Source organism: Paramacrobiotus metropolitanus, unplaced genomic scaffold, assembly GCF_019649055.1.
Source record: "Paramacrobiotus metropolitanus isolate TYO unplaced genomic scaffold, Prichtersi_v1.0 Parri_scaffold0000041, whole genome shotgun sequence".
NCBI classification, from domain to species: domain Eukaryota; kingdom Metazoa; phylum Tardigrada; class Eutardigrada; order Parachela; family Macrobiotidae; genus Paramacrobiotus; species Paramacrobiotus metropolitanus.
The window spans coordinates 51-266,577 of NW_026570261.1; the positions used below are offsets into that span (position 1 = coordinate 51).

At 43.9% G+C, this 266,527-nt stretch overlaps 21 protein-coding genes and 2 long non-coding RNA genes across 29 annotated transcripts; 13 read left to right on the forward strand and 10 right to left on the reverse strand.

Annotated features, from left to right (window-relative positions):
- Positions 1-5,583: 5,583 nt before the first annotated feature.
- On the forward strand, positions 5,584-7,342 carry LOC129590694 (uncharacterized). Its single transcript, XM_055486044.1, has 2 exons — positions 5,584-5,623; positions 5,690-7,342. Exon 2 carries the CDS (start codon positions 6,030-6,032, stop codon positions 6,741-6,743), a length of 714 nt encoding a protein of 237 aa, XP_055342019.1. The 5' UTR covers positions 5,584-5,623; positions 5,690-6,029; the 3' UTR covers positions 6,744-7,342.
- A 5,223-nt stretch (positions 7,343-12,565) lies between these two features.
- LOC129590621 (uncharacterized) lies at positions 12,566-13,358 on the forward strand. The gene is made up of 2 exons (XM_055485941.1): positions 12,566-13,002; positions 13,080-13,358. The coding sequence occupies exons 1-2, from the start codon at positions 12,778-12,780 to the stop codon at positions 13,356-13,358; spliced, it is 504 nt and encodes a 167-aa protein (XP_055341916.1). The 5' UTR covers positions 12,566-12,777.
- A 1,498-nt stretch (positions 13,359-14,856) lies between these two features.
- Positions 14,857-113,629, forward strand: LOC129590713 (uncharacterized). Of its 2 annotated transcripts, none has more exons than XM_055486065.1 (3): positions 14,857-14,861; positions 106,272-107,434; positions 111,143-113,629. In XM_055486065.1, the coding sequence occupies exon 2, from the start codon at positions 106,291-106,293 to the stop codon at positions 107,308-107,310; it is 1,020 nt and encodes a 339-aa protein (XP_055342040.1). In that variant the 5' UTR covers positions 14,857-14,861; positions 106,272-106,290; the 3' UTR covers positions 107,311-107,434; positions 111,143-113,629. The 2 variants fall into 2 exon arrangements, with proteins under 2 accessions (XP_055342040.1, XP_055342041.1); XM_055486066.1 differs by lacking the exon at positions 14,857-14,861 and having other exon boundaries at positions 106,219-107,434; positions 111,143-111,458; positions 111,520-113,629.
- On the reverse strand, positions 36,371-38,192 carry LOC129590642 (uncharacterized). The gene is made up of 2 exons (XM_055485976.1): positions 37,635-38,192; positions 36,371-36,397 (listed from the first exon to the last, which is right to left on the reverse strand). The coding sequence occupies exons 1-2, from the start codon at positions 38,190-38,192 to the stop codon at positions 36,371-36,373; spliced, it is 585 nt and encodes a 194-aa protein (XP_055341951.1).
- LOC129590714 (uncharacterized) lies at positions 39,967-61,412 on the forward strand. The gene is made up of 4 exons (XM_055486067.1): positions 39,967-40,199; positions 52,014-52,236; positions 59,443-59,664; positions 59,726-61,412. Exons 1-4 carry the CDS (start codon positions 40,086-40,088, stop codon positions 60,088-60,090), a joined length of 924 nt encoding a protein of 307 aa, XP_055342042.1. The 5' UTR covers positions 39,967-40,085; the 3' UTR covers positions 60,091-61,412.
- On the reverse strand, positions 88,350-98,492 carry LOC129590710 (uncharacterized). Of its 3 annotated transcripts, XM_055486061.1 has the most exons (7): positions 98,308-98,492; positions 95,733-95,777; positions 94,812-95,661; positions 94,488-94,599; positions 91,981-92,712; positions 91,194-91,363; positions 88,350-89,313 (listed from the first exon to the last, which is right to left on the reverse strand). In XM_055486061.1, the coding sequence occupies exons 2-6, from the start codon at positions 95,733-95,735 to the stop codon at positions 91,234-91,236; spliced, it is 1,827 nt and encodes a 608-aa protein (XP_055342036.1). In that variant the 5' UTR covers positions 95,736-95,777; positions 98,308-98,492; the 3' UTR covers positions 88,350-89,313; positions 91,194-91,233. The 3 variants fall into 3 exon arrangements, with proteins under 3 accessions (XP_055342036.1, XP_055342038.1, XP_055342037.1); XM_055486063.1 differs by lacking the exon at positions 95,733-95,777; XM_055486062.1 differs by lacking the exon at positions 95,733-95,777 and having other exon boundaries at positions 94,812-95,704.
- Positions 111,816-115,291, reverse strand: LOC129590712 (uncharacterized). The gene is made up of 8 exons (XM_055486064.1): positions 115,161-115,291; positions 114,060-114,277; positions 113,811-113,960; positions 113,302-113,570; positions 112,834-113,224; positions 112,485-112,764; positions 112,199-112,420; positions 111,816-112,141 (listed from the first exon to the last, which is right to left on the reverse strand). The coding sequence occupies exons 1-6, from the start codon at positions 115,176-115,178 to the stop codon at positions 112,572-112,574; spliced, it is 1,239 nt and encodes a 412-aa protein (XP_055342039.1). The 5' UTR covers positions 115,179-115,291; the 3' UTR covers positions 111,816-112,141; positions 112,199-112,420; positions 112,485-112,571.
- A 13,459-nt stretch (positions 115,292-128,750) lies between these two features.
- Positions 128,751-131,468, reverse strand: LOC129590706 (uncharacterized). The gene is made up of 4 exons (XM_055486058.1): positions 131,192-131,468; positions 131,017-131,082; positions 130,692-130,796; positions 128,751-130,505 (listed from the first exon to the last, which is right to left on the reverse strand). Exons 1-4 carry the CDS (start codon positions 131,399-131,401, stop codon positions 129,078-129,080), a joined length of 1,809 nt encoding a protein of 602 aa, XP_055342033.1. The 5' UTR covers positions 131,402-131,468; the 3' UTR covers positions 128,751-129,077.
- A 5,838-nt stretch (positions 131,469-137,306) lies between these two features.
- LOC129590695 (uncharacterized) lies at positions 137,307-138,985 on the forward strand. The gene is made up of 3 exons (XR_008690760.1): positions 137,307-137,584; positions 137,985-138,203; positions 138,452-138,985. It is a non-coding gene; the product is annotated as an uncharacterized LOC129590695 (long non-coding RNA).
- Positions 138,986-141,389: 2,404 nt separating this feature from the next.
- LOC129590638 (protein phosphatase 1 regulatory subunit 14B-like) lies at positions 141,390-142,964 on the forward strand. The gene is given in 2 exon segments (XM_055485973.1): positions 141,390-142,071; positions 142,074-142,964. Coding segments are annotated over 2 exon segments (372 nt in total). The 5' UTR covers positions 141,390-141,932; the 3' UTR covers positions 142,307-142,964.
- Positions 142,965-149,169: 6,205 nt separating this feature from the next.
- Positions 149,170-150,328, reverse strand: LOC129590643 (uncharacterized). The gene is made up of 3 exons (XM_055485977.1): positions 150,106-150,328; positions 149,491-149,832; positions 149,170-149,176 (listed from the first exon to the last, which is right to left on the reverse strand). The coding sequence occupies exons 1-3, from the start codon at positions 150,258-150,260 to the stop codon at positions 149,170-149,172; spliced, it is 504 nt and encodes a 167-aa protein (XP_055341952.1). The 5' UTR covers positions 150,261-150,328.
- A 4,070-nt stretch (positions 150,329-154,398) lies between these two features.
- On the forward strand, positions 154,399-155,185 carry LOC129590644 (sialate O-acetylesterase-like). The gene is made up of 2 exons (XM_055485979.1): positions 154,399-154,886; positions 154,987-155,185. The coding sequence occupies exons 1-2, from the start codon at positions 154,399-154,401 to the stop codon at positions 155,183-155,185; spliced, it is 687 nt and encodes a 228-aa protein (XP_055341954.1).
- Positions 155,186-165,255: 10,070 nt separating this feature from the next.
- LOC129590665 (DAZ-associated protein 2-like) lies at positions 165,256-166,806 on the reverse strand. The gene is made up of 3 exons (XM_055486003.1): positions 166,418-166,806; positions 165,833-165,910; positions 165,256-165,675 (listed from the first exon to the last, which is right to left on the reverse strand). Exons 1-3 carry the CDS (start codon positions 166,685-166,687, stop codon positions 165,544-165,546), a joined length of 480 nt encoding a protein of 159 aa, XP_055341978.1. The 5' UTR covers positions 166,688-166,806; the 3' UTR covers positions 165,256-165,543.
- Positions 166,807-170,945: 4,139 nt separating this feature from the next.
- Positions 170,946-172,291, reverse strand: LOC129590645 (uncharacterized). Its single transcript, XM_055485980.1, has 2 exons — positions 171,879-172,291; positions 170,946-171,702 (listed from the first exon to the last, which is right to left on the reverse strand). The coding sequence occupies exons 1-2, from the start codon at positions 172,289-172,291 to the stop codon at positions 171,252-171,254; spliced, it is 864 nt and encodes a 287-aa protein (XP_055341955.1). The 3' UTR covers positions 170,946-171,251.
- A 19,239-nt stretch (positions 172,292-191,530) lies between these two features.
- LOC129590646 (trichohyalin-like) lies at positions 191,531-197,536 on the forward strand. The gene is made up of 3 exons (XM_055485981.1): positions 191,531-191,630; positions 195,639-196,324; positions 196,388-197,536. The coding sequence occupies exons 1-3, from the start codon at positions 191,531-191,533 to the stop codon at positions 197,534-197,536; spliced, it is 1,935 nt and encodes a 644-aa protein (XP_055341956.1).
- A 17,085-nt stretch (positions 197,537-214,621) lies between these two features.
- LOC129590729 (protein lingerer-like) lies at positions 214,622-223,401 on the forward strand. 2 transcript variants are annotated; one of them, XM_055486085.1, is made up of 7 exons: positions 214,622-216,980; positions 221,273-221,607; positions 222,161-222,248; positions 222,447-222,514; positions 222,612-222,668; positions 222,820-222,899; positions 223,259-223,401. In XM_055486085.1, exons 1-7 carry the CDS (start codon positions 216,402-216,404, stop codon positions 223,267-223,269), a joined length of 1,218 nt encoding a protein of 405 aa, XP_055342060.1. In that variant the 5' UTR covers positions 214,622-216,401; the 3' UTR covers positions 223,270-223,401. The 2 variants fall into 2 exon arrangements, 1 of the variants encoding a protein (XP_055342060.1); XR_008690773.1 differs by lacking the exons at positions 222,447-222,514; positions 222,612-222,668; positions 222,820-222,899; positions 223,259-223,401 and having other exon boundaries at positions 221,273-222,103; positions 222,161-222,208.
- Positions 223,402-225,755: 2,354 nt separating this feature from the next.
- On the reverse strand, positions 225,756-232,693 carry LOC129590728 (mitochondrial sodium/calcium exchanger protein-like). Its single transcript, XM_055486084.1, has 12 exons — positions 232,320-232,693; positions 231,628-231,786; positions 231,243-231,295; positions 231,106-231,163; positions 230,909-231,017; positions 230,059-230,298; positions 229,039-229,304; positions 228,272-228,410; positions 227,818-227,939; positions 227,306-227,459; positions 227,115-227,195; positions 225,756-226,212 (listed from the first exon to the last, which is right to left on the reverse strand). Exons 1-12 carry the CDS (start codon positions 232,386-232,388, stop codon positions 225,968-225,970), a joined length of 1,695 nt encoding a protein of 564 aa, XP_055342059.1. The 5' UTR covers positions 232,389-232,693; the 3' UTR covers positions 225,756-225,967.
- A 488-nt stretch (positions 232,694-233,181) lies between these two features.
- LOC129590671 (activated RNA polymerase II transcriptional coactivator p15-like) lies at positions 233,182-234,292 on the forward strand. The gene has a single exon (XM_055486014.1). It carries the CDS (start codon positions 233,400-233,402, stop codon positions 233,961-233,963), a length of 564 nt encoding a protein of 187 aa, XP_055341989.1. The 5' UTR covers positions 233,182-233,399; the 3' UTR covers positions 233,964-234,292.
- A 1,514-nt stretch (positions 234,293-235,806) lies between these two features.
- LOC129590641 (toll-like receptor 7) lies at positions 235,807-240,147 on the reverse strand. The gene is made up of 4 exons (XM_055485975.1): positions 239,540-240,147; positions 237,844-238,371; positions 236,385-237,599; positions 235,807-236,204 (listed from the first exon to the last, which is right to left on the reverse strand). The coding sequence occupies exons 1-4, from the start codon at positions 239,923-239,925 to the stop codon at positions 236,078-236,080; spliced, it is 2,256 nt and encodes a 751-aa protein (XP_055341950.1). The 5' UTR covers positions 239,926-240,147; the 3' UTR covers positions 235,807-236,077.
- Positions 240,148-240,466: 319 nt separating this feature from the next.
- Positions 240,467-243,011, reverse strand: LOC129590676 (sorting nexin-8-like). Its single transcript, XM_055486022.1, has 10 exons — positions 242,917-243,011; positions 242,559-242,739; positions 241,984-242,217; positions 241,708-241,903; positions 241,582-241,621; positions 241,378-241,513; positions 241,244-241,312; positions 241,083-241,181; positions 240,862-241,014; positions 240,467-240,787 (listed from the first exon to the last, which is right to left on the reverse strand). The coding sequence occupies exons 2-10, from the start codon at positions 242,715-242,717 to the stop codon at positions 240,704-240,706; spliced, it is 1,170 nt and encodes a 389-aa protein (XP_055341997.1). The 5' UTR covers positions 242,718-242,739; positions 242,917-243,011; the 3' UTR covers positions 240,467-240,703.
- A 3,433-nt stretch (positions 243,012-246,444) lies between these two features.
- Positions 246,445-247,853, forward strand: LOC129590700 (uncharacterized). The gene is made up of 2 exons (XM_055486051.1): positions 246,445-246,603; positions 246,997-247,853. Exons 1-2 carry the CDS (start codon positions 246,562-246,564, stop codon positions 247,546-247,548), a joined length of 594 nt encoding a protein of 197 aa, XP_055342026.1. The 5' UTR covers positions 246,445-246,561; the 3' UTR covers positions 247,549-247,853.
- Positions 247,854-249,820: 1,967 nt separating this feature from the next.
- On the forward strand, positions 249,821-250,935 carry LOC129590690 (uncharacterized). The gene is made up of 3 exons (XR_008690758.1): positions 249,821-250,146; positions 250,415-250,562; positions 250,625-250,935. It is a non-coding gene; the product is annotated as an uncharacterized LOC129590690 (long non-coding RNA).
- A 104-nt stretch (positions 250,936-251,039) lies between these two features.
- On the forward strand, positions 251,040-252,648 carry LOC129590691 (uncharacterized). Of its 3 annotated transcripts, none has more exons than XR_008690759.1 (4): positions 251,040-251,123; positions 251,360-251,508; positions 252,036-252,134; positions 252,226-252,648. XR_008690759.1 is itself a non-coding variant. In XM_055486042.1 (4 exons), the coding sequence occupies exons 1-4, from the start codon at positions 251,092-251,094 to the stop codon at positions 252,611-252,613; spliced, it is 639 nt and encodes a 212-aa protein (XP_055342017.1). In that variant the 5' UTR covers positions 251,074-251,091; the 3' UTR covers positions 252,614-252,648. The 3 variants fall into 3 exon arrangements, 2 of the variants coding, with proteins under 2 accessions (XP_055342017.1, XP_055342016.1); XM_055486042.1 differs by having other exon boundaries at positions 251,074-251,099; positions 252,231-252,648; XM_055486041.1 differs by having other exon boundaries at positions 251,084-251,508; positions 252,231-252,648.
- The last annotated feature ends 13,879 nt before the right edge of the window (positions 252,649-266,527 follow it).

The window sequence follows — 266,527 nt, forward strand, 5'->3', positions numbered from 1 at the left end:
TTTAAAGCAAACTGATAGCACGGATTCTCATTAGTTTTTCTTTACAAGTAAACAAAAGCTGTTTAGCTTGAGGTATATTTTATTATCTTTTTTTTATTAAATTTAACCAAACCTTTTTAAATGAGCTTATTTCGAAATTTAATTGAAATTTGACTTGAAATTTCAAATTTGTTTGAAATTTATGTTGCAGCACAAAAGGAAAAATTTCAATCAAACTTAATAAAATCGCTAAATATTTACAAAGTTTTTGTCTGTACTTTTCTGTACCTAATCCCTGGATTTTGTCATATTATTAAGTAAACGTTAAAAGTCAACAATAGAAGATAAAAGACGTTTTATTCAACTTGCCGCTGCGCTTTGCTCACGCCGCAGCTGGGCGTCGCCTTCGGCTCCGCCTTCGGTTTCCGTAGAAATGATTATTCGCTCCTGCATCATCTTGGTAGCGTAAAATTTAAGGAGAACCGTAAAAAGAATATTTTCAGAATCAGAATAAAAATACAATCGTATCCGTTTGTTTCGCTTGCTGCGCTCGTTCGAGCCGCATTTCGCCGTTGCCTTATGCTGCGCTTTGAGTTCAACCGTAACAGTGACATGACACCGTAACGGCAACTTATTTAAAAATATCTCTTACCGAAGCCGTTACGGTAACAAAGGCTAACACGGTTTCGGTAACCTGTTACGGTCTTGATAGCGTCACTCATTACTAGAAACGCGTGGTTAGAGTTGTTGCGCGAGTGTATACCGCAAGCGTGTTCTGTGGGTCAGGAGCAGCATGCATTATGAATCACGTGCATATTCATAGCCATAACGGGCGTGCTTACATTGTATACATTTATGGATGCGGTTGGATGCACAATATCTTGTTGTGGTAAGCAAGCCAGAGGTTGTGGCTTGAACGATAACGGCAAATGATTGAGCGTGAAGAAAGGAATGAATCATTGTGTAAACCAATAGTGTGTCTTTGTTGTCTGCAATGTTTTATCTCTCGTAACATGTTTTGAGTGCCTGGCTAAAAAAGTAGTGTGATGAAGTTGTCAAATGATTTAGTACATCTCCATCCAGCCTCGGAACAACTTCTCTTGGAATATCTGCCTTTATCTTTGCATGCCATTTTGTTAGCATTCGAGTTGTTGTCTGCTAATCTGCATTAAAGGTCATCGGGTCGAGTCAGCCGCTGTTGTTTAACGTTGTAGTTAGTGGTAGATAAAGGTCATATCCACCGAGTTTCAGCTAACCTTTAGTTACGCGACATGGAGGGCATGTGTGCGTAGCAAGTAAAGGTAGCTAAAGGTGTGGAGCTGCGAGGGAAGGTCAAGTTCAGTAGTGGTGAGGTTATAACTACTGCAAGTGTTTCAGAGTGAGTTGATGTGCTGTTAGCAGCAGTGAGTGCACTGCTGCAGGTGACAATGTATTAGTGGTGGTGAGTGCATTACCACTACGAGTGTTAATCGTGAGACATCAGTGCGAGTGATTTGCTGTTATAATTGTTGATGGATAGTGTGTCATTGTGGACGCTGTGAGACGAGCGACGAGTGTGGATTGTGATAGGTCACAAGTGTCGCTTACAGCAAACCACGCGTTGTATGAGCGAGTGTGGGAGCGGTATCTAGTAAGAATACTTTGCACTGCTTACAAACGACGTCGGTGAATGTTTTAAGGCTCGTTTGTGCATAAGTTGGTGCCGGCGTTCTGCGGTTCATTTGTCGGAGCGTACAATGATAGGTGTGTTGGAGCGGAAGCGGGTGCAGGTGGTCGACAACTAGCGGGAGCAGCATAACGGCATTCCTCTGTAAGTCGTATGGCAACTTATCATTTTTTGCTTTCTCTTCGTGGGTCCTTTTGTTCATGACATAGTTTACACAGGATAAGTTAATAACGATTGTGCAGTTGCTTTCAGTTTGTTTTTTTAAAATAAAGTTTGTGTCAAAAATAGTCATTTAGTTGACTTCAGACGAATGTTTGTTATTAACTGGTTAATCATGAAAATTGATCTTATGATTAAGTTGACCTTAGAAGATAGTCCTAATATTACTAGAATCGTAAATCATCAGCTTACTGTAAGGGATTTCGATCATTTTAACAGTGTGTGCTCTAGATTGTTTGCGGATTTTCCCTGTATTCTTTCGATTTCTTTTGCATGTAAAAAATACGGCGTATATGGTGAGACCCGCTTGGAAGGAAATATTTATAAGCAGGACCAGCAGATTAGAAACAGTAATACTTAAGTACGCATTTAGGTATATTTCGATGCCGTCTTTCATGCTATTAATTTTCGAAAAAAAATGAATTAACTCTTAAATATCTCGATTTGTAGAATAAATAAGTTTTTTATCTGCGCAAGTCAAAAGTTCTGCTGACGTACCAGAAAGAGCGAATCTGTAAATCGTCGTAACCGATCGTTTTAACATGCGCCTTTAAAATGCGATTCTTGAATTTTTTGTTGCTGATGATAAAACAATCTCTGATTGCATAAATTTAAGTTTAAAAAAGTGCTTGTACGTATGATGGCAGGAATTCGCCTTAGAGATTTACCAGTATTCGGTGGACAGTCCACTGAATCTGCAGAAGATTTTATGGACAGGTTTAACAGAATTAAGAACTATTTTTCGTGGAGCGATGAACAGTCTTTGGTGCATTTCGGTTTGTGCTTGACAAATGCTGCCTTAAAATGGTTCAAGAACAGCGAATCCAAACTGAAAAAATTTTGCGACGCAGAGCAGGAATTTTTGACAATCTTCGGTAGAAATCTGTTAGACTTAGATATCAGTAAATTCATGTCAAAAAATTCCGCTGTTGACGAACCCTTGACGTACGTATACGGTGTGTTGGATTACATTGCTGCAACCCATGTCAGCGCTGGAGAAGAAGAAAAGGTCAGAATTCTTTTCGAAAATTTGCCGATGCAGCTCAAAGCAGATATGATACAAAATCGTCCCAAAACAGTCGAGTTATTTACTGAGAGGCTGCAGGAAATTCGTAAGAAGCGTCAATATCTAAAAGCTGATGGGGAAGTGCCCGACGATTGTAAAATTTTCCCGCTTTCTAAGATGTTTTGACGTGCTACTGGAAGTTCCAACTAGTTGTTCGCCTAAAAAAAACTAATTCAAAAAAACAGAAATAATTCTTAGCTCAGTTAGCTAATAATTCATAACCACTAGTCTAAGTATGAATCAATTAAATTGTAATTATGCAAGTAATCTTCTTTTGGAGGTGGCGCAATTATCGGTACACCAATAAAGCAAGGGAGGAAACCCTTTATGTACTTTAGCGCTGTGAGTGATTCAGTCGCTTTGCTTAATTCCAACAGTTTTGCTGATTTGTGCCAAAGTGTTTTCTTCGTAGACGTTTAAGGGGTGCATTTTCATAAATATTTAGTTGTGGTTTATCAACAGCGTTTGTCAAAATTAAAAAAAAAACTAATTTTCTTAATAAAAATTTTGAAATTTGGGTCTAATAATTGATTTGCACCGTACAATCGCCGTATGTAAAATCTTTGACAGCGTATAAGCCGTTAGTGATGACTTTTTTTTACAATTTTGTTTTTGGAATCACTGACTTCTGTTCGGAATTTAGTTGAATGTTTTAAAGTTGTGCAACAAAGCTGAAAAGAGAAATAAATGGGGATGTTGTGAGAGAAAGTTGAGTAAATGAAATGGGTCAATATTTTGAGCACACGTTTATTGTTGTTCCAGCTTGCGCAAGCACTGTCGCTAGAATAGCAACATACCAAAAAGTTTCAGAACATTTTCACATCTTTTTTTAAGATATCATCATGTTTTGATACCTTTTGTCTGCACAGGTAAAATATCCACCATGCGTATTGTTTTACACTAGAACGCTTTATTAACATGAACAACAGTTACTTATGCATTGGGACGCCTCTGCATATGTAAATGTCCTTCAGTCAAGACTAAGCAGACAATTTTATCATCAGATAATTCTTGTGTGCAAGCTTGCCGGCAGCCCACACAAGAAAATTGTTGTATAGCGGCAGTAGAAAAGTTTTTCTAAAAAATGAAAAAAATTTGGTGCTCAAGATTTAGATTAAATTAATATTTAAATTACAAAGTATTGTCACACATTCGGCTGGAACATACCTGTCTACTAACGCAATACGAGCGATTAAACATCAACTTTTGGTTATTTATAAATTCTGTGTGTAAGCATGAGTTTAAGAATTTTGTGCACTGCATTAAAAAAAAAGCCAGATGTAGGATTTTAAAGTTGAAATTAGAAAATCAGATTCTTTAAATCGAACGTAATCGGGTCCACGATTTGCTTTTTTTTCTAATCGGATAATTATCTGATAAAATGCGGCATTTCTTCGTACGTTTACGTTGGTTGCGTTGTGCTCGTTTATTTAGGCTTTAGCTATTTAAGGTAAGATATTGTTGCATAATTTTCTGACCATCGAAACGTTTAAAACAGAGAAGCTAAAGATATTAATAGCTACCTTTCATTGTTGCCATCACTAATTAAAGCTCGTTGCACTAGTTGCATATGATCCCTCATGTATGCTTGATTTCTCTTGTCGCACCCGAACCACACACCATTGTTAAGTACGCTCTCAATCATATCATATTGCTCTGCGCTTATTAACGTAAAATAATATTTGATTTTTTTTAAAAAAACGTTCTGGTCGGAAAATTGTAGGAGTTGGTTCTAAGTATGGCGAAACGCAAGTGCAGTACCAAGAATACTTTACCATTGTGAAGCACCGTATGTAAAAAGTACATACGGTACTGTAACCATGGATATGGATCTGTAAGTACACTTTGGTCAGTACAGCAGTTGGGTTAAGGGAATTTTTACGTAGTTCCAATTCTAAACAGCCGGACGACTGCCGGAACAGTCTATAAATTCAAACCTGACCTTTCCAATACAAACGTGCCGAGCGTGAAAGCGCGAGGCTTACCTTGTACTAACAATCATTATGCTTATGATACTCGTACAGATTGCGCAGTGTGCAAATGATACTCGTACCAATAATAAGTCTAGGAGATATTAGTTCTCAGTGTGAAGGTCTAGTAATGGTGTAATCATTATGTGAGTAGGTGAATGTTATACTTGCGTGTAAGGTACTTTGTAGAAGAACTTGTCAACGGAACAGCCTACGCCAACGGAAAAGCCGGCTAACAAGATTCTGCATAGTCCGCGGTTTAAACGTTTCATTCAGCAGCGCCCTAGCCGGAAGAAGCTGCACAGCTGTTTTGTCGCACCAGCGCACAGCCAATTAGCGTGACCAGACGGAAGGAGTATCTACCGGCGGTGCCAGCGGAAGTAGTGCTGCTGCGGTGTCCACGTCTAGTGCGAGTTGCAGCACTAAAGAGACTTGAGCCAGTGCAAGTAACAGCGAGCGCGGGATATTGAGTGCCGTAATTGGTTCGAGTAAGAGCGCTGATAAAACTTGACTTGTGCGAGTGCTAGTGCAGGTGCGGTATCCTTTAAAATTGTGTGAGTGGTGACGTTGGAGCATGCAATGCAGGTGACAGCATTGCGAGTGCTTGTGCGAGTGTTGGCATGAGCGAGCGTGAATTCAGTGCAAGTGTTAGCACTGAGAGTGTCCATGCGAGTTGTGGTATGGGCGAGGTGAAGTCCTGTGCGAGTCAGTGCACAGTAGCGTGTGTGTCCGGCGTGAGTGATGGCGCGGACGAAAGGAGACCCTGTGCGAGTCAGTGTACAGCGGTAGATGTGTCCGGCGTGAGTCATGGCGCGGGCTAGTTGGTTAATGGTGGCAGTTGTGGCACTGGGAAGTCGATATCCAGTGCGAGCGGTGGTTTTGCAGAGATGATGCCGGTCAGTACGACTGCCAACACTAGCGAGTGCAATGTTAGTGTGAGTGGCAGTACTGGCGAGGATGGCATCGGAGTAAACGGCGCGAGTGGTCAGTGTGGTGTCAATGTGAGTGGTGACATTGGCGAGTGTGGTGTCAATGCGAGTGGTGGTATTGGCAGCAGAGTGGTCAGTGCGAGTCGTGGCATTGGCGAGTGTGTGTGCGTGGAGAATACAACATCAACAAACATGACGATATGTTGCGGACGTGTCAGGAGTTGTTAACCGGATACGTAGACCGGATGGGAGACTCATTACCATTTCCGGCGGAGTTTACATGGATGGCGGATGAGTTGGCCCGGATTCGCGTGCAGTTAAGAGCATTAGTCCCACATGGAGCGCGGTTTACCTTGGAGTCACCAACCGACATCTGCTACGGACGCTACGTAGTGTACGATTTCGATAAGTTCATCTATGGACAGTTTCTTTACTACCGTAGAGACGACGGCGCGATGCGTTATGAGAGCGAATACGGCTGTGTGTACAAAGAGTGTGGCGCCCAGAAGGAGCTAGTGTTAGTGGGAGAACATCCACGATTTTTTAATCCGTTTAAATGGTTTGTGGAAGAGGAAGTTCGCGATACGTACGGACCGCGCTTGTATCACAGTACACTCCCGGAGATACGCCTTCAATACATCATGCGGGAGGTGACGGAGCGGAGAGCGCAAGTTGCAGCGGATGCGGCGCCATACTATAGTGGCATAATGGAAACGCTGCACTTTGCGGATCTGCTAGTGCGATGGGGGAGCGCGCCGGAAGTTGTGAGCGAACTAGACGATGATGCCGGTTATCACCAAACGCCGGCTAAGTCAAGTGCGAATGCGGTAACAATGCAGCCTGCACCGGTAGAGGAGATGGACACAGATTCGGTGGATACCGTAGCGGAAAGGGGCAAGTGCCATCCGAGTTGAGGGATGGTGGTCACCTTCTGGGACGGTCGGACTCGAGTGTCTGGACGGATTGCGGAGGGCGATTGAGTGTTAAAGCGACCCATGACGAGGACGTCATGATCCATAGGAGAGGCGTGTTGCGCGAGTGTATACCGCAAGCGTGTTCTGTGGGTCAGGAGCAGCATGCATTATGAATCACGTGCATATTCATAGCCATAACGGGCGTGCTTACATTGTATACATTTATGGATGCGGTTGGATGCACAATATCTTGTTGTGGTAAGCAAGCCAGAGGTTGTGGCTTGAACGATAACGGCAAATGATTGAGCGTGAAGAAAGGAATGAATCATTGTGTAAACCAATAGTGTGTCTTTGTTGTCTGCAATGTTTTATCTCTCGTAACATGTTTTGAGTGCCTGGCTAAAAAAGTAGTGTGTGATGAAGTTGTCAAATGATTTAGTACATCTCCATCCAGCCTCGGAACAACTTCTCTTGGAATATCTGCCTTTATCTTTGCATGCCATTTTGTTAGCATTCGAGTTGTTGTCTGCTAATCTGCATTAAAGGTCATCGGGTCGAGTCAGCCGCTGTTGTTTAACGTTGTAGTTAGTGGTAGATAAAGGTCATATCCACCGAGTTTCAGCTAACCTTTAGTTACGCGACAGAGTGATAAGGCTGGTAAGGGTAAGCGCAACCATGAGTTATGATATTATAAATAATTCAGGCGGTAATACAAGTAACAGTGTATGCGTCACAAACGGTCAAAAGCGGTTCCTGACTTTAGAACCCGCGTAGCATGTTTCGTTACGACAATGCTTGAAAACAAATTTGCAAAACATATATCCAGCACTTGCTCAAAAGCTTCAGAATGTTGTGAATTTTGTTGTGAATATTCTGAACTGTACCGCTACAAATAAGTAAGTACATATCAGCTACGTGAAAGCGAATTTTGTAAATTCACCTGAACTTTCTGTGAATACTGGAGCTTGTATTTCTTTACGGTAAGAATGGTGAGTGAGTCGTTACAGTAAAAGCGGTGAGAGATGTTTCACGGTAACGCAACATGGTACAGTATTTTGATAGTCATTACGACTTGTTACGGTATGCCTCGCAACGGCAACAAAAAAACATTAAGAAAACACCACCTGCACCAAGCAAAATTCCCGGACAGGACCCTAAAAACAGACCCTCCATACTATTTGAATGGCAAGTTCGTGAAAAATGCCCCGGTTGTTCTCCGCATGTCGGTTCTCCAAAACGCACCAACCGGGGCGGGCGAAATTCCGGGACCGGGTTCCAAAAAACGGGCTCTCCATACTATATGTATGGCGGGTTCGTGAAAAATGCCCCGGTGGTTCCCCGCATGTCGGTTTCTCCAAAACGATCCGCCCGGGCCGGTCTGTGTGAGTGTACCGGGTCCAAATTTACGATCTCCTATTCACTTACTGCAGCAGGTTCGTCAAAAATAACCCGGTTGGTTTTTCGATTTTTTGACTACCTGGACCCCGGGGACCCAGCTCTCCGCATGTCGCACCGCAAATTAAAAACGCTCGCTCGCTTCGCTCGCTCGCTTGATAAGTAGTAACCATTAACAAATATTGTTGATGAAAATATTAACAGAAATAGTTTTGTCAGCTTGTTGATAAGTTCTAGTTATAGTTTTAGCACGACTCACCAATGGCTTGTGTGCACTTGGATTTTCTTCCACAGGCTCATCAACATTCATGTCTTCGAGTACCTGAGGAGAATCTAAATTTTATTTGGAACTGTTTATTCTACTTAAGTTATAAAAAGGCATACCACAATCCGGCCGTCCAGCGCACACCGGTTTCCTGCGCCGCCGTACTGACTGGGTAAGTCCTATAAAACGTTTCGGCTTTTAAAATTGTTTGGTTTATCATGCGACAGCCGTGGTTATAATGTGGTATTACAAGCATCTATCTTACTGATCACAAAAACACTACCTTGCTATTGCACTTCTAACCTGGGCAGACCAAGTAAGACAGGATTGATAAAGTTACAGTTAGTTGCTATCTACCTTACAGATCGAAAAAATAAGTCTTTGCTATTGTATTTTTAGCTTGGACAGACCGGATAAGTCATGCCTGTAAATATCTCAGCTAGTTGTAATCAGGCATTTCGATCAAGAGAGAGAGAGAGAGAGAGAGAGAGAGCAAGTCACACGTGACGCCAAGCTACGGCTGAGTTGTTTTTGCCTTGACTTTAAGTATAACATTATTAGAATCAACATAAATTTATTGTTAACAATGCAGATTTTACGCATAAAATCTATTATTATGAACATTTACTTTTCTAGATAGAAATTATTTTAATACTTAGGTTTGTCACTTTCTCCCTTCAGTAATCCCTTCAGTAAAAGTCGCTGCGCTGTCTTCTCAGTCGGCAGCGGTCAGTACGTAAGGGGGAAACTGCCATGGCCCCTCGGCAAATATGGTGTCTGCATCCAGGCGGTCGGCACCCGTAATAATATAATGATCCATGGTAGAAGTGCATCGCACTTGCGAGAAGCTAAACTGAATGTGCAATGTTTTCCCAAGGCTCCGAATTTCCTATTAAGGATCAGTATGTGGCTTATACTGTCTGTACGTACAAGTCCGAAAGGACACTCGACCTTGAGCATCACTACAACCACGCGAAATACTTACCTGTACATTGACTGCACGAACCAGAAATATTTCCTGCTCTAAAACTACGAGCGTGCGGTGCTACTGTGCGTATATTTTATACCGTGTCATGTATTGAACGAACGGCATAACTTTTATTATGTCCACTCGGGACAGCAGCAAACAACTATCTAAACGCTAGACATGACAACAATAACGGACAACAACACTACCGTTGCTACGGCACATTAGCCATAGGCCATTATCCATCTCACGAGAGACTCGTACAACCTTTGTACGAGTACCTACATACACTACATACCGGCAGTTGTGTACTGCTAGGTTGTACTTCTTTAGCGCAAATACAAGAATTTTTTGATTTGATAAAATCATTACAGATTTTGTGAAGCAAAAAGGCTTGAAACTGAATACCAGGTTGTAAAAACTGGCATTCATTTTCTGTACAATTCGAAAACACCTTTGCCGTAGATAAAGCACACTGCAAGCCAAAACAACTTGTAATCTTTAGGAATGAAAAAAGCTACTTTTGATTTTCAATTTAAAACTCCAAGTTTGTTATATATTTCTGGCCCAACCATTTCCGGTAAATCGACGTTCACCATGCGACTTTTACAAACTATTCCTGATAATTTATCACCCACACGGCCTCACCCATACGCATCGTGTACATTTACGGTACATGGCAAGAGGCATTCAATAACTTTAATAAATCCATAGAGCTATCATCTGGTTCAGATAAAATTTTGGACAATGAAAACTTTTTCGACAGAATTGTGCCAACACTTCTAATTCTTGATGATCTTATGGAAGAGATATCAAAAACGGCCAAATGTTCAACACTTTTCACGAGAGATGTGCATCACAAAAAAGTAATTCGCAAAATTTAAATAAACAGGGTAACAGCATGCGAGACATATCGCTTAATTCCCAATACTTAATTTTATTCAAGTCTGTGCGTGATGTGCAGCAGATAAAAGTACTTGCACGACTATTTGGTATGGCACACTTATGTGAAGCATATAAAAACGCTAAAAAGGAGTCGTTTGGATATTTAATAATTATTTTACGGTCAGATACCCCGATAACGTCAGACTGCAGTCGGATATATTCGAGTTCCAGAAAAATCTACGCCAAAATGAATCCCAAAGATGTACTGAGTATAGTACATGCTTTAGAAATTACGAATCTGCGACAGCGACGATACTGTTTTCTGGTTGCGTCTAAAAAGCAGATTTATTATAAAAAGTTTGTCAAAACTTACTGAAGCAGCCGTCTGCTTAAGTGAAATTGTTTTAGCCAAAGCACGCCAACTTGCACCGACAATTTAAGGCTTAGCAAACCAAAAGCTTCCCCAGGATAGGAAGCGAAAACTTTTACAAAACGTGGCGGTTTTTCATCGGCAATACTACCGAGTCTAGGGACTCTAGTTGCATCCTTCTAATCAAAATGAAAACTTACGTTCTTGTTCTGGAGGCCGAGTTTAGGTCAAGTTCTAAATGCTAAGCCACTTCGTGGAAGAAGGCTGAAGAAATACGCAGTGCTGTGACTCAAGATTTACTGGCTCGCGCTGCGTATCAGCCCAAACCCGAACCAGCCGCTATAAAATAGGTCAATACGCCACACCCACTTCAAGCGCTGTACTACGCTGTTACGGTACTCAGGCAACGCCCCTGCTGACTGACGAGACATCGCAAATTAGTGAACCGCCGATTGTACTGTATGTGCAAGGTGAACCCGTGGACATACAGAGAAAATCTACTATCCAATATCTTGATCGAAAGCCCCTTGCACAATACATAGAACGCGATCCTGTCATACTGTACATCGAACGTGACCAAGTTGTACAGTACGTACACGTACCCTGAAAAGCTCTAGTTAATTTTTTGCTGGCCTCTACTACTGCACCTATCGTGATAAAGTCGGTTGTGGTTTCTGTACATGGTTCGCACGAGACTGACCTGGAGATGAATTTCTGCCCAATTAACATAAACGCGAGGCACCCAACTGCCCGGTGAACAAAAGTCAAGACGTGGTTGGCCTTTCCCCTAGTGCTAGCCTACGAACTTCCTGCATGACAGATATGGAAAATCGTTTCGCTACATTTGCCGGATGGACAAAGATTAAACACCCGCGGGAGATGGCTTTAGCCGGATTTTTCTTCACAGGGACAAAGGACCGCACAAAACGTTTTCAGTGTGGTCACCAAATCGAGGACTAAGTGCCCGACGATACGCTTTGGGAAGAGCACGCCCGCCATGCTCCAGACTGTACCTTAGCAGAAGCGCACAAGGGCGAACATTTTATTATCGAAACTGTTCAAAAATTCAATTGCGAATCCGAACTTCTCTCGAGCGAAGCGTCAAAGAAATACGTAGAGCAAACTTGTGTTAATAAAGTGGAGTGTAAAGTGTGCTATTTGTGATGGTGTTAGAGAACTGTTTCGACCATGTGGTCATGCTGTGTTTTGTAGGCTCTGTTCGAATCGTTTGCATCACTGTCCTGTCTGCCGCGCTAATGTAACTGAACGCTACTCGTTGTTTCGCTACTAGCTTGTACACTGTTTTCGAATAATGCATCAAAATTTATTATTCAAAGAAAATCAATCAAAGAAAGGGGAAAAAATTCTCAACTATGACGTCGTCAGCCTGTATCCTTTCGTCAAGAAGAAAAAGCAGTACCCTATCGGTCACCCAGAAATCATTGTTTCAGATTTTGAAGATCTCAAGGAGCACAACGGTCTGGTGCGCTGTAAAGTGCTGCCGCTTCATAAGTATCGGTATCCTGTGCTGCCCCCGACCATTAACAAGAAGCTTGTCTTCGCAACTGTGCGGCGACGGAAAGCAAGGAATTCTGCCGTCTCACAGACGCCGAACGCTGTCTTGATGGCTTCCGGACCACATCCGAGCTGCACCACGCTCTCGACCGCGGATATACTCTGCAGACGGTATATGAAGTATGCCACTGGTAGAAAGTGGAGGCCGTCGTGTATACTGCGTTCATGAACAAATTGTTCAAAGCCAAGATGGAGGCCTGCGGATTGCCGAGTTGATGGAGGTTGCAACGGCAGAAAGCCGACTTCATTCGTCAAGTCAAAGAGCGGGAAGGTATTGATCTTGATTCGGAGGCCATGATTTACGATGCCAGACAACGCAATGTGGCAAAAAACTGTCTAAATAGCTTGTGGGGCGAGCAGGGTCAACGGGACGAAATGTCAATAACAAAGTTCATTACAAAGTGAAATATGTTATGAGCTTGATTCGCTCCAAGGCGGTCGAAATCTTGGATGTGTTTGTACCGTCAAGGTGACGACCGTACCGTCAAGGTGACGACCGTCAAGGTGACGACTACAACGAAGGTAGCAATGCAACCAACGTTGCGGTGGCCGCGTTTACGACAGCCCATGCCGCCTTATGTTGCTGACCCTGATGCAGAAATTGGACGACCAACTCGTGTACTACGACACTGACTCCGTCGTATTCCTTCATCGCCCCGGGGACAGGAAACCGGAAACAGGGAGCATTATGGGTGATTGGGATGACCAGTTGCAGGCTGGCGAAAGCCATATCGTGAAGTTTGCGTCATGCGGTCCGAAGGTCTACAGCTACGAAACCGACACGGGCCGAATCGAACTTAAGGTACACATACTCTACTTGTACTTTGTGTACTCGTACTTTTGAATAAACTGATGATATACATATTGTATCATTCCAAGGGGATTGCGAAAAATGGATGCACTGAGGATATCCTGGATTTTGATGAAATTACAAAATCCTCTACGGGAACGGGGAAGGCACTGGACTTTGATGAGTTACAACGCCTTCTGGGTGGTATCGACAGCCATGTGCAGGTCATCTACCCGCATTTCATCAAGCGGAACGGCAAGACACAGAAAATCAGTACTGTGCAGTTATTTAAAAAGCTGCCGATGGTTTACGATATTTGCGATCTCATTCGCAAAGCTTCGTTTGGAAACGGCAGGGGATTTCTGTGATATGTTTTCAAATTATAAGACTTCATTTCCGAGGTTGACCTCCGGTTTCATTACTGCTACAGTATGTTATCCAACGAGCTGTTATTGTCATATCAAGCGCTACAGTGCAACAGTTGAGGTCCTCGAACCTTGAATGTCGATTAACGAAGGCTTTTTTTTAAAAAAACATTCGTAACTGTCTTGGATTGCATAGTGGATGTGAATAAACAGGTATCCTGAAGTACTTTTAGATTTTTTATTCTATTGTAAATATTATTGTAGTATGGTTCGACCAAAAACAAGAAATCAGGTTTTGTTTTGCCAAGGTGATACTGGGATTAGCAGAATCATAGCTGTTTGACTAACTGCTGCAAATTTAATTAGGGCGCGAAAGATTTTCGACCCTGTATATACGACTTTGTGAGGCGTGTCTACCACATTCGATTGGTTGGCCTGACAAGCTTACAGGGATATTCTACGCAATTTAAAACCAAAATTAAGAGACTCCGCGCAAATTGCGCGGAATAAATAACAGATGGATTATTCAGTTCAAAAAACTAACTGTTTTTTGAACTACTCCTAAAAGTATAGATATGAGGAAATCATAGAATTATTATGTTACTGCTAATATATCTGTAATGTCACTGGACTGCCAAGTCAACCCTAGACGGGGCTCGTGAGCATAAGAAAGTTTTCCAATTTTTTTCCCGGAAATGAACCGGCTTTCAACTTTGCTCTACAGAACGAATCCTTCGCACCATACCAGTAAACAATCAATCAACTCGTATCATTCAATATTTAAGATTATTTGCCCAGTTGCAAAATAGTAGCTCAGTAATTTAGATACAGCTTACCTATCTGCTCATTTTTACCATCGCGATTCGCGCGCTCAGCCGCGCTGTTTCGAATTTCAGAGTAAGTAAAGTAATGTACAAGTAAAGTACTGTAAAGTATGTTGGTTGCCTCGTTTGCTGCTCCGCGAGCTCCGCTCGCGCCGCAGCTCGGCGTCGCCGGCGGCTCCGGCTTCTGTGAAAAACTTAAAAAACTATGGGTAGTCCTAATAAGTGGACATGGACGGACGGCAGGACAGGCCGGACACTGGCTGGACCAAGCCGAGGACGCTGGACAGGACGGACACCGCACGGCCTGGCACCGGGACACTGGACGTGCGCGGACACTTGTTCGTTTAGTTCTTAGTAACTTCAACTAAACTCGAATTCTCTAAGCAGTCTATCTTGTTAAGCGGTGAGGTAAGCGGTCACAACTGTTATAATACTGTTATGCATTGTAGGCAAGTGCTCAAGCTGAGTTGCTAAGCAGAAGCGCATCGTGCAAAATGGTGACCATTAGGCTTTATACTGCTGTTTGCGTCTCAGAAACCATTTACGAGAACATTTAAAAACGAAATACGATGTTATTTTAAAAAGGATATAAAAAGCATTTTATCATGCTGCATTCCTCCCGGAACCAATAACAGATTTTATCAAAGAACCGTGAGCTGCATTGGCTGCCGGCTAAAACTAGGTGATAGCTTAAAATTCTAAAGTGAAAAAATAAATCAATGGAGAATTCAACAGCACCAAAACGTCTTAGTTAAAACTGCATAGCACACAGAAGAAATACGGCGTCTACTTAGCCGGTGCCGAAACTTAATAAACTGCAGACCACAGGCGTTAATAAACTGCAGACCACAGGCGCCCCTCGTGCATCGCACTCAAGCGAGATTTCACGGAACTGCTTGTCACAAAGGTGCAATCCTGAATACTTTGGCATCTCGATATTTTTATGGCCGTCCATAAGGCAGGATTTTTGAACGTAAAAATATGCGTTTCCCGATTTAGACTGCTTGTTTTCGCCGGTTTCGAAGAATTTCCGTTTCCCGCAAGTCACTAAAACGAGGTCGAACGGTGGAGCAGGCAGCACATCTTTTGCCTTACGAAACGGTCGATCACACCCGCTGCAATTTGTCATACCCGGATTGCACTGGCCCATAAACCAAACCTCAAATTCCGTTAGGTTTGGCTGAGGTTTTTCCGCCAGGGGCTGCACTAAAATCTTTTCCCATAAAATGTCCCTGTGCAATATCGGGTCATAAGCAGGTTCGGATTTGGTTGGGCTCGTACTTGCCGCCGATTCGGATGCAGTAATGTCCCTTTTAGGACTGACTGTGGATGGCTGTGTCAAAGTTTGGCTGGGAACGATCTCTGAAACTGCAACTGAGCGGACTGCAGCGCCTCTTCTGATGGATGTGCTCCCGTGACGTTTAAGTTCTTCAGCCAGACCAAGCGTCTGTGTCTGTAAAGATCGTCTGGCGCCTCCCGTTTCTTCAACTGCGGCTGCTGGCGCGCCCTGAGCTTCTTCTGCGGTGGCCTCGGCTTGCCCTTCCTGTGCCGATGGTCCAGCTTGAACCTCTAAGTGAGGCGCTGTTGCATCTTGATTTTCTTGTGTTGTGATTTCCCACAGGGGCCTAATTTTTCACCATAGAACACCGTTTTCAGTGCACCATTTTCCAGCCTCTTGGTGAGTCTGAAGTGAGCACCGTCTGTTTCCGCACGGTGTCGCATAATACTGATCATCGTGTTCCTTAAGACAGTTGGATCGTCCCGATCCTTTTGGGGTATCATGTAATACATTCGTTCTAGCGCTGTCTGATTTGCGGTACGGGCGCTGTCCTCTGATACATCCCATGGTGCATACGAAATCGGATCTCCCGTTATTGGATCCACTATGACTCCTGTAAGCATTTCCGGTGGTCCCTCGTCCATGTCGAATTTCAGGGTCATCTTCCTACAAGTCGCATCCGTATAATTTAGGGTTGATTCATAATCATCTAGTGTTTCTTTCTTTCTTTCATCCGATTTACGAATATGTACTACTGAATATAAATTATTTCGAAATGCTTGTTCGGCCAGTTCATAAGCCTGTAGGCAGTGAACCCAGTGAACGCTAAAGCCATCCATACAGTGCTTGCCTAGCATGCTGTATGAAAAAGTGCGGAATTCACTTGGCACCACAGTAATACACATTTCGGAATTTGCGACAAGCAAACGGCCAGTACCCATGCTATAGATAAAAACACAGCCGTACTTTGCTATTGCTTTATTCGGCTAGTTGTTTCGAAAACGGCTCGGTTTACATGTTCAGCAATGCATTAATCAGGTGACAGACAGAACATTCTGTGCAAAGTACGGTAATTCGTTTCACGCAGAGTTACAATGGAGGCTATAACACTGCAACAGACAGATCGTATGCAGCAGCTCGCAAACGCGAGCGCCAGCTTTATTTAAGCGCAATGGCGCTAACCGGCTCGGGCAGAGCAAGACGTTGAACAGAACCAGACTAAGAGAATTCTAAACAGGTAGACAGCAAGCACATCTCTAGGGAAGGCGCTAATCCTCTGCTTCGACTGATCTCCCTGTCTCCTTCCATTTGGCACGATTGGTGCTGCGGACATCACAGGCCTTTCAGTCCAAGCCGTTACTGAGTAGCCAGGGTGGTATTGTGATCCTCCATCTCCCGTGCCCGTCTCCTTGGTGGTATTGCTGCCTCAGCCAAGCACTTCGCACACAGGCCTTGCGGGCCGTGCACTCGCAGCCCGAACTCAGAGTGGTCACCCATCTAAGTCCAAACCGCGCTCGATGTAGACTATCTTTCAAAACCCGAAGGTTTATCCATCTTGCCACAACGAGTGTGCTCAATCTTGCCACAACGAGTGTGCTCAACGAGTTTGTCGTCGTGCGTCTGAGACAGATGTTTACCTCTTTCACCTTGCGAAAAACTGCACCCGGGATGACCGTCCACGGGTAGACACTGGGCAGACCAAATTCTCCCTTCTCCTGTAACTCTTATTTTGCCTGTCGCATGTGCATGTGCACTTGCGGCCTACCGATTGTCATTTTTGGGAGTCGGGCCCGTCTCTCTGTGACCATGCCCGTTGCTGGTTAGCACAGTCTTAATTGCTTTTTAATTACTTTTAATGGCCTGTGCTCACGATTTGAGGGAATGGGTACTAGTTTAGGTGCTTATCGCAAATCAGGCATTAACTAAGCTCATGTGGTATGTGAACATAAACAGCTTCCAGATTTCTGTCTCTAAACCATAAACATGCAATATCCTAAACATCAGTACCACCTTTTTCAACATCATTTTGCACAGAAAACAAATTAACACTACTCGCAACTTGCGAGTCGCAAGTCATGTTCTTAGTCATCGAAAATTTTGGACTTTAACCGCATATCAGTACGACAGTACCAATGACAACCGCCCGTGGAAACCTTGCAACTTTAAACCGGTCGAACTACTGCGAACGGCAGCTCCTTGAGAAACAGTTTTGGGGCAGTTCCATACTCGCAGACTTTGCTAGGTCTTCTTTGCTACATCTCACTTTTTCTGACGCCATTTGCTTGTGAGAAATTTATAATTTCATTCAAGAATCCAGACTACGGAATAACACGTGGTCACGATTTAAGAATTTTCCTCCCATCGCAACAAAGTTGCCCAAAACGCTTTTGGCGGTCAGTGGTGGGGTGGTCAGTTTTGCAGTGGTGAGATTTCGAATTTGGTTTCTGTGTTAAAGTTTTTCTAAATTGTATTTCAAACTTTTGTTTTTGTCTAAAAACAAATCTACGAAGTATGGGCTATTGCAAGATACGTAGACATGGAAGTTTGGTTCACTGGATCGGGCTGGAGAACTCGACAGAGTGGGGATTTCGTTAAGGCTTACGCGATTAATCTGCACCGAGCGCAAAGCGCGAGGTGCTACTCTAAGCCTTTGTCAAGCGGTGCACGCATTCATAGCATTCCATAGCAGAGTATACAGTACGCTTCCCGTAGCAGAGTTTGTCCGTCGCCACGAAAAGTGTCAGTCACGCCATTCCAATTCCACAACTTTTCATTTCCATTGGCAGTGGTATTTCATAGCGTACGCGCTGTTTTAAAGATGTCATTAACATCGTTTTTGCTGATGGTACTGGACCTTAGCCACACTCCGTGTAGCTAAATGGATGGATCTTCGGATTTTGAAAGATAGCCTACATCGAGCGCGGTTTGGATTTGGATGGGTGACCACTCTGAGTTCAGGCTGCGAGTGCATGGCCCGCAAGGCTGTGTGCGACGTGGTTAGTCGGCATCAGCGCTGACCGTACTGAGTGGCGTGTACGTTTCTTCGACGCCTGGGCTTAAACGGATCCTCCATGGTTCAACTCGCTCGTCGCATCAGGATTAAACACCCCGCTCCATTCCTCATTCAACTGCGGATACGGCCGGACGATACGGATCTTGTTGTCTATAGCGTTTAGTCTGCGTGCTTTATACACGTTTACGTCAATGCTTAGCCATTGTCTAGTGTGCCAGTGCATGGGTCTAATAATGCTTGCAATTCTGAGCTGTGTTGTATCATATGCCTTCTGTAGCGGAGTTTGGTAATGAGCGTGTGTTGTGTTCGGCCAGGTTTAAAATTCCCATGCTGTGTGTGCAAAACACAGCAGGTTAATGGGTTACCTGCTACCGAGATGAAACTATAAGCGCGCAATAAAACTTGGTGTCGTTAAAATTTTAGCACGAAATTTTCTGGTCGGAATTTCGAGAAAAACAATTTGTTTTTATCCACAGCGAAATCTTTTTTGAATGTTTTTCTAAACGTAGTGTTGTCAGATGTGACACAGAGGCAACGAGGAAAATCACCTCAGGAAACCTGAGGAAAATCAGAAGGGAGCAATCACCTTTATTGAGTATCAATAAAGCAACCACAAAACCAACAAAAAGCCAATGCGGAAAAAGCTGATGGAAAAGTAGCTGCCAGCGAGCTCATGTCAAATCGTGATAATAACCGTGTTGCGGCGATCTTTCAAAATTTAAATATCACAGAACGACCGTCACATCACAACCGCTGTCGCGTGATATGAAGAAGCATCTCTGGCCTTCTTTTTACCAGATCCTTGCGAAACGAAATCACATATAATCAGCACAATCACGTACAGAAAAGGTAGTAAAAGAAAGGAAAGTAAACTGTCCCATTCATGTGGCAACTTAGACAATATGCATTTTGACCAGTCTGACCAACTCTGCCCTCTCCTGTCTTTTGATAGGAAGCAGAGAAATTACCAGGTGATCAGGACCTATCGGCTCAAAAAGGCGAATTGGGCAGGGATGCAGAGCTAAACAGCGAACGGCTATCACACAAGAATGGTTCTGATTCAGACCGCTTGCCATTTTTATAGCACTTGCGATGATAAGCATCGGTGATATGTGACGGTTTGAGAGTCATCGCAACACGGTTAGTGAGCGGCGTGCTGCAGCTGCGTATCAGCTGAGGCCGCAAAGCATGGATTAGCTCGTAAGCGCTGGGCATCGCCCCCACGAGTGCAACAGCAACGCTGATAGGTCGGCGTAGACAAAGTAAACGCTGAGTAATCAGTGCGTAGCGCGGCACGAGTGGCGTGGCCACCTGCGTGCGGGCGACAGAGCACAAGCCACGAGAGGTGTGTACCGCCTAGAGTGAGCGCGGTCTCTGACATGCCTCTGGGCGGGAGTGGGAGCTCCTGCGAGCACCTTCCCGACTCTGCCCCTGGCCAACCCGATAGGGTGCCAGGATCCGATACCCGGTAGGGCCGGATGCCACTTTGTCTCTTTTGCCCGGTAGGGCCGCTGCGGTGCATGCACCGAACGGCCGAAATCTGGAGTGCACTCGGTGTGCTGGGGTTCCAGTGTAGTTTGGTGAGGCTTCTTCGGTCGGTGAAGTAAAAAATAAAGATTTATATGGCTCATAGTTAAACATCGAAGTAAAAAGATCACAATTCCAGAGATCCCAAAGCCAATTCTTTTGGTTAGAATGCTAAATAAAAACATTAATTTCTTTGGTTAATAAGTCTAGAAAAACCAGGTGTGGTTAAAAAACTAGATAAAAACACTTATTCCGACTAGGCTTTGACCACAGGGCAGGTTCTGTCCACACGGGTCCTAGTCAACGGTCCGCTTTATCCGGTAGGATTGGCCTGGTCTTGTAGATCCGGGGCGACGGTTTCCAGAGATATCCACAGTGTCCAGTGAAGAAAATTCAGTTGTGCGGTGTATGGAAGGCACTGTTGCATTCGCAAGGACGGTTTGTCCCCTTCCTAGTTTATGAGTGTGGTGGACCGGTCCCGGTTGGGTGGTCCATAAAAGGTTTATGGTTAAGGCCTCTGGGCAGGAGGCAGGAGTGGTGCACTACAGGCGAGATGGTGTAACGGACCAAACCCGTTAGGGCGGTCCAAACTCAGGCTAAAATTCTTTCAAGTCCGGATGGGCCATAATGGTAAATTTTCTAAGTCCAATGACCGAAATGGTGTGATGGGCCAAACCCGTTGGGACGGCCCAAACTCGGTCTCTTGCATGTCTTAGGCGGGATACGGGCTCCCATATGACGGGGCCTTGCCTCCGGCGGTTGCGGGAGTAGAAGTCCTGTGTAACAGTCTCTGGCGTTACGATGTGGACTTAGTCGTTTTTTTCGATGGGCCACACCGTTTGGCGGGCCAAAATAGATTTAGTCGTTTTTCGATGGGCTATGCCGTTTGGCGGGCTAAAGTGGATGGCGGGCCTAAGTGGCGGGCCGAAATGGCGCGCCTAAGTGGTTCGAAGATTCGTTGAATCTGGTCCGTCTCAGTGGCCGTAGGCCGTGAGTTGGCTGCCTTCGTTTCCTAAGACCGTGGCCATAACAAAAATTTAATGGCTTCTGACGAAAACATCAGGTTGGCCGGGCCAAACTCCAAAAGATTAAGTTGTGGGCGCCGGTAGGCGTTTACCACGAGGAGCCGGTCTGCTGACTGGGGAATCTTCAGTTTTGCCTCCGGGCTGGAGATTCTTTGGCTTTGCCTCTGGATGGTTGGTGGTAAAATTTTTGGCGTTGCATGCAAACGTGGGTGTACCACAACTTCTATGCGGCTCCCACGAACTCTCTGATCCCAGTTGCCTGACATAGCAACTGGACCCGTGAGCCGCATATGGTCCGTTAGACACATAGCGGGCCTGGTCCAACTTCTATGGGCCAGGCTTGTCCACGGCTTGTCGCAACTTCAATGCGGGCCATGGCTTATCCACGGCTTGTCGCGACTTCTATGCGGGCCGTCGCCATCTTTTGGGCGCTGAATCCCTTCCCTGCCGGGGAACTTAGCGTCGGCCAAGTTCGGTCCGGTGGACTCCGTCGGACGGTCTGGGATGGCCAGGCCAAATTCATGATCCCAGCCGCTAAGCCAGAGCCAATCCGGTTAAGATCCAGGTATTAAGGTCTGGTTAAGTCTGTTATGTCTGTTATGTTATGTCTGTAATAGTTATATATTTAGAAATAGGGGTATGGATGATGTTAATAGTAATATTAATAGTAATATGTTTCAAAATAGGGGGTCCGACTATTCTAACATCCGGGAAACCACATTTCCATCATCATCGAGAACTTTAAAAGACCTTTGAGCAAATGTTGTAAATATATGTTTTGAGGAAAATCACGAGATTCATAGGATTCCTTCAAAACCGAGGATGGTGGTGAACGCAGCGAACCAACAACCGAACCACCTGAACCAATATACCATTTTGTAGAGCGCGTTGAGTTGAGTTAGATCACGGGGACCAAAGGTCACCAAAAGGTCACCAACCATAGTTATGAGCAGAAAACGGTCACGTGACCACTGAAACTAAGGGAAGGAAAGGTCGCGCAACCAAAATTCTTATCCTTTTAGAATCAGGAAGAGAAACGAAACTGTCCATAAACAATTTGGCAAAGTATCTTTGTTCTGCAGGTTCATTTGGTAGCCACGCCCACGGTAACGGGCTTCCGTTACCGGAACGGGTTACCGTTACCGTAACGGGTTACCATTACCGTAACGGGTTACCGTTATCGTAACGGGTTAAGGTTACCGTAACGGGCTACCGTTACCGTTACCGTAAATGGTTACCGTTACCGTAACAAAGCCGTATAGGATCATCAGTGCTAAAGAAACCGAAGGCGGAGCCGGTGGCGACGCCGAGCTGCGGCGCGAGCGAGCGAAGCGAAGCGAGCGGAGCAGCAAGTGAGACGAATGGACTTTTTACTTCTCTTTTTGACACACTCTTCCTCTGCTTTTCAATTTGATTTAAACTTTAACGTTAGCACAATCAACATTCAACTGCAACAAAACTTTAACAAATAAAAGTAAGCGTATTTAACGCTTACCAGAGAGAAAACCTTATGGGCTCAATGCGAACGGTCCAATACCTATTACATACACCGGTATTCACCGCAGGTGAATTTCGGGGCCTCGCTCTCACGAGGCTTGCATATACTAGTAATATAGATCATAATCACCCCCCACGGCATCTTCGTCTATCGGTGAAACCAATTTTTTATTAACATTCATAAAATTCCAAGACTTTTAAGGGTATGTTATAAATATATGTTTTGAGGAAATTCTCGAGATTCTTAAAGGTCACTCTGAAACAAGGATTTTGGTGAACGCAGTGAACTTACAATCGAACCACCTGAACCGATAACCTAATTTGTTGGCCAGGTTGAGTTGAGTTAGACCATCGAGGTTAAAGGTCACCGAAAGGTCACGGGACATGATTATAAGCAGATAACGGTCACGTGACCACTGAAACCATGGTAAAAAAAGGTCACATGACCAAAACTCTTTGCTTCTAAGAATCAGCAAGAAAAACTAAACGAAACTGTCTATAAATAATCTGGTAAAATATTTGGTTCATTGGGTTCACTTCGATACCACGCCCATAATCATTCGAACTTCAATACCGTTACAGTAATGTGTTACCACAGTGAAACTAGGTCAAACAACTGGAATAAGTATTGAAAAGTCAGAAATAGCAAAAACCGTTACCGTTACCACTGATACCACCCTTACCCTGCGTTACCAATTGTTACCCGGCGTTACCATTGTTACCTAGCGTTACCTAACCGTAAAAACCATGGGTATTACCGCTACCGTTACTTACGCTGCCACTTTTACAGTGGCAGCGTGGGTAACGGTAACTGCATGAACTACGCTGCCATTGCGGGTACCGTATAGGTTACTATTACGGGTTACCATTATGAGTTAGTTACGATTGCCTGTTGTTTTAGCGAGCAGAGCAGCAAGCTAAACGAAAGCACTTTTATCAATATGATTTCATTTTTGTTTGCCATTTTCACTGCTAGCATAATGTTCACTGTTATCGGTTACCGTAATTGGTTACCAATACGTAATGGGCTACGCAATGGATTACGTTAACGTAATGGGCTACCATTACCTTAATCGATTATCATTACCCGCTACTCTAACGATACCGAAACAGGTGACCGTTACTATCAAAATCGAAGGCGACGCCAAGCTGCGGCGCGAGCGAGCGCAGCGAAGCGAGCGTAGCAGCAAGTATAACGAAAGGACTTTTTTGTCGTTTTTTTGTTCTTTTTCTTCTCTTCTCAGTTTTTGTGTCGCTTTCTTTAAGATAAAAATTAAAAAGTGAAGCTCTAAGAGAGAATTAAGAATTGAGCTTTAATTTTAAAACTGAAACAATCTTTTGTATTCGACCAGTTTTTCTGATTGTACCCGAAAACGTCAAATATCGACAGCTCATTCGAAGAAAATGTTGATAGAAGTTTTATGAACCCGGATAAAATTTTTTCAATATCAGTTTAAGATTATATTTTTTAGTTATCAACAAAAATAATGAAGCAACAATAGATAAAAGCTCTTCGGGAGATCAATGCGAACGGTCTTTACTATTACAGACACCGGCATTCACCGAAGGTGAATTACGAGGCCTCGCTCTCACGAGGCTTGCATGTAAGGTAGACGTTGCATGGCTGCGAGCCACGTTTGTTGGGCGGGGGTAACAACCGATGGATTGTACCCATTATGGTGGTCAGATCTTCAGCGTTATGATCCTACTTCCAGGTGTCCAGGCCACTTCTAGGCCGACATGCAGGAAATGCCGTTAGCCTTTCCTGCGCTTCACTTCCGGTTCTGTGGGGCTGCTGCTGGAGCGTCTGCTGTCCATAAGTTCTCGGGATGGCCGTTGGACCGCGTCCTGACCACTAGTCGGGGCCCCTGTTACGGGGCCGACTATTGCGTTCATTTTTCCGTTGGGCCTCTAGCTTCATCCTGTCCGGCCCATTCAACCGTCTTTTCCAGTATACCAGGTGTTGGAGTATTGGACTTCTGCTTCTTGTTCGTTATCCGTTTCTCCGATTTTTCTCGACCCGCAGTTATACGGGTGAGCAAGTCTTTGTCTGCCTCATCTACAGCAATTTGGTCCTCTTCTTGGACCTGCTGAGCCGTAAGGGTTACCTTAGGCTTTCTAAGCGACTTTGATCTTTTAGGCTTCTCTTTAATTGCTGGGGCCCGTTTGGGCTCCCCCGGCTTGGACTTGTCAGGTGCGGCTGTTGCTTTTTCGGTTCCCGCAAGTACTGAATCAGGGTCAATGAGGGTTAATGGGTGGTTTTGAAGTTTAGTCAAGGCTGGCGTCTCGAAGTCCGGTTTGGTCTTTCGAGGCCGACCACGGCCACGCTTTGGAACCGGGTCCTCAACTTCTGGTTCAGGCCGGCTAAGGCCATGTATCCGCAGAGTCTTTTGCTGCTCTTTCACAAGTTTCTTGGAAGGGCGCATTCCGGGCTTTTGCTTCTTTAGCAGCTTTCCGAGTTTGGTTGAGGGTTGTAGGAGTCCTGCGCTTGGTTCGGACTCTTTTTGGTCTTTGTTTTTGCACCTTCCCAACTCTGTAGGTTCGGCGTCGCCGTCCTTCTTTTTAGTCGAACGGGTTATCCGGCGTCTTGGGCCGTCCGGGTTGAGGTACGGCTTCAGGCGATCAACACATACGGTAAGTTCTTCACCGCGTCCCGCTCTCGGATCCAATACTTTTTCGGCTTAGGAATTTCGGGAATGATGTAGATGCCCTCGTACTTGTTTGGATTGGTCGGGTCATCCACCATATTCTTAAGGGTGACCAAGTTCCGCTTCTTGAACTCGGCCTGGGCCTTCTTTTTGTTGTAGATGGTCGCATCCCGTTGGAACCCTTCTTCAATCCGCGTTTTCGCGATTTTATGCGCCCGGTTCAGGCACTGCTGCATCCTCTGGACATAACGTTCGTTAGTCGTAAATGTTTCCAGGACGTTGGTCCCAGCGAGGACGTCTTGAGGAATCGTCGTCTCCCGTCCGTATAACATATGGTACGGCGAGAATCCAGTGGTTGCGTGAACGGCACGGTTCATGCCGGAGATCACGTATGGTAGGGCCCGGTATCAACGATGTTCGTCGCCGGCTCCGCCGAAGCCCCGAATTCCGTCCCAAATCGTTTGCATTTGCATCTGGCGTTCGACTTGGCCTTGGCCCTCAGGATCATAGGCAGATCCGCAGCATATTATGATACATCAAATTAAAATAAATAAAATGTCGCAGTCGGCTGTACAGATCAGGACGAAATGGTCGCATACCCAACTTCTCCACATTCAGTACGAATTCAGCGCAGTGCACTGTACGACTGAGTTCGAAATATCCGTTTCGTACAAGTGCACTGCACCGCTAGCGTACAGAATGCTGGGTATGGGCTATGCGACCATTTAGTCCTACATTGTATATTGTAAAAAACACGTATCCAAAACCCGAAAAACTAAAATCTTAAGAAAACTACTTACTGGGATAGTTATGTGAACAAGATCCTCTCTTACGGCTTCCCAAATCAAAAATTCAACATATTAACGAGCAATGGATGTCCGTTCTGATTCCTGGACATCACAACCGACCACCACGAAATATTCTTGAGTATAAAAGGATGAAAGCGCATGAGTTAAGATTTTTTATGCGGCATGCTGCGCCATTTTGTGCTAAGAAAAATCTTCGGAAAACGTTTACAAAGTTTTTTGCCATGCTTCGCGTGTTATATGGCTGTGCACGAAAGAATCTATCACGACAACTGTTATCAACAAACTTCGAACTCAGTGTCATGATTTCTTGAAGTCATTTGACCATTACTTTGGAATTTGCGAGACGGAATATTCTGTCCACTTGATGCAGTATATTCCATACGCGGCTGAACTGTTTGACCGCTACATATACTATCGTGCTACGGACCGGGACACAATATTGGCAAGATTTCTCGACGCGTCCTCGCAATGAATAACATTGCAAAGCATATTATGAACAACTGTAATATGTTAACGGCTTGCGCTTTCAAATTAAATGAAGCACGGAATGTCTGCACAGCAGTTAGCGCGACGCATCATGCGGTTTCCGCCGTACTCGGATTATCAAGGTTAAACCAATTATCATGTTTTACCATATTATAGAACCGCTGATTAAATTTATAGCTAATACAACTACATATTGATAATTTTAGGGCCGCATTATCATGCTAAAATTCGTAAATTATTCTTCTATCCTAATCTAAAACGAGACTGTCTTTGGTGGTATAGAGAAGCCGAATTTTTACCGGAAGCTGGGGTATCCGGCGCTCGCTGCACATTTATCGGCAAGGCCACTCCCCTTCCAGTACATCATACGGTTTATCGCCTACTAAAAGAGCGTTTACGTCGCTCAGCGCCGCAAATATTTACATTCCAACGTTGTAAAGTGGAGAATTGTATTTTTATCTGAACAGGAGAAAGAAACGATGGTTATTTCCGGAACGAGTGCATAGTGTGTACGGACGACAGAATTGTTATCGCAGTGGATCCCGTGATCCCGTGATTGCTGGGACTTGGTGCACCAACCGGCCGTACCTGGTCCGGACCAAGTCCAACCTGAGGCACCAACGGTGGCCACAGGCAGAGGCAAGGCACGGAACAACCTGGTGCCGAGATGCCGGCCCAGGCCAACAGTGTCGCCCAGGACTTGGCGCACCACCCGACCATACCTGGTCCGGGCCAAGTCCAACCTGAGGCACCAACGGTGGCCACAGGCAGAGGCAAGGCACGGAACAACCTACCTGGTGCCGAGAAGCCGGCCCAGGCCAACCCTGTCGCCCAGGACCCGACAATGAGTCCGACCATACCTGGTCCGGACCTGGTCCAACCTGAGGCACCAACGGTGACCAAAGGTGGGGACAAGGTGCATGATCAGGACCAACCGCTCATGAGTCAGTCGCCAATCTTTTTTGAAATTGATGGCTCAACACACCCATCGCCATCACCCACCAATGACGTCATCGGCGCGCCTGGTCGGACCAAACCGGACCCGGACCCAATAGTGGACCTGACCCACCTTAACAGGGCCACATCCAGGATAGACTTGAACCAGTCTGCCTGGGACATGAGCCGCGCTGAACTCAGCAAATAAAAGCTGATACAGGCAACCCCACCCGAGGAGACTGAAGAAGGCGGACATCTCCGGACCAGAGTGCGGGACCTGACCAAACAACTTGTGGCCGCCGCTGAAACTGCTTTATCAGCCGAACTGCTGATGAAGACAAGATCCACCAGTACAAGGACCTCGCGGCCAAAGCATAAGCTGAGGTCAGACGTGTCTCGGCCCAACAGGCCCAGACCCAACTTGAGCTGACCAAACTAAAATCAAGTCCATGTCCCGTCGCTGAGCACGACCAGCTCAGCCGGGACACCCACCGCCTAGAAATGGCACTGAATGGACTTGAGGCCTTGCTCGCCTGCACCAAGGAAGAGCTGGCCCTAGCCAAAGGCACCATCGCCGATACTGATTCTGAGGCAGACCGCCTTCAGCCCTCGAATGACGAACTGGTGGACATGAATGAAAGGTTGCAGACCAAACTCAACCTAGTCCGAAACGGATATCACGTGTTGCACCAGAACTATCATACCCTGATCAGCCGAACCAACTAAGGAGGACAGCTGGACCATACGGTCCAACTGAAGGAAGCGCTAATCGCTCAAGTCCAACAGCAGAACGCAGCCCTTCAGGACCAGCTCAGGACCGAATCAACGATTCGGGTCCAACTTGAGCAGAACATGGCCATCGGACAACATAACTTTGTCCAACTGGACCAGGCCTTCACCCGAGCCAAATAGGTGATCCAGGACCAACATGACCGGGTCATCAACCTGGAGGCCAACAATGCCAGCCTGGTAAAGGATTACCAGGAGCCACCCATCGGATAACAGAACTGTCGGACGACCTGGACAAGCGTTGCACGGAGAATGCTTGCTTATATGCGGAGAAATCACATCTCGAGAAATTACGTTCCGAGATGTCCGCAGAGCCACCGTCCTATCATACGTTACCTGACTCGGATACACAACGCCGACAAGAAAAAGTCGAAGAGGCCCTGCGGCAGGACCAACGGTTCTACCGCTGGCCAGTGTACCACCAGCAGCAGTATCAGGTGAACATGGTCATGGAGGGTCCATTAGTGGGACATCATCCGACCGGGCTGACCATACTGGCGCCCTTTAGTCCAGTGACCAAAGGATCAACCACGGCGGGACCAACGTTGCAGCCGCCACCATTCCCGGTCACCACCTCAGCTACTATGGACCAATCGGCCATGACGCCCGCAACACAGACCCAGCCGTCCGTGTTAAGCGGGCCATTCAACTTTGGCCCGAGCCAGCCGACGTCTTAGAATCAGACGCCGAGCCACGGATTTTTTGGGTAAAGCTCACTATATCCATCCATCTTTCCGAACTTGAACTCCATCCCGAGCCCATACTTTGTCTCGGGTAAAAACCCAACAAGTGGCGCTGATCCAAACCGGACCAATCAGCCAAGCCCGTTGTTCCAGTTCGGACAACCAGCTCAGGGACAAACAGGAGGCCAAAATGGCACGCCAACGGTGAAACTGCCACCCTTAGGCCAACTTAGCCTGACAGGCCGTCCTATCTCATCGGCAGCCCAAACGGGCCAAGCCCAACCACAGCAGGGCCAAAGTGAGCCCCAGGTTCAGAACGTGCCCACCCACCCGGCGCCCCGCCAACCGCGGCAACGCCACCCGGACCTGCGGCTCACCCAAACCAGGGCCAGAACGTGCCCATGCTGATCCAGCTACCCAATGGAGCATATGGGTGGATGGCGTCCAACGGAGCCATCCAATACCCGCCCCAACCGCTGGTGAATCCTCAACAAGGCCACCAGCCCGGCCCTGCGCCCAGCCACTACCACAAGGCCACCAGCCCAGCCAACAAGGCCACCAGCCCAGCCACTACCACAAGTGGTGGCTGCAGCAGTACAGCAGATAACACCTGCACCGTCGCCAAGGGCCAGCCCACCCTAAACAACTTGGAGGCCATCGACTGATACGCGAAGGCCAGTGCAAAGGCCAATAACCACACCACCCTACCATTCTATGACGGCGACAAGACGGGCGTGAGGGGATGGATTGCACAGGTCAGAAGGATCTGTAAGCAGTCGTCCGACTTAAACAAGCCGGACCCGGACTTCATGAGCCGAATCTATGCGGTCTTGTCCAAACCGGTCACGGAGTGGTACAGGCCAGGCCAACCGGGAAGAAGGCGACGGTTGGACGATCGAAGAATGGCTTCAGAAGTTCCAGAAGCGATATGGGGATGCGAACCGGCAGGCTAACGGTCTGGGAGAAATCTCGCACCGTATCTACTGACACGGATACGAGACGCCTGAACAATATTACGACGCGATGCTGACTCTCCAGACACGCGCCAACTTGGACGACAACATGACCCTGCACTTTCTTAAACAGAATGTCCATGAGTCGGAACTGCGTCGCGCCCTGGACATCAGGCTGCCGAAGTCACCGACAGAATTTCGGGACTACATTCGGCAATATACGACAGGAAGGCGGGCCAGGAATACCCGGTGGTCCGGGCTGCCGTACCGACGCAACCTGCCCAAGTAGTGCCTCGACAGCCTACACCACCTCACGGTGATGGAAGCTATGGCTAGGACCAAAACCCGGGCTACTCCGGCTACAGCCAGGGCTACAGAGGCGGAGGGCGAAGTCGAAGAAACTCCGGCGACCAAAACGCTTGCTTCGGCGGAAGGCGAGGCGGCGGAGACAATAGTGCCAGACATAATAGTCGCGGCCAAGACGGTGGAGGCCAGAACGGCCTAAACCAACAACTAAGCCCCGAAGAAGCTTAGCGGCAAGAGGATATATATATTGACCGCCAGGAGCGTATGTTCGAGAAGTGGACCCTAGACAAGACTAATACCTGCAACAACTGTCTATGGGGAAACCACTCGACTAGCGGCTGCGGCTACGCCAACAGGGACTACAGGGACAATCCTAACCGGAATAGGTACCTTGATTGGCGAGAACGGTATACAGAGGCATACCCGTTGGGGGCAAAGAACCGAAACCGCGCCGGCCTGGTGCCACCTTGCCAAGCCCGACCATAACGTGGCAACGGGGGAAGTGGCAACCGAAGGCAGTCACCCGGCCCAGGAAGTGGATCCGGTGGCGGAAATCGCCAAAGGCCAGCGTTACCGCCGTTAACCGACCAGCAGTTGCAGGCAACCAACAATAGTGGCGGCGGCTCTAACCGGGCCAGCCCAACTGCGAAGAACGTTTAAGGTCAGGGAGTAACGGCAACTCACCTGACCTATTACCGGAACCTAAACCGTCGGACAAAACTAATCCCTTTGTTAACCCCAACCCAAACTAACCCCAACTGCTAGAAGTGCAGTGGATCCGGAAACGGCAGCCCAACGGCCCGCCGGCGGGTTCAGGTTTAGCGTCCAACTGGCGACTAAGCCACATGACCCTAGAAGTGCGGTCATGCCAGGACGTGTAAAAGTCACGCCTGGACCATTTGGCTCTAGATGTGAGACCAGACCGGCAGTCGTCCAGCTGACGACCACGTCTCTATTCGGAGCCTCAGGCAACCCTAAGGCCAACCGGTCACGTGGAAAAGCGAGACTTCGCACCACGAATATGACGTACGCCAGCTCGGCATCCGAATCATCCTCCGATAGCGCACCGGAAGGATGGTCCAAAAGAAGTACGGACAGCGAGGTGGCACCACCAGAAGAGTGGACAGTCGAACCTCTAGAGGCGTCAAGTCCCCGCACCTGCTGGTCCCAGACCGTTGGACGACCCCTTGGATCCGCACCGTTGGTGCGGACCATCAACAGTTCACGGACTTTCCTGAACCAAAAGCAGAAGTTTTCGATCTTAAGGGAAACGGAAACATCACAACGGGAAGAGTCCGCCCAACCGAAGCCCTTGGAACCCAAGGATGCTCCAAATGATCCAGGATCAGTGTCGCTACTCCCCATTATACCGGTGATGCGGGAAGTCACAGTTGGTCTCGATGAGAACCGGAAACCAAAAACTGTCAGAGCATGGACACACTCAGTCCGAATCGGACGAGTCCACACGCTCGCCATGCTGGACACGGGAGCAGAAACGTCTTTCATCAGCCAGCAATTCTGCACGGCCAATGGTATCAAAACTGAGCCATTAGGACGGAACACCAAAATCCTTGGTGTCGGCGGCCAAACCGCCTTTGTGGTCTCCCATTGCTGCACCGTACCGGTGACATTGCAGGGATATAAAAGCCACCACACGTTCTTCGTCCAACCGACGACAACGGACGTGCAAGTTTTACTTGGGTGCGATTACCTCCACTCCAAGTTTACCCTCATACTGAAGCCCAACGAAGAACGGTAAAGACTTTGGGACGCGGTAAAGACTATCCTGATACCAGAGACACCTGGCCAACGGCCGGTGCGTGATAGAGAACTCAAGGAGAAACTGGTCCAGCGATACAAAACATGGTTCACCGGAGTAAAAATTTTCCTCCAATACCGCGCTGGCCAACTCCTTGCCCTAGAAGAAGGCTGGCGAGAAAAAAGAGGCGTATCACTAACGTGGGCGCATATAGCCGCAAAATTTGGACCATTTGCCCTAGAACTGGACAAACTCCATGAAGAGGGATTATTATGGGAGGATGAACGTCTAGCCCTGTGGTGGGAATACAAAGAGTACCACATGAAAATGCCGAAAGCACTTCAACAGATGTGCTCGGACCTCTTCGACGACATTATAAAACTTCGAAAGAAGTTGGCTCAACACTCTGGCATAACCGCCAGTATATGGACAAAATATGATTTGGCCCTGACAAACGTCAGGACCATACCGGACCCACTGCCAAAAGCAGCACCGCACTAGCGACAAGAGTGCGCTTCAACGAAGGCCCATACCCCGAACAGAGGGGCCATAGGAGGGACACCAGCCAAACGCAGGACCCTTCAACGGAGGAAGTCCAATTGACTTGTCCTCTGTGTGGAGACGGCGCTGAAGCGGTAATACGGGCCATTCAGACCCGTGCTGCTCAACGGTGGACAGGAGGCCTCACCACTCCCTAATAGGGACCGTCTAACCACTTCGGAGGAACCGGACGAACCTGAAAAACAGGAAATCGAAACCGGAGAGCCAGGGAACCGAGAAGCGGATCCCACGACTGAACTGGCACCGACGGTGACCGGCGGCGCGCCAACCTCTAACGAGGACAAAGGTGGGCCAAAGTCAGAGCAGGACGACAAACCCGAGTCTACCGACTTGGACGTTCAGAGCTCAAGCGATTCACCGGATACCGACTCCGACAGCCAATCATCTGAAGAGTCCAGTAACGACGAAGACGACCCGACCATACAACAACTTCGGGCCGAAGCACCCATCATCCGCCGGACCAGACTACAACGGCAGATGGAAGGCCTCAGAGAAGAAAAAGAAGTTGTCTTCGTCCATAAGCGGTACACCATACCAGCCTACTCAACTTGCTGGGTTAAGGTCCGCACATACCGAACCATGGACACAAAGCGTCCAATTTATTTCAATTCGGTAAGACGACCACACCGACATATCTCACCGATCGAGGCGAAGGTAGAAACTCGTCAGGACGAGTACGCGTGGATCCAGGTTTAGAACAACTCTCCACGAGACCAATTCCACCGTGGAGGTGCAAGAATTGGCCATATGTAAAACAGTGACATCTACGCAAAAGTCCGGGCCAGTGTAAAAACGGAACTCCTACCGGAGTCCATTACACCGGTCCAAGTAACCATTAACTTGGACGTGGATCCGAGACAGAAACCTATGTACCTCGGAAGCCAGGACACCAAACGGAGTCTGGCCATGCTCGACGGACCAGTCCAGCATGATGGCAAAAGTTTCACCATACTGGTGTCAAACTACTCGAAAGAGACCCACATACTCCGGAAGGGAGTGGACATGGACATTTTGGCCACCACCTGACCAAGGAGCAAACCGCTCTACTCCGTCAGGACTTAAGGGAACTCAGGGCCATATTCCCCACATCCAAGAAGCCTTACGGCGACGTGAAGGGAGTGACCCACGTCATAAAAATTGGCGACGTTGCACCAATTAAGATGAACCTAACCCGAACAAGTTGGAAGGGACGTGAAGTCATCAATAAGCATGTCCAGGAAATGCTGGACCAAGGCGTGATTGAATCGTCCAATGCAGCGTGGAGTTTCCCAGTGGTTCTCGTCTCAAAGAAAAGGGCGACGGAACCATGGGCACCCGGTTCTGCACAGACTACATTAAGCTGAACTCGGTGAAAATGGAAAAGACAAGACCTTTGATGAATTCAGGCAAGCGTTCAAAAACACGCTCTTCTGCCTGAGGGACGCCGGATTCAAGATAAAACTGTCGAAGTGCGAATTCGGAATGGAAAAATTCCAATTCCTGGGACACATCCTCAGCAAGAACGGTGTCCACACTGACCCAAAGAAGGTAGCGGCTATCGCCGAGAAACTACCGCCTGGGACCGAGCGTCAACTTCGCTCGTTCCTTGGACTCGTCAACTACTATCGGAAGCTCATTCTGGGCTACGCCCAGAAAACTTCAAAGATGTACGAACTGCGGAAGGAAAGTTCGGTCAAGAACGACTGGACTACGAAATCAAGAAGGCCCTAACGGAAGCCCCTATCCTGGCCAAATTTGATGCGACCAAAAAGACCACCATCGAATGCGATGCAAATGGCGCAGGCATCAGAGCCCTACGCAGCCAAGACTCGAAGCCAATCGCCTACGCGAGTCACGTCCAACATGGAGCTGAGAAGAACTACGGCGTGACCGAATGGGAATGCTTAGCCGTAGTGTGGGCCTTCCAGAAGTTTAAGCACTATATCGACCGCATACCTTTCACAGTAAGGACGGACCACAGAGCCCTACCCAATCTGCTCAGAAGCGAGTCTAACCGGCCCGGCATCAACCCTTGTCTTACTCGATGGGCCCTCGCCTTACAGGGACGGGACATCACCATCAAATATAAGCCAGAAACCTTCTGCGAAAACGCCGACGCGTTGTGCAGATGGCTACTCGAACGGGATTACGACAAAGGCCCACATGAAGAGTTGGACCAAGTCCCCTACTTCGAGGATTATAAAGACGAGATCCCAGCACGCATCAATAAGGTGCGAAGGCTGCTAGTAACGGACGAGGACCCAACAAACGATTGGGAAACCCCTCTCCTTCCTGATTGTAACGCAATTAGTGATTGGAACGAATTCAGCACGGGGACATACGGGTCATACGGGTCATTAATGAACCGGCGCCCAAACCGGACGAACCGGACCCCGTAGTCCAGCCATGCCCAGAAAAAGTTACGGACCGCACCGCGCAAGAACTGCGACGGTTGCAACACCGTGATCCAACTTTGGCCAAGAAAATCCACGAGTTGGAACATCAGACCGAAATGGACAAACGGTCCAAACTTCCGGAACAGTACCAGATGGATAAAGATGTGCTCTACCGACTCACCGAAATCAATGCGAAGCTCGAAAGGAGACTCGTCATTCCACTTTTCATGCGGAAAAACATTATCCAGTCCCTCCATGACGGAAAAACAGGGAACCATTTTGAATACCGCAAGACTACTGAGGCCGCCAAGCTTAGGTATTACTGGCACCAGTATGGCACCAGTATGAGCAGCGACATACACGACTACATAGACCGATGTCAGACGTGCATATTTGGCAAAGTACGAGTACCGCGGCGAGCTACCTACGGTAAGCTGCAACCGACTGATGCTGTTGCACCTTGGTACCTCGCCTTCGCAGACTTCAAGGGACCATTACCGGTGACCGAAACGAAGAAATACCGGTATATTGCCGTAGTGGTGGACCAGATGACGAAATTCACCATAGCCCGGCCAACCAAAACAAACTCGGCCAAGCAATCTGAAACGTTCTTTGTCGAAGTTGTCCTCAGATACGGAATGCCACACATAATTGGGGCATGCATTTTACGGCAAAGTCCTTCGCCAAAGTGGCGAAAATCTTTGGCATCGAACAAACCTTCGTGGTTTTATTTTGGCATTGCAGTGGAGCGGTTGTCTTCTTGTTTTAGAATGGTGAATTAGTTTTCTATTAACAGTGTACTTGTGTTCAGTTATGCAGCGTTAATTTTGTTTCCGTTACGGTTATTATTTGTCTGTTGTTTCAATATTGCTCCTGACTATCAAAATTCGAGCCGATTAAATTTGCGCTGATAACTTTCCAACGTCCAAAAATGTGTATAATAACATGATTCGCTACAGCACCCGATTAATATAAATATATATTCTAATGAATTCGCAGTAATTATTGGCAGTGACCTGATATGCTAAACACACATTACACCGTTAAAAAGTACATTTTTGCACCAGTACAAAATATGTCCGAAAAAAAATACTAAAAATTGTCGTTGAGCGAACAAATTTGTGTCTTTCAGGATAAAAAACGTACCGATTTAAGGGATATTGTGAATCACACGTATCATGTGTCACCGAACGTACGAAAAAAGTGCTGAAAAAATATTACTGGCACAAAAACTTTTACTAGGGCGCGGGCTCTAATTCGATAATTACGGTATGCTCAACGGGTTCAGTTACTGCAATGAAATGACACCACTTTTAGATCAGCCGCTGCCTGCTCCCTGCCCGACACCGGACATGTTACGTAGAACATCGAGCATCGTGTGCGTCGTTTTCTGCTCCCCCTTCATGTAGCAGCTACAATAGTTCAGTACCGGTGCACACAGGACAGTAGTCGTTCATTTCAAGAACCTGTTCATGCACAACACTTTGCGAAACCGGTTTATCAGCCGGGGTGCAAAACAGTCACTGCATAACAGAAACACAACTTTCAATTGGTGCGAGCGCTATTGAAGCTCTGAACACCACAATTTGAAGCGTTTATCACAAAACCATCCTAGACATTACTAAAGTGGTTATGCATGTAAAACTAAACACGATTAAAATTGACTAAGAAATGATTCCATGAAAATGAACTGTGAAGCGAAAGCTTGTGAGACGACACAGCGCAACATAAAATCCATCCGACGCAGAATTCTCCCGCGTATAATAATTATATAGGCAACAATACAGCGCAAATAGCTTCGACAAAACCGTTAATGCTCGCAGGCGGCAGTAACGTATGTGTGACAAACAGAAATCAAATGATCCAATGGAAAGCCCTCTTGTAATATGTTTGAAGTCTAGCGGATCATAACCGACATCGACCCGTGCAGTTATTGTTAATTTCGGGTGTACAACTCCAGGCCGGTACTTATGGTGATTCGGCTGCCCAACCAATTTACCGCGTTTATCCGGTTCATCTGAAGGGCTTTGTGATCAATTTCTTTAATGTCCAATTAACTGACGCACTACAGGAATAAAATACATAATATTTACCTATTACCTACCTATCTAGTTTCTAAGTTATTAAATATGAAAAGAAAGAAGTTATCTGAGCTGAGGCGCGTAATCGGCATCCAAAGTTCTCGAACTCGCTGTTTTTTTGGTATTTCTAAAGCCTGTGACTGTGACTGGGTGGGAGTGAGAGTTTATGTGACTGGGAGCTTCTGTGACTGTGACAGTCTGTGACTGAGCCAGACTGGCGCTGGGACCGATTGGGACTGTGATCATTTGGGACTGGGACTAGTGTTAGTTACTGTGAAGTATTGGGTACGTACTGTATAATACTACATTAATGTTTATTGATGTTTACTGTAACTTGTCCACGAACGTACTAACTGCTAATGCAGTTGTACGTGACAACAGCGTATATTCGTATCTAAGCAAGTCAGGACATACAAGGTTATAATTATGAGAATACACGCGACCGACAAGGTCGCAACATATACCACAACTCCTCCCCAAGTTCAAAGAAACTAAAACTAGGAATGAAGGTTATAGAATAGAAAGGTCATAGTAACTGTTCGACTTCTCCACGGAGACATACTTCGTTCCATGGGATTCACAGGCTTTCTCAATGTGACCTTTACGCCCACATTGATTGCATGTGGCGTTTCGGAATTTGCACTCGTCGCGTTGGTGGCTGTCGGAACCACAACTGCGGCATTTGTAACCGGATTTTGGGGTGCGACGGAACGCCCTTTGCCTTGTACCTTGTGGACATCAATGTCGGCATCGCCACGGGATCCGGACTGCTTCGCTTCGTTCCGGCCCGCTTCGTACTTCTTTGCGCGTTCTAACGTTTCTTCGAACGATTGAAGGTCATGGGTCATCAGGTGAGAGCGGGTACTCTCGTTCTGGAGACCGTTGATGAAGGCCGCGCAGAGGTTATCGTCCAGCACTGTGGACGGGAACTGGCAGTAGGCTGTCGCGTCTTGGAGCTTTTCCGAAAAGTCTTCTAAGGTTTCACTGGAAGTCTGGGTCACCTTGAAGAATTTTGCAATTTGAACTTTCCGGAAGGTGAAGGAAGTGTAACGGATACGTAACTTCTCGAGCAGCTGATCCAATGGGAAATCTTTAGGTTTACCCGGAAGGCATACGGCCACCAGGCGCTTGAATGGTTTCGGACCGAGGGAGTCCAGCAGAAGGTTGACCTTCTTGTCATCAGGGACGCCGGTCATCTCAATGTAGTTTTCGAACTTCTGGTACCATTCTGTCCAAGTGAGTTCATCCGGATTCCACTTTTCCAGCCGTAGAATGTGCTGGGCCATTAGTGGGCTGGATGAGGATGTCACGCGCTGGTTGGTCAAGGATCCGGAAGTACGGGTGGAACTGGGTGGAATAGTACTTGGGGAACGGACCCGCCCGACGGAGCGGTAAGGGATGGATCGGAAATGCTGGTAGATGTAGTAGTAGTAGCAGCGGAAATGGACTGAGGATTTACTGGATTAGTAGACGTAGGAGGTTTGGGCGGCATACGGCCCGAATGAGCTCAAAAAGCTTCACGCCAATGTGAAGTATTGGGTACGTACTGTATAATACTACATTAATGTTTATTGATGTTTACTGTAACTTGTCCACGAACGTACTAACTGCTAATGCAGTTGTACGTGACAACAGCGTATATTCGTATCTAAGCAAGTCAGGACATACAAGGTTATAATTATGAGAATACACGCGACCGACAAGGTCGCAACATATACCACAGTTACTTAACGCAAAATCGGCGGAAAGCGCACTTCCGTTCAGTTTTGAATAGAAGTTTTTTCTAATTCTTACATCTTCAAGGCATTAATGGTCGTCATCAATAAAAAAATTTTACACCTAACAAAATTTGAAGTTGAGAAGCTATAGAAAGTTAGGAAACCCCTTTAGGAAAGAGAAAATGTAGCCTTTTGCTGCGCTATATAGAGTCGTATTTAGAAGAATAAATCTAACAAGGACTGGACAGTACCAGGCCCCAGTAATTTGTTCAATGTTCATGCACGCCAGTCGTTCTTCCTCGCCGGTCGTCCTCAGCACGGCCGACAATGATGCTGTTTCAGAGTAGTGTCCGATCTCATGTTTTCCGATTATTGTTGTTGTGGCAATTTGTTCCGTTACACTTTGCCTTGTTGCGATTGTAATAAAATAAGACTGTACAGTTGTAAGAAAGAATAGGCCAGATTTTCAGTTTAGTCTCTCCATGCTTTCCCTTTTACTCCATTTTATTTTGAAAATTTTATTGAAAATTTCACGAAATTAAAGTTAAATTTATTGCTGCTGGAGGTTTTGGGTTTTAATGCCGGGAGACTAAGCGACAGTAAGGCGAAAGAAAAAAGCATATAAGTACGAAATATATGAACATAAGTAATTATTACTGTCCTGTTCTTTCACGCAGCTATAAGAATAGTTTTCTGGCAGTAATTCCAGGACCTGCGCGCCTGGGTAGGGACTGAATCGCAATAAAGGTTGTATTTTTCTTTTGGCGAGTTACATGATGAACTACACTAGTCTCCACAGACCGCTAATTAAATTCAAATGATAACATTTCAGCGTTTTTAAACAGAAACGTTTTTAAGAAACATAAACCTCTGTACTATTGTATTGGGGTTAAATGTAAGATTCATAACTCAAACGACTGCCTCTAACCAATTTTTGAAAGTTCATTTTACTGTAGCCTGCTTAGCAATTGAACTAGTGATTAGCGCCGGGTCCTATTTTTTCCTTCTTTTCGGCATTTGATGTTTGTATGTCGATAAGGAGTGGTCGGTTGCATCTAGAGATGCCAAACGATAAACCTAATGGATAACGTATAAGATGCCGGTGGTCATCGACTGCTTAGTGCTTACAACAGTCTAACCTGGTCAATAACAGTCTAACCTGTTTCAGCTGCATAAACTTGAAACCGGTTAGCGGCGTGCAAAGCAATTACAAGTAACATAAGGAAAGGATAATTTTTCGGCCTGCGCCAATCCATTCGCAATTTCGTAGAGTAATGTTTGTTCGAGGCCGCGCAGCTAGAAGCTCTTCTTTTTACAACCGCAGTTCTTTGACGAAGAAACTATATCGTTTCGATTTGTCGTGTCCACCTTCAATTGTTTGCTACCGGTTTATAAATTATTTTTTCCCCATGCAGAAGCATTGGAATCGTACAGAGAATTTCGCTTTTTTATTCTACAACCATGGGCTCGCGAAGTTTTGTTTGTCGAGAAAAACCTAACGTTGGCTTGTACGGAAGTCGAATAGTTGAGGAAAACGACTGTAGCTGTTACACAACGAGGGCTTACCCCCATACGGTATGTAACAAACATGGGCGGCTATTTTTAATAATTTTAGTGTAACGCGAATTCTTTCAAGTTATGGAGTTTTTGACGTAACTTGGAAGCAACTCGCTAGCGAAAAAGCCTCACTCTAACGTAACTTTATAAAAATTACATATACTGCTTAGCTAGCGTAACTCTCAGTACAGCTTAATATTCGGTTCTACTTCCACGAGCAGCTGAACTTGTAGCGTAACTAGCATGCGCACAGTAACTGTTAACTCTAATGGTGGGTGAAATTTTTATAACTGCCCAGGTCTGGCAGTACGTAATACGTGTGTGTACCGTGTGCGTAAGTATCTGGAAATTTACTCCCATCGTTGATAAGTTTAAGACTTAAGAGGATCCCTATGAGATGATTTTCATGTAAATGTGTTGTCGATCTTAATATCAGCTTGTATGAAATTTTTCGGGCTTTCTGGTGGTACCATGGATCATGGATGTATTGTACTGTGATAATAAGGTTTTAGTAAAAAAACACCCCGGGTCAGCTTATACGTAAACCGACCACCCCACCACTGTCTCACTGACACGCCATTTTTACTATTCTCCTGCAGCTAGATAAAACTTTAAATTCCATAATAGATTATTCCGTCGCCGTCCGTGCTGTTCGTACACTGCTTCTCAAAATTTAGTATTTGAAAAAGAACAAAAACCGGACAAACATAACCGAGAATGTTCCGAGTCTGTGGGACAATTCGCAAGTCAGCTTTTCGGGAACTGACCTCGGCGGTGGTTTAGGCGTAGGTATGTTGTAAAATACCGCTACCGGTGGGCGCGGCTGCCTTTCTTGCTGAACTGACGGCGATTTGTAGAAGCCCGATTTTTCGAAATTTACTAGATATTTCGTTTTCACTGAAAACGAAATATCTAGTAGACAATGCTATTCGAGAAACGCAACGGAGTAATTGGTCTAACGCGCTGGGGCGTGGCTAAAGTGCCGCAGTTTACAGTGAACTTAGCCACCGCGCTTACCGGGTAAACCCTGCACCATACAATCTGAGGCGTTGTAGTCAAGTTGGAGCAAAGTTATGGCGAACATTTTACGAAACTTTTATATTAAACACCTAGTACGCCATCATTGGAATATAAAAGATAAATATTTGCCGTACATTTTGATGCATTCGCGAAGCGATCATGACAGTGTACCAAAGTGCTACTTGTTAGCACTATTTAAGTCCGTTGTGCGTAGGATGCGTCCGGTGGGATAGAGGGCGGGCTTAAACCAATTACTCCATTGGACATGGCATCTGTAAAGTTTTCTTCGAAGACTATTAAATTATTTTCTCCGCATGTCGGCGCATGGTACGTGGGATTTAGAATGCAGAACGTCTGATAAATATTAATGCAAATCCACCGCAGTGCAGCAGCCAAATGATGTTCGGTTTAAACGCGTGTGGTGGGTTGGATGTGGCACGAATTGCATGATACAGTACAAGAAACAACCTCGGCTTCGCCTCCGCGTTTCTTGTGGTCCCTTGTCCACGGCCGGTTTATTCAAATGATTTCGATCAGTTAACATCTTATTCCTTCAGCGAAACAATATTATGGTCCGAAAATAGCGCTAAAATGCAGATATGATAAAAAGTGAATTTATGGCTTTTGTGCCCTCGGACGCATTCAGTTGGACTCAGAAGGGAATTTTTGTTAACTTTTCCATCCCGACTCTGAGTCTACCAGCCACCAGGTACTAAATTTCAACGTAAAAAGGCCTGCAATAAATGCTGGTGGTAGTTCGGTCACTCAATCACCTAGCGGGCTTCGTGCGCTGGGCAGTAAGGGAAGATCGGTCACCTGCTCATCTTGCGGGCTCCATGCTCTGGACAGTAGCGGTGGTTCGGCCACTCGTTCGCCTACCGGGTTTTGTGCTCTGGACGGAGGAAGGAGTTTATAGATAAGACCGTCTGGCCGGGTTTTGGAATATGGGCATTCGGAGTATGGAAATGGTTTTTGCTGCCTCTGTACGGGAAAGCTAGGTTCGTGTATCCCTTTTTATTTTTTGTGTAACAAAGATCTAGAATCTAGATACCGTATAATTATTCCGCATTATACGGAATAAGTTACGGACCTTATATGCTTATTAATTAATCACGTCCTTAGTTTCGCTCGGACTGCAATGACAGGTCAGCCCGTTTGAATGATTACTATGGTCAGTTTCTTTTACAGTTGCCTTGAAATGGCTCTTAACGAGCGTTTTTATTCCTAAGTGAATTTGAGTACCGTTCATTATTCAGTCACTCAGCTCTCAATAAAATGCTACTGTGAACCATTGTATTTGGCACCATTTGCTGCTATTTAAATATAATTATTAATGGTAATAAATAATTTTGAATTATTCAAGTCGGATTATCCGATCGGATTCGGATATCCGATGGTCGGATACGGATCGGATTCGGAAAGCCGAAAAGATAAAAATTCGGATACGGATCGGATTTGGATTTCTTAAAACTTTCTCGGATCGGATTCGGATTGTGAAATTGAATCCGATGCCCATCTCTAGTCACCAGTTTGCCTCAGAAAAAAATTTTTCCATGAAGGTAGAGTACCTTAACTGAATAACCGAACAAAATATCGGTCTGTTTCTATGAAGTGTAGCGGGTCCGTTCAACCTTTGACAGCTTTTTAGTTTCATTGGATAGAGCAGTGTTTGCTCCATATAAAAATTTAGGTAAAAGTAAAACCAACATTATACAAAGCTATGAATTTTTTATCTATTCTTTGGAGAAAATGGGTGGAGTTGGAGAATGTCCCGGAAACCCAAATTCAAAATATTTGTCCATTCCGTAAAATTGCTATTATTCGACTACACGGGCATAACCGGGGGGTAGGCACAAAATTCGGGCACACATGACTCTCGTAAAATTAGCTAGCGGGTAGCTAGCGGGAAACTGACAAGGTTTAAACTTATTTCTGCGAAAGCAATCATTTAGCTACACTAATCAACCGAAAACGACTTACCTATCTGGTTGCAGCCTGTTTTGCAGCAAAAACATTTCCCTAAAAAAAGTGAAAAAATCTGGCAAAAAACTTGCAGTTTTTCGAAAAGTCATAAAAGTGCGGGATTTACACAGCCCATTCAGAGCATGCACAATGCCAGCAACTCATTTTTCTTTGAAAATCAGAAGTTTTTCGCCAAGTAAATCAGTTAAAAAAACCAAAGTACTGCTTGCTGGAAAAAAGTGTCACCAGGTTCAAAAGTCTGCGACTGGACCAAAATAGGACCGCGACTTCCACCACGCAGTAAAATAAATTAAACAAATATTTAAAAACAGATAAGTATTTGAAAATACATAAAAACTTAAAAATTAATAACATCGATATTCATTATAACAATATGTGCATAATAACAATATGTATATTCATAATAACAATATGTATTCATAATAACAATATTATGTAATAGTAATAATAATAATATTAATAGTATGAGTATAATATACAAGTATCGGTGGCGCTAGGGCGCCACCAGCTGTGTTTTAGGTATGGAAACACGAAAGAGATCACGAAGAGATCACGAAGTTGGTTATATACATATTTCAAAGACATTAAACTGCGTAAAAGCGCGGCGCCATCAGCATTACTACATGTCAAGCTGTTTAGATATTTAGTAATTTTAATTACTCAGATATTTAGGTATCAAAATATTTAGATATTTTGATATTCTGAAGCATTAAGGTGACGGCCCAGCTTCGCGGGGCCGGTTCGGATTTTGGGGTATTTAGAAACATTTAGAAACAATTAGAAACGTTTAGAAATACTTAGAAGTATTTAGAAATAGAAAGATATTTAAATGTTTAGATTTTTGAACAGTAAGATATTGAGGTATTTAAATACTTTAAATACTTTCGAAATTCTGAAGTGCAAAAAATTGGAGGTAAAATGTGTACTTGGATATGTTTTTTAATATGTGAATACTTATGTAGACAGTGAGTTAACGTGATATGTATTCAGATAGTTAGTTTAGTATTTGGAAAAATGGATTTCAAAACTCTGGTCCGACTAGAAATATTCAAAAATATTCACTGAACAAACAGAGGGGCATAAACTGCTTAGTGTTTTACCTTTGTATATACATAGTTCGCATCATTTTTTGTACATGTTGCTAAGTTGCAAATCTAGATGTTTTGATCATTCTAGATGTTTCTAGAAATTTCTAAATGCTTGAGAGCTAAAGTACCGAAAACTTAAAAACGTTTTTATAACGTTCTGAAAGACTGAAGAATTTTTTTCAAAGCGTAGGTGACCCCCTTTGATGGACACTAGATTTTTTAAAAATATGAACGGTTCTGAAACGTGAACCTTGAATTAGGAGGTAATTTCGCGAAAAAAAGGACGTAAGAGTAAGTATATGAATCTATAGATATGAATCTATAGATATTAACATATACTGTATTATTCACTTATGTATTTATATGGAAATGGCTATAGGCACCCCCTTTCACCCCCGTTATCTAGAGGCACCCCCTTTCGCACCCCCGCAGACTATATGCACCCCTTTTCGATTAATCAATCTCTGCACCCCGTTGCGTGCGAAAGCTATAGGCACCCTTATATTGTCCGTTGATGCTATGTTTTTAAGGTCGAATTTCTTGACCTTGGAATGCAGAAAGTCGTTGCACTACCGGCTCCAAAATTTTTTCTCTCGTAATATGAACTGCTCTGTAATAATAACGTTGTAATTTCTGTCAAAATCTGTAACAAATAAAAGCAGAAAAAACTGCTCTGTAATAATAATGTCTGACAGTTCTGTAATAAGTACCCATCCGAAGATATATATAATCCACGTCTGAGAGTGACCTGGTCTATCCAAACGCTATCCAAGAAAACGACTTTAAGGGCAGTTATTCGGCCTTTTCGCATTCGAATCTACTTTCAACCAATGTCAAACTGTCAAAGAGATAGGCTCCAAAGTTCCAGAAATTTGTAGTCAGACGATCTGAGAGCGGCCCGTTGTCGGATGGAGTGCCTAGTACTCGTACACCTTTTTATGTGATGGCTGACGAGTTCATATCAGATCGTCAAAACAATCACTGTCAACAACAAAAAACTTTCAAAAAATCTTAGCCAGTGCTCTGGAAAAAAAGGCTAAAAATGGGTGCCTATAGTCCGCGGAAAAAAACAGGGTGTGAGAACTATCTAATAGAAAAGGGGTGCCTATAGTAAAACAGGGTGCGAAAGGGGGTGCCTATAGCAAACGGGGGTGAAAGGGGTGCCTATAGTCTCACCCTATTTATATATTTATTAAAATAATTACTACTTGAATACTAACGGAAGATCCACTGCATCTTTTGTATAGCATTCCGGCCGTACTAAATGACCATTAAAGCTCACCAGGGCCCCGTCGCCGGCTATAAATTCAAAAAAATTTCATCTTTTGTGTGGACATAGAGTAACATTAGAGAATGCATACTTCTTCGAAGTATAAAATTTTTTCAGCTGCTGTCATCAGCAGGGCATGGTGAAAATTTAAACGTAAATTTTACACTGCTGTAGTCTATACGTAGGCAATGCACCGCGTCATACGTTCTAACATAACTCATGATTTAACGGAACAATCTGACAACTGTACGAGGCCAGTTTACTTATTAAAAATTTTTTCTATACTGCTCGCTTACTTTGTACTTTACTTTTTTGGCCACGCCCTGTTGATGACAGCAGTGGAAAATATTTGCCCTTATGTTAATCTATTTTCACACAAAAGATGAAATTTTGCTGAATTTACAAAATTTATTTCCGTTTAACATGAACAAGTTAAAGCTAGAAAACATAAAACAACGGCGACGTCCTTAAACGGCGTATGTACTTATACTACTGTACACAAATTAGGAATCAGAGAACATAATTATATGAATACTAATACTAATCATCTGTGCCAGGATTTCGGCCCCTCTTCTTCCCGGCCAGTGATCTCAGCTTCTAATCACTCGATTTCTGATTTAAAGTGCAACTGAATCTTCAGACTGCGGGGGTGTTCCTGGGCTGTTGGCGCTTTGTCACCTTTATTTTGTTACTCCCAGTGGTCACTCAAACACTCGTTACCATGGATGCCATAGGGCTAACAAGGGCTGCTTTGTAACCACGCGCATAGTGGTGCACTGCAAAATGCGCTGCAAAATGACTACAGTAGTTACGACCACTGTGATTCGGTTACTGTTAACACTCGCACAATGGACACCAGTGACTGGAGGCTCTCTAGGTCAATGGGCGGAGCAGTTTCCATAACGCACGGGAGTAAATACAAAAAGTTGCCCGCCGCCGTCTGTCTTCAAAAAAAGTTCAAAAAAAAGCCCACGCCATTTGATAATATCACAAACCGTTTTTTTATTATTCGGGTGAAAAAAAACCGTTAAAAATTTACCAAATAACAGTGGCATCTTGACCAAATGCCTAAAATATCGGGAACGCCCCCTATAAGCGGTTAACCGCAATTTAACCGAACGGCCGCTTAAAATAAGTGAGTGCCACCCCCGGCGGGCTGTCAGTGGTTTTCTATTTATGCTTCGTTGATCGTATGAAATCGGTGGTGCTCGGTAAATTAGTGAAGTTTCATATGAAATACAATTCAAAATAATCCAGTCTTGAATAATTCTATCGGAATGATGCAGGCCAGTGATGTATTGTCTGGATTGAATGGAGTAGGGCCGTTTGCTAAACTAAAATCGGCCGAAGTTTTCGAAAAGTGTTTAATTTCGGAATACAGAGCAAAGTACTTTGTTTTGGATGATACACAGCTGAACAATGCTAAGGGGCTTGGCCATGGCGGATTTGTTAGATTATGTGACGTACTGCTGGATAACAAAAGTTCCTACACCACAACAACGCTTGTTGCAATTTGTGAGCCAGAAACCAGAAGCGGATTGGTGTATAAGCTACATGCAAGCTTAGCCGTATGCGCTTTAAATGGAACCGTACTCAGTATTGAAAGAACCACCTGCGACTGTAAAGCTTCTTCCGAAATGGAGAATGAAGCATGCTGCAAGCATGCTCTCGGATTGCTGTTCGCCTTGCACCGTTATATCAAAACTCAATGCTGGCCTCAGAGAACCAAGGATGATGAACTACCCTGCACTAATATGCTGCAAACATGGCATTGTCCTACTGGAACGTCGTGCTGTTGCTTCGCAAATGTTGAACATAATAGAAATTACAGTATGCGGCAGTCCGGTCTTTATACGAAACCACACCATGAAGAATTGCTTTTTAAATCGAAGCGACATGCGACTCTGTTGCCTGTCCGATCTGCATGGGTAGCTTTCCTCTTCTTCAGTAGCTGGCGGGTCGTATCGCAAGCGTCGCTCAATATCGGCATCATTCCCACCGCACATATCATAAAGAAGCTCAAAGGTCTTACTTCCTGTCTGCCCTGTCAGTGCATGTATGTCGCGATCGTTTTCACGAAATCTGAAAATACAACGAAAACATACAGTATGCCGGGAGAATTTTTTACGTTTTAATGGTAACTAAAATATAGTATGATGATGAATGAAAAAAGTAAAGTTGAATAGAGTAGGTAAAAGTTGAATAAACAAATATACCTTTCATACGAAAAAACAGTTGCTTGCGGTTTTTCTTCGACATTCTCTGTTTCCCCAGCTGCAGTAAGAACTTCAATGCGTCTCCGCTCTTGAAGAATTTCTGCGGCAGTGAGGAGCTTTAGCTGCAGCTTGGCCCTTTCTTGCTCAAGTTCTTGAATACGACGCTGAAGATCATGATTTCTGTTTTCGCAGAAAACAGGACTTGTGTCGGAGATGTCGGAGATTTTGGTGTCGGTAGGAGACTGTGGGCTGCTTGGAAGTAGGGGCAGGAACAGACATTCTTTTGGATAGGCGTTGGATTTTAAACGAGTTATCAGTTGATCTCCTCTGTGAAATGGTATTTCAAAGTCGCACTGATCAAAATGAACCGAACAAACAGGAGAACTCGAAGTCAAAATGTAACATTTGTTGGCAGCGCTAGCCCATTTGGCATACAGTTCAGACTTTTCGTCTTTGGGAAAGCTGTACATAGAACGCTTTTCAGACAACTCATACGGCCGATATCCACAAATCACACATTCATGCTTTCCCACACTACGGAAAGATTCCATTTTGATTCATAACTTTATTCGTCTTAATAAAATAGTTATTCGATGAAAACAATTAAATTTGGTTCTAACGCAATAGCAGGTGACTAACATCCACATTCTCGAAAATTGACGGCTGGTCACCGGTTTGTTTGCAAACCTGACTCGGGTGGCGAAATGCCGCGGTATGTGTAGCTTGTCAGACGTTCATATGCTGGCCAGTAATGGCTGGCGCCAAATTACTAGCCAATAGAGAAAGAGCAGGCGAGACCAATAGACGCCAGTCACTGGACCCCATTTCACTTTCGATTTACGCCGACTTTTCCTGTTCGCCGGCCAGGCAGCGCCAATCACGATCTTGCAATACGCCCATTTCCTGTTGCCATACAAGGCGTCAAGCCACTTGGGCCAAATTTTTAATTCTAATCTGATTTCTATTTTGCAGTATCTTCGCTATATGAATTTTCACGTTGGCTGATTAATACGATTTATAACTTTTATTAAATTCCAGAAACATTTAAAACTACCTGGGTCGACCCCTTTTTGATTTTAACGTACCGGTATTCTGATTACTGAAACCATCGGAAAATACAATTACACTGCTGCAGCACGTTCAGTGCACTGATTGAGGCGAGTTAGCAGCCCCTACAGTTTTCGAAGTGTGTTCAATTTCCTTCTTTTGATAGCAGCCATGATGTCGTGTTATCTGGAGTCGACTCCCAAATCTACAAGAAAAATTTCAAACTCTGCTGATAACTGATGACAGTCGCAGGATGATGTGGGGAAAATTTAAGTAACAACAAGGTTTCGACAGAGCAGACTTAATAAATACATCGCGTATTACACAAGTAACAATAACAAAAATACACAACATCATTCTCGCTCAGCTAATTTGAAGGCCAAATACACATCTTCCCGCTCAACCATGTCGCTGAATGTACCGAGAACAGAAACTGCATTTCCTCGCTGAATCTCGATACCGATTTTCTGTCGCAAAAACTCCCCTGAGCGAGGGTTGCCTGTACAGTCGCTAATCTTTCTCGACAGATCTTTGAAGAATTTCTTTGTCAGTGGTCCGAATGTACCCGTGGTTTCAAACGCCAGCGGTTGAACGTTGTAACGGTCTGCCAGCCCGCTGTAACTTCCGATTTTCACGAATTTCCGCTGCGCTTCCCGGCACCCTGGACGTCTGGGCGGTGTATGTTAGGGCAAAGGTGTCAGCCACGGTTACATCCCATACTAGCGGCTTGCCATTTTTCCAAGGGAATGCTGTGACTCCATCATTTGTATCATTGTGACTCCATCATCACTGTCATTTGTAAAGGTCAAAAGGCGTGCCGAGTGCCCAAACAACAATGAGTAGAGGCAAAATAATTTCAGACAAAAATGAGTCTACACAGTATACAGTCTTAACGCGCATAGCTGCATAAAATCTGCATTTATTTTATGGTCTGTTTCTCGTGCACCACTTATCGTACCGTAAATGATTTAGTCTTCGCTAGACAATTTACTGACTATTAAAAAAATGGGTCGTGCTCGTTAACTATGGTGTCAAATGAAATTATGCAAAAATTTATCAAAACTGCAATTTGGTAAACAAGAATCTGTTTGGCTGACTGAAGTGCAGTTTTCAGTTGTGAAAATAAAGGAAAATTTGAATTTTGGTTTTTGGTTTTTGGAGAATTTTCAAACTTCAATTTTATTAAAACAATTTACGAAAAAAAAGAACTCTTTGTTTAAGATCGGCTTAAATTAAGTGTTTGGTTTGGTGTGCTTTAGTTTGTAAAGATTGTTTGGTGTGCTAAAAAAAAAATAAGTTTCGTGTGCTTTAGTTTGTAAACATTGTTCCGTTCAACTTCACTAGCACGATGTCAGTCAGGCATTGGACGATCCCAGTGCAGCTTAATAAAGCAGACAGCCATTATGTTCAGCAACAAGTACATTGTACAAGCATATGTAGTACGTGTTATTAGGTTGTTATTAGGTTGCAATTATTGCATTGTATGCCATAACAATAATATTATGTTTGCGGACAGAGGGCACTTCACGTGCCGCCCACCTTCTTCGGTGTTGAGCCCAGATCGAGTAACCGACACGGCGACACTGACAGAACAGCTGAAAAATTAGTAATTCATTAAGAAACTTGCAAATTTATAACCTGCTTGTACGAGCTGTTCGGAATAACTTAAGATGCTTACGCAGATCCTGCACCCAGTTATTGAATGAATTAAATGGAACTGATCTCGAGGGCAGTGTTTTACAATACTTATTCGTACAGATCTAAAATTTGCTCTGTATTCAACTAAGGTGCGCATCAGTATTATTTTAGAATAATTGCAATGATTCCAGTTGAAATACTGCTTTTAAATACTTAATTTTTGATAATTAAGAAAATGAAAAAAATTTGTTTCGAAGAAGCCCCCGGTCCCCAAGGGGCCATTCACATTCCAGGAAGGTAAAAAAAACATCCTAACAATAAATTACTTAACTATGGTTTTCGCATACTTCGTTTACTGCAGAAATTCCATTTCCAAGCAACAATCCCAATTAAAAGTATTGCTGTTCCAATGAAAACCGTTGCCCCGAGACACTTAGAATATTATTAGCCTACTACGTAGTAAACTGACTACTACATCGGGATATAAAAGGCAGCCGCAGCAACGGGGTTAGTGGTCTAACTTGGATTTAAAATAAGTAAGCTGCTATCGGATAGTTTGCAGCTTGACTGAAAGCGCACAATGACAAAAAACTCAAGACAGGGCACGTTCTAATAAATTATAGTCCCATGCAGCAACCGCACAAAATTTATCTGATTGGTAACTGATTTGGAATAAAAAAAAACACATCGTAAACTAATGAGAAGGTTTATCTGCTTTTGGGAGAAAGGTTTCCCATTTCAGTTTCAAGGTCATCTCTGCAGTCTGGCCCATCGTTAGGTTTTAGGGGGGGTGAGGGTGCGCACCATTGTTCTTCCCGCAGGAGAACAATGGCGCAGTTGCGCCAATCCGGAGTTATTTAAATTTTATATGGGAATTGTAACTTTTTTTTGGAATGGGGGGCGAATGCCCCCTCCCCGTAAGGACGGGCATTTCTGCAGTCAAAGGAGCAAGCAGCAAATTTTCCAGTAGATGTCATCGACAACTGTGGCCGTCGGCATACGTATTGAAGAATGCTGCGCTTCAGGCATAAAACCACTTTTCATTTGTAGCCTGTAGATATGAGCTGCAATTTTTATCTATCGCATTATTTATTCCGCGTCCGCGCAATTTGCGCTGGGTCGGCTAGTAGTCCAGTAAAGCGTGCTTGAATAATCTAAAAAAAACAGCTTTTAAAAGTGTTTTTTTTTCGATTAATTTGTAAGTTAACAACATTTTGTATTAGCATGTTGGAGAATATAAGCTTGCTAGGCTAAAACACATCCACGGATGTATATTACATCCAATTTGATTTCTCATTCGAGTTTTGAATTTGAAGTTTTTCCATGGTTTCATAGTAGCTGTGTCTAGACAGAGCGTAGACAAGATCGCAGCACACCATTTTGGAGCTAAACTTTTTGCGCATGCAGTCAGAGCAATGGCAGAAATGATCTTTCAGTTGTTTTGACCAATTCATATTTTCTCAGCCCCACTTTCATCTCATAAGGATCCCCTTAAGCCATGATCACCAGCATGCAATGCTAATGTGGCGAAATTTACATGGGTCACTTGCTAAATATTCCTTGCTTAAAGGACTGTCGCAGGTACACGAATGGCCCAGAACCGCCACATCATCCTCCCGCAGCGGATTTTGCTATTGATAAAATCGCCGCTAAATCGACGAATAGTTTACTACATCATGACCCCAGGTCCGTCGGAAACCACGATACTGACTGTGGCAAAGCAACAAAGGATTTCTCAACCAAAAGTGTTAGCAAACCAAAGGAACATAATGCAGGGCAACAAGATTTAGTTGGTGAGTGGTTCGCTAAATAGTTGCCTGTGACTTGTATAACTTGAATGCGATTTTCACTTCAAATAACGGTAAATGGTTACGCCTACTTCAAAGTAAGTATAACTAGTGGCGGACAGATCTCAAGTGCCAAATTAAAGAAATAATGAGACTATTTTGGCCGCTGGCGGCCAATGTCAACACGCCGGCCGAATTTTCTGCCGGCAGAATTTTTGGAGGTCAAAACGCCGGCCGAATATCTTGTGGTCAAAATGCCGGCAGAATTTTTCCAACATTTTCAACTTAAAAAAATAGTAAAAGATATTACCTGGATTGGGGTAGACTTGCCACGCGGCGTAAAACAACGTTTTGGGCACTCTACACGTATAATAACTCAGGTATTATGGCCGGATTCACGCTGACTTCTATCTATCGGTTTTCTATTGAGACACCGCCCAAAACGGCCGATTTCTTAGCAGTATGCGTGAACGCGGCACGCTCTTCTAAGTAGATACCTAAATAGGGAGCAGAATTGCGTTTACACAGGCACCTTTGAATAGGTGCAATAAAAGTTACTGTTTAGACGCTTCCGATAGTCAGCCGGGTCTGCGTGAACACAAGCCACCTATTTGTATACATGACGGAATATGGTGTACAGTAGCAGCGATGTACGTACTTCTATAATATTCTCTGTACTCGTACATGTTGTACTTTCTAGCATTTTCCTTTTGTCTTCGGATATACTTTTTGGCTTTTCTAACCGGATGCGCTTCGCGCCTATATAAGTCCGAGAGTTACAGTATTTTGGATCAGTTCGTTCTCATTCAGAGTTTGGCAGTGTCGGAGTTTTCTAATTAAAATATATCGTCGGAATGCAGTGTGGTATTCTCACTTCGCGTAGATCGTAGCTTACGCATATTATTTAGCTATGCCACATTGAAATTATCAGCTCATTCTCTGTCGTTGAGTCAGGTCAGTAGGAAGATATTGCGATATTATCCCTATCGTACTCGTCTCTCCGTCATACAGTACATATCTGTAGTTAAATGAAAATGCGGAATTAAAACCGAACAAAATCGCGAAATTGTATTTATTTTTACTTTCGTGAAGATCGATTGCCAAGTAGTATAATTATAAATATGTGTAATTTTAACAGTTCTGTATGCTTTACATAACTGTAACTGCATATAAATTATATTTAAATAATGTTTACGCTAGTTTCAGTTTTTTTGCTACCATTATTCACCAGGTTTACAACAAATTATTAAATGTACTGTATTTTCAATTCAGTGCTTCAAAAGTGGGCAAAAGTCAAAATCAGTTTTACAGGCTCACAGAAGATTACAGTATTCGCCTATCCAGTTGGTTAATTGCTCGGCTTGCCATGCGCCTAATATCGGCTCGCCATAGTGCAGCGCTCAACCGCCCCGGGCGACTGTTTACTACCGTCACAGCAAGCGGGTGCGCATACCGCTGCCTGCTGCTACCGTGGGCGGTTGCCAGGTGCCGATACAGCGGGCGGGTGCCCAGGTGCTCCGTCTGTAGCAGCACAATGCACATAACTTATTATTATTAGCGTACAGTACTAATTGTAAATTAACAATAATCCAGTCTGAAAATTTTCCAATTTTTTCCTTTGAATAAAACAATATTTTACTTTATTATGTAAATTTTCCCTCATATTTTTCCTTTATTTTCCTCATATTATGTTAAGAAAGGTGTAATGGTCGAGTATATTCAATAAAGATCAGATTATAAAGAGCATAACAGTCACTGCAATTCACTGGCTTCATCGGTCAGCGTGGGTCATATTCGATAACTTTATTAAAGGCAAAGTGCAACCACAGATTTAATACTAATCAATAGTTCAGTACTGACGATATTTTTTACGTGTATTAAAACCCTCTCCCAGTTATTTAAAAGTTTACACATTGTTTGTGCAGAATAAATAATCTGCGGTAGCCACAGGTTTGTTTCCGCAGCAAACGCACGATGTCGTTTAAAATGTGATTTTAACAGTAAAACAGTGTGAATGCTGAAGTACGGTTGATGTCTGAAATGGTGTTTAATAAATCGTATTCTGAATCAAAACATTTTCTAGGTCATTACATAATCATTGTGAATTTCACAATGTGAAATGTTAATGCATTTCAATCAGAAATCATGTATATCCGGACAAATAGGAACCTCAAGTGGTTCCTATTTGCCTTAACCATTGTGTCTACGGAGCAGAGGAAAGGTACCTTTGGATAGCAAAGCACTCACCGTTCCATTTAACTTCTCAAATGCCGTTATACAGTAAATAACTTTTGCCGCCGATTACCACCGTTGCCTGACACACCACCGTCAAACACTTTACCGTTTTCGGAACTTATCGTCAGTATCCACGTTGGTGAAATTATTGCTGTAATTGTTAACATAAACATCAAACGGTAACATCGCCTTTAATCTAAATTTTGACCGTGTCCATTTGAAACACTACGTAGAAACTGGACACCCTAATGGCTGCAACGATTTGAGAGAGGACTGAGAGTTGCAGTACTGAAACCTCTACAAAAAGTTCTAGTATGAATATATTTAAAAACAGTCGGCATCCTTAATCTGGTTAATGCTGCAGCGTCCTCGTCAAACGGACACATTACTCTTAATGCCGGCGACTGCAGTAAAAATTAATAGTCCAAAGCATAACTAACGCTGCAGATACGAAGACAATTGGGTGCTGTGAGCATACCCTTCACGATTAGGGTGCAATGAACATCCGACTAGTCTGCAGCTCGCAACACTACTGGCGTCACGGTTGGAATTTTAAAATTAAATTCAAGTTTAAAACGCACAGCATGGAGTACGAATACATATTTGCTTATTCCAGCATCTATTTTAGATTATTTTAGATTTGTTTTAGTGATGTTTGTTTTACTTGCTTTTACTAATTAATCCGATTGCTACGTGTACTAAATCCAACTGTCCACAAATATCAGCTATGGATTTAGTCGCTAGAGCTTGTCATAATGCTGCTACAGACGCAGCAGTCAAGTCATGTCAGGAGGGAATTTTATCGCAGGTTGTTTGCACCGCAGACTATACAGTCTACAGTATTAATTGCACGACACTAGGAAGACGACTGAAGGGAATTGTGCCTCGACAGAATGGGCAATGGCAGCGGATATTTCCAGATCATGAGGAGAACTTCATTGCAGACAACATGCTGTCTAAATTCGTTCGGGTTATTATTTTGTTCTTTGACAAATTGTGGAGCACTATGATCTTCTAAATGTGGTTTGAAGATACAATAATTTTTTTGGTGGACCGTAATTTGTCGAAATAAACGGTGAAAACAATTGAGTGTAACATTTTTATCAAAATAAAATTTTCTGTAAAGTTAAGTCCCGGGTGTTCATCGCACCCTAATCGTGAAGAGTATGTTCACAGCACCCAATTGTCCTCGTACCCCAATCACAGATCACAGGCTACTTTAGGATACATTCAGGATCAGAAGCTGAGACCTACTAAGTATCATTTGTAAATCGAACCAAGGAAAAGCTGTGATCCTCCGGAATTTTGAACAAGATAAGTTCCATTGAGAGGCAATACTATCCGAAATACAGTAATAGAGTAAACCTTCTGTGTGCGCCTGTATGCACTTAATACGCCAAAATGCCGCCATTTGGGGTCGGCCAAGAATACCTTTGCCTCCCCTTTGCCTTTGCCTTTTCACTTTGCCTTTTTCAAATTCACCTTTACCTTTGCCTTTTTCAACTACACCTTTACCTTTGCCTTTGCCGCCGCGAACACCTTGCCGTCCAAATTAGCCCTTCCAAAAAACCGTTTTAAATTACCTTTACCGTAGGCTTCAGCCGTTGCATAACAGACTGCAGTCAAGCACTTTTCCGTTTTTTGATACAGTAATTACTGACATCTAGCAATAAAATATTAATTACAGTAATTCATAAAGACAGCCGGTTAGCATTGTGAATACATTTTGATCGAGTAAGGACGTAGCCACATCAGGTTAACTTGCTTCGGAATTTTTGAGACTGATGTTGCAGGTGCAACGGCACCTTCTTCAAACCGTAGACGCTAATGGGTAAGGCTTTTTCAAAAGCGTTTATGAGAGCTATTTCGCCGTCTATTAAAAAATGAAAATTCTTCTGCTGTGGATTCCACACATGTTTCGGCTGTTCTGCTGCTAGAAAAATTCGGCAAACTTAGCGTAAAAAGCTTTGGTCTGGCACTGCGTAAACATGTTCATGGACCGGCGATGAACGTTTTAGATTCTGCGCGACCATTAACAATGGTGTCGACGCTAACTGTGGTCGTCACAACATAGAATTGGACATCTTAAAGGTTATCTTAAAGTGCATTGGACATCTTGAAGGTCACATCGATTTGGAGAGTATTGTGTCCTAAAATATGGCACCAAGCCCATACAATTTTTAGCAAAACTCAGGAGTCGGCATCCTTAAGCCGACATAATAAGAGATAGGCGGTAAAAGTATGATCGATCAACCTGGCGCTACAGAGCATGAAGTTGATGGAACGAGAAAGTCAAGGATGCAAGTGGGAGCTAAAGGTCACCTATCTCACTTCGAGACTACCTGACTATGAGTAATGCACGTCATGATGAGCAAAAGTACAACAGACAATAAGTGAAAGGTTACCCAGAGGTCTGATAGCGAAATCCCCACTTGAAACAAGAAGACCAGAACAAAACCGTGAAGTTGATCACATCGAGAACACGTCTCTAATTTTGTTGGGATTACAACTCGTGATTTTACATTGGGCGCCGTTGCGCTTATATAGATTCTCGGCACACGCAGGTGCCTTGCTCGTAGTACAGACAGATATCGAAGAACAACAGAGATTCAAAAACTAGCCACTGAACTACAACAGATGTACACGTGGATGAACCAGAACCAAAGGTCAGAACGCACAAGAGAACCAAAGGTAAAGCTACGTCTGTGGACACGCAGTCACGTCGAAATGTGGGCTCGCGGTCAAAGATCCTTGCCGGGGATTTCTGAGAAGGCACAACTCGAAGACTGGGTCATTGCTCGAGCGGCCGAAGTCATACAGATCGAAGAATGGAGGCAACAGTAGCAGTTTAACGTAGTACGGTAAAGATGTGGACGGCACAGCCATACACGTCAACAATTACTGTTCAATGCAGGTTTTTCGGTATGCGTGGTTCTGGAATTCTCCACGGGTCTGCTACAAATAAATGCAACACATGGCCTTGTTTTTGTGATATCTCGTACAGATCACGGTTGAAAATTATCAAAAAACGAAGGCGTAAAAACACGGAGGTGCAGGAGAAGGAAAAGGCTAAAAAGGCAGAAGGAGAAGGCGAAGGTCACTCATCTATAGCCGAGACTAAAACGTGAGATGATAGTGAAGAGCCTGAAGACTAAAGAGGACACCCGTGTTTTCGGTACGGATGATTGTAGTCTTTTATGCTTTTTTACTTCATTAGAAAAGATGATGCGATGATCTTGGCAGTTGCCAGTTTCCATGTTTAAGCGGCCTCAGGCAGTAGCAATTGCCAGTGTCAGGTGCCACTACCACCTTTTACGCCCCGCCTTCGTCATCAACCGGTCTTCTTCGAACTGCATAAGACGAGCGCACATTAACATGAAGAATTGAAGATCATCTTTACACCTGGGCGAAAAAAGCGTTTTTTAGGAGAAAATGCATTTCATGGCAAAATTTGAAGAAGTTTGGTTAAAGATGAGAACTTCGGCACACCTCCGTGCGTTTTGAATTTCACTTCTACCATAACACCCCAACGGGATGTTGCTCGCACAAACGGTGTTCACTCCAACGTATACAAATAATTTGACTAGAGAATATCCTAAAAATGCATAGAACTTAGAAGCGTTGAGAGTAGGGAGTACTTCGATTACGCTGGCGAAATGGTCGCTTGCGCGTTGCGGTTCAGCACATTGAACACCTAATTCACGATATGTAATCAGTACGTATGTGGCGCACCGCATTGGACGGTTGGTGATCCTTTGGCTGATTCCGCATTTTTTACTGTGCCGTTCAACTAACCGAGCATAAACCGCCCCTGCGGCGCGTTATTTGAATGTCGTTTGAGTGACCAATTTGCAAGCGGAGTCGTAGTACTCAAAAACGAAAGTTTTTCTTCGTGCACACGAATTTGGTACCATACAGCGGCACACTTCTCTTAACTCATTTGTCGTATTAAATCAAATTTGCTAAGCGTACACTACAGGAGAGGGAGCTGGTGGCGGATATAACACGTTTCGCTTTTTGGCCGCCCTAATGTAAAATATGATCCCAGGTTTTAGCCATGTAGCGTGTCAGTTTCCGCCATACTTTGAATCCTGCACACAAACCCCTTGGCGGTGTTGCCGCCGTTGCGCACCCTGCCCGAGGAGCACCAGCCAGGCAATGTAGCACTGCTTTTCAGAGTGAAGCTAAATATGCTTGTTAAGCATTATGGGGACCAGCACAAAATAATAAACCAGACGGTTATTTTGTTCGGCCACCCGGCACATGGTCAGATGACTCCAGTAATGAATGATCTGGTGCTGAATGCTGAGCGCTTGCAAGGTCAAGAACCGGCACCTGTGCCAGACGAAATTATTAGCTGGTAAGTGGCATGTGTAAGGGGTCAATGTCGTATATGACTGCGCAATATATTCGTACTGTGCTGACGGAAAGCGAAAGAAAAAGTCCCATACTGTAACTTAAATCACACAACAAGCAGGAATAACAGTGAAATAAAAAGCAACAGAAAATGGTAGATCAATCGCAAGAACGATCGATATTATATACAGCAGAAAAACACCTTATATCTCAGTGCAACCGTGTTGCAAAAGATTCTAGAAAGTTTGGTAACTTTTAGGATGACATTAAAAATGAGAATAGCCCCAGACATTGTCAAGCGTTAGGGCCAAAGCCATAACGTGTTCATTCATACACGCACACGCAGTTCAACAAACTGTAATAAAACGCGTCTTGGCAATCAGCACAAACAAAAATTTAGCAATAAAGCTCATCAAAACAATCCAGTCATCTTTCAAGTGACCGCTATGCGTATAAGTTGTATAACGGCGTAAAATCGCAGGTTTTTTGCCTTAGGCCACTGCTTCCATTGATGTTTAGCTTATTGAAAAAGTCACTTGTCGCTTATGTAAAAATCTGCAGACTGCTTTACGATTGTGTGCGTAAGCTTGCTCTGAAAAGCTTATTTCAATAATTTTTTAGAATTTCCTTGCGATTTCGCGTTGCACATGTTGAAAAGGCTGTTGCATTATGGGCAGCAAGCGCTCAATGACAAAGAACAAAGAATATTACTGGGCGTCGGAAATGGCTGCAAGAAACCACCGAGGCGTTGTACTATGAAAGAACTTAGAGAGTATATGTGGACCGAGCTGGCGGACAGACTTTCTAGATGTTTGGAACGCTGGAAAACAAACAACTTCTTACGTACGTCCCTTTATGCAGACTTGGTTGTCAATGAGTAGGAATAAAATATATTTGTTTCTAGAGGAAAAGTCGCTTATCCAGGATCGTGAAATGCTCTTCATCGTATGCGGTATACTTATACGCAAACGGTTCGGTCGCAAGTGGGCCCTTTCCTATCTTACGAACAGGTTCTGGTTGAAAAATGCGCACCAGCTGCCTTTAGCAGACGTTTTTCCTAAGTGGAAAATGAAGGAAATCGAGAAAAAGAAGGAAAAGCTAAAGAAAACAATTTGTTGGAAGTTCAATCTAAAGCAAAAGTGCGAACGACGCTTGTGCGTAAAACAGCATGTGTGTCTAAAATGTGGCGGGCAGCATCCTGGTGCCGACTGCCAGGAGCCTCAAAACAACCTGCCAAACAACGTTCCGGCAAAAGAGAGATTATTTTGAGTCTTGCTTATTGACTTGTGAGGCTACCTGAGCTGTTTCAGAACATTCGTAGAACAGTGGCACAGCTATACTATAAAGGCGACATAGCGCTATTGATAATGCCAGTGGCAGACAAACGTCAAGCAAGTGCAGTGCGTTAACCCGTTGACGCCCATTGGTGCCAGCCGAGTACATAGTACAGCATAAAAAACCAATACAAGTACTGGACGCTGGCGGGTTAAAGCCTAAAATGCTATTGGCTTACGTGTTTTGCAGCGTCGTTGAGCGAAATCAGAAATCTTATAATTCTTTGCTCATTCTTTTGAACTACAGTTCTTTTGAACGACAGTTCTTTTGTACTACAGTTCTTTGTTCGTTACATCAATAAACACAAAAGGAGTTTAACACAGCAAGCTATGGAGCCAACGGGCTATCGAGTTAGTGGATGGGTTGCCTCATCGACCATCGTGAAAAATCACCGTTAGTATACTAGCAGGCGTGTCGCTCTTTTGGCTTTACTACTTATATAGTACAGATAATAATTATTCTTTGCCACTCCGCCGGCTATCTAAAACATAACATTTCCGTGCAAAAATATTGAAAGTTTCATGATTTCCCTATGCCATTCTCACCCGGACAACTGGGAGTGTGACATTTCGCCGCAATTAAAGTCGACGCAAAACTTTTCGCTTTTCGTCGAAAGAAGGACTTTTCGTCGAAACAGACTCGCGGCGAAATGTCTTGGCGTCGAAACGGCAAGCCGACGAAATGTTCCCGCGACGATTCGCCGACGAAATGTCGCGCGGCGAGATGACATTACAGTGAAATAAATGTCTGCGACCAAAAGTCCTGCGACTAGTAAATCTGTGTTGGGAACACCTTTAACGAGGAAGTTTCGTACATCCGTTATCGCTGGCAGTGCCGACTGGCGAGATTGATAACGTCCGTCAACAAGAAGCCTTTATGATTAGTACCTTCCACACCGTTTCTGGTAGTTGCCATCACTAAAACTTGAAGTTTCTTGCGTAAAGGCTGAAATACAACTGACTGAACTACAAAGCTAGATCCGGACAGTGAGAATTCGTTATCGTAGACAATCAGACTAAAAATTAATCATAATGAATGCAATGAACTGCATGACGCCAAGCAGCACACAAAGCTGCTGGAGAGCAGCACATAAAGCAAAACGGAGTGCAAAAGGGGGTACCTTTTATACAGCCAAAAAGGTATTTTTATACAAAAGAGCGTAAAAGGAGGTAACTCGTGGCTAACAGGAGTGGAAGGTGGTGCCTGTACGGTTGTACCAATTTCCTTTACTTATTTAATCAAATTAACCCAGGAAAACCGTGGTTTCCAGGTACAAACGAGTTCGGAGATTTGCGGGATCAGTAGCTCTCGGCTTGAGGATTTGAAATTTGATGAAAGAATTTGAGGAAGCCATTTGAGGAAGCCACGCAAGCACAAAGCCATCACGAGTGAGGCAAATCAATTTTGAAAGCGAAAGCCTCGCGAATCATGCAGGGCAACAAGCCCAAATGTTGGGGTTGCGATTTAATTCACTAACCGAAAGCAAACTTTTCGGGAATTTCGCTGGCCGTTTGGTCTGCTTGAATTGTTATCTTAGACCTTGGTTGCTCTATGAAATTTCGTTTTTTCCCGGTCGTAGCTGGAGAAAAAACACATATGTAACCGGCAGGAAGGTGGATGAGTGGATGCACTTAATAGTGGATGTTCAGTAAATCGCATCCACCAATCTGCCGAAATCCGACCACTACTGTTCATGAATCGCCCTCTGAACCCTCCGGTCGCTCTAACTATACAGTTTCATATTCCGGCCACCAGGCAGCAAATGTCTTAACAAAACAAAGTTCATAGATATGGTTAATTTTCAGAAAAACGACCAGCTCTCATTAAATTTCAAGCGTAAACATCAATAAATTTTATGAAAAACAAAACAAATAATAGAAAACTCTGAACCGGGTGAAAGCCAAAACAACGGTCTTTTACGTCTATAAACTTCAACAAAAAAATTTAATCGACCCTAGAAACGTTTAAGGATTGGGTATGTGCTGAAGCGTGTGCGATGATTTCCGTATACCAGACCAAATGGTGCAACCTCATCGGGCAGATACAGTACACGTAGCTCAGGAGGTTTCTTGGGATGAGCTCTCGCAGTGTCACAGAGTCAGCCATAAGACAGCTGTCCGTGACAGTTCAGCGAAGGGGAGGCGTTTCCGTGAGGTATTCTCAAAAATGGCGATTTAGCGGGCGCCGGAATCGAACCGCTGGCTACCGAGGTAGCACAGCCACTGTGGCTGAGATCAAGCTATTTGTGCTTGACCTTGAGCCAACCAGGTAGGTGGCGAATGGGGCTGCTGTCGTGTGTGCAGAGCCTTCTTCTCTGACACCAGTATGACGCTCGCCAAACTGTGATTTCGCATTCCACAGCCGGACATGTTTCCGTCGTGCGTTCTTCAGCCGGATGTGCAAGACCATTTATTTAGGAGCTGGGAGAGTCGCCTGTAACCAGTTCCAGCAAACTGGTCTGGAGAATTTTCTAAACCTCGGTGCTCTCGTTGGACTGCGTGGGCAGTCAGGCAGTTTCCCTGGAAACGGTTTCTGCAGTTAGACGTTCATGCCAGGCGACATACCAACAGCCAGGAGGTTTTGCTGGGATGCACAACCGACCGTTCCGTTCCAATGGCCGACCGTTCTACGGCAAAATATATGTAGCCGAGCTGTTTTTCCGGAGCGCGTTAGCGCAACCGGAGCTTTCTTCCGGACTGTGCATTCGCAACCGGGCAGTTTCGCCGAAACTGGTTTTCGGATTCGAGCTCTCTATGGGTGTGTATAATTACAGCCCTACGTTTTTTCTATACAATTACTTACCGCCAGACAGCCTGCTGGTCAGCATTTCGTAGCTACACATTCTTGGAAGATCATTTGTTTGCTGCCAGACCAATTTTGTTGCAGTGGGTACTACAATATATCGTGTTAATTAAAGTGCTGTTTTGTCGGAGCCTGTTGTTGGATCACATATTTTAGTAGCCAATCGTTTTTGCCGGATCGCATTCAAACGTGTTGCTAAAGCCCAGTTACGCTGATGGCGCCAGTTTTCCCAGACGAACAGTCGGACTTTTATGTGTGTCTGAGATTCCTGCCAATGTAACTTACAATTTACTACGATAAAACACCTGGTACAGTAACTTTTGCCATTGCGTAACCACCAACCCAGCAGCATTAGTCTATAGCGCATCTGAATGATCGGATCATTACGATCGCCAACATCACTTTTGGATCACAGGTGGTAGCCGGTGGTTCGATTTTTCCGCCCTGGAAAATATAACAAATAAACCTAAAATAAGGCTTTGCTCCATCAGTTTTGTTTAGGTAGAGTGGGTTCAGCTTGCTTAGATCAGGTTGAACTGCGTTGGATTGCTATTCAGTTTTGGGATTGATGTCCTTTTCGAAGTAAACATGGAAAAGTGGCGTGAAAGTTTTATGTTACATGCTTCGGCTACCAAAATAAATGGTGTGTAGTGAATTACCATTAACATTAGCAACAACGCTGTGGAATTTCTCTTGAGCGTCTCGAAAGCCCGATCCGGATGGAACGAAACTCTTTTCGTCCCTAGTATATAACCGTGTTCGCAACCGCCAGAACCTGGTTTCGCTGCCGACTGCACTTGGGACTTGTAATTTTACTGTCTAATATTTTTACGGAACAGTTTTTTTCAACGTCTGACAGATTCTCCTGAGCGCGATGCTGAGCGACTCTTCCGGACCATATGTCTGCATCCGGTCGGGTGGCTTCATTTTAGTTGTAAGTAAGTTCATAGCATCATAATTGAGCCGGAAGATCATTCGTAAGGGAACTATTTTTGCCTACCAGAGGTTTTGCCGGAAGAAATTTCGCGGAGCGCGTTTTGATTGCCGAACGATTTGGCCAAAATAAATTCGGTAGCCGCTGAGTAGCGGAGTTGTTTTCCCGAACGTGAGCCCCAGGGCCCAGCTCATTGTTTAATTCTGTTAGACCTCAGTTTTTGAGTAATTAACCACTTGGATGTGTAGCATGCAAGCACAAAGACGTCACGCCAAGGACCTTTATTGGGATAAATAAAGGGAAATGTCACGCGGTATGCGGGAGGGAAAGGACAAAGAGCCAGTGCGGCGATATGCATAGAATCTGCGACGCTGCTCGTAGAGTGTTCGTAATGTAGTGCAGAATGGCAGGGGAGGCTAAGTCGTGCCTGGCCAACTGATCCACGTTCCTAACCTGTGCGCGGGCTGAGCTCGTTGAACCAACGCAAGCGAAGAACGCTGAATCATGTTGCAGTTGAAGAATGAGAGCGCTGAATGGCTCAGCGTATGCGGGTATATTCGTACAGGCGGAAGTTCAGCAGTACACGAACGTCCACGAGGTGGGGAACGGCATGTATGCGTACGCTGTGTACAGCGGCCATAGCACACAGTCGTGAGTGCGCTTCACATGCCTTTGGGCTAGAACCAAGCTCCTGCGAAGGATACGCGGACTCTGCACCACTCCTGTGTTGTGCCCTCCGGTCGACGATCAGATAGTGGTCGCCGGTACAAGTCCTCTGCAGCGGGAGTTCGGCATTTGGTGACCGTCCTTATGTTCTCTTCCGGATCCCTGGCGTTCGGCATCTCACCGCCAAAAAGTGTGGAAGTTCCTGTTGGCTCGTTAAGCCGCTGTAGATTCCACTTCTGTTGGCTCGGAGAACAAAATGAAAATAAAATGTATAAAAAATGAACTAGTTATGCAGCGTGAAATGATAAAAAAGCAAAAGTCTAATAGCAATTCCAGTAAGCAAATTAAAAGTCAAATTTTAACTTAATGTTACCGCTGCCGGAATCCACTTGGGGCACTGGAGCCCCGGCTGCTGGGAGGCTGGTGCTCTCTGTAATCGACTGTGTGCGGTGACCGTGGGTCAGCGAGAAGCCGGCCGACCGGGGTCGGCGGAAGAGAGCGACCAGTGCCCTGCGCAACCGAAGGCCCCTTTATTGAGCAACGCGAAATAACAGCAGAAGAAAAACAGCAGGGTGTGGCGGGTGGCAAAAGAACAGAGATCACTCGCCGCACACGATATCGAAGGAGCAAAGACAGACAGCAATGAGAAATGCCGAATCAAAGCGAACACACGAACAGTGCCAAGCGCAAACAGAATGCGCGTGCTGGTGGCGGCCGCTTTGATCTAAGGGCCACGGCGGCGCGCAGCGCCACCAACAGACTCAGGTTTCTTGCTGCGCACGGCGGAAGGAGAAAGAGCGGGAGCACATTTCCTCCAGCTAACATTAACATCAATTAACTCGTTAATCGTCATTTTCACGTAGTGTACCGTCGCTTGCAATCATTGTTATCTTGGCGGCTATTGCCCATTAAAAGTCAAGCAAAAAGAGATCTGTTAGCAGATCTAAATAGAAAACTATAATTTCGTCGGTTAGAGAAGTACAAAATCTGTCTAAGACTTCATTCCGACTAGGAGTAGGATGACGTCCACGATGATTGAGTCTCCGTGGGGTTTTCTGTCGCGGTGCGGTGCAACCGAGTCCGAGGCGCCAATTCTCGGATATCTTGTACGGTGTTTCCGATTCAATCTCGCTGCAGACCTGATAAGTCCGTTAGAAGTCCACACCCGAACGCTAACCGTCGGTTCAAAATGGAGAGACAAGTCCACGATCGGTTGACGCTGGTCGCCCTAGTTTGCCAGCGGCGGGCAGTCCGGTTAAGCTCCGGGTTTCAGAAATTTTTGCCGGGCAAAAACAGTAAATGTCCTACGCAACCGTTATAGGTCGCAAAGTGCATTTAATGCACCATGAGTAAATCGGTCACTACCGATCAATCTGCAACCTCAGGGTCGGGCTGGTTCGAAGGTCCGATCGAATTTTTTTTGAGTTCGAGCGGTTGAAAAGGCCGGTTCATCGTAAACTTTTGCCGCTCCTGCAAGCGATCTCTTCATTGTTCGTAGCCCTCCTCAAAGACCCTTCGTGCGTGTCTCTGTCCGGGTAGAGCTGTGGAGGTTGGGCTACCAGAGGAAACTGTTGTGCTGCCGGGGCCGGGTTTGAAATTATTTTGGTCGAGTCCGCTCCGGGTTAGCCGATTGAAGCGCAGGTGACGCCTGTCCCCGTCCGGCTGGTGGGTTTTGAGCGTTGCCATGTGGATTGGGTGGTGCCACGCGCCATGCTGGTCTCCCAGTGCCCCATAATGCGGCGGGTTTTGTAATGTGGATGAGCCCGGCCTTGTTGGTCCGGATCGGTTAGTGGCATATTTGCCGGGTCATGTTGACCGCGCTGTCTACCCGTCGTGGGGTCGACTGTGTTGTGTGACTGTTCCCAGCTCTTCGAGAGTTTAGGTGCAGTCTGCCGGGGTCCCTTACGGAAGGACCAAAGTATATCCGCTCAACTGGTAATCGTACTCCCGATGCGGAGGTTGCTGCATGTAGTGCTGTCGTTGGTTGGTGGGCTGAGTTCGTCTCGTCTGTCGGGTAAGACGTGGAGGGTACCAGCGCACTCGTTTTGGTTTGCGTTGAGCACGTTGAACTGCTTACGTTGTACTGAATACAACGTTGTACTGAACGTTGTATCGCCGTTGTGGCTGGGACTGGGGTCGGCGACACATGCGATACTGCCTTGGACTTTCTCTGGTCCAACGTTGACCGGCGGGATAACCGGCGCCTGCAGTGGGGCTTCGATCAGCGAATCAACTCCAACCTGTCCCGGCAAAGAAAAAAGCCATGTTAGCTTTCGGTATACTTCCGGGGTTGAGTACCGCGTTGTCGTTCCAGAGGATGTTGTAGATCTTTTGAGACTGATACTAGTCGTTGCCCCGGTAAGTATGGTAAGAAGGTAGTTCGCCACCGGATCGTTCTAGGTATGCGATTCTGTCTGCTGTGCTTCGGTAACATTCGGGGCCTCCGCCAGGCTATAGTCTAGCTGGGTTCAAAGCTTTCATTCGTGCTGCAACTGGTCTGCCAAAGCAGAAATCAGCACGGATTGTTGGGACTCACACAGTTAGAGGCCACCTTTCACCCGATACAGTTCGTCCCGGTAGGTCTCGGCTTCTTCGTTATTCCAGCCTAGAATGTGTTGTAGGTGACCTGACACCGTTTCGGAGGTGTAGAGTGCCTGTGCAGTCTGCTCCAATTCCCGGCGCAGAATATCCACTTCTTTCTTTGTCCGGATCACTTGTACTTAAGCCGGTTGACCTCCTCGGTTTGGCGCACGCTTTTACTACGGGATTTACTAGAAATAAAAATTCGATAAAAAAAGCAAATTAATACGAATTTTTTAAAAATCACTTCTTGAAGAATGGTTCACTAACAATTAGGTAAGTAAATGTACGTAACACATGTGTGTACTGCATAACATGATAAACTGTATACCCATATTTCGTGCGCTGATTTACAATTCATTTATAACAAAATGGCGGTCTGTTTCACCAGAGTGCGCTGGGTCCGTCCGATGTTTGACTGATATCGTTTTACTTTTATTCGAAAGACCACCGTTTCGGTGAAGGCTCCGTATACCACCTTTTACCACCTCTGGCTCCTAATACCACCTTTTCACCTTTGGCTCCTAATACAACCTTTTGCACACCACTTTTGACTCCCAATACCACCATTTATTTATTACTTAACATTTGCACGTGTCTGTCAAATTCTAATATCTGGAATAATTGAATGATTAGCTTGCGCAGCCACATCCATATCTACACGCTTCGCTTCGTACAATGCCGCATCTATAGCGGATATGAAATCTAATCCCGGATTGGCAATTCTCTCGGCCTGACGCCCGGCGCGTCTTTTTAGTGGAAGTAGTTCTTTTTTCTCGAAACATTCTAGAATCCATTTTCGGATTCCTTTGCCGGTGTACGATGTCTCTGCCGGGCTTCTTTTGTGGAAAAGGTCATATGCGAATGCGGCAGCAAATGGTCCACAGACAACACCGCTTTTTTGATTTTGTAATTTCTCGTACCGTACTCGCAACTGCTCTTCCGGCTCATCACGGCCGTACAACTTCCAAAGTTCCAGTTTGGCCTGGTCAGTTAGCTTATAGCCCAAGCTGTCATACAGTACCACTTCCTGCCCGTCTACATTCCAGTTTGACGCGAAGAAATGGTTTAGGCCATTGAAGTGAATTTGAATGCTCAGTCTTATCCAGTCCAGTGAAGTTCCGGTCGTGCATTTTTTGCCGGGGGAATAAATCCATTGACTTCCCCTACCTCCATTTTCACAACAAAAAAATCAGAAATTGCCCACAATATTGCTGGCGAAATCGTCTGTCCGGCTTCCAATCGTTGCACTTCTTGATCCAAAACGTAGTGACCGTAAACAATGTACTTTACCGGATCTGTGCCGAACATAATGGGTAATGGTGCGCTCCGCCGGCCGTTTAAGGACGACTGGTTGCTGGCTCTCACCATACGACCAGAGCACCAGTATCTATCCCGGTTTTCCGGTTGAACGTGCTGATCTCACCGGAGCGTTTTCGTTTAAGCCGGCCTCTGGTTCTGGTTGGATCAGGAAGCGTCAATTCCCGTGTTAGGGCTGCTTTCATTGCTCTTACTGGGTGTTCTTTCCGTTGCCGGTGTGTTAATTGTGCGGCGGCGGGTCCGAATTTTTCGGCGGCCACCCGCACGTGGGCCGGACATTACGTGTCTTTTGTGTGCGTAATATTCCTGCGTGATGCGTCTGTCATTTTGCAAGCAGTGTTGTGGGCGCAACGGAAATTCACAAATTTCCATTCGAGTGTTGTGGCATACCGATATGACGGTGGTAACTTTTCACTGTTTTTCCTAGACCAGAATCACTGGGAGCTAGTAGGGCACAAGGGATAGCGTTTGTTTGTTAACAAATATACCCGTTGAACACCATAAAGGTTTCTGTTTGATAACGTGTGAACGCCTCGTGGAACATCATGAACGTCGCAAAGGAAGCTGTTTCATACATCAAAGGATGATCTGGATCGCTCCCTGATCTTCTTGAGCTGATGCGCCTTTTGGAAATTTTTTAATTTTTCAAGAAAACACCGGTAATTTTTAAAATTTTACCGGTAATATGATCTTGTAATATTGTAACCTTGAACTTTTATAAAACGTAATATCAACAAATATTTCAACTCATCTTTTTATTAAAAGTTAAAAAAAAATTATGGTGATATGGGGAGTCAAATGCAAAAGGTGGTATTAGGAACCAAAGGAGGTATGAAAGGTGGTAATAGGAGCCAAAGGTGGTATAAAGGGGATATGCTGAGCCTTCACCCAATGCTTTTAGCATATGAAAGTTAAATTAAACCGACATTATGCAAAGGGTTCACTTTTTATGAATTGTTTTGGAATACTAGGTGGGATTGACAGTTGGCGAGGAAACGAACATTAGATTTTAATATTTTGCTCATTTTTATACAAGAAGTGGCTACGGTTCAATTAAGAACATTCGTGAAGCTCACATTACTATTTCGGATAGAGGGGTTGTTTCTAGTTTTTTTTGCTGTTGGGAACAGAAAGATTCCAGCAACCATGTTTGGCCAATATGGGGAATAACAGAGTTCACTAAAGAAACTGTCGTGAAATTAGCAAGTAGGGTTTTCAAAAGCAAATTTGTGACCAGTGTTTTAAAAGCTTGTAATTTGTATGGCAGAAGTAGCACGGTCTGTACAACGTTACATTTCTGGCACCAGTGAACTGTTTCGTACGCATGTTGAGTTTCGATGGGGAATTGTTTAAATAACTGGGGTACTGCTGTATTCCAACAGAAACACGGAAACAGCGATATTTTATATTTTATATAAACTGCTGTATCTCTACAGAAACACGGAGACTGCGACATTATGTATCGTACATCAACTACGTTGGCCCAAATAACTTACTCCTTCGATGCAAAGACGGACGTGAAGATACGGTAGCCGTCGACCGAGTAAAACGTTGCCCAGCCGTAACACGTCGGCCGGTAACTCGATCATCCGGTCCAGTAGCCGACCTCACAAAGGGAAAGCAACTGAAAATCGAAGAAAACTGGACGAAACCGTCGAAAACCTTCGGATCCGACCAACCAGACGGATAAAGCCGAACCGACGGTAAAGAAGAAACGAGGTCGACCTCGGAAGAAACCACCGAACGACTTCGAAACACCGGCACTGCAAGAACTGCAGAAGCAAGACGTCATAGCTGCCGAACCGGAACCAACAGTGGAAGAACCGGCAGGAAATATAGTCCAACCGACCACGGAGAAACCGAAGGAATCGAAGGACAAGTCGGAAACACCGAACCAAACTACGAAAGAACCGGCAACTAAACCACCTCGGAAAAAGAGGACGGTTAAGACAACCGACCCGTCGGCACCGACCACACAGGCCGTTGCAGCCGACTCGGCAGTCGAACTGACTAAGCCGAAGCGAAAGTATACGAAACGGAAGGTCGACCAGTCCAACACATCGGCACCGACCACGGACGTCGTAGTAGCCGATCAGGCAGTCGAACCGACCAAGCCTAAAAGGAAGTATGGAACGGCAAAGAAGCCGAAGCTGACAGCACAACAAATGCTGGAGGAAACTGAAGTCGCTGAAGATGAAGCCCATAAGGAAATCCTTGAACGAATTTCGGAAGGACGGGCAGACTCGGAAAAACCAGTCAAAATACCAAAATCCAAGACACCCAAAACAGCAGTCACAACAGAATTGACTCAGTCATAGGGCCATAGGAGTAAAACTTAAAATTTTCTAAGAACCTAACTTAGGTAGCTCAACAGTAGCTAGGTATGGACCTTTTGGTGTCGAAATGGAACCTCTTCAGTTGACCGGAACATCTTCAGTTGAATGTACGGGAGTTGGTAGAATTCTAACGCGCCGTATTTCCTCTCCTTAACAGCGAACAACATGTCAGACCGACGTCGACACGACCAACCTTCTAGCGGATCCAACAGCGGACGCAGCGGTAGCGGATCGAACCGATCGCACCCATACCCTTCTCATCGCTCGACATCGCGATCGGATAATTCGCGGTCGGCCATGCAGACGCCATTACCGCAGGTAGAAAACCCGAATGCTAACGTAACAGCTAACGTTTTAGCAGGTCTTACGGTCGGGCCACCCCAACAACGGACACAGTACCGCCCGATCCCACAGCAGAACTTGCCACCGAATACGGCGGTCGACGACACCGGCTGCCTATGGAATCTTGGCACAGCGAGTCAGACGACTCCGGTAACGGCAGCAGACCCACATGGTCAAATGCCACCTTACCGCTGGCCAGTGCCGACGACAATAGTCGGACCGATCAGTCCAGCATCAACAATGATGACTGGACCGGTCTACCCAGTACCAACAACGGTACCAGGGTTCATGAACACACCCGTTTCAATTTACCCGGCGCCCACATTGGCGCCAGGGATGGTCAACGTAACTGGACCAATCTACACGACGCCCACAATGGCGCCAAGTAGCATGGCGTACAGCGGACCGCCGATGCGATTTGTACCGATACCCCCAACACCGGGAATGGTATCTCCGACCAGACTGGCGACAATCAGCATGGTCGGTCCGAACAACACTGTTTCGCCACCGAGGGCCGTGCTGATGACACCAGTCGGACCGCTCTCTCCACCAATTTCGCCAAACCAGCTCGGACATCCGGGACAACAGAATCTCTGGACAAATCCGAACGCAACGACGTATTTGCTGGATAGACTGAACCAACATCGGATTCAGACTGGAGGACAGAACCCACAAGGATCTGTTCCGACGACGACCACACAGGCCGTAACGTCGATGCCTCCACCGGTAACTGACTCCGGAATATCCGACGAGCAACTGCGCTATCAGACGCAAATGGCCCATTCTCAGATCGCAATGCTAACACAGGCATTGTCGCAGACCTCCCAGACGGATCCGAACCTGACCCAATACCGGGAAGCGCTGCGGGCCCAGATCGCCAATCACCAGGTCAACATTAATGACAATAATCGGCAGTTACACGCCAGACAACAGGCGGTAGCAGCCGAACGGGAAGCAGAAAGCCTTCGAATCTGCCAAGAAGCGGTAGCCCGACTAGTGGCCCAGAGACTGGAGGAAGATACTCCGACCACGGCCACACAGACCGTGACGTCGACTTCGGCAGCCCAACAGACGACTAGCCGAACACCGTCTCTGGAGATCGGAAAGATGCGACTCCAGAAGGAGGAAAATATGAAAGAGGCAGTAAAGCTCAGAATGAGCTATACGAAGCTTCCCGCGACCACGGAAAACTACTCCTTGGAACTCGACAAAATAAGCCGGCTGGAACGGAAACAGCTTGATTACGCGGCCAACATAGAGCGGCAGATACGAGCCAGAGAACGAACCCTGTATCCATCGGACACGCCGACACTGACCACACAGGCAGTGATCGACGAAGAAATCCGCATGGCTCGGCTGGACAACTCAGCGAAGAAACGCGAAGAAGCGCTTTACCACATAAACGAGGTGAAGAAACGCCTGGCCGGACTCGATCCAACCCATCAGAGCTACTCGGCATTCCTCGAAGCCAACACTAACCAGTTAGCACACTGGACGAAGAAGTTGACAGAATGGGACAACCAAGTCCGGGCGCTACAGCCGACGTCGACTCAACAAGCAGTCGTCCCGATGCGCCAACCTTCATCCACGATGGAGCTAAACATAGGTCCGGACCAGCCACCGATTATGGTCCCCACCATACAGCTCAACCCGACCCAACAAGTCCCACAAGCGGAACCGTTCCCAACATTGCAGGAACTGAGAGACGTTCTGCGGATGGCTAACATAGTCATCGGTCGGATCAACGCCGTACTCGAAGATACGGATAGAGGAACCGCGGAGTATGTCGAACTCGACAACGACCGAACAACGATCAGAGCACACATAGAGTGGCTCCGATCATATTGGGAAACCGGTATGCCAACCGAAGCAGCCGTGCTGACAGCAATCAGCAACAGGATGAAGAACATCCGCAACAGAGCGGAAAAACATCCACAGCTGATCCGTAACTTGGAAGCAGCTGAACGACGGTCGAACCAGGTACCGATACCAACGCTGGATCAGGTACAGACCGCCATCGTCAGAGGCGAACGACTTCGTGACCGATGGATAATGACACGGCAGACCCAGGCAACTGTCGACGGAACGGCGACTAGAATCAGCGCCCTTAGTCAGAGCATTAAGTTGGTCGGACAACTTTCAGCACCCGGATACCCGGCCACGGACGACCAGGCTATCCGGCTGAACCAGCACTTCCGACGGATCCAACAGATGATCCAAGCCGACCCACAAGGAGCCGAACAACAGGTTCCGACTTACCACGCCATGACTATCCGAATTAGAGAGGACGGCCAGCCAACCGAAGCATGGAAAGCCATCCTCACCGGCAAGCGAACCATCCAGGGCATTTACGAACATGCCTGGCCCGGAAGCCTTAACTTCAAGTTCAACAAGATTAATGGCCTCATAGACGACATAAGGTCAGTTGAAGACTTGATGAAGCCCGGTATGCCTTCAACAAAGGAGGACGACAGCCGACTCCGAATGGCCATGGCTCGCATAGATAGGGCTAGCTGGTCGGAGAAATTCCCGACCTTCAACACCGAAGGTTCGACGGCTACGCCAGGCGATATCAGGACTTCACCGATATCGACGCCACCGTTGCCGACCACACAGGCCGTCAACGGGGCACAGTCATCGGATTCCCAGATGTCGAACGCGGAACGCGTCCGAAGACTAGCCGAACTCAAACGGGAACGGGAGGAAGTCATCACCCGGTCAAACGACACCAGAGGACGGATGGCCACCCTTCCAACGGGAGATAACCACCCCCAGGAATTCCAAGCCTTGCTTGACGAGTACAAACAACTGTATAATCGTCAAACCGACCTGGATAACCTCATCCAGTCGGAGGAACGGAAGGTGCACTTAGATATAGCCAAAACGCCGACGACGACCACACAGGCCGTAACGCTGGCGACACTGGCAAGTGACACCGTAATTGTCCAAGGAAGAATCGCCATACAGGAAGCGGAAGATATCCTGAAGCGCATACAGGAACGCGCTGCAAGAGGACTCGAACCGAACGTCCAAAGGATAACCGATGAGTTCGCCACTCACATACAACTTGTGAGAAACCTGATACAACCAGGCAAGGTCGAACCAGGAGTCCATTCTCAACTGGTACAGAACGGCATAAACAGCCTAAGGGACTTCAGTCGGAATCAACGTCGACCACAGGACTTCGACAGAACGTCACCGGTAACATTACCGTCGACGTCATCCGCATCGGAGATGCACGCAACAATGCGTAAGATCCGCCGAGAACGGATGCGATCGGTCATCTCCGACGGATGGGATTTACTGGAGGACCTCCAGCGACTATACATAAAGAAAACGCCGACGGACGCGGAAGCCATCAAAGCGGCACAGCAAAAGATCGACAACCTGATGGCGTATATGAAGAAAGCAGAAAACCTCCTCGGAAGAAAGGAGCCGACGGACGTCGAAGAACGACAACTCAGGTCGACCGTAGAGAGAATCACGGAGATTCTCGACGCGGAACCCGAATACACTCGGGTTAAGACGCCGTCACCACCTCGCCGACCAGCACCGACTACAACAGCGGTGATGACTCTGGTAGGCACAACGCCGATGGATAACGTACTCGGTAACATGGAGGTGATTTGCCAAGCCGGACAGGACTTAGCCGAAATTTTCAACCACCGACTGAACGAAACCCTACCGAAGTCGGAGAAAACCAACCTCATCGAAGATGATCGGGATCTGAGAATCGAGCTCGATTATGCCGACGCAATCGGTTCATGGGGAATTCCAGACCCTGGACCAAACCAGGATCGACTCGTGGAAGCCCTCCAATCCATCCTGGACCACGTCAAACAACACTTGGCGAATCCGACGAGACAAGCTCCGCCAACAGAAGCAGCGCCGTCTCCGGTTCCGACACCAGGAATGGATGTCGAACTTCCGTTCGTCGACAACGCTGTCGACCAACAGGAAGTCGACCTCAACAAAGTCGAAGACGAGTACAGAGAAGCTGTCGACGTCATGGAAAAACTTTCCCAGCAACTCCGAAACCTCGATCCAACACAGGACTTCGAGAAAAGGATGCAGAAAGCATTGGAAGAGCAGTACAACATCTGCTCCAGGAGAGTCGAAGATCTATGGAAGATCTTAGAGGCTAACCCACAAAGGGCTAGGCCGATTCCGACTCCGACTCAACCGCAGTCGACCTCTACGGAACAACCCGTTCAGCCAACATTGGCAGAACAAAGGAAAGTCTTGGACCAGAAGTTGGCCCGCGCACAACAGATTGCAGCCGGCTTACAACGTCAGGTCGATAGTATGGACGGAACGGAACCGACCATCCGTAACATACGGACAGCGATCGAAGATCAACTTAGGATCTCCCAGATGCACGTCCAGGACTTGGAAGCGGAAATTGACATGTTGCGACGCCAGGGAGTCCAACACCGGACCCCGGCGATACAACAGTCGACCAGCTTAACTCAGCCGACCTCGACATCGGTACAAGTCCAATCCCAGCCGAACTCAACAGTGAGTTCGACTCAACGGAAACCTATGGACACAGCCGACCGACCGATGTCCCCAGCCACAGAAGCTCGGATTATGGAAGCAATACCCGACACGGACGTATTGCCGGACACGGTCGCTCCACACATCGTCAAACTGTTAGCCAGAGTGGCGGAACTCATCACAGAGATGAGAGCCCGTCGAAACTTCTGTGAGGAAAACAGTCAACAGGCGCACGACCTGGATCGGGATATCTTGGCGTGGGGAAACAACGCCCGGTTTATACGACGACTCTGTCATCCGGACGCCCCACAAACCGCCAACACCCGACAACATCTAATCCGAACAGTGGCATGGCTGGGAACACGAGTCCATGACTACGAGGAGGAAAAGGAGAAGGATAAACAGACGCCGACTACCAGCCTGGCAACAGAAGCCATGGCTACTGGCCGACCTTCCCGGACAAAACAGACTCAGTCGACCCGGAAACCGAACTTCGACTCTGTCCGACTTCCACCTCCTCCCGCACAGCAACCAGTCAACATTGACTCGGAAATGCTTGCGCGAATTCAAGGAACCTTAAAAAGGGCCGACGAAGTCATAATCGAACTTCGTCAGATGATGGACGCTACCGACCAACGGAGCCCTCAGTACTTGCAGATCGATATCAACCTCGGACACTTGGAAAACAACGCCAAGGAGATCCGATTTATCCTACGGCCAACAACAGTGTGGTCGGCGAAGAATCAGGAACGGTTGATGTTACTGGTAGCGACGATCGACTCCTTCATCGAAGACTTCGATAAACGGAAGGAAGCCGAAGAGCAACGGCGGAAGGCGAAACAACCGCCTTCGGCGAAGAAAGCCAAAGTCCAACGGTCACCACCGAAGTCGACCAACTTGGCGGAAACAGCTCCACCAGTCGACCAGGATGACCCAATGGATGACGCCCCGGCACCACCGCTTGAGGACGAAGCGATGGACACTTCGGAACTGCCGAAGCGTAAACCGAAGCCTTTAGTCCGACCAACGACCCTACGTGGGCTCCCACAAAGAGAACCCAAGTCGGATGGTCGACTAACCCTCCAACCAAAAGGACAGGGACCAGCCGTGATTGGAACAAAAGCGTTGTTCACGCCCGCTGTCCATAAGAAACTGGTCAGACAGGCTAAGACGTTGGATCTTCAACGGATACTCTACGAAGCACAACTTCAAGGAGGAATCCGAGATCGGACCATGACCGACGATCAGCAAACTCAACTGGCTGAACGGATTCACGCCACGGCCCAGGAAAGAGACAAAATCTTGAGACGGTTGGTGGTCGTGCGATGCGGAAAACAGGAGTTACGGCAGATCCCGCTGGATGCGACCATAATAAAGTCGATTCAACTCCTCCGCCGACCTCGCATTCACCCAGCAGCTTACACGCTGGAAATTGAACCTCGGCCCGGACAACAGGTAACCGAGAAGATTTCAACGGTGATGTCGGACAGCTCCGAAGACGAGGAAAATGAAGATAACGTCGATACTGACGACTCGATGCAGCAACAAGCAGCATCTAAACCGAAGGGATCCACGCCACGACGCAGTCGATCCCCAATCAAACAGATTTCGCCGAACCGAGCAGCATCCCAACCGACCAGGATGCCAAGTCAACCGAACCTGGAACAACCACGTCGGTTCACACCTCGGAACACCCCGACGAAACCGAAGGAAACTCAAGAAGAGATGGACACAACATCTCCTTCCGAAGCGAAAACTGGATTACCGGTCGGAACGTCACCACAAAGGGACGAACCGATTTCGGTCCACTCCGGCCCACGTCTAACAATTGACGAAACGGACCGGACGGAAGAATCAAAAACTCGACCGACCAAACGGAGCATCGAGAAGGAAGTCCCACCACAGGACGAGTCACGCGAATTCCACGACGACCCGGCTTTACAACATGTAAAGGACCTAACAAGGTCGGAACAGGACGTCTGCGTTGACATGGCATTCCCCGAAGATAGGGAACTGTGGAATATGCTTCGGAATCGACGAACCAACTTGGTCGGAAATACTACAGCTGTCCGTCGGGAACACGACCGACTAACTCAGAAGATGGCTGAAGTAATGAAACGAATGGGAGACAACTATCGAGCGGAGAAAAGCCGACCGAAGGCATTACAGGAGCCAACGCAGGCTCAACAGAAGACTACCGCCCCGACTCCCAAACCGAAGACGACATCACAACTTGTCGTCAGGATGAAAGTCCCTCAGCCGACCCGAGCACCGTCCGTACAGATCGACGATGATCCGACATCGGACGCAAGGGTAATTCACTCGGCTAACGCGACAAGACCGTCACGGAAGGACAAGCGGAAAGCTAAGAAGGAAGCAGCGAAACAAGTCGCTACGCCAAAACCCGCGGAGAAAGCCAAGGAGACGACCAAACCGAAGTCGGACTCCACGGTGAAAACGCCGAAGCCCAACCCGGCCAAGCGGCATAAGTCGTCAGACGACCTCGACATTTCCGACGCCGGCCCACAAAGGACCGAGCGTAAGGAGAAACCTGCGGAACCGCATGATGCCGAAGCTGACGCACGTAGATTCCAAGAACTGATGAAAGCGGCCGGAACAAAACCGACCAAATCATCTAAGCCGTCGACATCGGCCGAAGAATCTAAACCTTCAACATCGAAACAATCCGATGTAGAATCCGAACAGCCCTCGGACATTGAGGATAAAGACTCCATTTCCGACCACGGAAACGGCGATCCATACGAAGGATTTAAGGGAGACTTGAAGGAAATCTTCGAGCATGGAGCGGACACCGACGAGTCACAGTGGCCAGCTCCGGACGACATACGTCAGCGTCTCCCGGACGAACAACCAGACGACCCGGTTGACATCGTAATCCGTACTGTCCGAGTACATGTCGAAGTAGTACGGAGCATCGAAAACGCCAGGACAAATGGCATGGACGTTTACCAGTCCTTGGTACGGGACTTGTCGACCAACATCGAAGTCGACGGCCAAACCGGAACATGGTTAACGCACCAGTTTATGATGCGAGTCGTCGCTTGGACTCTGGACTTCGGATTAGCGGTAGCCGTTCACCGACAATGGGGACGGATGGCCGAACTGCTTCCACCAGACGTCATCAAGTCGCTCAAAAGTAGCACCGGAAAGAACTCCGACGACATACCGACAAGAATTGTACGGTGCATCGGATATATCCGGAATCCCCGTGGATCAACATTGGTCCAGATAGCTCGTGTATATAACGTGATGTACATGAACAAAAAGGGGAACATCGACGAAATCATCAATAACATATTGACCGACCATGTCGCATCGATGGTTGAAGAAAACACTCTTCAGACGACCAACGCGGAACGCGGGGTACCCTTACGATACACGGTACCTGGATTCATACCGGAACAACAACGGCGTGAATTCAACCTTCGGATGTCTTACGTCAACACCGACGAGCTACCGAAGGGCACGGACACGGCTGTCGAGGAATATAGCGAAGCGGACGAACAACCGTCCGGAGAAGCAGCGGACATGCTGCAAATCGCTAGATCGGCTGGACTGTCGTCACAGAAACGGATCCAAGCCCGACCTCGACCTCGTGCACCACATGAACCGCTGACTTACATCAATACGGCATCAGCCCCCACAGGACGGGCAAGCACCGCGAAACAAACTCGGAGTGCGAAAGGACGGTTTGTATCGAAGGACACACAGTCACTTCCACCGTCCTCGCCCATGGAAACTTCACCGGCACCGGAGGACTTAACTCAACGTAAGAGTCAACCGGAGACAACGAAGTCAAAGAAGAAGCCGGCTAAGAAGGAACAAAAGTCATCCGAAGTGGTATCGTCGTCGGAAGAATCACCCGAAGACGATGACGAAAACGACGAGGACTTCCAAACACCTGGAAGCGGATCGCCGAAGGATGATGATGACGACGAGAACGGTAAACCACCACCGTCGGCTCCGGCACCCCAACAACAGGGTGAACCAGAGATACCGGACAGACAACCGGAATCCAAAGAGAAGGACGGAGACAAATCCGCCGACAACTCCAAGGACGACGATGGAGGAGTATACACCCCTCGCTACTACGGCCATCGGATATCGGTGACACCGGATTCCGATGAACAGCCACTCCGTAACGAATGGAACGAGGACAGTAGGCACGAATTGCCGAACGATATTCCCCCATTGGCCAATGTCAGGGTAAAGTATACCGGAATTAAGAGCGCTCAAAAACCGAAACCGAGCGTCTCGGAATACGACGCTGGATGGATGTATACATACGCCGCCCTGAAAGCCCTCGCAACCCGCGGACCGAAATTCGCCACACCGAAAATCGCACACAAACTTCTCCAACATTGGAAGGTAAATGAATGCGAATGGCGAGAACTAAGTATCGGCCTCGTCGGACGTTATTGCGACCTTGGATATTGGGGAGGAAAACTTATCCGGACGTACACCAGCACAAAGCGGATGTACTACGAGTTCCCACCGGAGAAGAAAGATCCGGCCCCTTCAACATACGAAGGATGGATACACGCCATTGAAGCGTGTATGGAAATGTCATGGCATCCGGACGGGATGACGCGTGGTGAACTCTTGCACCAAATGACGGCACGATTCGAGTTCGCCTGGTTCGCCAAAGAGCCTCAACTGACGGATCCGAAGTACAAACCGAAGAGGGATTCGAAGAGGAAGGGCTACGACCTGGCCGAAGAGCTGGAATGGGTCCTAACAAAAGGACTCTCCCAAAACCGGTTCGCCTCAAGTACGGACTTTACTTCCCCAAGCCAGCGGGTTTGTAGCATGCAATCCGTCAACTCATCGACACGGACACCTACCGACGGAACGACCGGCCACGGAGCAACAGAACGAGTCGACCGACTCCCTCCAAGTGGATCGGCCGGAATCAACTGACCCTCTTACTCGGGAATGGGGAGACGCAGAAAGCGTCGGAGGAGTTGCAGAACCGACTACCTCCATGAAACACCACAAAGGTGTTAATCGACCAACAGAAGTCAACCTACCTCACTCGGCCAACAGAAGTCGAATAGGCGCCACACAGACGCCTTGTACCAGCTCGAGAACCGACCTGGCCCGACCGTAGTAATTATAGGGTGTAAACTTATAGGACGCAACCGAGAAACGGTTTGCTTAACATTTGCTTTGACAGACCCGTACGGAGCCCTATACCAGGGAATGCTCACAGTGTAATGCCAACGCGACACGGGACAACAACCGACTCCCTTGTGCGCAGTGCATCATTTCCTTTACCAATGAACGGACCGAACTCATCGGATTACAGCCAAGAGCTCAGGCAGCGGCACTTTACATTAACGTCGTCGCTGGAAACTTGAGCGCGTACCGCTACCTGGCCGGACGGGAATCCTTAGTGGACCAGTTAGAAGCACACGAACAGGACAATCTGGCCACCATCCAACGCCAACGAAGCGCGGACCCGAGGTGGGAAGGAACTCGACCCCCAGTCTTAACAGATAGACTGTGGGAATACCGTCAAATCCAGGACGTGAAGCGGCAAATGGCGGATCAGAAGAAAATTAAGGAGGTGGATCGGAAGATTGCAACAATGCAAGTCCATCCACCACCGACCTCTTATGAACCGGAGATAAAAGTCCGACTTCCAGCACCCACACAGGGTCGCTCGGAAGCCGACCAGCTGATTCACAACATACGTGACGTCCTCGTCGGAGACCCTCAACGACCATTGAAGGAAGCTTCGGTGAAGATGATGATGAATATGCCGGACGGAACTCAACAGATGGTTACCCTAACACCGGCAACGGAGGAACAGTTGACGGCAGTCCAACAACGGGCTATGCCAGTAGTCACACAGGCTCGGCCAACTGTTCCCCAGCAGATTCCTCAACCTGGAACGTCAACTCGGACGGTGGCTCCACCGACGACTCAACAGCAGTCACGTCGACCAGCCAGAGACCTCGCTGGACACGACCTCCGACATCGGATCGGCCAAGACGCTCGACACAAAATCGAGGAACAACGGGCCGTTATCCGAAGTGTCGGTAAGGAACCAACCAGACCCCCACCAGGAAAACGAACTGGATCCGGAGAAACCGGAATCGGACTGGTGATCGACTCAACGAGGAAGTCGAAGAGGAACGTGATCCCACCCGAAGAGCAACCGGATGCCCACATGGCAGAACCGGCGGTCGAAGCGGATATCGAAGCACAATCTGATGCTCAGCCCAACGAGATGGACGTCGAAGTGGCCGACCAGATGGCACAATTACCCGAAGTCCAAGTGCCAACCCGAGATGACCCTCGGTACGACCTTGCCAGACAACAGGCAATAGAAGTCGTTATGCCACACCCGACCGAACGGACAAATCACATCATGAACACCATGGACTATGAGGAACGACATCGCCCACAAGTTTGGCGGATGGTAGAGAATTTACGACAGTTCCTCGTCCGATCCGGATACCAAACATTGGTTGAACAACAACAGTGGAAACCGGACTTTAACATGGACGCTCACACCAACAAGAACGTGGAGCATCCGTACACCAGAGCGAACGCCTTACCATCGATGACCGACCCGAACTTATTGAACGTACCCCTGTACAGTCCGGACTGGACGCGCGCAAGCCAACTTGGGGCTCGCGAATACGCGCACGACGAACTGGAAGGTATGGCTCAGTTCTTCATCACCGACGCCCACCCGGCTTTTGTCATCACCGCAGCACGAGCAGCACTGGACTTGGTCCAATATCTCCCAGAAGGGGAGGTCGACATGGCTCCTGACGGTGTTACGGCATTCCTGCGATACATCTTCGCAGCGAGAATCGGCAATTACTTCTGCCATTACACCTTGTACGGACTGTACCAGAACCAGCAGATACCAGCCGAACTCCAAACCATCGTAGCCCAACTTGGCACTCCGATGCGAAGCAGCATCCAAGCTGTATGGTTGCGCGACCTGCTCTACACCCACGAACGTTACGCGGTGAAGTATGGTTTCAGCGAGGACTACATCGATCCTTGCGACGACGCAACGAAATTCATCAGCTGGTACCGAGAACACAAAGTTCTCCCCAGCGGATTTACGTCACACCCATACGAACCATGGATGTCGGACGCTTTGGCACCAGGCGCACAACCGTTTGCGCTGAAGCTTCGGAAGCAAGCGGCCAAGGAAAAGAAGACCCGAGCTGAACGCTCTGGCCAGGAAACGGATGAGACAGACGATACGTCTCAAAGGAGTGGCCCGGCGACATGTAAACCGTCGTTGTTACGTCCACACCACCGACCTCGCCCCGACGACGACCACGAAGATGACTACTTCGGCGGCGACCCGCCGATCAACGTCGAACTCGGATAAGATCAGGTTCCCACATTGGAACCTGATCCCCACTCGGAACATCTGAGGGGATTTGGAACCGACCACGAAGGTCGAACACGGCCGAGAACCGACCTGACTGAGAAACAGTCCAGCTGAGAAACAGCATCGTCGAGAAACGACTTCGGAATGGAACGGACACCTTTTCTTTCTTAAGTTTTTTTTTACAGAAACCGACCAACCATGCTAACAGCGGAAGTCAACAATGACTTAGCCGGATTCTTCGGTCTGACCCGGAAACGAGCGGTAAGACCTGGGTACTTCGGTCCTTTCACCGTACCGGTACGTCCCCCGAGGAATCCCCTGGAAAGAACTGAGCAACCGACCTCAGTTCCCCAGCTTGGCATGAACAGATCGGAACCACGTCTGCCAACAATGGCATATCGTGAGCCACGTTCTGCTACCATCGGAGCCAACAGAAGCCCCAATCCGCGTTACATGGAACGGAGATTACTCCGGCCAACCGACTCCGGAGCATAGACCGAGAGGATTACGCTAACATGCGGTCAAAGACGTTGCTGCGCCTTTGACAGCGTGTTTGCCGAGCACCCGTGGCCAACCTAGGAACCGGGTAAGCCGAACAGCAACCTTCACCATAGGAAACAGCGGATATCCTTAGCGGCATTGCCAACATGGCAGGGTGATCAACCGAGATCACCGGAAATTAGGTCGACCACAAAGGCCGACCTTGTTCCCCGCAGTAACCTTATAATTTTCGTCAAACGCAACTACGACAGGACGGGATCCGGAACGGACCGCACGAAAAGCGGTCTGTCAGCGGATCGGCGAGGGACACTCCCCGCTCTGCTGGCAGACCACTCCGGCGAAAAGACTCCGGAGAACGGACCGCAGACCGCGGATAGAACCACGATCTGGTACCTCGGAAATTCTGCAACAACGCAGACCGCTGAACCACGACCAGAACGGATCGGACATGGAAGTATGAGGAAGACGCGGACCGCGCCAGTCACCCACGATAGCTAAGTCGTACCGGATTCTCCGCTGAACCCAGAGCTACAGACTCTGTACCTGGAGTCCAACCGACGTCTCCCCCGGAGGATATCGGATACAACACCCGATTCACCGGTGACCACGACTACGCGCGCTTCGGGCGTGCTGCCATTACCTGAAGAGGAACAACGACGGTGATTTGGCTACCGGTGTACCGACGACTCCGCCGCCAACCTGCTTCCCCATGTCCTCAATGGAACATCCTAGGCAGATCGCGTTAGAACACACGACCTGCACCCCTTGACGAACACCGAGAACGGAGATCATCTGCCCGCAACAGTGCCGGCCAGATGTTCTGCGTCATCGGCAAAGGAATTCCGTGAACTTCGGATGCCTACCCCCAACAGACGTGGCTAGGCGTCCCTGGTTCGCAACTAAAGAAAACGAAGAATCGGATCTGATACGACCTCAGGAACTTTGCATGTGCATGAGGAATTTAAACCAAAGAGGTTGGTGGGAAGAGACCACAAAGGCTCTTTACCGCCATCCGAAGCATGATGCATGAGGAAGTACTTGGCCAACAGACGCCACGGCAACATGCCATCGCTCAACATGCAGCGGGACTTGGACGCCCAGAGGCATTTTACTTGAGCCGATCAACCAAAGGACGCGTCGGGACTCCGACCCGTCCGGAGGCACTTCGCTCGGATCGACCAACGGAAGTCTAGATCCGACCCAGAGTTCATGTCAGGAGCGCAGCCGCAGAAGAACGGAGTTGCGCTGCCGAATATCCTTCTGCCAGTCCGAACTGACCGAAGGATGTCCGAACACAAGGGACCCAGTCAACTGTGGCTGGAAGTACGGAACACCCAGTCAACTGTGGCTGGAAGTACCTCGGGACATCGGACATGTCCGACCTTGGGATACCAACATGGATATCCGACCTCACATCGGATATGTTAGCCGACCAACATTGGTCGACTAACTTAGTCAACCATGACGACGGAAGAAGACGGATAACTACCCCGCGATGGACGGATCCGACCAGGAACAACTTGTCTAACCGTGGTCGACCATCAGAGGATAGAACATCCGACCTTGAGTCGCACAACACTGTGACCGACTACAGGTCGGATAACAACGGAACACATCGAATCACGTGACCGAACGGAGGTCGGAAATGCACGACAACAAGTCGACCAAGCAACCAGAGGTCGGACATCGATCTCCAAACGGAAGCATTCAACTTTCCGACGGTGAGAAACACACTTTAGCCGACTTCGGAATATCCGATCTCACTTCGGACACCATTATATCCGACCTCACATCGGATAACGGTATGACCGACCTCGAGTCGCACAACATTGTGACCGACTACAGGTCGGATGGCAACAACATGCATCGGATGGAAGTCGACCGGACACTTCCATCGAAGAAACCAAGGATTTCCGACCGGACCTTCGAGCCAGTTCGCATCGGATAACTTCATAACCAGGCTCGTGGTAGCAGATTTAACGGTTTAACCGACCACTTTCGAACGGAACTGCTGTACTTGACGACCACAAAGGTCACATAACTTTGGTATAGCTTTGTCCGACCTGGACTTCGGAGTTCGGAACTTAGCCGGATCTCCGAACTACCGGTTGACTTACCGGTAGTCCGACCTTGGTCAACCGACCTCGGTCCAACTCCCCCATTCAGAGAGGATGCTTCGGCATTTGCAACTGCAACAGTGCCTCTCTTTTCCCAACGGACGGATACGAGTCGGAAGTAAGTGTTAACCATGCTTATCCGACCTCGGTGATTTTAGCCGGTTACGACGGGTAACCCGGGAACCGACGCCCCGGACCCAACTTACCGGATGCGATTGGACAGGAGACCCCGTGGCAACTCAAGCACCCCGTGGACGTCATCCTAGTCGGAATAGGACCCCTGGACAGATTTTTGCATTTATTTTTTTTTAGAATTCTTTCCTAACAAACGGAATTGTATTTTTCTAGTTCGATCTCTTTGACAGATCTGTTTTGTAATCCTTTTGCTCACTGGAATTGTGAATAAAACTTTATTTTTCTTTCGCGCTGTATAACTTTCATTACATTTTTCATTGTTCTCCGATGCCAACAGAAGCAAGAAGCCAGCCAACAGATGCATCACCGGCCCAACGAAACGCACGAGCAACTTCCGGATTTCTCGGCCGTGAGCTGCTTGCCTCTCACGGGTTCGGAAGTGGATGAAGGGACGGTCAACCAGACACCGGACTCCCAGCTGCCAGAGGACGCGTACCGGCGACCCCACACTGGGTCCAACCGGAGAGTTGTGCAGTACTGGTGCGGTACTGCACAACTCTCCGGTTGGACCCAGGTTGCATTTATTTTTTTTTAGAATTCTTTCCTAACAAACGGAATTGTATTTTTCTAGTTCGATCTCTTTGACAGATCTGTTTTGTAATCCTTTTGCTCACTGGAATTGTGAATAAAACTTTATTTTTCTTTCGCGCTGTATAACTTTCATTACATTTTTCATTGTTCTCCGATGCCAACAGAAGCAAGAAGCCAGCCAACAGATGCATCACCGGCCCAACGAAACGCACGAGCAACTTCCGGATTTCTCGGCCGTGAGCTGCTTGCCTCTCACGGGTTCGGAAGTGGATGAAGGGACGGTCAACCAGACACCGGACTCCCAGCTGCCAGAGGACGCGTACCGGCGACCCCACACTGGGTCCAACCGGAGAGTGGTGCAGTACTGGTGCGGTACTGAGTCGGAGCATCCTTCGCGGGAGCTCGGATTCCCGCCCAGAGGCATGTCAGGCACATGAGCCTGCGCGTGGTGCGTACGGCTCAACATGGAGCGTACTTGCACCCACTTGCATGCCATATTGCCTCTCTTGTACGTACGTGTGACGCTGCACTGCACTCATCCACTGAAGTGGATATACCGCACAGCGCACACTGAGCATACTTGCTCTCTCGTTCCTCTTCGCAGTACTACTCAGCGTTCATACGCTCGCGTTGGGTAGAGTCCAGTCTGCGCATCACAGCTGATTCACGTCTTGGCCTGCATCACCACGCACGTGTTTGCCGCCAGGATCACTTGACACTTACTCGCCAACGAGACGCATCAAGAACCTTTTTAGCACACACTTGCTATTTGGCCACACGTGCCTTTGTTCTTTCTTCCTGCTATTACGCAGCATTGTCAGCCTTTATTGTCTAATAAAGACACATCGTGAGCTCCTCGCCATAGTCTGTTACAAATCCATCACAAGTCCGAAGAGTGCACAGACAGAAAAATGCCCGAATCAATAAAATTATTTCGTTCTTTTACTCTAAAACACCATAAAGTTTTGGCAAGCCCAGCGGAGACCGCATACGTTAAAAAGAGGCCACTAATTTTTAACACATTGATTTGCATAAGAAATTTTCAGAAGACCATACGAATTAAAGCAGGACGAAAAAAGAAGAAACCACGCTAAGACAACCAGACAATTAAATCAAAAATCGATTGTAGAAAAATGACTTGCTTGTATCTCATTCAGTCGCTCTGGTAAAATTCTCAGGCTTGGTACTGGTAGATTTTTGAACTTCAATTAGGTATTAAAAACTTTTCACAAGATTACGCACAAGTCACAACGCCAAGCAAACAGGTTAATAAAATTCAAAAAAATCAATTTTTCAAAAATTAATTTCCATACCACTTGTTCCATCGACGCTGCAAAATTGGTAAATTTAAATGGGTATTGGTAAATTTAGGAAATTAATTAACAGAAACTTTTAAATAATCCAAACAGCATTACATCAAACGTCACAGTAAAAGATGATATTTTCAACCTGAGCACGGAACAGGAAAATTCAATAATTGTAATAAAATAAATCCAGCATCACGGGATAGATCTATTTGGTAAATTTCAAATTTAATTCACTGCATAAGTTTTAAATACCGTACACAAAAATTAAACCACAATCAACGGTAAGATTTTCAGCCATTTACATATGTAATTTGAGGAATTTCATTGAATTTGTTCTCATTCTGCAAATGATATCGCATCGATCGTTGCAATATTTTTGTTAATTACGATATATTTCTTTATTTATTAACTTATTTCAAGCTTTTTCGTTTAGCCAGTATTGTCATTTTGTCATGCAGTTTAGTTTGGGATGAATTTGTATAATTATGTAGTAATTATTTTTGAATACAAGTATCAATGTTACTACAAAGTATCAATTATCAAACACGGGAGTGGTACTAGATAGGAAAATGCACAGTTTTGTACATTGGCAGACCGGAGCGCAGCACTTTATTTCAAATACATACGAATGCCCATACATATATCTGTATGCAGTATATCCATACTTACTGGTAGTTAAATATCTAATAAGCTTATACAGCACTTTAATTAGCAAGTAAGAATGTATGCGGCATTTGTAAAATGACTTGGCAGCAAAACCAATTCCAGTTATTCATCGGAATGGCTGCTGTTACTGAGCGTAACTGACGCACATTATTTTCCTTTCTTTAAAACTTCCTTCCTTCCATTTTTTTACATTGGGTTACTGTCACAAAGTGCGGTGTGTTTGATAGCTGGATGTGGATGATGGTTATGAATTTTGCACATGAGGATAGTTTTGGAATTCTAGAGGACCGTTAGACAGCGATCCATTCTCTGTTAAATATATAATTTGTGCATCGGTTGACCATGGGATCGTCGGCCATTGCAAGTGTGAAAGAACCGGGGAAGCAGCTGCTGGATCATTCAGTAGGAAATTATTTCCACGAATTTCTTCGGTCACTGGAGATCCAGTGAAGAAATACGGCTTTTGTTAGAAGTACAATGGATGGAGCGGAAAATTTAAGTGAGTTACCGATGCTTTGATATTATTGACTGTTGTTTTAACTGGCATATTTGTAGCAGTTCTTCTTACTTCGAAGTGAAGCACCTTGGGTTTGGACAACAAGAATCAAATTACTTTTGCATGTATGAAAAAGTTAGAAGAACCGCCGGCAATTTCTTAATAGTAATTAAACAGTGACACACATTGCTGGTGATCTTGCTTTAATTTCAACCGGCTGACATCTCTGGTTCAGAATCTGATTTAGACACAGCATGGCCTAGTAACTCTCGATAAATCTGTGTAGTGGTACTCGTACTTTTGGTAAGGTGGTCGGAAAAAGCAACGAAATATGACGAATCGGCTAAACATGGTTTCATCAGCTGTGAGAAGCTGCGCTCGCCGGATGTTCGCAGCGGACATACTTACTATTACTCTGTATAGCATGATCGGCCGGACCGCGGAATTTGGGTAGAAGAAAACACACAACAAACCGAAAATCTGAAATGACCACCGAACTCGACATATAATCCATAGGGCCGCGACATTTTTTTCTTGTTTCTCAACAAGACCTGCTTTGAGACGGTCACACAGACGCCTGTGCCGGTACCGCACGACATTAAGGGGATCCCTATGAGATGAAAGTGGGTCTGGGAAAACATGAATAGGTTAAAAACAACTGAAAGATCATTGTTGCCATTGTTCTGGCTGCATGCGCAAAGGGTTTGGCTACACAATGGTGTGCTGCGATCTTGTCTACGCTCTCTCTAGACAGAGCTATTCAAGAAACAAAGGAAAAACTTTGAATTCAAAAGTCGAATGAGAAAGTTTTCTCAAATCAGATGTGATACACATCACTGGATGTGTTTTAGCCTAGAAAGCTTATATTCTCCAACATGCTAATAAAAAATGTTGTTAGTTTACAAAAAAATCGAGAAAAACACTTTTTGAAAAGTGTTTTTTTGAGTTTATTCAATCATGCTTTATTGGACTATGACAGTGTCTCGGTATATAAGCTTTCTAGAAAATAACACACCGTCTGATACCGACCGGGAAAATATAGCAGGTTTCACAATGAAGTTATCGATTTTTAAAGCCATTTAACAAGTTTTTGGAAAACGGCAGCTGAATGAAAGGCTTGCTGACTGACCGGCAGCAATGTGTGCCAGAGCCGGCTACCCATGCCCGCGTTTTGCAGGATAGAGATCAGACAGAACATAGCCTGAGAGGGAAGAATGAGCTTGGCTCCGGCCACAGGACAGCATGAGGCGTTCTGTTCTTCTGTCCAGGTCTATATGCCATGCGGCTGGCCATGGCTAGCCGATAACATCACTGCATTTACTTCGCCTCTGCTGACCCGGTCTGGTTTTTTTACTAATAACTTATGATCGCGATACAATATAGCCCATCTAGACATACTATTTGAAAGCCCGAAAAATTTCCTACCAGCTGATGTTAATATTGATAACACATTTATATGAAATTCATCTCATAGTGATCCCCTTAAGGGAAGTGGCCCGGTACATGGTACCAAATTCGTGTACATGTTCAAGGTTTTCAAACATTTTGGTTTATGATTTCTAGCCAGATTTATATGGCGCGAAAGTATTTCGGATTTTGCTGAGACAAGAATAAAGGTAAAAAGTCTCATTATGGACCGATGTCCTTCAAATTTTGCACGTAAATGCGCATAACCTTGAAGATCGTTTTTGCACCGATCCAGACTTCCATGATTTTTCTCAAATTTGAAAATGAATATTAAAATTTTTTTTAATTCATTTGATAATTTCAAAAACATGCTAGAACAGTGTACCGGTGTAAGAACGTTTTTCGTGGTTATGTGCATTTACGTGCAAAATTCGAAGGAGATCGTCCATAATGAGACTTTTGGTACACCTGAACGCATTTAAACTTTTTGGAATTTTCTAACAGCCATAACTTCCGAACCGGATGTTGCGCGCACAAACGGTTTTCACGCCAGTGTATACAAATCTTCTGGCTACAAAACGTCATAAACCGAAACAAAAATGTGTTTGGAAGTGCGCGAAAACGAAAGTTTGTGTGCATGTACACGAATTCGGTACTATGTACCGGCCCACTTCCCTTAAGGTAGCGTTTAAAGCATGGTAAAAGTCCTGGGACAACGTTGCGTAGGACAACGATTTAAGTTTTTAACATGTTCAAACATTTTAACCTTAATTTATTAGAACACTCACAGATCCCCACAAAATTTTAGTTCGCACCCGAATTTGGTATTACGCATTAACTGTAACATTAACTGATACGTTAATTCTACTCTACTCGCGCTTTGGAGTCTGGACCTCTGTGCTACGGTCTCAAAGCAGACCTCCTTAAAACCCTACTGAATCGATCAACGTTACCTTTTCGGCTTCAGTGTTTTGTTGCACGGCATCATTTTGACTACTGGTCAGCCGTGAATACTTCGTTAATTCCATATAGCGCCATTTTGCTTAGTTCGGCAGTGTCCACTTGAACCAGGTCGACGTCTACCCATGAACGAGGCGTTCCGTCTGAGCGAAAACCACTGAACCTTTAAAAATTATGCCAATGTCATGTGAATACTTAACATTGTTATTATTTAACTACTGCAGTATCTTACAATATTACTCACATTGTTGACAGCTGCTCTACTCTGTGTGTGCGCAAACAAAGCGGCCAATAGGTATTCTATTCAGATACTGAGATACCCTCCCACGTCCACATCACATATGCTCACAATGTCAGGTAAGTCAAAACTTTCATTAAGTGTTGCGACTCAAATTCATATACTGTGCGCGGAAAAGCGCAAGAAAACCTGGGTGGGCAAAATTCAGGACGGCATGTCAGCCATCGGTAGGTTTTGGACGGTTATAGGTCGAATATGCTTGCAAAGTTGCAGAGATCTCTTTCATGTCTACCAACTCTTAGCTGAAACGTTTATAGCTGATTGCGGTCAGGGGTCATGTCGACTCAGAACTCAGTAAAAAACTCAGTAAAAATAAACTCAGTAAAAATTACCCGGCCGGAAGTGTTCAAAGAAAGCACCGGACTTCGCGAAACTTCTATTTTTTAGTGTTCAAGAAAAACTGTGCTGGGAAATCTAACTTTTCCGCAAAATTAAAATGCCCTTGTTTAGGCCATACCGCTAAGTTCTCAGTGATTGCTTACAGTAAAAGATAGCTGCGAACAGTCTCCCATTCAGAAGGATGGAGCAGATCTCGCGCCCAGCGACTGTAAACGGCCTTGACCTTTGCACGCATTTCGTCCGTAACGGGCGGAAAATTTTCGTTGACGGCCCACATGAAACGGCTGACCATTTGAGGTTGGCCATCGCGGCAGTTCAGAACGACTCGCGCCAGTTTGATCTCCAGCTGATCAACAGCTAGCGCGTGGTCCCACCCGAGAGGCCGCATTAACGTCTTCTCCCGTTGTGGTAAGGAAAACAAATTCATAAATCCATCATCATCGGCAAAAATTTGATACATTGGTCGACCAAACAGATAGCTGATTTTCCAGTTGTGCAGCATCAGCCGATCACAGCGGTCCTTAAACGTTATTGCCTCGAACATCGCAGAATGTTCCAAGTGGAACTTTTCATCCGAAAGTGCCAAATTAGGGGTGTCGATGACATAGTCCTTCAATATTATCAGGGGCACGTAAACATTCACGGCTTTCATGGCCGTCAGCAAATAAATAATAAATATCACTTCTTCTCCGAGAGAGCTCGTTATTATCGTCAAACTCTTGGTCGCTGCGTTGATGGTCCGAGTGAGCAGCACTGCCGCTCTGAAGCAGTTGATATTGTCGGACTTGATATCTTTATTCAGGCTGTCCAAGCATACTAGAATATGTTTCGTTGTGCGGGGATTGCTCAACAGAGCGTGCCATAATGCGCACACTCTACAAATCATAACAAGTGTAAACAAATATGATGTAATCTGACAAAAATGTAAATTGGAATGCGGACCGATGTCAGGGAAAAGCGGCTTGCGCATACAGTGTTCAATGCGTTCGTTATATAAGCGGACTGTCACGGCTTTCGCTATACAATATCCCGAGTGAATATCCAGATTCTACCTAGGGTAGATACTACAAACAAAACAGTATTTACTAACGTTTTTTGTATCCAAGAATGTCTTCGTTCGTTACCACGAACATTTTTGTTTCGCTACACGGCATTATATACATATATGAAAACAGTTTACACCACATCGCAGAATCGCAGGGTAACGCGCCAGTTCATCGATGAAAATTCTTCGTCTCTCGGCTGTCACTTCGTTGAACAGATGCGATGTCGACCCGTCACGCAGACAACCTACCGTTTTGCTAAACTGCCTTACCGTTTTGCTTCGATTCGCCTTTTTGCAATTTTTGCATCGGTACTGCAAATCCAGTTTCAAAACTGGCTACCCCTCGTTGTATACTGTACTTTTTTTATACTTTTTTTATGGAAAATTATTGTTGCTATGTACATGTAATTTTGTTAAGCGCGACTTTTTCAGAATAAGTCAAACATAAAGAGTAACTTAAAAAACCCAAACGACCTTAGCCGGCAAATTATGCTCAGAGTATAAAAAACAGTATAAAAAAGCTCATAGCATACAACTCACCATAGCATACAGCCATACACCCGTAGAAAGGTGTGCATCGATTTATGTTCTCAGAATTTGATGCTTACCATTACTCTCTTGTTAACGAGCTAAAGTAGGGAGGAAGCGACCGCACTAACAGTAATGCTGAGCGCTCTACGTATTAAGTTAGGCGAGTGAGTGAATAACCGTCCCATCATGGCTCCCACTATAGCTTAGTTCACAAAACAGTAAAGTAAGAATTTCTTACTTGTGAATGTAAATATGTGAATATGACGCGCTACCACTGTACCCTAAGGCCTAATGAACTGTCTACAGAGCAATAGCCCGCTCTACTGTCCATTGAATATTGGATACATGATACATCCTAGGCGAGTGAGCGGCCGAACTACAGAGTAAGTACTACTACAATCAAGTGCACACAGTCTGCTAGGTGAGTAAGGACTAAGGACTGACCTATCACTACTATCCATGCACACAGTTTATTATAATAGGTTAATAAGACTTAGTACGTAACCGACGTACCACTGTTGTACGTGTGCTTAGTTCGTTAGGCGAGTGTGTGACCGTACCCGAACAGGTGCTATAATACTGAAGCCACTGGAGCTGGAGTGCGCTGATAAAAATGCAACGACTAATCATAGTCTGTGTGTGTGCGGTCATACATGTACTTTCCTGTTATAAAAAATCAATGATTACCAATACTCCCCAATCAACAGAGCAGTTAAGGGAAAAAGTGGCCGCGCTAACACCAATGTTTAGCGCACTACCAAGTCAGGGTTAGGCGAGAGAGTGACCAGGTCAATTATGTACTATCGTCCAGTTTACCAGGGCAACTACTATTGCCCTGTTTACAAAGCAGGCGTCCAAACGTTGCCCGTGTGTTGTTGTTGTTTCCCGCATACAACTCTCGTACCACTTGGTACAGTTCCCCTATACAAATTCTACAGTAGTTCGAGTGTCTTTATTAGCGGAAGCCAGTAATTAAACACTATTACAGTTCACAAACATAATAGAAATGATTACAACAAAAATAATTCGCTGTCGCTGTAGTTGTCGCTTCTTCTTAAAATTGTGAGAACGTACCCCCTGATCATCATCTTCGAGTGCAGATCCAGGTAAGAAAAGATCTCTCCGAAGATAAAATGAGGAAGATCACCAAACAGGACTTCTGAACACGGATACTCGATTGGGTCATCTGAATTGTAAGACACTCGTATGATTATTTGTACGCGGGAAGATCGTAAACTGTTGCAAATCAGATAACGCATTTCTTCATTTAGTAGCGAATCTGCTGAGTGATCACATCGTGAGTAAATATATCGGCCGTAGGCCAAATGAAGCACAGAGACGCAGCCCAAGCCGCTCTTTACATGTCGAGATCAAACCCGCCAAGCAATTACTGCATACCTGCTATACTGATATTCGTTTCGCTGGGGAAGCCATTCTCAAAACAAATGGGTAGCAAATCTGCCCGGGTTGCCAGATGCCTCTCTAACATTGTCGACAGCTTGGTAATCGTCATCTGCTGAGCATCCGCGTTCGTTCCGACGCTGATCACCACGAAGATGCAGCCGCCCGCTTCGATGCGCAGATGAAACCGGCAGCAGTCGGTCAGCTTAGTCAGTGCCTCCTCGCCCTCAAACGCATCGCGAAAATGTTTAATCAGTCGCGATTTGTCGGCTGGATCGCTAATAACCTGGTCCGCCATGGCAAAGGGAATGACATATTTCGTGTAGATGAGCCCCTTGTTGCGCAGCACCATCGCTGGCTCGGTAAACCACTCCACACCAAGGATCTGATGATTATCAATCAATTCGATGCGACGATCACCGCTTTCGGTATACGCCTTGACATAACACATGTGACACCGCTTACATGCCACAAAAGGATAGATTATAGAAACCAGCTGAAACCGGAACGGACCGCTGTCCTCGTCGCGGAGTGCCGCATAAACGGGTTTGTTGCGCTCTTTATGCTCATACTTATACCATGGCATCGGATAAGTACACGCTGTATCGATCCACTTGGCTTCGACCTTCTTCGAGTCGAAATCGACAAGCGCTTGGCCTCCGTTAATGTCTTGAATGAATCCCAGCAACATATCACCGTTTTCCCAGACAGCAACAGTGTTCTGGTAACTCATCTGGCACGGGTCAGACAGCAAACACCGGAACGGTCGGAAATGGAATGGAGGCTCAGATTTGGCCTTTAAATGTGTTAATTGGAATTCGGTCCCAGATTGCATTGTGCGCTCCACCTAGAAAAAATCAATCAAGTAACATTATGGTAACCAATCACAGCTGAAAAATTTAAGCACATCGGGCCTACCATTGCTGCATCCACGTCAAATTACTGAGGAACTTGAAAATTGGTCTAAAAAGTACAGTAGTATCATCAGGCACACGGAGCGTTCGTATTACCCCCCTGTTAAAACCGCTGCCAGTCGGAGAGCTATTACTGGACCAATAAGGTCAATCAAAAACTAAATGCCACATTTTGATATGGTTGTGCAAGAAAACGGAAAATTATCCTAACCGAGTATTGATAGAAAATATCATGATACGCAATGTAAACTGTAAAGCCAAGACATGGGCAAAAACTAGCGCCACAACGATGTTGCGGGCATATACAATACTTGCACATGTATACATGTATACATAATACTTATATATATTACTATATACGTATATTATAGAAGTATATATAAGTATTAATGAATTAGTGATCGATCAGCTACCAAATAAACTTGTTCGAAAAATGGCGATTTCGATTTCTGCTCGAGATTTCTGGCAAATGGCACCGCCATATTAATAAAAACTATTCTGGCAACTGTGATATTGACGCAATCTTCTGTTTTACCGCATCAAAAATTGACAGATTTTTGTCAAGTCCGTAAAGGTTGAATTCACATGAAATGTGTATTTTCTTGACTTTTCTTGAAGAGACTGCTTGCATGCTACTGTAATTTTATGACAAATGCTGCAATCTTATGCCAAGTTGCAGAAGCAAAGAGCGGATAAGGCATAAAAACTTCAGGTCTTCCGCAAGAGACAAGGTCACGTGTCTTTAACGCGAAATAACGCAATGTAAACTGTAAAGCCAAGACATGGGCAAAAACTAGCGCCACAACGATGTTGCGGGCATATACAATACTTGTACATGTATACATGTATACATAATACTTATATATATTACTATATACGTATATTATAGAAGTATATATAAGTATTAATGATTTAGTGATCGATCAGCTACCAAAGAAACTTGTTCGAAAAATGGCGATTTCGATTTCTGCTCGAGATTTCTGGCAAATGGCACCGCCATATTAATAAAAACTATTCTGGCAACTGTGATATTGACGCAATCTTCTGTTTTACCGCATCAAAAATTGACAGATTTTTGTCAAGTCCGTAAAGGTTGAATTCACATGAAATGTGTATTTTCTTGACTTTTCTTGAAGAGACTGCTTGCATGCTACTGTAATTTTATGACAAATGCTGCAATCTTATGCCAAGTTGCAGAAGCAAAGAGCGGATAAGGCATAAAAACTTCAGGTCTTCCGCAAGAGACAAGGTCACGTGTCTTTAACGCGAAATAAAGAAAATGTCTTATTTATAATGTGCTGAAAATATCACGTATTATAATCCCTGGAAATTTGCTATCCCCCATCCCTGGCCAGCCCGTGTAAAAAACAGCCTAGATTCGCCAATGAGCATATGCACAATGAATTTGCTAATAATTATCACAATAAGTTTTTCGCATCCTGTTTCCTGTGTAAACCATTGATAATCTTCCACTATAAATAATATCAGCAAGCTGCATTGGAGCTGGAAGAAAAACGTACATCAAGTTAAGTGTGGCGGCAGCACCAGAAACGAATGTCTACGGATAGGTCAACGATCCACAATATTTTTTTCTCTAGCGAGGATAAAATTCCGGGTTTCATGCATTCACTAGTCAACAAAAAACGGTGCTTGGAATGCACTCGGTGCGAAAAAAACAGTACGTTAATTAAACGGAGGCTTCTGGTGTGCAAACACAGGTGCCCAGTCCGGGCTAACACAATTAACATTAATACCGAGCATTAATTGGCTCGATTTCATAGAAAGCGATTTTCGTAAATTCCAGCTTTTAGCTTAAAAAATTAAATGTAAAAAGCAACCGCAGAGTGACTGATATAATTAATGAAAAATTATGGCTATGAAAAACGGAGTTCAAAAGGCGGTGCCCATAATGTATGCGGGATGCGGATGCACTCAGTGACACAGATAGTCCTACACCTAGGCTATACAAGTCATCTCCCTATTAATTAGCAGGAAAGATTATTGCACAGGAGAGCTGTGAATTTTTAATTAAGTTTAGCAAATATTCATGAGAGTAAAAAACGTTGGAAGTTTTCGTTGATACAGTTGATGCTTGATACTTTCACCGCATTATGACGGGGAATTTACTTGTTAGTAAGTAATAGTACATTCAAATGTAATTTTAAACAGTATTTTAGCCGATGGCGCTGGCCGTCTTATAAAGCTTTTGAAAAACTGCAACTTCCGATAGAAATTAATCTTGTTGGACGCTTCTTTTGTAAATCGTAGAATGCAACTTTGTAAATGCATCCGCTTAAATAGAATAATTGCTTAATACTGTTCCAGATGCGTGTACAATAAATTTACTGTGAATAGCGATTTTTTAGCGAAAATGAAAATAAAAATGGTGCATTCTCATCACCACTGGCTTGCTAAATCTTTAACAAAACTGATTAAAGTCCAGAAAATTTGATAGTAATTAATTTTTGAAACGCAGTTACGTTTATACGCCATTACAGCGATTCAAAAAATATTCAATTTATCGTAATTGTTATTTCCAAACATTGCGTGGAAGTGTAATGCGCTGCGGTTTCACGTACCTGTACTTCGTCTCACGGGAAAACCAAAAATATTGCTTACACGTTAGCGGGTTTGAGGGAGATAACTTAATTATTTTACGAACTGAAAATAGCTATCGTCGCTCGAAATTATTGTGAAAATGTTTGAAGTTGCGAACTGCAATCTATGAATTCGCGACTAGAGAAATATACACCGCATCGGGATTAGAGAGCACTCAGAGCAGAGCAGTCACATGTTGCAAGCACGTCAACAGTATTTTAATCATTGAGCCGGGTTGATCAGCAGTGCTGGGATACCGACCATAAACCGGCGGAAGACATCTAGTTTCAGTGCGGACAAGGAAGCTTCTACATAATATCGATCGACACATGAGTTGCTGCATTCCACTTCCCACACACCTATCAGCCGTTCAGCATGGCCTGTAGAGAGTTTGTCCCGGTAGTCAAGGTTTGCGCCGTTTGTCATATTCATGCATGCATATTCGATCTGTCCTATGATGCGGGCAGTGTTATTTATATGAATACTAACTACAGAGTACGTAACCAGGGTCCTCGACACTTTGCCGTTGTAACCAATTTTCTCCCGTTCCACACATCCAATCTGCCCGCTCTAAAGTGCTACAGAATCCTCTCAGTGTCGAGAGTGTTCCTGCATCATCAATTTTCTGGATAGCCCACTACCCACAGTCCAGTGGTCACTCAAAAGCTTGTTACCATGGTGGCCATTAGCTTGACATGGGCTAACTGTAAATCCCCAGATTGTTACTATGTGTTATTATATCGAATTGTCATTGAAATTAGCGAACTGCGAATAAGCAGAATAACAGGTTCTGCTCACGCCTGTTTATTTTGTTCGTGCCTCCTTAATGTAATAAACATCGTGCCATTATTTAATACATATACAGTTAACCTTTTTACATGCTCGAAATCCTAAGACATTATAAATCCGTGCTGGGCTTGTTAGTTTCTATTTCTTTCGTAGTCATAGCCAGTCAGCACTCAGCAGTGTACAGCAGACTTGGGCCGCCAATGACATCTCCGCTTTCCGCCCGCCCCGCTCTTGCTAAAAATTTTCCGCCCCGCTCCGCCCCGCCGTAACAAAAAAATTTCCCACTTCCGCCCGCCATATCTTAATTTCCCGCCACCCGCCCGCCAGAAATGTGAAAGAATTGTTCAGTGCTATTCATTTTTTAATTTTTTTCCGTTTGTTCTTCTTCAGAAATGTCTGTTCAAAGACCACACCAGTTGCCAATTTTCGCGCGAAGCGCGAAGCGCGAAGCCAGCAACAAATTTCGCCGCAAAAACCGTTAGAAATTCTACAAAAAATAGTAAAAATATTTCAGTAAATGATGTTAAATTTTATTTTATGCTTGATCTCCGCCCGCCTTTAAAATAATCCCGCTCCCGTCCGCTCACACTTTTTTCCTCTCCGCCCCGTCCCTCCAAACTCAAAACTTCCGCCCGCTCCCGCCCTCCAAAAAAGCGGGGAGGGGCGGGAATGGCGGAGAATTTTCCCGCTCCGCAAAAAGGCGGCCCAAGTCTGGTGTACAGTATACGAGCAGCATGCTCATTGCTCTTCTTCCTTGCAGACTTGCAGTCCACCGTTTAACAGCAACAGTACCTGTACTGTTATCACTCGCTAGTCGCTATATTTATCTCTTTTATACCGTGCTCAGCGTGCTGTAAGTATTGCACCGGCAGTTTTTCAATATTGATACAATATTGATAGTTTTTCAATATTTTCAATATTCAATATTGATTCTAGCATGATTCTAGTTGAGGGCCACCATATTTTATCAATATATTGGTTAGGCATGTACCACATAAGCATAAACATAAAGTCCAGATTTATAAACTGTTTTGGCTTCGCACGAGAGCTTTCCAGCGCTACAATACCCGATTTGCGATAAGCCGCCGATCAAGAGAGCAGGCGCACAAACCGTGCGCAGGGGCCATAAAAAGTAATTAAAAAGTAATTAATACGCTGCTCTCTAAGACATGTCCTGCTCCCACAGGCACGGGCCCGACTAACAAAAGTGACTATGCGGAGGCCGGTAGTGGTCATGCGCATACGGTGTAAAACAATGGAGGAGACACAGGAGGAGGGAGAAATTGGCCTGCCCTGTGTCTGCCCGTGGTCGGTCCATTGCGCGTGCAGTTTTTCGCAAGGCGAAAGAGGCAAGCATCCCTTTCAGACGCAGGACGCGGTGCCTCCAAGTCATGCTCTCTATAGCATGGGTACTGGCCGCTTGCTTATCGCAAATTCCGAAATATTACCGAAATCTCTATTATTTGTTTGTCGTGCCCTGAAAATCAGAAAATTAGTGATAGGTTTACATACATTAGAAAATTAGTGATAGATTTTTCTACATGAAGTAATGCTTTTCGATTTACTGGACCGGTATCACGGCGCTAGCCAACCTTTCCTTCCGGTTTGTTTGCAGACATGGCATTAGTAATTAAAGGTTAACGTAAGCAAAACATTAGAATCGTAGAGATGCGCTGCGACTTTACGGGCAATCGAGCAATCCATCAGGTTTTTATCAATCCCGGCGGCAATGCGAAAGCATCATCCTTTACAACCTTTGTACGACACCTTTCCATCAATTCCATAAAGCTTATACATAGCATACTTGCTGTACTTGCTGCCTTCTTCCGACTGGCAGTATGGCGCGTTGCAGCAGTACAAACGGATAGATCAGGCGCGGTACATAAGCACCATGTTTAGCCACAGCGTTATTTAGACGCGCTGCAGTGCTACTGACATCCCCTTTTATGTAAAAAAGCCAACGATTACTGTCCGCATCTGCTTCAAACATTTCCGACGATTGTCACGATTGCCAAGCTGCTGTCCGAATCCGTCTAGAATTATTTCGTGAGTCGTAAACGAAGGTCAAAATAACATTAAAATTAATCATTAATCTTACTGGCTCTGTAAGGCGGCTCTGTAAGCTTTCCGACACGGGAAGAACGACTTCAGATCAGCTGCCGCCGCAAATTCCCGAATGTTACTAGCACTGTCCACCTCGAAACTTTATTTGAACTAACATCAAAGGTTACACACCCTTAGACATCGGTTCTCCGGTAAATCGAAGTACACCGCAATGAACCGCAGTAAGTTGCAAGGTAGTCATAGTTTTTTATCATATTTTTTGTCAGGGAATCCTGGTGAATCCCGGTGAATCGAGGTGCACACCACGGTGAATCCAGCATCACAGCATGTGTATCCAAGTGAATCCTGCTTTCAGAAGTCTCGTTAGTTTTTATCATATTTTTTGCCAGTGAATCCCAGTGTATCCCGGTGAATCGAGGTGCACACCACGGTGAATCCAGCATCACAGCATGTGTATCCAAGTGAATCCTGCTTGCAGAAGAATCGTTAGATTTTATCATATTTTTTTGCCAGTGAATCCCAATGAATCCCGGTGAATCAAGCTATACAACCTGGTGAATCGAGCAGGAAAGAGTATGTATCTAACAGTCGAACCAATTCACGGCACTGCTGCCGTCACCCGGCTGGAGTGTTACGTTACGGTAGTACATGCGGCTAAATCAGGCGCGGTACATAGGCACCATGATTAGCCACAACGTAAAACTCCAGCCGGCTGACGGCAGCATTACAGGGGAATGGTTCGGCTAGCCTGCTTTTTCCTCCTATATCTGATTTGTGATTGCTCTGGGCACAGATTTAATTTGATTCGTCTTTGGTTTTATGTCTTTGTTTCCGGTTTTGATGTACTCCATTGCGCCTCCGAATTGCGGCACATTAACAATGCTGTAACGTGAGTGAAACCTTATTGTATGTTCCGCGGCAAAATATCTTCGCGGCGAATTTAAGGGCGGCGAAGTGTCCCACTCCCCAAATGTTCGGGTGCAGCGGCGTTTGCACCGCGACGTTTCACCGAGGACATTACAGGACATTACAAACTTTATATTCAATTGCGTTAATTGTGCGAGCACTGCACACTGCCCAATCGGCTGCTCGGTCCGTAAGGTAATGTTTTACCGACGAGCCATCTGCACTGTACTTGCGTGGTGCTCGTTATTAAGGCTGGAAATAACTCTGTTACTTACTTTGCCGAACGATCATGCTGACGTGCGGCGATTACCCATATTCCCGTAAAAATTACACCGTCATGGTAAAGAATTAAGCGTAGCGTTACGGGTAAGCTTGTTCGAACCGTAAAGGCCGAAAGGCAAATCCTCGTACCTGATTATTAATTTGATATTTTGTTCAGCCTCGTAAGGTTTCGTCTTCTGAAATTCTAAATGTTTGGTCCACCTTTTGAAATTGTGATCGGGTGGTTTTAACCAGATGTGAACGAGAGAAAAGGGCTGGAGTTTAAACGCATGAGTCTGATAAGCAGATAGCCAGCTGATTGATGACGTGGCTGCCTCCAGGTTTATAAATTTTTTAAATAAAAAACCCAATAAAAGATGAAGGAAGATTGGGACGACATATGCAGGCAGAGTGATTAACCATATACCTGCATAACTGCATTCACTTTCTCCCGGACTCATGAAGGCATGCACTGACTCTCACAATGGGCCTAATGCACTCAATGATGCCATTGTTAGATTAATCGACGACGGCGAGTTGGCTCGGCAGCTTGGTCATGCACCCATATGCCTAACTTCGGCACGAAGGGATGCCGTCCGGTAGAAAGGTCAACGATTAATCCATCTTTCTGCCATTTCGATTGCAGTTCTTTCTGTACGGACGGAACACTCTTGTAAGTTTTATAACAAATTGAGCTTGTGATCGGGAGTTGTTTTTCATTTTGATAAGCGCGGTCTCTGCCCTCTATGTACGGGTTATATATTTTTTAGGGAAGCTGAGTCCATTGCCGGTTGAAAGCCAAAACTGGATAGCGTCAAGATCAGCAGCAATGTGCGCCAGCGTTTTATTACTATCAAGGTGGTTCTGGACTTCTGGTAACCTTTTCAAATTTGCAAATTTTATCCTGGTTGTGTAAATCAAATGTACTTCACTTCACTTCGAAGTAAAAATGACCAATACAAACAAAGTAGTTAAAAGGACACTTAATATCAAAAAAGCAGTAACTGAATTAAATTTTCCGCTCCATCCATTGAACTTTTAACAAAAGTGGCGTCTCTTCGCTGTATCTCCAGTGTCAGTCGGCGCCAAAGAAATCCGAGGGAACGGTTTCCTCCTGAATGATCCTGCAGTTTGTTTTCCCGGTTCATGAAACTGGCAATGGCCGACATTTTCTGCATTAAATTCTCTGCCGGGTGACCTTGGACAATTCCGCACGACCACGAACAAACCATCGCCCCGCACTGATTTGTGCCTGGGAGCTATCGTTGGGCAATCGGGAACGTTGCGCTAATTTTACAGTTTCGGGAACGATTGGGAACGTCGGTTTTTAAATCGGAATTGCAATTTTACACATTCTGAACAGGGTAAAGGGTCTTTAGTGCGCCAATTTTTTTTGTGCTGTTTATTATTATGAAATTATTAGTAACTGAAAAAATGATCATCACTAATTTACATAGAGCGCAGCCGGATGCTTCGATTAATTAATTTCCATCAAGAGTACGTTAGCCATTTTGTCTGGCGCTTCGATGGTATCACAAATTTACTTTCAGTTCCTGATCCACCATGCCTTATTTTGGTTGGTTCCATGAAATTTCAACGGGAAAACTGCAACGGGCCTGTACGGCTTAAGACTTTGCCTCGTTATCTAACGCTTACAATGTACGGCAATCAGTAGGACGAAACCGTTTCTGCTTTTAAATACTGTACTTTGATACAACAGGCCTTTTCCTTAGCCCCCAATAAAACCACAAAAGACCTCCATATGCAGTCTTTGGACAAAGCCGCGCCTTTTCAATGCATACATGTATAAAAAGAAATTCCTGCTGCTATAATTATGATAAAAACTGCAGCTGGTGGGAAGGTATACCGCAAGCTAACATCCTTAAAAAAGATATTTTATCGCCAATAAATGTGACGCACGTGTTCGTGTCTTGCTAGTGTACTGCTTTTGTCTCGATAGTCTATGCAATCAATCAAACCACATTAGAACAAAAATAATGACTGGTTATGGCGAATGGGATCATTGGGATGCCTCTGGTGACTTGACTTCCACCACAAAGTCAGCCTCGCTGCTCAAAACGGCTAGTCAACGAAGTGTTAAACAAGACCTATGTAAGGCGGCTAAGACCATACGAAAATTTAGTGGCCCCGGGACAATAATTGGTAATCTACGGCATGCTACACAAGCAGTTTCGCATTTCGTCTTAGCTAAAACGCAAAGATGCATGTCCGTCTGTTACGGAAGTGCGCCGGTGACGTTATGCCAGGTTACCCCGCGTGACGTAACCTGGCTCTCTACCGCCACAGTCAATCTTCCAGTATCGACGTCCGCCTGTTACCGAACTGACGGAAACTACAGGATGCGCACACTGTCAAGAGGAAAACTGTGTAATGATAATACGAGTAATTCCAACAGGGAGGTCAACGGCAAGGGTCAGTGCGTATCGTCAACAGGCGTCGGAGTCTGGCGTCGTTAAAATTCCGCTGCTGGCCCTGATTGTCGACGCTCCGGTAATCAAACTCGCAAAATATTAATGAGTCGAATGGTACGGGTAGAATGCGAATAACAACGGTATACGGATAACGCCATAACGGGGTAAGCAATAATAACTTGGTAAGCACCATGCCGGGGTGACGGGAAAGCAGAAAAATGTTGACCTTCCGGGATGCCCGGTAGCTTTATTTCACATCACAAACAAGCAGCAGCCGCAGCGCGCGAAAAACAAAGTGGCGAAGCATCGGGAACACAGAACAACGTGACAAAGTATCAGGCATCACCCCAAGACTGCATGTTACGTCAGTAAGCGTCGAAGCATTTGAACCCTTCGGAACCGATCGCGCTTGGTCACCAAATTCGGGAAGAAGATACGACCGGAAAGGGGCGAGATACGGATGACTTAGTAGTTGCGCCAGGGGTTCAGCATTGAAATCCAATGAGAATTGCACCGGTATCGGCTAACTTAGACGAAATGTTCTGTGTGATTAATTCCGTGGTCGGCTGCGCCTGCGTATTTATTAATTAATTTAATTCGTATTATCCGTATTTTCTCCTTTTTATTTTAATTGGCGCTTCACAGTAATCACAAGTTTTCTATAAAAGCTCTATATCTACGCTAATTACACAGAGTCGCTGACGAATGCGGTTACTTCGTTCATTTCAGTTATGGGTAACTTACCCCTCTTATTAACTTTTTAATTTGGATTTTATTTGTTATTGGTTTGACTGTGCTGTCGGAATCGAAGATTCACTTGTCAGTGTGCTGTGGATACCCTGCACTAGAGTCGGCTTGCAGAGTGTAATGAATTTGCCGATTTTAACCGACCGAAGAAATTTTTAAAAATGCATGATGTTTTTCGAGTTTTTGCTGTAAATATATTTTGGTTATTTTCGTGAATTGTGGTTTTTTTGGTGCGGGCGGCAGCTGCATTATTCGCAAATATAGATCGAGACACATGGTAAGGTACATGGGAATACTGTAAATCGAGGCACATGCTAAGGTAAATGGGATTGGAGTAAGGTAGATCGAGACACATGCTAAGGTAGATGGGGAGAAGCAACCCGCCAATGATCGCTATTAGGTAGATCAACCTGATAGCGATCATTGGCGGGTCGATGGGAGGTAGGTGTAAGGTAGATGGGCACCCTTTTGAGGTAGATCGGAAGTGCTAAAACCATAATCGCAGTATAAGGTATATGGCCATCCGCTTGAGGTAGATCGGATTGACTAATGGAGTAGATCGCACAAGTTATACATGTGGTATAACTTGTGCGCTCTGTGCATTGACCAGCCACCACCGTGCACCTTCATTGCAGTTGCCGAGCAACATTTCAACGAAACACGGTGAAATTATTTGTACCAATCACACGGATATTTCCAATTATTATATGTACCAGTACGGCTGATAGCATATGTACATGCTAAAGCAACATTTGTTTAAATACAATGCCACGTGCTTTGGCCGTTGGCGAACTAGTTTCAGTACGCAAACATTTAGCCACCATTATTCCGCAATGCCTCGGGTACACGCCAGGAAAAGATTCTCCGGCCACCGTTATCTGTGGACAGCTGCTAGACCAGCTTCACCATTTCGGCCCTTTTCCGTGCTTTACACCGATGAGTACGGGGTTCCGTCGTGAAATCGCTGCCGCCATACGTAGAGCGTTTGCAGATAGTCACACCAAACACCACATGCGGAGCCCCTTTGACTGCCAGGGAAAGGTCGCGGGCGGTGTACTGCGGAACCTGTCCTGGACGGATCCCAGCCAGCAGAGAGCGCATCACGATGACGCCGTTCCTGATACACCGGCCCCAGTTAACCACGAGCCCAGCGTGGCCCAGATGGCTGTTTCGGAACATTTGCCGGTGTCCGGCGAAGGGGAAAGAGAGCTGCCATTAGCTCCGCGGAAACCGGGAAGGCGCCGGTGCACACGAGCTGATCAGTGGGTAATCGACAGCATGGAACATGGCGAACAAGTCACCAGCCGCCTTCGCCCAAGGTTGCCTTTGGCCGAAGATAATGCGGGCGAAGTGTCCCGCAACACGCCAATTCCAGCGGAGATCGGTACCATCACAAGGGCGGAACCCGACGCGACCGCACCGGATCCGGAACCGGAAGTAGATGCGCGTGTTGCCGCAGCCGCTGATTTCTACAGCCGCCCCGAGGGAACAGTGTCGGAGACCGCGGAGGAGAGAGCCTTCCGGTTGGATAATCAACGGGACGTCATGCTCGAACTCCAGCGACGCAATGCGGTCGCCGCGGCGAAAGCCGCAGATGAAGCTGCCGACAGAATTATCTGGCAACACCAGGCCGTCGACGTTCATACACAGCAAATGGAGCAGGAGGACGGATGGGACGAGCAATACGATCTGGACATGGAAGAAATCAATTTCCGATGGTTTATGGAGGATCACGATGAGCGTCAGGAAAGGGACGATCCGGAGTACGACAACACGTCGCCTTAATTGTAGGCAGCCTGCGCGACCTCAAAAGCTCGTGGGCGCGTGGGTGGTTCAGCACGTTCAGAGGTAGTGATATTATGATACAAGCACAGCTTCGGCTTCGCCTCCGCGTTTCTTGTGGTCCACGGTCGGTGCATTCCCATGATTTCGATTAGTTTATTAAGTAGCCAGCATCTTATATTTCGGCGAAACATAATGGGACAAGTTGTAAAAGCCTGAAATCGCAAATTTTTATTTGAAAACCAATTTATCATTTTGCACTTTGACGCATTCCGTTTGTCACTACATGTACAGATGGTTTTTATTATATTTTAACTAAGCAAACCCGAAATCTTTCTGTCTATCAACCACTAACTTAGGGAGCTCTATTCAGTGGCACCAGTGCCAATCCTGTCATTTACTTAGCTGTCCGGCTCTGTGCACCGGACAGATATAGTTTGGTCACTCATCTTTAGCGGCTCACTGGTTGTTCGGTGACTTTCCAACTGAGCGTTGCAGTCTGCTTTGTGCAGTCCAGTTTATGCAGAATGAAATTAAGAGCTTATGAAAACAAAAATCATGTGAGGCAGCTCTGGACCACGGTTGACCTAATGGTGCTATCAGTTTTTTTCGAAATTTTCTGGTTTGCGAGATCTAAAAACATGGGGAGGCCGGGCGTATCTTCCTAATATAGGGGGCAAACATCTTTTTCCTAATATAGGGGGCAAAACTAAGCGTGTTCCACGGTTCCCCTGTATTGCTGCCGTCACCCGCCTGGAGTGTGACGTTACGGCAGTACATGCGGCTAAATCAGGCGCGGTACATAAGCACCATGTTTAGCCACAACGTAAAACTCCAGCCGGGTGACGGCAGCAATACAGGGGAACCGTGGAACACGTTTAGTTTTGCCCCCTATATACAGAGGGTGATTTCGCAACCGTGGATGGCATTACAACATTAAATTACTGAATGTCATTACGTGACCATAATTTAACGATGTTTTTATTTTTTTATTTTATGTTGTTATTTTTAGATCATCTTTAATGGCCATTCTTGTCGTATTTATTTTTAAGTTAGATTCTTGTGGAAATTTCTTTAACACGCGATGCAGAAGTGGATGGGCATTTGTTGTAGAAGCGGTATGTTAGCTTTCACCAAGTTTCCAAGGAGTTTGAAATGCGCTTAAGAAGAAGTTATACCATTGCAGGTTTCGAAAAACTGATTTTTTTCAAATTGCTCATACGGCAAGAATACTATCTTATCTACAATCGAGAACAATATGAGTTCAGTATGGCAAGTTGCAAAAAAGTTATCAATTTTTTTCGATTGTCGCCCATGATAATTTTGGCGGACTGGCGATCTTTCTGCCCTGCTGCCACCTGCGGTCAGAAGCGTCCAGCTGAATGACCACAGCTGACAGCAAACAAGATGCACTGTTGAAATAACATTCCAGTGACGAGTGTGATAGGAAACAGACCAAAACTTTGTGTAGTCAGTAAGGACACGAAAAGATAACAAAGCCGTAAGACAAAGGGGAAGACATAACAGGGATCCGTGAGCGCTCACTGGTGGCCACTCTCTCTTTCTATGTGCAAACTGACTGTGGCGGCACTGCAGGCGCAGAAGCGAAAGTTTCATGGAAAATACAGAACAATGAAAGTTCTTCGCTGAATACTGACCGATTTGACAAAGTAAATTCGTAAAATCAAAAATTAAATCCCAAAGAATCCGAAAATTCTCAAATTTGATCAGCATGTAGAAAAATCATTTGCTAACAACTTTAGGGAAGCATTTGTGAATAACTGTTTCCTAACTCGCTACAAAAAAATTAAAGTGACTTCCGGTGCACAAAAACGCAACTTTTGGGCGTATTTTAAACTTTAAACACAAAAACTCTTCTCAGAGTTTTTCCTATTCTAGTATACGCCGCTTCTACGGTAAATTTGAATTTTTCTAAAAACAATGAAATTAGTTATTACATTTTGAAAATTCACACTACAAAACACCAGATTTTTGGCTTAAACACATACAAAGATTTTTTTCTCTTATTAAGATGTGTAGTAGAATCATTTTGGTTGTTATTAGCTGTAACGGTTCTGCTGTAACCGTAGTGCATCGCGCACGAGCGATTCTGCCGCTCAGACCACGAACACGGTATAACTTCTTCTTAAGTTATCTAAACATGTGTACGGCATGGCGGCATATGCGAAATCGACAGGTGCAGCGAATGACCTTTCCGATTTAAGTTTCCGATATACGTATCTCCACATCAACCGGCCGTAGTCATCTCGGCTACGGCTGCCACAACTACAAGAGCGGGTAGTAGGTCGCGTCGATTGACAGATGACACCGTGGCTCGTACCTGTTCATCGGTTGTCACTGTGTTCCCAGAAACCCCGGCTCAGCTTAGCCAACTCGAAACCTAGTGTTGGTATTGGTACTAAATGCCGCTTAAGCGTTTATATTGCTGTGCGAAAACTAAAATTTCGCTTCCTATATGGCCATAAATTTTGTGTACGCGACGGCGGCAACGCACATGCTTAGAATTTGGCCTACACTGTCAAAGTGCAGATAGCAAACAACTATTTCCAACTATTTTGATGCGGAAAACAGCGAAGTTCTTACAGTAGGAGATATTTTCGAAGGAACTGTGGCTCATCTGGACAGCTTAGGGTGCACACCCAGCGGGCAAATTCAGCTGTGACCTTTTTTGGCATGTGTGCCGTGACCGGGGGAATTTGTCGTTCAAGAAGTTCGTGACGCAACGCAAAAGTGCCGAGGCCTCTTAAGGCGCGAAATGCGTTAAGGAAAGCCAGGGTGCGCGTGCATCTTGCAGCGTTAATAGGCGTAGGCCGAATTGTCAGCGCCGACCACCACTGGTCGGGCAGCAGCCAGGACATGTGAAAGGGCCCGTGCTCCGGCTTGGACTCGGCGTCCACCGAGTCGAGTCCCACCACATGCAGACGAAGCACTGACCAAACGGCTGTACCAACATTGCCAACAACGCGCACGTCCTGCTGGAACTGTCGCCTACTGGGGTGGGTGGCGGGTTCTCGCGGTGATCTCAAAAAGCGGTTGCAAAATGTTGCGCAGCATCTTCAGGACATCGTTTGCCAGGGTGCTGGCGCTGTGTATGCACTACATCGCACAGCGCCGCGTAAGCGGGATCACGCAAATTGTGCCACTGTAAGCGCGGGATCCTGGATGAGCAGCACACGTGTCGGTGACTTCCCCCTCGGCCCAGCCGTTCGAATCCCGCTTCCCCATGCGTGATGCCGTAGATGGACAGACAGGGCTAGCTTTGCGCTCTCGTACATAATCTACTCCAGATCGACGTCGCGTCCTGCAACCACCCTTGCTGGAATTAATCAGACTTCATAAAGATCGTCGTCGTTGGTCGTTAACTGAACGCGCTCTAACACTGTGACCAGCGTCAGCCGTCGGCCGTGCATCGGGTCTGAGCAGACCGCGCTCAGTGGGTTGGTCTCCAATCTCCATCACAAAGCAGCACAAATGCATTTTGTGCGTATTCACCGGCTAGTCACAAAGTGTCCACATAATGCCGGCGTCACAGACTCACAGTCAACCACGCAACCATGTATGTACTTTAAGGATGTCGTATTAGTCGCTGTGTGAGATGCTCTTCTGTGCAGCCTTTCTCCTCTGGCGGTCCACGTTGAGATAGCAGCGTCAGCGGAACTTTGAAGATAGTTTAGCCGCCGGAAGCAAAACGGCTTCCTGCGCAACCTTGACTTTTATTTAGCCCATCGCTGTAGTGTATAGCAAGAGATTCTCGCGAATGCTAATGTAAAAATGTTGCTGTTGTACTACAACAACATCTTCCCGGCTGCCGTAGGTGGATTGGTAACTCTGATGCGAGACAGCGCGAGCGGCCCTCGGTCGGGCCATCTCCTGTGTCACGCGCTGACTGCTTTGCTAGCCCTTCAAAAAGCGCGCGATGGTGGATAGATCATAGAAGGTATTGCTGTTGGTAACGACAGACGCTGATTTTGAGGAGGGAGTGCGCCAACTGGTGCAGGTCGTCTCAGATCGACTCCACGCATGTACCGTTAGACACCGACCGACTGGTCATTAGCCGACGGCACCTAGCATCTGCCGCTTGGACGGTCACGCGGCCCTGTCCCAGCCCGTCCTCCGTCGGCTACATGACGGTAAAACGCAGGAACTCCCCGCTTCACATTTTGCTCCCATGATCGCCGCCTTTCCGATTAGCACGAACAGAAGCGAATGTAAAGGCGGATGTAAGCGAGGAAAAGCACTGGCCGTTGAGGTAAGTTGGGCTGACACCCTGGCTGCCTCTTACCTGGACAGACAGAAGGAAAAACGGGTCGATAAGGCTGGAAACGGATTAGCAACCGCCGTCGTTCGGAAATTCTCGAGTTTTGCCGGCAACGGCTTTTAAAATAATGATGCATGTTCTTAGATGCTATGTTGTACCAAGTGGTACATATCGCTTAACTTAATTTTTACATTAAAGAAAATCACTCTTATCATCTTTTGACGCGTAGATAACATGCATGACACACAGTAATTACACTTCGTTCTCTTTATTAATGTCTGACCGAATCCCATCTAGCGATTGCAGCTGCTCATTACTGAACAGCGAGCGCGGCACCAGAATGGCCCGGTGCTGCTGGTACGTTCCCGTGGCCTTCGTCAGGTCGAACTTGACACTATAGGTAATGGGCATCCCACCGGCGCCTTCCAACTGCATAGCGGATTCAACTAAGTCCTGGCGATGGACTTTCTCCCCGAGAACCGGCAGGTTGGACCGGGAGAAAGCCAGGCAGTCGGTGCTCTGGCACGCGAAAGTCGACCGGAATATCGTCGCCACCTGTTTGAAAGAGGAGTAGAAAACAGTTATCAACCTAAAGGACAAAGGCCACTTCACCTCTGTCGGCAGCTCGCGTCGTAAGATCGTGACCAGTTCCACCAGGTCGGTGGTCCATTTCGCCAGTGTGGCGTCGTCGACTACTGGCAGGCCCACCGACGGCCGACCCAGGGCGGTGTGGCTGTCCTGTCCCTGGTAGCGAGCGGAGAAGGCCATCTGCGAGGCCAGACATTCTTTCAACCCGTCGGCTAACTCGTCCAAATGCCCCAGCGCCCGCACCACCTGTTACGAACCAACATACTAGCCTCGATACTGTGTCGATATGCATATATATCAGCCATCTTACTTCTGTCGCCACCGTGAACAAAATCGACCACATGCGGGCCGTGCGCTCGACGCCAGTGTCGACGCCCAGACTGCGGATGACGGGCACCTAGGTCTTTTGTGTGGCGTACACCGTGGCCAGGAAGCCGTTCAATGAATCCGGCGACAGCAGTCCCAGCAGCAGCTCAGCGTAGGTGGCGGCGAACGCCTTGCCGCGTTGAAATGCCTGCGCATCGCTAAAGTCCCAGTCGGTGACTGGCTCGTCGATCTGCAGGAAGACGATCCGGCTGGTCAGCCGTTCTCTGCCAAAGGTAACCACCCAATGAAAATACTACTGTCAAACTGCGGTGACAAGATCAGCGCTGTCTGACCTGTCAGTGCCCGACTGCACCAGCTCCTCGGCATTCCCCGCGTTGGCGGTGATTAACACACTGGACGTCGGCTGTGCCGGCTCGTCCACCGTGCGGTAGTTGACGTGCAGCTGCTGCTCGAACGAGGCCAGGATGACCTCTCGGAGTGTAGGGATATCGGCCACGTCGTGGAATATGTGCGGCAGTCGCAGCTTTTGCCAGCGCTCACGCAGTGCCGGCAGCGATATCTGGCGGACGTTGCACAGCGTGTGCAGTTCCCGTCCAAAGAAACTTAGCGTTAGGTTGGCCAGTGTGGTCTTCCACGAGTCAGGCCTGCCCACCACGACCACACTCGGGATGCCGAACAGGTCCGTGATGAGGGCGCAGTACTTAATACTGACTAAGGAATGGGCTGGAAAATAGAACCAGGTTGTGAGTCAATTAACAAACTAATTAACAGCTGCAACCATTAACCCAACATTGACCGACCCAGCATGAAAAGGAACGTGTAAAAGGTGCTCTTCGGCAATAGCCGGCGCAGTGTCAGCAAGAACGGCGGCTCCTCCGGACCGGTGTAAGGGACGACCTTCTCCGGCAGCTCGCATCCCGGAACCCAGACGTACTGGCTGTTGGGATACTGGATGCGTCGCGCGCCGTCCTCACCGATGTAATAGATCACTTCCGGCGACAGCACGACGGTGCGGAAATCGTCTTGCAAGCCAAGACAGGCAATGGACTGTTTCCGTCCGGCGTTCGTCCTGCATTATTCAAACTTAAACCAAGCACACGAAAAATTTGTTGGTAGTTAATTTTTTATCGGTAGTAGATTAGTAGTAGGTAATAGATATTATTAAGATATTACTTAATAGTTTATTGGTAGTAAACTAGTACATTAATAATCTTTTTTATTCGGTGTAAAGCTGTGCAGGCGTATTGCCACGTGTACAGATACGGGCCGGTACCAAATCATGGTTGTATAATAAGCACAGTACACGTACGCTTTAAACTGGCTGTATTTCCAGTCCAAAAACAGGTTATATAGTCCCGCGTCACCTTGTACGGACAGTGTCGGCATGGAGCGTTCACTGAACAGCGCCGACATCAGCGCAGATTTCGTTGCCCAACTTCTTGTCGATAAAAATACCGGACTGCAAAATCACAGCATATACATAGCGCTTAACAATTCTACAACGCGCATTCTTTTTAGCAATTCTACATGTTTTTCATAAATATATTAATGTTCTTACATGACAGTATTAGGCACATCATGAAGGCTGATCAGCCAGATTAGCCCCGTTAGTCCACCGGTGCGCGAGCCGTCCACGTCGTCTCGAATATCCATGGTGAAGCTGAACAACCACTGATTCGGCCGGAGTTTGCCATTTCGACTTGTGTAGTATGTCCGGCCGTTCTTCTCCACGAAGGTGGCATCTGTGTCGTGTGACACCGGACTGACACTCGTTCGCTGCCAAAGGAATATTAATAATTTTGTTAAACTGTACTACAAAACAGGTACGTATACCGGTATACGTACATACGTACAGTGTATAAATTATAATATTACAAGTAATTTCAAATGAATGCTTTTCAAATGATTTATTTCATAATATAGTAGGTATTATGGATTCTTTTCATTTACATATGTATGTAGATTGAAAACTTAAATAAATACACCCATAAATTAGAAAAAGGCGTATTTAAACAAAAATATTAAAATTAATATTATAGTCATAACTCATAAGTACATTAAATTTATATCTTAAAATTCAAAATATATATAATGAAAACTGACATATTGTACTTAAATTATCGTACAGAGTTTTTGCCAGTCATATTCAAAACTGGAAAACTACTATGACTCATTATGCTCTGAATTCTGATAACAAATGTCTGCTCTCCGTTTTATTCGGCTCAAAAGTTTGCCTTTCGGTGCATTTGCACGATCGTAATGTTGCCGGGTTTCTGGCACCCCAAATTTCCTGCATAACCTTTGTCGCTTTTAATTCGCCTTATCGCAACCGGCTGGAAGACGTATTACCACACAACAAAGATCTTACTGTACAGTACCACAATAATTAGCGGGCATGGTGGACAGACTGGGTGAGCGGACGGCAGGATAGGCCGGATACCGTATTGTGCCGGACGTATTCGTAAAGTACAACGCCCGCGATACGAGTATATGCAAATATGCCATGGCCGGATAAAATGGCTATCTGTAGCGACTCTACAATCAGCCTCACGTGGTCTCTGGTCCGGTATCCGGTCTGTCCTGCTGCACCCCTTCGTCCAGTGCGTCCCTGCCCGCTGATCCGGATCAACCGTCTGTCCCGGCTGCATCCCGTACTTACTTTCCGCTGCTTCTTCATGATAATGTTTTGATAATATGACTAGGCAAAGCTGCTTCAAGATCCTTGCAGTAGATGAATAATGATTATGACGTGAAATGCTGTACCGGCAAAATAATTCTAATAAATGTCAAAGTGAAATGCAATCACAATATACCGTAGATTAAAAAAGGAACCCTGGCAACTCGTTTTGGTGCACAATACTAACAGGGAATATAAAGTCAAGGTTATTTATTATGTTTTTGTTTTCGCTGGTGGTTATTTATATCGAAATGGCGTGGTTAGCCGTTACACTGGGATCGTCCTTCGGCTCTCTATCGAAGAAGTGTAAAAGAGGGTGACCTTGACGATTTGCGGGACTGTGGGTGATATGTCTTCCTTTTCCAGTGCCAGCCTGCTTAAGCCACGGGCATCGAGTTGCGCCAACGCGGTAACAAACAGACCATCGCCCAGGTTGGACCATCAGATTACAGTTGCACAACAGGAACCATCGTGCAGCAATTGCAGCCGGGGCTCACTAGTACTGCGTTGACAACTGGAGGAAGGCAAATCGCTACAACACACTGTGCAAGCTACTGTATACTCTGTTGATGGGAGTGGCCGTGCCCGTCACGGAAGGCTGCCGAATGGCCGATTAGTATTTCTTGCTGCGCAGCGTCTGCTCCGTATTTCGGCAGGAATCGTAACCAGCGGCATCAGCGAACCGAAGCGGGGCGGGGCGGGCACCGAACCGGCCCTCAGAAGTTCACGCGGATCAGTTAGCGCACAGTCGGCTTCGGTAAAACCAGCGTACAGAGAGGATGCTGCGCGCGTCCCACGAAATGGTCGGCACCTTGTAGCCAGCACTGCCCCAGTCGGACCCATTGGCTTGCAGCCTTGCAGCACGCTGGCCGTCTGCTTGGTGCTGATCGGCAACAACTTCCAATAGGGCGACACTGGCTTTTGCCGCTCCGCGCACTCATTGGCGATTTAGCGGTCACGCTCCTGTCTCAGCAAGCTCGTTTATTCCTTCTCCTGCTTTTTGTTTATCGCGGCATGCGGGGTTTTAAAATGTCTTCTGTCATAAGCTGCCCGAAATCGCAAATGCGAGACCGCTGTTGCCCCGTACCAGCGTTCATGTGCGATGGTGGTTTCGCAATAATCGATGACGATAATCTCGTTGTCGTTGAGGGACGACAGCCGGCCGCCCGCGGGCGTATGGATGGGATGTTAAACATAATGTTGGTGAAGAAGAGAAAAAGTTTGTTGCATAACAATTTTCCCCGGAGCAAGAGCGTCGCCCGTCCGACAAAGGCAGTCACTGGAGCAGGAAACGAAGAGCCGCCGATCCCGGTGGACGGAGTACAGGTGCAGAATTATGTAGCCACCAGCCGACAATTGTCTGGCTTAAAGGTCACCGGAGGTAGTCAACCGGAAGTGCCTCAAGGTGTTTAAGGTGTTTTTTAATTGTGAAGCCGTTTAGTTTGGTACGAGTAGCCTTAGTGCACGTGTGCGACACCGCGAATAGGACAGGCGTGTGACGGAGTCACCGGAATGCACACTACGTGAGGACTCGGTTTTGCGACAGGCGGCTGTTTGCGCCCTGCCTCCAGGATGACCGCCTCTGTAACACACCAGCGCGTCGCGCTACTCCGCACAAATTGTGTTGTCCGTAATTGGTGCCACTTGTTACCTGAACTGAAACCTGCTGCATCTATAAATGCAGTTGGTTTTTTTCAACATTTTTTGACGAAGTGTAAGGGTTTGAGGTTTAATGTTTAACGTCTGCAAATACCAAAAATCATTCCTTATCGATCATTCCTTATCGAGATGCAGAGTAAGCAAAAGACAATCATGTTGAATGCGGAAGAGTGTCGGATTAAAAAAAGGAATGTTGACAGTGAGGCAGGTACTAGGTACGAATACGATACAAAACGTTACACAGAGCAGCGTTTACATTCGAATACGCTGCACCACGACATCCTGAGCTGCTGATTCTTGATGGCGGAGATCGCTTCCACGTTGTTGAATGCCAGCGTTGCAGGAGGATGCCAAAAGCACCGTGAAACTGCGACATCACGTCCTAAAGGACACATACTGGCAATCAGTGATTATTTAATACTCTACATAGTAACTGCAGACTGCCGCGGCGTGGCATGACATCTGCTATGCAGCGAGCGCTTATGGCAGAACCAAGTCCTGGAAATTTTTAAAAATTCTCTTGTTTACTAATATTTTTACTATTAAGATAAGGGGCGTATTAAAATTTTTAACTTGCATATAAGTACCTGTTATCGTTACCTGCGGCTGTGGAAGACAAATGAGAAATATGAGAAGAAACTGCAACATAAAAAGCATTTGTTAGTCGAGCCAGGAAAGTCATCTTTAATCCCGTCCGTGCCATCCAAACGGCAAATGTTGCTACACCCTAAATTTAGTTGTGTGAGAAAATAATGCATAACGCACTGCAATGAGGGAAGGAAAATTCGAAAATGCATTTCGTAGTTCTCAATCAGCGGCACGATGACGCAAATATTCGGCGCCAAATTGCCGACAGACACTATCGCCAACACGGCGCAGCAGGTTTGCGAGATTTAGCGTGTTGGGTGACTCGTGGAAAGCAGTAATTATGGAACAGGGCAAAAGTACAGTATACTAGAAAATCAATTTTTTATTCAATCTAATAATTATTAAATTACCGTAGTACATACTTGTGCAGCACGTCGGATGGGATCAGCGGGTACTTGCGCAGTTTCTAGGATGACCGCCTCCGTGTACACCAGCGGGTCGCTCTCTGCTGCACTTCATTTAAAAAAATTTTGATTAATTTGACAGTTGAACGTCGTCTCGCAACGGGATGTGGTCTTCTAAAGACGGACGACGGAAAGGAAAAGAATTACAACTCGTTTACATCTGGCATTTAGCCTAATTTTTCCTCGTACATTACATTACTGCGTATGCCGTTAAACCACTCCGATTTATTCGGAAGTCACCGCTTGCGCAGTCCAAATAGTCACACTGTGTAAATACTTTTTTCCATGTAGAAAAAACTGTAAGTTTATCACAAAGTAGAATGGTATACTGCAGGTGTATTTGCCCTTACTGTTGGTATAAATATGAACGAGTATCTTGCAAATCCCCATGTTAATACTCACACATAAAAAAGACGATAGTGACGATACTTTAATATTTTACTCGTACTCTTAATCATGGAACGGAAGTTGTTGCAAGTGCGCCAAGCCAGACAGAAACCAAACAGTAAATAGTGCGAAGAAGCAAAACATCCGCAAGCTCTAAACAAACCACAATAATTATTATACAGCTACAGTATATAAACCATAAACCACCGAGCCACATGCTCATTTTTTCCCCACTTATATTATGGTTTATATTATGGTTTTCCCCACTTATATTATGCGGGAAAAAGGCCCAGTAGGCGAAACACCGAATGTACGAGTACAAAGATGCAGTCATCACCGAGACACTGTCACGTGATGCCACACAGTATAGAATCTCCGTACTGAGCGCACTCCTTTTCCCCTCAAAAATCACCAGCCCGGGCAGACGCCCTGCGGCTGCTGAAACTCCTGTAAACATAACACTCCTTCCGCAGCTACCTCGCTTCCGCAGGCATCGCTCTTGACGGCGTCTCCTGCTGGAATACTTGCTGCTCGGTTTCAAATGGGTGACCTGAGCGGCTGTCTGATACACGCGCCGTTCATCTGCAGTGCGCGCTCATTTTCGGAGCGAAGTGACTTTAGTCTTTAAAGGCAATCTGTCGCCAAAGGATTCCAGTAGCGCAGGGGTTGTCGAAGGCCCCGGGTGCGGAGGTTTCGGTCGGGGATGCGTGTCGACCCGGCAAAGGAGGTCGGCGTCAAAGCTTAATCGAATTCAACATCGCGTCCATTGCCGGCGGTAACTACCAGAGGCAGGTGCCACCTTTTACACCCCCGTTTGAAAGTTTTTACTCACTCACGATATGATTGGCTGGAAAAAGGCCTACTATAAAGATACACCGAATGTACAAAGACAGTAATAATTATCATCGAAACAATGCCACACAGTATCGAATCTTGTACTTCCTTTTCCTCAAAATTTACCATCCGTGACAGATGCTGCTTAATATAACACCACTCTTGCTGCTACCCCAACACGCGCAGAGATCACCCTCGAAGGCGTCTCGCACGGAAATGGTGCTCGGTTTTAGCCGCACGGGCGGAGCTGTTTCACAACCAACACCGTTTATCTTCAGCGAGCGCGCTCCTTTGTAAGACGAAGTGACTTTGGAGGGAAGCTGTCGCTAAAGGATTCCCGCCGCGCAGGGGTCGTCGAAGGCGTCGTCGAGGCGGGGCGGAGGTTGCAGCCTAGAATGCGAGATCGCCCGGCGAAGAGGGCGCCAACGTTGAGGAGACCGGCGTTGAAGGAGCGTATTTGAACCCGACATCCGCATCCAAAGGAAAATATTAAAAGCACTTAGCGTAATCGCAGATACGTACATACTGCTCGCATGCGAGCATACGATCCATACTTCGTATTAAAAGTTATTAATAACTAGGAAAGTGCACTCGCTTTATGCGGGCACTGCATGACCGAAGCGTAGCTCAGTGCAGAGTAGAATTAAGTTACTGTACTCGTATTAATTTAACCGTGTTAGTAATTTTTAATCCATAAACCCTTTGGTGCAAACATCGAATTCATTATTAAATTCCACTGTAACGGATGCAATTATATATTTGTACAGCGGCACAAAAGCAACGAAATAGTGGCCCAAACTGGCATTGAATTACTGCGCTGAAGGCTTTTTAACCGGTCAAGTTCATGCGCTCTCTGCTGGGTGGCCTTCTTGGTTTTGATGTTTTGCAGTAAACTGTATGAAAACATAGGCTCAATTGCCAAGCCAGTTAACATGCTATGGCGCATGTACGCACGGTACAAGTATTGTTTTCGTTAGCATGTATGAGTTTTCGCACGCGTCTGTACGACGGTGCGGTTGATCCTATGTTAAGTGATTTGCTATGAGAGATTCCATGTTATAACGCGCTTGAGTTTACCTGATTCTGGAGGCAGAATCAGTCGATGGATGTGTGAGCTAGCGAAATAAGACCTAATAAACTTGTGTTGAGATATCCGGATATTCGTGTGTTTTGTGGTGACCTTCGTAAAGACAACTAGGGATAGTTATCTGAGCGGAAGTCAGTGTGTGTGAGTCGGAAGTAACATCATCCGACTAAATCTAGGACAACAACATCGTCCTAGCAGGATCCTGAAAGTGTGTGTACGCGCGTGTGAGTAGGAAATATTAGTGCTATTATTTCCGTGTTATTTCCATTATAGTACATCTAGAGCATATTCCATCTTTATTGCCTGAGTAAGGTTGGTCATACTGCTGTACTTGTGAGTACAAGTACACCAGAATATGTCATGGCGCCCACCGGGTTTAAACAACCCCTTGGAATTCTGGATGGTATTTTAGTGGAAATAAGGTACTGAAAAGTACTTTGTCCGTGATCTCCTGAGAGGGGATTACGAGGTACTGGTTCCTAAGTGGAACTGGGAGGCAGAGCCTTAAGCCGAGTGGCAGTTTTTTCTGTCCGCTACGGAAGTAGCGATCCACAGGTTCCTTAGTGGAAGGCTGTGAGGTACCGCTCCTAAGTGGAGTCGGGTGAAGTACTTGACCTGAGGAGGTCATTGGTATCACCGGGAAGGTGAAAAATCGTGTTCTACAGTAAATTACTGTAAGAGTACAGGTATTCATGGAAGTGGTTACCTTTTACATAGAGTAGTGTTTAAGCTAGAGGTAGTTTGAACATTACGCAAAATTACAGCGGAAGTTGTAATCAGAAAAGGAAAGTTACGAGGAAATGTAGGTAGTTGTGAGCACAACCACCTTGTTTATTTCTAAATTTAGCAACGTTTAAAACTACATTACTGGAAAGTAGTGTTCCTTCAAGTGGTAATTATGGAAGGTTCAGGGACAGATCCTTCTATTACTGCTGATGTAACTGCACAGTCTACGGAAGAACCGTCGAGCAGAACGAAGAATGCAAGGCGAAAAGGTCTGGTAACAGCAGAAGAATTTGAGAAAATTCTTCAAAAATCGGTGTATGAGACGCCGCCTGCAGTACAATGGTTTGTACCAGAACAGCAATCATTGCAACACTTTGTCACCAGGTGGAGACTGCTAATTCCACGGGTTGGTGAACTGAGCCAGGAATGGCTTAAATATGAAGCAGATAATTCGAAAGAAAAACCCGCAGGTTACGATAACTGGATGACTTCCGGAAGGAAAATCCCCAGTCGCCTTACTGCACACTTGTCATTAAAAGATTATGACATACAGTATGGCTCGAACTTAGCGGAAGTATGGGTACGATATTGTGATAAGCAGAAACAGCCTATCACACAGCCACCTGAGAACAATGATCCAGGCACGGCAGCCGCACCTGTGAAATCTACTGGCCAGCAGATTTCATTGGAGAGGTGCAGCACAGTTACAGTAGACAGTCTGATGGACGATAAAACCACTACCACAGATGAAGTGGATAGTGACTCGTCCACTACAAAGGAAAAAGGCTATGATACTACTATGTTGGAAGATCTCCGACTGAGTATCAATGCTTCGTCCGCAATTTCAGAATTGCAAAATCCACTTTCGCAAGAAAATGTAGCGGAACGTGATTTTCCCTTTAATGTGCAAAGAGATGGCCCAGTGCCATTCTTTCAGCACTTCGAGGTCGATGAACTGCGTAAACAGTTAACCGAACAAAAGGCTAAATATGCGGAACTGGAAGGTTTGCATAAGCACGCGTTATTGCTAAATACCCAGTGGAAAGGTGAAAGTGATAACTGGAAGCTTGAGAAAACCAAGCTTCTGCAGGAAAAGGACACTTTAAAATTAGATATCAAGTCTTTGAATCAAAGGCATGAAAAGGACAAAGAACTTCAGATTCAAGCACATGATTACGTTAATCATGAACGCGAAAAACTGGAGAACGAGCGTGAGCTCGAACGGAAACAGAGAAAGAAAGTCCAGGCTAAAATCGATGAAACGGCTAACGCACTGAAATTACAGTATGAGCAGTTTCTGAAGGATAAAAGCCTGTACGAAAACAACTTGAAACAAGTAAATACGGAAAGAACTCGGAGCAGTTCTTTACAGGGACAGGAAGTCGGTAAGAAAACATCGTCTGGTTCTGAAAGCAATATTTCCAAGGAAATTGGGAATATCCGTAAAGAGGTTCAAGATGTTTTGAACCCAAACACAAGCTTTTTGTCAGAAAATGCTACAGTGAAGGACCGACAAAAAGAGCAAGAGGATAATCGTTCAGTACTGCACGATATCTCAGAGAGGAAAGGGGAATCTCTCAGTGAACCTGGAACAATGGAAGATGGTAATCAAGTACCGAATTATCATTTAATCTACCAGGAAAAAATCCGAAAATTGGAAGAGCAGGTTAAAAAGCTGAAAATTCAAAAGAATTCATCATCGTCCGAGGATGAAGAAAAGGTAGCGGCTGCACCTTTTGATTACAAGCAATTCACGAATGCCCTGAAAGGCGCATTCAAAACAGATGTGATGTACCCATCGGAGAAATTTGATGGCACAACAGATTCGAATAAAATCGATGCATTTATCGAGAGCATCGATAATTGCAAAAAACACAATAACTGGACAGACAGAGAGGTAGTGGACAAGTGCTTGTCCCGCTCTCTCAAAGGAACCGCTCTCACTTGGTACAATGATCGGTACCAAGACAATAAACGTAAGAAATGGGATGAATGGAAGGAATTAATGCGGAAGCACTTTTCGGATGAAAAGGATTTAATGGCGGTCAGGGATAAAGTTGCGAATCGCAGCTATACAAATGATGACACGCCCACCACTTACGTTGAATGGTTCACAACATCATTTAAAAAGTTAAATTGAAATGAAGTGGAACGTACTTATTACCTCAAACAGGGGTTGAAACAACACCGGTTTGGGTGGTATAAGTATATGGAAGAGCAGGACGTTCAGGATGTGGAGAAGTTTCTATCATGCCTGAAACTACAACAAAGACTGCGAGACAGCAATCCTAGTATTGGCGAAAAACATGATAACAATAAACAGAGACAGTTTACTGGTAAGAAACCTGGACAGGATTCTTATAACCGACCAACATTCAACAGGAGGCCTACTGCAGGTCAATACCAGCGTACTGATCTTCAGCAGAGCAGTTCGTCTCAACCGGAGAAGAAAAATGTTTCAGAATCGGAAACAAAAAGCAGCGTGAAAATAGACTTTAGCAAATGGTTTTTCCCTGATGGACAACCAATATGCTTTAAATGTCACGGAGGTCATGTCAGTTCAAAGTGTACGAGTACTACACTTAAACCGAAGATGGCAGAGCCACCTCAACAGTTAATCAAGGATTATATGTTGAAAAAAGTCACAAAAAAGGAAAACAATAACAATGAAGTATTTGTGGAAGCAAATAAGGTGGAACCGGTGCAGTCGGTGGATGACCCTGCACTCGCACAATACGAGACTTGCCCTAAGCAGTATCTACCGTCGCTAGATACTCAAGCGGCATATTTCGCGTTAAAAATTAACGATAAAGAATTCGTTAAGGTTATGGTAGATACAGGAGCCTGCATCTCCATTGTACCTATGGCAATTGCGGAGAAACTAAATCTGAAAATTTACAAGTGTAATGACCACGTACAGGGCATTTCACTTGCTACGGGAATCGCGGACGTTAACCCGATTGAACCACAATGCACAGTGTTTTACGTGTGCATATTCGGTAAATGGTACGAACATGCAGCCTTTGTATCTACCGGAAGTAGAAAGGACAATATCATATTGGGAACGGACTTTTGGGTCTTTAAACCATTTTACTTCGATTTTGAAACAATGAATATTGTTTCTAAGGGAGGAGTTGATACAAGGTCATCTATGTTCGTAGTACGGAGGTCTCCGTACTTCGGTGAATGTCTGAAGGCAGTAGAGCTAACTGACAATCGCTCGGAGGAGTCAATCCCGGCAATGCTCGAGATTGCAGCATATGGCACGGTACGTGTCATTGCAGACGGGAAGAATCTCAATAAAACGGATGTCACATATCAGGAATATCAAAACTAATTGTATAGTCTTGAGACAGAAAGTACTGAGGAAGTACAACCTGGTATGCATAATGTGGCTAAAATAACACAAAAACAGAAAGTGCAACCAAAAATTGCAGTGCTTAAACGCAAGGCATTTGATGCAGTTGCCACCGGAAGTACCCAAGCGATGGTACCATCGCTTGTTGGTGGGGATGAGGAACCCCCCAAAAGCACTATAACGTATAGGAATAAGAACATTCGTAAGCAACCAGAAAATTTGGATTATGAGTCATACGACTACTGGCGCAAACAGCAGCGCGCAGAACCAGATACACAAAACGGGATATATCTATATGGAAACCCGCATGTCGATATGACATCGGCTGAACGTGATGAGATTCATGCGTTCTCTAAATGGAAAGGTGTTCTCCAGCGAAAGCGCACTGGTCCGAACACGAAGAATCGCTATGTGGTACCACAACAGCGTACTGAAGCACTAATGTGGCATTACCACCAAAAGTATCACGACAGTGATACGCCACAAAAGATTTCCTTTAGAGGAACGGTACTGGAAAGATTCTACTGGCCTGGTATGAATGAGTCTCTCGTCAGAATTGAACAGAAATGTAAATTCTGTCAGAATTACATGCGCAAACTGGATGCTCCCGTTGCGGAAGCAGTCCTGTCAGAGAACGTCATATATGACCAGTTGCCCAGGCAACAGCCTGTCCAGGCGGTTGTGCACCAAACACTGGATTCACAGACGGGAGGCGGTAACCAGACTAAAACGATAACTAATCTCGAATGGGAATCGCTAAGAAAACATGGTTTAGACAATAATTTGGAAGAACAAATTATTGATAAGAAAGATAACCAGTTGTCTACAGAAGAGTTGAGTACTCAACCTTCCCAGTCGCCTAAGGTAACAACTGTCGAGATGCGACGTATTGAAGTGTATCCCAAAAAATCTATCCGTATGAACCCCTTTGAGTCAAGATGGGTTCCAGCGGAAGTCAGGGATTTCCGTAAGCTGGATAAACAAAACACCGAAAGTCTGCAAGAGCTTGCAATGTTTTTCGTTAATACACCGGATGACAATAATCATGTCATCCCAGAGGCTGGACTCGTACGAGTTAAGCATAATGGGAAGTTGAAAGTTTGTGTGACAAACTTGTCATTCGAGCCTTACGTTCTTGATAACCAACGTTCGGTTGGTGAAGTAGAAGCATACGAGGCTGTTACAGGGTTCGTAACTACGGAACCATTCAAGACTGATGGCACCGGAAGTGACTCATCAGACCAGGTTGAAGTACATAATACTGAGACTGTGCAGGCTACAGTCACAGAAGAACAAGAAGGCTTAATACAGAAAGTCAAAGTGGGTTCGGCCGCAAATGATCGTGAGCGCGATTATCTGATGAACCTACTCAGGGAACATGCGGTGGTCATTCCCAGCAAGGAAAGACCGATCGGATGCTGTAAACTGTACGAGCACCCGATCAATACTGGTACGCACGCACCAGTACGAGTGCCCCCGTATCGTACAAGTTATGCAGATAAAAAGTATCTGAGACAAAAAACGGCAGAAATGCAAGCAGATGGAATCATCGAACCTACGACTAGTGCGTGGGGATTCCCTATCTGTTTAGTACCTAAAAAATTCACCACAGAAAAAAGACTCACGGTCGATTTTCGCAAACTGAACAATTGTTTAGAAGGTTCTAGTTACCCGATGCCGCGGATCGACGACATCCTGAACCAGATAGGATCGGCTAAATATTTTTCAAAAATTGATTTAAAATCCGGATTTTGGCAAATCCGTTTGGCTGAGACTGACAAGCATAAAGCTACGATGATAGGAGAGGAATTCTCCTATCAGTTCAAAGTCCTACCTTTTGGTATTAAGGACGGACCGACGGCATTCCAACGTGCCATGGACATGTCACTTGGAAACCTCAAAGGGAAAAACGCCCTAGTTTTTGTGGATGACATAATATGTTATTCTGAAACAAAAGAGCAGCACCGAAAAGATATTGATGAAATCCTAGCTAGGCTTGGGGAAGCTGGTTGGACAATCAACTTAGAGAAGTGCGAGTTTTTTATGGAACAGCTTACCTTTCTTGGTCACGTGGTGGATGCGCAAGGCATCCACACAGACAAGGAGAAGGTACAAGCCGTAAAGAACTTTGGCCCATTTAGGAACGTAAAGGATGTCCAAAGGTTCCTGGGTATGGCTGGTTTTTACCGTCGTTTCATACAAAGTTATGCAACCCGTACAGAGCCTCTAACAAGGCTGCTGCGTAATGATGTCCAATGGAATTGGACAGATGAACAAGAGCAGTCAGTAGCGGACATAAAGGAAGCATTGTGCAATGCTCCCATTTTGGCCCGCTACGATCCTGAAGCACCAACCAGACTCTACATTGATGCCTCCAAAGTAGCAGTCGGTGCTGTCCTTAAACAACAGTTTGGGGAAGACTGGAAACCTATCGAGTACTTGAGTATACAACTCAATCGTACGCAAAAGCTGAACTACTTCCCTACGGAACTAGAGTGTTTCGCCCTAGTTACGGCACTCAAGAAGTGGCGTCACTACTTGTCGGGACGTCATTTCGACGTGTATACTGATCACTCAGCGTTACAGTACCTCAAATCTATGAAGGACGTAGGTGGTCGTCTGGGCCGATGGGCGATATTATCCCAGGAATATGATATGACTAATCATCATATCAAAGGGAAAGATAACGTTGAAGCGGACGCACTGTCGCGTAACGAAGGGATTCAGCCGAACGAACCCAGCTCGGCAGAATCCTGCGACATTCAAGATTACCTGCCGAACTGAACGTTCATCAGTCTCGTGATACTTAATAAATAAAGTTGCAGATAAAGTGATACTGTGGTGCCAAGTGAATTCCGCACTTTTTCGTACAGCATGCTAGACAAGCGCTGTATGGACGGCTTTAGCGTTCAGTGGGTTCACTGTTTACTGGCTTATGAACTGGATGAACACGCAATTTGAAATAATTCATATTCAGTAGTACGGGCAAGTACGACAAAGCAATTCGAACCAGCATTTAGATAAAACGTAATACAGTCATATGTTTTGTAAACATAAATTGTAAAAATATATTTTGGATTAGATTCAAGTCTATAAATCTTGATAGAGAACCGTTCTGCAGCAGGAACGATTTTTCAAGAGCGAGCAACGCTCGGCTCTTTGCTACTGGCAGCCTGACGCTGTTCAGCGCGATCAGCGAACGCTGAACCCCATATACAGCTCTAGTGTATCAGGCTTTACGAAATGGTGCGGAATTTACTTGGCACTACAGTACTTCCATATGCTTTGTACAAGCATATGACACTGATGAATCATGAATTGGAAGAAGGGGAAATCAAAGAGTACGATTTCTTCAAGCCTGAAGAAACGGAGTACTGGAAATCCGAGCAACAGAAAGATCCGCAGATAACAGCTTGGTTCGAGCTGTTACAAAACCCGAAACAGTTAATGTCTAACAGACAACGTAAGACATTAAAACATCTTACGGTACAAGATGGAATTCTGTACTTCCGAAGGAAGTATAATATTGGATTCATTCAGCAGTTCTACGTTCCAGAACAGTGGAGGAAGAGGCTGATTCATGAAAATCATGATGTGCCATACGCGGCGCATCTGGCAGCTGATGCTACGTACAAACGAATGCACCTGCATTTTTACTGGCCGCAGATGCGTGCAGCAGTAAATACTTATACGAAGACATGTGACGCCTGTCAAAGACGTAAACCCAGGCTAACCGCCCCGGGTGGTTATGAGCAAACCGTCCCTCTGGCAGAACCGCGTCATGTTTGGGCAATTGATGTGGACTCATCATTGCCAGAAACGAAAGGAAAAAATCATCACTTAATCGTTGCTCAGGACTACGGAAGTAAATTCGTAGTCGCCGAAGCAGTACATAAAAACGATAAATTCGCGGTTGCCGATTTTTTATATCGTCGCGTAATTTGCGTGTACGGATGCCCGCGGAAGTTGATCTCCGACAGGGGCACAAACTTCATGTCTGAAGTTTTCCAGGAAGTGGCCAACCTGATGGGGGTTGCACATGTGCCAACCACATCCCATCACCAGCAGGCGAATGGGATGGTGGAAAAAAGAATCGGTAAATTTAATAAAGCCATTTCAAAATATGTGTCCTGACATATTCTGGTGTACTTGTACTCACAAGTACAGCAGTATGACCAACCTTACTCAGGCAATAAAGATGGAATATGCTCTAGATGTACTATAATGGAAATAACATGGAAATATTAGCACTAATATTTCCTACTCACACGCGCGTACACACACTTTCAGGATCCTGCTAGGACGATGTTGTTGTCCCAGATTTAGTCGGATGATGTTACTTCCGACTCACACACACTGACTTCCGCTCAGATAACTATCCCTAGTTGTCTTTACGAAGGTCACCACAAAACACACGAATATCCGGATATCTCAACACAAGTTTATTAGGTCTTATTTCGCTAGCTCACACATCCATCGACTGATTCTGCCTCCAGAATCAGGTAAACTCAAGCGCGTTATAACATGGAATCTCTCATAGCAAATCACTTAACATAGGATCAACCGCACCGTCGTACAGACGCGTGCGAAAACTCATACATGCTAACCGAAAACAATACTTGTACCGTGCGTACATGCGCCATAGCATGTTATCCCCACCAACAAGGGTGCACGTCCGCGGGCACAAAACCCACAAACAACCAAAGGGAATGAATAACAGAAACATGTTATTCTTACAAACTAAAGGGAAATCCATTCCTCCACGCGATCACGTCCTTCTTATCCAATCCACGTTGTTACGCTTGATCCACTTTGTCCGTTTTCTCCACGTCCAATTCCACGATGTTGTCCAGGGCCAGGAGAGAGTTGCGCCATTCCGTCTCCGCACGAACAATACGTGCGTATTGTTCCGGGTTATTCTTCGCCTGCTGCTCCAGTTTCTTAATGGCTGCAGCAATTTCTTTACTGTAAGTAATCAGATTGGAAGGCTCTGGCAAATCCCACTCTGCAAGGATGTGAGCCGCATCCTTGTGCGCCTGCAGTGCCGTACGAGCACACGCCATCTGAACCAAGTTCAGTGCATGAGCCAATCGAGCTGGCTCTTGCAACGGGGTCGGCATATTCATCCACGATGAATAATCACGAATGACCGGTGCACTGGACTCCTGCGGGACAAACTTCTGAATCCCGAACTTCTCCGATAACGCCTCGGACAAATCCACAACCGCGTAGTGCATGCGCCAAAACCAGGGAAAGTCCTTCTCCACATTGGACAGCGCATTAACGGCCTTGCGCACACGTGAAAACATCAGGTCCTTCTCCTTTACGAATGACCGCTGCACGTCGTTCTGCACCACTGTATCCGCTCCAACACGCCATTCCGTTCCGGCACCATAAACATGGTTTATAGCCTGCTGAGCCACAAGCAGAGCGGACGGGCGCGGATGGAAGAAGGTCTGCTTTCCTGGTAATGGCACCAGTACTGGTGTCATTTCCGCTACCTCCATGTGGTCGACGACAAACTGCACTACCTCCAGCATAAAGGTGGCTGAAGAACGAATTTTCCCCATCGAAAAGCCTTTACCGTTTGGCAGCTTTCGCGCAATAATCAGGGCGTTCACTTCACAGCGCCACTTGTCCAGCTTGCCGTATCCATGCTGATCGGCATGTATCTCGTGGAACTGTGGGATCTCTGGTTGTGCCACCGCCAAGATATCGTCCGATGTCTTGAAGGTTCTGGTATCCGGGACCAACTCCAGAAACTGCACATGCTGCTGAAGAATCAGAAGCAGATCTTTCCACGCGCCACGCTCCAACAGCTGCGTGCACTCCTGCAGCACGTGTGCATCATCAGCCTGTTCCAGCATGATGTCTCGCATCAGACCCAGCACGCATGGGCGAGAAGTGTTCTGGTGGTCATATTCGCCCATCGAAGGCTTCATCAGCTCCTGCTTCACCGCTGACAATCCACCGCGGATCAGTGTAATCTGATCCATACGATCCAGCACGCGCACATTCTTAAACAGCGTCTTTGTGGTCAAGATGTTGTTAACCACTCGGACAGGCGCTGCAGTCTTCTGATGAGCAAGTCCGTGCTCATCGCGTTCCTTGACGGTCGGTGCAGTGAACTGCTTTTCTATCTCCTTGTTGAGGATCGCAAAACGACTGCGTGGCGCTGTGTTTGTACCAGACACTCCCACGAGGGTAACGTTCTTCGGCGGCTTCTGCAACATGCCGTTCAATATAAAATACAGCACTGTATTTTTAGAACAAAAAAAATGTATTTGCTTCCATATCCCTCAAAACACTGTACAGTGTTTTACTGACATCCGTAAAAACTTATCTGTTTGTAAGTTATTAACACTGGTAGTTCAATATTACCGTAACCACATTTACTGTAGTAATATTACCACAGGATTCGGCGTTGGATTCATCCCGCTTTCAGACGGTCCTATGCGACTGCGGCCTCGTCCCACTCCCGCTGAGCGCAGTTTCGCGTCCGACAAACGTTGGGACTGCAATCAACATGTGCATGTTGATTAACCAATACATCGGTATTCATGTAGTTTTCATGTCGATACTGGCACAACATAAACTCGTAAAAATACTGTCCAGTATTTTAGCGGCTTGTTATCAGTATAACGTTATCAAAACTGTAGTGTACTATCGCACTATTACAAACAGTTATTGTACAGTAACTGAGTAACACCATTTCCCAGTTTTACGGGTTCTTACCCGTTCACACTGCTCCTCGTACTCTTTACTCAGAGTACCCACGTCTGCAGCATCCGTACCGCTCTTCTAAAATCAACATGAACATGTTGATTCACATACTTCACGACTCTCGGTACAGTCAACAATATGCTCATATTGTTACTCTCAGTAGTGCGCAGTAAGTTCCTCAACTTACAGCTTCAGTTTGCAGTCCTTCTGCTTTCAGGATTCCTCTCCCCAGGACAGGCGTCATTGCTTCACACACTTTCAACTGCGGAGATTTTTGAGTGAGTTGATTCTGTCCAGAATCAACTTCTTCCACATCCAGATCCATGCATCCGTGCATGTAGTTCCAGAAGAGTTGGTCGGACTCTTCTTCGGACTCCGTACTCCGTGTACGCTGCATCTCGATAGTACTCACGAGCAGTACAAACAACAAAACTGATAAAACTGAGCAGTTTTATTTTCGAATAGAGAACCGGTTCGCGAAAGCACGAGAAAACTTAAAAGGTGCAGATCTGCACTTTTCTAGCTTTTCACACCGCACTGCACTGACAAATGAGGTTCTGAACTTTTTCGCTCAAGGGCCGTGTGCATCAACACACTACCATGTGCTCGGTGACGTCACCGACACCGTAAGTAGTATAGGCTGCACTTCCGCCGACTACTTCGCTTCCGGTAGTACTAATACTCGTACTAAATTTTTAATATACAATAATCGTGTAATTTAGTTTGCATTTCTCGATGCATACTTCTTTTTGAATGAAATATGAAATTTCTTTTTCTTCTCTCACTTCTTATCCGCTGATTAACCATCAGCTTTTCGTATGTGTGCTACAGTTTCTTCTGTACTTTCTCAAGACACAGTCATTTCCACACCACCGCATGACTTTTAATGAACTTTCCAAGCAAAGTCAGTTACACATCGTCAGGACAAATGAAATGATGAAACAGCCTCATTAGTCAACACATTATTCTGAACAGAATAATTTCCATTAAATTCCCAATCGAAATTTTTTAATTAACCAACTGGTTATTATGAAGAGCAGATCCATCAGTACTGATTGATTTTACATTAATAAACACAACATCCCAGTAACCATTGATTTTGGTTAGGAAAACTCAAAACAACTCACAAGTTAGACAACTGTAATTTGCGATCCACGGCATCCAACACGTCGGAAACGTGTTGATCAATTCCTCGGTCAAATTCCTCACGGGTCCGTGGGGACAGACCGTCCATAAACAATTGCACTTCACGTCGGCGTTCTTCATCCGGTTCTGATTCGTAATCAGACAGCTCCGCAGGTTCCACAGCTTCCGCCTGCATAACACCTGCCATGTACGGAGTGTATGTAGATACTCGTACTAGTATCTAATAAAAGGTCAACATTACCTTCGACACACTGCGGCATCAGGGCACCCGGTCCAGGGGCTCCAGCCACCAGCGCCTGCTGTCCCAATCCGCCAACTGCTGGCAGTCCAGCATTGCCATTTTCATTGGCAATATTGACGTCCGGCATCGGCTCGTCCACTTGAATCTGCTGTCCAGCAGGTTCTTGATGAGCGATCTGCATTTGCATCGGAACTCGAATTGGTTGAACCGGTTGACCTTGACCTTGGTTGCGATGAGCCAACCACTCCGGCCAATCACAATCCACCGGCGCCAACTCCGGAAACTTGCACCATCGGGCCAACGCGTTAAACTTCTGGCTCGCCGTGTACGTTCGCCATCCAGCGTAACGGTTCCCTGCAGGCACCACACCCTGCACAATAACTTCCGCGGGCTGGTTGATCGGGCGACCGTCATCCAGACGTCGTTCACCACGCTGGAAATGGGCCTGACCCGGTGCATTCGGGGCATTTCCTCCGTTTCGTTGCTGATAACGGAACCGAACCTGATCCCGGTTAAAGCGACCACCCCGGCCACGACCGCGACCGTAGTTCTGATATTGCAATTGATGAGTCGGGGCTTCATCTCCATACAGCGCAGTAGTCAACATACTGTACAGCGATCGACGAGGACGATCCATAATGAATATAAAAGTACTATTATATTCAAACTCCAAGGGTCACTTAACGACTATAATGAACCGAAGTAAGATATGACTTTTTCAAAGTAAGAAAAGTCTGCAAACAAGTTGAAAGCACACTGAAATACTGACTCCGGATTTCAGCCGGATGAGCCATGCAGCTGCTCAGTTGCATGCTCGTACAAGTCGGAACATCCTCCACTCAGTCTGTACAAGTAGTACTTACTTGTACTTAGGATTCTGGTTTATCAGCCTACCAGCTCTCGACTTCTTCACCTGGCTCTGCACTTGTACAAGTCCAGGGTTCACTGCTTGCTTAGCTGGCACAGCTGCAGCCGGTACAACAGGTTGCAGTGCCTCGACAGGATCAATGTCAGGATCAAGAGCATTGTCCGTGGCCAGCATCTTTTTTGCCCTTCGTGGTTTATGGGAAAAGTCAAAAACAGTCTCATCTGTTTTTGGCTCTTCCGGCATGGTATAATCCACTGCCAACCTGGGAATATACTTTTTCATCCTTGACACATGTACTTTGTCGATGCGGGCTTTACCGCCACGCAACGATTTTATCATGTAATTAACCGGGTCAAGTTGTTCGATCACTTCATACCCGGATAACCAGATATCACAGAATTTCATCAGTTTCCCTTTCAGGCTGTTGGCTGGGCAACTGGTCATATATGACGTCCTCTGACAGGACTGCTTCCGCAACGGGAGCATCCAGTTTGCGCATGTAATTCTGACAGAATTTACATTTCTGTTCAATTCTGACGAGAGACTCATTCATACCAGGCCAGTAGAATCTTTCCAGTACCGTTCCTCTAAAGGAAATCTTTTGTGGCGTATCACTGTCGTGATACTTTTGGTGGTAATGCCACATTAGTGCTTCAGTACGCTGTTGTGGTACCACAAAGCGATTCTTCGTGTTCGGACCAGTGCGCTTTCGCTGGAGAAAACCTTTCCATTTAGAGAACGCATGAATCTCATCACGTTCAGCCGATGTCATATCGACATGCGGGTTTTCATATAGATATATCCAGTTTCGTGTATCTAGTTCTGCGCGCTGCTGTTTGCGCCAGTAGTCGTATGACTCATAATCCAAATTTTCTGGTTGCTTACGAATGTTCTTATTCGTATACGTTGTAGTGCTTTTGGGGGGTTCCTCATCCCCACCAACAAGCGATGGTACCATCGCTTGGGTACTTCCGGTGGCAACTGCATCAAATGCCTTGCGTTTAAGCACTGCAATTTTTGGTTGCACTTTCTGTTTTTGTGTTATTTTAGCCACATTATGCATACCAGGTTGTACTTCCTCAGTACTTTCTGTCTCAAGACTATACAAGTAGTTTTGATATTCCTGATATGTGACATCCGTTTTATTGAGATTCTTCCCGTCTGCAATGACACGTACCGTGCCATATGCTGCAATCTCGAGCATTGCCGGGATTGACTCCTCCGAGCGATTGTCAGTTAGCTCTACTGCCTTCAGACATTCACCGAAGTACGGAGACCTCCGTACTACGAACATAGATGACCTTGTATCAACTCCTCCCTTAGAAACAATATTCATTGTTTCAAAATCGAAGTAAAATGGTTTAAAGACCCAAAAGTCCGTTCCCAATATGATATTGTCCTTTCTACTTCCGGTAGATACAAAGGCTGCATGTTCGTACCATTTACCGAATATGCACACGTAAAACACTGTGCATTGTGGTTCAATCGGGTTAACGTCCGCGATTCCCGTAGCAAGTGAAATGCCCTGTACGTGGTCATTACACTTGTAAATTTTCAGATTTAGTTTCTCCGCAATTGCCATAGGTACAATGGAGATGCAGGCTCCTGTATCTACCATAACCTTAACGAATTCTTTATCGTTAATTTTTAACGCGAAATATGCCGCTTGAGTATCTAGCGACGGTAGATACTGCTTAGGGCAAGTCTCGTATTGTGCGAGTGCAGGGTCATCCACAAATACTTCATTGTTATTGTTTTCCTTTTTTGTGACTTTTTTCAACATATAATCCTTGATTAACTGTTGAGGTGGCTCTGCCATCTTCGGTTTAAGTGCAGAGTAGAATTAAGTTACTGTACTCGTATTAATTTAACCGTGTTAGTAATTTTTAATCCATAAACCCTTTGGTGCAAACATCGAATTCATTATTAAATTCCACTGTAACGGATGCAATTATATATTTGTACAGCGGCACAAAAGCAACGAAATAGTGGCCCAAACTGGCATTGAATTACTGCGCTGAAGGCTTTTTAACCGGTCAAGTTCATGCGCTCTCTGCTGGGTGGCCTTCTTGGTTTTGATGTTTTGCAGTAAACTGTATGAAAACATAGGCTCAATTGCCAAGCCAGTCCATGTTTTCACACGAGAAAAGCCAACGTATATAATTACTACAATTAATAATTACTGCAAGCATGTGTTCGATAATGCATTTAAATAACAGGTCAGAATAATCCTTGTAGGTGTTTTTCTCGTGTTGACTTGGAAACAATAACATACCGCAGCATGGCATGATGTGTTGGAGCAATGGTTCTTGTAAGGATTACGCACGCGTTCTTCCCTCGTATGGGAACAATTCGTTCATTGGCTGTGATCACAACCAATAGAAATTGCGAAATGGGCTCCATTACATTACCGTCTAGGCGCTACTAATTACAGCCCCGCCGGGCCAAGTTGGGGCAGTTTTTTCTAAAAATTACTACATGTCTGCCGTCAGTAAATAAATAAATATTTTTTTTTAACTTGATTGCCGAAGGTGTTAGGCATCTTTTGAATTATAGGTCTCTTTGTTTAGAAGGTGCTTACAATCACAGTGAGGTGAAAACTAAAGTCGACCAACTTCAAAATACCACTAAACCCGTATGGAGTGACAGTTTCACTCCCACTCATTATTATTTTAAAAATTCCGTTGAGACCGTGGTCTTAAGGTGATAAACTACAGTTGATTACCATTCAATTCTCCTGTGGGAAGTGCTTGACAACAGGCGATTTCAGCCTAGCCTCTATGACCTTTGCACTCCGTCGGCGAGCACCGTCAAAGTGAAGGGTGACCTTATCTTCGACCTTGCCGCGCAGCTGCAGAATGCCAGAGATGGCCGTTTCCGATAAAATCTCGTTCCCAAAGCACTAAGCGTCAGCTCCAGGTTTTCAGTTCATGTAAGAAGCCGAAGACACTCGTCTCTAACAAACTTCGAAAGCCATCTCAAGGTTTTGCTGCTACAGCTTTGCTGGTTTTTTCTTCCACACTTCTGGCACTCCCACCTCCCCGCCTATGAGACAGGAATTTCTCGGCACATCAAAGTGGACTAACAGGACCTATGACTTACTCATAGAGAGTAATAGTTTTAGGTCACCTCAATCTATGCGCTAGGCAACCACATTCCTCGTTTCCTCGTTACGCCACTTTTAACATGCAAGTCTATGGGAGGTGTCCCTTGTTGCAAGGCTAAGTCAATCACCGAATGCTCAAAATGTTTTTCTGACCCATGACAAATGCCGTTTTGGTCACTCAACAGTTTGCCAAAAAGCTCATGCAAAAATATCGATCGGTGAATTTATTAGAGGGGCAGTTGTAAGGATCCCACAAAGGACTACTACCTCACCCCCTAAATCAACCTTCGGCTCCCTACTATCAAATCAAAAGACCCCGATTTTAGTGTTTTTGGATTGGCGATAAAAAGTTACACCGGAATAGTTTAAACATGAAAACCAAGCAAATTATAGAAATATTTGCCAGTTGTTTTTCAAAAGTGCCCCAACTTGGCCCGGCAGGGCTGTAGGTGCTACTAAATACTTTAATAAATTCGCGTTTGCAACCATTACATTGTCTAGGCGCTACTAATTAGGTGCTACTAAATACTTTAATAAATTCGCGTTTGCAATGCGAATTTCATCTAGGTGCTACTAATTAGACGCAATCAATATTTTATTGCAAATTATGCACGTGCAATATATGTAGGTGCTACTAATTAGGTGCTACAAATATTTCTAGGTTTTTTCTAGACACGTGTAAGTTATGTCTAGGTGCTACTAAATAGGTGCTAATAATATTTTATTGCAGTGCAATGCAAATTACTAGTATATCTAGGTTCTACTAAATTTTTTAATAGCAACGCGATATGAATTTAGGTGCTACTAATTAGGCGCTACTAAATATTTTAGTATAATCGAGCCGTGTAATCCGGTATCTCACAATTTCTATTGGTTGTGATGTTAAATTTTCACAGCCAATGAGGGCATTGTTCCCATACGAGGGAAGAACGCGTAGGACTACGCTGTACGTATATTTATGCAACAACAACAACATGGCGTGATGTGATAATTATTATGAACTTGCAGCTGGCGCTTACCAGATACCATTTCTCCTGAATATTTTACAGATTCTGATGTTTACGAATAGAAAAGTGGCGATATAAAAAAAGCCTTATAGTCATCTTTAATGTTGCCTGCACGTATTGTACGTGCATGACAATTAAATAGGAATATGAGAAAAAAGTGTACGGCCGAGCGAGGAAAGGTCATCCTGAATCCCGTTCGTCCAGACTAAATGGTAAGCAAGGCTGCTGCCCAAATTCAGATTTGTGAGAAAACTCTGCATAGCATGCTGCAACGACGGCAGAAAAAATAACATTTCTTTAGTTCCTATTCTGCAATGCGAGGCCGTGAAAGTCCAAGGCCAAAACGGGACGCATACACTCGCGGTTTGGCGTTTCATGAGTCGTTGGAAGAATTGATTATGGACGAACAAACCAAAACAACCCAGATGACGAACATTTATACATTCGGTTAGGTTTTACTTTAATTTTTTTTATCAAAAAGAAGACTAGTAGTTTCTGTAATAACTAACATTGCATTTCCTTATTATTAACCGCAGTATAATATACCTTGTACAAAAAAGTGCTCCTCTAATGAGAGGAAATCACATAAACGGCAGAGCTATTTTTTTGCAGACCAAGGCGCTCACTGATTATAATTGTTAGACGCCGCGACATATCATTGTACAAAAAGGACAAAAGCGCAACAAATTCGCCAGCTCCCTGTTGCAACAGTGCCGAAATCTGTACCCGCGCAGAGAAGACTTGCCAAGATCGATCTGAGCAAATTTCGGGTTAAGATAGTGGTGACCAACCGGCGGCGACGGGGACATTCTTCGCATGGGCCATCGCGACGTCGTATTAATTCTATGCACTTGATTGTCTACTGTATATATGTAGCCGTAAAAGTAATTTCAATAAGACTTATTATGACATGAACAAATGAATCATGTCTTCGTATCGATTAGAAAATCATTAACAAACTGGAAATTATCTTCAGCTGACTCAATTTATTCTATCTGGTTATGTCTCGATGAGTATATGGGTGTTTTATTGCACATGAAATCCTGTTTTACGGACTGATTTTTCCATTCTTTGTTTAGTTTTGGCGAAACAAGGCTGCGAACGTCGAAGAAATCGAGCTTCGTATTTAAAGGCAAAGTTTTGGTTGAGTAGGGTATCGGCCGGCAGTTGGAGCAAAAGAAGACGCGGCAGGACCATAAGCCTAACGCTTTCAACAACCGCAGCGCCGAGTTCTTGATCCAGAAATGGACGACACCGATCGCGCCACACAGGAAGCGCAGAAGGCATTTGCTACACAGTACACATGCCGCTACAATGCAACTCTGGTGAGCCATTTCTGTTGATCGATATATGGGCCGCTGAAAAAAATACACAGGGAAATTTATTTTTGAAGGAAGCTTATTGACCTTTTTTTTATTTTATTTACTTAACACAGTATCATGACAAATTGGTCGATACAATAACTTATTTCAGCAAATCTTAGTAAATGAAGAGTTAGATATTTATTGCGATTATAAATCCCAGGCTGGAACCAAACAGGCAAACGCAACTGTGTTAATATTCAGATTAAAATTGACGCAACTGCTTTAAAATCTGACTAAATCACATTCAACCACCAAACTTTGCGAAATTTGATTACGCAATCGGATGTTTAGCAAAAATAATGGAACCGGTATCCAGCGGTAAAAATATCCCACTGCGCAATGGGCAACCTGTTTACAAAATAACACAGTCTATACAAAAAAGAAATTTAATTACGGCTTTTTATATACAATCAACCGGCTTTTAAATGGCCGTAAAATTTTCTGGCATCGGGTATTTTTTTCTAAGGTGATAATTTTTAAATCCCTCTAGAATTATTCGCCCAAGCTGTGTCGCCTGGGAAATGTACAGTAAGCCGCGCGTTAGGGGCCAAATTAAATCAAGCTGCGTTGTCGCGACACTTGTAAGATGCGCTCCTTGTAAGAACAATGATATGCAAAAAATGCCGGCCAATCTCTCCGACACGATCTTGAGCTGCGGCTAACAAGGGCGCTCAGGAGAAAAATGCGGGGCGCGTAATCATTAATCAGCATCGGAGTGGTGATTTTAAAACAGCGCTCGGCCGCTGTTGGCGCTTGTCACTCACGCTTTCCTGTCGTCGCATCAGCTGGAGGCGCTTTTAATTATGCCATATTATCTGCATATTATATTTCTTTACTCGAAATTGTCATACAACATTACACGCAAATTCAGGGCGTTCAAAATACGAACCGGCAATTTTTTAATTAAAAAATGCGCTTTTAATTGTACTATGTTGTCTGCATATTATTTTTCTTTATATGACATTGTCATACGACATTACACGCAAAATCAGAGCACCGAAAATACGAACCGGCAAATTTTTTTTCAATTCAAAAAATTTAATGCACGGCCGCTCACAATGACCATATCGGTGCAGACAATATAATAGAAATTCCCGAAATTCTGCAGCTATCAATGACCGGAAAGTGTAGGCAGGGTAGTGTGCATACAGGATCGTATAACGCTGCTGTTGTTGTTGCTGACGGACGTGATCAAGCGTGCGAATTAACCACGGTTGTGTTCGTGCGGCAATGGCAGCCGAATATACAGCGGAATAATTACTGACGAAACTGGTAATTGCCGCGCTGCCGTTGGAGAGTGAAATACTCTGACGTACGCAAGCTAGAATTAAAATTAGCGCTGCGACGTCGGTTTTGCGGTGCTGGATGCGTCAAAAATAAAGGTCAACTGAAAATAAAACGCCGGTTAGAAATTACGTCTGGTATTAGTATTTTCTAACGATCATATTAATAAAAATTATTTGCCGGTAAAGTAACTTATAGTATGGTATTATTACGCGCAGCCGCCCGCAGCCGCCAACCCCTTCATTAGGCGGCTACTTTGCCGTGTTGCGCAGCGCGGAGGGGTGTTTTCCCACGGGTCTATAACTGCGGTTAAGTGCCGGTTTCCGCTGTTAACAAGGTCAGCAGCGGAGCGTTTTCATATATAGAGCGGCGTGTTATTAATTAAACATGGTTTATAGTTGGGTTACCACGCCAGCGGTGCAGTGTTAGCGGATGTTTACATTTGCTGGCATACAAGCAGACGCGGCATTGTGCAACCGGGACTGTGTAATCAAAACCTTAACCCGATAACAAACTGTCAGATGATCGCGAAACATCCTGAATATTAATCCGCACACGGCGTTCCATAATTTTTCACAGTTGTTCTATCACAAACACGCAAATATATCATTATTTAACGCAGTAATTTTACTTTAATTGATAATAATTTTATATATAGAAAGGTCATGGTGTTTAGTGAGATAATTTTAACGGTACCGTCAAAATATTATGTAACAATTTTTTACACGAAATGATATATCATCAGTTCTTGTTTCGGTAGGCAGCAACACACCATATGTTTTCACTTTTTTACAAAAAGTGTATCGCATCACATTTCCACCGGATCAGCTGCACACGTCCGCGGAAGAGAGAAAAAAGCCACCACCACCAATTGGCGCAGATGTGTGCAGTGCGCCGTAACAGTTTCCATCGTAAAACCAACACAAACTGGATTATGCATGCTGATGCGCGGAGTCGTGTAATATGCGTCTTTACTAACAGCTAAAAGTACCGCGAACGCATACGAATCAACCCGGTATCCGGTACTACGGCATATTAAGACTGCTGGCGCGAACAACAAACACCCGTTAATACGCGCATTCTTCAAGCCGGCTAACACAACGGTGAAGTTCAATGACAACATCCGACTGCGCACAGCGGGGTTTAAAGTAGCATTCCCGCTGTGCAATCAAGTGAAGGGTCTTGGTCACAGCGAGCTGTACGTACGTCGGTGCGCGTACAAGTGCGCCGAGTAGAGCCGCTCGAAGTCAGTGGAATATAGCCGCAGAACGCAGTGTCTTGTTCTACAGCAGCTTGTTCTACAGCAGCCACAGCGAGCTGTACGTACGTACGTAGATGAGCGTACCAGTACAACGGGTAGAGCCGTTCAATACCAGCTTCTCGTTCTACAGAAGCGAGCTACAGGCGTTCTACAGCGAGCTGTACGTACGTTGGTGCGCGTACAAGTGTGCCAAGTGCAACCACTCGAAGCCGGCGGAATACAGCCGTCGATCTCGTTCTACACAGCATTCGGCCTTTGCTCAGCATTATACAGCGGCTACATTACGACCTCGTTGTTGACGGTGGATGGATATGACTGTTACTCTCCGGCGCGTAATAATGCAGATTGCTTTTCTTTCTCATGTTTAATAACCGCCACTCTCTCTCTCCCTCGCTCTTTTAACTGTGTATGGGAAAACCAGCACGTTTCTTTGTCTTTACTGATTATATTCTGCATTAACAGTGGAAACGGTAAGGACTTGGCTCGTGTTTGGAGTGGCTACCCGCGCACTCACTGTTCTTTTAAAAAGACACTTGCCATTTCCGCACTGCTAATCGGTCAAACAACGGATTGATTGTGCGTGGTGTGTACTTTCTCATCGCTACTTGTTGCTAAAGCGTTGTGTGGGAATCCCTGCTAAATTTTTCTCCAATGGATCGGAAGAAGGTCCTAACGGAGCCAGCGGCCGTCCGCGTCGGTTTCTCCATCAATCCCGAGAAGAACGTCACCGTGGAGAATGACCGGAAGAAATACCTCACCGCCAAATATGGTCAGCATCAGATGGCGCTGATTAAAAGCGGTTAAATGTGGAGTTATGGCTAATTGACCAGCTGTCCCTGCTGTATCCCAAAGCGTCCACCGTGACCCCATTAGAGTGTGACATTGATCTGGATGATCTGCTTGACCTTGAGCGTGATGAGGAACGCCGGAAATTTCTCAAAATCAAACTGGCCGATTGTCCCCAGTCGGCGCTTATTGTCGGGCGGTTTATTGAGGATGTCCTCGTCAAGGCCAAGTCCTTGTAGAGAGAGCACTGTATGGAATTTCATTTATACCGCGTTACAACATGTTCCAGCATGGCACGCAGCGGAATTTGTGATTGTTTTTGTAATGCGCGCGCGTTCGGCTGCCGCCCCGAAAATTGTATAATCACGGCTCTGATGGGCAATTCTTTGGGGGATTCATCGGGAGTTTTAATATTGTGGTTATTTGTGCAGCTACTTGATTTTTCTCCTACACCGTACACACATGCTGCTGCTGTATAAAGCGGAATTATTTTGATGTCTCTCACAATGGCACGCCAAAGACATTTTATTCGTGTGGGGAGGAGTTGCAGATTTTCCTTACTGTGTTTTCGTTTGCTTTCCTATTCAGCTGTATTGTTCGTATGTTTTTTCTATAAAGAAAAGCTTTGCGTTTCCGGTTTTGCCTCAGCGTTCGGCGGGCGGAGTGTTCTTGTGGCGGTGGTATTTAATTGACAGATGTCCGGGAGTTGTTCTGTATATTACGCGTTTCTTAAAGAATCCATGCCGGTTAAATCGAGTGCTTGCTCATGCACGCCATTTGACCGATTCGCGGTGCGCCGGCTCATGTTTATATAATATTAATCAACGTTTATGCTTGCAGTGATAGTGGCGCTGGGTGGTGAATGTATGTTTCTCTCCTGAATAAAAACAAACGGATCACAGATGGCAATTGTCAAAAGAGAGCTGCTCAGCTGCACTGAGCGTGTTTTCTATGAATTATGTGTGTGGATAAATATGACGGATATGGATTAAACAAACCGGTCGATTGCTTGATTCTTTATTCGAGGCAACGCCCAATATTTGATTTACATTATTTTGATACGCTGATACGTAAATACACACAATTTAAACTTACGCTTTAAAAATATTTAAAAAAAAACAAATATTATTTTGATTTTGCAAGAATATTTTACATAAAAATTTTTATTACATACAATTATTTACAATAGTAAAACGAGCACGAATATGTCTATGAAATCAATAACAAATTCGGCGAGAGATCATTTTGAAGTATTTTGATAAATTAATTGCCGGTCTACATAACGCATTATCGCGGGGAAAGATGAATAATGCGCGGGCCATCAAACAAGCGCTGTCGTGACCTTGACGGATGCGGTAATTTATCGTCTATATTGGCGTCATATATCTTGTCTGCCGGCAAGATTGATATGGAATTAATTGAATAATAAAATGCGCCTGTACATCGCAGCAACAGCATCTTCTACGGCTTGCGCCTTTAGGAAAAATTATGCTCAAAATGCGCGAATCCATCAAAAGACCACACACATCACGATACATGTGTCAGCGGGAGGAGAACGCTTTCTTAATTACCATACAAAAAATGCACCCAACGGAAACATGGGTACATAGAAAAAAGGCAGGCTGTGTTTAACGTGATAAACTGTTAAAGAAGTGGTGCGTATTTAATGTCATTGATGGTCTGCGGACTAATTTGATTAGATGGCTGCAGTGCCGAAGATATCGCTGTACACGCTGCTATGTGTATAAGCAGCTGCAACTGTATTCCAACAGTGTTGCCAGTGATTACTCAAGCGCACTTCCGCTCTAATGTCAATCAAGCCAACTCTTTACGGAGTATATAGCCGCATACATTTGCAGCGCTGCGTGGCCTTATCGCGCCGCTGTCTGCGCAAACACAGAGTGTATCGCAATTGTATGCGGCGAATAAGCATTTTGTATTATTTTGTATGCGAGTGATGCTTCGCGTAAATTAATGCTCCATATCGTTTCCAAATCAATAAAACGATGTTACGTAGTACTTACTCTCTACTGTCCCCAGATTTATCTTTATTATCGAATCCGAAATATTATGTCTGTTCGTGTATAACTTAACTATGCAGCATATAAAATTCTGATCCTATTTAAAAAAAATGCCGGCAAAATTTTACTGCTGAGAATTAAAATTTTAAATAAATTCTAGCATAATTCGCTAAAAATTAAGTTTAGAAATAACTGGATAAGCAAATTTTATTCAGTACAACTTTGCACAGTAAAAAATAAAAATCAGAATTTTGTAATTTGTAAAAACAGAATAGTTTTTGTTAATTTTAGAATAATTCTCCAAAAAATTGATAAACATAAAAATAAAAATAAACATAAAAATAAAAATAAATTGATAAACAAATTTTATGCAGTACAACTTTGCACAGTAAATATAAATACAATTCATTTTGTAGTTTTGTTTCTACAGAAATACAGTACATAGGAATGCTAAGAAATTAAATTTAAAAAAAATTAAAATATTTCACGTATTCGTTTTTCTACAGCGGAGATCCGTTGATTGGCGTTCGCTGTTCGATTTCTGCAGATATATGGATTTACGGCGTGTCACGCGGTGGCTTGATGAGTGGCGAGCACAAGATTATTTCAGGTCTTAAACAATGTTTTAATGGCACATTAGGCCGTTTTACGGTGTGCAATAGGCTCCGTTAAACACTGCCACATGTGCATCATTAGCCCATCAATTGACCGGCTAATTTCTACGTATCATGTGTTGTTCCTGATCCGAAAACCAATATTAACGTAAAAGCCAATGTACTCGACAACAAAATGACATTGAGCGCTATTTTTACATTTCTCCGATTTGTCTCCGCACCAGTTTTCTTGTAAGGTCAGCCTGGCAGATTTCAAGAACACATCAACAAAAAAATGTTAAAGATTTAAGAAAAGATCCGTAATTTGTGCAAAACAAATACAAGTAAAATCCTATAGCGCGCCAATAAAATTCTCTAATTTGTGTAAAACAAACAAAAAAAAGTACGAATTTGAATTAATGGAAGTACGTGTAAATTAAATGAACAGAAATTACAGAATTACAGAATTTGCAAAAAATATACGACATGTTGAGATAAATATTCGACTAAAATTTAGTAGCATTTGCTTGAAAAAATTTGAAACTTTTCCAGTAAATGTAAACGAATTCTGCGTAAACTATACTGCACATAATTATAAACCGAAATTTTATTGCTTTACACCGCAACAAACGTTAATGTTAATTTGATACATTTCTCAGAAATGTTACTCGTTAAAAGATAATAAATTTTTTCACCTGTTTATTCGCACCGTTAAACTTAACTACGTATGTATGCATTTTACGTTTTTTAAACGCAATGCTTCGCGCATGAGTGGCGGCGCACCGTGAAAAGCCCCTAAAAATTTTCCCAATTGCGTTGTTCAGTATGCAGCGCAGTACGCACAATACCGCCTTAAACAGCCGCGCACGAAGGACGCAGCGGCTCGATTGACTGACCAGTCACCGTCAGTTGGGCACTGTCGAAGCCGGCACGCAACAACATCATCGCCGGGCCGCGGGTATACTTAAGGCCGTCGTGATTTGTTCGTCCACTGACAGCTGAAGATGAGCCGGGGCCTGGTTTTATGGCGGGTATATATCTGTACACGCAGTAATGGGCAACCTTTGCCGTGGTTTTATGGCTCGGATCTTTATGGCTCTGGGGACAATTAGCGCTTCCTCTATTACCGCGGCTACGAAAATCTCCACTTCCGGCTGGGCATGTGGATATATACGCGCAGATGCGGCTGTTGTTGATGGCGATGGTTTCGACGAATAAATTTCCCCGGTGCAATCCGCGACGATTTTATAAATTATAAGCCGGATTTGTTTGCGGCTGTTTTTGCAGAGTTAATACATATCCGTGAATTGTTATCCTATAACAGTTTTCGTCATAATTCTTAAATGTTATTTCGTAGAAACGATTTTCGTAAATATTTTTCTACCAGAAGATGTTTTATTTCGTTTTATTTTTATGGAAACGTTTTTCTATAATATTTTTTTCCTGTGCAATTCGTCAGCATGAAATTGGTGGACATTGTATTAGTTCACATTGCATATATTATGCACTTGCTCTGTAACGTATAACTTTGATTTCCTTGAAAGGACAAATTCCCAGTTAATTTCCAACCTTCTTCTCTCTTTTAAATAGACTTCACGTGCGAAACGAAAATTCAAAAGATTTATTAAAATTGTTCAGTGATGCCCGTTTAAGTCTGTTTAAATGTAGTTCGTTCGATATTTGCTTGAGCGAACATTATTCAATAATTTTTGATTGGCATATACTTTCCCGGCAACCTGGCCTACATTTTCCGGTGACGTTAAAAAGGAGCTTATTTGAATCAGAAATTAATTTTTAATTTACGCGCTGTATTCCTCCAACTGCGCAATGCATGCCATTGCACTGGTGGCAAAAATTAATTCCCCAAAAGAAATACGATTTTCTCTAATGTTCTCTCAAAACCTTTTAATCATCGTTATTCTCCTATAGCCAACAAGACCACCGTCACAAACGGGTCTCAACATCGCCGTTCGCTGACACAAATTACTCTCTGACTACATATATATCCCGTATTACTCTGCGCCGTTCCCTTAATCCCACGTATTTCCCTGTAGAGACCGCTATGTAAGCGGATCAGGTGTCATTAGCATCTGTATACAGCCACCCGGCATTACACGGCGGCGCCGGCGGGTATTTTTTTATAGATATTCCGGTCATCGAAATTAACCATCGATGGGCTAATTTGATTCTCTCCATTATCCGCCATTTGAACCGGAAACACCTCGCAGCATTTTTCCCGGAATTTATTTTGTTCACCGGATATGTAGAAAAATTTAAAATAAATACGGAAAATAATCCGTTATTGATAGTATATATCCCACGTGTTAGCTTTTTCTGGATTTTCTTCCAACGTCAGCGCGTCCCTGTTGAGAGGCACTTGAGGGTGGTGTTTGAATAATGCAGCGGTTTGTAAAGAGGACATACTTATAAATTTCTCAGATATGCCCGATTTTCTTGGCAGCTTTACTCCCATAGTGATCTCCATAATGTATAAGAGGATAGGATAAGAACAGGCGGTGGTGTAGTGCACTGGGAAACAAAATGCCGGAAGCGTCATGGCGACCGGAATAAATGCCGCGCATGGCTATATTGGTATATGCTGCTACGTATATCCGCTTGTGCGGGTAACGCCTGTATTCCAGTTAGATGGTTGATGCCGCTCAGACGCAACGGCGGCGTATTAATACACCGGAAATTAACGGGAAAATTTATCCTGAAGTATCACCTGTAAAGTTCAGCGCATCACGAGAAATAATTGTACTGCTAAAATGAGTCAAACTGCTTTTTTAATTATATAAAATCCTGCAAATGTTTGCCGGGAAATCGTTTTGCCATCGATTTTTTGTGAAATTTATTTAAAAGTGAAAAGTTTCATTTGACGTTACTTTATAAAACGGAATCGGTATTAAATGCGTAGCTTGCAGATGCCGGTTTGCGACAAAATATGTATGTTTATATACAGAAATTTTAACTTTATTTGTAGGCAAGTTATATCATATAAAAATTAAATCTAAAGTAAATATACATAGTAACTATGGAACTGTGTTAATAAAATGTACAACATTTATGCCTTTAATAAATATGAGTAAATATAAAATATTTACTTTTATGTACAGAAATTTTAAAAAGCCTAAGTATATTTTAATTGCAAATTTTATTATATGTAAAGTAGATTTAGAGCTAACACAAAATAAGATAAATCCAAATAGATTGCCCCCATTTTATTTAGGTGCATCGAGCAAATTCCATAAATATATCGAATTGTCTGCAAAGAAGACAAAAGTATTGATGTACACACATGTATATACAACATCGGGGTTCTGTCAATAAATGGCTTGTTAACCTAGTAATATTTAATATTTAATAATAATATTTAATATTTAATCGTAATATTTAATCGATGGCGCGTATTCACAGCGGGATTATCAAATCAGTAGCGCCGCTTTTTGATCCATAAACCCCATCTGAATATGGATTACGACGCGGTCCGGCAACAGCAGCACGACACGCCGAGAAAGTGGAACATTCCCGGCTTTGCCGCTACCCGGCAATCATCGTCGCTTCAACCGGATACATTGAATATTAACCATTTGTCCGGGTCTACGAGATGATAATATTGATACAGTGTAATAATTATAAATAAAGCAATCAATTTTTTATGGATGAAAAGTGGTAACTAATAATATATTTTTGTAAGTGGTTGTAAAAACACTGAATGAATTCCTGGAGCGTCCGCTCATATCGAAATGGATGATCGGTTGTAAAGTACTCGTAACTTACGATTAATTGATGCACACTGTTGCACAGTACTTTCTGTGTATACAGTCAGGGTTTCTATATTATGGCATTAACGTGGCCGCCTAGGTCGGCCGCAGGAAGAATGGCAGTTTGTACTGAGCTTACTGTTAGCTACAATTTTTAATTACCGGTATATATATTTTTCACATCCTGCAGCTCACCGCTTAACTTTACCGTGTTGATGTCTACCCATTTGCTAGTTATAGGCTGTCGGATGTTTCTCCAGACTGGCTTGCTAACAGCGGGGTTAGTGAATGACGGTTCGGCCCCGAAGAGGGCACGTAACTCGTGTGCGTTTTTCAAAAATTAATTTCTCTGATTTGACCGGACTGTACTAATAAAAATCCACTTACTACCCATTACCCGAAACACATAAACCAGGAAGCCGTTAATTATAATTATAGACACAAAACTTGACCCCACCATCTCGTTTGCCAGCTAGATGATGCACATACCGGTATTACAGACATAATATTTTATTAAAGTACGCTTGTATTACCGGCAGACTTTTGCCGAAGTTTAAGTTCGGATTTTCTGTCGCGGTTTACATAATATAATCCTGATCGAGAAGAAGTGGCTCTCGACAAGAGCAACATGCAATGCCGCACGTGGCAAGAATAATAATTATAATTACCGCCAGTGGAATGTGGATATTAGAAATAAGAAGTCCGAGTTCCGTAAAATTAAAGTTCAGTGTCTGCACAAGCAAATGAATGTAAATATCTTCTAGAATGAATGCAAATATCTTCTAGAGCAGATGAATGTAAATATCTGCTTATTACATATAAACATAGAAGAAGCCTTCGTATACTTGACGGGCTAGCAATACCGGAATTGTCGGCTTTATATATTTGACCTTTAGCAAGCATGATTTTTTGCCATTACAGTGCCAGTGTTTTTATCCGGTTTCTCATTCTAGCGCATGGTCACCGGAAATGAGCGGTGAAAGTCCAGTCCGAAATTACGGACGCAGTACAAGTATACATATGGCGCGATGTGGCGCCACTGTACGCTCTGGAATCCTCCTCCGTTAAGAGGGCCAATGGCAGCCCGCGACAAACGAAGCGGGGGGCCGGGCGGATCATGCATGCTGCCGGCATCACGGCCGGCGCAGGTGCAAACTGGGTTTCCGCCGGAAATGCGGTAATCTGGCTCTTCCGGAGGCGCGCACCGCCGAAGATTACCACCGCGCGCGGTTGCATCGTGGGCCGTTGGCCGGAGTGTGTGACGGAGGAGTGCCGCAGCCGGATGAGCTGGAGCAGACGCGGATGTTCACGTGCTGCTACATAACCGGCACCGACCGCCTGCTCTGCTGCCGGCGGAAACATTTGTCCGAATTCCAAAGCATATTTTCTGAATGAAAGAATAGAATTTTAGATAATTAGTGTTCTAAATAGCGTTGTTTTTTTAATTTTTCATTTAATTTATGGTTGCGGTGCCGCAGCATGCATTGCCCTGCGAGATGTAGGCTTTTTACACTGTAGTCTGTGGAGCAACTACTTTTCTTTTGAAAGTGCTGTAGCAAACGTTATACAATACCAACGATTATGACATTAAAAGCTCCTAAAGTACCTAATGGATCAAAATTCCGCTGAATTATTTGATTATTCTGCTGCGAATACGAACCGATTCAACTGCATCGCTGAAGATTTTCCCGCGGTAGTTCGTAATCTCCACCCGGAAGTGACGCCGCGCAGCAAGTAACAGTCCATTAGGATGTACATATATCTGGGAAAGAAAAAGAACTTGGTTAGTTTTCTTCTAAAACAACGGCATAACATAGATAATATCTGTGTTGGTAATCAGCTTTTAAAGCAAAAATAATAAAACAAGTAAATAAATTGGAAAAATAAAAACTTAGAGTCAAAGTAAAATCGAAGTACGGATAGTACGCGGCATAGTCTGCATGATCATCGAAAACAATAATAATTACAATGGCCCACGTGCCAAGACCGGTCATCACCGACATACGCATAGTATGTGTATTGAAAATTTGAAATACGTGCGTTCGATCCAAATTCCATACAACCCAACGCAGCGATCGTGCGAACAATGATGAATAATTTCCTGTTCCCTTGGAGACAATCTCCATAATATTACTGGGCGAGTGTACCGGAAATGTCGGTGTGTATTTATAAGTAATAGTACTTTATTTCTCAATATGTACAAGGCGAGCTTCGCTCAAAAAATATCATCAAATGAACAAATTTATAAGTTATAACATGTAATAATATACCGTCCGCGGTTTCGCGGTGGTCGGCTGCCACCACTGGGCGGTGACCGTGTGGACGAACGGGATAAGAAAGGTCATAAGCGGGATGGAACGCATTTTAGCGTAAGTGCATGTAGCGGCACCGAAAACCGTGTCACACCGTTCTGAGAGTAGGATAGTGTTATTGGTGTATTGGCGCTACACACTGCAAAGAACAAAAGCATGCGTGTTAATATGTTTCTGGCGCGGTTCTGCTCCCTGGAGTCGGAGTGCCTCCCGGGCGAATGGGTGGCGGCGACCAGCGAAGAGCAGGACGAGCGGGATCGCAAGGACGGCTACATCGACTGGTGCAGGCTGGAAATTTTGTGAGTCAAAAAGAGGAAGGGGAGTTCCATATAATTTGATAAAATTGTTTAATTTGTTCTTATGGCTGGATAATTTGGGATCCGTGCCAGTATGTCATAATGCAAAGCGCCGCTTACCTCTTTGTGCATAACATGCAACACTTAGATTTTTAGCGAATGAAATTTTTAATCACCAAACTTCCGGTAGCGCTTCGAAACATATACAGGCGCTTCACACGAAAAAGACCAGCCCATTCGAAAAGAAAACAAACAAGTTACAAGAAAACCAGAATCGAAATTACGGAAAGCAAAATATCAACCTAAAATTGATAACGAAAAATCGAAACTACCAACAGCGTTCGTTAAGTTCAGTAGCAGTCAGCAACATCAAATAAATGCGAAAAAGCAAACTGGCGAGGATGAAGTGAAAAGCAAAAAATTTTGACCCAATAAAATTTCCCTCCTCAAAAATTCCCTTCCTCCTCTGACTTTGGCATTCTTACATGATCCAGTAGCCGCATAAAAGGGAACAAACAATACAAAAAAAGCACAGCGTATCGGTATTGTCTGTTCCCTCCGTGGTTGATACGCTTTATCCAAATTCATTATGCTGAAATATATGACGACTCGCAGGCGTCAGCCATTGTCGTTCTACAATAGTTTAGACTGCTCAGTCTAAACTATTGTAGAACGGCAGTGCATCAGCTTTATACGAGTATTTTTCGACAGAAGTAGACTAACAAAAGAATATGTACAGTATGTACACAATGTGAATACAGGTGTCTAGACCACAAGGCCTCTAGTGAAGGCGTCACTTCTCTGTTTCGACTTATCTGTCGGTCACCTTTCAATTTGCTATGATGGTTGCTGCGGACTGTGCCGGGTGCGGATATTGTAGAGAAATCGTACCTTTTCAATTGAAATTTGTATCTATGTGGTCAGCTATCCTGTGTACAAATTACGAAACATGATCTTATGAGCTCGTATGCACGATGCTTAATCATACTGCTGACTCGGAAAATTAGGCCCTCGTTTTGTTGTACACGCAAAGAACCGCATAACTTCGTCCAGCCACAGTTATGGCATTTGTGAACTTCTATTCTGGTTTTCCATATCTCGGCAATAACATACAAGTATTGTAGTGTAATACGAGTACATTCAGTTTTCAGTCTATTGGAAATGATCATTTAGTAACAGATCATTCGTTTTATTTTCTCGGACGATGAAAACTTCCAGTCCTTTTGATTCGACAGTTTTTGTGTGGCGATTTGCAGTTTTGCTGCATGCGATTCCGATTGCCGCGATTCTCTTGAAGAATAATGGTGAGTACAGTTTCGTATGATAGTGGCAAATTTAAGAGCGCCCCCCGGCATTTTTCCAAAATTAGGTACTTCAAAAAAATACGCGAGAGTGTTGCATAAAAATAGTGACTACTTTTGCGTAAAACCGAATAAATCATTATTTTTGTTAAATTTTTAACGATTTTTGCAGTAAAACCGACTGTTAGGTCACCTTCCGCGTGAAAGTAGCTCTTTAGTGTGCTTTTATACATTTATTTTTCAATCACTGCGCGAAAGAGGCATTCAGAATTCATAATCTATAATACACAAATGTTTTAATGTGTACGTACTCTGTACATTAACTCGTTTATTGATAAACCATGCTACAAGCCGTGTACAAGGTGGGCCTTACAAGAAAGTCTTAATATTTTACAGTTTTTTATGGGATTTTTAGTAAGTCCCGAAGTAAACACGTGCGTCAGCTTCGCGTTTCGCGCGGAAGCTAACTTTTTCCGCGGACTGTGCCGTGATTTATTCGGTTTTAGAATTTATCTGTATACGAGATTAATTACTTCATGCCCGTTCGCTTTCGATGTAGGAATTTTGAATTAATCCTGCTATCTTAATAGAATTTCTAGCAATTTTCGCATCATGATCTCATGTTGGCCTCGCCCGAAAACAGGCGATTGTTGTAATTTTTTGCCACTTTGCTTTGCCCGCAAACTAAGGCTGCTTAATTGCTTTTAAAAAACATTAGTGCAATTTCCGCAGTAGATTAGTTCGCTGTCTTTTGGGTTCCCGACCGGGTTCTCAATGCCCCTCCCGCTTAAGCGAGTGCAATTCGCTTATGCGTATGATGGATTGCTGACAACACTAATTTGGTTACTGCAACAAAAATTTATAGATGATGGATTCCTCAACGTTAGCCGAGCAACCCAGAGCAAGCAAAGTTCAACGCCGCATACTGCGGGCTACACTTTTAGGTTCGCTAATTACTTTCAAGACGGCATGGTCTTGGAGGCCACTAATCCTGGTTCCGTGCTGTGGGGTTATGGAAAACCAGGAGCGCAAGTCGACATTGGTGTTTTTGGCGGCATGGTCTTGACTCGTGTGAATAGTAGGTTCACCTTAATGCAGAATTAAGGACTGTATTCCATACTACCGCACACTATTTTTGAAAATGTTAGAGGATTTGTATAGTGCTTTAGCAATTAAAGCGGACAACTGCCGTGACATTGGATGTTTGATTATTAGGTGAAGGGATTTGGAAAGTAGCTCTATGGGTAGAAACACCGGGTGGACCGTTGGATATTGACGTTTATCATGATGTGACGCAGAACTATACCGAGCATGCTGTTCTACGCGGCGTTTATTTTGGAGAAGTGTTTTTATGCGGCGGTGAGACCAACATGGCGTTTCCAGTTGAGAAAGTAAGCTCAGTCACTCGTAATTCGTCATTTGAATTTGTTTTAACGTTGTTCTACAGGCAGAGACGTGAGCCACTATCTTAAAAGACTTGAGTGTGTCTCGAGAAGGGAGACACTCCATTTCCAGTGTCGCCAGTGAGTTTTTCCTACTGGTTTTCTTGTTTCGATGAGTTCACAAGATTTGTGAGCGCGCGACAGGGAGCAGAAGGTGGCAAAAGTCGATAGTAAAATAAATATATTGGCAGAACTTTTACTACCCAAGCCTAGCGGAACGGGCACAGCGTCTCACTTCTCAGCCTGTACATACGAGTGCTCGAGTAGGGATTCAAAAAGCGAATAAATCAAAGAAACATGGATGATTTAGATGTTCAACGGCTCGGAAGAACTGGCTGCATCCTCAAAATTTCCTCTCATCCGCTTAATGAGCATTTTGCCATCGTCCTCTTCTATCGTTTTGCCGAAATTCCAAATCGTTCAGAACTGGACACTGCCGAGCCCGGATTCGCTACGAAACTTTTCTGCACTCTGTTGGGCGACTGGCCGGCGAGTGTATGAAGATATACGCAACAGATTCGGTACTTCCATTCAGTTCTTCAACCGATCTGACCATACATAGTGCTTATCGCGCTTTTTCTGATAACTAAACAGGCCTCACTATGCCCATTGGGCTGATCGGTGCTTATCGAGACAAAAATTCACCGATACGCGGTTGGATTCCTTCAGAAAGTATCGCACAATGTGAAGACACCGTTCCTTTGTCAGATTCAACTGGCCACCGCCAAACGGATGACAATCAGACTGACTCCACTATCTGGAATGCCATGATTGCACCGTTGAAGCGATTGCGTTTAACCAGTGTCATCTGGTATCAAGGAGAGTCAGATGCCGCCCTGCAACCCGACTTGTACGGATGTTTATTGCAGGCCATGGTGAATGGCTGGAGAAACAATTTCTATCGCGGTGTCTCTCTCCCGTTTGGCATTGTTCAGCTCGGTACAAGAAACTTCGACGATGTGCAGGGAGCCACGCCCCTGCTGCGCTGGGAACAGACGGCAGAATACGGTCAAGTGCCGAACGAAGCGCTGGTGCGCGTCTTCATGGCATCGGCGATTGATTTGCCTGATCCAGAGTCACCGTTTGGATCGTAAGACAATTACGCGAGCTTGAAGATGTTGTTTATGACGCGTGTGATTGATTGCACATATGCACCTCTTGTGGGGTTACAATAAGCTATGTTTTTGCAGCCATGTTCCGCGCTACAAAGAAGAGATTGCTAAACGCTTGCTGGCGGGCGTTTTATCAGTGCTATACTATCGACATATTCCTTTCCAAGGCCCTTTCCCTCAGCGGACATACTTGGTGAAGGACGATGTTTTCATCGAATACGACCAGGATTTTAATTTTATGAATGTTGTTGAAAACTTTGAGGTATGTTCTCGATAGGACAAAGCAGTCTCCAAGAGAAATCAAGTACGTGTTCGTTTCGAAGAAATGAATGATTCGCATGTATCATCAATCAATCAATCAATCAATCAATCAATCAATCAATCAATCAATCAATCAATCAATCAATCAATCAATCAATCAATCAATCAATCAATCAATCAATCAATCTATAAGATCCATAATTTCCGACAACTAACCTAGGTTGCAGAAAGTTCTGAAAAACGAACGCTAATATGTTGCCCAAAACGGACTAAGACTCACAGGAAGCCTACTTACGAGCTGAAGCACGTGCTGAAATTATTATCAAATGGCAGACATCATTTGTAGCAAAATGGGAAACAAATCTTCTGTATCAAAAAAATTACCTAAAAAACAGGGTTGAAAGAAAGTGCCTATAGTCCGCAGAACTACCGATATGAGCAATAAATAGTTGTAATGACTGTCCATAGTCATTTTTTCTATAGAAAACGTTCCGCAAAAGCCCACTTCGAAATAAAGACCCTAAACATCGCCCTTGTAAAATGATAAATGGTGGAGGTCAATTACATTTGGGTAAGCGTTGCGCGTCGGGTAACGGGAAAACGCGTAAAAAATGTGACGTAACAGCGTGTAACCAAGCAAACATTCTGATTCGCAGTCACAAAATCTGGGATGGGTTTTCAGCTTACTTGTCCGCGTAAGCGTTGCGCTTCGACGTCGAAGCGCAACCATTACCCAAACTACGAGTAACTCGTAACTCTCCTGCACAGATTAACAAAATTTGTCTGTGTTTGGACCAAAAGTAAATCTAACGACCCAGAGTCACAATCCAAAACTCATAATTAACTTTTGCACAAACTAGGTCACTGGTTAGCGGTCGAAACGCAAAGCGTTGAATTAATAACCCCAGATCACATCGTGCGCAACAAGCAGAAAATCCCGCTCCAAACTCCCACGTCCCATTCGCCAGTCCACAGAGCTCGGAAGATTCACCAGCCAGGAGGTTCGCGAAGATGACCACAGACAGTTGAATGAAATGAGCGACGAAATGACGAAAATGCCAGGGTCCTCCAGGGTTCCCGAGTCCAGATCCACGGTTCGCACCCTCACCAAACACGAGGGAAGCCCACACGGAACGCCAAAGCACTGAACTAGCTAGGTCACTGGTTAATGGTCGAAACGCAGAGCGTTGAATTACTAACCCCAGATCACATCGAGCACAGCGCCCAGAAATCCCCCGCAGTCCGCCCCCATGGCCTGCTAAATTCTCCCCGTGGCCCGAACTCCAGGCCCCGCATGGCTCCATAAAACAGGCAGGAAAACAGTACGACATCAGATCAACAGTCATGAGTAAGAGCAGTAAAGAGTATCAAGGAATGAGATATGTGCTGGAAGACAGTAAGTGAGGTGATCCAGTACGATGGGCTCGTGGCGAACGATTCCGCGATATGGTTTGTCCCTGCCAATCTGGTATGAACCAGAAATGGCAGGGCTTGTAATTTGTTCGAAAAAGCTTACCAAAAATAAAGTGAATCGTAAGGAAAAACAAGAACTCTAGACAAGCCTGTCTAGAGGAAAATGTAGAAAATGTAGGTCTTAATCAGGATCTTAATTATTAGTTTGCTACACTGCTAAAACTTCTGCTTATCTTGTTTGTCATGCTGCTTATCTTGTTTGTCATGTTTTTAGGATTGGTAGATTTGCTGTCTGCGAATTTTTTGTTGAAAACCTGTATTCCATGTGGTTAATTCATAATAATAAGATTAACTTTTTTGACGTGATACCACATTTACCACATCACAGCATTAAAAATGAGTTTTTCAGTTCCACGACGGTGTTCAATTTCTTTCTTGGCACGGAAGCGTACTCGACTCACGATTGGACGATTGTTTTTCTGCTGAGTCATGGCTAATTTTTTACGCGGCTCTCGATTACCCGACGCGCAACAGTTACCCAAATGTAATTGACCTCCACCAATAACTGGCAAAATATACCAGAAAACCGTGCGCCATCCAGAGAACTAACTGGTGATGTTTTCAGTTACTGTATACAGTATAATACGTTGAACCCCGTGTAAATAAAAACACACAGTTTATTATTAAATTATAAACTGTTTTTCTTGCACACAGGTATGTTGTACTTCTCTGGTCATGCCCACTGACCAGTGGAAGGACTGCACAAGGTGGTACAGCAGCAGCGCAGAACTACACCTGCCAGTGAGAAATACTATCGTCATCCCTTCACCGTGCGGTCCCAGAAAAGCCGGTTTTGTTCGTTATGCATGGGCACCGACTCCTTGCCCATTTAAAAGCTGTCAGATCTACGCCACAGATTACACGGGCGACGCAACGGGACTGCCAGGGCAACCATTTGTTTTGCCAACTAACTGGACATGCCCCAGCTGAACGCTTTGAGCACTAACAAGAAGTAGCAGCTGTATCCGTATTCCATCCTGTCGGCTGCAAAATGACCTTTTCGTTTTATTAGCATGCTTATTCTTTTTGGATTACTGTAACGTCATTAGCTTTTTGAAAGAACAGAAGCAGTCGCTCCATTTATCTTTTTGCATTTAAGTTGCAACTGTGCATGGCAACATTTGGCCTTAAAAAAACAAAGTAATTCCTAAATACACATTCTGGTTTTCATCCAATAAATTTCTCTGATTGTATTCTTCCTATAATAAAAATCCGCTCACTCACCATTATGCGTCAAACAGTACATAAAACAAGGAAGCCGTTAGTTATGAACAAAACTTTTAACAATTCGATCTCGACCCTTCTCCTACTTTAGAGTCTAGACCATGTACTCGTACATGAATAGCAGACATCTGTTATACTTGTGCAAAAACTTCCGGCAAATGTTTACCGGAAGCAATAAGTTTTGGTTTCCTATTCAGTTTTTTACATATCATCCTGATCGCGACTGGAAAGAAAACCCATAGGACACCATAAATCATTCGATTTATTTTCACTTTAGAATTAGTTCCCCAGAATTAGCTCCCGCCGATGCTGCAAGTGTACACTGGTGTGAACAGCGATGAAAAGACAGTTGAGTAGGCGTTTTTCCTAAGCAGGTCGCACCATCTACATGTATAACCGAATGGCATTTAAAATTGGTGCCAGTGCATTTTTCAATTTCAGCTGCTTTCAAGCGCCAAGGCCATATCATCCCAAGTTGCGGTACTAGACGTTAGTTGTTCGTCAGCACATTCACAGCATATAAAACATCTAAGTTTATCGAAGGTCAATTTAAGCCCGATTCTGTAATTCCGACTGAAAGAAAACAACAAAATTGGATTGAAAAGTGAGCTGAGAAACGTCAAAAAGTAAACAGTCGTACCAAACCCCTCGAGGTCAAGTTTCACATTTATCCCCATGATGCAACGAAGGATGCAATGGAGTACAGCCGGGATGATTACCGTAAGCGTTATAGCAAAATACATACATTCGGCTTGCTCTGTACTCTTTACTCCGAAGAAAATTGCCAATGCTGCCTAGTTTGGTGCAGAAAAGGTGTGTTGGGAAAATTCTAATTCTCGTAGTATAAATGCTCTGGATGTCAGCAAACGCTGAGCTCGGTGATACATACGCAGCAACAGCCTGATATATAGCCCAGTTACGATAAAAAGTGGAATGACGTACAGTATCGCTGTCAACACATGATAAAGAGCTGGTACAGATGTTTGTAAGCTGAAGCTCATGGGAACTGCTTGGCAAACACTTCCTGGTGGGAATATTCCTAAAAAAGAATGTTTTTATCAATGAAATTAATGAGTAACCTAAGCAAGCATATAGAATATAACACGCAGCCAGATAAGACAAAGTATTTCTTCCTACCAGTGTATAAAGTTAAGAGTTGCATCGTTGCAGATATCAGGAAAATCACTAAACTCGTGACAATTTTATTATCAATCCACTTCTCGTGGAAGGCTGGATGCAAGGTCTTTAAATATCGGATACCGGAAATTGCAAGTATGTGGGCTAGATCTGATCTAGCCACTACGTCTTTTAACGAGGAATTCACGCATGGAGAAATTATATCATAAAATCCAGACGGGAGAACAAAATTTTGTGACAAATACGCCACAAAAAAGGAGGACATAGCAGTTTGTAAAATGTCCCAGACACTATTTGAAACAATAAAGCGCCTATCTGAGTACGTAATGCCCGATGAGGCAGTATTGCAATGAGCCAGAAACAATTGGCCACAACAATCAACACCGACAAAATCATCCCAAATACATCCACCACGGAAATGCCGCTACCAAAATGTACAAAAAAAAACTGGATAGCTCCGATTGTCGGATCCATATGGCGATTCTCCTGTGTGGTTTTTCATTTCTGGGAAAAACAACGGTATTCTTTTGATATGGTAAACGTATCTCAGGTTTTGGAGAAATGATACAACCAAGGTGTAACAAAATTAAAATCTCTAAAGTATTTCCTTAAAGAAGATCTTTTAGCATTTCCGCACCGGCACTAGGCTACAGGAAAATAGATAATATATAAACAATGGTCGGCACTCTGTATGCATCTAGAGTTCTACAATATACGACGCACTGATAAGTACAGCATTTACGCTGATTAAAGTTCATCATAAAACCAATTCGGTGCTTTCCTATGAAGACATTTGAGCGCTTTGACGTAGCTTAAACCAGGTTTCAGATGAAGTGTTTGTTATTTACTTAACAGTAGAAGTAGGCATGTACAAGCTTGTCCGGTAGTTTCCTACGTAAAGATACAGCTAGCGCGAAGTTTGCGCTTATAACGATGGCCACTTCACTACGTTCATCACACTGCCTAATTATGCGCTCCGCAGTCAGATTGTCATTTACTGCACCGACCATTTTCTAGTCACTTTCCGAGGCAGTTACTATTATTCCCCTAAATTATATGGCGCGCAACAAGCTACCAGCCACCCAAATGCATGTTACGTGTTTAAACAGTGTGGCGTGGCGCGCCGTAGTGTGAAGTTTGGCGTAACACGCAAATTTGTGTAATTCGCTGTACAGATTCGTCAGAAATTACCGGACAAGCTTGTATATCGAATATGTCGCGTGTACTGCATTCGCATTTGTACTTGTGCTACGTAAGTAAATGCTTAATTGCCGCACCTTTACCATTAACGATAATTTTTCGCTACTTCATTCAGTAATGCGCGCAATTAGGTTGGCAGATGATATTCGTAAACGCTGTCAGTAATGTTGACCAGCCTATCTCTCTGCCATTCAGCAATGGATAAAAAATTTCCGCCGCTGTTTTTTACTACCGCAGCTAAGTAGTTATTACCTTGCCGTCGATTGACTCAGCAGCCAGACATGAGTTAACTGCGCGCCAATAACTAATGCTTTTCGATTATTGACGGACACATCGGCGTTTCCTCTGGAAACATAATAAGCAGAGGTCATGCGGTTTTCAGCCGAGGTCATGCGGTTTTCAATTTACGCTTTGCTTTGTTAGCGGGCTAGGAGGGCCTAAGAATATTATCCGGTCACTCGACGGATGCAGCAAGGATACGTTAATAAGGGATTTGGCCCGGTACGCTTATAGTACCAAATTCGGGTACATACACGAGAACTTTCGCTGTCGCGCACTCCTAAACACTTTTTTGCATTGCTTTATGACATTTTATAGCCAAAGGATTTATATACACAGACGTGAAATCCGTTTGAGCGCGCAATATCCGATTCGGGAGTTATTAATAAAATAAATTCCAAAAGTTTAAACGCGCGGAGGTGTACCAAAAGTCTTATTATGAACCGATGCCCTTCAAATTTTGCACAAAAAGGCACATTACTATGAACATCGTTTTGGTATCGAACCAGCTTTCTACCATTTTTGTCAAATTTTACTTAATTTTTTAAATTTTTGAAATTCATTTTAAAATTTGAAAAAAATGGTAGAAAGCTGGTTGGTACCAAAACGATCTTCATAGTAATGTGCGTTTTCGTGCAAAATTTGAAGAGCATCGGTTCATAATAAGACTTTTGGTACACCTCCGCGCGTTTAAACTTTTGGAATTTTATTTCATTAATAACTCCCGAACCGGATACCCGGCAACTTACCTTAGGCCATCTAGCCCGCTAATAAGGCAAAGGTATCTTAAACGTATCTAAACGTATCTTAACGGCAACTTAACGTTAAGGGTGTACGTGACGTTAACGTTATGTGCTATTTTGTATTGCGTTAGCGACGAAGTGGGTAAACTACTGTATCTGTAGTACAAAGAAACCAAGATACGGGAAGAAAGCTTCGGAAAATAATATTATGAAAAGGTCAATACTAATTGTGTGGCATCCAGTTCCGGGCGAAAAGTCGGGTTCTATGCGCTAAAACAACTGCAGTATACAGCCAAAATTTCGTAAATTTAAGCATCAGTACAGTAATCACAGAGGAATAAGCAGTTACTAAAGCGAATTTTACTTAATTCATCAACGCTAAATAAGAAATTAGTCATTGCAGCTCGTAAAACGTGGGTGATCAAGGTTATTAAACTATACTCGATGTCGTTAATCGCGCACAGTAGAAAGGAGCACATTCTAAGGAAAAATCGAAATACAGATAGTACATACAGATCGTACATAGTGTACAAGCTTGTCCGGTAATTTCTGACGATTCAGTACAGCGATTTACACAAATTTGCGTGTTACGCCAAACTTCACACTACGGCGCGCCACGCCACACTTTTTAAACACGTAACTTGCCTGTGGCTGGCTGGTGGCTTCGTTCACGCCATATAAGTTAATAAGAATAATAGTAACTGCCTGGCAGAAGGTGGCTAGAAAATGGTCGGTGCAGTAAGAGACAATCTGACTGCGGAGCGCACTTAAGGAGTTTGATAAACGTAGTGAAGTGGCCATCGTTATAAGCGCAAAATTCGCGCTAGCTGTACCTTTACGTAGGAAATTACCGGACAAGCTTGTACAAGTACGTCATAGTCTGCTACTGTCTATAAAATTATTAATGCAGACATAAATGTAACAATATCGCTTGTGCCAGGAAAAACAATTACAACAACCGCCAAACGTGAATTGCAAGCGTGCATTCCAACTGGAACGCACGTTTTCAGTTCACGGAATCATGGCATTGGCAAATTTCATAATTCTTTACAGCCAACGCAGTGACTGTGCGAACAATGATGAATATTTCCTGTTTACGCGAAGAAAATCTCCATATAACTGACGACTGCACCGGAACTGTCCATTACAAATTTCACGTGCGACAACCGCGACTTTTTTCTCTGCAGCGTTCGTACCCCGGCATTATATTCCCGGAAAGCGGCAACAGTTCCTTCCGGGATTCGGAATATTATTTGCCAAAATGCGTTTCTTCCCGCTCCTGACCGTTGTTATCCCGTTGGTCATCCTGGCGCACCACACGGCCACCGCCCAATGGTGGCGGCCGACCACAGCCAAACCGCGGACGGTGTGTGCCTGGCGCGGTAAAACGCCATACTGCCACTGGGAATCGTACTGCCGGCCGGGCGAGTGGGAGGCGGAGACCAGCGAAGAGCAGGACGAACGGGATCGCCAAGACGGCTACATCGACGGCTGGTGCCGGATAGGTTTCCGCCGGAAGTGTTGTAAAACGATTATCCCGCCGACGCCGCCCCCCAAGGTATACACGCCTCACTGCCGCGTCACGGGGCGGCCGCAATGTACGACGGAGGAGTGCCGGCCGGATGAAGTGGAGCGCGGAAACAACAACGACAAATGCACAACACCAGGCACCAAGCGCCTCATCTGCTGCGAGCGCAAGCATATGCTGTCCGTCAAGGCCGATCGCGAGCTGCAAGTGTGGAGGGACAAGTTGAACTCGCTCCCAATTTACCCCAATTGTGGCCCGAAATTATGCGCCTCCACAACCGCGCTTCCCTAGTTTATATATATATATATATGTCTCCTTTTTGATATTTATTTTTCATTTTACACATTTTATTTTTTCTATATAGATATTTTATATAGGGATTGTATAGGGATTGTTATATAATTAACTAAGTTTCATAATTTTAATTGATTTTTTATGGATATTCTCTAGACGGAAGATCACAGCTATCGAGTGTGGTCTGCAAGCGTGCATTGTTTTTCATTGCACTGATTGGGTAATTAAAAAAATCCTTGTGCGGATATTGTTTACCCAGCTCTCTAAACCAGACAATTATTATATGTCTTGTGTGCTTTACCATACTTCAGATGTGCATTAAATTCAGGCGCAAAATTAACCCGTTTGGTATAAGGCTATACGTAGTTGTTCTGGATTTTGTTGATTTACACGCAGGGTTGTTTTTCCATTTAATCATTACAGACAGTATTCAAAATTTAACGGTCGTATTTGTACCCACTCAACCGGCACTAAGAGTAAGCACACGATAATGTAGTCGTATACTTTGTACACTTAATAATGCGTAATAATAATAATTGTAATAGCTACAATAATTCATAATATAGCGTCTAAGCACAAAATAGCACAAAGTTATTTATACAGTGTATGGAAGCGCAAGTTTCCTTTAAGGCCATTTTAAATTATTTAACTGGGCGCAGCCGTTCAATTCATTATGGTGTATAACGTGGGCCTCTGTGTGCAGCAAGTACAGAGTAGAAACGGTTAAATAACACAAAAATGGCAAATTCTACATATTCGAATAATTTAATGTTGAGTCAGATTAACTGCACACAAGAATACTTTGTCGATTCAATATCAGAAATTAACGAAATATATACCATATTTCAGTTACTGGAGTATTCTGGACTCCCGCACATCGATGGACGTGATGTGGTCTCGTGACTATATTGTTTGCAGTCGAAAAATGTGGAGTACAATTCGTATCCTTTGATTTTATGAGCCAGTCATGGATGCATCATACATGTACAGATAATGTACGGTACGCTCTTCGATTAACATATGTAACAATGTTGCAACGTGTCGAGATTCACAATAAATTATTGTCAACGAAGAAACTGAAAATGTGCATTCGAAATTCCGTACAAAAAACTCGGTGATTGTATTTTTGCACACAATGCACACGAATATTTTGATGTTTATACGGAGAAAAGCTTCATGTACTAGACGCATATATCGTATACAGGAATTCTCTGCTGTATATTTAACGCGCAGCAGATACGCCGTTCTTCTCTGCAGTTGTAGTGCTACGAAATTTGCTGTACTGTTTTTCTGCGCATACGAGATTCTAAGGGAAAATGCGTTGCATCCCACTCGCGGTCTTCCTTCTCCCGCTGCTCTTCCTGACGCTACACACGGTCACCGCTAACTGGCGCCATCTTAATGGCTATTGGCAGTGGATTACGCCCGGACCGAATTTGAAAATGCGGACGGAGTGTACGTGGCGCGGTAAGGCGCCCCTGTGCGCCCTGGAATCGGCCTGCATCGGGGAGGAAATGCAGCACGATACCAGCGAAGCGGAGGACCGCGCGGATCGGGCCAAAGGCTTCACAGCCGGCGTGTGCACCCTGGGTTTCCGCCGGAAGTGCTGTGTGCAGATCGAACCGAACAAGGGCTTCCGCGAGCCGGAGCGCAAATGTCGTGTCCACGGCCGTTTCCCGCACTGTACGACGGAGGAGTGCCGGGCGGATGAGAAGGAGACCGACCGCATGTTCCATCGCTGCCGCACACCGGGTAGCTACCGGATCATCTGCTGTCTGAAGAAATATCTGTCCTAGTGTGCTCCGCGGATAAACGCGCAGCTGTACGCAAATTTATTGTGCAAGATGAATTATTAATGACATTTATAGCGTTTAGTGCGAATGTTGTTGATTTATTTAGGATTATTATATTGATATTTTGGAGGTTATTTCATACGTTTTGCAAAAAAAATGCCATGTCGAGAAGTTTTCGCGGTTTAAGGCTAAGACATCCGGGCTTTGTTCGTTCATGTCGGCTGAGTGCTTTTTTATTGGTGAAAAAAAACATAAAATAATCGATCCAAATCATCTGTTTTATTGGAATAAAAAATGGATAAGATTAGTCTCGAAAACGGTTACAGCAACATGTAATCGCTACATGTGTCCACAGAGGATTTCACAATTTTTAAGGACTATCTTCATCCATAAACTACTATTAAGTAAACTTGCGCGATGTAATCGTATATTAATTACTTCTAATGCATTTGTGTATGATGCGCGACAACAGTGCGGCCACGGCGAAGACACTGACACAGTTAATCAGTGGTGATCGGGTAACCATAAGCAGAAATATGAAAACATCATACCCGTCCGCTGGTGGGTGAATTAAATTGAAAAAGAACATTTATCTTCATATTGTACGAAAAATATATTTTACATACTGTATATTGCTAATTCGTCATAAACACATTAGTGGCGGTCCGGTGTCGCCGGGTTTGCTGTCGAGCATTAAGGATGTTCACCAGAATGTGTAACCACCGCCACCGCTGCCTTTAAAAAAGTCCGCTTGCTGCTTCTGTGTGACGGTGACGTTTCCACCCTGGACCGCCGCGATCTGCGCGGCATTCGGCATACAACCCGGTGGAGGCGGCTGCATATTAAAGGCGAAGAAATTAATAGTCATAACTATTGCACACTACTTTCTACAGTACAGATAAACCGTTTTCCGTAATATTGTAACAGTTTTTTACTGTGCATACATCCAGAAATTGTGGAAGTTGACTTTCCTGATTCATCGATAACCTTACCGGAACTGAAGCGCTTGTACTGCCATCAAACCGGGCGCCGCCGTCAAATCCGCCATGGTGTATAATATGGGCCTGTGGCTGCATAGAATACAAACGCATCCATGTAATTCGATGTCAATGCATCAGTTACAGTTCACAGTTTACATACACATAGATAAATACCGTTTTACAAAAATTATTAAATGCCGTTTTCAGTTACTCTGCTGGTGTATTGTTCATAAGATTCACTACATTACACTGATAATGAAACGATACGCACGAATCAAATTTCACTGCATACTGTACTAACACCACGAAATTCACTCAGTAATTTTACCACTTTCGATTAATAACAGGTAGAATGAGTATTTATTCGTTATATCAATTATATGTAATTATATGTACTGTATATCGGCATATGTAAAAATTATAAGCAGTAATTTGATTATCACCGCCATTAAAATTAATGTTGCTGTGTTTATATACGTACGTATATAGATATTGTATAATATCAAAGCTCTATGCATATGTATTAATACGACAGTAGTCGCCGTAACTGACATATGTGCAGTACAGGTAAGTACGTAGTGTTATAAATGTACGTACCCGGAAGTACTGCGGCTGTTGTGGTGTGACGTATCCATGCTGCGGCATGTGGGTGGCCGGAATCTGGGGGTAATACTGCTGGTATCCCGGGACCGTGGCACTGGGAGTGTAGGGCGGCGGAGCACCAGCCACACTGGACTGCGGCATGAAGCCCCCGGCCTGGGGCGGATACGGCATGGGCGCCGTTCCCGCCTGTGGCGGCATGGGATACTGGTAGCCCATGGATTGCGGGGGATATGGCGCGCCGCCCTTTTCGGGATACTGAGCCATGGTTAATTTTTTTTTATAAAATGTGGTTCTTCGTCGACGGTGAACACAGTATATTAAAGGGTATGTACAGCACGACACATTCACGGCCAAGGTTAGCGTGTGGAGTATTTATAGCGTGTTGCTTGACTGCAGTACGCATGAGCGTGCTTAAAATGAGTAAATGTTTATCAGGTGGTTAGCACCGTTTGTGATGTTGTTCGATAAGATATGGACTGTGTTTGCTTAATTGTTCTCCGTTCTCGTATATTTATGAAAGCTGGTGAAATGTCGTCAGTTGCTAGTATGCGAAGTACAAAATGTCGTGCATACCGGAAAGAATTAAAGAAAAATATCATATCACAGGAGCACCGTACGTAATAAACTATCAGTACGAGTAGCGAAGTGCAGTTTTTTGAAGAACAGGTTTGTGACACAGTTTTGTATCCTGCAGTAAGGTCCGACATCCTATCTCCACATCTTAAAAATGTCAAATTATTCAAATTTCCGGAGACCAGATTCATCGATGAATTTGTTGATGATTCGTAATGTGCATGTCTGCATCAGTACGGTATACGTATCTGTACTGTTCTGGTGCCTCTGCATTTACAAAACAAATCACCAACAAACTGTTACTCCGGTTTTGCATGGGATTTATAATCACAGCCGCAATATAGAAAAATAGCACTATGTACAAAAATTAACATAAAATCTATGCCAGCAAAAAGCTACCTGTACAGCATACCGCTGACGTTCTTAAATCCGGTTCTAATACATATTTACAGTTTGGTAATTTGCTAACCATAACAAAACTAATGATAACTTAATCAAAAATGTGGTGGTAGCCAAATGTTAAATGTAGTAAACATTTATTCTAATAAACATGTCAACATAAAGCCGGCTGCTCAGAGTCCTTGGTTGGCCGGACTGCGCGCTTCCTCCACAATACAGGGATGGGTGTGCTCAACTCCCGGAAACTCAGGTAGAAGAATACGGAATCCAGTAGAACAGCGTCGTCGATATACTGCGAAACGTGTCGAGTTTGGTGGGCGAGATAGAACCGATAACGATGTAATAGACCATAACGGGAATTCAGCAAATCGTTGCACACAGCGTCAGCAATGTCAGCAGAACGAACGGCTGCCGCGATTGACCTTTGGAACCCGATGCTTTGTTTGTCGAGTTCTCGCTAGTTCCCGTCTCGCTGCGCTACTCGCTGCGCCTTAGTAAACTGTTTCTTTTCTGAATGGCCTTCCACAGCAGTACGGGACAACACGCTGGAATCAAAATTTTAGGCATGGAATACACCGCCACGGGGATGAACATGTATCTAAGTTTGAAAAGTTGAAATCATTCTTTCAGGACTCTGGATTTTGAACGTCCCGGCGAAATCGAATGAGACTTCGCTTGTTTGAAAAAAAAATTGAATTGTAGAAAAAAAACATCGTTCATCAGCCGCTGTGGTATTTTTAAACGATACGTTGTCGTTAAAATATTTATTTTAAAGTCCTGAAGACAGATTATTGTGCTGCAGCACGCGCCACGATGTACACGTCAAAGGGCGTGCGCTGCTTTTTTCCGTGCAGGACCATGAGCAGGACTGCTGTGTTGAAAGAAGAGGGAGAAAACGGTGGTACTGATAAGTCAGATGGATGGGAAGTTCGCAGTTGCACCTGTTGACGGACATGGCTGTCGCGTTGACCTCATTAACCGTAATATTTACAGAAGACTTCTCTGGCTTCTGAATGTGAAGTTATGCAAAGGCGAAACCGGAACTGAAGATAGTTTCACAGGGAAACTAAGATAGAAAAATCACCGGTGATCAAACAATCAACCAGCGTCAGTTTAAATATCAATCAGAAAAACTAGCGATTCATTTTCGTCTTCGCGAACATCCTTTTAACCGAACCAGCGTCGATTTAAGTGAGCCGTTTTCACCCGGTGGCTGCGGTTACGTTTCATCCGTCCGTCGTGTTGTGGTTGAATTTCGGCGATTATACAAGTCATACAACATAAAATGTTATATGACTCGTATAACCGCCAAAATGGGTGTCGTTAAACAAATGTGAACACGTCAACACTGCCTGTTACGACATTACCAGGTTGTCTTTCATGCTATTGCTGCACGGAGACTCGCTCCCGCAGAGTTTGTACTTTGAAGGTTTTAATTAGGGCATTTTCTTCTTTCCGAACCTTGTATAGGTGCACCCTAAGCTTTGTAATTCACAACACGGAGGCACCCTGGTCACCTAGTAGGATTCGCAGAAACCAGATAATGTATTCGAATCTCGAACCGTAAAGGAAACGACATGGCTGCTACAAATATTGTAATTCTGTTCGGTAAAATTTGAAAGACGTTGGTTTCTTGTGGTGTTCTTTATTGTACGTAATATTAGTATTGCCTTGCCTCTGTGAACCCTGTATGCCGTTATGAAAATAATAATTTTACTTTTGTACAGCACATTCGGTTCGCAGAACGTGACTGGAAAAAGTTCAAACGCAAACCGTCGCTCAGCTTGCAGCTGGCATTCTCGTTTAGAACCGCACCTCGACCGTTGAGTATTTTACATAAAGGCGTGGACGTGTTAGAAACGCTCTGTACTGTCACCCTGTGGATACAGCGTACGGCGTATCGCGTGTCACATATCACTGAAAAGTTTCCAACTTCCAAGTACTGTAGCTTAACAAAATCATGATAACTGCGTTCAGTCCTGCTTTCCTAATTGTAAAATGTACTGCTTTACACAATCAGGGACTTTCCACTGTTGTAAAGATCTTATACTTCACGACATCCATTCATAATCGATTACTACATAAAAAGTATCAAAATACAATGAATTTTACAAATAGTTTTGTAATGATACGGTGTCGCAATGGAGCGCTTCGTCGGTATCTCTTGCCGCAATAAACGCGGTGACATTGATCGTTAACGGGTGCGTGCTAATCCTCTTCGTTGCCCATTCCAAACTGCGCACTTCGTTCTCTACGTATCTCATCAATCTGCTGGGCGTCAGTATCGTGGTAACCGTTGGCGATCCTATGCGTCTTGTGGAAAGGATACAAACAAGTCGCTGCTTCAGTTCGGCGCTGGGCGCTGACATTTCCGTTTAACTATCTCACATATCACTCTGCCGGAATGGCCGTCATGATATGTTTCTTATCGCTAGGATACTGTCATGTACTCGTTATGCCATTTCTGATTAAGGACTTTTTATTCTACCGTCCACCCGTCGGTACAGATCGAGTGTGCGATGTCACATATGAAGCACAGCCCATTATGGCACAGTTTGGAGATGTGGGTGTATTTGGTACCGGTTTTTCTCATTTTGGCGTTTTATCCGTATTTATTCTGGAAACGAAAATCAACGGCGAGCCTGACCTCGAATGTCGTCAGCCGAACCCCAAAAGCGGCGCAAGAAAATCGGCGGGCTTTCATTGTTATGACCGCCTTGACAGTCTGTATTGTGCTATGTTGGACGCCAGCGAAGATTTATGGGATAATGACAACATTTTTCGAAAGTTATTCCCGCACTCTGGCAATAACTGCCGATTTTATTCTTCTAACGCAACGAGAAATCGATCCGGTAATTTTTGTCATGACACTAAAAGATCTCCGAGCAGCTGCTAAATCCAGTATGTTGTAATGCATTCCATGACAGTGGATCATTTACTGAAAATGGCGCGGTAACTTGTAAGGTTACCGTTTATGGATATCCTGTTGGAATTCGCTGTATTTGACACCTTTTTCCTAGCAATGAGCTCCTTTCTCGTCGAAACTTGCCGTAATGGCTCGACTTCTGAATTTTATCCCTTAAAACTATAATTTTGGGCGTATTCCGCTCCCGCCACATTTTAATGCGTCAAGCGCAATCAAGTATCTATAACATTATGATGTGCACGTACATGAGAGTCAGTGACACCTGCGCAAAAACGGGTTTTCTATATTAAAGACTCAAAAAAGTGGTTTTGAAGTGTAGCCATAGAAATTCCGTCAAAGATTTTGCGTTTTAAATTTGTGTAAACTTTATTAGCTTTTCAACATCGTTTGTGAAGTTCTTTGATAAGATAAGTAGTGTTTGTTCAATTGTTCTACTCTGTATTTACGTTGAAGACAGCCGGGAAAATGGCGTCAATAATCGGTACGGAATACTGTACCATCTTTTTTCCTTGCAATAAAATCTGACATTATTTCTTCATTTCTGAAACTGAAAAATTGCGAAGTAATATTAAGAGCAAAAGGAGCCGAATTTAAGGACAAATTTTGATGGCAGTTTATTGGTATGCGTTGGGCAGATTTTCAATAGATTTTCTGGGAATAATTAGGAAGGAAGTACAACAAGTACATAAAAAGATTTTACACAGTTTCCGCATCGAGCAGAAAACAGCAACAGTACTTAAAAATTCAGTAATAACCATTGAACTCTGCTTATAGGCACGCCAATTGCTTTCTAAAAACGCTATGTAAACACTTGCTTAAACTGGCGGTGTGGGAGAACCCTTCCGCCAGTAACTGGCGGCCAGTTACACCTTTTACAAGCTGAGATAGCTCCTTTATTATTTGGTAATTTAGTAACGGGATATGTTGAACTCAATAAACTGGCTGCTCGATGTTGATCCTTGGCCGGACTGCGCGCTTCTTCCACAATACAGCGAAGGGCGCGCTTAAGCTGCGGAAACTCAGGCAGAAAAACACGGGATCCAGCAGCACCCGCAGACCGAACAGCGTCGTCGCTATGCGGTGAAACGTGTCCAGTTTGATGGGCGAGATATAACCGATCATAATGTAATAGACCATACTGGGGATCCAGCAAATCGTTACACACAACGTCATGAGTGTCAGCAGGATGAACGGGCGTGATTGACCTTTGGAACCCGATGCTTTGTCCGTGGAGTTTTCGCTGGTTCCAGTCGCACTACGCCAGCCTATGCGCCTTGTCAGATTGTTTGTTCTCCGTATGGTCTTCCACAGCAGTACGGGATAGCACGCGGGAATTAAGAGTTTCGGCACGGAATACAACACCACGGTGATGAACATGTACCTAAAGTAAAAATTAGATTTTCAAGATTTTAAATTCAAGCTCGAAATCCCAGTTCTGTAAAACTTTACCCGGAAAAAAAAAATAATTTTCAAATCCAGGTAATAAAGTCTGACAGAATTACTTATTATTAAGCATATGATTGCTGAATGTCATAAATGTATGGAAAATCATTTTACCAGCCATGCTGTGCTTCCATGTTAATCCTGCATCCGTGATTGACCGGCATTCGGTACAGCGCGGCGTCGACAATAATGCCGGGTAGGAGCACAGTGTGAAGATAAATTATCGTACCACTGCCCAGCAATGTGGCGACAGTGAAGGTGTGGCGTTGTTTGTATGTGACTGGCCAGAAGAGCGCCCATCCCCGGCTGACGCTGATGAGCAGATGCATGTGCACTGTAACGGCACTGATAACATAAGTGTTGTACAGGCTCAAAGTGCAGACCGCTTCTCCGGCCCACGAGAAACCATACTGGGCAGTAAGAATTTCTAATGGATGATTGATGGCAGTATACAGGATATTGCTCCCAAATAGCGTCACAATGTATACGTCAAACGGCGTGCGCTGCTTTTTTCCATGGAGTACCATGAGCAAAACTGTCGTGTTCAAGAAGAGAGAAAGGACTGTTGCACTAATCAACCCGATGGACGGGGAATTTACAGTCGTGCTGTTTACGGTCCTCAACGTAGAGTTCCCCGAATACATCGACAAATTCACAAGATCAGCCATTGCTTTCTTGAAATAATAAAATTTCTTATAAAACGGAGTTTTGAAAAGTCAACCGTTGCGTTGCATTGCGTTGCATTGCGTTGCGTTGCGTTGCATCAACTATGAAAACAAACAGCGCCGGTTTATATACGCATCAGAATATGGACGATTCTTCTTCTTAAAATAAGCTTTTAACTGCGCCATTCCCATTCTATGCCTGCGGTTGCATTCCATCAAGTCCGTCGCATTGAGATCACATTTCGGCGATTGAAAGATGTGCATAATATGTAGATCATAGTGCGCTGCTTTGTAATCTACCGCGTATTATGCAACTGAATCTAGTCAAAAGAGAAATTGCAAACCATATTCAGAACGGTTTACAGACATGCACAAAAGCACAAATTTTTGGGATGGGCATATGTTTGCCAGCGGCTATTGTAGACAACTGCAGATGCCGATGTTATTGGCTCATGCTGGCGTATTGTACTCTGTATAATGTATAATGCATTTTGAATGTTCTGAATATTTCTATACGGCCTGTTATGACATTATCCAGCACAGTACTCAAGGGACTTTCTTGGATTTCTTACAGTGAGTACGGTAATGCATGGTTCCCCTGAGTGACCCCTTGTGTACGGTATTGCATTATCAGTTTCCTCGCCAGGCAGTCATTCATATTACTGACATCCAATTCCGCAGATTTTGTATGGTAAAGCCTTTAATTAGAGTATTTTTGTCAAAACCTAGGCGTTCTACGCTAGAAATTCGCGGCAGTGACCCACCCTAGTTTGTATTCAAAAGCACCGGACAATATCGCACAAAGTAGCAAGGAAATGACACGGCGCTACACACCCTGTAATCCCACTCGTTTGGACTAGGGATTGCGCTGCTCCTTCAAGATCTTCTTTCATTTACACAGTACTTCCCTGCCTTTTGTATCCAGGTGCTTTGTGTACACTGTTCGTTTTTTCGCTTTCACCCTTGTTTTCACGAGCACGACGAGAGAAATCTTAACATCCGGAAATTTAGGCCCAGTATGCATACAGTATTGTTATGGTGCGGAAAAGGAATCGTAAGTTTGCTCTCGTCGTGCTCGTGAAAAAAAGGTAGAAAGCGAAAAATTTCTGGATGCTACGTCCATGAACTAATTACGGAAACAAATAACTAACATTTTGTGCGCTACTTACTGGAAACATCAGGAATTGTTTTACGAAATATTTACACAACTTGGATTTGAAGTAGGTTGAAAGCAAACAAATGTGACGGAGATGAAGTTAAGCATACTTCATACTTTAGTACAGAAGTAACAACCAAACCGTTCCGCAAATGCCAGTAAGCATTAAACTGAGTTACAGACTGTGAGTAATTGGTAGTGGCGGTCATAAGGTTCGGTCATAAGGTTTTGCACGGAGCGTAGTGCACGGAAAAGGCAGCGCCAAAGGTTGTGAGCCGAGTGAATGGTTGCGAAAGGTTTGAACGAAGTTAGGCACCAAGTTTTGTGCAGCACACCCGACACGGCTAGAGTTCAGGCTCGAAAAGTTCAGACACAAACCGTTGCTCAACTGACTATGCAATCAGCAATAGTCTCGTTTCCCATCATGCTTTTGCCTCTCGATTCGTAGTGCGTTCGTCTGACCGTTGAATAAATAAATGCATGAACGTTGTAGCAAAGCTCATAAATGTTGTCCTTTTAATATAGCGCACAGTGTTTTGTTGTAACGTATCGCTCCGAGCTTGTTGAGCAATAAAAGTTTCTGACTGCATTCACCATTCTTTCCTATCCACAGTACTACCAAATCTTTTGGGAGCGATTTCATTGATCAAAAGATTTTATTTTGCAGCTTACTAGATCGAAATTTAAAACATGAATTTTACAAACACTTTTTGTAGTATTACTGCATCGCAACAGAGTGTTCTGGCTGCCATAAGCACCATGACCTTTAAACTGCGCACCTCACTCTCTTTATATCTCATTAGTCGGCTTTGCGTGAACATCGCTGTAACCGTTGGCGACGGAAAAGAGTGCACCAAATTTTGTACAGTGCTATAATAAAAACAGCGTTTCGATAATATGTGCCCAGATTCTACTCAGACTGCTGTGAAGACGAACCTACGAAAACCTATCAACGACCTTTAAAATGTTGAACGCAATTTTTATCGGAACATGGTTTTTAGAAAAAGCAGTACCGGTGTTATATAAGAAGCAGCGGTATATAATGAAACTGGTTAAAAGCAGTGCTTGTCGGCGAAGGCTAAAACGGATCATGTTTTGATCTACTCGCCTTTGAGAAGGTCTGAGATTAGGGTCGCTACATTTCGTCGGCGGAAATGCTTCGAGAGAAGCAGTCTTCGAGACGACCAGAAATTCATTATCACGCAACCACATGGTAAGCGATTGGCCGTTTTGGCCTTGATACCGGTTGTTGATAAGGTGGGAAAGGCTGTGACCAGCTAACGCAGCACAATCGACAAGGCGGTACAGCAATGCACCGTAACTTAATTCAGACTACTCTGCCCATAACCAACTACTTTTTTGCTTACTAAAATGAAGCATTACATGCAACTATTTACATTATTATTATTATTATTATTATTATTATCACTCAACAGTAGCCAACTCCTTTCAATGGAGATAGCTTACCAGGCTATTGGAAAATTTTTTTGGATAGCTTAGAAAATTTTATACTTTTTTTGGTTTGATTTTATAAGATAAAAGTACCAAACCCAGGAATCGAACCCAGGACAGGACATACAATCTTAAAGCCAGACGTACTACCACCAGGCTATGGGCAGATTACATATTAATTGCAAAACTAACTTATGATGGACCATTTGCTCAATCCTTTTACCATAAAAATAGCGAATAAGTAACAAAAATAATTATAGAGATCATCTGCTATCCAAGATCGGGCGGTTGCATAAACTAAATCAAAAAAAATTTCTGTAGATTCCTTTTCTTTTTAGCTTACACTTTTTCAGTTCAACAATCATCTAATCAAATCACAAATTCGAAAATAATAAAATCTGACATTTTTTATGTCGCATTAATTAGTCAACCGGTTGATATAATGCTGGGGTGGTGGGCATTGTGAGAGGAATTACGAGTACAACTGCTCTTGCAGAACATTCTCCAAGCTGGGGCTTTTTTTCAAGAACTTTTGAGCGACTCAAAAGACAAAGCTTGTGCGATCCTGACCAAGCGTTTGCGTGATTGATGCTCGAAGTAACCTCGAAACAAACTGCATCTCCAATAGATATGTATGTTAAAAAGTGCTTAATGATGGCTCTATCTGTAATTTTATTTTGATTTTCACTTAGCGTTGACTTTTGCAGCTGTCGACTGTCGAGCATCGATGTTATCGGCGACGTACCGACGTTTGCGTACGGTGGATCGTTCTACAGTAGCCGAAGTGTACCGTTTCTAAAATTAGATGAGAACTACGTAATCCACAGTGTGTTCATCTGACCGTTGAGTACAGCAATGTGTGGACACTGTAGAAAACCTCGAAAACGTCATCCTGTCAATTATAGCGTAAGGCGCTTTGTTGTCACACATCCCAGCAAGCTAACAGCAGTAGTAATAACATAGGAGGAGTGAATTTATCCTGCTTTTCCAGCCGTAAACTGTTTCGTGCCACACCTGTTGGGTACTGTTCCACTACGAACTTCTCCACTTTACAGATTTAGTTTTGCACCGCACCAGATTATCGGCTCTGGAAAATGAATTTTACAGACACCAGTTTTTGTAATACATCGGTATCGCAATGGAGCGCATCTTCGGTCTCCCTTGCCGCAGTAAGTGTGGCGACCTTTCTTGTAAATGGTTATGTCTTAACCCTCTACGTTGCACATCCAAAACTACGTACGTCATTCTCCGTGTATCTCATCAACCTTCTGTGCGTCAATATCTTGGTGACCGTTGGCAATCCTTTGCGTATTGTGGAACGAATACAAACATATCGCTGTTTCAGTTCGGAGTTGTGCATGGCCAAGATCTACCTGGAATGGGTAGGTACGGCACTGGTTCTTTATGCACACGGTTTCATTACTGGCAACCGCTTCTGGGCATTAACGTTCCCGTTTAATTATCGCACGTACCACTCTGTAAAAATGGCCGTTCTCATATGTCTATTGTCAATGGGATATTGTCATTTACTTGGGATGCCATAACTGATTAGAGACTTTTTATACTACCGTCCCCCCTTCGGTACCGATCGAACGTGCGATGTCACCTATGAAGCGCAGCCCATTATGGCGCAGTTCTTGGAGATGTGGGTTTATTTGGCGCCGGTTGTTATTATTCTGGCGTTTTATCCATATTTATTTTGGAAACGAAAAGCAACGGCGAGCTTGACCTCAATGCGGTTAGCCGGAATCCTAAAGCAGCGACGGAAAATAGGCGAGCTTTCTTTGTTATGACCGCTTTAACAGGCTGCCTTGTGGTGTGTTGGACACCGGCAAAATTCATGGCATTCTAACAACATTTTTTGACAGTTACTTGCGCACTCTGGCGACAATTGCCAATTTGATGCTTCTGTTGCAACGAGTTATCGATCCAATCATTTTCGTGTTGACTCTGAATGATCTGCGAGCAACTGTCAAATCCAGTTTGTTGTCTTGGATTTCATGACAGTGGATTTCCTAGTTAGGAGTTTCTTTCTCATCGAAATTACCTTGATGGCTCGAATGGTAGAATCTTATTACTTGCAATAAAACTACAATTTGATACAGTATTCCGCTTCATTCCATTTTAATGCTTAAAGCGTAAATAAGTGGGTTTTTTTATACGTGTCCCTTGTTCAAATACTTACGCATGTAAGCGTCAGTGTAATACCGGCACCTGAGGCGTAAAATCTGGTCGTCTTTGTGATGACTCACAAGGACCGTTATAATGCTTAGCCATGGGAATTCTGGTTCGATGCTTTCGCCATTACGCCCTTTGCGCAACCAAAGGATAGAAAATAAACATGCTGGTTGTGATATGTTATGGTCGTTTTTAAATTGTGTGCGTAATATAAATCTTAGGTCCCGATTTGAATGGCGCAGTACTTATATCCACAACTTAACCGGCTTCCATTTCGTGTCTATCCAAAGGCCCCTTTAGTATTCATAAAAAAACCTGGCTAGAGTTGCAAACGACCAATGTATACAAATCATTTGGCTGTAGATGGTATAAAGCAATACAAAAACGTTTTGGGAGTCATAGAAGGGAGAGTTTTCACAAGAATTTGGTACCATGCAGTGCGTCATTCTCCCTTAATCCGCGATTGCGTCTCACACAGTTACATAAATCAGCACAACGATTTTAAAAGCAGTACACCATGTATTTTAACCAAGAAACCAGTTGCCGTCCGCATTCGGCATACCAGCTTGCGGTGACGGAGTAACATCCAACGTTCTCAGATGCCGCATACTGGCGATGGGTCCAAATGGGGTGTGGTACAAGCGTGGGATGGCTGGTGGATGCGGTGGCGCTGTTGAACGGGGATTTTCGTTGAGACCAGTCACATGGACGGATTTTTGGATCCTAGGTCGTTCTCTCCATCCGCCAAATAACGGACCGGCTTCTTCAAGCGGAGGATACTCAGCCAGTTTGATATACAAGGGAAAAATACCTTTATAGATATATCGCGGAATCGGTAACGGAACGCCGTCCACCACAGTTCCGGCAATAAAGATCAATACAAGCAGAGTCAACATACTGTAACGATTCTCTAGCAGTTCCATGCTTAGACAAGTCTACCTGGGTAAGATAATGTGCCGCGTGCCGAGGTTTTATACCGCATTTGCCTGTGATACTGTATCTGTACAACATATACACCCAGCCGCTTCCTTATAATTTCCATAATGATCGATTTCCATAATGATCGATGATCGATACTTTTGTTTCACCATTTGAGACCGTAAAAGCTGGTATAATACTAATACAGCGTTTGGAGAACCGAGCGTAAATTGGGCGATAAGGTCAGCTCGTGGGGAATCAAACTGGATTCTCCTGTGGGTGGAATAATGTAGCGCACTCGCAAGTGTCGGAACAGTTTATCCGGTGAACAATGAGTGATGGTTCCATAAGTTATATACCATTATCAGTTATTATAAGTTATACACCATTATCAGTTAAGTTATATACCGTGCCTAAATTTGGCGCTCTACATCGGCTTAAAGCGGTTTAAAATAGTAGTTCAAACGTCAGAACGTGCTATAAAGGTTTCCTTTTTAAGCCGATTATCAGCCAAATGCCATGGCATATCCATAAATATATTTCTAAAATTCACTGGCGCGTCACACGCTAGATGCTTTATCATTTACAAACGGCGCTTTACTTTTGGAAAAATATAAAGAGATACCTTAAATTACTGCCAGGTCATACGCAGTAAAAAAAGGTGACTGCTATGCGCCCCGACAAACCAGGCCCACAGAATTTGGCTTCGCGTCCCGAGTTTCCGGGCGCAAAGCTGTTTATTGATTTGATGATGCAATATACCAGAATACATCCAGACTTTAGGTAACCAGAATATATACCAGAATGCATCCAGACTTTAGGCTGGCTGGCTGGCGGATTAATTTAGATCCGACCAGCCAGTGCTTATAATCTTACTTTAAGCTTTCACTTTTCATATTTCTTGCTCCATTTTGGCACTAGAATACGTAAAATTTTTTGCTTGTTCTTCTGATATATGACAAAAAAACTCTCCTATGGAGTTTCACCATCTCAACATCCAGGGGTTGCCCTATGATAATTATCATAAGCTTGATTTACCGTCAAACTATCTTTGCATTGACGACAATGTTTCGAAGTTTTTCACTGTCATTGAAACTCACTGTCACTGTCACTGAATCCGTCCTTCGGATTCTGGTCAGTTATTTTCCATTCCCGGATACTGTTTATTTCGTAGCGATCGACCTGATATTCATAGTAGAACACGCGGTGGTGGGATTCTATGCTACGTACCTCAACATGTAACGGCTGAGCGTGTCAAGCTGAAGTTTCGTTCTAAGGAATTTGAATGTCTGTGGTTACAACTCACTGTTTCTCATCGCAAAATTATTATTGGGACCGTTTATCGTCAGCTTGATTCGAATTCTGTCGAAACCAAAGCGTTGTTCAATCATTTGCGGGAAGTACTGTTAAAATATCCGGACAGCGATCATATGATCATGGGGGATCTGAACATCGATTCCTCCCCTGGTTCCTCAAGCCCCTATGTCAAATTGTACAGTGATTTTGTAGATGAATTTTCTTTCGGAAGATAAGGTACTCGGACACACTCGGGTAGCACATCGCCTGAGACAATCTGATAATACCTTAATCACTACATCCACTAAAATTGACGTAATTTTGTGCAGTTTTAAGAATTCGTACGTGTCGTGCCAACCGTCAGATGTAAGTTGTTCAGATCATATGCTGTGCAAAACGGTCTCTGCTTTTCAGTGCGCACAAAAGGAGCACAGAGTGATTTATTTTCGTGATTGGAAAGCGTAAAATTTTTAGTCTTTCAAAAGTCAAGTTTTTGATTTTACAAAGAATTACGTTAATTACGTTGATTATCCGGACGTTGATGATGAAGTTTCAAAATTTGTTGGTGGTTTAGCTGAAATAATTAACAGGTGCTATCCGTTACGATCGAAAAGAGCCTCGAATAGCAGTGCGCCTTGGATTAATGGTCGCATTAAACGTCTGATAAAAAATAAAAATCTCGCATTCAAGCGGAAGAAGTTATCGAAAAGTGCCTCTGAGTATCAAGGCAACTGTCAACAATTTAAGAACTTGAAGCGAGAATTATTTACGGAGATTAAGAACGCTAAGCGAATCTATTTCGAACAAAATGTAAAAAATTCAAAAATAATGTGGCGCGAAATTAACCGTTTGCGAGGAAAGAACAACGAAAAAGGCAATCTGGACTTCGATTTAAATAGTTTAAACAAACATTTCGCAACAATGGGGGAGCACGGTGAACGGCACCCCGTGGCTGTCATCCCAAAGGAGGCTGATACGGCGACATTTGAATTTGATCAGCTTACTCCAGACGTGGTTGCTGAAATGTTTGGGAAAATCTTAAGTAAGAGAAAATGTGCGGGAAAGAATGGTATACCACATAAACTCTTGCTGGAAGTAACCCCCATACTGGTGGAGCCCATAACCCATCTGATAAACCAGTGTTTAAAAGAAATGTCTTCCCGTCAATTTTCAAAATGGCGGATGTAATTGCTTTACGAAAAACTATTCATCCAACAACACCGGATGAATTTCGTCCTGTTTCACTTTTGTGTAATTTGTCAAAATTGTTTGAGAAATGCGCCCAACTGCAACTGAACAAATTTTTGAAAAAAGAAGGCATTCTTGCGCTTAAACAATCCGGTTTCCGTAACGGCCATTCATGTGAAACGTTACTGTTAAAAGTGACGGAGACATGGAAAAAGGCTGTCGATAGCAAAAAGTGTGTTGCAGTTGTTTTTTCTTGATTTGAAATAAGCTTTTCCGTAAGCGTGCCATTTGACTCTGTTGGAGACACTCCGTGATAAAGGAGTAAAGTCTTCAGCGTTAAAATGGTTTTATTCGTATCTGACCGGCCGCTCCCAACGTGTACGTCATGGCATGAAGTTCTCTTCGTGAAACATGTTTGGGCAGGCGTTCCGCAAGGTCTATACTTGGTCCCATTTTATTTACAATTTACATTAATGCCCTACTGACACTGCGGCTACCAAACGTGCACTTAGAAAGCTTTGCTGACGACACCATCTGCTATGCTGTTGCTAACACGAAAGCGGACGCAGCAAATGATCTAACGGAAGCACTACCGGCAGTCTGTGAGTGGCTTAATTCCAGCCGGTTGTTCGTCAACGAGAAAAAATCGAATTTGTTACTAATAAGCTCAGCGCATAACCGCGAAACCAACGTAAGCGTATCGCTGAACGGTCATAAATTACTTCCAGAAAAGTCAGTGAAACATCTTGGAGTGATACTGGATGAACATCTCAGTTGGGCTGACCATGTTAAAAAGGTCTAAAAGAATGTTCGGTACGGTATATCACTGTTAAATCGTGTTAAAGTCGGCCTGCCAACATTCCAACGCATTGCGCTTTTCTATGCCTTTGTTCAGTCTCATCTGGACTATTGCTCTACAGTGTGGAGCGGGGCATCTGTGAGCTTGCGGGAAAAATTGGCCGCAATGCATCGTAACGGTGTCCGAGCTATATATGGAACGTTTCGTACCAAAGAAAAAAACTTGAACGTTTTTTTCTTTCCTGTAGTCACTGTAGTCATCTGTAGACAACGTGTAGACATCCGTAGACAACCTGTAGACACCGTTGTAGACACGCCGTATACATCCTAAAAAACCAGGTGACTACCGATAGGTCTACAGGGTGTCTACAGCCTGTATACAGATGTCTACTGTGACTACAAGGAGAGAAAAAACGTTTCACTTTTTTTCTTTGGTACGAAGCGTGCCGCAGGTGATCTCTGAGATGGTGGAATTTGATGACCGTATCAAGCCGAACAACCTTCGGAATAGAAACCGCATCCTGATCAAGGCGGAAGCGAAGAAAAAAGTTGCCGAGACGACCTTTGCTTGGAAACTTAATAAATTGTGGACATTTTTTGTTGATTCTAATTTTTCTGATCTGTTCGATATTGGTAGTATTGGTGCCTTTAAGCAAGCTTTGAACCGTGTCAGTTTTGTTTAAGAAGTCTTTTCTGTCTATCTGCGCTCGGTTTTGCTATTTGGCCAGGTTTAAAATCCCTGCTAGAATTTTACCCTAGCCGGAAATGGGCTACCTGCTCCACGATGAATAAGAATAATAATAATAATAACAGGCGCTTTCCAAAAAATCTGGGGAAAAGTGGGAAAGCTGCTAAGTTTATTGTGCGCATGGGTGGCATAAGCTGCTCAGCTTATGCCTCAATCTGTGAATGTATTTGCGATTACTAAGGTTTTGTGCATAGTAATGGAGTAGACTTCCGTGTCGTCCTAGATGGCCTTTAACCGTTGTTACGCACATAACTGGTAAACCAGTGTTGCTTATTCGTTTACTGTAAAGATGCTGAAAATCAAGATCTGTCAGACTGATTGTGTGATGTTTTGGTAATATTTTCAATAAACCAGCCGATGAAAAGGGATTAACCAAACGAAAACGTGTCTATTAAGTGTCCTCAATTTCTGCCGTCCTCTCCTATCTTCTTCTCTTATGCAACTTTAGTGGTTAATCGAACAAAAAGAAATTAAGGAAAAACAATCAACTGCCGGGAAAACATGAAAGTTCTGATATTTTCTGTGCCCGGGCATTCGGAGCGCAAAGCCAAAGTCTGTGCGCCAGGACATTCGGGGCGCATAGCTAAATTCTATGCGCCCGGTTTGTCGGGGCGCAAAGCCATTTCAATAAGAAAAATGGCGCGGTTTGCATAGCCTTAGTTAGGAGCAACAAAAGTAGTCGCTGCGGTGTGGCACTGTGTTCCCCGCTTTCTTATTATATTCTGAATAGCGAAATTTTTCCTTGCATGTACAGTAATTATTGCTGCTGCAGTTTCCGCAGTGCACCATCGCAAAACAATTGCCCTTGCGACTTTTGCGACAGATTAATACAAATAAAAACTCCCTTGAAATACCATTTATCTCACAAGCTGATGCCGCGGGCGGTATGAAAATGCAACAGTTACAGGGAATATATCTGTGACGTGAGCACCCACTCGAACTCCAGGCCTATCTCTGTCTTTCAACCACTTACCCGCCTCCTTCGAAGCCGGACTGGATCACTAGCGTAACCACTATCCAGTCATATAAAAGTCCCCATATTATAGCACCGAATTACGTGCAAAATTGTTTCTTGCTTTCGGGCGTCCTTGGGGCATTCGCGTTGTGTTGTACGTGTTAGCAGTGAGACTCTTTTATCCCCTCATATGTTTAACAGTTATTTGGTTTGATTTGATTATTTTCGAGTAGCCAAACCCGGGCAGTCTCACATATCTTTATCTGTTGATGAACATCAAAATATTATTACGCGATGCGATGTAGGGCTTTAATAACTCCAATAAAAATAGGCCAATAAGGTATGGACCAATAAGCCAATAAGCTTTTATTTAACCATTCGTTTACATGATAGTTCATAGAAAGTTGTACGCTATACAACGAGGCGAAAATGCTACGCCGATTCCGGCACCCACCGGCACCGATTATTCTATAGAACAATAAAGCCTTGTGAAAGCAGCGGTGGAAGTGCTTAAAAACCAATCATTTTTGAGTGGCATGACGTTACGGAAACCATCAGTGTAACGAAACTATTACACAGAAAACAAATGTAACTACTGTACACAAAAACTGAAAGAAGCCAGTACTTATAATCAAACAGGGTAATCAGAAAAGGAAAAAGCAGCCTCCGATAACGCTGTGTTGACGATCCTGCCTTGTGGTACTGAATATGTATTTCGCCTTGCTTTTTGTATTCTGATCTGTCGCGCGGTAATAACGGTATCGTTAGTAATACCTAGTATCGTTATGATAATTGCCATAAGCGAGATCGGCGTTCGCAAAACGTCTCAGACATGAAATAGTTCGTTAATGCCGTAAATCGCCAGTCGGCTCAGTGCGGATACATCCAGCAGCCGCAAGTCCACCTGGTCCCACAAACACAGTGTCCCGCTCTCGTCGAAGCCGCTAAACCTACGGTACAACGCATAACAGATTTAAGCCTGATTTTAGTCGTATTACGCTACTACAACGCTCCTGTACGGTCGTTCCTGAGCACCATTGCGGATTGCAACTGTAGAGCTGTAACGTCAATATCGGCTGAATCTGAGCCTCATCTGTCACCAAGCCGAACAAAATTCCCAAGAGTAAGTACGTCTGTACGTAAATGATTTAACTCAGACAGTTCCTACTTCCAGCATTGGCTGGTTTATTAAGTAAATTTGCGTTGAAATAGCAATTACCGCAAGCGGCTGCGAATGCCCGTTTACTTACACACAGATGTAATTGAAGATAGACTTCCATTCCTCCGGATAGGCCAGCGTGCGTACCCAACGAGCGTGGACTGCCGAGACCTTTGCCAGCATGCCCTCCGTAACCGGCGGGAAGTTGTCGTTCAGAGCGTGCATAAAACGCGCGGACATGCGTGTCCGGCGTTCACTGCAACGCATAAGCAACCGCGGAATGGTGATCTGTAGCTTGTCAATGCCCAGAGCGCGCGAGTCCACCGTCAAGTGCTGCATCATTTCTTCCTCCTGTGCACGCAAAAGAGGCTCGGCCGGGTGAGGCGGGTTATACAGATCGCACTCGAACACGTAATGCATCATGGGGCCAAACAAGTCGCCGACGGTCCACTTGTATAGCACAATGGCGTCCACTATGTCTTTGTACATCAAGGCATCGAGCGCGGCCCGGTGTTTTAAAGATGCGCCGACGTATAGTCGAATGGGTTGCGGTTTCATGCTGGTGTGGTCTTTGAAGACCAGATAAGGCAGCTGGAATTTGGTTCGCAGTCGGATGTCGTCCAGCATGCTGAACAAGAAACTGATGTCGTCGGGCGGGAGGAATTTCAGCACGCTCAAACTGATGGTGTGTGGGGTGATGGAACGGCTGAGAAGAGTGGCGGCTTTGCAGCAGTTATTGCTGTCTGATTTGAGCTGCCAAACAGCTTTCAAAGCTGATACTGACGTGTTGCTCCATGCGGACGTCGCTCAGCAGCAGATCCCACAAAGCACAGGCCCTGTCGCACGGTGTATAACGCTAAATTAAAGGTCCTAAACCAGCTTAAACAGGCTTAGAATAGTTACTGTAGAAGTCAGGGCATGCTATAACGGTTTCCTATTGTTAGCCGATTATCGGTTAAATCACTTAAATGCCTTGGCTTATGTACAAGCATATTTCTAAAAATTACTGACACGTCATACGCAAGATAAAACGAAGCTTTATCATTTACAAACGGCGCTTTACTTTCTGATATATACAAAACAATCCTAAAATTACTGCCAGGGTATACGCAATAAAAAGTTGCACAGTTTGTACAGCCTTACGTAGGAGTAACAAGAAGTAGCCGCTGCGGTGGGGCACTGCCTAAGCGTAAAATGACAAAACGGAGAACAACATCGCGGTGCCTATATTTGTACGCAGTCGGTATAAAGTGTGCAGTACGCGAATTCTGTATGCAATTATTACTGCTGCATTTCCCGCAGTGCACCATCGCAAAAAAATTGCCGCAGTAATTGAATTTGTCACTTCTGCGAGAGATTAATACAAATGAAATGATTAATACAAATGAAAATTTCCCTAAAATGCCATCTGTTTTACAATCCGATACCGGGGGGACAGGTACTCGAAAACAGACTTGCGAAGCGTCCACAGTTGCAGAATCTTCTCGGCCATGTTTGTCCAGTTTTATTTTCTTTTTCAAGCACCAAATTTTGGTGAGAAATGTGCAAACAGCAAGTACGGCGAAGGAAAAATCTGTTATGGAACGCAAAGTTCCATCCAGCTGTAACGAAACTGTCAAAAACACGTGTTGGCTGTTGAGACAGTGATGGGGTGGTCGGTTTAGCATTAGAGGGTCCTTAGCATTTTCCATAGACTTTGTGTGTTGAAGTTTGTGAAAGTTTTCTTTCAAACTTGCTGTTTTTTTCAGAAACTGGTTGGTGATGGCAAATCTAAACTTTAAGGGCTCTAGAATGATACATAGTGACGGCAGTTTAGATCAGTGCGTTGAGCTGACGGACTCAACAAGCACTAAGGTTTACGCGATTTTTATACAGACATAATTATAGCATACATATAAAAATATGATTATAATTATACATAGGCATTGAGCAATGTTTTGGCAGACATCAGATTTTACGTGAATCGGGCTTTATTTTAAAAATTGTCAAATTTTATTCTGTAACGCAGTGTATTGTAACCTGTATGGTTTTTACGTTGATCTAGAATGGAATAGAGCCGGAAATGACGAGAAGCCGGCTTCGATCTGCTTGACATATGTATCCACGTCTGCTACCGGCGCTGCACCACGCACTGTTCCAGTAACCGTCCGGATATATTTCAGCGCAGTTCTCGGAAGAAGCATAATTCGGCTCTCCTGAACCAAACAAATACAGAATATTTGATATTGACCATATGTGGCCGTGTATGATAAGCATTAATAACATCTTGACAAACAAACCAGAATGCAGTTACTGCTGTTTTACTTTAGTACTGTACATACGAGCCGATTACTGTACTGTACCTGCATTACACGCCAATGACAAAAATTGCATGTACTTACCGAAAGCCCAGTGGGCATATATGAGATGCGTCAGGTTGTAGTCGCTGTCAACCCATCTCCATGTGTACTCCGAAGCTTGAGGACCTGCGTAATCATTGCGCAGACCCAGCCACAAACCCGCAAATCCGGAATACTGCGCATACGACTGTACACACTGTTGTTCTACGTCAGAGTTAATTGATGCTAAATCCCCGCCCAGTGCAGCACAAGTGGCGTGAGCACCGTCAAATGTCAACTTTTGACTTTCATCTGTCTGGTCGTTGTGCAAATTTATGGTGCTGATAAGGTAGCATCGATCGGCGCACTCGTGTGGAAACCCATGCGGGCAAACAACATTTAGCGGTTTTGTAGGGGGCACCCGTTGGCACGGCACTAAAGGTAAAGGAAAAAAAATTTGTGGAAGGCAGAATGGTCCACACCATAATAATTGTGGCTGTGAAAATGCAGCCTTATACGCATAATTTAATCTACCAGCAACGAGATAGCTTGTACAGCTGCATAGCTAATATGCGAGCATTTTCAGTAAAACACTACTACTGTATTAATCCATAATTTTGTATACCTGTTCTGCAATCTGCACGCACATTTATGTATCACTCAAAATGAGCGCTATTACATCAGCGACTCTCTTTGCCTTTTGTTTCCGTCTATCCTAATGTTAACTGTTGAGCTGATGAGAATCGCTGCGGCTCTGTCAGTCAGAACTTCGAAAGAAGACAGTTTTCTGCTTAATGTTTATACTGTGGTTCCGGTTTTGTATAATCAAACAGTAAACCTCTGGAAATTTCCAAAGCATTTAGGTTTGGGTTATTTCTGTTAGACTGTGTAATGTGGTTGTACCTATCGGAAGTCGGAAGATGTAACACGTCACAGGTGCAACACTTACTGAGTCTAGTACGTAGTCTCAATCTACTGGCTGCGTATAGCTGGTAATCGAGTGCGACTTCCGCATAGCAGTCAACACTCACCAAAACGGCGCTCGCACACTGCGAATCGAGTGTCTTTGCTAATACATGAGCGGGCCTGCCAGCGTCCGTCAACGTTGATCCTCACACACTGATTCGAATTTTCGTATCCTACCAGACTGTCGAGGTTAGCGAAGTAGGTGGGGCATCGGTAGTGCCATGAGTAATGTCCGTGCTCTTCCCGCATACCCATCCACGCTTGTGCATTGAATCCTGGGCGGTGTAGTCGGCCAGCGACATTTAGTAGCGTAGCGACAAACGCGTTTTCATATACATCCATGATGGTGGCCAGACCGCCACCACCGTGCCAATAATTTTCTGTCGGAGACAGCCGACACTGCTGTTCGGCATCATTCCATGTGCGTGCATCTTTGTTCGCAAGATGGATAACCTGAAAGCAGGCATCGCCGTACCGGTGGTAACCAGCAGGACACTTCGTAATTGATGGTGGATTGGCTACCATAGTTGCATCTGCAACACAGATTTCCGTTATGCCGGCAAATTAGAATACAGCTGGCGTGCGTGTTCGCTCAGGGACCTTTTGGGGCTTTGCAGATATATGCACCCAACGCACCGCAATCAACGTCTGTCCAAAAACCCACTTGGCTTCTTTGAACCAGCATGTAAGTACATTTAGAGGCGGCCTGTGAATGGAATGCAGTCAGTGATATACAGTACCGCAAGTTTACCCAACCTATTTTACTCCTGTGAAAGCTGGAGGACGAGGATACTGATAATGCCAGTTACGGTATTATAACAACTGTTGATAATTCAAATAATTGAAACTTTATTTGATTGGTCAGTCTGTGCGGAATGATGAGTCACAGCTGGCTAGTGGGTTTACGGTGTTTAACGGTGTGATGTGAAATGGGAAATTGGACGCTGATCAGTCGGTGATTGAGTAACCTCCTAAATTTGAATAAATTTGTCCATGGACATTCTGTAGTTCGTTCGGTCGAAATAACCTCTCGTTCTTCCTTCTAATCTCGCAGCATTCTTCCAGGAAAACAGTAAGACCATTTCCTGTTCACGAGCTCCCTAATTGCAAACAATTAGACCACCAACATCGGTTTGTTTAGCGGCGTGGCGCGGCGTGTAGCCAACCCACAGTAAACGGGAGCACACCGTCAGCCTTCCGTTGTATGGCGCTTCCTGATTCAAGGGATCGCAAAGAGCCCCCATCAGCTAAGAACATAGAAGAACAGTGGAAAGTAGTGCAGAATCGTGGTGCGAAGCGTATGCGAGCTGGAATAGCGGACGTAGAGCGAAGTGCATCAGAGCATCAAGAGTACCTCGGATCCGAAGCCATAGCGTACAGAATCTCGTGGTCGGATTACAAGTGGTGGAGACAGCAGGAGCAGACACGTAAGGGTAAGCACCATCATCCCTAAGTTATAATCGTAGAGATTGTGAGGTTTTTGAGGCAGATTTTATGTGTGAAAACCTACGCATTGGAGAGATATTTTACTCGTATTGAGGACTGACGTTTTAACGTAGTGCAGTATCCTGTGTGTGTCCATACTCGTATGGTTTACTTCTGATGCAGTCGTATGAAGTTTTATGAAAATTTCCGGTTTGAATTCGTATCAAATCCATCTGAAAATTTTGAGAACTGCTGTATTTTAGGAAAGTTTTGTAGAAGGGCAGAATTTTCGTTTCTCGTGAGGATTTTCCGAAACGTGCCTAGACGTGCAAGATTTGCATGTAAGCTTGAGATTGTAAATCGTGATAAGCGAGCGTCGGCATGTCGACCACTGAACCGACAGCGCGAGGCAGCGCCGATAGAACAAAAGACGAGGAACTGGAAGCAGAGCGCAGACAGATCGTAGAGTTGTTGACTCAAGTGAAACGGGCGAAAGTTAACGAAATTGCCAGTAAAATTAATGCAGTATTAAAAGTAACGATGAATAATAATGAAGCTGTGGAGCATATTGCCAATTACTGTATTCAGACTGGAATTTCGTATGAAGATCTAAAGACAACTGCAGACATTAAGGAATCGGATTATTGGCGTAGAAGTAAAAAAGCCTGAGGAAGCAGGAAACACATTGGGCACTGAACGTGCAGGTGATAATGTGCAGTCAGAGTGTGATCGTATTGCGAATCAACTTAGAAGTAATTTAGCGGACGCAGATCTGGCAGCAGTTTCGAAACTACTTAAAATAAAAGATGCAGAGATAGCAGAAAATTTTAGTGATTTGCAAAATCGTTTAATACGATTGGAAAGAGAAAATCTGCACTTGAGAAATCGGACTATCAACGTAGAAGATGAAGAAACTGAAGTACGTAGTAATTCAGCCGATAATGTAGATAATTATGAACCAGTTAAAAATGAACGTACTCAGACTGAAGAAAATATCGCCAGTTCGCAGACCGTAACGAATACAGATATTAACTCATTAATTTCGGCATTAAATTCGTATGTTATTAATAACAACAGCGGAAACGAAACAAAAGACCATACAATTGAGAAATTTAAAAATAAGTCGAATTACAGCATAAAGGCATTTTTTCAGCAGTTTGACCGGGTAGCGGATAATTTAAGCTGGTCATCAGCAAAGCGTATCAGTATGTTACCAACGTATTTGGAAGAAGGTCCGCGTAAATTTTTCGAAAGTATGTGGTCAACGAATAGCAGAAAATCATATGCGGAATGGAAGCATATCATGTGTTTACGTTATCTGCCTGAAGATTATAAGCAAGTAAAACGTATGGAACTGGCACAGAAAACCTTAAAGCCTGGTGAAAATGTAGAGGAATTTTTCGATGACATGTAGATCTTATGCAGGAAATCAATCCTAATATGGCCGAGGAAGATAAGATTGCTGAAATACGTAGAGCTATTGACAGTAATGTCGAGTATCGTAAGCTCCTAGCAGTAGCTAAAGTGAATACAATTCCGGAAATGCGTAGAGTCTGAAGTAACTTGGCACGTATTGACCAGTCGGAAACGAAAGAAACTATGCAAACGAGTACGGCACAGGCAGTTAATGCGTATGAATACAGGCGAGACCGAAGTAGATCTTTTGACAAATTTAAGATCTTTTCGGGAACGTAGTGGATCTCGCGATCGTAATGATTTTCGTAACAATCAGTACAGTAATAACCGATATAGTAATAATAGCAGGAATACGTATGCAAATCGGGATACCCGTACTGATAATCGTTATAATAATAACCGTGACACTCGTAATGATTTTCGTTATGGCAATCGTGATTCACGTACGTATGAGAATCGTGGCAGAAATGAAAGATGGAACCGGGATGAGCGAGGACGTAGTGGTAGTCGCGATCGCGGTGACCGATTTCGTAGAAATTTCTCCCGTGATTGTAGTGGAAGTCCGGACCGTGATGTCAATCGTAACAGAGAACGTAATGATAATCGTAGATTTTCTCGTTCTCGCAGCCCTGGACAACGTGATTTACCTATTACGCAGTGGAAATTTAGTCGTAATGAAATCGATTTCTCATCGTACAGATTAAATAATGGATTGTACTTCTGTCCTAAGTGCTTTGATTATCGGCATGGTTTCCGTATGTGTCCCTTCATCAAGAGTCGCAGAGATCTAGAGTCAATTTTACCAAAGTGTCCAGAAGATAAGAAGCGTGAGTTGCAGCGAGCATATGAGGATGAAGTAGAAAAAGGAAATCAGAATGATAATTTCTGGGCGTCAGAAGAGGGAAAAGATTGTCGCCATACGTAAATGGGGGTCCGTATGGCCGCATGAAGAGAAAGCCTCCTGTAGACCGTATTGTGTCGATGAGTGGCACAGTTCCTTTGAAACGTAGTGAACTGAGTACCAGCGTACACGGTGGACCGGCATCATGCAAACCAGCGAAGGTAAGCGTGATAATTAACGGACAGGAAATAGAAGCACTTATAGATACTGGTGCAAGTACTAGCATAATGAGTTATCCCATGATGCTAGATCTTAAGCTGCAACGCATTGAAGCACCGGAAGGGCAGCAGCTGAGATTTACTACTATTAGCAGTGACGTAAAAGAAAGTAAGCCATGCTATACTGAATGCGAAATACGTATGGGTCAGCATAAGTTTAAGCAAGAATTCTGGTTGTTGAGTACAGCACCTCAAGAATTCTGCATACTCGGGAATGATTTTATAAAACGTGAAGGCGTAATAATTAATACGCAGAAAGGATACGTATCGTTTGAGGCATATGAATCGGTACGTGAAATTTCGAAGCTAATTGCCAGTATCGATACAGATACTAGGTCGAAAGCAGAGAATGTAGAGTGCATAATAGAGCAGTATCATAGCAGCAATCGTATTAAGTATGTAACTGCGGAGAATTATGCATTCAAATTTGAAATTGCGAATAAACGTACAGAATTTCTGCATAAGAAATACGAAGATCGTTACTTACAGAATCAGTGCGCATCAGATGTACAGGATATAAAAAGTAATTTTAATTACGTAACGAAAACGCAAGCAAGAGTGCAACGTATGCAGAATAAAACTGAAGAAGAATTACAGAATACTAGTACAGTAGTACTAGATAATCCCATCGTCGTGCAGACAGTAGCTAGTACAGATAAATCAGTACAGTGTGAAGTACACAGTACCAATGAAGTACGTAGTGAGAATGACGTAATCGATGGAGCAGTTAATATTGCAACCGATGCGAGCGGAGAATATGGATGGAATCGTACGCGAATTAAATTAAGTAATAATACTCGTATTAAACCAAAAACTGGATTATTACTGGAGGTCGGCGTACCAGATCAGTATACAGGAAATATGAGAATATTTCCGGAAAGTACTTTACTTTTTAACCATCACGTATCGGTTGGTAATAGTATAGTACAGGTGGAAAATGGGAAAACTGCAGTATTAATCACCAATTTCTCTGATCGTGCAGTACGTTTGCGTAAAGGTCTAATGATTGGCGTGGCAGAAATTATGGAAGAAAACGCCGTGGTAGTACAAGATGTATTTAGTACTACTACAGCAATCGTACAAGAGACTGAGCAAGGAGTCAACATTAATGTACTAGATCAAATAAGCGAGATGAAATTCAATCCTAAATTAACGAATGAGCAGCGCAGACGCTTAGTCAATTTATTCGTAAAGCATTATGCGGTATTCCCCTGTGAGAATCGTAAATTAGGCGAATGTTCAGAAGTAACACACGAGATCGAAACGGGCGATCACCCGCCAATTAAGAAACTACCGTATCGTACTTCGTATGCGCAACGTATGATCATTAAGCAACAAGTAGATGAAATGGAAAATAATGGTGTGGTTCGCAAGTCAACTTCACCATGGAGTTTTCCTGTTGTGTTAGTCAAGAAGGCAGATCCGAATGCAGTGCCGAGATTATGCATTGATTTTAGAGAGTTAAATAAGATATATCATAAATCGGAGTGGCCGTTACCAAACGTAGAGGATGCCGTGAATAGCTTTGGAAACTCAAAGTACTTTACTAGCCTGGACTTCAATAGCGGATTTTGTCAAATTCGTATGGCAGAGCGTGATGTTAAAAAGTGCTCATTCGTGACCCAAGACGGTCAATATGAATTCCTACGTATGCCTTTTGGTTTAGCGGGAGCAACCGCTACTTTCCAAAAAGCAATCGACAGCATACTTTCACATTTAAAGTGGAAGGGTGTCGTATGTTACGTAGATGATATCCTAATAGGCGGAGCAACATTTGATGAACATATGGAATTGCTAGACAGCGTATTAGCAGCAGTAGCAAAGGCAGGATTTACTGTATCACCTAAGAAATGTGAGATTGCGTATGACGAAATTAAATTTCTAGGATACTTAATCAGTAGAGACGGACTAAAGCCAGATAAAAGTAAAGTTGATGCAATCGCAAAATTACCGGTACCTGATAGTGTTAAAGCCGTCAGATCGTTTATCGGTGCATTAACGTATTATCGTGGTTTCATAGAGAATTTCTCTACGTATGCGCAACCATTACTAAAACTAACTCGTAAAGACGAACCATTTATATGGGGAACAGAGCAGCAACAAGCGTATGACTATTTGAAAACAGTCCTTATGAGCGTACCAGTATTAAAACCTTTTGACTATAAACTGGAGACGCAGCTGAAGACAGATGCTTCTGACATAGGAGTAGGTGCAATACTAGAGCAAAAACACAGCGACGGATGGCACGTCGTATGCTTTGCATCGCGTATGTTAGACCAACACCAAGTAAATTACTCGGTGTCAGAAAAAGAACTATTTGCGATTGTGTTCGCGTGCAAAAAGTTCAGGCATTACTTAATGGGTCTTAAATTCGTCATAATAACAGATCATAGTGCACTACTACCTATTGAACTTAAAAGAGCCGCACGGACGTTTGGCTAGATGGGCGTTGATGTTGCAGGAGTAGGATTACGTCATTACGTATCGTAGAGGTAAAGCACATCAAGATGCCGATCATCTCAGCAGATATAGCGTAGAAAAGCCTTGTGGAGAAGAGGAATATCAGATTCCTATGTATCATTCGATTATGGATAATAAGGCAGACGAATTATTAATTAAAGAACAACGTACAGATATTTACTGTAGTAACATAATTATGTTAGTTACAGATAAAGAGGCTTATGAGAGAGCGACGAAGCGTAAACAGAAGCGATTAGAAATGTTCAGAATAGTAGATGAAATTCTGATGAAAAAGGCGTGCAGAAAAGGCAAGAACTTATTGTTGTACTGTATTCCCAGTACTATGCGTGCTGACATACTATACGTAATGCACGACAGTCCGAGTGGTGGACATGTTGGTTTACAACGTACATTAGAGCGTGTACTTGAACGGTATTATTGGCCAAGAATGTTGCATTATGTGCGTAATTATGTAGAAGCGTGTGAACATTGTCAGAAGCGCAATCCGATTAATATACCTCCGACGGCGTATTTACAACAGTTAAAATCGTATGATAAGTTGGAATGTTGGTCAATAGACATATTGGGACCATTCCATGAAACTGCAGAAGGTTTTAAACATATTATTGTTGCTGTGGAAAACACGAGTAGGTTTGTCGTATGTACAGCAGTGAAAACTACGAATGCGAAGGAGACTGCAGAATTTATTCTGAATGAGATTATCTTAAAGTTTGGTCCTCCTAAACATTTAACGACAGATCGTGGTTCGAATTTTATAAGTAAAATCGTACGAGAATTGAATCGTATTATGCAGGTTCAGCATAGATTTACGACGTTTTATCATCCGCAGTCAAATGTCAAAGTAGAGCGAATGAATCGTTTTATTGCTGAGAAATTAACTGCAAACGTAAACAAGATGCAAAATGACTGGACAAATTACATAGATTTTATTACGTATGCGTATAACAGTACAGTACATAGCGTTACTGGATGTGCACCATCGTACTCAATGTTTGGTGTGCAGCCGCTAAGTACAGTAGACACGTTATTCAAGGAAATTATTTCGGAAAATACTGATAACGTAACAGTAAAGCATTATTTTGAAAAAATGTTCAGAGCGTTACAAATTGCGACGGAATTTTCAAAAATATTGACTGACCGTTTGCATGAAAAGAATGCGGAGAATTATGATAGAAATCGTGAAGATAGTACGTACAAAGTAGGTGATTACGTATGGGTGAAAGATGAGCAGCGTACAACTGGCAGCACTGAAAAGTTACAGTACTTGTATAAAGGACCATACAAAATCTTAGAGATTACAGACGTAGTTAACGTCAAATTGAAGTCAATGGATAAATCAAGTCGTAGTCGTCAAATAATAACTGTACATATGGATAAACTTAAGTCGTATAAGGAGTATGATCCTGACGTATTAAATAGCAAAAATGACTTTATCAGGCGTAGAAGTCAGCGCATAGCCACTAAAACTAGTAATGCGAATAATAAGCCGACAATAATTTGGCCCGTCGAGAATAATCGTACAGTTTCTACGAAATCTCATCCAGTGATTAATAAGAAAATGAGATGAGATACTCGTATTAAACCTACTACAGTACGTGTTGTGCCTCTGTATTAATTATGTTTTGTTCCTCAACAGAAATGGAGCGACAGAATGACGACACTGCAGAAGAGCGCTTACGTCGTATGGAGCAGATGGCACGGGAACGTAAAGATGCTGATGTGGTGAATCTCCAACGAGAACGTGAACAGCGTGAACGTGACCAGCAAGAACGTGAGCGGGTGCAACGTGCAGAGCGTGAGCGTGAAAGACAGCAGTGGCGTGCGGAAGACAAGGAGAAGCGCGATAAGTGGCGTCGTGAAGTAGAAGAGCGTAGTGAGAAGTTGCGACAGATTAAAGCTTATGGAGATCAGCTTGAAATAGAAATAGCAGAAGAACGTCTCCGTGGTGCGCGTAAGGAAGTAGATCGTCTGACAGAGTCTATTTCGTGGAGTGAAGAGGAGGAAGCACGGGATCGGGAAAAGTATCGCAGAGAGCTCGAATCCCAGCGTCGACAGCAGCGTATGAGTGGTCAGCGTCAGCAGCAGACTAGTATGCCACCAGCGTCGCACGTGGATCGTGGTGATGATGAGGAGCGGGACAATATGCCATTCATCATGATGACGCCGGTGTATCGTAATGAACCCGTGGAGCATAATGAGCCAGAGCAGCGTAGAGCACATCCTCCGATTACATTTAAAGATGGACGAGAAGCCACGGTTAACTCACGTATGATGCGTTCCGATCCGCGAGAGCAGACACAGCAACGTACCGCAGATCGTAATGTATGTTATTCTGATGAACAAAAGTATACTGAGTCAGATACTTATTTTAAATCATATGTGCAGATGGAAAACCGGACAATGGCACAGCGTGTCGCGGAAAGTGGACCAGTGCAGTCGATGCACAGTCAGCAGCAGCGTATGACCCAGCAAAATCTACAGCGTATGCTGCAGCCAAATCAGCAGCAAGCGGACATTGCGCGTAGACGCCAAGGAGAAGCTGTCCTGAAGAATGTGAAGTACCGTATCCAACCGGGTGTACCTGGGAATTTGCCGATTCATCCGTTTATGAGTATAGAAAAACGGTTACGTAAAGAACAATATGGTGTCATAATGGCTGATCTCAATCGTATGGCGGATGGGCTTAACACACTGGCGCAGAGCGAAGAAAGTCCAGAAAAAGCGGAAACTTGTAGAGCGGAACGATGGCACGTATTAGAGCTGAAGACATTTTTGGAGTTGTTACGAAGTAATGAAGCGGAAAACAAGAAGCGTTTCGTATCGTATTCAGAGCCTATTAGAACATCGCTCAGTCCAAAGTATGTGGAAACATGGTTTTATGACCGTTTCGCTGCAACATCGTGGATTACGTATGAATCGCAGAAAGATGGTACGACTCGATGGGAAAATCGGTATGGGCAGGTGTTCAAGCTTATCCAGGGACGATTCCGACGTAGTGAGGAGCCGCCCTTGTACTTTAACCCGAACCGGTTCTTCCCGGATGACATTGCCTTTTGGTCGGGAGACTGTATGTGGGATGGCACTTATGATGATGCAAGCCGAGAATATGTTTTAAATATGTATCGTGAGCTGGACCGTGTGCGGCATCAGTGGTATGCAGATCGACGTAGACAGTATGCTTCGATTGACATGTGGAGCTGCGGACATCATATCGAAATGGAGCGTGATATTCGTAAGATTGGAGAACGTGTTTTGAAGAAGTTACCAGCAGACCTGCAACGTAGTCAGAGTGAAGAGCGTATTCGTAGTGGAGATCTAGATGAGCTGGCACGATTACGAGTGGAAACAGAGAAGTACCAGCAAGAGATCAAACGTATGCAAGAAAAGCAAAAGCAGGAAGAAGCAGAGAAACGGCAGCTGGAGGATGATCTGAAGGTGATGATGGATCAGCGTAAGAAAGAGAAAGAGGAATGGCGCGAGGAGCGACGTAACGGACAGAATGGCAAGGACGAAGATTCTGAAGCGGACAAGTGAAGTGTCGGACAGGCATGGACGGAATGGAATTCGGTAATTTCCATGGATTTTTTTACTAATAATTTGCTCACTTCTGTTTGCCGGAATAACAGTATTTGATTTTGTAATCTCTTTTGTGTCTTGGTTAATTCGCTAATTAACCGCTTACGGCGGGGATATAACAACTGTTGATAATTCAAATAATTGAAACTTTATTTGATTGGTCAGTCTGTGCGGAATGATGAGTCACAGCTGGCTAGTGGGTTTACGGTGTTTAACGGTGTGATGTGAAATGGGAAACTAGACGCTGATCAGTCGGTGATTGAGTAACCTCCTAAATTTGAATAAATTTGTCCATGGACATTCTGTAGTTCGTTCGGTCGAAATAACCTCTCGTTCTTCCTTCTAATCTCGCAGCATTCTTCCAGGAAAACAGTAAGACCATTTCCTGTTCACGAGCTCCCTAATTGCAAACAATTAGACCACCAACATCGGTTTGTTTAGCGGCGTGGCGCGGCGTGTAGCCAACCCACAGTAAACGGGAGCACACCGTCAGCCTTCCGTTGTAGTATCCATGTTCTTGGTGATCGGACCACTCAAAAGCGCCGTCGCTGGTCTCGTATAGCCCAATCCACACGGGAATTTCTCTGCTCATGAGCTGTGCAATAAGAAATGCATTTTCCTCGAAGTTCAGAATGGAGACCAAGCTAGCGTTTCTCATGCCATGACCGTTTATACAGTTGCTCAAGGCTTGCGACCATTTAGCTCTTTGTCCGTCAGGAGAGAAATAGTAACAATATCGCAAACCAGAGAGTCCTAAACCACAACAGCAGTATACAAATACGAGTAATATTAACACGACATAATTCATATTGTTGAATGTTTTTCCAAATACTGCATCTGAAACTTACCGGAGGAAATCCAGCCTTCCGCGCAGCCTCCGCGATCCAACCTCTGATCACTAGGATCTGGTGTGAGGGGAGCCGGTGGTGTGTTGTTCGTTTCGCCAACTCGCTTCTGGCAAATATACCGGGAAGCAGTGGAGCATGTGCGATCTGTCCATTTCCCGTCATATCCGGATATTACAACGCAATAATTGACGTCGTGTTCCGTCATACTAGTCGGCTGATTAAGCGCCCAGTTCACGAAATCTCCATTTGCAATGACTCTGCCATCGAGCCATGTATACTTTCCGTGAGAGTTCTTGGTCATGCGTAAGCCGATAAAGAACATGTCCCTTGACGAGCTTGCTCCACTGGTCAAACTTCGCAGCAACTCGCCGACCGGCTGTTGACTGCGACTATCAAGGACGACCATATGCGCTCGCATTCGCCGACAGTGCAGTTCGGCATCGTCCCATGTGGCACCCCAAGCGCTGGCATTGGACACGTAAATGCATTCTCTGATGCTTTCTAGAAAGTACCACGCGCCAGCACTCGGAACGTGTGGGCCACAGCGTTCTGCAACCAATATTGCACTTTCTAACAACCAGCAGGATGTTTTTACCGGGACGCTTGTTGCATGATGCGGTAGAATTCGTAACAGGCAAATTTACGATTTTAACTATGAATGGAATTGGTCCAGAACATTGTGTCAATATACTATATATTTGCAGTTTGCTAGAAGTTTGCTTTCGGGGAAACGTTTTGTAGGTACAGTATTTTTCTGTATTACTGTACTTATTCCGTTTGTAAACCCATCACTTTGAGTACATTACACGGATCAGTACATCGGTCAACTAGGTTCTCCAATTTTCTAAAAACATGTTATGCCTGATAAAAATTCCTTTCGCTTTTTTAATCCTCAAGCCCAACAATTTCATCAAAGTCATTAATTAAGTAATATATATACTTCATTCTGAAAGTAGAAGAAAGAAAATATAACGCAGCATACAGTAGAGTGACAAAACGCTAATTCTTCAAATTCTGCAACTGTTCAGAGCTTTGTTTAATAGAGTTTGGTTTAATAGAGCTTGGTTCACTAAGTAAGTGAGATTAGTTCTGGCGATTTTCATGGAAATAGTTACAACTTTACGTACAGAAGAATAAAGTGGAAGCTACTAGTACTAGACCCGTAACTATTGTTTCTAAAGCCAAATACTTTTCAGAAAGTTTTTAAACGTGGGTGATGGATGTGCTGACCCATACAGTCGAAGTGATCGGTTTGCAAAACGAAGTCGAAGTACTATATTATACTGTACAGTTACATATTCCTTTGACATACGAACAGGACGGAGACGATACAGTAGCAATCGGCGAGCTATCTATACCGTAGTAGATAGGGCAGTAAAAACTAAAACAAGAAGCCGACAGGAACGAACAGCAAAATGTATAACATGCATGTATCCGACTTAGATAAAGAGAATGCTGCCGATATACGGTTTTACATCGTGGACGCGAATATAGAAAATTGTAGGAATACGGAAATTTCGTCTGGTCCATATATGTATTAAGTATGATGTGTCAGCACGCTTATGACGTACGCGTAGTATGGATGCCCGCTCTGAGGTAAACCTCGGCAGTCTCCTCCGCTCTCGCATGACCTGAATAACGAGCAACGTCTGTCGCATAATTAAAACTTCAGAACAAATCTCGACAGCCACCAGAAAATTACAACCTATCGCGTTTGTACATACATACGAACGACCTACCTAAAAACAGACTATCAAAATCAAAAGTCGAACAACGGCCTCCCAAACCATTTTAGTGAGCTCACAATAAATATAGTCACTAGCGATGATCACCAAAGTCCGGATTTCGTTAGTGTCTTTGCGGTAGCACAACCGTTATCCTGCCACCAACATCATTTGGGCATCTGTAAGGCTTTCCAAAAGCACCGACTTGGAGATAAGATAGGACGAGAACTAACTGATTCATGACGGTATTTGTTACATTTACATATCTTAAGGTTGAAGGTTTTTATCACATTCGTGGAAATTTGAGAGCGCTGTTACTGACAAATTGATCTTTGGTTACATGACTTTGATCGTGTACTTGTAATGAAACCTGGGGCTTCGAACGCTCGAGTATACTCAACAACCATTAAGCAAATGCAAATATACAAAAAGATAGAAGTATACAAGTATCTGTATACTCAAAGTGAACGCTGACTTGAGAACCGCTGGAATTCAATGAATGCTGAATTTTGTGTGTTTGGATGCATTATATGTACATGATAAAATGTACAGCAAAAATATACATAATACATACAACGTATGTGAAACGTAAACGCTATCCATAGAGCATAAACACAATGCGTTTGGCCCAATAGATTGTAATTTATTGGAAGCTAATTCCCATGACGGCTATGAGCCCCGGAGTCCTGGCGCAGCGAATTTGGCTTTGCGCCCTGAATTTCCGCGCGCAGAAATATCGGCGGTTTTTGGTTTTTCCGAGAATTTTCTATATTCTATTTGGCTTCTTTAATTTTTTAATCTCTCAGTTTTTCTGTGGTATTGTCGAATACTAAATTTTTTCGTGACGTGAGATACCAGAATGCACCCAAACTGTAGGTAATAATTATGCATTTTCCAAAAAGTGTGGACCTTCTTTAATAAGTATCCCGGTACGAGTACAAACTATGCACCAGAACAAAACCGAATTTACAAAAGAAACACTTCCTCTGTGCAATCCTGATCAGGGATCGTACCCATTACACAAATCGCGTTTCCCCGTTGTATTTGCATAGATATTCGCTGTTTAAAAGACTCTTTCGCCCGCTTTTGACCAGTTGAAGTCGCTATACCATTTCCAACCGTGTCCACTAGCTTTTTAGTTCCGTCTCCATAGGGTCCGTAAATTTCGAAGGCTGCAGCAACGAAATCGTATCTTGCTTGCATCCAGGCGTGTTTTGATAGTTTCCCCCTTTCCGCAAGTTGGGCTGCTGCGCCGGCATTCACGGAAGTGCGGTCGACATACGAGGCCGCCAGCGTGTCCACGCAGGTAACATCCACTGCCAGCGGTTTTCCGCGCTTCCGCGGAATAAGGGTGATCACATCCGGCCTCTTCTTATCTTTGAGGGATAGACCTTTTGGTTCCATTCTTGAAGGGAAGCCGGCTGATTTCAGGCCCCGGGCGAATTCCGCGCTGATTCCGTCGTGTCGTGGTAATCTTCCGGCAGACCGCTTACAGCGAAGTCCGTGCCGGCCGAACTCGTCGACCAGCCCACCACAAACGCATACGTGTGGAGTGACGATCGGTGCTCCCAGACGCAGCGCAACACTTATGCGAAAAGCGTCGTCGTCTAACAGATTACCGAGGCAAGCTGCCGGTAAAGCATGGATCCACACGCCTGCTTCCGGGACTGACACCGCCTTAAGATGTGCGACTTCCTCCTGTGAAGTTCGTAGTGCGGTCAGCCTTGAAAATGTCTGCAGTGTCGTGGGAGTTTCCCAAGCTTTCTGGACGTGTCGGAAAGCTTCCATCGGAAGTTCGTCAGTATCGGCGTCTAACTTCCAGGCTCGCGTGGCGGCGATGACATCCGTTGCCGTCAGTGTCGGGCATAATCTGGAAATTAGTTGGTGCAACGAGGAAGCCGATGCCAAGTAGGCAGAGGGAGCTAGCTTCTCGGTGCGTCTGATTCCCAAACCACCGAAACGAACAGGAAGGGAGGCCTCGAGCCATGTTGGGTGGTCCATCCTGACATTGGTGATGATTTCAACCGCCTCGCGAAATACCTGGTCGAGTCTATATAGCTCTTGTGGAAACATCCATGCGAGGGAGGTGCGTAATATGTGAACAACTTTCGGCACTCCCAGACAGTTTTTTAGCAGGAATAGCGCTTGGTGTTTGGGAATTAGCTGCAGGCGGCCGCACATAATACCGAGCTGGCTGATTTTCTCACTGATCATCGGGATTACGGCAGCTGGTAGAGAGGGTAGCCGAGCAGGTTCAATTTATCAGCTGTTACTATGGTTATTCCAGGGAATAAATTAGTGAAGTCGTAAGCGGCCGATGTACGCTGTGCTTCCGTGCCACCGCACAAGAAAACTTCGCATTTCGCAATGTTAACTTCCAGGCCAATAGTTTTAGCTTCCTCTATCAGCAGCAGGAAATTACGAATCACTTCCGATGGCGATCCTCCTAGCGTACCGTCATCCATATACCACGCGTTCAGGTAAGTGTTCAGTTTGTTGACAATGAACTGCCGTACCAAGCAAAACAAAACCGGTCCAAGCGGATCACCTTGTTGAACGCGAGACTTCCAAAAACACAAAAAACCAAAAACACATCTGGGAGAGGCAGTGGGAAATTATTGTTAACTTTATTGCATCAGTCCTGAAGTTGCAGTTCTGTATCAGCCTCTACAGCCGAAACGGAACTGCAACGCGCATGGAAGCATGACAGCTTAGATAATAATTATGCCGAACCTGTAAATTTATTTGCGATTGCTACAGTTTTGGTACGAAGCTCAGCCCAGTACGACATTTCCTGAAGTTGTGGGTTTATTTGGCGCCGGTTGTTCTCGTTTCGGCGTTTTATCCGTATTTATTTTGGAAAAGAAAAGCATCGGCCAGCCGGGCCTCAAACGCTGTCTATCGAACTTCAAAGCGGCAGCAGAAAATAGGCGGGCTTTCTTTGTATAACCGCTTTAATCGGGTGCCTTAAGCGCTTTAATCGGTGCCGCTTCAGTCGGGTGGTGTGCTGGACGCCGGCAAAAATTCATGGAGTTCTAACATCATTTTTGAAAGTTACTTGTGCACTCGGGCGATAATTGCCAAATTGATGCTTCTGTTGCAACGAGTTATCGATCCGGTCATTTTTGTATTGACGCTGAATGATCCACGAGCAGTTGGTAAATCCAGTCTGTTGTCCTGCACTCCATGACAGCGGATTATTTGCTGAACGAACGTGGCAAAACTACGTAGTACGGTCACCATTTGTGGATATGTTATACGATAAAGCACAACCTGGCGTTTGTTATACATATTTTATTTTGAAACTTTCCTGATTATGAGTTACTTTCTCGTCGAAATTTACCTTGGCGGCTCGAATGGTAAAATTTCATTATTACAGTAAAACTACAATTTGCAACAATATTTCGTTCCCGCCAGATTTTAATGGCGTAAGCAGGTGTCTATTGGGATGTGCATACACATACACACGGGAGTTAGCGGGACACTTATGCAAAAACTGGTTTACGGAACTTTACTGTGCAAAAGACGGAAAAAGGCGGTTGCGTTAGCCAAAGAAATTCCGTTCTGCAACTTTTGCCACTACACCTGCTCAGAAGAGTGCAACTAGGTAAATGAGACAACAGAAACATGCTGTTTTTAAAGTGTCGATAACATTATATACTGATTTGAACGATCAAAGTCTAGCAACTGCACAACTTCACCGGTTTCCATTTCTTAACTGTAACAGTGCTTCCTTCGATATTCATCGAAAACCAGCCAATGACCGAGAACCTCAGAGCTCAGCATGTTCGAGATCGAAGACCAGATCGTTTAAGCTTTAGAAGAAGTAACTTTTACAATCATGGTAACTTGATCCGCGATCACGCCTGGCCCAGTGAAACACGTCGAGCGGTTTTAAAAGCAATGCACCATGCGCTTCAACCAAGAAACCAGTTGCCGTCCGCATTCGGCGCATCAGCTTGCGGTGACGGAGTACCATCCAGTGTTCTCAGATGCCGCATACTGACGATGGGTCCAAATGGGGTGTGGTATAAGCGCGGGATAGCTGGTGGATGCGGTGTCGCTGTGGAACTGGGATTTCCGTTAATACCAGTCACATGGACGGATTTCTGGATTCTAGGTCGTTCTCTCCATCCGCCAAATAAAGGACCGGCTTCTTCGAGTGGAGGATACTCAGCCATTTTAAAATACAAGGGAAAAATACCTTTATAGATATATCGTGGAATCGGTAACGGAACGCCATCCACCACATTTCCGGCAATGAAAATCAATACAAGCAGAGCCAACATACTGTAACGATTTTCTAGTTCTTTTCTAGTTGCTTCAATTGCTTGCTAGTAGTTCCATGCTGATACAAGTCTACCTAGGTGAGATAATGTGCAGCATGCCGAGGTTTTATACCGCATTTATCTGCGGTAGTGTGTCAGTACTACATAATTATAGGCCCTGACACTTCCTTATAATTTCCATAATTGATGATCGATACTTTTGTTTCAGTATGTGAGACAGTAAAAACTGGTATAATATTGATACACGCTTGGAGAACATAACATAAATCGGAGGAAAATGTGAGCTCGTGGGGAACCAAACTGGATTCTCCTGTGGGATGGAATAATTTACACACTCACAAGTGTTGGAACAGTTTATCCGGTGAACAATGAGTGATGGTTCCATAAGTGATACACCATTATCAGCCGTCTAAATTTGGCGTTCTCCATCAGCTTAAAGCGGCTTGAAATAGTAGAACAGACGTCAGAACGTGCTATAACGGTTTCATTTTTATGCCGATTACCAGCCAAATGCCTTGGCCTATCTATAAATATATTTCTAAAAATTACTGGCACGTCATATGCAAGATAAACCGATGCTTTATGATTTACAAACGGCGCTTCACTTTCCGAAAATATAAAGTTTCCTTTATTTACTGCCGATTATTCCAAAGAACTTGTAACAGCAGAGGTGGAAGAGCTTAAGAACCAATCATTTTCAAGCGGCATGACGCTATGTTTTACGGAAACTATCAGCGTGGCGAAATTATTATCACAGAAAGTAAAATTAATGTAACTACTGTTCAAAGAGACTGGCACAGGAAAAACTGAAAGAAGCCAGTATAATTTATCAAGATAATTAGATACGGAAAAAGCACCCTTCGATAACACAGTATTGACGATGCTGCCTTCTGGTGCTAAATATATATTCCGTGTTTGCTTTTTCTGTGTTCGGATCTCTCGCTCAGTATCGTTAGAATTGTTATGATAATTGACATAAGCAAGACCGGCGTTCACAAAACGTCTCAGATTCGAAATAGTTCGTTAATGCCGTAAATAGCCAGTCGGCTCAGTGCGGATACATCCATGATCCAACAGCCGCAAGTCCACCTTGTCCCACGTATGCAGCGTCCCACCCTCGTCGAAGGCGCTAAACCTACAACGCATAACAGATTTAAGCCTGGTTTTAGTCGTATTATGCTCCTGCGACGCTCCTGAGCGGTCGTTTCCGCGCACCATTGCGGAATGCATTTGCAGAGCTGTATGTCGAAATCTGCTGAATCTGAGCCTCATCTGTCGTCGCCACGCCGAACACATTTCCAAAGAGTACGTAAGTACGTAAATGATTTAACTCTGTTAGTTTCTACTTCCAGCATTGGCTGGTTTTGATGTTGGTGTTGAAGCGTTTAGCAGAGCGTTTAGCCAAGGTCCGTTCACTTACACACAGATGTAATTGTAGATAGACTTCCATTCCTCCGGATAGGCCAGAGTGCGCACCCAGCGAGCGTGGACTGCCGAGACCTTTGCCAGCATGCCCTCCGTAACCGGCGGAAGTTGTCGTTCAGAGCGTGCATAAAACGCGTGGACATGCATGCGTGTCCGGCGTTCACTGCAACGCATAAGCAACCGCGGAATGGTGATCTGCAGCTTGTCAATGTCCAGAGCGCGCGAGTCCACCGTCAAGTGCTGCATCATTTCTTCCTCCTGTGCACGCAAAAGAGGATCGGTCGGGTGTAGCGGGTAGTGCAGATCACACTGGAACACGTAATGCATCATGGGGCCAAACAAGTCGCCGACGGTCCACTTGTACAGCACAATGGCGTCCACTATGTCTTTGTACATCAAGGCATCGAGCGCGGCCCGGTGTTTTAACGATGCGCCGACGTATAGTCGAATGGGTTGCGGTTTCATGCTGGTGTGGTCTTTGAAGACCAGATAAGGCAGCTGGAATTTGGTTCGCAGTCGGATGTCGTCCAGCATGCTGAACAAGAAACTGATGTCGTCGGGCGGGAGGAATTTCAGCACGCTACAGCGACAAACTAATGGTGTGTGGGGTGATGGAACGGCTGAGAAGAGTGGCGGCTTTGCAGCAGTTATCGCTGTCTGATTTGAGCTGCCAACAGCTTTCAAAGCTGATACTGACGTGTTGCTCCATGCGGACGTCGCTCAGCAGCAGGTCCCACAAAGCACAGACCCTGTCGCAGCAGTGATCATTAAGGCAACATCACATGTGATACATTAAGGCAACATCATATGTGAGAACGCTTAATCATACCGTACCGTTTGGCCCTCATTTGCGAGTGCACATCCAGATGGATCAAAATGTCACTGATGAGCCACGGTGTCAGCTGTTTACTATGCGCAGTCCTAAGCAGTGCATCGGTATCCGACTCTGAGGTGAACATGACAAGTGAGACAACCCAAATAACTTATACATTGTACGGCTGGTTACTAACCGGCTTCCTGGGGGTCGACGTTTCGGTAGCGGATGGGCTGTAGATTAATCCGGTTAGCAAAATGGTTCCGCAGCACTTCATTCAACGTTTCTTCCGTCGCCTGCGCCGTCTGCGCGTCCTTCCAGTGACTGACGATAATAAACATGCAACCTTTCGGCTCAACACGCACATGAAAACGACAACGGTCACACGGACGGCCCCCAGGTACTTGTCTTGGGTGGTGTGCAAGCATCGCGAAGATGCTTAACGATGCGGAATTTATCGGAGACGTCGCGGAGAACCGTCTGCGCTCCATCAAAATGTATAAAATGTTTCGTGTACAGCAGGCCGCTCTGACGCTCCAACAACGGCGGATCCGTCGGCGGCAAATAACCGACAACTTGGCTTTGTTCGACCATTTTAATACAGGTCGAGCCGGGAGAAATCGGCGTTCTGATAATGAACGTCCCACAGAAGTCATTACAGCCAATGAGGTAACGCAGCAGTGTGCCGGATCGGAAGCGGAAAGGTCCGTCATCTTCATCGCGCAATGCCACTTCGAGTTCGTGACCGCGGCCGGCTGAACGTCCGCCACGCTCACAGTAGAACGGGAACGCCCAAATACGTCCCATGTGTATCCATCGCGCCGGAACCTTTGTAGAGTCAAAGTGGATGTAGGCGTTTTCGCCCACCATGTCCTGGATGTATCCCAGCCACCAGGTGTCGTCTTCGTTCTTAACAACCACCGTGTTATGGTAGCTTATCTGGTTCACATCCGCAATCAGAGGCCGATACCGCGGCATTACTTCGCAGGGTGAATCCATAACTACGAAGTATGAGCCGACTTGCTTTTACTTGGTACGTCTTTTGACGTCTGCAAATAAAAATATTTTTAAACGTATCAGGGTACCATACTATCTTTCTACAAAGAGAGTGTCAGGATTCGAAGGCGGCAGTGGAGCCATGGGTTAAACATCCGGTGTCTTACAGTTGTAATTAGCAAGATATCGACTTCGCTCCATCCCACTCCGGATGCCAGAAAACATTCATAAGACTGACGATAGACAGGTGCTTTATTCTTTATTCTAAGCTTTTGCCCAAGGTGTACTATTTGTAGTATAAGATATGAAAGTATCTTTCTTATCTTTTAATGCGAAGAAGACATACCCCATTAATCGCGTTTTAATCCTTCAGAAGAACGATGACAATATCAGGAACTAATTGCGGTTAAGCAAAGCAAATCAACAGTTATTTCACAACATTTTTTATTACACCTTTCGAAAATATACTCAAAAGTAAAAAATTCATGTCAGAAGTATTGTTTCTAAGCCAATTTGTATAAGCACTGCCCTAGTAACAGTGACACGCAATTTTTAGTTAGTCTACTGCAAGATTCACTTGATCAGATAAACTAATATTGTTTTATTTTGTACTGTTATAAGTAAGCACTTGATTACGACAGCAGTACGACTTCGCCATCACAAACCATTTCCGTTCGGTTTTAGCGATAAATTAAACAAATAAGTGGTTCAAATGTACTACTCACCAGCACAAAGGTAATTCCATTACTGCATCAAAGATTTAGTCATAATTCCCAAATAAAAATACTTTAAACGCTATTATTTTGCGGCTGTTATAAACACAGATTACGTCTGTAGCAGATCTGGTTAAAAGCCGCAGATGCAAATTTCTGAAATGCACGGTTTTGCTTAAAAAATGTGATTTTAATTAAGGCTGTACTGCAGAGTACCGTAGATCCCAGAACTGGTGGTTAATAAGTAGGACAGTCACATCCTGAACTAAAACATTTTTACTTTTTTTAGGTCGTCATTTAGTCAACCTAGAAGTTAGTTGAATAAGAAATGCTTGCAAAAGCGGTAGACTGTTTCTACTTTCTAGCTTTGCTGCAAATACCGGCAAATAGGATACTCAAGTGGCTCCTGTCCGCCTTGATCATTGAATCTTCGGAACAAACGAAAAGGCACTTTTTGATAGCAAAGCAGTGTTCAGTCTGATTATTGCTGTCTAACATTAGCAAGATCAGAAAATCAACCTTGGCATAGGTGTGCGGCATGATAGTTAGGTAAATACCAGATTGGGGCCACAGCGTGTCACTTCTCGGTCTGTATGAGAAGATGAGGCGGGCATAATAATAATTATTATTATGGATGTTGTAGCGATCTTTCGCGGTTCCTCTGAGTGCAAAGATCACAGTTCGTAACTTTAAGCTTTTTCACAAAATTCGAACGACGATAGCTATTTGCATTTTAAAACATTATCAAACCAATTCGTCAAGTTTGCTAACGTGAAATATTTTGGCCTGCCCGTGAAACGAAGAACAGGTACGTACAACTGCAGCGCAATTTTCCGAGTCTATGGAATATTTGGAAAAAACCAGGTACTGTATTTAAAATATTGTTTAAAATCGCTGTAACAACTTGTTAGAAATGAAATTGCGTCTTCAAATTCAGTTATTATCGAATTTTCTGGTAATTAATTGGTAAAACGTACATCATTTTTGACTTTGTTTTTTGAAAATATCGCAAACAGTTTATTGGGTTGGTAATTATTCTTTTGAGCGGATGCAATTGGGCAAAGTTAAGTACAACAATAATTCAAAAAAGAAGAACCGCATATTAAAGGTTAATTTCTACTGAAGTCGGAGTTTTCAAAGGTTTTATGAGACGGCCATCAAAATAAAAAAAATAAACTGCATGTATTAATTAAATAATATAAATTGACACAGATGGTCTTGAGTAGGGTACGCCAGCTGTTAGCGTTAGCGAAGAGTAGCCGTCAGCGAAACGTCAGTCATTTTAAAAGAGCCACTGTTATTGCTAACTTTATAATAACTAACACGTGTGAGGTGTGAATCTTGTAATGTACCCATACGCGTTTTTGTACTGTGATTGGTAACCATAATGTTACCAGATTGGCTTTTTCTAGGTCGAGCGCACAATGGAATCCGCGGCCGAATTTCCAATAAAGGATTCAAAGACCGAATCTGAGCCTCCATTCCATTTCCGACCGTTCCGGTGTTTGCTGTCTGACCCGTGCCAGATGAGTTACCAGAACGCTGTTGCTGCCCAGGAAAACGGTGTTATGTTGCTGGGATTCATTCAAGACATCAACGGAGGCCAAGCGTTTGTCGATTTCGACTCGACCAAGGTCGGAGCCAAGTGGATCGATGCAGCATGTCTTTATCCGATGCCATGGTATAAGTATGAGCACAGAGGGCGCAAAACTCTCGTTCATGCGGCACTCCGCGACGAGGACGACGGTCCGTTTCGGTTTCAGTCGGTTTCTATAATTGAGCCTCTTATGGCATGTAAGCGGTGTCGTATGAGCTATGTCGAGGCGCTTGAAAGCGAAGATCGTCGCATCGAATTGATCGATAATCGCCAGATCCTCGGTGTGCAGTGGTTTACCGAGCCAGAGATAGTGCAGCGCAACAGCGAACTGATGTATACGAAGTACGCCATTCCCTTTTCCATGGCGGACCATGTTCTCAGCGATCCAGCCGACAAATCGCGACTGATTAAACATTTTCGCGAAGCGTTTGACGGCGACGAGGTGCAGACTAAGCTGACGGACTGCTGCCGGTTCCATCTGCGGATCGAAGCGGGCAGCTGCATCTTTGTGGTAATCAGCGTCGGAACGAGCGCGGATGCGCAGCAGTTGACGATTACAAAGCTGTCGATGATGTTGGAGAGGCATCTGGCCACCCGAGCAGAGTTGCTGCCCATTTGTTTTAAGAATGACTTCAACAGCGAAATTGATATCAGTGCATGTATGGCAGGTATGCGTTAAATGCTTAACGGGTTTGATTTCTGCAAGTAGGGAGCGGCTTGGGCTGCGCCTTTGTGTGCTTCATGTGGTCTGCAGTCGTTATTTACTCCGTAATGTAACCACCTCGCACATTCGCTAACAGAACGAAGAAATGCGTTATTTGATCTGCAACAGTTTACAATCTTCTTGCATATAACTAATAATACGAGTGTCTCACAATTTTTCAGATGACCCAATCGAGTATCCGTGTTCAGAAGTCCTGTTTGGTGATCTGCCTCATTGCATCTTCAGAGAGATCTTTACTTACCTGGATCTGCACTCCAAGATGAAGATCAAGCGGTATGATTTGTGTGGTCGCGCTGATGCCGGTTTTTGACAAACTGACACTCTGTGGCCGTGCTTTAGAATATGGGCTTCCTGTTATAGCAGTGTTTTTGGTAATTCTTCCTGGAATATCGGCATTGGTGTATCTACTGTTTTTTGTTCGTGGTAATACTGATCTAGATTCTGGATATAACGAAAGCCGTGACTGTTCACTTACTGTACAGTATATGAGGAACGCCGTGAACTGTATGAGCATGCCGCTTTTCCTTGCCTTATACGTCCGCATTTCAGTTTACAGATTTATCAAATGAGGTATACGTTTACATTCTGTGATGATTTGCAGAGTGTGCGCATTGTGGCACGCACTGTTGAGCAATCCCCGCACAGCGGAACACATTCGAGTATGCCTGGATAGCCTGAATAGAGATACCAGATCCGACAACATCAACTGCTTCAGAGCGGCAGTGCTGCTCACTCGCACTATCAACGCAGCGACCAAGAGTTTGACGATAATAACGAGCTCTCACGACGAAGAACTGGTATTTATGATTGTTGATTTGCTGAGGCCATGGAAGCTGTGAGGGTTTACGTGCCCCTGATAATATTGAAGGACTTTGTCATCGACATAGTTAACGCGGCAATTTCGGATGATAAGTTTCACTGGAGACATCATGCGCCGTTCGAGGCAAAAATGTTCAAGAACAGCTGTGACCGGGTGATGCTGCACAACTGGAAACTCAGCCATCTGTTTGGTCGACCAATGTACCAGATTTTTGTCAAGGATTCTTTTATGATGTTGCATCTTTTGCCGCCACGGGAGAAGGCCTTAATGCGACCTCTCGGATGGGACCACGATCTGGCTATTGATAAGCTGGAGATCAAGGTGCCGCGAGTCGTTCTGAATTGCTGAACCGCATATGGTCAGCCGTTTTATGTGGGCCGTCAGCGAAAATTTTCCGCCGGTTCCGGAAGAAATGCAGGCAAAGGTCAAAGCCGTTTACAATCGTTGGGCGCGAGATCTACTGCATCCTTCTGAATGGGAGACTATTCGCAGCTACCTTTCACTGTGAGCAGACATATTGAAAACTTTACGGTATGGCGGAAACAAGGGCATTTAATTTTGCGGAAAAATGGACAATTTTCCAACACGGTTTTCATCAACACACAGAAAACTTAACGAGTTTCGCAAAGTTTAGTGCTTCCTTCAAATTTTTTGCGATTTTTAATTTATTTCATAAAATACAGATACATCACAGATCAAAAATAGTTAGTCACTTCCTTCAAATGGTCCCGACTGGGTTAGTTTCATTAGTTAGTTTAGCTAGAAATGTTTTAGTTTAAAGTTAGCAGACAGAAAAGCCTCTGCATGCACATCCAACCTTTAACCGTTCATAACCAACAGAAATTCCGTCCCAAATTTTGCCCACCCTGGGCTTTCCCGAGCATAGCTTGTGAATCTGACCAGTGAGGAGGTACACAATGTTTTGCCTGAGCAGAGCTAACGTGAACGTTGTAGAGTAGAATACCTTTGTGTGTGTAGAGTCACTGTACACTCTAGTGTACATGTACAGGGTAGAGAAGCTGCTAATGATGTGAATTACATTTAAAGTTATCGCAGTAGTAAAATAATAACAATAGTAAATGTTAACACGACATTGGTATGCTCTTTAAAGGTTCAATGGATTTCACTCGGACGAACGCCTCGTTCATGGGTGGACGTCGATCTGGCACTGGCGGACACTGCCGAATTAAGCAAAATGGCGCTATATGGAATCAGCGAAGTATTCACGGCTGACCAACAGTCACAATGATGCCGTGCAGCAAAATACTGACGCAGCAAAGGTAACTTTGGTTGAATCTGTGAGCCGTTGGATTTAAAAGAATTTAAATTGTAGATATCAACCAAGTATGCTATTGTTTATGAAGTTAGTATTTCAGAAAGAGGGATTGTTCCTGGTTTTTTTTACTGTAAAGAATAAAAACATTCTAGTGACCTTGGCTGGCCAACGAGCGAAAGGTTTGGTACTCCTTACATTTGATCTTCATGAAACGGGGCGGCGGACGTTTTGAAAACAATTTGCAGACCATTACTTCGAATGCAGTCCTGGTTCACACCCGTGTTTGTAAGGGTACTCACCGACCCACAGTTTCCAGTTGACCCGGCGCTCTTTATTGCACCCAGTAGTGAACAAAAAAATTGTAACTAAAATACTTAAAAAAAAAACAGATGAAAAAAATCGTAATTTTTCGAACTGTCGAAAAGGTTGCTCAGTGCATAGCTCATCCAGTGCATGCACCATCCCAACAAATTTTTCCCGACTGAAAGACGAAATAATCTTACTCTAGATAAAACATTTTAAAAACTTGAGATATTACGCAAGGACAATAACTGAGGCGAAATTTTGAACTTCGCGAGCTGGGACACTAAAAATTTCGACACGATTTCACTTGGCGCCATTGTTAACGAGAGATATCAGTTTTTCAAAAGAATGTTTTCTTGGGTTTAGTAGCTCAAGAAATTGTCTATCGAATGAGTCTACTTTGTTTAAATTGCGTTAAGTAGTTCGCACGGGGCGAAACAAACGCGGAGGGTAACATTTTGTTCGGTCACCCGGTATGTTTCAACAGAAAAAAAAGTTGTTGGCATGGTGAACGTGCTGGGAGAGTTACACAGTCTGAGTCAGCACACTTCGTGACTTTTCCCAAAAAATGCCGGTTTTTAAATCTGGCGTTTCGTGTGTTTTCATTAGAAGTTTTTGCTGCTTGACAGGCTGCAACAAAAATTAATTATTTTGCTGATAAATGTAGTGAAAAATAGCCCAAGATTTAGCCCGATAAACTGGTGAAGGGTTGGTGAGAAAACTTCATTCACAACGTCTGCTTACAGATTTCACGAGAATAAAATGTGGGGCTCTCAGTTCTTCTGCTTCTTGTCCAAACACGGCCACTATGAAAATCGCAATTCTTTATAGTAAAAAAACAAGAATCCGAATCCCTCTATCCGAAACAGCAACGTGTCATACAGTAAACTGCTCAGTTCAATAACCAGAATTTTTAGCCGGAAATTAGTAAACTCGGGTTTTTAATTCGGGCCAGCTTTCAACCCCACCCTAATTTTAAAAACAATTTATAAAACCGATAAGCTTTTCTTTAACGCTAGTTTAACTTTATTTTAGTATACTGCAAACTTTGCTCTTTCCATTGAAACTAACATGACGTTAATCAGACAATGGGCGGGCCAGCGCACCATGGTGAACGAGAAGGCCGTTTTGTTCAGCCACCCGGTAGAAACGCACCGGTATTACGTCACAACATAGTTAAAACCAAATTCGGGTGGGAAATGAAATTTGTGGAGACCTGCAATTATTCTGCGGAATCAAGCTTAATATTTGAATGTTTTAAATTATTGTGCTACGCGACCGTGCCGTACCAGGACTTTTACCAGGCTTCAAAGGTCACCTTAATTTCGTGCGGTGCCGGCACAGGCATCTGTGTGACTGTCTCAACGCAGATATTTTTGAGAAACAAGCAGAAAATGCGCGAACCTTTTGGACTATGTTGAGTTAGGTGGTCCTTTCGGATTTTCGGTTTGTTGTGCGTTTCCTTCTACCCAAATTTCGCGGTGGTGCCGACCATGTAATGCAGATTATATCCGCCGCCAACATGTGGAGAGCGCAGCGTATTAGAGCTCATGAAAAGGCGCTTAGGCGGTTCACCATATCATTGCGATTCTTGTTACGATGCTTGTTGTTAATACGATGCTTGTTGTTAGATCTATGTGCGGGTATCGGTATCGCCGTACGAAACAGAGAAGTTGTGGCCGGTTAAAAGCAAAAACTGCATAGCGTTAATCACATCCCAACAAAGACAAGGAGATAATCTGACTAACTGTTGTGACAAGCTCGAACGGATGAGAAGTGAATACGAGGTTACACAGCGAAAGTTTCCACGTTGTGAAACTTTACAAAATCTAACGGAAGTTATTGCGCACACTTGGTAGCGTAGCGAACTGAAGCAGGTTCAATGAGAGCATAGTATTACCAAGGCAGATCTCAATACAGGCAACCCCACTGGGGGCGGGATTTGCAACAAAAGCGCTAGAGTAGCGCAGATTGCCTAAGAAGTAACAACGCTGCAAAATTCTTAATTTGTTAAGCTTTTTAAAGCTAATTTATATTTTTTTAGTCGTTTTCACTCTTTTTTTTGCAGTTGGGATTTTATTTCTAATATAAAATATGCAATGGGAAGAGGTAACATGATTAAGTACTGTGCGGAAAGTTGCAAAAGCGGCTGTTGGAAACTTGGTTTCTGCCGGTATACTCACTATACTGCAAAATTATTACTGCACGAGTTGGCTTTATTGATTTTTTCCAACAAACATTTCAAAATCTATGAAAAAAATTAAAAGAATTAATTGGTACTAATTTACATGGAGAATACCGAGATACGTATAATCATTAAACACGCATCGAAGATTTGCAGTACTGTAATATAACACTACATTCGTATGGGGAAATTATTAAGAAAAAATAGTGGGAAATTGATTTTTAGTCGTGCACGCTAAACATTTAAGGGTGTTTTGATTTAAAAAATAGAGGAAGTTAATACGCGTATTTTGCAGTTCGAATCCCGTTCAACACAAACATAAAAAGTGAGAAAACCGATTTTCCGCATCGTTTTACCAGAGCCGCGCTTAAATATGCGAGCTACTCTAGTGATGTCGTAACAGACTAACAGGCCACGGATATTGCCTGTATTGAGACCTGCCCTGGTACAGTATTACCATGCTCTCGTTCAATACGCACCGGAAGTGCAGCATGGGCGCGAAGCAGGCGCCCGCCAGCGTCGAGCAGCCAAGTTATGCAACATGGATAAACATTAAACGCGCTTTGATTTCAGCGTTCTGGTTTTTACTTCACTTTCAGCGATTGTATGCCAGTTGCAAATTTTTCAGAATTGAAAAAATAAAACAAAAATGTAGAACCAAAACACAGAGCGATGAAATAAAAACCAAAAAAATATATAAACCACAACGCAGACCCGAAGTGGCGCAAAGCGTACTTCGTGGCGTAGCGAGCGGAAGCCTCTACAAACCGGAAGCGAAGTGCGCGCGCGATGCAAGCGCCCGCCTTGAGCTGAGGGCAACGTTAATAAACATAAACAAACACGCTTCTTTGGAACTTCTGACTGCAGCGATCGTTTGTGTTTGATTGTAACAGATTGTTTATCAGATGCAGATTTTCTAAAATCGAACTCAGATTTCATGTGAGAAATTTTCAATATTTTCGCTCTCTCTTTTTCGCGAATTATGAATTTACAACTTAGGAATTGAGATTTATTTTGAATCTGAAAGATTGTCCTAGCGTTCAGTAATTAGGAGATTTTTCGTGTTGATCTCAACGATCTCACCCAGTCGTAAATCGAACCCATCGAAAATGAGCGATTCCGAGAAGAGCAGCGCGGGTGAAAAGCCCAAACCCACCAAGAAGCCCGTCTCCGACGGCGAGGACGATGACGGATCTCCGAAGAAGAAGGCCGCGGTATCGGCGGACGCTGTGACGGCTGGCGAACAGCAGTCGCTGCTGCAGCAGGCCTCCGCAGGGGTGGTGGGCGGGGCGAGTAAGTACGTGCCGCCGCAAATGCGCCAGATGCAGCAGCTGCCCCTGCAGCAGGTTCTCGGGGCATTCCATTCACTAGGGGGCTTTACCCGCCAGTTCTCCACTGAAGCGGCGACCGATGCCTCTGCCACGGTGTCGCTGGCCACTCTGACGGCGTCCCAAAAGCTACAGCCGACACGTCAACAGCAGCAGCATCAGTCCGCCGGGGTGGTGGACGGGGCGAATACGTATGTTCCGCCGCCCATGCGCCGGATGCAGCAGGGTTTCGGGGCCTTCCCGCGCCTGGGGGGCTATGCCGCCGACGGGTATGGGGCGGGGCAGGCCGTCGCAGGTGCTGTAATTCCGGGGATGATGGAGGGCGCCGCGCCGGTGACGATGTTCTATCCCGGGATGCAGGTTGGTGGATTTTTGCATTTTTTTTATTGCAATTTTTGTTCGGGAATTATTTATTTTTTCCTGGTCAAGCCGAAAAGCTAACAATAATTTTGCGTACAGTATTCAGAAATTTAACTAAAACACCTAACCCGTGATGCTGGATTTATTTTATTGGAACTGATTTTTCCTGCTTCGTGTTCAAATTGAAAGTTTTATCTTTTATTGTGACTTGTAAATGCTGTTTAAAATATTTTACCGAGTAACTTATTTTTACCTTATAAATGAAAATTTTCTAAATTTACGAATATCGGGCCTGTAACTTTTGCAAAGTCGATGCAGCAAGTGGGACTGCGGGAGGGAAACTAATTTTTGGAATAGTGATTTGTAATATGAGTAGCATATTTTCTTGGCGCTGTGACTTGTGATATAATTCTGCGAAGAGTTTTTTAGGAATTTATAGGAATTGAAATCTGTCGAAATGACAGAGGATAAAACGTGGCAGTGGCACCTGCCACTGGCAACTGCAACAGACCATGGCATCTGCCATTGACAATGGCATCAGCCATTATGCGTTGCGGCAGCCAATAAATCCTGGCAAATGTCAGTAATGCGAAAGCAGATAATTCTGCCGCGCGATGATCAGTTCTACGGAAAGAATCTGTTCCGTAGAACTGATCATCGCGCGGCAGAATTATCTGCTATCGCATTTCTGGCATTTGCCAGGCTATATTGGTTTAAAAGGAACATATTCTTTCCGTAGAACTGTTCATTGCGCGGCAGAATTATCTGCTTTTGCATTTCTGGCATTTCCGAGGTTCTATTGATTTAAAAATCAATAAAACCTCGGAAATGCCAGAAATGCGGTAGCAGATAATTCTGCCGCGCAATGATCAGTTCTACGGAAAGAAACTGCTAATTTTAAGCCATTAAATCTTGGAAATGCCAGAAATGCGGAATCAGATAATTCTGCCGCGCAATGATCAGTTCTACGGAGAAAATCTGCTGATTTTGAACCAATAAAGCCTGGCAAATGCCAGAAATGCGGAATCAGATAATTCTGCCGCGCGATGATCAGTTCTACGGAAAGATCTGTTAATTTTAAACCAATATAGCCTGGCAAATGCCAGAAATGCGAAAGCAGATAATTCTGCCGCGCGATGATCAGTTCTACGGAGCAAATCTGTAAATTTTATAACCAAGGAGTGAGGATACATGACACTTGTAAGTTGCAACGGCCCATCGGCGGCCGTTGTTATTGTAAATAAATCTAATGAATATAAGAAAAAATTTGAAAGCAGAAGAAATACGAAACCACAAGCAGTTTAATACTTTGACCAACCTGACTGGCATGACCGCATGAGCCGCATGACATCAACTGGGCTTAATGACACTTGGCACACCGTAAGCAGGAGAGCAATATAAGAAACCAAAAACACAGAAAACAAAGAAAGGAAGTTAACAAAAAGTAACGTAAGACTGAAATACGAGAACCCAAAAAATCTTTAAAAAACAAAAAACCATAAGAAAACAAAACATACCAAACATGAGAAACAAATCTCAGAAATCTTAATAAAAAACAAGAAAAAATAAGAAAACTAAGAACCATTAGTCTAAGAAACTTTTATGTACGATGGCCAAAATGTCTAGTGGTCCAAATCGCAAGTGGTCGAAGTGGTTGTACACACTTTACGTGATTACGAGTACGTCTAATCTCTGGACACCTCAGAGACAGCGCCTCCCAAAATATTGAGCGATACAGCTACAAATAATATATGGATGCAAGTCGCTCCGCTAGGTTTTTTTAGCGGGTTCAAACGCTAACTAGCACTTGGATGCATCTGACGGAAGCAGGTCACTCTTGCGTTATTGTTAGTTAAGTGGTTTTGACGAATCTTTACGGCTGTGAAAATACAAGGTTGTCCCGTAATTTTCATTGCAAAAGCAATGTAAGATAAGCAGATACGGTGATTGACGCGAAATTATGCCAAGAGCGACTTCCACTTGCACTTTGTCTTAGACATTAACAAATTCACTCCTCTGAAGATTAAGATAAGTGTACAGCCGAACTAGCTGGGCAAGAGCCCAGGCGGTGGAACACGCTGGAACAGGAAAGGACTCCGTGGTCTACCCTCTTGTGTGAGACGTCATTTGCCGCGATACGATGTGCGACACATGCTTGGAAGCTACATCTCGATCTGCTGGAGCCGCCGCCTTACAGGCTATACACGGAAAAGAAGGCGAAATATCGCTCCATTCTAGATCTGTGCCATTTTGTTCCTCTGGCGTGCGAGTCTTTGGCCTATGGTGTAAGGGCCTATTATTTTGTTCAAAAACATTAGTAATAGGTTGTTTGAACGAACGGGCGAATCCTGCTCTTAGGCTTAGAGATCTGGCGAAGGAACGCGCAGCTCGTTTTGGCCACGGTTCCCTCACGTGCGAATTGGGACCGCTTTTCATTTACATTTGTTGACTCTTTTGTAGCGACGCTGTTCATTGTACTTAAGCTGAATAAAGTGCATTATACCAGTGTAAAGGAATAAATTAATATTTCATAATTTATGTCGATTGTCGATAAATTTAGATTGGTATTTCCCATGTATTAGCCATGAAATTAACAGATTCTCTCTGCAGAACTTGTCACTGTGCGGCAAAATGATCTGATTCCACATTTCTGAAATTGGCCAGGTTTTGTTGCTTGCCAGAACACATAGTGGCACATGCCATTGTCAGTGGCAGTTGCCAATGGCAGGTGCCAGTGCCACTTTTTATCACCTGTCAATTTCGGCAGAATCAAAACTCTTAGATAAATTTGCCATTATTAAACCTGAGAACTGTACTACAGCGATTGAATAAGATGGAAGCAAGTCAGTTATCTTAAATCGATTTCTAATTTAATTAACTGCTTTGATATATTTCTTACATTTTTTTCCCTAAGGCAGTTCGTGTGGTCTTTCAAAAAGCTGTTGTGTGGAAGAAATTACAGTACTTGTCTGATTTGTCTCTTCTTAACGTATGCCCTCCGCTGGGCTTGGAAAAACTTCAGAGAAAAATGCATATGCCCGAATATTAATAAAATTAATTCGCTTTCTCATTCTGCGGCGGCGGAACTGCTCTCTTCTTTCTGTCTGCACACTTCGGGATGAATAATTAAAAATTAATATTTTTACTGAACTGGATTTGCATTTTGACGCCAGAAAACTTGGTTGATTAGGAATAAGGGCGTGTAGCATGGGAGAATAGTCAGAACACACAAGCCATTGTTACGGGCATCGATTTGTCGTATTTGTACTTACGGTTTTACGATCGGCTTGTGATCGTCTCATATTCATATTGGAGCCTGTGATCGTCTCATATTCGGTTGTCTCATCGCGCGTTGCCGTGAGTTCCGTTCCGTAATGCAAAATAACTTCAAATTAACGTAAGCGAGTAATCTCGTTGAATTACCATGCCGGTAACGGCGGTAAGGTACCTCGGCGCGTGTACAACGGGAGAACAATCGATTTCTTGTGCGGTAATTTGGTTTTACAAACGGCGTGACAGTACTGCACACTACTGTCACAGAGCGTACTGTACGCTTGGAAGAAGGGGATTTTAAGAATAGATACCGGGCATCTGTCCGCTGTGCTGTTGAGTGGCGCGCGGAGAGGGGAAGTGCTTATTGTGCTGTGCAATTTTGTAACTTAGAATCCAGAAGCGCCGTAGCGGGGCCGATTTCCTGGGAAAAGATTTTGAGGAGATAGTTTTTATTTCTTCGAAATGGTGAAAGTAGATCGGTTTCGGTGTGCGGAATAATAATAATCCTGTATAGCCGTTAAGCGCGTTTAAAAATTGGAGCGGATCAGGTGTGAAATTAACATTGAAAACTTTAAATGGTTATTTTGAAAAACAAGAAAATTTTTACGAACTATGCTGAATTTATAAAGGCTATATTTTATAAAATTGTTTCTTTATTCAGAAATAAAGCTTGAGATACGTTTTTTTTCTATTTGTATGAACCTTTCTGGCGTATTTCTACAAACATAAAAATTTTTAATTCAGCCAGCCAGTGATATTAAATTCGGATAATAATTAGCTTTCCTATTTAAATTTAATATTAGCCAGCTTAATTCCCTTCAGTAAGCGAGATATTATTAGAAATATTCTCAGAGTTATTTCTAAAAATTGGCTTTTACATAAAAAAGCAGCGGGAAATTTATACGCCGAGTCCACAAAAAAGAGTTTAAGTGTTCGTTTTGTTAATTCTGTTGTGATAATGTATCGACGGAATCAACAGGAAATGCAGCGTCATATACACAGGTTTTTGCGTTTGGCAGAACGCCTATCTGGCGCAGGGCATGACCAACCCGCAGCAGGCGTACACCGCGTACACCCAGCCATCCCAAGCCCAAATGTACCAGCAGCCGCAGCGTCCCGGCGGTGCCGCGGATGCCCAGCACAACCAACAGCGCCATTTCAACAGCGCCGCTACCGCCGCGGGCTGCACGGCTGCCGGCAGCACCGTCGTCAGGGAAGTAGGCGGCGCCGGCGGATACGGTCAGCAGCTGCATGATGGTGGCTCCAGTGGAAATCAGCTCGAAGGGAGTAATGTGCAGAAGTTCACTCCGGAAGAGTGGAATTCGCCGCTTCCGCGGGATCACGTTCTGGAAGGGTACATCCGTACATGCGATGATTGCAGGATTTTCCTTGGCGGTTTTTTCAGTTTTTGTGGATTTGTATGGTTTTTACGTACTTTAAAAACTTTAAAATTCGGTGTTGAAATTATTGCTGTATTCATCTGAATCACTTTTAATTGTTATTTAAATAAGTAAATTATAATAATGACATCGAAATACACTGAAAAATTATGAACTACGTATTTATTTGTAAAATGGAATTGAACTGCATAAATAAAAACATTTAATTATTTCGAAAATTACATGAATGACATTGATAAAGACCTTTAAATCAAAATTAAATTGATGGCCTTTTCGATAATCAGTGCTTATGATTTAATTATTATCGTAATGTGCAGATTAATTGTGTTAATGATAACTTGTGCTTTTCTGGAACTGGATGCATGATATTAAGCGAATTAACTGGCTATTCTTGATGTATGTCTGGAAATCGGCAATGGAATGCATCGTAGTGCACTGGAGTTGATTACGGTATTCCTAATTTTTTGCCGTTGTTCTCTGAATTGGTAACTTATTTATGTTTTTTAGAAAATTGTACCGGAAATCGGACATTGACTTCGACAAGTTTAAGGATACTGAAGTGAAAATAAGCGATGTTAATGGACTACCTAATTCGGTATAACATCCGTATAATGAGCATTCCTTCCATTTTTGCAACAATAATATTTTTTGTAAAAATAAAATAAAATAAGTAAATATTCCTTATACAAAATTAATAATTTTGGTTTTTTTAAGTGTTTCGCAATTTTTTCTTAATTTTTTTTACGCCAGGGCGACTGGTGTGGCTTGATTTTGTTTTGTTTTGTGTTTGTAGAGTTATAGTCGTATCAGTCTGCATGCCATTATCAAGCAAAATATGGAGCTGGCCGGTTACAAAGACAGGTGACAAATTAATCCGGAACTGTTTTCTACGCAGGAATTTTTACAGATTTACTTTTGTGCAATTGATTGTAATGCGGCGTTTATTGGTTTCCGTCAGACTGGCACCGGTGCAGTCCTATGCGCGGTCACGATCTGGTAATCTGTGCGGAAAAAGGTACATTGTATTATTTTTTACGTGTCTTTTCGCTTTCGCTACTCGTGGCTTTAATTGGCGCTTGCGCTACTGATTTATTTTTAATTGTTTGAAAAATTTAAATTTTTGTCTGCGTTTATTGTACGGATTTCACAGTTATTTAATTGTGTAGCTTGGGGCAAAACTGTGGCTTTTTTGGCTCCGATTGTATCGCACATGTTGAACGACGGTCCGCCAGAAATTCACATGACGGTAAGTGTTTGCGGTAATTTATTTTAAAAATAATAAAATCTGTAAAAATCGAAATTTTTAATTTTAAAACAAATATTGGAAAATGTTTATGGCGCACAGAAGCTTTCGGAGATTAACACAGTAACTGTCATGTATTTGTGCCGGACAAAACCGTGCGAGTTGAAAAGTGCGAATAAGAGAACAACGCTAGCTCGTGGCACTGCTGTTTTTAGTGTTAAGAGTCAGTAGTCGTCTGTAAAACAATACTAACTTAAAAATATTTCTGTAACAATAAGCTTTACAGTTTTCTTCCGCGTGTCAACTGAGACATAAGTCAGTAATTATGAATTAAGTAGCGTTGTTTTGTTGTGCTGTGCCAGCGGGAAAATAAACGGATTCCGACGCCAAAGGTGGTTGTCCTAGCAGCCACCGGCAAACAGGCCGTCCAGATCTACGCTGAAGCCCAAAAGTTCACGTATCGCACTCGCATTAGCTTGGTTGTCGTCTTTTCCGGCAAGAGAAAAGAGAACCAACACCAGGTGAAAAATCCGAGTTTGCATATGATTTAACAATGTTCTTATTCCCGTTAGCGGTTGGTATGCGTGCCCTCTGTACAGTCGGAGTGTATTTCTTTATTTATTCCACAGTCTAGTTGATCACAAATTTGTCACAGTGATTTAATTTTTCTGGGCGATGTTTCATGTTTGTAACTTAAAAAATTAGCTGATTGATTTTTTATAGTTAAATTTTTTGGTGGATTCTGTTTTTTTCTTGTGTTTTGTCGACCAGACAGTGACGTTTCCAAACGATGCATAAGTCCCATCTGAATGGTTTGTCTGCTTTTGTGAAATAAAAAATTATGTCCGTAATAATCATTTCAATTTCTGGCGCGGTAAATTATTTTGTGAATTGATTTCCTCGGAAATAGATGGAAGAGCTGGAGAAAGGGTGTGACATACTGGTGGCGACGCCCTGCCGTCTATGTAAATTGCTGACAGAAGGTCACGTGTCGTTGGTCAACTTAGACCATACCGGATATATGGTAGTCGACCAACTGGATTCGATGCTGGCCAACGATCTGGAGGAAGTGGTGACCAAAATATTGCATCCGCTGTTGCTGCCGCCGCCTGAACTGCTACCGCGCTGCCGAATTCTGTTCGTAACCACAGCGCCCACCGCCAGAATCAATGCATTCGCGAAGATATACATGCACAAGAATTTCCTTACCGTGCATACCTACTCGGAAAAGCAAGGTAATGCTGATAGGTTTTCGGTACTTAGACGTTTTCCGTATTCCTGACATTTTCACAATATGGATTCACGTACCGGCGGTACCGCGCAACAGAGACGGTATTCTCTGCGCTGCTGCGTTTGACTAAAACGTTCAAAAATTAATTACGAGAATTATCTTGCTTGTACATGTACCGGAGAATAATAAAAAACTGAAATATCTTTTCAATGTGGATTGGTTAATAAACCAGCTAATCTTTCACGTTAATTTTCACAGAAACGTTTTCTGTGGAATTTCGATTGGGTAAGTCTGGAAGCTTCTACACTGTTTTCTGAAAATGCATCGTTGGTATGAAAATGAATATTGTAAATTTTTTTGCAGACGTAAACGGTGTTAAACTGATAGAGGATTTGAACAATGAAAGCACCACGGTGGATTATTTAAATAAATTTGGTGTAAGTGACCTAATTATGAGTCCATAATTATAACAATACTAATGACATAATACTGTATAAGTAGTAGTACAATAAAATGATAGAAATAAAAAAATGTACAGGTAGGTAATAGCTATTAAAGTATTAAGAAAAAATATTAAAAATTTAGTTATGTGTAAGAGTAATATAATTATGATATAGTATACTTATAGTTTGTATAAAGTATTTGTAGTGTATTGCTAACTATTCGTTTTTTGTATATATTTATTTTGACGTGTGTAGAAGTTTTCAGTTTTTCAGATTATGGAAGAATTCACACAGAAGGTTTCTCAAATTATGCCCCGCACAAGCAAAGAAAACTTTTTTCCGGCCGCATGGGTGACATTTATGGTGCGCGGCACTCGTGACGATCTCGAAGCGTTAAAAACGTAAGTTCACAGCCTATCAAGAAATGCTGCAATTTGCGCGCCAAAATCTTAGCGTAGAGAATGCAGAGTAATTATCGTAGTGCAGTGGCTGTAGTAATGCTGTTAACTGTTGCCATCATCCCGTATAATATTTTTCTCCGCGGCGAATTTTTTTATTCTTTTCTTTAGCTTTTTGTGCCCTTTTATTTTGTAGGAAATGTCACAAAAAGTTGAAAAAAAAGGGAATTACGTGGATGCGTAGCACCGTGGTTCCCACAGAATCCGGTCACGCTGATCAGACCCATGTGGATGTGGAGATTCCCCGGCAGATGCCGTGAAGCCCTTTCCAGCGGATTAGGTTTTAGTGCGTACGTGATTGCCATAAATAGCGAATTTTATTGCCGTGTTTCACGCGATGTTTGCGGGTGCTTAAACTGTTAGATCGGATGTTTTGCTAAGGAATCTTGAAAGTGTTTGCTGCCAAAGTGTATCAGATTGCTGCTAGAAATTTTGAGCATTTTTATTTCCGCTTTTGTTTCATGAAATCTCATTCCTACTTTTACGAAATTATACTAGTGGTAAAAAATGATGGCGACTTAAGTACTATGTTTTAATCCGGTTTTCTGTTTTAACCCGGTTTTCTGTTTTTGCCCGGTTTTGCTATACTGTACATGGTAATTTTTGGACTTGATTAATAGTTTTGTGTTTTTATTAGCGTTCTGACATAACGCGGAAATGAGATGTTTTGATGTCAGTTGACCGATTAAATTAATCGATATTTATTAAACAACTCACAATTAATGAGACTGGAAAGTGGAAAAATTTTTGAGCATTTTTAGAACATACTCGAATCCGATACATCCGTTTAACACTGGACAAATAAATCACGGTTAAAAAATCACCGTCTGCCATTTTCACCGCAATAGGAAACAAAAACCGGAAAACTCACGATTTATCACAGATGTGCATTAATATCAAATAAAAACTATTCTTCAACACAGCTGACACGCGTACAAATCACATGAGAACGCCCAGCGCGGTGGGAATGGCCAGTCCAAGGAAGAGGACGTAGAGAAACAGGAGGATGCCGCCGTAGACGCGGGCCAGCCGGAAGCGGGCGGCCACGATGTAGATTAATGAAAAAACCAGCGACACCATTAGCGTCCCGGCCGACAGCAGCGACAGCGAGGTGGTCTGCACCGGGAAGGGATTCACCGTGCTGGTGGCGAAGCAGAAGGAGGTGCCCACGCCCAGTAATAAATCTGTTAAGTACACCGTTATGCGAATATCTGATTGCATGCCAGTTAATTTCATTACTTACTTTACAAGGTAACGTTGGGTTACATAAAAAAACTGCTCGAGTATTTTCTCAAATAAAAATAATTTTAAATAATAAAAACTAGTTTTTACACGAACTTAATAATCCGAAAAATAATAGCATAACCTAAGGGAAATTACGATCCGTTAGACGGAGCAACTTCTGGATGATTTTCGATTGCCTGTACAAACACCTGTAGTTATATTTAAAAATACATTTATCGGATAAATATATGAGATAATTATACATATTAAATACATACGGAAATATTTGCACACAAATTAAATCACTAACCGCGAAAACGCAAGGAACACGATCAGCTGAACGAAAAAAATACTTTAAATTTTTTTCAAACATGAAATTTTAAATTGAAAAAAAATTATGTTTTACAGTTAATAAGTCTAAACGTGAATCAGTGAACCAAAAAAAGTATAACTCAAAGCAAAGTACGATAAATTAAACTGAAGAAATGGTTTGGAAAAATTTTTCAAAACAAAAAATAGTTTGATTTGTAAGTGCACTGACCAACTTTATCGAAACGATGCCAAGTAACACGCCCTTGTAGGAAGAATAAAACAATCAAAAAAATTAATTTCTCACTGATTCACCAGGTCAAAAACATAGTCAATAATTCACAATAACATATATTATCAATTGCATCCCGTATGTCCACAGTCACTGCACTACGACCTCGCACAGCCATCAGCAAACGAGTAAGGTACAACACTTTAGCTTATGTATTTGATTTTATTTTTAATGTATATTCCGCCTTTTAATATTTACAAAGCAAGTGAAAATAAAGACACATTACGGAGTGTTTAATTCAGTTTAAAAACCGGCGCTTACTCATCATGGGACCAGCGAACACGGCCGATATTCCCACCCGTGGCTGGCCGCGGCGGGCCATTCCTGTGTCGGCAATAAAATCTACAAAATCCAATATTTGTACAATTCATCCGCAAATAAATTCTGCCAATCACGATTCTCCTTTGCGAAGGGAGCATATTTACTGAAAAACGGGGCTGTGTCCTGCTTACCGGGAATACTGTTACCCCACGCCAGCACCGTCAATCCCAGAATGGTGGTCTTGACATTCAGCGCGATCCCCACGGTCTGCAGGCAGGCCACGATCTCGTTGGCCGTCAGATACACCCACACGCAGGCCCCGAAGAAGCCCAGGTACGCGAACACCTACCCGGAGAAAACGCTTACGGATTGCCCACAACCGGAAAAATAATTCTCATAAATCACCGAAAATATTATTTTTCAAAATTTTTTTAAAAGACTACACACAAAGGTACAACAATTCAAATACGGAACTAGCTGACAAAATATTCTGCCATCCGCATTTTGTTAAGCACCGATACGATCGGCAGTATTACATGACACTGTACAAAATTAGGAACACCATTAAGGACACTATTATACAGTGCACTATACCCATTGACTGATGTACAAAAAAGGCAAGAAATATACACCCGAAAAATACCGTAATAAAATTCTGCTGCACTACGGAATTAACGTAACAAATGCTGGAAAATGGTCTTACAATATGATACCAGGGCGGCTCCGTAACATGGGATGTGAAGAAGACGAAGGCGGCCACCAGCAGCGCGATCAGCAGCGCCAGCGCCCACGCCGGAAAGACGCCGCTTAAATTGGCATTGCCGCCTAAAGAAAACGCTTACTTAAATAAATAACGAATAAAAAACGTCAATCACTAAATAAAACCGCGCAGAAAAATCAAATAAATAAGTAATGTGAAGAAATACAAGTAAATAGTTAAATACATAACGTGAGAAAATAATCAAATAAAAAAACCCAGGCAGTAAAATTAAATAACTAAACAACCAACATAAAGAAAAATAAATAAATAACGTCGAAAGCCTAATTAGCTAAATGAAAATTACGCAGAAGAAATAAATTAACTAACTAAATAGAAACCTCATAAGAAAATCAAATTATTAACGTAAAAGTGTAGCCGAACTGCCAAATCACGCCACCTGGTACGAGCACGACGACGAGCATGGGCAACGTGACACAGTTAATAACGCGCAACACTTTGGACCAGCGCTGCTTGGGGTCCTCCCGTTGATCCACCACCACCGGCACCGTCAGGTTGAGAATAATTTCAAACGGCACCTAAAACGGTAGGTATGCACATTAATGGCCATCAATGTCCACCACTGCAAAATAATCGCCGATTTTATTTATGTGCAAACATTACACGTTGATTCGCTGACAAATACGTAAATTATAATAAAACATAATAAATCGTTACAGTTTATGCATACTCCGTTCCAACGGAGCCGAAATAAAAGTGCGAAAAAACGAAAACACCATATTTGTTGGGTATTTAAAACACGTCATAATTACGCATTTATAATCACTGACAACAAAACGATCTTCCCTAACGCTTTACAGTCACTGCACTACGACCACACACAACCAAAGCACTGTGATTTGCACGGTACTGTGTACGGTAGCTGGAAATTACTGGGCATAATTTTAAGGGCACTTTAAATCGGAACAAATTTATCCAGTTTAACAAAAAACGTCATGCTGCGCCAATACTAATTTTTAAAAAACACACACCATCTTCTGCGTAATAAAATTTCACAGCATGGTATAATGAGGAAAAACAACGCACCAACAAATCTTTTCGTCACCGTAAGTCCATCGTTAATTAAAAAATCAGCAAAATTCACTGGATAATTTTGTCAAAATAAAATTAGTCGTTAAACAGCAGTGAACGCTTCGTTTTCCTTACCGACACAATACATGTGATCTTCTTCCACACGCTGAGCGCCTTGAAGCGGAAGATCTCCTGTGGCAGGATCCCGCGGATGAAATCTCCGTACCACGTGATCCGTCCGGAGCCCGAGCGCAGAATCAGCGGCACATCGCCGTCGTCCTCATCCTCGCCGGGCGGGGTGGGCGACAGGGCGTGTCCGTCCTCATCCAATAAATCATCGTCGCTGGCGTTGGGTGGCAGATGGGTGATGCTGTCATTGCCCACCAGGAACTTCCCCGTGGCTACAATAAATAATTCACCGCTCTATTTAAAAGAAATAACTTCCGCCAACCGAACGGGCACACAGATTATTTGCAGTCCGTACAGTAAAAACTTTTAGCATTATTTACACAGCCCATATTTAAACCAGTTTTAAATATGCCGGTGTCACGACGTTGCATACCCAGAGTGTCATACTGCACCACAATTCTACGATATCTGACCAACTTTGCAGTTTTGCTACAGGTCGGTTACGCGGTGATTTCTTCTCTAAATAGCATTATTTTATGGAAAATATCGAAAACAGTACCAGATTTATTACAATTTTTTCAAGCATTCTAGTACTCATAGTCATTACAGCTGCAGTCCGTACAAAAAACATAATTTCGTACAATGCAAACAGCAACCCTTAAAATTTCATTAAGGAACATCACAATCTACAATGCACGAAGAGCCTAGTATACTGTGCCCACGCACTACGATACCTCCACACAATCCTGCACTGCTTGTTAGTGATCGGTAAATTGCGATTTCTTCCGATTACGATTACGATAACAATCATGGTAAAGTGTCCAACAATATTAACATTATTATTAATATTATTTGTTCCACAACGGCGTTCTACACTCCACAACCTCTTTACCTTAATATTTAATTAGTCATTAATTTTTTAACTAATTCTCGAGAGAGAAAAAAGAAATATTCCGGAAAAGAATAGCGAGTGGTTCAGTGGAAATGGGAATTTATTCAACTTAATGAGACATACTGGGCACGTACGATAGCACTGCTTGCGGATGATCCGTCCGCCCACGGCCACCACCACGTACGCGCCGTACAGCGAGAGAAACCCGATGGCTTCCGCAAAGTAAATCCGGCCCCGGCACAGCACGACGATAATCCACACCACGCCGGCAATGTAGAAGGACACGTCGCGCAGGAAGGGGCGCCGCATGATGGTGAAGGGCGCCAGGATGCTCACCGCGGCGCCTACCACCGTTGTAACGAAAATCCCACCCCCTTGAAGAAACAGAAACAACCACATAATAAAAACACCCAACATAAGTCGCAAAAACTTTTTAATGATTTTTTTGGAAAAATTCCACAGATCAACTTTCTGTGAACACATGGCAACACCGATGCAAGACAGAAACTTTCACCGATAACACACAGTGCGTAACTCATTCATATAACAATAAAAAAAAGGAAAAAATTAAATAGAAAATCAACAAGAGAAACGCGGCGCGGCGCAGAATAATTCAAAATACTGTTTACAATAAAATTCCAAACAGACCAGCGCAGTCTGACAGCTATCTCCGGGATCAGTACAGATCGTACAGATCATTATGCGGTTAGGTTTAATTTAAAATTAAACGTGATTTACTTCTGGTTTTATTTACAAAATAACTGACTACATTAAGATTCAGCACAATAATCGGTCAAAATAATTTAGTTTTAACGTAGAACACTGCTTTGAAGGCAGGTATCGAAAAATGCTATGCCACTACACTACCATCGTTGCGCGCAAGTCAATAAGCGGCACTCCTTGTTATATAAAATGTTATTATTCAGTCACTGTGTTATTCTGCTTAATACCAGCATTGCGAAAGATTTTTCATTAATAACTCACCAATCAGCTCTCCAATGGCCAATCCGGGATCCCCGCTGGACGAGTGCACGGCGATAATGGAGGACATGATGTCCGGAGCGCCGTTGCCGAATGCTAAAAATGTCACACCGTGCAAAACGACAACAAGTTAACGAAACCGCGGAGCTGGTCAAAATACGATGCTGGACATTTTTAAAATGTTAGAAGAAAAAGGATATTGCTAAATTTTCGCTCAGATGCAGATTCTTGGCGATCATCGTCAACGAGGGGCATAAACTACAAGCAGAAAGAAACGCAGCACGAATTATTGGGGGCCTCACCCAGCGACAAACCGCAAACAATTTCGCCTACTCACTAGTTATCCGCGGCGAGGCCGGCGGCTATAAACAGCACGAAGATCCACAGGAACTACAAAAAATGTAAATAAACAACAAGAAAAACACGTGCACAACAAATTACTAATAAATATTACAAAAAATTAACCAAATACGGCAATAAACACGTACTTAGTAAACAAAAATTAATTCAACAAATACAACAATAATCCAAAAAATAACTTATTAAATAAACAGAAAAATTAATCAACTCATACTGTAAATAAAATTCAATAAATGAAAATGCATCTGCTAAACCAAATACACTTGTTAAATTTTGAATTAAATGCACAAAAAAGTAAAAATAATTGTTATTTAAATATTATATCCATTTATCCGACGGAAACGCATGGAAGTGATGCTTACGGTTAAAAAGACGGCGAGTGGGATGAGGGCATCTCCCAGCCAACAGTAGTACCACTCCAGATACGGAATGTATCCTTCGCTCTCACAGTTCGGATCCGTCTGCACCGTGTAGCAGGCATTGTAGCCCATTTCCTTGTTGAATTTGATTATGTCGTAGCACTGCAACAGCATGCAACAAACGCTCATTTATTATAGAAATCAATACCAATTAATTTAACAATTTTAAATTAAACTTTAATCGAATTAAGACACTTAATCTTTAGGATACAACTCATTGTACGTATAATTTTATTTAATTTTTTTCATTCTTCACGCGGGTACTTAACCGCAGCGAAAAGTCCTGCAATCTGTCAATATATAATTGATAAAAAAATCAACAGCAATTAACTGAATAAATTAAATTTAAATCAAATTAACTTCACACTCGAGCTTTATAATTCAATTAATTATAATAATATTAAGAATTTTTCCATATTTTTACGCGGATATTCAGCGCAGCGAAAATCCTTGCAAAATATTTTCCAAATTTTTTTTAAATTAAATATCTACATGCAGTGATTTTTACCACAAGTCTATCAATGCAAAGACAGGAAAGTTGTGAAATATGCAAATTTTCAACGGCATTACGACATCACTCAAATTCTTATTTTTTTCCGGGTATTTTCCTCGATTTTTCTAAAATGCAGTTTTACCTCGGTGCTGTTGGTGGTGTTGACGGCGACATCCGCCAGGAAGCGCCCAACAAACTCCGGCATCAGCATGGTGAAGTGTGAGTTCCCCGGACGAGACAGCTCGTGATAAAGACAAACCAATCATGAGTGTCCGAAAAAGAAAATCCTTCACCGATACTGTGGGCTGCTTTTATATCACAGATTTCCACTGAGAACCCCGTGACATTCCACACAAATCATCACTGATACCGTGAACTAGATTACCCCCAAATTAATCACGTCCCCACAAAGACGACGAGATAATCTGACTAACTGTTGTGACAAGCTCGAACGGATAAGGAGTGAATACGAGGTTACACAGCGGAAACTTTCCACGTTGTGAAACTTTACAAAATCTGACAAACCAAAATATAGCGACATCAGAACGGAAGTTATTGCGCACACTTGGTGGCGTGGCGAGCTGAAGCAGGTTCAACACGCACCGGAAGGTGCAAGCGAGCGAAGCAGGCGCCCGCCTTCGTCGAGCAGTCAAGTTAGCAATCTGGATAAACGCGCTTTGACTTCAGAGTTCCGGTTTTTATTTCACTTTCGGCGATTGTCTACCAGTTGCAAATTTATTAAAATCGAAAACTAAAACAAAAATGTAGAACCAAAACATGGAGCGATAAAATAAGAACCAAAGCTTAAACATATAAACCACAACGCAGATCCGAAGTGGCGCACACGCCGCAAAACGCCTTTGCAAACCGGAAGTGAAGTGGGCGCGCGTGAAGTGGGCGAAGTAGGCGCCCGCCTTGAACTGAGTGCCACGTTAATAAACATGAACAAACACGCTTCTTCTGACTGCAGCGATCGTTTGTGTTTGTCAGTTGACAGTTGCAGATTTTGTAAAATCGAACACTGCGGAACACAGGTTTCTTTTAATCTTTTTGAGAAATTTCCAACGTTTTCGTTCCCTCTTCATCGCGAATTGTAAATTTAACAACTTAGTAATCGAGGTTTATTTTGAATCTGAAAGATTGTCCTAGCGTTCAGCAAAAATTAGCAGTTTTTTCGTGTTGATCTCAACGACGATCCAGTCGTAAATCGAACACATCGAAAATGAGCGATTCTGAGAAAAGCAGCGGTGACGAAAAGTCCAAACCCACCAAGAAGCCCGTCTCCGATAGCGAGGAGGAGGACATCACCCCGAAGAAGAAGAAAGCCTTTAACAACGACAGCGACGCTTCGGACGAAGACGTCAAACCAAAGAAGTCCACCGCTCAAAAATCCGCCAAGAAGATGGAGACCTCCTCCAGCGACGACGAACTGGACGATCCCAAGCCGAAGAAGAAAGCCAAACAGGCCAGCTCCGACGACGAAGTGGAGGAGAAGCCCAAGAAGAAAGCCAAGAAGGAGGAACCCAAATCCGGATCCAAATCCGCCAAGAAACGCGCGGCGACCCCGGAGTCCGAGGAAGATGAGTCCAAATTCGATCTAGGAAACAATCGTTTCCTGTCGACGGATGAGTTCCGCGGGAAGACGCTGGTCAACATCCGCGAATTCTACATGGACGCCAAGAGCGGGGAGATGCGGCCCGGGAAGAAAGGGATCTCCCTGTCGGTGGAGCAGTGGAAGAAGCTGAACAAGTTCGCGCCCAAGATGAACAAGATGTTGGGGATTTAGGACGGATCGCACAGTGCATTCCTCTTCAGCCGAGGTTCGTTCTCATTGACTCGTATTATTCTGTTATCTCTCTTTATCTCCATGATGTACATGCTACAGTGCGATGAAATTATTTTGTATTGGCTTTTGTTGTTGAATATTTTTCGCCTTGGACGGGTTTTCTCAATGGTAAACTGTTTATCACCAAAACTGAACGATGTTTTTCGATGTTAGTAGTATTTTGTGGTTTACTGCGACGTTACAGTTCTTCTAATGTCCCATAAAATTCCTTGAATGTCTCTCGTCTCTGGAAAATACAGTAATTTTCGTTGATAGCGCAGGTGATAGTCTGGAATTTGTTTGCAATTTTATTATTTATGTAAAGTTTTGTTATTCATCATTTTGTGCATTATTATTGATTATGTACAATACATGAACAATTTATTTTTTGTGCGTTATAATACTGGTATCACATAAGTAATCACCAAGAATGCATACAGCAAACTTGGGAGGTTGACGATTCCGAATTAAACAGTAAACTACAGTACATGTACGTCGTCTAAAGAGCTCTACAGCGTGCTTTTGAAAATCTGACATCCGAAAAAAAAACATTTACGGTCTGTTTTAAATTTTCTGCAAACATCCATGTTCCATGTTCTTTCGAAGCAGTCTACAGAATCAGGTTTTTGCGCCGAAGAAAATTGGCAAATTTTTAGTTTGAATTTTCGTGCACCAAAAACACGTTCAAAGTTCGAACGTTTTTCATTTTTATTCACCTCATCGCACCAGCACGATGTTCGGCGCTGTACATTTATTGTTCTCCGTATACGAACAGTTTCAGCTTTTGCAGAATTCTCACAATTGCCAGGATTTACTAAATTTTCGGTCTATTTTGAACCGGACTATTAGTCCGGTTCGGCACTGTACATTTATTTACTCCGTATACGAACAGTTTGAAGTTCAGTTTCAGCGCCAGTTTTGATACGTAATAATACATAATAATTATAAAGTACAAAATTGATCATTTGGGTATTCTATTGTACAGTGCCATTCGTTTCAAAAAATGTTTGAGAGTGTGTGAAGGCAAAATTGCTTCCTTCGCTCATGGATGTACGAGATACCATCGGTATACTTCCGGCCGGGGCACATGTGCCGCACACGTATCTATGCAGAGTACTTGTACATGCTACAGCCACAGGGTACAAAATGTCGTAATTATTAGAATTTTAATAATACTTACCACTGGTAAGTCATTAGGAATCCATGATTATGGTACATACAGATACTTGCTCGTTATATATTACATACTTACCTGTATTGTACAAATGCACATGCTACTGATAGATAAAATATTTTTAAATACTTACTAATCGTAAGTTACTAGTTACTTGTACATGCTGTTAACGATAAAAATTAATAATATCAGTAATATAGTGTAAAAATTGTACAACAAGAATAACTGTACAACTGATTGTGATATGATTATGTACCTATGTTATGCGCATATAAAAATATTATAAAAATTAACAAATTAATGTGCCATTTTTCAAAACTGGAGAACGTAAAATACAATCGGAATATAAAATTAATATAGATATAAGAAGGTAGAAGTATACACTGCTTACGATTAACTACATAACATGCACTACACAGTACATACGCGGTAGGATTGCTTAAAACAAATCGTTCACTTATGTACATGTACCACTGTATAAGTCATCATTCCCTGTACACTGGCATCCAGCCTTGCGAACAGGATATAGATATAACCTTAAAACCAATAACAATTTACTGCTTCTATTAATTGTCTCGATATATCCGGTGCAAATGTGTATCCAGATATGCAATATTATTATCAGCGCATTATGCATCAGTAAGAGTATTAATTTTACGTCAATCCAATTGTTTACTGCAACGGAAACCCACTGCTTACTTAATTCTACTCGGCAGATGTTCGTACAACCAGCCTATCAGTCCGGAATTAAGTAGTAAAGCACATTATTATTCTCGCCATTGTATTATTATTATTATTATTTTCTGACTAATGCGGTCATGTTTGGATGATTTTGTGCTGAGCTAATACAGAGTACTCTGTAGTGTAGGCATAAGTTTGAATGCCGCGACTGGTCAGGGATTCAGCAGACTAGGTTGTCTGTAACGGCTTTGAGATTTCTGGGTTTCTCCACATGACAGGTGGGTATGTTAACGATCATGTGCTGTGGGACGAGGTTGGATCGGTCTTGCACCACAAACCTCACTGATCTGCAACAAACACGTATGGTTCACATATTTTTCCCTAGTGGCCCAAATTTCTGCGGCGGCCCAGACTGTTTAATTGCGCATTAAATGGTTACGAAATATGCCGTATAGTTACCGTTCTGGGTTAATGCTGTGTAAGTTGGGAACAACTTTACTGTTGTACATGATAGTCTTAAGCCTTACTCATTATAAACCGTATCCCAGCTCTGGTACGTCTGACACCCGATATCCTCCACCGTCGGCACATCGAACCCAAACAACTTGAACGGATACCGGACATTGAACGTCTCGGAAATCCCGCGGAACGACGTAAACTGAAAATTCACCGCCCGCGACGCATCCAAATACAGCCATTTCAACCGCTTCAACTGCTTAATCAACCCACCCGGAACACACTTCAACGGGATATCATGCAGGCTTAGATGGATGAGATTCTTCCCGATCTCCGAATCGAGTGGAAACATTCGCAACAAATCCGTATCGTTGTTCTCGCCCATGTACAGTTCCTGCAAACTGATCAGCGGCGCCAATGCACCGGCTTCAAATTCGATAATGTTGTTACCGGCGATACTCAGGGTCCTTAAATTATCGAGCCCGGCGAAATCGTCCTTCCCGATGGAAATGATATGATTCCGTGCTAAATTCAATTCCCGCAGCGCCGTGAAGAACGCCAAGGCTTTTGGCCCAATAGACTGTAATTTATTGGCTTTTAGTTTTAATGTCTGTAACGATGCCAGTGATGATAGTTGGTTAAGATCACCCGGGATGTTGGAAATGGAATTGTAATCCAGATCCAGAGTCTCCAGTGTTTCGATGCGGAGTGAACGTAGTATGTTGAAAATCCCTTCTCGTAAAAACCCTTCACGGAGAATCAACGTTTTAATCGCGGGAAGCGTGATAAACGCATCGTCGTCAAAACGCGGCGCGTTGATTGGCTGCTGCACGCAAAACGTCATGTTCAGTACCTGCAGTGTTGCTGGCAAATCCTTAAAGAAATCTTTGGTGATTTTTTGGAAACTGTTGCAGGCGATGTTCAGGTGAAGTAGCGTTTTCAAACGGGATAACCAAGTACCTTGGAAAATGCCCAGATTGTTCTCAGAGATGTCGAGGAATTCCAGTTTCGGGAGCGCGCTGAATGTTGTCATGTTGTGGACAGCGCGGCCTTCAACGATGTCACGGAGTCGCAGTATGTTTTTGTTTAGTACGAGTTCTGTTAGCTCGCGGGAGACGGCTTCCATGCCGATCGGTAGATACATCAGCGCGTTGTCGGAAAGGTCAAGATGGCGGAGATTCGCTTGGCAGTCTTTGAATATGTTGATTACCGTTAGATCGCGCAGATTGTTGCTGGCTATCTTGAGGGTTTTTAGGTTTTTCAATCCGGCAAAAGCTCCCGTGCTTCTGCAGAATAAATAACAGTTTATTAATTTTTATATTTTTAAAAATTTAAATAAGTTTTAACTGCTTACTTCTGCATTTAAGTGTTATATAATTAAATTTTGTATAAATCATTCTAGCTATATTTTATACATTTATTCATTTTTAAGTTGAAAACTGAGAGAATAATTTAGAATTATAATGTGGGGAACCGGCTTCAACAAAAATTATGAAAAAGCATAGCGAAATGTACACAAAATGTTCTTACGTGAAGAGATGTGTGTTACTCATATCCAAAACTTCCAGCCGACTGAAACCCAAAAACCGCCCCATTAACAGGACAAAGCTCCCGAAGGAATTCCCCCGCAGGAACAATATCTTTACAGAGCGCAGATTCTCCAGCGCACTGGCAGCGCGTAGTGTAATCATCAGACTATTATCCGCCACATCCACTTGCGCGTCTTCCGCCATGCCGGTATTCTGGATAATGTCTTCCAGCATCCGCTCGCGGAACACACCAACCGCGCTGTCCGCGTACTGGCTCTGACTAAAACGTAGTTTCCGCAATGGTTTAACGGTACGGAACATGTTGGGGAAGTATTCCGCCGCGGCAAACGTCGAGCCGATGATCTCGAGTTCGGACAGATTGGGGAAGACGTCAAAGAAGCCGGGTTGGATGTATTCGATGCGGCATTCCTGGATGGCTAGGAAGGTGAGGGCTGGCAGTTGCGGGACTTCTTCGAGGTCGTTGGTGAAGGCGATGATGCCCACGCGGAACAGGGTCAGACGTTCAATCCTGTAACCCACTTGTACAAATAAAAATGTTTTTGGATTGTGTATGACAGTACGAGTGCATTACTCCAGCTTATATACCACTTGCAAAGCTACGACATTACCACTGAAAAATTGGTTACATTATTCATTTAAGCAATGAGTAAAAAATAAATAAACAGAAATTTAAGTTTCATTTAAATTTATGAATTATAAGTAAGTAAATCAGTTACAGTACCTAATTGGCGAAATCCTCCAAAATTCTAATTGTTTTGTAAATTCTGATTATTTTGTAAACTTTACGTATACGCCTATCGATTACGACAGCCATATACAGTTCCATAAAAACTGCAGTGGTATCATTAATTCCGAAACCAATTACACAAGTGTGCAAGTTCATTAACCGTCCTCGGCAGTTCGCGAAGCCACGTGTCCGGTAAACCACAGTGACCAGTTTAGAGATACAGCAACCACGAAGAAATATTTCCCTGCAAAACGCCTTGGGATTCCGAAACCGCTAAATAATAATGCACCGTAATGTTTGCGTTAACAGTGTAAAACCCTTATACCCGGCCATTAAAATTCTCTTGTTTTTGAACGGTGATTAGCGGTTAACCGGCAAGAGCATTTATCATAATTATGTATTAGCAAGCTCGTCGGTGGACACTATATATTTAAACGTCAATCAGTTCCAGACAATACAAAACTTTATTTATTTTACAGAACTTTACAGAACTATTGGGAAAGCCGCTGTGCCATAATATTCCTTATGCAGTAATTGTGAAAAAAAAGATATGTAAATTTGGAGACATTTATTACTCGCAGAGCTTATTTTTTTGCAAATAATAATCAGAACTTAATCAGCAGTGCTTTAGGACTGTAGTTCATAGACAATACACATTCCGCTCATTGCATTTCCACTGCAGTATTAACGGTATTAAATCACGGGAGAAACTATAAAAACTGCTATCAGGGAATAGATAATTATTACGTGCAAGTTTGCAATTAAAAAGCCTAATGTAATAAAACTAGTGAAGGTAGTGAATGCCGTAAAACTAGTGAGTTTCACTAATAAAAGATGAAACCTGGGACTACCTAAATGAATTTCGAACGACCATTTACATAATACGTTGTACATTATGCAGTACTGTACAAGTGTTCAAGATTTCACAATTATAATACGAGCGTCGTACTTGTCGGGCAGTAGTTCCAGCGGCATCACCTTGACATTGGGACTGTTCATAATCGTCAGGAAGCGCAGTTCTTTCTGCCCGCGCAACTCCGGAAACCAGCGCAACTCCTGCAGATTATCCAACTCCAGACTATCCAGCTGCACCGTCCGCAGGATCGTATAGCCGATCCGGCTGAGCGGGGAATTCCATACAAACAGCGAAATCTGCTGGTCAACCCCGTTGTACACCTTGAGATCCTTGTACAGGTCTGCGCCATTAATGTTCTCACAGGCGATGTTGTAAATCGCCGCGCGCGTGCAATCCACCGCGCACCGCCCCGAGTCAGACGTCGGGCACTGGGAGCGGACGATGCTGGACAGGATGGACCATACAATCAGGATGAACATGGAGATGAACTGTGCGTACTGAAGAAAACATCAAAACCAGTATCTGGCAATTAGCGTTAAATACCTGTCTACATTTTTAACACGCTTCTCGCTACCGCAGTCATTTACGCAGCCAACATAATGATACAAATACATATCGCGAAAGCGCATGGCACGAGAGTACGGCGCTCGGTATCCGTATAACACTTCTGTATCCGTAGTAGCTTGTTTTCCATTTTCGAGCGGTTTACAGCTGTGGAACCAGCATTTTTGTGCCGTTTTACGCTGTCGCCTACGGCAGATTTCATTTATCTGTACATTACCGCTGTGCAATACCAATATATATATAAGTCTTCGTAATCTGTACGTTGGTTTAGAAGGAACAGATGGAAACTTGCAAAAATTGCCAAGAAGAGTAAAACTCGTGCATTATTACTCGTATAAACAGTAACAGTATTCTTATTAAATTATTATTTCGATATTTCCAACGTTATTAGGCTTCTGGTTGCGATAATCTGAATATTGTCGGACGTATGGCGTGCACGCGACACTGTAGGTGTAAAAGAATTTATTAATCTCTATGTGTTAACGTAGGAAACTGTAGCCTCGGGGAATCTGTGGGCTGGCACAGTACAAACAGCATTATCGCTGCCGACGATATACAACACACTCCGCTTGCTTCGTCCGTATGCAATGTTATCAGTGATGAATATAGATTCTAATTAAATCCATAGGAGACCCATTTAAGTATAGTAAGTTTATCCAAAAACGAGTTATTTATTTTCCATAACCGAAACGCTCACAAGGGTGGAGCGCTGGCTTTACTGGGAGCCGCCGGTAAGCAGTCGGCAATCATGGATATATCATCCCAAATTGTGGACAACTACAAAGCAAACCAATAACAATTTACAATAATTGAATAGAAAAATATTTTTCTTCCAATAAAAATTTATTGACCTTTTGGAAATGACTGCTCTCGATATTCCCCAGGAATCGCAGGTATAAGCTCATCAGCGGTGGTAAGATGATCTGCACAAATTCCGTCTCCTGCTGGATACAGTATAATCCGAAGCGGATACGCTGCTCGGCCGTGATCAAATTGCCGGAACGCTGCAGAAACAAATCTATGTAATGTAACGTGACTTTACTAAGTCGCCCAGTTTTCTTAACCGCATTACTTCTTCAATTTGACCCTGGTCTTTCGGACGGGCCGCAGCGGCTTTTGACACGACTCTCTGATCCGAGGCAATGCTTTTATCTTGGCGGAGAAGCAAATCCTATAAAAAACGCTTTCGAGCACCGAATAAGAAGCCAGGAAGTATGGTTAGTAGTTGGTTACCTTCCATCCTTTAAGGAGGTCTTTCATAGCATACACGTACTCCAGAACCTCTGTTTCTTCGTTGTTTGACTGCAAATTAGTTTCAAGAATCGGATTCCAAGTTGAAGGAGAAATAGCAAACAACAAACTGCTACCAGTTCGAGCCATTGTTTCGTAACCGATGCTACTTCGGAGGCGATATCGCCCAGCACGCGCAGATTGTGTTCGTTGAACACGTTGACGGAAGTGCTGTCGGTCTGGAACGATGACGATGTCGGCGAAGCCATATTGCTAATGGATAAAAATATGTTGGCAACGCTTTCGAATGACGAACGCTTGAATTACATAGTGCAACATACGTGAAGTCCAGGTTCAGAGCCATATAGTTTTTCACTTGTTCTACAAAGCCAAGTATGAGAACAGTAAGATAAGACCTTTATTGGTATCGCAGATCTGATGAGAACAGATGTTGGTGTAGTTGTTACCTTTGTTGGTAGCGCAAATCTTCTCCATAGTATCACGAAGTTTTAGCACAGCCGCATCCAGAACCGTCATGTTGGTCTTCAACTGCGCTAACCGCTCCGTCCATTCCGTGATGCCAATGTGCTGGTACGCTTCGGGTTGGGTCTGGGAAAATTCATCGGCTGCCGTGTTTTTCTGCTTAATCACCGCTTGCACATCCTGTACACCATTCCAAACCATTTTAATCGTAGCCGGCCTTCATTCAGAATCAGAAGAAGCAGAATTTCATAACCCCGTACACTGCCTTGATGGGTGAGGAAGTGCTGCAACAGTTCCGTTTTCGCCAGCACCGGGTTCCTGGCTAGCAGCGTGACGTAGCGGGTGAGCGCTTTCTTCCGTTTCGCAATGAACGCGTCGTCGGCGCCTACGGCTTTTTTGGGCGGAAGCCGCGGATACAGACGCGTGGGAAACCTTGATTCCAGGGCGTCGTGCAGGGCGACGAAGTCGTTGTAGCGACGCGGTACCCGATGACCCTAGGACATTAAGGACTTGATACTAAAGCGGACGTAACTTTGTTCTAGTCAACTGCAGATTTTTATTATAAGCTGGTGATCCTGTTTTCGTAAATTTGACTTTAACTGCGGTTCTTTCGTTTTATGCCATAGGAAGATCAGAATGCTAAAAGTGTCAACATTTTCTTAAAGTGTGACGTACAAATTATCCAATGGCAAACCTCAAGCCTTCCTTCCTCTAAGATTTTGTCGATTCGTTGGCATTACGGTAAAATTTTAAGTTTTGTTACAGTATTAAAAACATAAAACAACATTTGAGAAGCGTAAACAATAATTTAACTATTATGTTTAACCGCGCTCACACGGAAGATAACTTCGTATTCCACATGTTTAAACAGAACACCCTTCTTCTCCGGAACTTGCTCCACCTGTACATTGAAGAAACCGCCCTCTCCTGTGGCGAAGGGGTTGACAGGCCGTACTCCACTCCGGTAATCCGCTTTCGTTCCGTTCGCCGCCATAATGATCCTTTACGGTGCTAAACTGCTTAACGATATCCACCAATAATACTAACTTTAGATTCAAAATAAAGAAATGCTTGTCGGTCCACTGCGTACAATATTGTGAAATATTTATGCAGGTAATTGCAGCTACATTGTGACTGCAGAGCGTAAACTAGGGCAGCGCACTGACAACGAAATACAGTAGTATACTGTGTACCTTACTTCACGACGAGAAAAACGCACATGTTTACGGTGCCGGATAAATGCATGTACAGGTACTACGGTAGGTTATACCAGACGTGCACATCTCACGTACCGCACTGCTGAACATTTGCAAAAGAACACTGCCACATCTACCTGCGCTTATCTTATCGCAAGCGGTTTAACTGTCATAACAAACCGACTTGCCAGCCGCTGCGATAACAGGTGACCACAAAAGTGTAATTTTCTATGTAAACAACCTTCATCTGGACTCGACAACGGGCACACAAAAATGCTTGGCCGACGAAAAAGCCACGTACTGAGTTACATTCGGCTGCAGTATTTATAAGAATGAAAGATTATATGTACTGAGGACCGAAACGCCCCCTTAAAATTAATAGTGCAACCGCGAAACGATAATTTAAATTAGGACATATATTTTACATGTTACTTCTGTTTTAAACGGTTGGAGATTCTTTCATTCCGTAAGCACGAATTCTCTGCTCAAACGAATTATAAATGATCGCCGACTCGCCGTCATGTGTCGCTTGACAGGCACGATTGGCCCGATTTGGACACCACTCCAGCCAAAAGAACATACATATTATCCACATGAACTATCCGGCATCAAAACTATACTGACAAAAGTGGGAGTTCTTCCGAATATGAACGTCCAAAGCTATTACCGAAAAATAAAACGCTGTTATAAAGAGGAAAATGTTTACCAGCAGCTATAAACCGCTACGAAAATCCTCTGTTCAAACTACTTCAGGTACGCTTCCTGCACTATCCATTCATCCAGGCGATCATTGATCCGGAACCAGCATTCATAGCGTCCGGCGTGTTCTGCTGCCACCCGGTCAATCTTCATGGTCGAGCTGTAGGAACAATGGTCGTGCAGGCCGAACTGGAAGCGCACCTTGAATTCGGTGACGCGACTGGCGAAGTCCTTGATGGAATGCGCGAACAGCAAGTGGTGCCCCTTGCGCCACAGGAACCGGTTGGAAAGCAGTCCAGGCAGGGCATGGAAGCGCACCGTGCAAACCATCTCCGCGGGGTCGCCGGGATGCACGCTGATGTTGTGCGAAGGTGGGGTGAAGACGTCGTGGCGGAAGAGCTGCGGCGTGACCCAGCAGCGCTGCGTCACCACCAGCTGCTGTCCGTTGGAATGCAGGCATTCGTACAGACCGACGTAGGCGTGCGAGAATGGAGAAAGCGCCGATAACGCGGTCGTACTCGGGTACCGTCAGGTTCTCCCACACCACGAGATCCAATTCGGTCTGGCCGGGGAAATTCTCCTTGGATGGCAGTGACTATTACTACATAGAAGTTGAATAGTAATTATCGCATGGAACACTTTCGCATATCTCGTTGTTTTCTTACGTCAACTGTCACGAAGTAATGGCACCCGTGTTACCGACGAGTGCGACTATTACCACTGCTGCTTACGTTAAAAGCGTGTCCGAATGAGCGGAATTTCTCCAAACCGAAACCGTGTGCGAGAAACCAAAACCCCGCAGTTTATGCACGTGCGAACGACGCCCAGGCGGCTGCACGACGTTTGCATGGTAAAGGTGAAATACTCCTGACATGAGATGTTACCTGGGCCGACATGGCCGCTCCTTCGTGCATTACGTCTGCTGCCGAGTGAGCCGCAACACAAGCAGAAGAAGCGAAGTCTACTTTGCTACCTGGCATTTGTATCTACACGGTCGATATATTTCTGCTCCTACCCTTCGACATTTTTTGCATTCCGGACATTTCCACAAAATGCATTCGCGCACCGGACACCAGAGACCCGGTATTCTCGGCGTTGTGCAAAATGCCAATAATTTTTCAAAAATTGACTACATGATATTTATTACTTCTATAGCTGCACGAGCTTGTACATGAGATTAACAACAACTTTTGAAGGTTGCTAATACTAGCAACCAGAGACACGGTATTCAGTCTGCACCAGAGACACGGTATTCTCGGCTTGTTCCACATTAATGTGGAATACCACATTAATGAGAATACCGTGTCTCTGGTGCAGACTGAACCCATATTGTCAAAGTGTCCGGAATGCGAACAATATCGAAGTACCCTTTGAGACACTGGGTCCGTGGGGACCATCGGCTATTGTCTCTTGCTACCGTAAAGGAGCTGGGAAATCGGCTGCGAGACTATTCAGGGTAGATTCGCTCCCACGAATTTCTCCGACAGCGTCCACGGAGAGACAGCGGGAAACGCAGCGTCATTTAGGGGAACCATGGAGCGAGCAGAAAGGTTAAATAAGCTCTCTCGTATTAAGGTTTTTACGGTTTGCTTAACTTAAAGATGTGTACTACAGAGTGATTTGTATTCTGCAGACGTTTACCACCATCAACAGTCACCTCCTTCCTCTAAAAAGTGACTACCATTGTTTTTGCAGTGCTGCAGCGTGACACTCTGTATGTACAGCGTGACATGTTTTAAGACCGCAGTTGTCGAATTTCCCGTTTGTGGATGTGTTTTTTGGTGGTTGTGCTAACTGCCAAGCAAATAGATCATTCACCTTCACGATGAGCCAATGTCATACGATGTTGTGAAAAGTAGTACCACAAATGCTTACGACAACCATAAAACCAGGGGGCCAGGCCCCCCATATTCCTCCGCGCAAATAAGGCGAAACTGATGCGCATTTTCAATAAGGTTAGTAATAAGTAATTACGCCCTGCGGCTATTAAATCTTGACCATGAATTCACTTAAATTGATTGTTTATTGTTTTATCGAAAACGTGGTGTGGTAGCGCAGAACAACGCAATGAGATGTTTTACAACGCCGTATATGTAGCACCCTAGTACAAGTAGTGTAATTCAAGTTCTTATATTACACGGCTCTATTTGTACTGAAAGGTGCTTCCGGTTTGAAGAAGTGGAATAAACGCGCGTGCTGCTGTATAAACTTCTTTATGCAGTATAATTTTCCTTATTCTTACGTGAAAGTGTCAGATATTATGGTTAGTAATTACACAAGACTGCCAGTAATAAACAGTATTCCAAATTTGAAATACAGAAATCTGTAGTGCAAAACACTGCACACTTCGTTAAAAACCGTATTAATCAAGCAACGGCAGATCTGCGCTGTAGGTTGAGTATACGAATTTTACGTAACTTTGGTTAAGTTGTTTCATTAACGATATCAGAGATAGGTTGTATAAGGCTCTCGTAACGCGGATAGCGATCTTTATCCTGCATTTCTTGCTAAAATATTTCATTTCCTGTATCACCGCAGTTGATCTGGAGCACAATCCTTTAGCAACAGAAGAAGCTGCTAACATCAGGGTCGCGCATACAACCTTGTGGTACACGTTACGTAAAGCTGACAACTTTCGGCTTGTGCCTAATGAAAATGACTTGGTTAGTCAGAATTATATCACTATGCGGTAACATCTAGGCTCCTGAAGAACAGAAAAAGCTCTCCATTATGCAAGCGTATGGTTAGTTACCGTAATCATATTACGATTACAGGGATGTGTTATTCCTTTGAGCGGAAGATGGCCCTGACATTGTTTATTTAAATCTTACGAAACTGCCTGAAGGCCAGAATAGTTGACGCTCTGCGTGGTGCCTTGCCGGATGATTGTTGTCCCCGTTCTGTCACCCCAACCTTTCATTACGTATATAGAATCTCAATATTATGGATCTTCTCTTCTTCCTCTTTCCCTTCTGTACATTATGGGTAAGTTGCCGGTCGTGTGACAGCCGTTTTGTGACTACGAAAGTCTTTCCATCATATTCCATCTAATCCCGTTTAAAATATCCGATTAATAAATAGTTCATTAAATAACAATTGACGTAAACCAACATTTACAAAATTTAATTATTTGTTTAGTGGGTACTTTGATCTAATTTGCTTTATTTTAACTAATTTTACTAAATCAGGGCGTGCTAAAATTAAGGCAATAATCTTTAAATGGCACTAAATTATTTTGTCAAAATTAAGTAGAATAAAAATTAAAGCAAATTTTATTAACTTATTTAATAAATTACTTAAGTGTACATATTATGGAAGTATACATATAGTATGTCTTGAAAGTGGAGATCCTGCGAAACATCTTTGTATGCGTTCTAGGCTTTTTGCACAAGCCTGGATGAAATCCTCAACCCGGATCTATCCGCCTACGCCGCGTCCTACAACATGCCACCGGGCCACTACTACGCCGGCCGCGCCGAACTCCGCGTCACCTACGAGAAAGAATCCCCCTGGCGCGGCAGACCCAGCAACTCCACCATCTACCGCTACGGCCCCATCGTCCCAACGCCGGACTACAACACCTACTTGAAATCCCCGGGCATCAACTATGCCGATTATCTGAGAAATAAGACGCGCCATGGCGGCGCCGGATACCCGGGCAAAGGTCACCTGCCGTTACTGGGAGGATACCCGGGACCTGGAGGGTATCCGGGAGGTCCCGGGGGATACAGTCCACAGAAACCGCTCTATGGATCGTTGTACGGGGATAAGGGATACCGGCCGTACGAGTATGGACCGTCGTCGTCCGCCCCGGGAAATTCCACGATGAGCACGCCAGTGATGGGCAATTCTACGGTGGCATCATCCACTCCTGCCAGTAATGATACGTCCAGTGCGCTACTTGCCCCCGCACTTATTGCAAGTTTTTAATGGAGACAGGTCGACCTAGTCATAGGTGGAGATTTTTTATAATTTTTTATAAATGTGATTTATTCGGGTATGTGCTTATTAAGTATGCCGTGTATGTGTATGTGATTTTCTCATTTTTATTATAAATGTGTTTTATTCGTGTATATTATGCCTTATATATACACTTTGTGTGTATAAATTGCCACTCATTTCCAAGGTTATAACTTTTAGACTTTTTTAGTTTCTGGTTGATGTAGAGCATGTTATATGTGTTGTAGAGAATATGATAGCAATAATAATTATATCTTGAATTATGCTTTATAAAAATGGTTGAGGTGTTTAACACGGGCACACCACTGCTGTAATACAGTACAGGTAGAATGCTTCGAATACACAGAAACTGATCGAATTGCATGTATCCCAGCTAATAGAAACACCTACACCATCGGTGACCTTTCTTTTATAACCGGGATTCGGAGTGCCAGCTGTTTATTACAAGTTCGAGAAGAAATATAACACCTTTAAAACAGTTTTCGTTTATGTTTTGATAAAGTATATCGCAGAAATGCTACCTCGCGCGTACAGCTACGGACATCCTTATACATCACTTCAATCGGTATAAGTGTATAAAATACACCTACATCTTGCATTACCATTATATAAATAAAGAATACACACTAAAAGTCTCGAACTTTAGACATCAGACATAATAATTTATATACTGTTACAGGTTTTTGCTGTTAACAAATTTTAAATACATGTATATACACCCCAAACCACACAACGTAAAGGCATACCGAAATGGAAATGCCCACCGGAATTATCCTGTGTGTATACCAGCCGTCTCCTGCGATATACCGAAACTACCGAGAAACTGGCCTAATTAAAACTAAATAACCCCGCCTACTTTATATGTTTTTAACAGAGCCAGAGGATCTAATTCCTTACGGCTACCGGCATTTTAATCGTCAACGGTCGATTGCTTCTTAATTTGTCCAGGTACCTGGATTTCACCAAAAGTGCTGAATCAACAGGCTTTACGGTGCTGTGTAATATGATGGCCAGGGTGCTTATTGATTTTCCTAGCACGAAAACAATGTTCTACGAGGATAAACAAATACGTTTCCAACGACTACCATGTATATACGTGCTAAGCCAAGAGACAACTCTAACGTGCAGCGTCGTTGGGAATCCGTGTAATTAGCGGGAGACTCGCTAAATCACCATCCCGCAACGGCAACATCATTAAAGGGAAAATCCCCGATCCCCTGCATATACGTCGTGTTGCTGTTGACGGTTGGCACAAGCTGCGGGGGAAAATTCGGTCAATCGCGCCGACTTAATCATCCTCTGTAAAGGGTACATTGGTCCTTGATTTCAGTTAATTAGGCGATAGCGTATTTTCCGATCAGATATAAGAAGAAAAGAAGCGTTGAAATGGTCACCAAACAAACAACTGATGGCCAAACAAACAATAAACATCTTGTTTACAAACATACTGCATACGACGTGCATTTAACACAAACAATTCGGCGTCACAACACCACCTTATGTTATTGATTTACGATACATCGTCCAACCCGGTGTACCCCATTTGTTTGTTTAAATTTTCCCCACCCATTTCACCCCTTTCTTTGATTAAATTTTCCCCTCCCTTTTTCTCCCCTTTTTTGTTTTTGCCAACATAACATGCATCATTTTTTTGAGTTTATCACTTTTTTTTGTTTTTTTGTTAAGCTTTAAAGTAACAAGTGAAACAGTTGTTTATCATTTTCCAAAAGTAGCCGTAGCACTGCAATACTGCAATCGGTATTTTTGACGATTTGTGATTTTTTGGTTTTTGTTTTTCACGAATAATAGGTGAAACTTTACACTAACACAAAAAAACTCGGATTTTTTGAATCACCACAGTTCTGCAAACAGGACACTGTATCAATCTATCTGAACAGTTATTGCAGCAGGCCAGATGATTACATGGGCGGAATACAACTTGGACTTCATTGTCTAAGCTGACCTTACATTGCACTTTCTCCAGGGGGTTATTTTCTCTTTTCCTAGCCGCATACGCTTGAGATACCTTGTCACAGATCTGCGCTGATTCCTTTGCTTGCTTGGTCTGAACGTCGTAGACATACTGTTCTCCTTTTTGTGCTATGACAAATGGACATATGGGCGACGCTCTGGCGTGCTCTTCCCATGCTCCATCGGTGGGAACCCATCTTTCAAGCTCTCGTCCGCAGTGAAAGCACTGGACGCAATCACCGTTCCGTTATAAAACCAACCGGCTTGGGCCATGACCCTGGGATGCTGAGCTTTTGATTCAGGCCACTCGGCAAATGTAGAAAAACGAGCCTTGTAATCCATCATGTCTGGAAAGCGCACAGCGTAGCTATAGGTCCCCGGAATAGCAACTGGCGCTGACGCCCACACCTCCACGACGTCTTCTCCTTCCGCAGTAATGGGTTCAGGTGTTCTCTTTGACATTGGACAGTTTGGAAACAGTAATTGATGATGCCGCCTTGGGCTTCGGATTTTACCCCATCCGGACATAATACCGTCACAATATGCGCACTGAACTTCATCCCCGGTTCCACGATAAAACATTCCGGCTAAGGCCAAGTACGTCGGTGGAAGTAAACTATTGTCCCAATTGGTGTGTTTAAACGTAGCCAGACGATGGATCACATTACGCATGTCCATTTTGCTGTTTAATGACAAAAAACTGAATCAATAAAAGCCTGTTTCTAAAACCGAAATCTAAATTTTGCTTGACCATCGTAGTTTATATATAATACCAATAAGGACGAAGCTTCCCAAGTCTCCGCCTTTACACCTTCTAACAAGGCTTGCAGGGGAAAAAGGCGGAGCAAAATTATCGATTTTTCAGCCAATCGCTACAGTCTTGTGTTGGGAAAAGTTTGACCAATGGAAACCATTGCTTTCCATAAAAAGGCGGAGTTTTGGAGGGATTTTATGCGAATCAAAATCCAACACTTTGCAGTCGCTGTAGTCGTGAGGATATAAAAGGCTAGCGGGTAAACCTTGAATTGTCAGTTGCTTTTCAGTTCCGTAAGAAAAATTGTTTGCTACTTGTTAGTCGCTTTTGCAATCAAAAAATGGATTTTGCACGCACTTTGGAGATTTTGGGAGAGCTGAACGGATACATCATCTATAAGGTCAACAATGTGGTAAGTATGTTTTGGAACACGAAAAAGGTCAGTCTTGTTCTAGCTTTTGATCAGGAAACAGACGGTTACAAAGATCATGAAGAGGCGTTCCGGAAAGGAGTGCGTCTGGGATGTAGTGAAATTTCGGACGTCCTGAATAAGTTGAAAGCGGGAACTATCCAAGCAGCGATGGACAAGGCAATCACAAGCAAATCTGCGGAAAAGGTCACTCTTGCCGGACCTGCTTGTATGGATGTACTTCTCAGTATCCATCCTAAATATGGGCGGATGATCCGCTTTTCACAACCCGGGCGCTCTTTACAGATTCCATACCGAGGATTTTTTGGATGTAGCTCGCATTGTACAGGACAGCTTCTGGGGTCCTGAGGGAGTGTCCATGGATACGTAGGCTAACAGCATTTGACTTGTGTAACATAATGCACTATTTCGATTTACTATGTTTTTGGTCTTTTTACTAATGACAATCTACAGCTTTGTCTGGGATACTTTTAGGTAGCAAAAGAAAATTAAATAGGATAAAAAAAAGGGCTAATGCCTCTATTCGCGACAGACTGAGTAAGAAACGTATATAAAGAATTCGTGCTCATTCTGTCGCGATTAGTGTGTTCAGCCATGGAGATACACAACGTTATTTTGTCCGTCAGGTTTGACAGAAGGATCGACTTGGACGCGATAACCCGTGTTTTCGGGAACGATGCTACTAAGATGAAAAACTTTAACGCCGTTAACCTTCGCTTGAATGGTAACACATTCTGTCAACTGTTTGCGAACGGCAAGGCCATCATAAACGGCGGTAAGTCAGTTGATGAAGCGGAGCAACTGCTGCTCTTTATAAGCTGATGTTACTTCTGCATGATTTTACTTTGGAGATTAAGGTACGTAGTATAGCAAATATCGTAAGCACTTACCGTCATAGTACAAAAGTCAATCTTGCCAATTTATACAATAAAAGCAGAACAATACCGGAAGTAAGTAAGGCATTTTTTGAGCCTGAACTATTTCCAGCAGTTCAGATTAAATTTAAGTATTTAGGAGCCACAGTTAACGTGTTTCATACGGGTAACTGCGTTCTTTTAGGATGTACATCCGTTGTACAAGTGCAGGCAGTTGCAGAAGCGATAAAAACCTCCTGCAGTTAATTAACCAAAACTCCCAGTAATCGTAAAATTTTAGACTTTTCAACGGAAAATTTTCGGAATTTTGCGGATTTTACAGGTGTGCTGAACTAGCGGCTTAAGGTCGAATTATCTGAGGTTTTAGAAATGGAAAAAATCACTTTTGATTTTCGTTTTAAAACTCCTTGCACAATTTACATTTCAGGACCAACAATGTCTGGGAAATCAACGTTTACGTTGCAACTCTTGAAAAACGTTTCACAAAGTTTCACTCCCGTCCCTACTCGTATTGTTTACGCGTACGGTACGTGGCAAGAAACCTTTTCAACTTTTGACGAATCTATTGAACTTGTACAAGGCATTGATTCCATTATTAATGACGAAAGCTTTTTCAGAAAAGGTGATACAACGCTGCTAATTTTGGATGATTTAATGGAGGAAATAGCATCTGCTACTAAGGCATCCGCGTTATTTACCCGTGATGTTCACCACAAAAACGTTTCTGTTGTTTTCATCTCACAAAACCTTTTCAAGCAAGGAAAGAACATGCGTGATATTTCTCTCAACTCACAATATATGGTCGTATTTAAATCTGTTCGCGACACACAGCAAATAAAAACGCTAGCGCATCAGCTGGGCATGCCACACTTGCCAGAAGCTTATAAAAAGGCTATAAAGGAACCGTTTGGATACTTATTAATTAACTTACGTCCGGAAACCCCCGACAAGGCCCGCTTACAATCGAATATTTTTGGCTACCGAAGAATCTATGTAGAAAAATGAAGCCAGAAGAAATTCTCAAGCTAATCGACGCTCTACGTTTGATGACACCCAGACAGCAGAGAGCGTTTTTTCAATTTTCTACTACTAAACAGGTCGCTGCAATTGAAGAAGCCTGCTTGAACCTTATTAAGCAACCAAAGGGGTTAAGTAAAACACATTTAGCGAAAGCACGTGCTCATGTTGGAAAAATAAAGCGACTAGCTGATCGGAATTTAACGCGTGAAAAAAAGAAAAAGCTTTTACAGCAAAAAGGTGGATTTTTAGGAGTTCTTCTACCAGTTTTGGGAACTCTTTTAACATCGTTCCTAACAAAATGAAGACTTACGTGTTAGTACCGGAATCAGAATTCGTAAGTGGCAAAAATAGGTCAGGTCCAACATCTACTTGGAAAAGGGCCCAAGAAATTAGCGATAACATGAATCAGCAGCTAATGGTGCGAGCCGCCTTGGAGAACCAACGTCCGGTTACGCGCCTGCCGGTTAGCGAGACACCAAACTATACCATAGAAAGCAATACCTTGCCATCGGAACTTTGCATAAGCCAGCAACCGTGTCAAAATACGTTGAGGCAAAGCCGCTAATGCAAGATGCATTTTTCAAACCGGACCTTTGCTTGAGAGCCGTGGTATCCAGGTTAGTACAGCAACAAATGACCAGCAAATTCAAGCAAATTCGTCACCCCAAATTGAGTACGTACAGTCCGAGCCGTTGGTGCATTACGTACAAGTGCCCGCGGACCCAATCGTGCACTATGTTCCTACAACCGTGCCGAGCGAACCTGTTGTCCACTATGTTCCAACCCCTTCGAAAACTTTAGTCAAACACGTATACAAATCCCCAAAAGTCCCACCAATAACTAAAAGCGTGGTGTTCCAAAAACTTCCCGTAACACCATGCCGAAGAAGAACCAGGCGCCAACTATAGAGTTTGCACCGACACCACCAAGCATACAAGATGCACCGCAAGAACCACCAATTGTTGAGTTTCCTCCTGACGGAGTTCTGGATTACGAACCCCATGAAAATCCAGCACTGCCGTCAAATATAAATGCAAAGGCACTTAATTATCAACCAAATAAAGTCTCACTGCGACGAAGTACACGTAAAAATTCAGCGTTACCGTATGCTGGTACGCGACTAGCCATCGAGGGACCTTCCACCAGCTTACAGGTTTTAGGTAAGGCGTTGGCTCCAATTAAAACCGCGGTGCGTCGTAAGACTCGCGATAAAACTGCTCTGTTGCCGACGTCTACGCAACTGTCTGTTGAAAATGCCTTAACTGTTCCGGGGCTAACGGGCCCGTCGGCACCCATGCCAATTGAAGCAGCGCATAGAAAAGTTATAACATACAACCCACAGCCTGCGAAAACAAAAAATAATGTTCAGTTAAGTAGCCAAAAGGATGAAGAACAAGAAACCAACACATATAGGCGGAGAATCGCTAGAGCCCCAACAAAGTTCTACGGACCACCACGTAAAAAACAGCGTACAACACAAACTGGAGGGTGGTTAAACTATGCTTAAAATGGTAACACTAGATGAAATTTACCTGGATGCCGGGAACCCCGGTAGCCTTGGAGGAGATTGAACGTCTGTTTAAAGAAGCTCAAAACATAATTATACACGTCAGCAAGTTGAACAATACTTACAGTCTAAGGACGCGTATACACAACATAAAGCATACCGCTCAAAGTTTAAACGAAGAAAAATTATATCAGTAAATGTAGGAGACCAACACCAAATTGACTTGATGGATATGCAAAAGTTTCGTAAAGAAAACGATGGTTTTAATTACGTGCTGACGTGTGTTGATTGTTTCTCCAGATATGGTTGGGCGGAGCCAGTGAAGTCAAAAAAGCCGCCAGAAATTGCTGCAGCGCTCAGCACAATTTACAAACAATGCAGTCCGCCACTGCGCTGTCAAAGTGATAACGGTAAAGAATTTGTTGGAAGAGAAATGCGTGCATTTTTTAAAGAATGTAATGTAACCTTTTTTACTACTCGAAATGATGATGTAAAATGCGCAATGGTAGAACGACTCAACCGTACCATTAAAAACCGTATGTACGTATACATGACTGAAAAAAACACATATCGATACATAGACGTTTTGCCACAGATAATGCAAGGGTATAATAGCACTGTGCATTCTTCAACCGGTTATGCTCCAGAAAACGTTGGAGTAAACGAGAGCAACTCTATCCTTGAACGTATGCTCAGCGAACAAAAGAAATCAAAGGGGCCCGCATTTACAGCTGGCGACCATGTGCGAATTGCCAAAAGAAAAAACACGTTCGAAAAGGTTACGAAACAAATTACACGGAAGAAATTTTTAAAGTAGTCAGAGTTTTAAAACATAAAAGCCATTTTTTGTATGCTATCGAAGACCTAGCTGGTGAAGCAATCGACGGACACTTCTATGCTTCCGAACTGTCAAAATTTGTAATGACTGAGAGGCCATACCATCGCATTTCTAGGATATTAAGGGAGCGCACACACAAGGGTAAAAAACAATATCTGGTACGTTGGTATGGCTACGGCCCCGCGTATGACTCTTGGGAAAACGCAAACGAATTAAAATGAGTTTTTACTTGACACTGCCATCTTCGGCGTCTCGTGATTTGTATCCAAAAAACTGTCCCGGACATTTCACAACTTTATTAGCCAGGGCAGTGGATCTGGACGGTACCTGGGAAGTTGCGTTATCAGAATTAATACTTCCTCCTATGCAGTTAAAATTTAATAGCGGCTTAGTGGTTGGTATTGCGCGAACTAATTATCCCACTCGGGAGACTCGTTTTTTAAGTGAAAAGCATATCCGGACGAAAACCGGTTAATACACGCTGTTAATGTGCTTTTGCGTGATGGCGCGACGGATGATGAACCAGTTTTATATGGTCATATCGTAGTCAGTGGTAACTCCTCTGAACTAAGTATCAGACCAGACACCACCCTGACGTTCCACGGTGCAGAGTATACCCGTGCTTTAGGTTTGCTGCAAGACTACAGTTATACGGGCAGTGATAGCCCTACTTATGTCCTCCACCCGGGAAACATAATCGCATTGTACACGTCTACTGTGACATCATTGAATACGGTCTAGTGGGGGATGCTATGGTTCCTTTGTTGCGCACGATATCAACGCAAGCGAGCTCGTTTGAAGATACGTGCATCCGTTTTGAAAGCCCTCACTACGTACCTATAGCCCGTCATACGTTCCAAACAGTTGAAATTAAAGTATGCGATGATTTAGGTAATGAAGTGTTTTTCCATCCAGGTACTGCAATAATCAAACTACACTTCCGACTGAAAAAACACTAAAAATGGTACTCCAAGAACTTAAATTCGATGAATCTCGCTACATTCAAATATTCAATCGTCAGCACGGTTACGGAATGCCCGTTTACCGCGGTGCACCAATGACGGGTGGCAGCTTTTGGGGTCGCATCATAGGATTTGCGCGGGGGTTGTTTAGTAAGGCTGCACCTCACATCAACAACATGATTGCTACCGCCCAACCACACATGAAGACATTTGCCTCGAAAGCGGTAGAATCAGCCATCGATAAAGCTGTCGAGCACGTCAGTGAAAAAATACGTCAACAAAGCGGCTCAGGCATTAAGGGACGAAAGAAAAAAATAGTCAGCATTAATAAGAAGCAACGAGCAATTGACGCGATAAAAGACAAACTGTAGCAATGGCGCTTATAGAAAACGGCTCAGAGCCATCAATGTTGTTAGAGAGTCACTTATTCTACTTACCTTCAACACTAACGGAACGATGGAATACCAGAGATTATTATTTGGGGCCCTCACAAGCCACGACCGACGAATCCAATGATTTTTCATTTACTGTAGCTCCATGTCAGTCGGAATTGGTTAGCTTAGCCGATATTCGATTTACGTGCGATCTTCACGTTACTAATGCAGCTGGAACCATACCAACGGATAGCGACTGTTTGGCCCCTATTAACAACATTGTACACAGTCTTTTCGAGCAAGTTAGTGTTACTCTAGGCGGTCGCAGTATATCGGACAGTAGCTCGATGTATCACATTCGCGCTTATTTGGAGAGCCTTTTGGGTTATACAAAACAAGCGCAGCTAACCCAACTAAGTCTGGGTGGGTTCGCTATGGACACTGAAATGTCCAAAGATCCGATTTTCACAGAGAAAGTAGACGGAAAATCATCTTTCCATAGTGAAGGTGCTGAAAAAAGGCGAAAGTGGATACAAACATTGAAGCCACTCCAGTTGTCAGGCAAGTTGCTCTGCGACTTGTTTCAGCAGGATCGCCCACTTATACCAGGCGTAGAGTTAAGCATCAAACTGATTCGTAACCGAAAGAATCTAGCGTTTATTGCCGATAGCGACCTGGCAGCACCTAAAGTTGTAGCGATTCGGAATCCCCGATTGCGTATACGCAAATACGAACCAGCTCCGGATTATCTTGCCGCAATGACAAAGCAACTGGTTGGCAATAATGCAAAATATCACGTTGAACGCGTTGCGATGCGGCAGTGTACTCTGATATCTGGTCAGCAACAACACGTGTGGGCGAATATCGTGATTGGACAGCTCCCAAAGGTAATGTTCCTAGCCCTATCACCCAGTCGTTCTTTTGCTGGGGAATACAAGTCAACTCCCTTTAATTTCGATCATTTTAACCTGTCTTATGTCCATGCCGAGATCGACGGCCAGCTGTTTCCCACTCGAGGATACAATTTAGATTATGAAAACGGGGCCACAGCCGAGGCCTACGAAGGACTTTTAGACACACTGGAGCGTTTAGGAGAAGGTCCGGGCGAGCTACCCTTTGATCGTTCGGATTACAATGCTGGTGGCTTTTGTATTTACGGCTTTGACTTCACTCGCGGACATACTGGCCGCGGGGCTCTTTCTCTAATTAGGCAAGGCAATCTTAACATTAATTTTAAATTTGCCAAAGCTTTAAAGGAAGGAGTGGTGTGTGTTGCAATGTTAGTCTTTGACAACGTTATCGAAATAAATAACAACAGACAGGTTTTGTTTGATTTTGCTCCATGAACAGTATAGAAATCGACAATGCCCTTAGAAGGGATCCAATAGTTCGTGATATTTTTGTTGAGTCTTTCCTTGTGATAAAATTCCTGACAAAGAATTTCCGGGTGCCTACATCGTGAATACGCAACCTAGCACTGCCTCGGGAGAGCACTGGGTCGCATTTTACTGCACTAAACCCGGTACAGTGGAAGCCTTTGACTCGTTTGGACGAAACCCAGCAGAGTATTCTCCACACATCAAAGACTGGATAGGTCAAGACTACATTACCATGTCAAATACGATGCGACAAAGCATAGATTCTACAGTCTGTGGTCAGTACTGTATGTTTTACGTACTTCTACGTTGTCGAGGGTATTCCTATGAAGATGTTATGTCCGCCTTAACCAAGCATAAAGGCGTGAATGACAAATTTATTCGAAAATTTATAAACAAGTACTTTAACCTGCACACTGCGCTACGAGACGATAATTTTATAAGGCAACTAATAAAAATGGATAGACCCCAAAAAATAGCAACACTTATCTTCTGGGGTCTTATGATCTCCGTACTACTAATATTCAATGTTCTTGAGATATGCAATCATGTTTCCCGAAAAACTAACCTGACTCAATCCAATGAGATCACTAAACATGTCTTGAACTTGATGATGAGTGATGCCGAATTCAGTAATGGATCGGTGTTTGGTCACTCACCGGCCCTGCCGGTGAGTGCCCAAACACCCTGCCGCTCGCCGCCTCTAAACAAAGCTGTCCACATGATTCCTGACAACTTAGACTTGAACACAAGTCTGGGAGAAAAGGCGGTGCTTGCCGCAGTATTTTAACGCCGGTAGTAGTGCAGTTGGAAATGGAAAGTGATTGGTTGTAAAATGCAGCAACATGCTCCGCCTTTTCGGCTGCACATTATGTGTACGGACTTCAATGTGCTAAACGGTCGCAATATTTTAACTGAGAGAAATGTTTAGCTGCTAGTCTGGGGTACTTCAAATACTTTCAAATACCGGTACAATTCGCTTATCGAGTTGTATCCATGTAGCGTACCGTATCCATGTAAGTAAATAATATTTTAATTTTACAAGGTTTGAAAGTAGGATTTTTCTAATAAAAACGTATTCCTCGAGTGAGCGCAGATGCGAAAAAGTATATCTTTAATTCTTCATTCATGCAATGTCAATATCCTGAAGCGACCAAAGTGTAATAGAAGGAGGGGGTAAATACACGGGATAGACAGGAAAAACGGCAATAATAAGGGATAACCATTCAGGTGTTGTGCACCATGGCCAGCCGCCAAGGGAAAGCAGTCCAGCGACACTACACAAAATTCATGCTTTGAGACCCGAGCTGCCTTCTCCGTAGACTCCTACGTTATACTCAAACACCTACGTCTTCGAGAATTCAGAATCAAACCGTGTAATCTACATCTTAAAGAGCAAGAAATAATTAACAAGATTTTCGATACCACGCAAGCCGTGATCTATGAGAAACAAGACAAGTTAGAGCCAATTAAGTTTCCCATAGACAAAGCAATGGAGCTCCGTGAAAACAAATCATCCAACTCCTATGCTTAGTCTACGAGAAACTCAAATGGTTCAGTCTTGCTTCAGTTTTAATTAGTGGCGAATTATTTCGTATCAAAAATCTTGTAAATTTTTTCTTGTTCTTTTGAGCTATCGATTGTGCGGATTAGTTCTGAAATATGCAAGACGAAGGTGGTTGTGTTTAACATAGAAGTCTACGGAGAAACAGCTCGAGACTGGAGTCTCAACGACTGATCTGCACAGTGTCACTAGAACTGCCTTCCTTGGTGGCTGGCCGTGTTGCACAACACGTGAAGGGTTATCCCTTATTATTGCCGTTTTTCTATCTTTCCCGTGTATTTACCCCTCCTTGTACCCGTAATTCGTTAAGGTTTTATATACGAACATTTAACAAATTTCAGTTGGCAATACATCGATATGTATTAACACGGCTGTCGTAACTAGTTACACTCCATGAACTCAAACCTAACATTTCCAGTACACACAAGTCGAGCGCGGAGCGCGAGGCTTACCCTTCGTCGACCGAAGCGTAACGAAAGCCTATGTTCAAGAATAATGCAAAATGTGGTGTGTATATGCGTGGGTAACCACCAGCAAATGCACGTATGCACGATGGTACCTGTCACCAAATGCACAGCACGGTTGCCGTATATACTCACGCCACATATAACTCGTAGTGTCTGTACGTCGGTCACCGTCAGGAAATGCTAACATGCACGGTGATATTTGCACCCGGATGCCCACCTATGCACGGTAACCGTATATATTGGCCGGTGGTAATCTCCCCGATATGATCAAAAGATTACTGCGTTTGCTTTTTGGTAACAATGGCAACATAGCGCTACCGAACGTTCGTGGGGGCATTATTACCTGTCACAAGCGATGGGCTTCATCACCAGTACTGGAATCGTTAGCCGATAGCGACAGTATCAATTTACCGGTTTCCGTTAAACATTTTTGATTCAATATTCTAGTTTGGTGTTGCAGACACAGTCCAGTACCATAATACTGTTCCTGAAACTCTTTTCTTGACACCCACTCCGGACTTCTGACATTGTACAACATAACAAAAACTAAGTAACGAAATAATACTAGAAAAACCCCAAATTGTGCAATTTCCGGCAAATATGTCCCCACAGACATTTTTGCAGTGCCCCATTAGCGAACCAAACAACCCTGTGCGATAAAAAAATCAAAACAAATTAATATCCCGGTTATTAACAAGTACCTTCTAGAAAACTGCCTAATCGGAATAGCACTCCGTTAGCATTACTAAGGGCAATTTCGTGTAAATGGTAGCCCTCCGGCCAAGTCGGTATCACCAGATTTTGACATGATAGACCTATACGGGAACGCTGCTTTTCAGTTCAGTTTTTAGTTTTCTATAAAACGTCACCAGCGTTACTAAATCCAACCCCTCCTACCGCATTCAGCAGATTTACTGTGCCATTGACTGCTTTGCATATTATGTGCATATTGTGGCGGTGACCTTCCACAGCACTGTATGAACCGGCATAAATTTTTCCACTAGAGTTGAAGAAATTATGATTTTTGTGTACAGTGTCGAAACATGTATTCGAAACACTTACGTAATTGCGAAATTTTATGTAAATGCTTACCGGCGCCTGAGGCCGAGATTTCACTATTGTCATTGTACTAAAATTATACCAGCTGGAATGAGAGCATTAAATAATCGAAAAAGAGTGCCCACTGTAAAACGGGGTGTCATCATTTAGGATATAGTCCTGCTCCGCTTCGATCCTGCAGTGCGCGCAAAAGCGAGTGCACTTTTCTAGTATGTAGTACACAATACTAAATACTTATTTTGTACATTTTTTATTTTTGCGGTATAGATTTACGAGCTGTACACTCTTCAGGCTGCGCAAGGCCGACCTCGCGCAAAAATTGCACAATAAGGTCACAAAAGAACAGCAACAGATAAGGTATTGGAGAATAAAAGCACTGACCTATTTTTACCGCGTGTGTGTCACTATTCCGGAAGCAGATGGTTGGTTTGCAAACAAAAGAGTACACTTTTGAGAAACATTTGAAGGAACTATGATGCAATACTGTTTTATTTTACCTTTACTCATATTCTACGTTTTAATTAGCACGCAGATCAGATTGTGCATATCCGGAATAAAGATCCGTACAAACCACTATTTAAATCTCACTGTCCCCTAACAACCGCATTAATCATTTTATAATTTTCAAATTGTAACAGAATGCCGCACGGTCGCGTAGCGAAAAAACTAGAGGTAGAGCCTCTCCCGCTCCAGGCGAGCCGGTGCAATACTGCCGGTTGGCCGTATTCACCAGGCTATGATTCAGGGTAGCCAAACTGAAGAATCCGCATCTGTATTCATGGCCGGCGTTCTAGAGTATTTGGTTGCCGAACTCCTGTTCCTTGCTGGAAACGTGGCAGAAGTTGCACGTGCCACCGACATCAAGCCGGGTCACATTGATCAAGCCATTCGTGACGATCCGGAGGTAGGTTTTGTAAATACATATGCTACTTGCTTATTACGGTCGCATAAATATTATCATTACACCCTTATTAAAAATTATCATTAAATATCATAAATATAATATTATAAAATTTGTAATTATAATATTTAATATTATCATACTCCCTTATTAAATATTACAAATATTATCATACACCCTTATTAAATCCGGCAATTATTATTATCTACAGGTACTGCAAGTCATGCTGGTATGCGACAACGCAAAAGCTATCTAAAATATTTATAACGCTCATATCTGTATAGACCTATTTGTTGATATTACGTATATGAAATCATAATAATACTTTCTTCTTCGCAGTTTACAACGCTCTTGTGGGGTGTGCTCCTGGGATGGTGCGATCGCCATAACCGCCGCTAATAGATTTTGCTCGAGATGTCGTACTGTCTGCTGATGTGCTAATAAAAACTTGTTTTCCTCATGAATTTTGAAATGTTAACAATATTAAAAAACTAAACTTGCTTTAGCTAGTTGAGTGGAATCTATATTCAGTGGAATGTGAATGTTATCCCGTACTTCTGTTTTGGAATAAAATAATTTTCAGGTGTCTCCCACACCTGACAGTCTCGTAGTCCATCAGGACCACATCATAATAACTGAACGCGTTACCAAGCCTGTCACAATAAACTGCCTTTGACAGCAAAAAAATCCTGCCGACTTTACAGTAAGCAGTAATATTTTCAGTCACTGACATTAAAATTCGGGCAATACTGTATCTGCACAGTCATCAATGAGAATCTATGAGAACTTAAGTGAGTGTATCAATGAGAAGTTGTGCACAGTCTATCAATGAGAACTTAAGTCGAAATACAGTTGGCTACCATACAACACAAACCGCATCGAAATAGTCAGTAGTAGGTACCTATTTTTACCGTATAGTGTAGAATAACGACGTAGTTGTCCGAAAATCCAGTTCAATAAGATCAAGAAAAAAACCCCTTGGGTGCCGTATCCTTAGCTTTTCCAGCATCAGTTATCAGTTTCCAGGGTGGTACAGCAACCGTGTTCTCCCTCACAATGTAACGTACCAGGATCGAATACGCTTTATTAGACTGTCCACTAGCCATGTAAAACCGACGTCCCACAAAATACAGTATGAGTACATTGCTAAGAGGTGTACGTCCATTTGGACCCCGCCAAACAATCTCGTGAGGCCCCAGGGCTTAACTTTTATAATAATTATTAGAATGATAGCCAGTATGAGTATGATAGAATGGGTATGATAGCCTGCTCATTACACAAAAAATTGTAAACATACGGTGAACTACAGCAATAAACAGATTACTGTACATACAAAATGCATACACAGTACGTACACAGTATAACTATACGAGTACATACATAAATTAAACAGACAAAGCTACTGTGTAGAAAATTTATATACAGTAGTCATTATCGTTGCACAAAGTGGTTCTCGTGCAAGCAGTTCTTAGGGCGTCAGTTTACCGATCTGATCATCGCCACGCCTTATCGCACCTGTGATATACTGTGGAGAGACAAAAGGGGAGTGTAAACATTCCGATTTTACAGCCAATGAGTGCCCATCTCAGCACATAGACACTATTGGGTAGAAAATACGGTGGCCAGCACCGCCTTTTCATCTCTCGCAGTGTATCACAGGTGTGATAAGGCGGAGTAAGGTAACAAAACGGGCGTCCAGCATTAACTGATTGTTATAACTATGTGTATGGTGCGTCGGGAGACATTCCATGAAAAAGTAGGTCACCGGACAGCGTCATGCTGAATTAGGTCGGCATATGAATAGGCAGTCCATCTCAAGGAATGTCTCCCGGCGCGCCATGCACAACTTCACTCGAAATCCAACAGCCGACGTCTGGATACTTAGTGTGAACAACACCACTGCACTAACATCATTATAATTTACTTAAACTAAACTACTTTATGGTAACATTAATCATAGTTAAATACAGAATACTATTGCGATAGTTATTATTATTGTTTAAGAATTTAAGTTAATAACGTAATTTACTGTTAGGATTATGATTATAACCATATAGCTAACTAAATAAAAACATAAGTTTGTTGTTGTAATGGGTTTAACGTTGTTGTAATTATAGTCGTAATTATTGTTGTGTTCCAGATGTTATTGTTTATTGTAGCTACGCCGAATTATTGATGTTTAGAGTGTTTGTAAATAATAATATGTCTGTTATTCATAAACAAGATGTTAATGTTTGTCCGGTGACCATTTCAACGCTTCTTTTCTTCTGATATACAGCAGCAGCAGGAATATCTGCAGCAGCGCCTGCAGCGCCGATGGTATGGGCTGGTTGCCATAATAATCAAAATAATAATTTTTTAATGGATTAATATACTGATTACTGAGCATAATAATTCTGACTTTGGAAATATTTTATTTTTATTAAATATGGCCTTTGCTAAATTTAAAGGTGCTGTATAGGAAAATATAAAAATCGCAGTAGGTGGTACTAATTTCCCGGTATTGCTGTTTATTTTTTTATTACAGAATTGCCGATGTGTGTGGTTAGTACTTACTGTTCTGGTTGTCTGGTTCAGAGTTGTAATATTAGTAAAACTGTATTTTATGTACAAAAAGTTTCCAAAGGCTCGGACAATAACCTGACGGTTGCTGTGCACATTCAGACAGTGCATTTTAAATTTTGTTTTAATTGCCATATTACTTTCAGCATCCGGATGTTGCGCTCCCAAATGTGTAGTTACGGTCCGGTTACAAGTCAATATAGACAAATGTGTTGGCTACACGTATACATGATTTAAAACAATGCAAAAATATTTCGAGACGGGCGAAAACGAAAGGTTTCGTTGAATGTATACAAAGCTGTGCCGGGCCATTTCCTTGAACAAAATCTGTACGAAGTATGGGACTTTCTAGGATCTTCGATCCTATAATTTGGTCGCGCGTTGCCGGAGTCATCCATCAGTGTAGTTACCGGTGCTGTCGTGTTAGCAATATATGCGGCATCTATCCATAACAAAAACCTTTCCGGTAATCGAGACTACTGCACTTTTTGACAGCATTATATCATGACAATGTTTAGTACTAGTATCGTACGACATAGTAATTATGGCCGATTTGTGACGACTCTGTAGTATTTTATGCACTGCTACTTATTATACGAGGTACTGATTATCCAAGTGCCGTTATTATACGAATATATTTTATTTCACGTCGGCTGATGTTTGGCCGCTGCTGAGGTGCAACCGATTTGTTCGTTTTCGCACCGTGGTTGATATACATATGTTTCGAGTGGGTTTCGGAATATTATACATTCATCTACGCGTCGACATTTTTCCGCACTACACCGCTTACTGCCGCCAGTAATTCCGCATATCTGTGTAAAATATATTCCGTATATAATTACTGTGTGCATGTAGATATTCTATAATACTAGATTACTGAATAATGCATCGAAACGCAAGCTATAGCGCTCCCTTACCATCGCTTTAATGTAACCACATTCATGCTTTTTTTCCCCAAATTCGTTAGGCTGCCTACACAGTTACGAGTTTTCGTATATTTGTTTATTTTATGCATCCTCAGATTCACCGGATATATGTTGTAGTACGAGTACAGTTCATGGGAAAACATGCAAAGCTTTTCGATATTTTTCCAGCGTTACTTTGCTCAATACAGGCCGTTGCTTATTACCAAAATTATTATCCATTAATGCGCGGTATCTGTACATCTACGAGTAGTGATTTTTTGTTCACCCAATGCAGATACAATTTATTCTCTGTTAATTTTATTACAGTTAATTTTAACATAAAAAAGTACAACTACATATTTCTAATTTCGGCCGGTGCCGACAAAAGGTCATAATTAAAACTTTTCAGCGCAAAGCTTAATGTAAATAAATTCTTCAGCTTTCGCACTGGGGTGGTGGTCTGATTGTGCGGTACATGTAAAAGATCGCGTCCGCCACGAGCGGCTGGACGCTTCACATTCTTACAAGCACAGTAGCGTCACAGTACGTACTTTTGTGGCTTATGTGGAAGCGAGCGGTTCGGTATACCACCGGTTTTTTAACCAGTTTGCGCGTTGTGCTTTATTACGGGGAGAAATACATATATTGTACCGATCTAACGTACTACAATAAATTATTATTGTCGTAAATTGTTTCACGATATTCACGTTTTATCGAATGACTGTGTGTACTATGGACTAGCATCGTACTACAATATTTAATCTCATGATCGGTACGAGTTTGACCACTGACAATGGGTGCAGTGTAGCTTATTTATAAGCTGCCACGTTCCATCATACACGTAACAACTGCTTGTGGGAAGTCGTACGTGATTGATCTACTTCCTGCGGCGATGGATGCCGGTACAATTGTGTGCGTTGCAAAGTTCCGCCACGAATAAACTGCCGAAAAACGGCAATCATGCATTGAGCGCCATACGGGTTACATGCTTCATAGTTCATACAATACAGACGACGGAGAAATCGATCGCCGCTGGCATATATGTCGATCTCGCAGCTAGACAAAAATTATTCCGAAATGTAAAGCGGATAAAAAGAAACCTTGATGCGTGGTTATGCGTGACACTTGGAGAGATCGTTAAGGTTTTTTCATTAAGTGGAGTGGTGCTGCACGTTCATGGCAATTACATACTGTTGCAGTTAGCCCAAACCGGTAGTGATTAAAGTTCATCAAAATTTTCTATTCTAGTAAGTATAATATATTACTGTAATTCTGGAACACGATACCTAATTATGTAATACTGTCAATTTTTTTTAAAAATATTTTATAACATGCGCTGTAAGGAATTTAAATTTTGTTGGCGGTATTTTTGTCATCAATCAAC

What these genes read in the sequence shown, in the direction of transcription:
- LOC129590728 (XM_055486084.1), bottom strand. Translation starts at nt 232,388, where the DNA reads ATGCTGATGCCGGAGTTTGTTGGGCGCTTCCTGGCGGATGTCGCCGTC. An exon ending in CACTCGCCGTCTTTTTAACC is followed by an intron (nt 231,296 to 231,627) that starts GTAAGCATCACT and finishes CATTTTTTGTAG; the next exon opens with TTCCTGTGGATCTTCGTGCT. An exon ending in AGCCGCCCTGGTATCATATT is followed by an intron (nt 227,460 to 227,817) that starts GTAAGACCATTT and finishes TTCTCCGGGTAG; the next exon opens with GTGTTCGCGTACCTGGGCTT.
- LOC129590712 (XM_055486064.1), bottom strand. An exon ending in GATGTGCCTAATACTGTCAT is followed by an intron (nt 113,961 to 114,059) that starts GTAAGAACATTA and finishes GTGATTTTGCAG; the next exon opens with TCCGGTATTTTTATCGACAA. An exon ending in GTGCAGTCGGGCACTGACAG is followed by an intron (nt 112,765 to 112,833) that starts GTCAGACAGCGC and finishes TACCTTTGGCAG; the next exon opens with AGAACGGCTGACCAGCCGGA.
- LOC129590642 (XM_055485976.1), bottom strand. Translation starts at nt 38,192, where the DNA reads ATGGCCCAGCACATTCTACGGCTGGAAAAGTGGAATCCGGATGAACTC. An exon ending in CCGACATTGATGTCCACAAG is followed by an intron (nt 36,398 to 37,634) that starts GTACAAGGCAAA and finishes TGTGGTGTTCAG; the next exon opens with AGCTTCAATAGCGCTCGCAC.
- LOC129590714 (XM_055486067.1), top strand. Translation starts at nt 40,086, where the DNA reads ATGGGCTCGCGAAGTTTTGTTTGTCGAGAAAAACCTAACGTTGGCTTG. An exon ending in CGAGGGCTTACCCCCATACG is followed by an intron (nt 40,200 to 52,013) that starts GTATGTAACAAA and finishes CCTTGCTTAAAG; the next exon opens with GACTGTCGCAGGTACACGAA. An exon ending in GAAAACAAACAACTTCTTAC is followed by an intron (nt 59,665 to 59,725) that starts GTACGTCCCTTT and finishes ATTTGTTTCTAG; the next exon opens with AGGAAAAGTCGCTTATCCAG.
- LOC129590713 (XM_055486065.1), top strand. Translation starts at nt 106,291, where the DNA reads ATGCCACGTGCTTTGGCCGTTGGCGAACTAGTTTCAGTACGCAAACAT.
- LOC129590644 (XM_055485979.1), top strand. Translation starts at nt 154,399, where the DNA reads ATGCCCATTGGGCTGATCGGTGCTTATCGAGACAAAAATTCACCGATA. An exon ending in CCAGAGTCACCGTTTGGATC is followed by an intron (nt 154,887 to 154,986) that starts GTAAGACAATTA and finishes ATGTTTTTGCAG; the next exon opens with CCATGTTCCGCGCTACAAAG.
- LOC129590641 (XM_055485975.1), bottom strand. Translation starts at nt 239,925, where the DNA reads ATGTTCATCCTGATTGTATGGTCCATCCTGTCCAGCATCGTCCGCTCC. An exon ending in CTGGAACTACTGCCCGACAA is followed by an intron (nt 238,372 to 239,539) that starts GTACGACGCTCG and finishes AGTGGGTTACAG; the next exon opens with GATTGAACGTCTGACCCTGT. An exon ending in AGTAACACACATCTCTTCAC is followed by an intron (nt 237,600 to 237,843) that starts GTAAGAACATTT and finishes TTTATTCTGCAG; the next exon opens with AAGCACGGGAGCTTTTGCCG.
- LOC129590700 (XM_055486051.1), top strand. Translation starts at nt 246,562, where the DNA reads ATGGATCTTCTCTTCTTCCTCTTTCCCTTCTGTACATTATGG. An exon ending in TTCCCTTCTGTACATTATGG is followed by an intron (nt 246,604 to 246,996) that starts GTAAGTTGCCGG and finishes TATGCGTTCTAG; the next exon opens with GCTTTTTGCACAAGCCTGGA.
- LOC129590665 (XM_055486003.1), bottom strand. Translation starts at nt 166,687, where the DNA reads ATGGCTCAGTATCCCGAAAAGGGCGGCGCGCCATATCCCCCGCAATCC. An exon ending in AACAGCCGCAGTACTTCCGG is followed by an intron (nt 165,911 to 166,417) that starts GTACGTACATTT and finishes TATTCTATGCAG; the next exon opens with CCACAGGCCCATATTATACA. An exon ending in GTACAAGCGCTTCAGTTCCG is followed by an intron (nt 165,676 to 165,832) that starts GTAAGGTTATCG and finishes TTTAATATGCAG; the next exon opens with CCGCCTCCACCGGGTTGTAT.
- LOC129590691 (XM_055486041.1), top strand. Translation starts at nt 251,328, where the DNA reads ATGGAGATACACAACGTTATTTTGTCCGTCAGGTTTGACAGAAGGATC. An exon ending in CAAGGCCATCATAAACGGCG is followed by an intron (nt 251,509 to 252,035) that starts GTAAGTCAGTTG and finishes TTTACATTTCAG; the next exon opens with GACCAACAATGTCTGGGAAA. An exon ending in TCGTATTGTTTACGCGTACG is followed by an intron (nt 252,135 to 252,230) that starts GTACGTGGCAAG and finishes TTTTCAGAAAAG; the next exon opens with GTGATACAACGCTGCTAATT.
- LOC129590645 (XM_055485980.1), bottom strand. Translation starts at nt 172,291, where the DNA reads ATGGTACTCCATGGAAAAAAGCAGCGCACGCCGTTTGACGTATACATT. An exon ending in ATGGAAGCACAGCATGGCTG is followed by an intron (nt 171,703 to 171,878) that starts GTAAAATGATTT and finishes TTTTTACTTTAG; the next exon opens with GTACATGTTCATCACCGTGG.
- LOC129590621 (XM_055485941.1), top strand. Translation starts at nt 12,778, where the DNA reads ATGTTGCTGACCCTGATGCAGAAATTGGACGACCAACTCGTGTACTAC. An exon ending in CGGGCCGAATCGAACTTAAG is followed by an intron (nt 13,003 to 13,079) that starts GTACACATACTC and finishes TATCATTCCAAG; the next exon opens with GGGATTGCGAAAAATGGATG.
- LOC129590676 (XM_055486022.1), bottom strand. Translation starts at nt 242,717, where the DNA reads ATGGCGGCGAACGGAACGAAAGCGGATTACCGGAGTGGAGTACGGCCT. An exon ending in GATTTGCGCTACCAACAAAG is followed by an intron (nt 241,622 to 241,707) that starts GTAACAACTACA and finishes TTGGCTTTGTAG; the next exon opens with AACAAGTGAAAAACTATATG. An exon ending in ACCAGGGTCAAATTGAAGAA is followed by an intron (nt 241,015 to 241,082) that starts GTAATGCGGTTA and finishes TTGTTTCTGCAG; the next exon opens with CGTTCCGGCAATTTGATCAC.
- LOC129590643 (XM_055485977.1), bottom strand. Translation starts at nt 150,260, where the DNA reads ATGTTATGCCGTTGTTTTAGAAGAAAACTAACCAAGTTCTTTTTCTTT. An exon ending in TCAGCGATGCAGTTGAATCG is followed by an intron (nt 149,833 to 150,105) that starts GTTCGTATTCGC and finishes TCTTTCATTCAG; the next exon opens with AAAATATGCTTTGGAATTCG.
- LOC129590646 (XM_055485981.1), top strand. Translation starts at nt 191,531, where the DNA reads ATGAGTTATCCCATGATGCTAGATCTTAAGCTGCAACGCATTGAAGCA. An exon ending in TAGCAGTGACGTAAAAGAAA is followed by an intron (nt 191,631 to 195,638) that starts GTAAGCCATGCT and finishes GTTCCTCAACAG; the next exon opens with AAATGGAGCGACAGAATGAC. An exon ending in AACGTACCGCAGATCGTAAT is followed by an intron (nt 196,325 to 196,387) that starts GTATGTTATTCT and finishes TCATATGTGCAG; the next exon opens with ATGGAAAACCGGACAATGGC.
- LOC129590729 (XM_055486085.1), top strand. Translation starts at nt 216,402, where the DNA reads ATGAGCGATTCCGAGAAGAGCAGCGCGGGTGAAAAGCCCAAACCCACC. An exon ending in TTAATGGACTACCTAATTCG is followed by an intron (nt 222,249 to 222,446) that starts GTATAACATCCG and finishes TTGTGTTTGTAG; the next exon opens with AGTTATAGTCGTATCAGTCT. An exon ending in GGTAATCTGTGCGGAAAAAG is followed by an intron (nt 222,669 to 222,819) that starts GTACATTGTATT and finishes TTAATTGTGTAG; the next exon opens with CTTGGGGCAAAACTGTGGCT.
- LOC129590710 (XM_055486061.1), bottom strand. An exon ending in AACGAATATCAGTATAGCAG is followed by an intron (nt 94,600 to 94,811) that starts GTATGCAGTAAT and finishes CTTACAATTCAG; the next exon opens with ATGACCCAATCGAGTATCCG. An exon ending in TCGAAGATGATGATCAGGGG is followed by an intron (nt 92,713 to 94,487) that starts GTACGTTCTCAC and finishes TATGATTTGTAG; the next exon opens with AGTGTGCGCATTATGGCACG.
- LOC129590671 (XM_055486014.1), top strand. Translation starts at nt 233,400, where the DNA reads ATGAGCGATTCTGAGAAAAGCAGCGGTGACGAAAAGTCCAAACCCACC.
- LOC129590694 (XM_055486044.1), top strand. Translation starts at nt 6,030, where the DNA reads ATGTTGCGGACGTGTCAGGAGTTGTTAACCGGATACGTAGACCGGATG.
- LOC129590706 (XM_055486058.1), bottom strand. Translation starts at nt 131,401, where the DNA reads ATGCAGCGTACACGGAGTACGGAGTCCGAAGAAGAGTCCGACCAACTC. An exon ending in ACGAGGAGCAGTGTGAACGG is followed by an intron (nt 130,797 to 131,016) that starts GTAAGAACCCGT and finishes TGTTGATTGCAG; the next exon opens with TCCCAACGTTTGTCGGACGC. An exon ending in ATCCAACGCCGAATCCTGTG is followed by an intron (nt 130,506 to 130,691) that starts GTAATATTACTA and finishes GGCATGTTGCAG; the next exon opens with AAGCCGCCGAAGAACGTTAC.